The sequence below is a fragment of the Pygocentrus nattereri genome, chromosome 25 (genome assembly GCF_015220715.1).
Source record: "Pygocentrus nattereri isolate fPygNat1 chromosome 25, fPygNat1.pri, whole genome shotgun sequence".
Lineage (NCBI taxonomy): Eukaryota > Metazoa > Chordata > Actinopteri > Characiformes > Serrasalmidae > Pygocentrus > Pygocentrus nattereri.
In genome coordinates this window covers 14270961-14559318 of record NC_051235.1, presented here as the reverse complement: position 1 = coordinate 14559318, position 288358 = coordinate 14270961, and the positions used below count along the sequence as shown (strand labels likewise).

The following is a 288358-nucleotide window of genomic DNA, read 5'->3' as shown; positions in this document are numbered from 1 at the left end:
TCCAAACCTGATTTCCCCTATTTAATTTTATGCTATTTAAAAACAATGGCTACTTTTTACATGTTGCAAACACTTCACATGAATGGAGTGAGGAAAATGGTAAGATACACGTTGTACTAGCATAGATTAAAAGATTGAATTTTCCTTCTCCTCTAGTTAACATTTTGAGATATGGGGATTTGTAATGCCAGTTGCAATACACTTTTGTGCAAAAATAAGATTCAAGATGTTTGCAAACAAACACACCCCCACCACAGCAAAGGTAATAAAGTGAGCCACTTTATCTCTCACTGCCACTAAAGTGTGGTCTTCAGTTGTCCTGTTGTGTGTCTCTCTCTGATGATAGCTATTAAGCCTTTTCAGAGGCAGCTTGATGGAAAGCTAACAACATTTTATATTGTTGATACACTCAGCAGTGTGACCACATGCTCTCAATTACTGATGGGAGATAGTTGGTAACCTGGTTACAAATGGACCCTGCTACACTGATGATGTCAAGCACCTTTATCAGCTCGAGCTGAAACAGGTGCAGGCAGAGTGAACAACACTTCAGGCAACACAAGCTCTTTTTTGGCCCTTTCTGGATCTCCCTCTCTTGCTTGCTCGCTTACTCATTCACAGACACACAGAAGCTTGAAGCTCTTACACATAAACAGGTGTCCACACACACACACACACACACACACACACACACACACACACACACACACATCATTTTGGTTTTTCATTTTTGCATTTACACAGAAGCTTCAACAACTAAATATAATGTACAATTTCTCAGTATTCTGTGTGGCCACTTTTTGCCGTTATTATGGCTTCCATTTTTTAAGAGACTTGCTTTTAGTTTTTCACAGATTTCTAAGGCTGAATGGCTGTTCCAATGTACTTTCAAATGTTCTCTTATGAATAAATAGCCCAAAAAACACTAATGCCATTCTGAGCACTTACCATAACTCGGTGGCACTGGCTAAGGTCCTCCTCCTGAGTCACCAGCACACCCTCAAACAATACTTACAGCAGCTACAGCTTTCAGAGCTAAATTAAGGAGACTCTCATCATGAAAATACATTCGAGAACTACGAGTTTATTGAGATCTGCATTAGCAGCAATACTCCCCTTTTGGAGGGAGGACCATAATGTGAAAAAACATCAGAAGCATATGATTCTTTCAGAAATCTAATGTATACATTATCATGATCATGATCAGCCAAGACATGTTAGGAGTGCACTGAAAGTCACTGGACACCCAAATCTGTTTAAAATCTGGTAAAATTAAGGCTGCATAGATTTTTCAGTGTGATTTAGGGCATAATGTGAACTTACTGAATACTTTAAAAATTAACAAAGCTTCACCATGTAGCCAAACACTGGTTAGCCACTGTACACAAAAAGAAGAAACAGAAACTGCAAATATAATATGCAACATCCAAATGCCTGTGTAGCCTGCATGCATTCAGGTTTCAGCACAACACCAGCCCACATTGTTTAGTTACAAGGTGCAGGTTCACAGTAAGTCATATGACCATAAGCCTGCATTTCCTTCATGAAGACCTGAATGTGGGTTGAGAGGAGTTTTGTGCCTGAATTCACAGAAAAGATTTGGGTGACTATTGACTTCTAGGGTTTGTTACATACTTTAGTCCTGTACCTCCAGTTTTACATGTAAACTTGTAAACCTAAATCTAAATCTTAAACTGATGTCACCCAGACTACTCATTGTGGTTTAATATAAACTATGACTTAATATGAGCTATAAACATCAGAAAACTTCACCGTAAAGATGAAAATTGCAGACTGCAATTTTAAACAGCAGGGCTATCATGAAGTTTATTCATTTTTATAGTTCAAATAAAATACTGTGTATTAAATCATGCGGACTAGTCTCACCGTCATATATTAAGACCTAGAAGTTTTTTTAATAGGCTGAGAGAAGTTTTGCACATTAACAGAAATGAAATTGGTGACAACTTGCTTTATTTCATAGCTAATTAGCAGTGCTAGCTAGCCTAGCAAACAATATTACTACTTACCTTCTAACATGCTAATTTAGGATGTCAAAATGTCTGAATGCTTCGTTTAATACTGGTACTATTTAGGCTAGCTACTTCATTACTTCATACTTAATTCAGATTTCCTCATTCCACCTTAAATGGTGCAGCAGCTACATTCTGGTAAGATGCCAGAACATAACTGCTGCACCGTTTAAGGTAGAACGGGAAAATTCAAACAAGAAGCTGAGGAAAAAGACTTCAGCTTTGTAGTTTGAATGCTGGCTGTATTTTCTAATAAGGTTATTTAAGCTATTAAAATATCTTACCAAGAGTTTTATGTAACATATCAGAGCTAATGTTACCTATAGATTTGCACTACAATAGGACATTTCAACAAGCTAGCTAGCAGGCTAAATGAATCAGAACACCCAAGCAATGGCGTTAACGTTAGCTGGCTTGATAAAACAGAGCGGGAAGACAAGCTAGAGTTTAGTTTTAACAAATGGTTTGGCTTAACTACCTATGATAGCTAACCTCGCTAGCTATGTTTGTTCACTTCTTTCCTAGCTAACATTGTCTGATGTTATGAAAATTATGTAAGGCTAGCAGATGCGGCATATTCTAAACAATATACTACAATGAGAGGAATTTATGGTTTGTATACATTATTTACAAGACACCTGAATACTGAAGCTCTTTTCAAAATCGCTTGTTTCCTCCTGCTTTGTTGTTGTGACATTCAACATCTCTCTCAAAATATATTCATCTGACTCCTGGTGTAGTTCGCTTCATTTAGCTGTTTGTCTGCAGATGCCTGGAGTTTCACTTAGAATTCCCTATTTTAAATAAGTAGTACATCTAGAATATCTGTAAGATTAGTGTATTAAAGAAAGGACCATAATATTGCTTTATTAATTCATCCTAATATGCTTTAACAGTTACACACTGTTAGAGAGCATAACTCAAAGGGCTCATTTTTAAATTTCATCTCTTTTCAACTCTTTTAGAAGCTCAAGTTGGAACACTGAAGGCTCAAAACATCTAGGTGAAACAATAAAAATGATTTTAAAGTAAATGAAAGAAAGGTGTTATTTTGACTTATTGCTCAAATATTTTTAACAGTGAAATGCAAGTGAAAACAGAAAGCAGTGATTCATCAATCTAGTTTCACCTGTATTCAAACAAAAACACTACAAAGACACCAAAAAATTTTTTTTAAAAATTTAAATTTTAAACAGGTGAAAAGGTATCATCAAAAGATTCAGGAAATCTGTGCATACAAATCACACCAGGGGCACCATAGACTTTTACATTTTTAGTTTTATTGAGTTTTTTATCTGTTGGGAGCCTGGAGGGAGGAGTCACAGAGTAGTTATTCACTTTTACATTACTTTTAGTATTGCTACACATGTGAAATGTTGGGCAGCATTGCAAGTTTTCCGAAATGCCGAAGACACATCAGCCAGAAAAATATATTACATTATACGTTTGAAAAAAGTATCTTTTTGCTTTTGTCATTAACTTTCTTACCGTTTAGGCATCGTGACAACTTTAGTTACGATGAAATAACCATCCTACCTGGACATCCTACCTGGACAGAGGTAGGACTCAACTGTGTCCACATTTAGGCTAAAAAAGTGTACTGTCTGGTGTTTTAACCATTAAGGTATCTCCCCCACCCCTGGCATCTACACGAGTGATTTTGGGGGCACACTCCAGGGCCTTCCATGTGCAGCAGCAGATCAGTCACCGTCTCGCTCTTGTGCCCCTAGTGTGGTGACCATTTTGACATGCTGGACACGTGACATCCAGCAGCTGCTGACTTAATACTACTAATCCTAATAATCAGTGGCGATCACTGCCAACATGATCATGATTATTAAGTAAGCAATAAAATGTGAAAAACGTGATTATTAAAAAAAATAAAACATTTACATCAAGATGTTTAGTAAAAATTTTATGGTTTGCGATGCTAGTAGCTAGCTATTGTTCCTCATCAGTTGTAGTAGCTGATAATGGCAAGGAAATATAATGAGCCAGGTCGAAAATAAAAGTTAAATTAGATACACTGCCATTAGAGCAGAAATTGGAGGTGAAATGTTTGGGACATACCAGCCAGAGGATTTCAACACCATTCAGTCTGGAAAGGACAAAAACTGAAAATCCAGAGAGGTTAGAAATACATGAATAACACCGAGTGTAGCTAAAAACACTGTTCTGCTCTCCTTGCCTGCCCCTGCTATTCTATCAGTTGTCTTCATTCGTGAATTGGTGGACTTTGAGAGAAATGTTTTTGACAAGTTTGCCCAGATGAAAGATCATCGTGCCTCTTTTCTTTGTGAGCAGTGAACATCACTGGTGAGTTCCACGGTTCGATCCCCTTGGCTGACAGTCCATGACAGAAGTGTCCTTGAGCAAGGCACCTAACCCCCAATTGCTCCCCGGGCACCGTGGTCGGGCTGCCCACTGTTCCGGGCAAGTGTGCTCACTGCCCACTAGTGTGTGTGTTCACTAGTGTGCGTGTATGTGGGTGTTTCACTACACGGATGGGTTAAATGCAGAGGTCTAATTTCAGTATGCAAACACAATGACAAATGGTTGTAAATTCTAATTCTATGTCATACACTAGCATTAGTACTACACATACTACACATGAACAAGGTTTAAGGGTTAACAAAGAAAAGAAATGTAGTACATTGTACTTGTAGTACGTGAACTTTGCTCAATATGAGTTGTGCTTCTTAGTACAACAAATGTTCTCATTTTACCTCAGCTAAATATTTATTTTAGTGTTGACAAAAAACATCAGTCAGTATAACAAATAATTTACAAAAGTTGAGTGAACAAGAAAGAATTTGGAGAAATTCTATACCAAGTATTTTTTATTGTGCAAGCTAAATCTTTTTGACGGTGCACTAAAGAAGTCTTGGCTGATCAACTATATCCAGCGTAAGTTAAGATAAAATTGCATAAAACTGATTTTTTGACAGAATCATTTATTTAAGCACAACGTAACCAAGTAGCAAGCCAATGTCTCCTACTGAAGTTTATTTTCCTGCAGTGTCTTGAGTAACATTTATCAAATGCCTCAGTCATGGTACATTCATTTGATGTGGATGTGCATCATCTCACCCATGGAAGTGATATTTGAGAACTGCCCACCAGTGTGAATTTGTCATTTGTCATGCCCATGCAGTCCAGGTTTTTAGTTGTAATTTTAAAAAAAACTTTGGATTGAGAATGTACTGCTCTTGATTATGTAATTTTTGTTTACTTACTTTTGTTTACACCTAGAAATACATGAGCAACCACATGAAAGTGCACAGCAATTGCCCAACAGCACCCTAGAAACGATCTCCAATACAATAGCAACATAGCAACAACCTGAACCAAAATAACATATGAATGCCTTAGGAACACCCTAGCAATCATCTAAAATACCATAGCAACCACCTCCCATTTGAACCAACAGTGGTTTCAACATTAACCCTTAAGTACCTACAAGAAGCTGTTCTTAGAGGTGCTCTTAAAATATTCTTAGCAACATAACTATTCTATGAATTGTGTAATAAAACGTTGGGCCCACTGGCCATTTAAGGGGTTAAAGTCAAAACAACCAAGTGTTTTCAGCTCTTCAATGTTAGTAGTCCGTTTCACTGTGCTTTGTAAAGCCATCTTTAAGCTCATTCATTAGCTCTTTCTAGCTATGAGCTGTAATTCCAACACTGGGCTGATAATAATTACATTTTCTGATTTATCTGTGAATAATATATCAGCACCAATGCTTTGTGCACTGCTACATACAGCACTCGAAAATGAACTGGTGTAGACCTTCACATACAAAGATGGAGCTCTTATGGCTACTTTTTTTGAATCCATTGAACAATATTATGCAGTTGAGAGGATGACAGCTTGACCGATTTGACATATTTCAGAGCTGTGATGGCAATTAAGAGTGTAAAACTAGCCATGGCCAACCATCTCTCTCTCTCTCTCTCTCTCTCACTCTCTCTCTCTCTCTCTCTCTCTCTCTCTCTCTCTCTCTCTCAGAGAGCAGAGCTCCAGGAGGTCTGCTAAAGCACTTTGAACACAAATACACATTACGAAGCCTCATTCGACTGCCATTACAGCCCAGATTGGATTTCAAATTGAAATTCCTTTCAACAGAAGAGTAAGGTCACCAGCCCACATCCCTGCAAAAGGATCTGTTTCATTATCAAAGCAAATATGTGAAGGGACTGTGGAACAAAAGAAGACTTCAATATTTAATACAAGAATATGTCGATGATTTCCTCTGCTTGATTTCTTTGTGTAACAGACATGAAGGGGAAAACAGTCACCAAAGTTCAGGCTATTTGAAAGGAAGGGGGTATAAAATGTAAAGAGAGAGAGAGAGAGAGAGAGAGAGAGAGAGAGAGAGAGAGAGAGAGAGAGAGAGAGAGAGAGAGAGAGAGAGAGAGAGAGAGAGAGAGAGAGAGAGAGAGAGAGAGAGAGAGAAGGAGAGCGAAATAGAGAAAGGGAGGGCTTAAGAAGTAAGACTAAACGGCTGTATTGAGAAGTGGATCTTGCTCTGTGCATTTCTCTACTCAGGGTCCATGACCTGAATACAGATGGACCTTGTTACATAATGAATGAGAGCTTTACTCAGGGAAAAAGATTAGCAACTGACCCTTTTTACATCAGCTACTTATTTCTGGAACATGACGCTCTTGGGCAGAACTTTCTTTCTCTTTCTCGGCAGTCCACAAAAAGCCAGAGGGAACAGCTAATTGGAAAATGTGCATGTGTAGAAGAACTGGGTTAAAGGTAGCTAATTGGTCCCTTGTTTGAATAAAACTACAGTCCAGAGGAAAACAATGGAAAGGTCTGATTGGCAGAGGTCTGTCTATGGGTTGCATGGTATAGACAAAATGCTAGTATTGCAAATATATTGCTTTATGTTGCAATTGTGATATGCCTTGCAATGCATTAAAATGACTTGGTGAATCAATAATCTTAGCACATGTGCTGGTAGGAATTTAGGAAAATTTCGTGCTTGGACCCCTTGAATCACCATGTTAAAATGGTAAATTGTGCTAAAATTTTCATAACCCTATTTGTTATAACGTAGCTTCATAATTACAGATTTCAAGCTGTGAACATGAATACAATATAACTATATTTCAATATACTGCATGTAGCTGGACTCTTGCTTCTCAAAAGCCCTGCATCTTGGCTATCAAAGCAAAACTCTATAATGAGCTGTTTTTGACTAATCTATGACAGACACCTTATTCAAATTTCACAAACATATTCATTTATTTCTAAAGCTGAACTTTTGCTTTTGGTGATCAAAAGAAAATGACATCTTAACACAGAAACGGCATGTTGCACTCTTGTGACAAAGAAGCTAAAAAGTTGGAGTAGGACATGAGATTTAGTTTAAATAGCTCTGTTTCATCATTTCCATTTGACAACTGCAGTTGGCATAAGCTTCCTTGGTAACACTTTATAAAAATAGTTTACTAGACATCTATTAGCTATTACTTCATATTTGACTAAACATGAACCAAAAAGGTATTTAGAGTGATTCATCATTATTTAATATATTAATATATTAACCTTAAGATGCATTCATTAAGATGCACTGCACTTGGTCGTAAACCCCACCAACTATCTATCTCTCCACTTTTGGCACCTGTGAATTTGACTTAGTTGTTATGGCCTTCAGTCATAACATGTGGTAAAATGAATGTGAATGTGTGGTAAAGATGTGCCTGCATTATTTTGACCTCAATTTATTTTAGTTGGATTTAATGAATGCCTTCATTGCTCAAAACAGCCATAGAAAGAGTCATCTGGAGCTGTGATAGGTCAGCAACATTAATACCATCTGAATAAATCATAATGTGGGGCATCATCAAACAAGGCCTACCCTGTTTAACCAGTTCAGTGAATGTAGAGCACATTGTAGCGCTCAGTTTATTAGTCACCTGCTCTCCTGCTGTTTTTGTTGTTCAAAAAATGAAAATCTGTAAATTAAAGATATTTCAAATCACAAACATTATCAAAATCATTACTCTTTGACCCCACCCACCCCTTTCTCTCAGCACACTGTTATTAATATACAATGTGTCTGTCTCTTGTTCTTTACCCCTTTTCATTCTCCATTCTTTCTCTCTGCCCCTCTTTCTCTTGGCACTGGTCCAGCCGGCTCTTTTGTCCCTGTTGATGGTGAGGGTTTCGAGCTGCCCATTTTCCACTGCTGAATTAAACATTAAACATTAAACGCTGTCTGACAGCAATAAATAACATATCAGAATGGTGATCTGCTAATGACCGGGCTCTCAGTCGTACCCCATCACATAGCTCCCTCGGCTGACAACTGCTGAAATGTGATTAGCAGGCAGCTGCTTGAGTCCGCTGGACGTAGACAATCGCGGTCCCAAGCCACAGCTTTGATCTCCCTTAACGCATGAAATTACACCGGAGTTCTGTTTGGATTAGACACTGTTTCTCTCCACCAGCCAATTATCATCATAATCAATGGAATTATTGCCTGGTTAGCACTGCCATGGATTCTCAGACACACCCACAGATGCTTTCTCTCTCTCTGTCTGGGTCTCTCACATTCTCTGCCTCTTTTATAGAGCTCATACATTTTTTGTGTATTTTATCTTTTTATCTGTCCACTTATGATTTGTCAAATTGTAGCAAAAATAGTCATGATTCATTTTCATATGACCATTTTCCATCCTCTCTTTATCCCATAGAATTAAACTGCCTGCTTTTGTTACTGTGTTTTTAACAAAAGTAAAACACAGTAAGTAAACCTCTATTCTGATTGGCTGTCCTATATTTTGTCTTGTTTTAAAAGCAGCCAATGCTGAAATACTCCTTATAAAATCAATGTGACTAGGCTGAATAGGCAGGTATACTTTTTTTTTTTTTTTAACAGTTTCTACAGAAAATACAATTTATAGTGCACAATTTCTATAAAATATCTAATGTAGTCTGTGTAAAAGTTATGGAACATTTTATGATTTACACTTTATATTCTGATGTGTTAAATTCATATAAATAAAAACTGTGCCCTGAAACATGCAGGACTGTATTCTCTGTAGAAGATATGTACTTATTTTCACAAAATAAACCACTAGTGACCACAGTTTTACATATGACTGTAAGTAAATATATTGCTGTTTTTGCAGCCTAATGTCCATATATGAAATGTGTGGACTAGAGAATAGAGAGAATATTTCGAAGTCTTCCATAATATGATCATGATTTTTCCCTGATATGGACTGGCGACCTGTCCATGGTGTATCATGCCTTCCGCCCAATGACCGCTGGGATAGACTCCAGCACACCCCAAGGTGACCCAGAGGGAGAAGTAGCTTAGAAAATGTGTGTGTGTGATCATGATTTTATGATAGGAGCCCTTTCACTTATTACTTTACTATTTGAAAAGCAACAGGAGTACAGTATAAAGTCAAACCAGCTGCTGTAATACTGAATGTATGTTAGCAAACATCAATTTGGCATTAAGGATTGAGTAGTAAAGAAGGGCTTTAATGTGTAAATGTAATGTTAGTATAACATAAATATGTTCACAGGGCACTTCCTTACTATAATATATTTAACTAATATTACTAACATTGCATAATCCTATCATTTGCCACTGAAGCTTGAGTTGCTTGAGCCATTTCTGAAAATACATATTTAAAAAAAATACTGTCCTTACTAACCGATAAGCATTATGCTTACTGGAGACTTGCCTTTTTCACAGCTGTAAACTTCCCTTTGCAGCTAGGCTATATAAATCCAATATTAGCTAGAAACATTATGCAAGTTCTGTTGGCCAGCCTGGGGATTACAAATCTCTGGATGTGCCACTATCACTGCGATAAACAGACTTCACATCTGTGTACATCTGTTTGCATTCTGCAGAACTCTTTGCATAGCAGAATCCCCAGTGTTGAGTGAACTCTTAATGTGTTCATTTGTGTCCAGCTGGATTTAAATGAACTGTGTAGGTGTTAATTCAGAGCTCCAGGTGTTAATTCAGCACGGGGAATTTGCTGTGGTGAAGGAAATGGTCTAACCCGTAAAATCCACAAATGGGCATTTGCTGTTACAACTAAAGCGGCTAATTAGTTTCTGTCTTTGTTTTTATGGGAAATATGAATCAGTCTGTTGGACTAAACTCACTGCTACAGCTACAATCTGTGTCTGTATACATTTAGGTGACATACATGTCTACAAACTACAAAATAAAAAAAATGTAGACATATCATCTAATCAGTGAATTCACTTGCTTTAAGCTGTACCTACTGCTGAGAAAGGCTTTTAACTGTGAGCACAGCTTGTATAATCTCCATTAGAAAAGCACTACCAATAGAATGGGAGGCTCTAAAGCAACCTCCCATGAGTCTCCCATGGGTCACCATTCTTAGGGCCCAGTAATGGGTTCCAATGTATTCTCTGGTGTAGTAGAGCACCATACAATACCTATAGGATTAGTTGGATTGCAGTTTGTAATCCAGAACTGATCATTCATCATCAGTACCTGACCTCAGTAATGCTCTCATGGCTGAATGCAATCAAATCTGCCTAAAACATTGCACAAAATGTAATCTAGGGCAGGGTGTCGGCAACCCAAATGTTAAGAAGATCCATTGTGTCCCCTTTCAATAGAAATCACACCACCTTGGGAGCCACAACATTTTTATCCATTTTCTTGATGTTATCATTTAAAATATTGGCTATAAATACGCATGTCTCAATGTGTGGTGATGTCCTAATATAGGCTAAAAGATGTAATATAATATGAATGAAAATGCATAATTTACCCTGCTTTAAGCTGTAGCTCAGCCTTGCTTTATACGCATCTCTGACAGGATACTTTTCTACAAAAGTAGAATAGTTTCCTGCAAAATGTCGTTCAGCGTCCAACTTGGTTGTGTCTTGATTGGCTGCTCCTGACTCACAGTGTGTTAATATCTCTGCAACTTATTCCACTACCTCATGTCCAGAATGAGTGCTATGTCAATGCTGCAATGTCCTGTCTGTTTACTGTGTCTAGTTTAATTTTTTGTTGGCACACTATGTCTGCACATTCACTCTGTACTTTTTGTTCCTTGTTGTACAGTGTTGTTCCTGGAGGAACGTAATTACACTCCACTGTGTACTTGTACACAGATGGAATGACAAACGCCTCTTGACTTGACTTGACTTGACCAGTCCTGTCCGTGTGCTTTTGTTTACCTCCCAGTCGTGTCCATGTGCTTTGTTTTCAATGAGTTCTTCCCGGTCCTGCCCCCTTGTTTTCGAACTCTGCCCTTGATTATTATTACCTGTGTCTTGTTAACCTGTATTAAAGCCCTGTGAGTTTGCTGATCTTTGTATTCTCTTGTAGTGTATTCTTATGTGGTGTTTTGTTTCTTCCAGCCTCCGTGGTGTTTTCTGTCTGTTTATTTTATTTATGTCTGCCCCTAGATACCCCATGTTGGCTCCTTCAACCTGGACTGTTTTGATCCCAAGTATGGTTTTGCCCATAATAAATCTCGCTTATGTCAGTATATGCGTCCGCCTCATCATTGCTCCACAACATTACAGAAAGACCAGCTGACCAAGTACGCAGCAAGAAAGCGAGACCCCAGTATGTGGTTGTGCTCTTGGGATGAAACTCTGGCTGTTTCAAAGCAGTCCGAGTTAGACATATCTCAGCGCCACCAAACCGGAGCCAACAAATCCCCTGGTGTTGAGGGTATACGAGCTACTCGTAATTCCCATAATAAGGCGACGGACAATCCCATCTTGTATTATGATGACGAGAACCCAGGTAAGCACCTAGGGTGCACTCGTCTTGAACAACACTGCAGGGAGGAGTGACCTTTAGCACAAGACGAGGTGAAACGTTCAGGAACATTCAGGAAACCCATTATATGGCACTTGGCTTGCTTTCAAGCACCACTGCAAGCTTCCCATAGCTCGGGTAAACCCTGGGAGTGGCCAAGAGGGTTCTGTTTCTGTGTGTTCCTCCAGATTGTCGCAGCATTCCGAGCCTGGTGTCGTGAATGCTGCATAATTCATGACCCCATTGCCGCATCCCCACATCCCGCGGAACGCTTGTTCCTGTGGCTGTAACCCGTGGCATGCCCACGCCTCCGGACCCGCCGCCAGTTGCCGCGCCTCTGGACTCGGAGGGCCTCCTGTTCCGCTTGTGTCTGCTGCTCCCGTGGGTCTCCTGTTCCGCCTGTGTCTGCTACTGTGTCCCCTGTTTTTTCTGCTCCTTTGTTTTTGCCTTCCTTGGTCCCAGGTTTAGTTTTCTTCCTGGTTGTTGTGTCTGTGCCCATGCCTCTTCCAGTTGTGGTTTCTGTTCCTGTCTCTCCTTCTGTTTCTGTCCCGGTGTCTGTCTGTGTGTCGGTTCCTGTGCCTCTGTCTGTTCTGGTTCCTGTTCCGTTGTTTTTTGCTTGGTCTGTGTTGTGTTCTTGTTTTTCTTGTCCTGTTGTGCTTCCGGTCATCCCTCATTCGGTGTTCTGCTATTCCTCCTCATCCTCCCTCCCTGCCCTTGTTTCGTCCTCGGTCTGTTTGTGTTTCCTCTGTTCCTGTGTCTGCCACTGTCTCCTCTGTTTCCTCTCCTGTTTCTGTGCCTGTGCCTTTGACCCCTATTGTTCCATGCTTTGCGTCTGCTTTTGTTCCTAATTCTGGTCCTCGTGTTCTGTGTCTTGTCCTTGCTCTTTTCGCCTCGACTCCTGTCCCTGTCTAGTTCTGTCCCTGGTTGTTGGTCCCTTGCGTCTGTATTTGGTTTTGTTTTGTTGTTTGATGCACTTCTGTGCTTTAGGGAAGGGTACTGTCATGATTGGCCCCTCCCAGTCCATGTGCTTTTGTTTACCTTCCAGTCCTGTCCATGTGCTTTTGTTTTCATTGAGTTCTTCCCGGTCCTGCCCCCTTGTTTTCGAACTCCGGCCTTGATTATTTTCACCTGTGTCTTGTTAACCTGTATTTAAGCCCTGTGTTTTCCCCTGTGAGTTTGCTGATATTTGTATTCTCTTGTAGTGTATTCTCGTATGGTGTTTTGTTTCTTCCGGCCACCGTGGTGTTTCCCACCTGTGTTCATTTTAGTTATGTTTGTCCCTAGATACCCCATATTGGTTCCTTGACCATGGACTGTTTTGACCCTGAAAATGGATTTGCCCATAATAAATCTCACTTATCTCAGCATATGCTCCTACCTCATCATCGCTCCACAGCAGTTTCTGATTGCAGATTAAACATATCACGAAACCAGCTGGAGTGAATATAAATGCAAATACATTTGTCCATTTGTCTGTAAATTTTCAATGTTCATCTGAAATTTTTCTCTTCTTCATCATTTCGTGTGACCAGAGGGCTGTATGCCAGTCTTTAGGATTGACTAATTAAAATGGCCAGGGCCCTCTAGCAGGCCCAAAGTTTTATTATGCAATTCTATGATCTAAGAATAGCTTAACCAGTTTACACTGAAGTCCCTGTAGTAACTAAATAATAAGCCTTAATATGTAATAAGCTTAATTTTTAGCAGTTAGACATTAATTAAAGAATGTAACATCATTTCTTGTTAAAACTGTGCTAGAAATATGTGTTAGTCAGTTACATTCTATAATGCTTTATTTTGATGTGAAGCATTATTCCAGTGCATAGGAGGATTATTTTATTTTTAACTAAAAATCTTTTGCTGTGGAGCCATAACAAATGATAGTAAAAGAAGCACATATGACTCTGGAGCTGCATATTACTTACCCCTGGTCTAGTGCAAAGCCGTCCCAGAAATGTAGAGGCTGTTACTGCAGCAAAGGAGGAACAAACTCCCCATTAATAGTATGGATGTGTATGGGTACTTATGTTAACACTGTTTCTTCGTGCGAGACATAGAGAACATCAGAAAGTTTTTGCTTGTATTTGATAATGGTATGGTATTTTATACTATGCTACTCTGAAACACCAGCGCCTGAACATGAACATGTTGCCAAGAACATGTTGTTAAGAACATACTGGCACACTGGCCATTGAGGAGAAACTAACTAGTGTAGAAAACAATGAGTCCTCATCAGCATCCAACATGACACGTGACATTAGCTTATATGAAGAGGCAGCATCCATTACTCATCCAACATGAAAAGCTAAGAATGTACTCGTGTCCCATCTTTAAAAAACAAAACACATTGTGTGCTGTCAGATTTTTTTCATGCAACACCAGTACTGTTATCTAAAAAGTTGAATCTACAGCAGCCCTACATTACACTGTTTGTCTTTACCTGTGGTTAACTGGATGTTCATTCAACTTGAGATCTCAACGGATACTCATTTATCAAAATGAGTGGATGCACAGCCCTAATTAATAGATTTCAGTAGAATTGTTTGAAAAGGTGTCTACAAACTTTTGGACATATAGTGCATGAATATGCACACACACACACACACACACATACCCTTTACACCTATAACAGCTTAACAGTCCTTGTACTGATGTTGCCTCTAGGAGTAGTTTGGAATTGTGTAGTGAGCGATGTAGTAGAGGATAAGTGATTTTTATAAATTACGTGCTTCAGCATTCAGTGGCCCAACTCTAGGAGTTTCATGGCTGAGCTTTTGTTGTGCCTAGATACTTCTGTTTCAAAATAATAGCACTTACAGTTGACTGGGGCAGATCTAACAGGGCAGAACTTTCACTAACTGACTGTGGCAAAGCTCACATCCTATGGAGATTTCATGGCTTTGTGCTTGAAAGTATACACTTGTTAGCATGGGGTGTGGCAAAAAAAGACTTGAACTCAATAATTAGGAGGACTGCCTAGATACTTTTGGCTATTCAGTATATTTCAATCTGGGAAATGTGTCCATCCCTCTCCAAAGTATTCTGTTATTAAACAAATAAATAAGGATTATGGCTAAAATATGATTTAAAACTGGACTGTCTCAAGGTGAAACTGTTTTTAGTTTCTTCCTGAAACACCATAAGATTTGCCTAGGACAAGCTGAAGAATTCAAAATAGCTTTAGTTGTTTTTTCTTCCTTCAGAGTGTAGCCTCTCACTATAAACACTGTCACAGCATATATACAGCCATTTTACAGAGTTATGAGAATGGGTGTACACGACAACGCCTGTTTGAGCCAGCTTAGAGGAGACTGTTTGCATACTGCAAACATGACAAGCAGTTTGCATTGTGTCCTTCTCTCTGAAGAAAAAAAAAATCAAAACATTCTCCTGCTCTTCTCCCTCGCTCTCTTATTGCTCTGCTTTTTCTCTTTTCCTAGATTCTCATGATTCCAGATGGCTTTAGAGTGGAATGATCTTTTTCCAGCAAGTAAATAAAAAAGGGGAGTTACATAATCAATCTTTCATAAGGCTTTGGGAAACGTAATATTGAGTCGAGATGTCAGCTGTGCCATTAGAGTGATTCATTCCTGCCGTTTCACATTTACAATCTCCCTACAAGAGCAACATTGATTCTCTCCCTGTGCCTCTGCTGCGATTTCCTCCCCATTTTCTTCCATAATTTGAATGTGCAAAAAAGCGTATTCATTTTGCAGGAGCAGCAGAGAAAGCCTTGATGCAGACAGGGGAAATAAATCTCTTGCATTATTGCGCACAACACCATGTCACAGCTATTGTTCATCTCACAACATCATAATTAATTATGCTGCAAAACTATTCTGTTCAGAAAGAGAGAAAAGAAACAGTGAGAAAAAAAGAGAGTCCCAACCAAAACATCTTTACTCATATTAATTAGTAAGCTTTACAATGGAAAAAAGTCTACATCTGTGTTATTGTTTGGGGGGAAAAAAGCAAAAAAAAAAAGGACAAAAAGGGTAAAGAGAAATGTTAGATGACATCATGATGTAGGAAAAGAAGAAAAAACAAAGCTTAAACCAAAGCAGTCTCATCATAACCAACGTTTACCCCTTGTTGGAAGTCACTCTACATAAGGAATGGTCTACAAAAGAAGGTCATTTTATTAGGGAGCTCATGTCTCATGTAAAATTGGAATGACTGTAAACATACAAGTGAGCCTTGCTTCCGTGTGGATAACTAACATCCAGCCAGGGGCAATACTGGTGGGAAGTAATGGTAAGTATGAACACAACAGACTTTGGGGCTGTAATGCAGTTGTTTTTTGCACCTTCCTGCTTTGAAGTCAAAGCAGAGCTGCCCTAAGCATTATTAAACTCAGTGTGGGACAGTGAACCTATACACCCACTGCTAGTTTGCTGATAACATCATATTGCAAATCCAGTTGGAGGTACTAGAGGAAATTAGCATTATTGTACTAGCAGTGACGAGCCATGACTTTTAGAGCTAGGCCTTGAATCCTTTTTGAAAAGGGTTCTATATAGCACCTTCTACAACACATTCTGTGTCAATCTAAAGAACATTTTCATGACACAAAGAGACAGTTAATCACACAAAGCATTGCTTGGGCGTTCATGCTTCTAAATAGAACCATTTTCTTTACTAAAGAACCCTTGAAAAACCATCCTTTTTTTATGACAATGCCAGTTTCTGACAGGATTCTAGTAGATTGTTAGTGCTAAGCTAACAGTCATTCACACGAACATTTTTTGGATATTATAGATTAAACAGTGACATTTGATACTTATAAAAACATTTAATTCAAAGCTTGGAACACATATATTAGCATATGTTTTGTCTTGTAGCAGTTTCATTGTGGCTGCTTAAGCGAACAGCTATAGTATAAAGCTGTTGCCACTGTTTTCCATTTCTAACAACCCACTGACTACTAGTGGTGCTCATATTCACAGTTGGTGATGTATCTAGCACTTTCAGAAGGTCTAGAGTGATATTTTTTCTCACAAAAGTGTTCTTGGCTATTGGTATTTAAAGTATCATTGGATTCCTCTGTCACTTCATAATTTGAAGTCCTACTTGCAGTCCTAAGTAATAGGAGAGGTCACTAGCTGTGTCTACCTAGATACCACGGAGAAGAAAAAAACTATTGCCATATTTTCCACTTGGCATTTCATGAAATTAATTACTTTGTTTCCATCCAATGCTTAACAATGAAAGAAGAACACTGCTGTAATATGTGCAGATTTTATTTGCAAGCATGATTCTATTAATCATTGGGCCATCTCCAAAAGCCTAGAAGACCCTGAAGTTTCTCCTCTTTGTGACAGTTAGATAAATATATCATACTACTTATAAAGTGGACATTTCTTAATTAAGCACTGTTATTTCATTTGTAGTTGGTCCATGTTTACAATTACGTGAGAATAAATTTTATAAGGTAATGACATGATTGGTATACAGCCGTCTAAAACTGCTACTGTTGGTCTGCAATACAACAAAGTTCATCCCAGCCCTGGACAGCTACCCCACTGCAGAGTTTAGTTCCAACCTTTATCCAATAAGCTGTCCTGCCTGTAACTCCAATACATCTGATCCATTCAATCACGGACATGGGAAAAGGTTGATTAGCTGGAGCAGGTGAGGCAAACTGTGGTTAGAACTACGCTCTGCAGGAAGGTAGCATTATGGGGCTGTGGTTTGCACCAGGTTTGAATAAGTTTATATTTAAATTTGGTTGTAAAGCCTTTACTAACTCCTTAATTAACACTAAGTAGTTTCAAACAATCCTTTTACTACATTACACTGCCAATCCGCAAGTCATGTCTTACCTAGTAACAACTAACGAATGCGTATGTTACTTTAGCATGTCAATAACATGTTTAGAACCAATCAATAAACCCACTGCCATGGAAATGCGACAGCAGCGTAAAATCACAGCGCATTGTGTTTAGAAATTTTTAGCTTAGTTAAACAAAAAAGTCATGTTTTTGGTCTTTTTTGTGCTTTCAACATTATTTCTGATGTTTCCCCCAAATCTTAGAACTGCTCAGGAGGAGGTGTAAATATTTAGTAGCGACTAAGCTCAACATTAAAACTAGTTTGTGTGGTGCAAACCATTCTTATTTAGTAATGCATAAACCTGACCTTAGTAAACACTAACACTATGACTAGTCTATGTTTGAACTTACGCTTAGCTGGTGCAACTGGTCACAGGACCAGGGTTGGGGAGTACTCTAAGGTATATACATTATATTGCCAAAAGTATTCACTCATCTGCTTTCACACGCATATGAACTTGGGTGACATCTCATTCTTAATCCATAGGGTTTAACATGATGTTGGCCCACCCTTCGCAGCTATAACAGCTTCAACTCTTCTGGGAAGGCTTTCCACAAGGTTTAATAGTGTGTTTATGGGAATCTTTGACCATTCTTCCAGAAGCGCATTTGTCACACACTGATGTTGGACGAGAAGGCCTGGCTCACAATTCATCCCAAAGGTGTTCTATCAGGTTGAGGTCAGGACTCTGTGTAAGCCAGTCAAGTTCTTCCACACCATACTCACTCATCCATGTCTTTATGGACCTTGCTTTGTGCACTGGTGATCAGTCATGCTGGAACAGGACAGGGCTGTCCCCAAACTGTTTCCACAAAGTTGGGAGCATGAAATTGTCCAAAATCTCTTGGTCTGCTGAAGCATTAAGAGTTCCTTTTACTGGAACTAAGGGGCCGAGCCCAACTCCTGAAAAACAATCCCACACCATAATCCTTCCTCCAGCAAACTTTACACTTGGCACAATGCAATCAGACAAGTACCATATTCCTGGAAACCGCCAAACCCAGACATGTCAATAGGATGAAGAAGCGTGATGTGTCACTTCAGAGTATACGTTTCCACTGCTCTAGAGTCCAGTGGCAGCGCTTTACACCACTGCATTCAATGCTTTTTATTGCGCTTGGTGATGGAAGGCTTGGATGCAGCTGTTCAGCCATGGAAACCCATTCCATGAAGCTCTCTACACTGTTCTTGAGCTAATCTGATAATACTCTGTCATTTTACGTGGCCTACCACTTCATGATTGAGTTGTTGTCATTTCCAATCGCTTCAACTTTGTTATAACACCACTGACAGTTGACTGTGGAATATTTAGTAATGAGGAAATTTCAAGACTGCACAGGTAGCATCCTATCACGGTACCATGCTGAAATTCACTGAGCTCCTGAGAGTGACCCATTCTTTCACAAATGTTTGTAGAAGCAGTCTGCATGCCTAGGTGCCTATCTGCATGCTTATTGTATATATATTCAACAACTGAATGTTGAATCAAATAAAGTACAATTCAGTAATATTTCAACAACATGTATTGTCAGTTTTCTCTTTTTTGAGCACTCTGTGCAAAATAATCTGGCTCACTTTCATCTCCGACTGCTGTGCCTCATCTGGTACCAAACTCCTTGATAGGGGTTGGTCCCTCTCCTACTCAGGGGTTGCACACAGTGAGAGGCATTGGGCGGAAGCGGGGATACTCACGAGTCCCCGGCTGGTGGCTGTGCATTTTGTCCCAGTGAATGAGAGGGTTGAATCAATGTGAATTAAAATTGCAGAGAGGAAAGCTCTGACTGTTGTGTGTGCTTATGCACCAAACAACAGGTCAGAATATTCGGCCTTCTTGGAGTGAGTGGGCGGGGTTCTGGAAAGGGTTCCGCCTACAGACTCCATAGTCTTACTGAGGGACTTTAATTGCTCATGTTGGCAATGACTGGGAGACCTGGAGCGGCGTGATTGGGAAGAACGGCCTGCCTGATCTAAACCCGAATGGTGAATTGTTATTGGACGTCTGTGCCATGCATGGATTGTCCATAACGAACACCAAGTTCGAACACAAGGATGTTCATAAGTGTACATGGTACCACAGTTCCTTGGGTCAGAGGTCAGTGATCAACTTTGTTGTCATTTCATCTGACTTGGGACCATATGTTCTGGACACTAGGGTGAAGAGAGGTGCTGAGCTGTCAACTGATCACCATGTGGTGGTGAATTGGATCAGATGGCAAGGAAAACTGATGGTCAGATCCGGTAGGCCCAAGTGAATAGTGAGGGTGTGCTGGGAAGGATTGTCGGAGGGATGATTTCAACCCCCATCTCCGGGAGAGCTTTTCTCATGTCCAGGAGGAGGTAGGGGACATGGAGTCTGAATGGACTCTGTTCAAAACCTCCATTGTGGAAGCTGCTGGGCATAGCTGTAGCCAAAAGCTTGTGGGTGCCTGTCAGGGAGGTAACCCAAGAACCTCCTGGTGGACACCAGTGGTGAGGGAGGCTGTCAAGCTGAAGAAAGAGGCCTTTAGGGACTGGATGGCCCAAAGGACTCCCGACTCAGCAGAGAGGTACCGACAGGTGAAAAAGATGGCAGCCGCAAAGGTGCCAGAAGCAAAATCCAGGGCGTGGGAGGAGTTTGGCGAAGCCATGGAAAAAGACTTTCGGTCGGCTTCAAGGAGGTTCTGGACAACTGTCTGGCAATTCAGGAGTGGTTGGGGTGGCTGCGCCCAAGCTGTATTTGGCAAAGGTGGAGAAACTCTGACTTCAAATGAGGATATTGTTGGTCGGTGGAAGGAGCACTTTGAAGAACTCCTTAATTCAGAAGACATGCCTCCCTCACAGGAGTCAGGGCCAGATGCCTCTGGGGGGGTCAAGCACCATTTCCCTGGTGGAGGTGACTGAGGCAGTTGGCAAGCTCTTCAGTGGCAAGGCACCAGGGGTGGATGAGATTTACATTTACATTTATGGCATTTGGCTGACGCTCTTATCCAGAGCGACTTACAATTGGATCATTTTACACAGGGAGGCCAAGGTGGTGTTAGGAGTCTTGCCCAAGGACTCTTATTGGTATAGTGTAGGGTGTTTGCCCAGGTTGGGATTGAACCCCAGTCTACAGTGTAGAAGGCAGAGTTGTTAACCACTACACCAACCAACCACCTGATTTCTCCGTAGATGCTTAAGGCTCTGGATACTGTGGGGCTGTCGCGGCTGACACACCTCTGCAATATTGCATGGACCTCAGGAACAGTACCCTTGGACTGGCAGACTGGGGTGGTGGTCCCCATTTTTAAAAAAGGGGACCGGAGGGTGTGTGCCAACTATCGGGGTATCACACTGCTCAGCCTCCCTGGGAAAGTCTATGCCAAGGTGCTGGAAAGGTGACCGAAAGTTGAACCTCAGATTGAGGAGAAACAATGCGGATTCTGTCCAGGCTGTGGAACAATGGACCAGCTTTTCTCTTGTGGATTGTTGAGGGGGCACTGGACCCTTTCAGTGTTAGCGCGGGGCTCCGGCTGGGTTGTGCCCTGTCTCCACTCCTGTTCGTGATATTCATGGACAGGGTATCAAGGTGTAGCCGAGGTTAGGAGGGCATTATGTGTGGAGGCCAGAGGGTGGCATCTCTGCTATTTGTAGACAATGTTGTTCTTTTGGCTGGATCACATGGATGCCTCCAGCGCTCACTGGAGCAGTTTGCAGCTGAGTATGAAGCGGTTGGTATGCGGATCAGCACCTCCAAGCACCTCCGAGTCCATGGTCTTAGCCCGGAAAAGGATGGCATGCCTACTCCAGGTAAGGGGAAAGGACTTGCCCCAGGAGGAGGAGTTTAAGTATCTTGGGGTTTAGTTCACGAGTGATGGGAAGAGGGATCATGAGATCGGCCACAGGCTGGGACAGGCAGCAGCAGTAATGTGGTCACTGTACTGGACTGTAGTGGTGAAGAGGGAGCTGAGCCATAAGGCAAAGCTCTCTGTTTACCGGTCGGTCTACACCCCGACCCTCACCTACGGTCATGAGCTGTAGGTAATGACAGAAAGAATGAGATCGCGAATACAAGCGGTGGAAATTAGCTACACTCTATTTGATAGAGTGAGGAGCTCGGCCATACGGGAGGAGCTCGGAGTAGAGCCGCTACTCCTCCGCATTGAGAGGAGCCAGCTGAGGTGTTTCGGGGATCTGATTCGGATGCCCCCTGGACGCCTCCCGGTGGGGGTGTACCAGGCACGGCCTACCGGGATAAGACCCTGGGGTCATCCTAGCACCCGCTGGAGGGATTACATCTCCAAGTTGGCCTAAGAGCGACTTGGGGTCCCTGGGAATGAGCTGGAGGAAGTTGCAGTGGACAGGGTCATCTGGGATCTGCTCTCCCAACTGCTACTGCAACCCTATCTGGATTAAGCGTTTAACAACAATGATGATGATGATGATGATGATAATACAGTTTCTGAACTCTCCATTCACTAGGTAGCAGTTTAAAAAAGGAAGTATGATCTATAGTGAAAAGAAAGTACATTGAGACATTATGAGTATTATTTACTTTTAATTTCTTTTTTTACCTTCATCACTTCAGAGTTCCCACAGTGCACAGTGGAAAACTTTGCCTGAAATCTTTCAACCCGTTTCTCTCGTTAGGCTGCTATAATAGCAAGAATACTTGTTACATAATATGATTATATCTGTCTTCATGGCAGCTAGGCTAATCGACTGTTTTTGGCCATGTATGTGGTGTGAGGAAGCAGAAATAGGTCGGTGAGTAAACAGGGAAAGGCCCGTGTGTCTGTTAGCTCGCTGCCTCTGTTTGCTTTGGCTGCGCTTAGCAACAGCGAGACCAAGTGAACAGGACTTCATACACATGGCACTGAAGCCAAGCCAGCACTGAGCATGGTTGAAAAAGAAAAAAAAAAAAAGAATCTTTTATAGCTTCTCTCCACACAGAGCAGCAATTACACATTACGTTTAATGAAATGAGCGCCTTGGACTTCTCTCTCTTCGACATGTAAGCTCATGTCAAGCTTGAGCTTTGCTGTGGCAGCTGTGTGGATGAAGCTAAGAAGCTAGTTAGCCTGTGTTTACGTTTTGCTGATGAGGAAACTGGCTCTGTGTTAGCTTGTGCTTAAGGCCTGAGGGGCTAGGGGAAAGATGGGGGATGGTCATGAGGTCAGGATTAGTGAAATGTCTTTATTTAATTTTTAGCAGTAAATCAATCTGTTTTGTTACAGTTTCTGTTTTGTTTAAGGCAGAATCAAAGGAGTAAAACTGCAGTGTTGATGTAGCAGGGTTAGCCCTGTTGGTCTAGTCTAGATTATGTTTTGGACAGGGTTGAATCTGAGTAGGAATAATTTATTAGATTACAGCTAAAGTGACGTAAGGTGTGGTGATGTGCCAGAGAAGATTTCTACTGTTGATGTTCTCCTTTAATAGCGGTAATCATTTAATGTAAATTCTGTGTTTTCTCTTTTGAAAGATTTATCAGATCAGCCAGTCATCACTAAATCCATATTATGTCAATGTTAAATTTACTCAATTGGCACTCTATTTTAATACTGATTCTTAATCACTTTTGCAATAGTTTATATTGGAATGTTATTGAAAGTTTAATATAACACCAATGCTACCTCAATCGCTTTTCCATCTTGAGAAAACTCCCTTAATACAGTGCAACACTGTCAAAGCCACCCTTGATCTACAGCAAGGATCAAACTGCCAACTAAAAAAGAAATAAGAAAATGCTTAAAAAACAAAAACTTCCTCAATAGTCCACAATTGTCACTCAAACTGTCATTAATTCATACTGACATCATGCATCATTTCATTTTCCTTGTGTGTTTTAAAAAAGCATAATTAAGATCTATTATTGTAACCTCTTGTTGTGCAAGAATTGTAGAAGTATGAATCATTTTCATTCTCTCTATGGGCCTTATTTACCAAATTGGCTTAAGAAGAAACTTATGCAGCTTACCAACTTACGCAGTTGTTTTTTAGATTCTCACACATTCAACAGTGTTTTCTTCTTGGGGTCTGTTTTTAAGAACTCGTCATGAATCTGATGTAGACTTTTTCTTAGGACCTTTCTCAAGGACAGATTAAGAAAATTTTAGCAAGACGTTGGTGAATGAGGTTCTTTATTATTTCAAGGGCAGTCACAGGCCTCACCTCAGTAAGTGACTGTTAAAGAGTTCTTTGCACTATTTAGCATAGCTAATGTAAACAGCTATAAGTAGGCATTTCATCACCATAAAATAACATCAAATCAGGTAATGCCGCAAAAAAGATGAACATTCAGTTTTGAGACAAAACATCACATCACTCAAACAAAAAATCATGTTCAGAATCCATCACATGATCTTGCGGTCTCCTATAAATCAGTGTTTATTCAAAATCATTACTGCTGATGTTTATGAGCTGATGACTCATTTTGCAGCCAACTAAAATGCATGTATGTTCAACGTTGTGGACAATGTTAGGAACTCACACACACACACACACACACATTTTCTGAGCCACTTTTCCCTCAGGGTCACGTGGGGGCGAGGTGGGGTTGGGGTCGGGGTGCTGGAGCCTATCCCAGCAGTCATTGGGCAGAAGGCAGGAAACACCCTGGACAGGTCGCCAGTCCATCACAGAGCAGACAGACAGACATACACAATCACATACACACACACTCGCACCTGTGTTAGGAACTGCCAACTTTCATTCATAGTTTGATCCAACACAATTAATACATTGAATTTCTTTGATCAAAACAATAATTAACGGGTTACTGTGCTATCTGGGTTGATCTAAAGTGAACCATGTAAAGATGAAGCTTTCTTAAATGTTAGTCTTTACATTCTTCTAAATGTTGGCAATCAATTAACAAATAATAAAATCCCAATCAAAGTGCTTTGAGAACTAATTAGTTTGTAGGCCCTTTACAGTAAACTTGAGCTCATCATACCATATCCTTTCACATACAAAGTCCTTGATATTCCATACTTTTGGTCAGAGTGTAGTGCCTTTGGGGAAAAAAAACACCCCCCCCCCCCCCCACCACCACCACCACGCCCAGCTATAACTGACAGACAGACGCTAGCTCAGAACCGCCCCCCCACCCCCACCCCCACTACTACATTTTACTCGCAAATACACAATGTTTCAGATTTACACTGACTTTAACTTGCAGTAAATATGACACCTTTCACATTCCCTACTAAGCCCAAAGTCATCTTTGATTTGTTTATTCTGAACAGACCCAGCAAGGTTTGTTTTCTTCTCACAAGCTAGAATCTCTAGAAATCTTATGCTACATGACTTGATAGAGATTCTGGGACCAAACATCTACCACTCTGAGCCAGAAAAGTGCTTTGTAACTCCATTGCTCCAGAACCTCCTTTTTGCTAAATATTACCATCACTGTAAATTCATAGATTGTAATAGTTGACTGCTATTACACCTACCAGCCTGCGCTGAAAAAAAGTAAACATCAGAACAGATGGATTCCCCATGCCAAAGCTATTGCTATATATTGGACTACATTAGTTTGTTGAATTATTATGCAGAGGTCCTTATCATTTTCATTTGGTCATTTAAGATGTATTATGTTAAGCCTCCTGTAATTTTGGGGTCAATTTGACGCCATTCAGTGTTTAACGTCTCTAAATAAATGACATCTTTTTGTTTTGTTCACATTTCATGACTTTTCTTAATTCAATGGTAAATTTGTATGTGTATTTGTAAAATTACCAGGAATAAATGTTTTCAATGTCCTGTATACATTGGAATTCTTTGGGGTCAATTTGACCTCAGGCTGTTTTAGCTGTATAAAATAGAAATATCAACATTATACACACATTTGTTGACCTAACATACCCATACTTGTAGTAGTGTGAGGGAAGAACTTTGACATTTCCTGAAGATTTAATTTGCTGGGGTCAAATTGATTGCAAGGACAAAATATGTTAGTAAATTTGAAGATGAGCAGGGTTAATATAGTATAGATCTAGACTGACTTTACTGACCACATTACAACAAATTAGCATTACATTTGCAGCTTTGAAATAACCTGTCACTTTAAGAATTAAATCTAAAATGTGCAGTATTTGAAGTGAGAACATCTGAATGTTTTATGCACTGTTTATGTGCTGTTTGTGTGCTTTTATTTTGAACCATGCTGTTTGTGAAGGATAGGTTATGCGTTTTTTGTTTCCTCACTTTCCAATGCTTTGCTAATAATCTTAAAAGCAGATTTAGCAGAATTAATGCATATTGATTACTCCAGAGACTCAGGGCTGATGTTAGAAAGAAAACATTAATTCCTCTGTCTTCATCTTTCATAAATGGAACTTTTAAACAGCTGAGTATCCCTACCACACTCAGACATCCTTTGCAAGACTTTTTGTGTGATACTTCGATGTAACGTAATGTACAGCCAGGTCCATCAATATTTGGGTTAGGATTTGAATTGAATTTCACTCCAAAGTACAAATTTCAGCTTTTACTTAAGGGTATTTATATCTGGAAAATGGTGTAGGAACCACAGTCATTTTCACATATAGCGCCACAGTTTTTATGGGGTTCAAAGGTAATTGCTCAACTAGCTGGTTGAGAGTTGTTTTCAATTGTGGCATTTGTATTTGGAATGTGTTACTGTAAACTCTCAGTTTGAAGTCCAGAGAACTTCACTGCAAGTTCAAGCAAGTTATCATTAGGTTGAAAAATAATAAAAAAAACATTGTTTGAAGAGATAGTAAAAACATTAGGTGTAGCCAAATCAACTATTTGGTTCATTCTTTTTCTACACTCAAGAAAGAACGCACTGGAGAGCTCAGAAACACCAAAATGACCAGAGGGCCATGGGAAAAACTGTGGTGGATGACAGAAGAACTCTTCCCTTGAGAAGAAAAAAGGGTCTCCACAGTAAATACGGAGGGTTTACATCAAAATGTAAACCACTGGTAAGTCTCAACAACAGGAAGAATGGACTAGAGTTTCCCCAAAATCATATGACAAAGCCTGTACAGCTTTGGAACATCTAATGGACAGATGAGGCAAAGATCAACTTGCACCAGAATGATAGGAAGAGAAGAGATGATCCAAAGCATACCACCACATCTATCTAGCATGGTGGAGGTAGTGTTATGGCTTGGGCATGTATGGCTGCCAATAGAACAGGAATTGCCACCATGATAACCGTACATTTGATACCATGCCAACATTATACAACAAAAAAACATCATATCTCTCCTAATAGTGTAACTAATTGTTACATACAAACAACTAATCGTGTACATACATAGAAAAATAACTTTTGAATGTTTTAAAAGAATATTTTCATTTTAAATTTAGATGTTTCAGAACTGTGCTACAATTTCTCATTGGTTGAATGGGAATTTTTTGTAAGCACAGGCCAGATCACACCACCCCAGCCAGGAGCATTTTTTATGGATTTTTTGCAACTGTTCTGTTAAGATTATTTAGCATTTGTGGGTAGAACATGGATAAATCAGTCAGTAGTGAAAATCTGATTTTTAACATTAACCCTTCAGACCATTTTTTTCTCTATAAATATTTGACTGTCAAAGATTCAGAAAATTTCAAAACTTTTTTTTTGAGTTTTTTTTAACTAAAATGCTGAAAGAATACAATGCTAACATCACTCACAATAGCAAAACCATGTGCTAACAGTAAAGAATGGGTTAATTCTTATATTGCACTGCAAGATCATCTTACAAAAGAGACAACCTTATATATACTGGAGCCATAACTTTACATAGTCTCTATCTAATATTAGCAGTTAAGTCTGGTCAAGGCCAGCATTATGAAGAGAAAGAGGGGGAGGGAGAGACAAAACGCGAGATCTATTTCACTTTTTATGTGTTGGGTATTGTATGAATCATATTGCCTCTGTGGGTTGGCAAACATCATAACAACTTAAATGCTCCTCTATTGCCTGAAGCCATGGCAGCTGCATTTAAAGCAGGGTTAAAAGGATTTGTGTTGAAGACCATCAGTCTACCCCACACATATGCACCCACCACCACATTGTGCATTGCTGTATTGAACAATCGGGTTACTAATTACTGCATATTCAGTGGTATTCCTATTCAAACTATTATTGTATTCAATCTGCCCTTTCGGGTGATTCTTAATTAGGCATTTATAGCTCGGCCGTCCCATTTCCCTGCACCTCTTTTTGCTCTGTGAAATGGAAAGGGTGATGAAAACAAAAAACGAATGGCACTTCTTCTTCCATTTGTCAGTCCATAAAAATGCAGCTTGTGCTTAGAATGGAAATGGCTCATGAAAGGAGAAAGGGATGGAGTGGGGGGATGGGGGCTGAACAAGGGAGGAGAAGGAGGGGTGTAGAGGGAGGAGGACGAGAGGAGAGGTTGTTTTCTGAACTGTGAGAAATGAACCTGGCAACCTCATCATTCAGTGTTTGAAAAGAACAGGCACTTCATTGCTTCTCAAATCAACACACATACCACCTCAAGCTACCAGTTCATTATACTGACCAAACATAACAACATGTTTCTTCTCACACTCTTCTTACCCTCTTTCGGCTCACCCGCATAAATTAAAAACAAGCATTTGGATTAATCAAGCCCTCTCTTATTCCCTCCTTCTGCAGTTTATTCATAGATTCATAGCGGTAAGAGGCCAGAGCAAGAAAGATTTCATTACAGTGCACAATAACTATCATCTTAATGTAACCCAGTAATACTAGACATGATTAAATTCCACACTTGGAACATAACTGCACTAAAAGAAAGTGGGAATAAAAACAGTGAGAGTGGTAGCATTGATCTCCAGCAGGGGATCCATGTAAATATGCTGCTAACTGTTCTAGTGCAAGAGCATCAATCACAAGGAATATGACGGCCTCTTTTGTTCCTCACACTCTCTCTCACACACACACACACACAACAAACACAGCTGCTAGAAGACAGAGGAGCTTCTCTAGCCTATCTCAGTCTTACACCTGTCCTTAGTCTCAAGTCTGTTCCATACCATATCTTGCTGTTTCACCTGCCCAGTGCACTCCTTACACACAGTGTGGAACACTTATTATCCTAATTACACCCTGCTAGCCAGAGCTCTCAACACCACATGCACACACACTCACAACCAATTAAAAACAATGTTAAATGAGCTAGAGCCAAAGGATGGCAGTGGAGGGGTAATTACATATTCTTAATGCTAAAGTATTTGATGTGTACAGAATAAGTATGATTTTATTTTTGTACTGCTAATACCACGTTCCAAATTGTACTGCACATCTGTGCTGTTTCTACAGCAAATATTTATAGCATTTCCAGTTTGGAAATATTTAGTGCTCATATGAAATGTCCTCATACAGAAAAACAAACATCAAGAAACCACACTGTTTTGAAAAACACACTGCATTTCACAAAGTGAAATCAGTGAAAACTAGACATGCACTTCTCAAAATTAAATACACACATCATGCAAACCACCATATGAATTGGTCAGGACGTAGTTTCGCTGCTGTGAAAACTAAAATTGAGGTTCCTTAATGGTTATTGGCTTAGATGCAGGGTTCTTGAAAACTTTTATATTAGTATAGAACCTTTGAAGGTTCTTTAAACTTGAAAGAAGTTCTTCATACTTATAGATTCATTTTACAGAACTGAAAGTGGCATTGTTTCAAATAACTGTTTCTGCATCTTTACTTTTGACTGTATATGTGTTATTTTCTGCTTTGGCCAACAACAGTGTATGCATTATTCCCCTACTGTTAAACAGGCCTGACTGGAATGAATGAGATACAGATATTTGATTGTAACTGGCTTCCTTTCTAGTGTTCAGTAGTTTTCTTAATTCTCTAAATCTATTTTCAAATGTCTGATCATTGATATAACACAGCATTGTGTGTGGCAAAGGTGAGCTGCCTTGTGCCAGAGGAGCAGCATCTAACTTAGTACTAACTAAATATTCTAGCATCTAGTCACTGTGGGCTCTTACAATAGAATTTCTTAATCCTTGAAGAAACAGAAAGTTTTTCTGCAGACTGAAACATTAGTACAGAGTCCTGCTGGTGACATCCTGTATAAATAAAAATAATGCATGGCAATGGTGTATTAACATGTGGGAATAAGATCCTAATGTGAGACCACAACCTAGTAAGGCAATAAGGAGTGAGAATGAGATAACTAAATTGTGGCAACAAGTTAGTAAGGCATGGGAATGAGGTCCTAATGTATGGCCCCAGCTTAACTAATAAAGATAATTATTAGGATTACCATTTGGATGTTGTTTACTTGCCTTACTAAGTCATGGCCACACATTATTTCCTTTATATGGAATGACTCCAGCTTGGCTCAGTACATTAGTGTGGGGTGGTTTTTACAGAAATATGGTTTTGTACCACTGAGTAAGGGCTGAAAAACAGGAACCTTGCACATGTTGTTTAACTTTAATTGGGAACCAAGAAGAGCTCCCCCTTCTTGACGTTTACAGAAATAAGCAACCAACTTCCTATATATGGTTCTTGACTTGGATCTCATTCCCCCTCCACCCCCTCTGATCTGATCTGGTCCAACTCAACTGACAACACATAGGAACAAAAGCAAAATGTGGACTGTCTGGGGGGCCCTGTGGACTGGGTTTGGAACCACTCTCCTATGGCATCTTATACTTCATAAGCAAAAGTGGTTTTACAAATGATTCTTTTTGATTGACCCAACATGCATTAGATGACCTACATATGCAATGATGAACACTTGTAGCTTTGAAGGGTCTATCACTTGGTCTGTAAAAGAATCTAGTGGGCACACAAATATATGAAGACATGAAATTATTATAAAATATAAAAATAAAAAGTACTATAAAAAGCAAATACTCAAATAATGTTACAGTCTGTAAGCCAAACAAATCTGTTTGCACTGCCTTGTAGCCTGTGTCCAGCAACAATCCTTATATCTCTAACTACTTCCTACTTAAATTAAAGGAGCATCCAACACTGGTGGGGATTATGGTCATATACTTTCTGTCACGAAGGTGAAAATAAGAGGAAGTGATAATACAAAGTACAGTAGAGATTAGAGAACATGTTTTAAAGGAGGGCAGGGAAAAGAAGATTCTAAGCTAGTGCAAGCGTACATTGTTTCAATTTAAACAGACTGGGTTATCTCTTGCTGTGGGACTTGCAGATCTCTTGTGAATATTTCTGCATAGGATGTTATCCTTATCCTCCAAACAGTGACCTCCAGGATTAAATAGCTCTCTCAAAGCTATCCCATTTTCAACTCATTTGACAGTATGGCTGAGGCTTGATTAATCTTAAGAGAGGAAATGAGAATTTCTTCCCGACTCTTTTTAGGCCCTGATTGTTGCAAAAAACCACAAACCAAGAGCATCTCTAAATTTTTTTCTTGTAGACCTCTTCTAGTCAGATTTCTCTGCAGTCAACTGGCCTAAGGGCAGGGACCTCCCTGTAATATTACCTAGTATTACAGGATTATATTTAGCTTGGGAGAACTCCCTCTGTTAATAGCAACTGTGATATTGTGATGTCCTCCTTTTCAAGACACATATACTTTTATTGGAAAGATGAAATAGAGCATCACACTTTTCTTTGCCTGTAAATCATAAAAGCATCCTGTAAGACTAGCTTTAATTGGCAACTCACCACCTTTAGAGACCCTGAACAAGCACCATGGAACTTTGGTCTGCTGCTTTCTTCAAACACAAATCATGCCGTGTTCCAATCTTGCTTGTTTACATAGCATTGAGCCTCTTCTGTTGGTATAGAAAAATAATTGCTCTTGGCACCCACATGGTTTTCTTGACAGAATCAGATATGTTCTGTTTAGGACACAACATCTGTGCAAAAAAAGACAAATATCTATTGGCTTGCCATTGGTGAGGGCCAAGTTTGCAAAGTCTGTTTGGTATGCCACTTCTGTGGAAGTGCACTCATTGAGGATTGGATTAGCCAAGCAGGTGCTCTGTGCACTTTGGAAAGGAGATGAGTTTCTTAATTCACATCCTCAGACTTACCATCTGGTTTACGAAGAAAATTACACAACCCATTCAGCCTCATTTGGAGATGCTCATGTTCCGCTTGAAGTTCGCTGTGTTTCTGCTCATTCTGTTGGTTCAGTTCTCCAACAGTTTTCCACTGGGCTGTGAGTAGAGTTGATAGAGTTGATAGAAGTGTCCTGGCTTCCTCTTTATGTTCCATTTATTCAGCATACAACACCTCGTTCACTCTGCATTCCTTTTCAACTTTCAGGGCTATCTATTGTCGTCTTCTGACGTTGTGAGCCAAAGTCAATTTACATAACTTGAAAACAGTTTGGATTGCTGAGAATCTCCCACAGTGCTTTGAACAGACAAAGTTATAGATCCTAAGGGTTTATGTGTCTTCCTTTACTCTGCAGCAATGACTCTTATTTTTGAGCCACTGATTCCTCTTTTGCATCATGTAATGTTACCTCCTAGTCACCAGGTGGCTATACCACCTGTATTCTCCAGCATAGATCAGTTTTCTTCCATATCAGGGAAAAACAAACTTTCTTCCCTTATTTGAAATAAAATAGTTTGATCAGAATCAGAATCACTTTATTTTGCCAAGTATGCTAACCATGTAAGGAATTTGTCTTGGTGAGTGCACACAGGGAAAAGGAGTCATAGAAAGGAGTCATAGAAAGGAGCTAGAGATGTATAAATATCTGTATATATATGCAGATCTAAGCATACATATACTATAAAAATGTTTATATACGTTTTACAGAATGATATGAAAACTAACATCTGTACAGAAGCACTGCATACTGATAAAACACTGTAATATAGTAAAGAGGTTTGTTTGTTTAGTTTAAGTTTAAAGTGTGAGGTGTCCGCTGTGGTTAATTAGTTCTAGGGAAAAGCTGTTGGCATGTCTGGCTGTGCTGGTTTTGATGGCCCCAGATCTCCTACCAGAGGGGAGTGGCTGGAAGAGATGATGTCCAGGATGAAAGGGGTCAGCTGTAATTATTAATTTTAACACTTCATCACTCTGCTGCTGTAGATGTCCTAAAGCATTGAAAAACTACATCCAATGGTCCTCTGCACTGCCCTGCTTATGTGCTGGAGTTTGGCTTGTTGTTATAATGTGGAGGAACCAAACCAGATGGTTATGGATGATTTGAGGATGCACTCAAACGATTACTGTGTAGAACTGGATACAAATACTCTAAATGTAGTACATAAACACTGTTAAAGTTTCAAAACTTCATTTCACAGTCCATACAGTCCATATTTGCAAAATAAGCTGCAAAAAAATCCTGTTTTTAATTAATTGTTTTTGTAATGTCACAAACCAACACCTTTATTTAACACCTTTATTTATTTAGCTTCCAGCAGTTTAGCTCCACTCATTTAAATTGAAGTTATGTAGAGTGATTTGGTCTGGACTGCTTATTGAATGAGGCCCAAACAGGGCCAATCAGTGCAGAGATCACTTACCTATATCAGGTTAAAGGCACAGTAAGAAAAACAACCCATTTAAATCTAAAAGCCAAAGAAATGTAGGAAAATGGGTTATGCAAAAGTGGATTTTGGTACATAAAATGACACAAATGTCATAAGCGCACCTCAAAAGAAAAAGGTGGGAGGTGTGGAGGGGTTGTAATATGACTGTCTGTCAAAAGCAGTTTTAAAAAGTTTAAGAACTACAGAAACATGTGTTATTCATAGTAAACAGCATTTATATAAAAAAAAAACTTTAACTTAAAGCGATTTCTACTAATTACATTTAAAAACAATGAAGAGCCCTTAATACAGCTACGAAAATATATTTATCAAATATAGTTGTGATTTTTTTTAGGTGTGTCATGTTGCACTGCTTCTCCCATAGTTAAAAGTCTTGCAGTTTGAAGGAGCTTAAATGAGAAATTGGCACCTAAATACAATCACTTTCTCATGTTTTTGAAAAGAAGAAAAAAAAAAAAAACAAAGAAAGAAAATGTTGGGCGCTATACTCCGTTAGGATCAACAACCTAACACCCAATCAGTTACCAGCTAGAGGGGAGCTACTTCCATGCTGGGAGTTGACAGTTCATCAAATGCTACACCACTTTAGGCTTCCTTTGTCATCCAGTCATCATAATACCGACTACACTATCATCATACAATATAATAGGGTTTATCCTAATTTTCTAGAATTAAGAACTTAAAAAGAAAAAAAAAACAAGGTGTCTTGTGTATTAAATATTTCTTTCATCTCTTTTATTCTTTTCTACTGTTCTGGCTGGTTTTGTGGACTCCTACTCAAACATGATCTATTCACAAGGACACTGCATACCCTCTACCACTGAGAAATATATCTGTATCTGTCTTTTGTTATTTTAGGCACTGTTTGTGAGTCTCTGCACCTCTGGAATAACAGTTCTGAACAGGTCTGTTCTTACACCCTCCTTCTTCTTTCATTCTCACCCCCATGACCAGCTTTCTCTGTGACTCACATTGCGTCATCTGGCATCATCTAACTCAGAGCAGAAGTGCTTTAAATAGTAGCCACTCTTTTATACTATTTAACTTACTATAACTTTTACTGCAGGTATAATCACACCCTCCCCAACACACACATGCACTGGCTCAGCTTTCCTGAATCCATTTACATGAGCTATCAAAAGAGTGACAACAGCAGATTTTAGAAGAAAACTGCTGATGATATTAAAAGTCTCTAAAATACTATGGAAAACCCAAGTTTTCAATTAGCTTACTCCTTACAGTTGTATCTTCTGCTTTCTCTTCTCTGTGAGTTTAGTCACATCCCAGTCAATCAAGTAACCATATCCAGATGTGCTACTAGGGAACCTAGTCACTCCTTGTTTAACTATACCATTATACTCAAATGTTTGACCCTCCTCATCAAATTGCATTTCGTTGACTTTCTAACAGAAAATAAGTATAGTACAGATTCCCTATGGAGAACACTATAAAATGCTGTTTTTTGCTCATTTTAATGCAGCGTTTCTATTTATTTGCTGGGCTTAATATTGTGAAAAAACATAAAACATAAAACATGCCATAACTTCTGCTCAAGCAACATTTTGTGCTTGCCCTGTTAAATTCAACAAATAAACAGTAATTGTGCATTAAAATGTGCAGTAGTGTGTTCTCTGTAGAGAATGTCTTCATTTCCACTTAGAAAATCAATCAAGTATGTGATTTAAGTGGGGTGCCCAAACTTTTGCATACACGCATATGACAGCATTACAGGCTGAACTGGGCCCTGTCTTGCAAATAATGTTCAACTTAGAGTTGCTGACAAGTGAAGTTTTAGCTTCACAAAAGCAAATTTAATTGCGGTTAGCTAGTTTTACAGTGGTTAATAAGAATCTAATATCACCACTGCCACTGTGTTAGTGCTTACTGGAGTAATCATTGCTTTATGCTGTTAATATCTCTGTAGTATGATTTGTTTCCTCCACTGAAAAGCGATGATATCTCAGTAGTATGATTTGTTTACTCCACTGAAAAGCGATGATAGATATCACAAACACCACAAAGAAAAAGCGACCCCGGAGCATCATAGGGGTCTACCTCAATCAGAAGGCTGTCCCTGACTGGTCAGAAGCTCTGTTGATCCAAGAGTTGTTTATTATCTGAAATCCCAAACTTAGGCATGCAGCATAATGATTACAAAAGCAAAACAACCAATAACTTTCACAACACATTAAAGTGTTTTCTCACCCCATTACACTGACATCAAAAGAGGCAAGTAAGAGGCAAGTGAAGCCAGAGAACGGTCATTACGGAGAGAGCGAAAGTGTACCTTCTTGAGTCATAGTTTTATCAAGCATGCAACATAAACACAGTCCTTACCAGACTAGCTAGAGAATCGGGTGGACACCATCCTGGCACCCATTTCTGCATGTCCACACAACTAAATTGAGAGCAAACACACCGCAGGCACGGCCAACTGCCCAGCAGGTAATGGAGTATGATGCCGTTATATTGGTGCACAAACACATCCTACACACACATACATGCATAAATACACACCACAGAAGCACACAGATGCACCTGCAAAAATATGCAGTTAACTACTGATCCATGTGTTAATGGGTCATTGACATTTAGTAGCTTTCACTCCTTTATAATTCAGAATGTGGTTAATTGTAAAGAAACTTCCCAACTTTCTTGACACACATCACAAATTCTCACAGACACAGTCCAAAATCTTGTTATAGCAGCAAAGGGGGTCCACCTACATATTAATGGCGAAGGTTTTGGAATGGAATGTCCAACTCATAGGTGTTATGGTCCGATGTCACCCCACTTTATTTTTAATGTAAGTCGACTTTTTTCCAAGTCATTTTGGGTCATTTCTTTTAGTCCATTTAAAATAGAGATATGAGGTTTTCTTCCATTTATATTTATATATAATATTATATATATATATATATATATATATATATATATATATATGTGTGTGTGTGTGTGTGTGTGTGTGTGTGTGTGGGTGTGTGTGGGTGTGTGTGGGTGTGTGTGTGTAAAATGGGGTCCAAAAGTCTGAGACCCCTGGAGAAAATGCTTCTTTTGTTCTTCTGTTTCTTCTTTTGTTTACCACAAAGATTTTCATTACAAAATAATATTCAGATTTTCAGACATATCGGATTATTAATGTGGCTCCACAGTTTTGAACTCCACTGTGTATAGGGGATAACTGATGAATTGATATAATAAACATAATAGCCTCATGTCTTAGCATAACATAAAGTTTCTTAAAAGCCCCAATGCAAGACACATTTCAATGCTGTTGGCGTTTCTCTCTTATACTCCTGTCAGAAACATGAATGTCAGAGGAACAGACAGCCTTTAAGTGCCTATGATTTAGACACCAGTGTTCCATCACTGATCTCTGCTCTTGAAGCCACATTTACCACATCTCAGTGGTAAAAATACAGTATATCATAGCTGTCAGTATAATTTCTTTTGTTTTATATTTTCTTATCATAGTTTGAATATACAAGCTTACATTATGTGAATATTTTATGGTTAATGGACCGATAGAAATGGTCCAAAATAACTTTGAATAATGTCTTGTTGCATTAGGTTTATATTAAAATCAAGCATGTTGTTTCCTTCTTCTATTCAATTACCATTTTGGAGGCAAAGGTTTTTCCTACAACAGCGACAATATGGTAGCATCACTGGTCGGACTCTTTGAATATAAATTAGTACAACGGGGCTTTGAAAATGATGTTATCTTAACCTTCATACCAAAGTTTCCTTGAACTGAATTAAATTCACAGTAATAAGGAATCAGTTCTTTCAAAACTATAAGTCATCCATGGAAAAGCAGCTTCCACATCACAGACTCAGTGATATTCTATGCACTGCATCTACAAATAAATAAAGCTTTTATCAAAAATCTCTCTTTCTGCCCCTCTCTCTCTCTCTCTCTCCCTCTCCCTCTCTCTCTCTCTCTCTCTCTCTCTCTCTCCCTCTCCCTCTCCCTCTCTCCCTCTCTCTCTCTCCCTCTCTCTCTCTCCCTCTCTCTCTCTCTCTCTCCCTCTCTCTCTCTCCCTCTCTCTCTCTCCCTCTCTCTCTCTCCCTCTCTGTGCTGTCTGTAAATGCTGCTGGCATATGGTTGTTTAAATAGCCATTGCCATATGGACACATATGGCAAGCATTGGAGAAATAATAAAGACAGACCAAATTTAGGGTCACTTGTGACAGCCGGAGAGAGATTTGGCTTTTGGAGGACAAAGGGAATCTGGGGAATTTGGCGACAGATTTCCAACTGTAACAAATCTGTGATGGCACCCAAACAGACACAAGCAGATGCAGGCAGCTTGTGCACAAACAGTCGGGCAGGAAAACCCAGTTTTACAGCCCAGTACACTACACCAAACAAAGTGGGCTCTGGTCCTGATTTATTATAGGCATGGCATAGCAAAGCCTTTGTTCAAAATGTGTAGTCAAAGTAACACTCAGGGCCAGATGTACGTACGAGTGCAGGCATGGCGCAAACTGTGCCTTGATGTGACTGCAATATGTAGCCACAATGAATCTGAAAATAACGTTTGATTTACTATAGCACCTCCCACTAGCTGCACAATTGTTAGGTGCAGAGTTTTTAAAGCACAGTGGAATAAAAGAGACAATAACAAGGTCAATGCAAAAAGGAAATGAAAGTTAATTGACAAAGAGATTGTTTTTAAATTGGTTCCACCAATTTGTGAAAATGTCTGCACAGTTTAGTGGTTGAGATGTACACAAAGTCATTCAGAGTGGTGATGTGAAATTGTAGTTGAAACTAAAGATTTCTTTACAGTGATGATAATAGGAACTTTGTCATTTTGTTTACTATACAAAACCACTGGTGAAATTAAAAATTAAAATCTCTTCTGAGCTTTTATATGTAATATCAATAAAGGTAAAGTGGAAATCTGAAAAGTATGTTTTCTTTGGGGAATATTTTACCTCACCATGCCCTGCATGTACCTCTCAGCCCTGACTGGAAATTCAAAAATGCATATTAGGTCAGCTGATAGGAAGCTGAGGAAGCTGATAAATGCATGAAATGCTTTGGATGTCTGATCCCTATTGACACATTTGTAAATGGAGAAAATATGGAGCTTTTCACATCAAACCACATAAAACACTGTGTGCACAATTATTAGGCCAATGAGTATTTTGACCATATCATCGTTTTTAGGCATATTTTCTAACTCCAAGCTGGATGAACTTGAATGCTTAATGGATTTAAGCATAGCAGGTGATGTGTATCTTTGTAATGAGGGAGGGTGTGGCCTAAGAAGGTCATCAAGGTGTGCATAATTATTAGGCAGCTTTTTTCTTTAGGCAAAATGGGCCAAAAAAGAGATTGAACTGACTCTGAAAAGTTCAAAATTACCAAAAGTCTCTCAGGGGGATGCAGAACTCTTGTAATTGCTATGATATTGGGGCGTGATCACAGAACCATCAAACATTTTGTTGCAAAGTCAACAGGGTCGCAAGAAACGTGCTGAGAAAAAAAGACGCAAATTAACTGCCAAGGATTTGAGAAGAATCAAGTGTGAAGCTACCAGGAACCCATTATCTTCCAGTTCTGTCATATTCCAGAACTGCAACCTAGCTGGAGTATCAAGAAGTACAAGATGTTCAGAGCTCAGAGACATGGCCAAAGTAAGGAAGGCTGAAACCCGACCACCACTGAACAAGACACATAAGCTGAAGTGTCTAGAAGACAGATTTTTCAAAGGTGTTATGGACTGATTAAATGAGAGTGACGCTTGACGGACCAGATGGATGGGCCCGGGCTGGATCAGTAACGGGACAGAGCTCCACTTCGAGTCAGACGCCAGCAAGGTGGAGGTGGGGTACTGGTATGGGCTGGTATTATTAAAGATGAGCTGGTTGGACCTTTTCGGGTTGAAGATGGGCTCAAAATCAACTCCCAAGCCTACTGCCAGTTTTTAGAAGACACTTTCTTTAAGCAGTGGTACAGGAAGAATCTGCATCTTTCAAAAAGAGAATGATTTTTATGCAGGACAATGCTCCATCACATGCATCCAAGTACTCCTCTGCATGGCTAGCCAGTAAAGGCGTTAAGGATGAAAAACTTATGACGTGGCCCCCTTCCTCACCTGACCTGAACCCAACTGAGAACTTGTGGGCAATTCTTAAACGGGAGATTTAAAGTGAAGGAAAACAGTACACCTCTCTGAACAGGGTCTGGGAGGCTGTGGTTGCTGCTGCACAAAAAGTTGATCGTCAACAGATCAAGAAACTGAGCGACTCCATGAATGGAAGGCTTATCACTGTTATTGAAAAGAAGGGTGGCTGTATTGGTCACTAATTATTTTTTTTTATTTCTCAGAAATGTTCATTGGAAAGTTTTGAGTTGTTTGTTTATAATTCTCACTTGAACAGATGAAAATAAAGTGAGATGGGAAAATGTTTTTCATTTAGCTGTGTAATAATTTTGCACCATTATAGTTGCCCAATAAATGTGCACATATAGATATTCTCCTTAGAAAGCCAAAACTTTATTTTTCTTAAACATTCATGTTTGAGGTTTATTAACATTTTGGATTAACCGAGAGCACGGTAGTTGGTCATTAATAAAAATAATCCTCAAAAATAAGACTTGCCTAATAATTGTGCACACAGTGTATGGGATTATTGAAAAATCAGAATTCCCCTTGAATTTAAAACAAATAGAAGGCTGTGTTCGAGGCTATTTCTGCTGCCTTCATTAAAGAAAGTTTGTCAGTAACATGCCTTTGAGACAGCACCACAGATTTACTCCTGGTTTTAAATGCTGGCAAAAATTCCGCACAAAAACAAACGGCACCAACCGCTCAGCTGTTAGTAAATCAAATAGGATAAATAATCAGTTACACTAAAACATGCCTCTCCACTTAGCTTCTACTTAACACTACGCAGATAGCCATGACATCTGTTTATTTCCGTCTTATTCAAAATTCTTCTCATCCATTGTCATACATTCACAATCTGCCACAATATACATTTATTACTGCCATAAGTTGCACGTTTAGGCTTGTGCAGAGTGCCATACGTAATAAGCGGGCAGAATTCATACGATTTGCACCTGAAACGGGCACTAAAAATCTGGGTAGACACAAATTCATGCTTTTACCACAATACAAAAGCATGACAGTAGGATTTTGTTTTAGATTTTGTCCACTTTACAAAATAAAAAGTTTGACCAGACAAAGGAAGTTGCAAAAAATGACTACATGTGGCATTTCACTGACATTAAAGCTGAGGGGTACATACACATTTTGAAGCAACACACTGTGACATCTGTCACACACTCTACATTTCAGCCGGGGCTTAAGGGGTGTGGTATGCAAAGGTGCACCACATAAGCCACCCCACCCCATTAAGAAAGGACATTTTAGTTGTTGCTGTTTGTGTTGCTTATTAATTTGAGATGTGCCCATGTGTTGTTTGACTGTTATTAAGTCAGGGTGTGTGTTAATTTAGTTTGGATGAAGCGTCTAACACAGAGAAGGTGTCCTATAGGTAGTAACCTGTCCCAAGGGCAGTACCGCTCTTGTCATTAGGGTAGTAGCCCCAAGGGTTCATCTCAGTACCTTAAGTCAAGGAACATAATTGTACCATAATCCACTAAAATTATATTTTTTAAGTTGTACTGACTCCACACACCGAGTCCCGGTTTTTATTTCATTACTCTGTTTTTAAACATTGTTAGGAAACTGTACAAGTATATACATTTCACCTAGGAAACAAGGCACACATTTGGACCTTAAAACCACTGTTGTATCTTTAAAGGTGCATTTATATAGTTTGTTTTTTTTGTCACTATTATGAACTAAAGGTGTACCTGCACAGTACCATTATTTCTAATTGTTAATGGCTAGAGGTGAATGGCTAGAGGTGACAATGCTATTCTGGTTGTTCAAGGCTGGTGGTTTTCCCATGCTGCCTCTTTTTGCCTCTAAGCACAAAGTTTCTCACATTTGATTCTACACCGACACCACAATATGCTGCCTTCTAGATGACGTCTTTTTCAAGGATGTCTCTGCTTGATTCTGTGTGTTACAACAGTATGGCTTTGTAATAAGACAGTGAGTGCTGGATTCCTCTGTAATTGAAAACATCTGAAAATCTGAAAAGAGAGAGCCCGGACTGTTGAGCAGCTGAAATGTTAGATCAAGGAACTGGGAAATTGGGAATAGAGAAAGGATGAGGAAGGAAAGGTGATGTAACACAGTAGTAAGCATGCCCTTGTTCCAACTTTTTCCGAACATGTTGCCGCCTTCAAATTTACAGTAAGTGTATATATGCAAAAAACAATAGTTATCACTATAATCAGTTGAAACAATAAATATCATCTGTGTTCTGTTTTCACCCAAATACAGGTTAAAAAGGATGTGTAGACCAAAGCTGTGGCACAAATACGAGAACATATCATTAGTGTGTAGAGACGTTGAAGCACTAATCACTGCTACTAATTGATAGCAGACTACTGGGATGACTGAATGGGAAATTAAACAAGGTAATCAACCTTCTAAAAACCCAGTATTCTCCAATACACTCAGACCATTGGCCAAGGCAGTGTCAACCATGCCATTCTGTTTCTCATGTTGAGTAACTGCAGGTGCAGGACAGAGAGGCCAATGCACTGAGCTTAGTGAGTCTGGAAAATGTGAATGTTTTGCATAATACGTGTTCTCATGAGTGACTAGTGCAGAGAACTGGTATTCTTCAGCAGCTTTTGTAACTGAACCTGCTTTTGATAGACCTTTTTTTTAAAAAAAAAAAAGAAGAAGAAGAAGAAGAAAAAAGCCTGTTCTGTGTTCAGTCCTAAGGGCTTTGTCAGTTACTTCAGCTCGATGCTCCGAACACTGAGCAAAGACTCAACTTGCTTTATTCTTTGTGGTGAGCTGGATATAGATGACTGTATATAGAGACACCTTGACTCATTTTCTCTAGGCAAACTGTGTGTGCATGTGTGTATGTTTGAGTGTGCATTTCTTCTCACTCTCTCTGTCTCTCTCTCTCCATTACAAGGGACTGGTAGTGCTCGGGGCTTGAAACTCAATTTCTCAGCCCTTGAATGGGCAGCGATTGCACAGAGCTAACTCAATTGTGGAGAGAGGCCAGCACAGCCCCTTCAATAGATTGGGGCCTCGACTTTAATACAACATCAGTCATGTAACACGCAAACACATTGCTATTCCATTTCAAACCACAACACTTACAAATGGATGGCTTTAAAAGCAAGCTATACGCTCATTATATTGTTGGAGGGAGTCAAAAAAAAAATCCTATGAATATGTTTAGTGAACAATTTATTTATTTATGTTACAGCCTCACATTAAATCACAGAATGTTAGCTCAGACGGTTTTTCTATTACTTCTCTATTATTATAGTGTTTTTTGCCGCAGCAAAACAGAAGATGGAAAAATAGCAGCCAATTGTAATAACCAGCAACCAAAATGTGTACACAGAATTCATTGTTTGTTACTGGAGAGACAGTAAATATTTTATGTTGATTCAAATTATGCAGGAGGGGGGGTTAGGGGGATGCTTGCCATGGCTGTATGGTGAAACGGGTCATTTATTTGCAATTACTAGCTCATTGTGAGTGCTGAGGAGTGTGTTGTTTGGCGAATGTCTCGCAGAGAGAACGACCTCATTTCTCGTCATACAGGTGCATGTCAACAAACAGAGCACTTTTTCCTCCACCACGTACAGCAGTACCACACCGGAACAGACATTCAGATGTGGTTGAAACACAATGTAATACATGGGCTAGAAAGCCAAAATTGTACCAAATGTTGTGCCAAAACAGATATGTTGTAACAATACACTGAAGTGTTGTATGGTTAACGTCTCAGAGCAACAGTGTTATTCTAAGGAACACATATCAAATAACATCAAAGAGTTTTTATGCTTGTATTCCGGATCATTTTAAGCAGTTGCAGGTGCAAAAACAAAACAGAATGGAAATGGAAAGTGGACTAAATGGAAATTAAATGTTGGAAAACATTTTTTTGACGTGACATCATTGACGTGAGTTCTAATTCAGAGAAAATATTATCTGTGGAGAGGCACCTTATAAAGAAGAATTAACCAAAACATTCAAATAGTTAAATGTGTCTTCTCTGCTTTATAGATTTTGCCTAAATATACTGGCAGAGCTGACTAGCATGTGAGTCCACATAACTACATGATCAGGCAGCATCAAGGAAAGCAGACACAAAAAGAGGGTTCATAAGTTATGCAGTGTCTGAGTTCTGTAGAAGTCCAAGTCAAGTCTTTAGTGGAGAATTTTAGTTTAGTTTAGTTTTAGTTTGTTTCTAGCTAGTGTTGTACAAAAGTAAACAATGATAAAAACCTATCATGTTCAACAAAGCTTGAAATAATGAGCACTTCATTATAGACAATTTTTCAAAGACAGAACCAAGGTGCTACATGCAGAAAATACCGTGTTTAAAAGAAAGTGGAAAAACAACTCAAAACATTTGGCTTGTCTATATTTTGTATTTCAAGTCTGCTAGGTAGCATAATAGCTAATCCAGTTGAAATTTTACCAAGTTTGACAGTAATGTAATCACTAGAACTCAAACTAGATTAGCTGTTAACGTCAGTTAAATTAGCTATTACACTTTCTAGAATATATGCCAAACCACATGCTAGCCAACCTTTTCAAGTTCCCACATAGCAAGTATTGGTCTGCTGGCTCAATAAGGTTAACACCTCACTGACGGTATGTGCTGCTAGACCACACCTAGACCAATATCCTTAGACAGTTTTTAAATGCACACTGCCTTTATTTTCAAAAAATATATCATGGCACCTATTATTAACAATTATGAAAATATTGATTAGGTCTAATTTAAAACGATTTTGTCCAAGATGTTGTCGCTGTAACTGTACTAGATTTCTTATAGCTGTCTCACTTATATAATTAAATGTCTGCTCTGAGGCAGCGGCTTGCCGCTCTTATTAAGCTGATGAACAACTAAGAGAAGCCTGGCTACTTCTTGTTTCTCCAAATATATATAAAAGACTGTAAAATACTAGAGGGGGTCCATAAGCAAGACTTAAGAAAGGGAATACATGGAACTAAAGAGCTGAAAACACAATAAAAAATTAAAGTTTTTTCTAACCATTTGTGCAGGACCATTCCTTAATTCTGAAAACTAGAAGGATGTATTTCATTTTAAAACTACCTGTCTACCTGTATCTTTCCGTTTTTCAACAGGAAACACCTTTTGTGCACTTACACACTTGCATTACTGCTACTAAGTGTAGATTGGTTGGCAAGCAGAGCTCATGGGCTAGGTGAAGCCGTTCATGCTCACTGATATCAGGAATGTACATGAGGCATTGTTAAAAAGTTGTATAGACTATAGACTGGAGTCAAAAGTGCAATATAATAGCAGCATTGAAGTGTTCTGTGCTCTTCTGTGTTCTGAGAAATTACTATTTTTTCTATACAAAATATTCAGTATTTACAAACTATGATTTTGCACAAAAGATCTATAGCAACCTATTCATTCTGGACTCACACAGGAGTGCCCTCTAGCGTTTGACAAACCTGGAAGAAATTACTGAGAGGCAATTCTCCTCAATACATTTTCTCTGACTTCACTACCACTTCACATCCCCAAATTCTTTACTACAGGAAATTCCATGGAACACCACAAAAGAAATCTTTCCTGTTTTCTGTTATGACAGCCAGATTGAGGCTTGAAACTGTCCCAAAACACATTGCCAAAACACCCTTTCTTTTTTTAGGCTTTTGGAAGTAAAACTTTATGTCAGTGTCGCAACAAAAGTGAGTGGCAAAAGAGGATGTCGAGGTTGGGTTGAACAAAAAATAGAAGATGTTTTATATTGTGTTGGTCCATTGAATGTCATGTACCATGAAAATGTGGCATATGACAGTGGTAGTGGAGTTTCTTGAACCACCACCAACTCACTTCAGGAGGCTTTGTGAACAAGGCACTCTTCATCATAGGGAAGATTTGCAAGAATTTGGGGCAGTTGTGGGCTGGAAGTTAGGGGTCTGGTCCTGTGACCGGAAGGTTGCCGGTTTGATCCCCATGGCCGACAGTCCATGACTGAGGTGTCCTTGAGCAAGACACCTAACCCCTAACTGCTCCCTGGGCACTGTGGATAGGGCTGCCCACTGCTCCGGGCAAGTGTGTGCTCACTGCCCCCTAGTGTGTGTGTTCACTAATGTGTATGTGGTGTTTCACTTCACGGATGGGTTAAATGCAGAGGTGGAATGTCCCCGGTTGTGGGATCAAAAAAGTATAAAAAATAAAAAATAAATTACAAACGATCACAGTTGGGCATAGTAGCCAAAAAGCTCAAGTAAAAGTGTTGCTGCTTTAAAATGATAATTGCTCGAATACAAGTAAAAGTGGTTATTTAAATTATTACTTAAGTAAAAGTGAGTAAGTATCTAGTAAAAACATCACCCAAGTAGTGAGTTACCTTATCAGATCTCAATTAATAATCAGAATAAAACTGTAAAATCACAGCTTTATTTAGGCTTATGTTATAACTTATCTGCCTTTTCCTACGTTACTTTTGGGTGAGAGGAAAAATGTGTTTGTGAGCTTTGTGTTTTCCATAAATGACTCCATAGTTGATGACGGGTTTTGCTTTCTAGACCCTATTAATAAAGTACGTCTTCAGTTTGTTGGGATGAATCCTCTGTCAAAGAATAAAGCTTAAAACTCAGCTACAGTGCCAATAATAGAATCATAACAAAGAGAAGCCCACTCAAATTCATATACGAAGAAAAAAAATTCTTAGCCAGGTAGAGAAGGCATTGTCAAGCAAACATAACTGAAGTTGTCAACATTACAAACTGCCCAACTGTAAGATTAATTTGCGCTCAGTGGTCACTATTAACATTACTAATGTATCATAGCTAAAGTAAAACAACTTTTAACATTAGCATGATTACTTGCCACTGTTAGCCTGTTAACTCCATCACACCCCTCTAGCCAAATCTATAACTCACCATAACATGATTTCTCAAGTTGGATATTGAGTTCTGAATACTTCACATTTTTAGGTACAGAGAGAAGGCAGCACATGATATGACTATTGGTTTTGGTAGTCTGTAGAGAAAACACTGTCTCAGTGTGAGGCCTGGAGTGCTCTCCTTCCATAGCACCGTCACCCATTTGAGCATCTGCTGTCCGGCAAAGTGCTGTAATCAGTGGTTTTCATACAGAGCTCACCACTGTTAACAGTGCAGTTGGATATTGTAGTTTAAAGTATCCATAGGACTGCTTGTAATTGATCAAATAAAAGGTAAATTTTTGACCTCCCAAATGTACTCAAGTAAGAGTATAAAGCAACCTTTTAAAAAACAAATAAAAAAATAATTTGTTAAAAAAACTAAGCGTAGCATATAACTACCTACCTCTGCAAAATTAGCCTTATTGGTGAGTTGATATAGTACTGGGTGCCTGTTATTAAATAAATAACCAAATAAAAACTTGCAAACTCATATTTAATATTGTCTATATTTAATATCCAGTAAAATGCATAGTTTGAGCAGTAAAATGGAAAGAAAATATCAGATGTACATATTATTTAATATTACTTAGAAAGCTGACTAAAATGAAAAGAATCTTCTCTAGATATCTATGAGCTCTCATAACCCAACAAAGCAGTAATCATTTTTGAAGCATTTAGTTTTGGCAGATATTCAATCACATCGCGCTATTGCCCAGGCCCAGGGCAACCAATTACAGGATGGATGGATACAACCAGAGGAATCCTATGCCAATCAGAAACCTAAGGAGCCAAACAAGGGACCGGATATTCTGGAGTAGCACTATCCATATGGTTGCCAGGAATCGCAATTGACTTCATGTCTCTTAATAATAATAATAATCAAGAATAGCATGGTGTCGTTTATTATTAGTAGTATTCATTATCAGAGAACTTCATTTGAAACCTTCAGTCAACACCACATCAGCAGATTGGAGATATTTTATTATGATTTATTTTCATTCCTTTCATTTTGTGTTTTGTTTTGTATATTTTTGACATCAGAAAATAAACTTGAAAAAGTTGGGAATGCAGATGTGAAGTTGTAGCGTCCATATAAAATGTGTAATGCTTTATTTTGATAGCCCATTGTAGATGCTTTGTATGACTTTAACTAACATAAATCTCTACTAAATGCAACTGAACATGCTAAAGCCTAAACCTTCTTCTAAACCTAACATTCCCCCTAATGGTGTTGATAATTACCATAAAGTTAGTTAATAATTTAAGTAGATAATTTATAGGGCACTATCAGAATAAAGCACAACCACAAAGAATGATGCAACTTCTAAAGGTTAAAATAGCACATTATAAACAAAGACAGATGCAGATGCAAAGGCAGATATTCCATTTTTGCAATTTAAAAAGATTTTTATACCACAAAAACAACAACAGCGCTATAAATGTGGCAGTTATTAGAAGCGGTGATGTGCAATCTTTCAGTGTTTGCTTGTGCTGTAGTAATCCCAGTAGACGGAGAAAGTGGGATCAGATGGAATGTGGAAGTAGGCTGCTAAGGAGACAGGAGGAATCATGGGTGACGGTGAAGGGAAGATGACAGGCCATAAGTTAGAGCTGGCTTTCTGTTGTTCTACCTTGTTATTCTCTCCTAGCCCCCACTGCGAGGCAAGAGCAACATTTCAAACTTAATTACCTTTCAGGTTGCCTCATCAAGTCAGAGGTTCGGTGAAGATGGATAGCAATTGCAGGCACACACGCACACACATATACACACACATCACAAGAGTTTACTGTTTTCGCAAGGCCTTCAAGACAATCTTCAAGCTTTAAACAGAAAACTGCATTTTCACTGAAACAGCTTTCAATTCATTCATGCTACTCCTTTTAAACTCTGCTATTGGGTTTCGGCCTCTGATTCAACAGTATACATTTATCAGGTGCTGTTCCCGGAATAACACTGTGCTAATATAAATGCCAGTTTCTGCAGTAAATCACACATCTTAAATGTCTAGTTTTGCTTTTCTTTTTATTTTATTTTTCAGTAAGGGCTTTTTAAAAATTGCACATCACTTCAGGCTCATAGCATTAAGTTGTCTTCTCACAATACGGACGTGGACAAAAACATGCATGGATTTTTTTAGATCTGAAGCAAGAGTGGAGAGCATTAAGGTGCTCTAAGCTCTAAGATGAAGTCTTTAAGTACTGTTTATCTGGCGTTGACTGTTTTGGTGGTCTGCCAGTCTTGCATGGTTGTTAGGAGTCAGTTTTATCTTTTAATCATTTTTTGATTCAGTTTTTAAGAGTCAAAGTCATGTTTTTTTGCTGGGTTCTTTTTGTCTTATTTTCCTATTATGCACTTATGCACATAGACACAGCACAACATTTTACAATCTTTGCAATACCATCAAGTTACTCTTCAGGTTTTAAACAGAAAACTAAATTTTCACTGAAACATCTTTCAATCCAACCATGCCTCTCCTTTAAACTCTTTAATGTGCTACTAAAGATATCAGTTTCTACTATTATATATATATATACACATATATATATGTATATATATATATATAGCTACAGCACTGTCCATTTATTTAATATCCAGTATATTCCAATAAATTTAGGATATATCTAGGACATGTTTCTTGTAAACCACTCAAAATTTCAAACTTGAGACATCAGTCCATAAAAGCTTATTCCACAAATCACAGACATCCAGTCTTTGTGTTCTAGTGGATTTTTTTTCCATAATGTCACTTTTTAAGTTTCTCAGTAAGGGCTTCTTGATACCTACACATGCTTTCAGACCCATACTGCTGAGTTGTCATCTCAAAGTAGAATGACAGACAGCAACACTTGAGGATTTCTTTCTGATATGAAGCAAGAGTGGAGCTTGATTTTCTCTCAAAGGGGAAGCTTTAAGTACTGATTATCTAATAATGACATTTTTGTTGGTCTGCTGGGTCTTGCATGGCTGTTAGTGGCCTCATTTTCTGTACATCCTTTAATAATTTTTCAACTCAGTTTTAGAAACTGTCTCCCTATAAGCTTTAAAAAGAAAACTGCATATCTCTACGTCTTTTAAACACTGCTGTTGGTTTTAGGCCCTTGAAAAAACAGTATACATTTACCAGGCAGTGTCCAGGTACTACTTCAGTGAGCTACTAAATGCTAGTTTGTGCCACTCCTGTAATGGGCATTAGTTGTGTTTTATGGAGTCGATCTCTGTGTATGTGGTCTGGCCCTCAGATCTATGGCACATGATGAGTTTGAGATAAGCTCACAGCATGAGGTGCTGATTACCCCACACAAACCCAATGACAGTGTATGAGTGGAGAGTGCGAGGCACCCTCAGTCAGAATCAATATGATGATCGGTCACCTATGCTTAACAGGTCTCTGGTTAGACAATGATGAAACGTGACTAGAGGGTAGGACTGAGCCAGAGAGAGAGAGAGAGAGAGAGCGCCAGAGAGAGAGAGAGAGAGAGAGCGAGAGATTGATTAAGAATATTGCTATTTATTAAAACCATGTTCTGTCTAATATACTGAGGCAGTTCATTTGATGAATGCAAACAGTGAATGGAACATTACTAATTTAATTAGAAGATGATGGCCAACCTAAATATCCCATCAATTACTCTACAGGCCCATGGAGCAATTTCATTACTGTGTGTACAATTAAAAAAGAGAAAGATGGTGAGCTATCACTCCTTTCTCAGAATAAGGGTTATTTAAAGGGCCCAAATGGAATAATTCATGCTGAAGTTATAAGGAGTGTTTCAGTCTGGGCTTCTTTCTGAGGTACAATACAGCCAATTAGAACACAGATTTTAGACCTGTTTGAGCCCAATTATTTTGGAGGTCCAGTAATGTAATTTGTAAGGGATTTCAGTGGTTCTAAACTTCATAACCCAGATGTTCACATCAGTATTAAGAACAAACTTTAGGCAACTCCATTTTAATGTCCTTATACTTTTGGGCATAGTGTACGTTATAAATGGACCTAAAAGTAAAAAACAGAACACAAGGAAAAGTGTCTCTTTAAGGCTTACAGCATGGACAAGGGTCACTCAGCCTATTTTGTTAAGAGTATTCAGAAAAAAGGGCCACTAATGGCTCCAATTTATTCCTAGAATTTTCCTAGATGAATGAACTTTCGCCTATCATTGTCATTTCCATCATTAGCATAAGCAAGTGGAGAAATGTAAAATGAACACAGAGACCAAAACCGCAACTGAATTGGTTAGTATATAATTAGAAATACGGTACATGCCATGTGCATAATAAATGTAGGTCATGTTTACAGACTATGCTTCTCTACTCTCAATCTATTCCAGAAACTATCGTGAATGGGGCACTAAGGGGGTTAACCGTGTCCTTGCTTTAGCCCATGAATGAATCATAACACTGAACCCAGGAAATAGACAAACTAAAGACACACAAAATCTGTGTTTGTCCACATCAGTTCGGTTGCTGTTTCGCCGCCTCCTAGCAGACTGTTTGTATTGTTTTATTATTCATGTGCAGAGCTAACATTTGACTCTCGTTACTCAAGAGCTCAAAGGTTCAGAAAACAGATCTGTATGTTGGTTTCCATTTCATCATCTCAACTTTGTTTTGTCTGCACCCAGCTGAACCAGGTTAAAGATGAGTTTGACCTTGGGTTCTGACTTCTTTGAAAGCATTTTTTTTTGTCAATGTCATTTTCACAGTGAATACATTTCAACTGTTTTGTTTTTATTTTGAATAATTGTGTTTTTCATTTAGCCTTAACAGATAATACATATTCAGTTGTTATGAAATTTACTATGTCAGTTATTTAGTTAACTATTTTATACAGCATGTATGTGCAGTACTGTGCAGAGGTCAGAGACCATCCTTTCATTTATTTAATTTCCAGTCAAAACAGCCATTAAGTACTTAACTACATGAAGTTATTCATTTTTCAGCATCAGGAAAAAGGAAAAACATGTATTTAACAGAAAATAACACAAAAGCACCACATCTAGATACATTAATAATGTTTCTGAGTATTTAATATGCCCACTTTTTCCACACCTCCAAAGTTCAGTCGTAGAAATTGGTTGCATTTTCTGCTTCTCATAGTCCAAATAATCCCAAACACATTCACTGATGTCGAGAACATCAGTGGCTTCTTTGTTTGATTTGCAAATGTGCTTCTTTTCTGTCTATTTCCTTTTCTCAGTACAGGTGTCTTAACGGCTACATATCCTTTCAGACCCATAGTGTCGTGTTGTCTTCCCATAGTGGAGGGAAGGACAGAAACACCTGAGGGTTTTTTTCAGATCTGAAGGTTGATTTTCTGATCTATCCTGGATGAAAGCTTTAAACTGTGTTTATCTGTTGATGATAGTTTTGGTGGTCTATTAATTGCATGGTTGTTAGGAGTCAACTTTTCTCTAAAAAAATCCTTTTTTGAACTAATTTTGGAAACTCTTGTGTTTTCTTATTTTCCTTTACCTTCTCTTTCTTTATGTGAGTGCATTAACTTCTAATCTCATCAGGAAGAGCTCTTGAAAAATAACTAACTTAATGGCTGTCTGTAACTTTTGCACTATACTGTAAGTAAAAACATACTTAAACTTAACACACCCTCCATAGATCTCTTTATAAATATAATTTTCAAATCAAAACCAAAAAAATAAGCAACTTGTCCAAGGGAAGTAAAAAAAAAAAAAAACACTGTGCCACTTATTATTTAATAATTCCATCATGTTCTTGTAAGGGTGCTTTAAAGTCTTAATTAATTATTAAAGTACTGCATACACAAAATACACAAGACTGACCACATACACATACACACATACACATTTCTGTGCACACCTCAGCTTTTTTTAACCTATTTCAGTACTTCAAGAAACCTGGTACATGAACACACACGGCTGTGCTGACACAAACACAGTTTGAAGAAAAGTTTCATTATTCAAGAGTATTGATCTCCCTTATTAAATCAATCACACATAAAGGACTGAAATAGCTGCTCATATGAGAAGGCCTTGCCTGGCTTGTGGAGAGCACTCCGTTTGAAGTGCCATGGTTTCTGTCAGAACAGCACTGGATCAAAGAGAGGAGAAAGCTGCGAGTGTGGGGGAGGGAGGCTTAGGGTAAATGTAAGATTACCTACAAAATGAACAGTGCAGAATGTGCTGTGATAGTGCAGCCAAAAGAGGATGTTTAGGGATAAGACTGCAGAAAAAAACTAAATGGATGGATGGATGGATGGATGGATGGATATATAGCTACTTATGAAGTGCTATACATTATCCTGAAACAAACTGAAAACAACCTGCAATGATAAACAGGTTATGACAGAAAATGAGAGATAGCAAGGATGGTTGGATGGATGGATGGATGGATGGATGGATGGATGGATGGATGGATGGATGGATGGATGGATGGATGGATGGATGGGTGGGTGGGTGGATGGGTGGAGAAATGCTGGATAAATGAAAGTATGAATGCACAGGATAGATAGATAGATGGATGGATGACAAAGATGCATGGGTGGATGGATGGATGGAATGGATGCATGATGCATATATGGAGGGAAGCTGGATGAATGAAAGGATGGATACACAGGACAGAGTGATGGATGGATATTGGATGATGAATCTTTGGATAGGTAAATGGATAGATGGATGGACGACAAACAAATGGAACTGCAAGTATGACCTGAAACAAACTGAAATAAACCACAAATGATAATGAAGAGAGAGAGAGAGAGAGAGAGAGAGAGAGAGAGAGAGAGAGAGAGAAATGTAGACATAATATAACTTTCTCTTCAATCCAGTAGTGTGAACTATAGTGATGCTCATCTCACAAAGCAAATATCCTCCAGAGAAGCACTGACAGTAGAGGAATATCCTGAGATGAGTGCATTTTCAGTCATTTAAATATTGTATAAAATTATAATGCATTTAACGTTAAATAAACCATTCCTTGAAAGCATTTAGTGAAATTTACTCTTCTTCTCTTGAACTCAAAGCAGCACTGCTGCTGATTCTGCCACAAATCCTTCCCATTTGTGGAGCTAAAACTTTATAATAAGTGACAAATCTTAATTAACTTTTTTTGTTGCACTTGGAGGCACAAGATATATTACACACTTTTTACATCTCCAATATAATTAAGTAGTCATTTTTATAAGAAGCACAATCATTTATCCCCCCCCCCCTTTAATAGCCCATACATCATCATGTGGCAGTACATTTCGTTTTTCCACATGAGAAAGAGAAAGGAAATCTTAATGGTTTGCTCCCGCTAGCATAATTTTAATTATGGATTTTCCCTACATGATCGATTTGAAGAAAGGCATAGTAATACAACTTGTACATTCTACTGTATTAAATATTTGATATCCATTAAATTTTCATGATTAATGTCTTGGAAAGAATCAGTTTCCCTAAGCCCTTTGGTTTTTTTTTCTGTCCTTCTTTTATTGCAGACTAAATTAAAGGTTTTATTCTTTCCACAGAGATAAAGCCATGCAGTTCCTGATTAGCCTTATTTGAAAAATGAAACATTTTTATACTGACCTTCCAAAGAAATGTTCATCCAACAAAGGAATTTGTTTTCATGATATGGGCCCCTTAAAAATAAGAGAAAAGAATAATTAATGAGTCTTTATCAGCCTTATAGACCCTCATCATGCTTGTATCCAGTATGGGTAGTCTATTTAGTACAGTATGGATCAGTATATGTCCTATTATCCAAACCAAATTCCTGCATATTTTTATACTTCCCCTGTATACTGAAGTGGCTTCCTTTAGTAAGTCTCTTCTGAAGTTCTGTGAAGCTAAATGAGTGTGTATGAAAGAAAGAATGAAAGAAAGAAAAAGTGAGATGAGAGAGAGAGAGAGAGAGAGAGAGAGAGAGAGAGAGAGAGAGAGAGAGAGAGAGTCACAAATCTTAATGATATTGGCTTCGGCTCCTCAAAGAAAAAGCCAATTCAATGTGTCAGCTTCTGTATCACACCAACCAAATGGTGCAAAGACAGCAACACAGTTTGCATATATATATATGTGTGTGTGTGTGTTTGTATTAGAGGTGGGAATATCCAGGCACCTCACGATTCGATTACGATTCAGGTCGCTGCGATGCGACTATAAAACGATTATTGATGCATTTTGATGCATCTTTTATATAAATCTATACAGGATTTCTTTCATTCCGTTACAGCCGTCCTGCCTGTTTAATCTGGTCATCTTTCAGTTTTGGTCTAGATGTGTGAGAGAGAGAGAGAGAGAGAGAGAGAGAGAGAGAGAGAGAGAGAGAGAGAGAGAGAGAGAGAGAGAGAGAGAGAGAGAGAGAGAGAGAGAGAGAGAGAGAGAGAGAGAGAGAGAGAGAGAGAGAGAGAGAGAGAGAGAGAGAGAGAGAGAGAGAGAGAGAGAACGCTGTATCTCGGCTCCAAAAACCCTGGTTCTCAACGACACCGTACAGACCCTAACCGCTGGCGATAGAAGCTGCGACAGAGTTTGTAGTTAACTAGATTAACTAATTCACTTCCAACTTGGTGGAAGCTTTGACACCGCTTGATTGAACATTTGGATACGAACGGACAGCGCAGTTGGTTCCCTAATGTGTTAAATCTGCGATAAGAAACTGTCAAACACTAAACAGTTGTGAAAATGTCAGCTTCTCGTTGGAAATCTCCCGGTCCACCTTAAACGATGCCGCGTTTAGCTACATTCTGGCGCCTCAGACAGGATTTAAGGTGGAACGGGAAAATTCGAACAAGAAGCCGGAGAATGGGAAGCAATTTCCACCTTGTAAAAACAGTCGACCGTCGAGATATTTTACAATAAGCTGCTCTACTTTTGAAGAAAGGATTCCTGACGGAAAGGGGAGGAAAGCGGCTACAGCTGTGCTAAAGCTAAAGCGAAGCAAAGTCCGTGTTTTCCTTTACATTTTTAGCCTGTACTCGGACATTAGCGCACACCACACGGAGACATGCTCGACATTAAATGTTGTGGCTCCCAAGGTGGTTTGATTATTGTGGAAAGGACAGAATGGCTCCTCTGAGCGTTTGGGTCGTGACTCCTGACCTAACCTGGCTTTAGTGCAGAGCCGGTCCCGTTGCGTTTCTGTTATGTGCCGTCAGACTGTCCGGGCGCTGCACTTCCAGGTTCCGCCTTTTGTGTTCCGTCAACGTTACGTTATTAATTCAAATTTAGAAAATTGATTAATGACATGGGCGGCGCGGTGGGTGGCGCTGTCGCCTCAGAGCGAGGAGGGCCTGGGTTCGATTCCCCGGCCGGGTGATCAGGGTCCTCTCTGTGTGGAGTTTGCATGTTCTCCCCGTGGCTGTGTGGGTTTCCTCCAGGTTCTCCGGTTTCCCACAATCCCACAGTCCAAAGACATGCAGTCAGGCCAATTGGACATGCTAAACTGCCCCTGGGTGTGAGTGGCTGTCTGGCTGTCTGGCTGTCTGTCTGCCCTGCGATGGACTGGCGACCTGTCAAGGGTGTATCCTGCCTTCCGCCCGATGACTGCTGGGATAGGCTATTTTTAATGTATTTTGTTGTTATTATTTTATTGTTATTATTGCAGTCAGTACTGATTTCCAAGACTTGCACAGATTTTATTTACATTTGGTGAAAATGGTGGCTGCATATTCCAACCAAATAATTTGTGTATCATATATCATATCATATATATGTATCATATACAGCAAATGGTTCTCTCACTGTTGATACAATTCATGGATTCTTGTTACCGTGGAGGCTCTTAAGGGGAACTGTAGCTTTCCACTTTCCTATTGCTTTTTAAGTTGCTGCTCAGGCTCTACTGAGTATTAAGCACAGATTAAGTTCTGTTGTTTTTGTGTAAAATGGGCAATAGAAACCATAACAATATGTATTTTGCTTGTAATTGATACTTCAGACTTTGGTAAGAAAGAAATTCATTATGGCAGTACCTGAAAATAACCATAAGTTGTGGAGACATACAGAAGGAGATCTGCTGGGCTTCCGGCTGGAACTACTACAGATGGTTTGAACGGATGTATTTGTGTATTTATGCATTTTATCAAAGACAATGTTTCTAAGGCCTCACCCTAATATGAGCACTACCCCACTATTTTGTTCTATTCCTGCATTGTATTAGCACAGTTTTCATCACTCGCTTTCTTAGGTGATGCAATATGAGAGTGAAATGTGACATTAAGCTGTCAGATTGTGCACATGCACAGGTTCTAATTAGTAGGTTTATTAACGCAACAAACAATGTAGAACAAGCATGGACGACCAACCGGTGCACAGTTTTGTTTTTTTTCAGAATTTTCCCACCTGATTAAGTTCATGAAGGATTTGATAATTAGCTTAATGATGTGACTCAGGTGCTGGAAAAACAAGGCTGTGCAGTGCAGGTGGAGAAACACTGCTGTAGAGAACACAACACAAAAACATGTAACTGAGGCAGGCTGTGTGTCCTGGTTCTGTACCTACAGAATAACTATGTAGTGAGTGTACCGATTAGGTCACAGGTCAGTATTCTATGGATTGCATAATGTAAAGTGTCATGTAACTCATTTGTTGCAACAGTTGCAAGTAAGTTTCATGAAACAGTCTTCAAACAGCCATATCACATCACATGATCATGATGAACATCATTTCAAATGATTGATGATTAGTTTGTTGCATCGTTGAAAAGAAACTCCTCCTGACTGACTTGAGCAGTTTAATTGGCTGCTTGTACAAACATTTATTGTTTTTTGTTAGTCTGCGGTTAATGTGATCTACATGGCCAGGTTATTCCTACCCTCTCTTGATGTCCTAAAATTCAAAAGGAAGTAAATGATAACAGAAATGCGGATCTAGATGAACTTACAGGATGAGAGAGACACTGTACAACTAATGGCAGTTAGTTGAGTAAAAAGCATCTGAGTAAAAACTTTCTTATGTGTAAAGTATAGGTAGACAGGTAGGTAGGTAGATAGATTCAACCAGTAGCAGGAAAGGTTCACCATGTGAAGTAAGCATTTGTGTTGCTTCATTGAGGGTGAAGCAAACATTTTGAATTTGATTTGATCTGTTTGAAGCTTGATTTGATGTAAAACATCACTTTTGTTCATCTAAGTGACAATTTTGCTTTGCATTGTCTCATTTCAGGCATTTGTTTGAATCAAATGAAACTAGTTAAGTTGCTTTCTGCCACATAAATAAACTAAAAAACCTTGTTTTAGAATAAAGGGTAAATCAAAACAAGATGTATAAATGTAAATGGTAATAGTAACAGTGCAGAATGAATACGTCCTATGGCACTTCCATCACACAAAATGATACACTGGTTCTTATGGCCTTTGCTAGTGTACAGTATCTTTTTTCACTGATGTGGAGAATCCTCATGAATTCTAATGAGTGGTAGCGATTCCTTTTAAAGTCACAAGGAAAGTATGACCCTGTACACCGCGCTGATCTTTTCTGCTGCCCAACAGATCTTAGAACGTTCCCTCTCTATGGTTATATCAGTGGATATAGTGCTGTTCATTACATTCATGTTGAAATTGCTACAGCAGTTTAAACGCTTCACATGTTACATTGCGTGTCAAAGGTCTTTCTCTCGCCGTGGAAAAACAGAAAACCCATTTAGGCCAGAGGAGAAGACCAGAACAGGCCTGACAGGCAGGGGAAATAGACTTTCTTTTTTTAACCCATCTGTAGATATTGGATCATGCCAGAAAGAGGTCGTGCTGTTTAGCTCCATGACTCGAGGTCCTTTCAGCCAAAAAAAGAGAAAGAGAGAAAATGGTGATAATAGAGGGTGCTAGCAACCTTGTTTCATTTTTTTTCCATAAGAATAAAACGTGGAAGATCTCTGGCTGAGTTCATACATTTGGCATACAAATATTCATCAGCTAGAGAAGTAAATCCACCGCGCTTCAGTATTCTATGGGGATCAGAATGGCTGAAACGTGCCTCTTCATCGCTCTTTCTTTAACAAAACATACACCTCAGTGCAGTGCAAGTTGTTTTATTGAGCAGGCTGGAGAGACAGCAGACTGGCATTCTAGCAAAAAAATCTTACTTTGCTACATTTATTGCTTGCTTGGGATTTCTATTCCATTTCATTTTTTCTTCCCTCTTTCTCTCTCTTTCTGTCTCTCAAGCCATTTTTATTATAAGTCCCTTGTCAGCAAACCACGTTTTCCCATTCCTCAAGTTCATTATCATCAATAAGTCAAATACAGTCTATCCTTCAAAAGCCACATCATATGCTGCGGCTGCAGTAGCTTTTTTTCTGTGCAATGTAAACCAATTTACCTTCCTCTCTCCATTGCAGATAGTATTAAACAATGCCCTATGAGTACGCAGCTGTCTGAAAGGGGAATGATTTATTGCAGAGTGAGAAGTCTTTGCGTCGCTTTGCGAGGCTGTGCAGTGTAAAATAAGCTCATTTATATTCCATATTGCCATAGCTGCCTCACTTAATATTCCTGTCAGCCAATGCCGAGCAGTGGATTCACTCTGATTCAGACATGGTATGAAAGAAGCCTCTCCCTGGCTCTTGAGGAGTGTACTAACATTATTAAATACATTTCATCACATTATAGTAACGTGAGGAAAACAGCTCCCATATAAAGGCGCAGGTTAAGAGAGCCGCTGTTGTCTGAGGTTTGACAGTATACTAATGGTGCTTCTGTGAGAGGTGCTTTGCTCACCATTGTCCTCGGGTGCTGTCCTACTGCTGTGCTGAAAGACGGTAGCGTAAAAGCTTTAAGTCGCACTGTTTAATGCAAAGGCTTTTAAATCAGCTGAACAAACAAAAGGATTAAATTAGCACTTGCGCGACATATAATGCACTCAAAAGCCCCCTGATGCTTTCTTTCGAAACATTAATGAAATCTTTCTAAAGCTATTTTGAAGGTCTTTTACATATGCATGCTTTGAGGAATTCTATGAACATGACAAATAAGCTTGCAGAAGCTCATATGCAAGTGCTCAGTATACTTTCCATGCAGTGTGGAGTGACTAAAGAGAATTACAGTTGTTCTTAAATGTGTAATTTTGCAGCTGTGCATAATTAATATGGCATGCAGATTTGCAGGTGGAATATAGAAACAAGACATCAGAGATAAAAGACCGGTTGTTTGACTGCATATGTACTGCTTATTTAATAGTACAGTGCACTTGTCTTAGCAATCTTTTTCATCATGAGAATCTTGTAACATTATACATTTATTCCATCTATTTTTATGCATTCAGTGGTTTTAAATATTTTTGCCTCTATCTATTTACTGTAGTGTGGAAGAAGTCAGAAACCGTCTTTTTATTTATTTATGGCCAGTTAAAAGTACAAGATATTCAGCAAAAAAGGAAAATAACATGTTTAGCAAAAATTACACAAAACCATCCAACTAAGTACAATATCAAATGTTTCAGTATTTAATTTGTCCAGTCTACTTTTGTGTACTTTGCTGCCACTTTAATTCTTCCATCCTACTAGTCTAAAATCAAGTTACAGCGGTGTCCTTTTAACAAAAGGAATAAAGGTGAATCCCAAAAGAAAAAAAATCTGACAATTAATTGATATTTTTATGGTGTTTATCAGGATTTTGAAGGTCCTTTAGTCATGAAAGCAAACTCATATTATTACCTCCTACCTCTCTGCTGTATCTGATCCACTCAGACCAGCGCAACACACACTAACACACCACCACGTCAGTGTTACTGCAGTGCTCCACCACCCAAAGAGTACCTGCTCTGTGAAGGTCCATGGGGGTCATGAGCACTGAAGAACAGGATAAAAGGGGGATAGCAAAGTATGCAGAGAAACAGATGAACGACAGTCTGTAACTGTAGAACTACAAAGTGCACCTATATAGTAAGTGGAGCTGATAAAATGGACAATGAGCATAGAAACAAGGAGGAGGTCATAATGTTATGCCTGATCAGCGTACTTTACTTTTAATGTAAATCAATGGAACCAAACTTTTTTCCAAGTCATTTTGGGCTATTTCTTTTTTTGTCCATTCATCATGAAATTTACACACAACGTTAAGGGTAATAGGCATTTTCAAACCATGTCAAAAACTGAAAAACAACAAAAATGCAGCTACAAGCGATCATCATCATCATTAACCACTTAGCCAGATAGGGTAGCAGTAGCAGTTTGGAGAACAGAGAATCCCACACAACTCTGTCAACCGCAACTTCCTCCAGCCCATTCCTGAGACCCCAAGCCGTTCCCAGGCCAACTTGGAGATGTAATCCCTCCAGCGGGTCCTAGTACGATCCTGGGGTCTTGTCCCAGTAGGCCGTGCCTGGTACACCCCCACCAAGAGGCATCCAGGGGGCATCTTCATCAGATGCCCGAACCACCTCAACTGGCTCCTTTCAATGCGGAGGAGTAGCAGCTCTACTCCGAGCTCCTCCCGGAGGACTGAGCTCCTCGCTCTATCAAGCAGAGTGTAGACCACCACCCTGCGAAGAAAGCTCTTTTTCGCCGCTTGTATTTGCAATCTCATTCTTCCGTCATTACTCACAGCTCATGACCATAGGTGAAGGTCGGGATGACCAGTAAACACCACTTCACCACTACAGTTTGGTACAGTGACCGCATTACTGCTGCAGTCTGTCCCAGCCTGCGGCCGAACTCAGGATGCCTTTTTCCCATCGTTCGTGAACAAGAACCTGAGATACTTCCTCCACCTGGGGCAAATCCTTTCCCCTTACCTAGAGTGGGCATGATATCCTTTTCCGGGTTAGGACCATGGACTTGGAGGTGCTGATCCAAGTGATATGTTATATGTTAAATCCCCATGTATGCACTTTTATAACATACAGCCAGGTCTATAAATATTTGGACATTGATATAGTAATTATCATTTTAATATAAGAATGTTTGCATCCAAGCTCCATTAGGTGAACTATTCAGGAATTCCAACTATTTTCATCCATATTTTTCTTCCCCCTTTTTAGGGACTCAAAAGTAATTGGACTACACAACACTACACTCGTGATTCCAGTCAAACCTACGTTGTCATCCTCTGTTAGTCTGTTGTTTTTGTTGTAATCATTATGTTAGACAATAGAATTAAATGAGATTTAATACAGACATAATGCACCTTTAATTTCAGTTTAGTAATCCGTGTCCTGCTCACAAAAACAATAACATTTATGCAAGTTTCAAAACTCCAAGTCACGGTGTACAGTCTGGTAAACAAAACTTTAATGATAAAAAAACTTTATACTATGTAACCCTACAGCCACAGATGGTCATCACACTTCAACATGTGTTCTTTACTTAGCAATACTGTATATTCAACACTCAGCATTGTTTTGTATTTAATACTGTATACTAAAACACACAGCCAACTTTATCTACAAGCACAAATCCTTAATACCAAAAAATTAATTTTACCTGCAAATACGCAGTATTGCTTCCAACAGTACTGTATTACATTAGATTAAACTTTTAAAAATGAAAATACACTTTTAAGAAACATAAAGACCCTAGATTGAGACATAAAGGACTAAAAGTATTTGGATAAAATAAAATCAGCATATGGCATGTAACAAAATCTTGTTAGGCTTTGGTAATTGTTTGGCTATTAGTATTATAATTATTAGTTATTTATGTACTTATTTATTTAGTTGGTTGGTTAGTTAGTTTAGTTAGTTAGTTAGTTAGGTAGGTAGGTATCCATCAAAGAAGAATCATTAAACAACCCAAATCCTAATAATAATCTGAATAAACAAGTACAGAGTCATTCCCATTTTCCAGTAACCTATCTGTCCCCCAGCAACATGAGCCCAGTGGTCTGACATAAACAAAAATTATGTGCAAATAAACATGACAAAAATTCAAGTGGGCTTTGGTCTTTTTGTTGAAGGTTCTCCAAGCTCTGAAGCAGCAGATGTTTCTCCTCCCACTACAACAAAATGAAAGGAAAGAACACTTGAAAGTTACTCAAAGCAGTGACTCAGTTAATGAATAAATATACAGATGTTTTGGGCCTTTTTGCCTGCCATTTTTTAGTTGATATTAGATCAAAAGTCATACCACACAGTTCCCCTACACAATGAACTGAGATATAACTGAGCTGCAGCACTGATGATCAGAAGTTCTCCTTTTTAACTAATTAAACAACATTACAGAAAGAAGCCATATATATAAACCATACACTTATCTGTTTTATCATTTCTTATTGTAAACAATTATAAGCAACAGCGGAAGGTACTGTCTACAGAAAATAAAAAATAAAAAAAAAGAAAATTTACTTTCAGGTGGTTCAGTCTTGCTTGACTTCCTTTTTGCATAAATCATGCGTTTAATCTTCTCCAGCAATTCTATGACTTGCATTTCATTTGTCCTGACCTTATTGTTAAGAACATGATATCTGTCCTTGCACTGTTCCACCAACCATTTGAGTTCTTCTTTTACTCCCTCTACATGTTCTTCAATAGTCTTCTTCCCCAACCAATCTCCTCTGGAAAACAAGACCATGGTGTGGTCCCAAACATCTGAACCCAAAAGCTCTAAATGCTCCTGCACAGCTATCTTGTGTCTTTTCACAAATGGGGCGCCTAAAGGATAAACCAGTAGAAATGCATGGGGTCCGTCTCCAAGCATCTCAACACTTCTTTTGAGTTCCTGCTTAAGTTCATCAGATGTGTCCTCTGCAGGAACCCAGTTCCAGCTTGGTGTGTCCACCACAGTGACTTGAGTACCTGCAATTTTGTTAGTTTCCATGACACATGCTTCTGTTTGGGCCCCAATGCCGAACACCTCCTTGTTCAGAATGGTGTTTCCAGATGAACTCTTCCCTGCCCACCGTCCTCCCAGCAATACTATCTTCACATGATCAGCTTCTGTTAAAGAAAAGAAATGGCTGAATTGATGGGAAACACATGAGTTTTTAAACATAAGCATGTAGTAGTTATTAAAATGGAAGTTGTGTTTTTTGCTTCAGGTCTGTATTTCAGGACAATATATGAAAAACTTAATTAGAGTGTATCTGCAAGTGCACTGCATTCTTAAAAAATGGTTCATTATAGGTTCTTTAGTAAAAGGAATTGTTTTATTTAGAACCATGGGTTCTAAATTAAGGAACATATGCAAGAATTTTATTCTTGGAATTCAGCTCAGCCTTTAATACAATCACCCCAGGACAGCTACACAACAAACTACTGCAACTCAGCATGCCAAGCCCCACCTGCCAGTGGATCACCAACTTCCTCACTGGCAGAGAGCAGCAGGTGAGGTTGGGAAAGTTCACCTCAAACACCCAGCTCATCAGTACAGGTGCTCCATAGGGTTGTATCCTCTCACCATTGCTCTTCTCTCTGTACACGTATGACTGTACCTCCACGGATCTCTCAGTTAAAATCTTGAACTATGCAGATGACACTACAGTCATTGGTCTCATCCAAGATGGTGATGAGTCTGCTTAAAAATGGGTGGTTGGTCAGGTGGTCATTTGGAGCAGCCACAATAACCTGGTGCTGAACACAGCAAAAACAGTGGAGATGACCGTGGACTTCAGGAAGAGCCCTCCAGCCATGCCAGTGCTCACCATCCTGGACAGAACTGTGGTGGCAGTGGAGTCCTGCAAGTTCCTGGGCACAACAATTACCAGGGATCTGAAGTGGGACAGCAACATCGGCTCCATCATCAAGAGAGCCTAGCAGAAGATGTACTTCCTGCTTCAGCTGAGGTTCAACCTGCCCCAGGAGCTGATGGTGCGGTTCTACACAGCCATCATAGAGTCTGTCACCACCATGTCCATCACAGTGTGGGGCAGCTCAGCTACCAAGCATGACCTCCTCAGACTGCAGCGCATCGTCAGGTCTGCAGTGAGGACAATTGGGGTTGAGTTGCCTACACTGCTGGAACTGCATGCCTCTAGAACCAGGAAGCGTGCAGAGAGGATCTCCACAGAGCTCTCTCGCCCCGGACACCACCTGTTCCAGCTCCTTCCCTCAGGCCGGCACTTCAGCCAGATGAGGATCAGAACATCCAGGCTACAAAGGAGCTTCTTCCCACAAGCCATCACTCACTTGAACAGTTAAAATATCACACAAAACAATTCCAGCTTCAAACTGCACTTCTACCTATACTCGTATATAGTATCAAGTTCAACTCCATCCTCTGGAACTGCCGCTCAAACCAGTGTTTGTTCTAGCATCTTACTTACCTGCCATATTACCCCACCTGTCTGACTGTCACCTCTTTGATCCCTTCCTCTTTGAACCCTTTCTCTGCAACTGTACACCCTTTGACTGCTGCTGCATCCAGCATTTTAACTTTAGACTCATACTTTGCACAATGTAAGGTTTACAGGTATGACTGTGTGTGTCTGTCTGAGTGAGTGAGGTAGGAATGCAGGTTTTATTTTATTTTATTTTGTTATATTTTGTATTTATTTTATCTTATTCCCTATATGTGAATGTCTGTCTGATGCTGTGCACTGTGAGCTCCTGTAACCAAAACCAAATTCCTTCTATGTGTAAGCATATCCGGCCAATAAAGCTTGATTCTGATTCTGATTCTGATTATATAGAACCATTTTATGTTAAACAATTCCTTGCATGGTGAGGTGATTCTTGATTGATGGAGAATGTGTCATAGATTGTTCTGTACAGAACCATTTTGAAAATAGTTCTTTATAGCACCAAGTGTTCTTCTATTGTTATAAGCTTGACATTGTAACAATAACAGAGCCCTTTTCAGAGCTATATAGAAATCTTATTAAAAACATAGGACAATCTGCAGAACATTCTCCATCAATCTGAAGAACTATTTCACCTTGCAAAGACCCCTTTAAACACCTTTTTTTAAGAGTTTGTGTGAACCATATAACCCTGCTTTTTTAAACTGTACATATACACTCACTCAGCGCTTTATTATGAACACCTGTACACCTACTCATTCATGCAGGTATCTAATCAGCCAATCATGTAGCAACAGTGAAGTGCATACAATCATACAGATGCATACCAGTTTGCAATGACCGTACCTTTGGTCTAAAACAAGGACTGCTTAACATTATTATCCCTTACATCTAAAGCCATTATTGTAAATGAAATGATTACCGATCACAATTTCGATGCTCTATGCCTCACAGAAACATGGATTGGACCCGATGAATACCTTAGTCTAAATGAAGCCACTCCCACAGGCTACAGCTATGCGCTCAGCCCTCGTTTAAGCGGCCGGGGTGGAGGTATAGCAACCATTCATACTAAAACTTTAAGCGTAAGCCAGAAAGTAGAATATACATTCTCTTCTTTTGACGTTCTTTTACTTAATATACTTGATCAAGGAACAAATAAAAATACATTTTTATTAATTACAATTTACAGGCCGCCCGGGCCATATTCTCAGTTCTTACAGGAATTCTCAGAGTTTCTATCAAGCTTAATAACATCTTCAAGTGAAATAATAATTGTCGGCGATTTTAATATCCACACTGACAATCTTCACAACGCACTAAGTAAGACATTTATATCCATCATAGACTCCATAGGTTTCACCCAAATTATAAAAGGGCCCACACACCACCTCAACCACACTCTAGACTTAATACTGACCTTTGGTGTAGACATAGATAACTTAGCTGTTCTCCCCCAGAGCACAGCAGTCTCAGAGCATTACTTAATCTCATACGAAATTCAGTTTAGTGGTAATGTGCGTTCATCACGTTATTATGTCAAGCGGACTATAACTTCCTCCACAGCTGGCAGCTTTATCAGAAACCTTCCTCAACTATCAGCTTCTGTCAGCTGTCCATCTAACCCTACCGAGTTAGATATTATGACCAAGTCCTTAGAGGATACTTTTCGATCTACTCTACATAGTGTGGTTCCATTAAAAAATAAAATAGTACGGCAGAAACACCTCGCCCCTTGGTATAATGATCATACTCTTTAAAACAGACTGCAAGACAACTAGAGCAAAAATGGCATCTGACTAAATTAGAAGTGTTCCAGTCCGCCTGGAAGGAGAGCCTTATAGTCTATAGAAGAGCTCTTACTGCAGCACGATCAGCCTATCTCTCCTCTCTCATAGAAAACAATAAGAATAATCCTAGACAACTATTTAGCACAATTTTTTAAATAACAGAATAGAACAGTTACTGAACCCCAGATGCCATTAGCCTATAGCAGCAATGATTTTATGAATTTCTTTAGTGATAAAATTGAAAGAATTAGGCAGAAAGTTCAGAACGCACAGTTAAACTCTACAAACCTGCTGCCTTATAATGCTAGTCTAGATCCTCAGAATATTATAATCACTTCAGAGAGGCTGGAATTGTTTACATTACTTCAAGAAAATGAACTAGTTAAAATGGTCTCTTCCGCAAAATAATCTACCTGTATTTTAGATCCGATTTCTACAGGTTTACTCAAGGAAATTTTACCAGAAATAACCAAGCCTATTCTGTCAATAATAAACTCCTCTCTTAGTCTTGGATATATCCCAAAAACTTTTAAACTTGCAGTAATTAGAAAACTAACCTTGATCCCTGTGATTTATCAAATTATAGACCTGTCTTGAATCTCCCCTATATGTCTAAGATCTTGGAAAAAGCGGTAGCAAAACAATTAAGCTCTTATTTGCATAGGAATCATCTACATGAAAAATTTCAGTCTGGTTTTAGGCCACATCACAGTACAGAAACTTTGTAAAAAAAATTGTAAATGATCTTTTATTATTCTCTGACAAATGAAATGTGTCTCTGCTAGTTCTTCTTTATCTTAGTGCAGCATTTGACACAATAGACCACGCTATCTTACTAGATAGACTGGAAAACCTTGCAGGGATAAGAGGAATAGCTCTTTCCTGGTTCAGATCCTACCGCACCGATCGCTATCAGTTCATTAATGTAAAGGGTGAATCATCTGTCCTCGCAAAAGTAAAGTATGGTGTTCCACAAGGCTCTGTTTTAGGGCCTATATTATTCAAAATTTATATGTTACCATTGGGCACCATTATCTGTGAACACAGTATAAATTTCCACTGCTACGCTGATGACACTCAGTTATACATATCGAGTGAACCGGATGATAAAATCAAACTTGGCAAGATTGAGGACCGTGAAAAAGACATAAAAGACTGGATGTTGAGTAATCTTCTCTTACTTAACTTGGATAAAAAAGGTCCTGCTTCTTGGTCCAAAAGCAGCTAGAAACAAACTGTCTGACTTAACACTTAAACTTAACAATTTCTCAGTTGCATCAAACTCATCTGTTAAAAATCTTGGTGTTGTGATAGACCTTGTTCTGTCCTTCAACGCACATATAACTAATGTCACTAGAACAGCCTTCCTGCATCTCTGCAATATTTCTAAATTAAGAAATGCATTATCTCTACAGGATGCAGAAAAAATAGTTCATGCTTTTATTATTTTAAGGCTAGATTACTGTAATGCCCTGCTGTCTGGATGTCCTAGCAAAATTATTAACAAGCTTCACAAGCTTCAGCTAGTCCAGAACGCTGCAGCCAGAGTCCTCACAAGAACCAGAAAAGTTTGACCATATTAACCAGTTTTATCAACCCTGCACTGGTTACCAGTTAAATTTCGTCTGGAATAATCTTCCTGTTAATGTTCAGGACTCAGACACAGCCTCAGTTTTTAAGTCTAGGCTAAAAACTTACTTGTATAGTCAAACCTTTGGTAATCAGTCTTCCCTGTCAGATCTAGACCTGCCGGAGTTTCTGCTGCTCTGTTATACTGTAATCTGTGGTCAGCTTTACAGAACTGACTCTGTGTTTTCTTCTATTCTTTGCCGAGTTGATCAGCTGCCCATCCTGTGCATCTGATGCTGTTGGCCCTTCTGCCCTGATCGGTTGCCACTGCTCACCAGCCATTGGCTTGACCACTGCTGTTGCTGCTGCTGCATTATCATAAGCTAATCAAATTAACCACTGCTTTCTTTTTTTCCCACTTTGTTCTATAACACTTCATAGTAACAATGTTTACTATCCGGTGTCGACCAGAGGAGGAGGGGTTCCCCTTCTGAGTCTTGGTTCCTCTCAAGGTTTCTTCCTCTTTTAGGGAGTTTTTCCTTGCCACTGTTGCCAGTGGCTTGCTCATGGGGGCTTGGACCCGGATTTTTCTTTTCTTTCTTTCTGTAATACGTATTGATCTGTAAAGCTGCTTTGTGACAACACCTGTTGTAAAAAGTGCCATATAAATAATCTTCGCTTGCTTGCATATCAACCATCGGAATTGGGATAAAATGTGATCTCAGTGCTTCTGACCATTGATTTTGGCATGACTGAAAAAAACATGACTGAAATGCCTTGAGAGAAGTCATCAGAGAATGACCAGATTGGTTGGAGCTGACAGAAAGGCTGCTCAGTGGCCACTCTGTACAATCATAGTGAGCAGAAAAGCATCTCAGAACACACAACACCTCAAACCTTGAGGCAGACGAAGATCACAGCAGCATGAATCCATGGACCCAAACTGCCTGTGTCAACAGTCCAGGCTGGTGGAGGTGGTGTAATGTTTTTTTTTTTTTGCTTTTTTCATAGCATACCAATCAGTCATCACTTGAATGACACAGCTTATTTGAGTATTGCTGCTGACTATAGGCATCCCTTCATGGCCACGATTTACCCCTTTTTAAATAATAAGCCCTGCCTTTAAATGGGCCTGGACCAAACCAATGTTAAAAGACACTAATTGCAGTGAACTAAGTGAAGGTACGTGAATCAAAGGTTGTAGAATAAAATCACTCTCACAGGTCTTTACATGACCATTTACTATTCTTATTTTCACCAGAAGATGCTATTTTGCTACCTTTTTCCCTTTCTGTCTTTACAGGTTCACTGTTCTCTTTTGTCTCATGCTTGTTGGAGGCACCAATTTTTAGGGCCCCTTTTGAAACTTGCACCTCATGAGAGCACAGTTAGTGGGGCTGCATCCAGCTTGCTCATAAGATGCAGTCTTGGTAAATCCAATGTTAATTTCAGTCAATTTCATTAATCCAGTCCTGAGTGTCTTTGCATTTCATCTAAAATCATTGGCCATTTATCAGAAACACCTATCACATAGTTTCACTATGTGACAGCTAATTGTTTTGTTAAAATATCATTTATTTCAGGTTCACATTGCCATGGGAACATTATTTTGAACACTATAAAAATAAATTAAATAAATTGTACAACATCCTCTCAACTGATGCTTATGTACCCGCTTGTCACGGTCATAGCAGAGGACACTACAAGGCAAGGCAAATATATTTATATAGCACCTTTCATACACTGCAGTCACAGGAATGGATCTCACCATATAATCTTTTTGGCCCAACTTTCAGGCTCAACTTTTAAGTTAAACATATTCATGTTACTTTTAATTTTTCTTTTGTTTTACGTGTCACATGAAAGGACAAAAATGGACTCTTTTGATTGGGTACATCACAGTTATTGTTTATTAAGAAATAAGAGATAAAATGTTTAGCTTAACAGACGATATATGTACTTCGAATCTTTTTCTTCCTAGTTTAATTGGATCTTGGCTAATTTAAAGGGTTTTCATACATACGCCTGTTTAGTTATGTTTTGTTTCACAGCAGATGGCATTTCATTGGACACAATTTTATAGCGTCTAATTGACAGTAGTGTCTAATGACCCTTTTAGTTATCGTCACTGTTAGGATTAATCATTATATCTCCAAAACTCTACAAGAGGAGGAAAAATGGAAGTCAACAAAGATTTTATTCCAAGTAATTTTAGATTTCTATTTTAGATTTCATTTCTACTGGTCCATTCATCATGAAGTGTGGACTTTGGCCCAATTGCTGAAACATATTTTACAAATTAAAGTCTTGGGGGAAAACATATGTTCCATATAAACCAATTTAAAGTTTCAAAGAACATTTTGTTTTCATTTTACTTAGTTTGGACCATTGTGGACATCATATAAATCACATGTTTATTAGTAGGTCTTAGAAGATCAAATCGCATTTTGGAACTATTTTAAGCAATTTTACATATACAATAGGCACTGATGAGTTTTATTGCCACACAAGAAACTAGAGTGTTTCTGCTAAATGTTCCTTCATAAATTGTTGGCTTTTGCTGCCTGTTTGTAATGTTAGCCTTGAACCAGAAATACTTTTGTATTTGGCCAGTTATCACAATTAAGTCACAAAGACACAGTCAAACCTAAGGTGTTAAGCTTAACATTGTTAAATAAGATTATCTCCACTGATAAAAAAAAGCTGATGAAATGTACTAACTCACTTATAAATACTGGCTTAATCACATACAAGCTTTTAATACGCTCTGTCTCATGCCTGTGCATGTAGTCATGCCTGCACATTTGTGGGTGTGCGTGACAGTGGAAAACTTACAACACACCTTACATTTAGCCTTACCTTCACTATCTAGCCCATAGCAATAACTACATAATCTTTTCACTCGTGTTGTATATTCTGCATCTGTAGACCTATACTGGGAGTTGACTGAGTACCACCGTGTAAGTCTTCATACAGACTGCCCAGCGGATCTTTGCATAATGAGACCTGAGTCAAATGCCTCGTCACCTTGAAATGGATGAGTGGAATCAAAGGCTGAAACTAAATCCTGCTTTGCTATATTTCTTACACTAAGCTGAAGCCATAATTAAGTTGAAATTAATTTTCACTAAACCATTCCTTTGATTATTCAGAGGAGTTTTTTAAGTGTATAAAAACACACTCACCTGTAGCAGCTGCCATATGTTCTGACCAACCTCAGAGTCCTTCCACAAAAAAATAATGCTTTAATAAACACCACACACTTGATTTTGGGCAGAATATGATGTTCTGATGTTTTAATGTACTGTATGTTGCAAATACACTGTGGAGCAGCGAAAAGTAAGAAAGTGAAAGCAAGAAAGTTTCCAAATACGGAAGTTTAAGGCATGCCCAGACAGGTATTTCTAATGCTACTTGAGCTGAGTAGGTACTCAAGCCAGAGTCTGAGCACATATGCCAGAGTTTACAGTCCCCTGCAAAATTAATGGCACCCCTGGTAAAGATGATTAAAAAGGGTTATAGGAAATTCATCTTTTGGTGAATTAGTTTGATCTCAGACTGAAAAAAGTCAATTTTTTTATTTAAGTAAATTTCTTCATCAGTCTCAAGCAGAGTGTTGGGGGTTTAGGCCAAAAATTCAGGCCTGAACAAACTTCTACTCCACGCTGCTCTGCTAAAACACAGCAGATACTTTGTGGGTGGTTTCTAGAAAGGTGGGGAACCCAATGGACCAAACCAACACAGCATCATGAATGGTGAGGGTTCTGAAGGAATACTGAATTGGGCTGATCATTATTTTTATCGGTGAAAATATTTCGCTGAATTGCACATGAGCAAGCTACAGAAATTCAAAGGAGTATTGATAGTCAATACAGTCTTGTGAAGATTTTTGTTTTTGTTTGACATGTGGGTATATCAGTATTTGATCATCAGCTAAACAGTATGTACAGATAAATGTTCTGTAATAGAACAAAAAACAAAGGAGATTTGACTTTGAAATAATTTATTTAAGGATAAATTAACGACGATGTTTCTTTCTGTGCCCTGCGATGGACTAGAGACTTGTCCAAGGTGTATCCTGCCCAATGACCAGCACCCTCTGCCACCCAGAAGGAAAAGAAGATGTCTGTCTGTCTGTCTGTCTGTCTGTCTTTTTTCTGCTGGAAAAAGTAAGTGCACACCTGATCAGTATTGGCCCTTTTGACAGAAATGACTTTAAGTAAGACAAGTTCATTAATATAGCACCCTTTATATATTGCTGTCATTTAAAGTCTTCCAGTTTCTGCCATTTACTGGGAGAAATAATTTCAAGTGTGCAATGTTTGAGGAGCTTCTTGCATGTAGAGCCTGTTTCAAATGTCCCCAAAGCTTTGCAATGGGATTCAGATCTGGGCTTGACTAGGCCATTCCATATCCGTCAATTTCTTCCTAGACATTCCTAGAGTCTAGTTTTGCTGAAACCCCTATTAAGTCTAGGATGGCACTGGTTGCAAAGTGGGATTGTTTGTGGCAAGAATGGGACATTAAACAAAGGCTGCGGTAAAGAGAGATGAGCTCAAAAAAGGTAGCCCACAAAAGTCACAACATGCCTGTTATGCAAAGCAGTGTTTTACAGCAGCACAATGTAACAAAAAGGATCCTCCAATAAAAGCCTTGTTAAAAAAGCTGATAGGGCCAAATGAGTCTGTTATCAACATTATAGTTCAGTGCTAACTCCAGAAATGCTTTATAAGAGTAGCAGACTGCACAATTGTAGCCATTACAGAGCACATAAAAAATCCACATAATCATTAGCTGCAGCCTTAAACAAAGTCATAGTGAAGGTCATCTACAAAAACATATTTATTTTTCTACTGGGCAGAATTCCATCCCTGTGCTAACAGAAATAAAAGTTTTATTGTGACAACAGTATGTCTGACTGTGTGTGTGTGTCACTACTGAATGTAATAATCAGCAATTTGCTATATGTTTTAATCTTTGACAAACTTTATTTACAAACACAGAAACCTTAATCGTGAAATGTGAACTGAACTTGAACAAACAGTAGCACTTCCAGAACTACTCTTTTACCTTAGGCAGATTCATAAAAGTACAGTTATCAGGTCATTTAAAAAAAAATATATCAACGCACACCTAGAAAACCTCTATTAACACAAAGTCAAGTTGACTTTAGTCTTTTTGTTGAAGGTTCTCCATGTTCACAAGCAGCAGAGGGTTCTCCAGCAACTGCAAAAAAAAATAAAAGATCATCCAAAGTCTTTGAAAGCAGTTTTGCCTGTTGGTCTAACCCACACTAGTTTCAGTAGGGAATAAATTAGTTGAAGTTCAGCTCTACGCTCAAGGTCAAAATCAAGGCCACAGCTTTAAAGCCTGCAGTGTCTGTACAGTTTTTGCAATGTGGTCTATTTTGTTGTTTTGCTTGACAGTTCAACAGGCTGCAGCACTGACATCAAAAATCTATGATCTAAATTAAAACCTGAAGCCTTGGGAGAAATGTTAATCACAAAGCTCTATCATAAACCACCCTATACCTTAACTGGAATGTAGTTCTTTTTTATGTTTATGTTACATAACAATACTATGGGTTTAGGTAACTCTAATACCTCATATGAAACTTCTAGATTTCTTAATTAAAAATATTTGCAATAATGTTTTGAACTCTTGTTATTTTTGTAAGCTATTAAACTTAAATGCTATATTAAGCATCAGCAAAGCATCCATGAACAAAAAAGGACAGAAGCACTGCTCAAAAACAACTAAATTAGCTTATCTGTCCAAGACTTCTAACCTGTTGTACCAGGTAAGCAGAACTAATAGTGCGAGCAGGAAGAAAGAAGTGAAAAGGCCTCTACATGTGCACGTTGTGGTGTAGACCTGGGGTTCCCAGTGCGTAGCCCACAATGGTTTTCACAGTTTGGCTGTCTGGCAATGTGCTGATGATGCCATGACATACACATACAGACTCACCAACCAATCATGAAATACTAAATCACCTATTTTGTAGATGACTCTATGTTAATAGGCATAAAAAAACAAACATGCCTCATTTTGTATTGGCCTCATTTTATAAAAGAGTGTGGATAAAACAGCAGATATTTCCCAAATTGATAGATATTAGATAATTTGCTGTAAATGTTACTCTCCTAGTGATTCTCTCCTGGATGTGAGGCTCCTTTTGACAGATGTACTGCAGATCTTTCTTGTGTTCTTAGATGTTGTTTTTGTCATCGTATTTTGATTGTTATGCTTTTTTTGCTGTCAGTGTATTCATTTTTTACTTCTTTACTTGCATTAGCCTTCAGTTGAGAGCAGCCAGGAGCAATCTAAATGCACTCACAAGGCCGAGCAGAGACGTTATGTGTAGATATAAACTGAGCCTTAAATAAAAATGACTTTCATGATGACACTAACTAAATTAATGATAATAATAATTATATAGAACTTCAGCAATTAGACTACTTAGTACCCCGCTTACTGACACATTGTTACAGCTTGACACGGCCTGGTACTCGTCCCTGGGCCAGTGGTTGTCAGCCTCTGTTGTCGACCACCCCACTGTTTCTGCTCTCTAAAACATTATACAGCTTTTATGTGGCGATGCCTTAAATGGTTTTCTGAGTAATAAATTGGTCATTAATTCAACATTGGAAAGTTATTCATGGGCTCATTTGCACATAAAGCAAACATGGATTTAGGTTCGCAGGGGCTTTAAATGTACACTGTTTAATTTTGTCCAGTGTTCACGGTCTAATGCAGAGCTGGGAGATGTAAGTTTCAGTATGATTATTTTCAGTGTGATTATTAGAAGACTTACAATACATCCTTACAGAAACAAGTGCAACCTTTTAAAGAAAATTGAACCACTAACCAAACCATCCATCTTGTGACCCATTTTCCCCCAGCAGAAGTAATTTAGTAACTTTCTTCTATCCACTTCAGACCTGTGCTGTGCTATCTTGTTAAACATCAGCACAAACGACAGCAAAGAAAAAGGTATTGTCTCCAGAGGACATACGTGGGCCCATATACTTACTTTCAGGTGGTTCAGTCTTGCTCCACTTTCTTTTCTTTTGTATCATCCGTTTAATCTTCTCCAGTAGTTCAATGACTTGCATTTCATTACTTCTGACCTTATTGTTAAGAACATGATATCTGTCCTTGCACTGTTCCACCAACCATTTAAGATCTTCTTTTACTCCCTCTACATGTTCTTCAATAGTCTTCTTCCCCAACCAATCTCCTCTAGAAAACAAGACCATGGTGTGGTCCCAAACATCTGAACCCAAAAGCTCTAAATGCTCCTGCACAGCTATCTTGTGCCTTTTCACAAATGGGGCGCCTAAAGGATAAACCAGTAGAAATGCATGGGGTCCGTCTCCAAGCATCTCAACACTTCTTTTGAGTTCCTGCTTAAGTTCATCAGATGTGTCCTCTGCAGGAACCCAGTTCCAGCTTGGTGTGTCCACCACAGTGACTTGAGTACCTGCAATTTTGTTAGTTTCCATGACACATGCTTCTGTTTGGGCCCCAATGCCGAACACCTCCTTGTTCAGAATAGTGTTTCCAGATGAACTCTTCCCTGCCCACCGTCCTCCCAGCAATACTATCTTCACATGAAATGTTTCTGAAAAAGAAGAGAAATGGTTATAGTTAGGAAACATATGCATTGAAATATTAATTCTAGTCCACAACATAAATGATTGCACAGCGACACAAATTTTGTTTTGGTTGAAGTGCAGTTTGCAGGTTTGGACTACACTTTCAATATAATGGTTGTAATAAGTGAAAAGACTATATGTCTGAATGATGGGAGAGAACTCTGAGATCTTGGCATTGAAGTTCTGGGCAGTTTCTGCTTTAAACTAGAAAGCTAGACATCAAAATGCTGTATATTATCTCACATGCCTTGAAGATATATGAAATGTATTTTTTTTCAAAGTAACTAGCAGAACCATCCACATACCATAACTATATGGTATACTTTATTATTTCATTTTATAAACAAAACATGAAATTAAACTAAGCTGACCTACTAACAGCCTTGTAACTAAAAGCTAACAGGCAAATTGGCCTCCTTCAAACATTCAGTAACAGACTTTATTCATACAAAGTAAAAATGTTAACTGCATATCAATTCGGCCATCCATTGTGCTAATTAAATAAAGAATGTCTTAACTGCATTAAACATTGTTGTATGTGACAAACCCATGTCTGCATCTCAGTTTCAGTGAACTGACTGGATTGTCCCATCCTAAAAACAACAATATGCCTAAGCATAATATAGTGGGGGAGCTACCCAGTAATTTTTTGATACTATGATGTCTTTGCATCATTATTGAATGCAATTGTGTTGCCAGTGTCTCAATGTTCCTGCTACCTTGGATTTTTTTGCCCCTACTAGGTTTTTAATCCCTTGATCTCATCCAAGTACTTTAATGTTGAGAATACATCGATATCCATCCAGTCCAATCTTTATATCTTCATACATAGTGCAGTCACTCAATATAAGGGGGATATACAAGGCTGAGAATTAATTCAGTAAAATCACTTTTATGTTGTATTCTGGGCCCTGTTCATAAAGCATTCTGAGGAGTGCTGATCTGGGATCAGATTTATCTCTTATTAATATGACTTTATTGACAGGAACAGATCCTGGATCAGCACTTCTATTCTGAGGAGCTTTATTCGTAGAAGCCCTGGACTGATATGTTCATGCTGTTCGGCCTCCTTTTTCAAAGATGCATAAAATATCTCACTTTTTAAAAAATAGTAAGAGTTTATGTAATAAGTAATTATTAAAATTTCAAAGCATGTCCTTCATTCCCCAGTACATACAGTCTATATTTGGAAATTAAGCTGCAAAAACAGGCTGTTAACATGATGTAACAAAATCCAATACATTTACATGCACTATATCTTCCTATTTAGCCTGCAGCATGTTTGGCTGAGCTCATTCACACTGAAGTTGTAAGGAGTGTTTCAGCCCAGATTGCTTTTTGGACAAGGCATAATACAGGGCAGCCAATAAGAACAGAGCTCATTTAAATATATGTTAAAATGTTAAAAGTCTAGAAACAAAAACAGCCTGTTTAGAACTGTAAACACCTAGTAGGAATAAGCAATTACTAGACACTAGGCATCTTTCCTGCTAATACTGTGTCAGGCTTCTAACACAGTTATTTTCAGTTCCTGAGTGTTTCAGGGCCTTCTCAAGGAAATGGTCAGGTAAATGACTTTACCAATCAAAAACATTACACTGTTACTATATCAATAATTGATAGTAAAAAATGAATCATGTTTGTTTGTTTTCTTGATTGTTATGCATGTTCCAGGTAATTATCCTGCTGCAAGATAAAGAGATTCCACTTTTTAAAGAACTAGTTGAATTCAACACATTGAATCAGCAGTCACATCATCTGAATAGACAAATCTCACATTTTGCACTTCATCCCTACAGACGCGGTTTAATTTAAAACACAATATTCTGGAAAAGGACCTAAAAGGCTAAAATTTAATCACTGTTTAATTACAAAAAATCTCACTAGTGTCAATAATGTCAATTATTACATTAGTTATAGTGAATGTCTTGCCTTGGACAAAAGTTTTTTTGGACTGTATAGAATCTTTTGGATTTTATTAAAAAGTTCTTCAGACATGTACATCTCGCTCAGAACAAGCAATCAAATCGATAATTTAAAGAATTATCCATTGAAAGCTTCAGGGGGTTCTCAACTATTTTAACAACATGGACTGAGCCAAAACAGCAGTTTTGACACTAGAGATGAACAGCGTTGGAAATTGAATGATTTTATGTAGCCAAATAATTTTCATTCTCATCATGAATGTTTTTTTCTGGGTTTGCAGTACAAATAAATAATTATGAGATCAGTTTCTTCATTTGTGACTTCTTCATATATGCTGATGAAAGATGATACAACGACATGAAGTCCAATATGTTTAGCATTACATAAACACATATTTTAGGAGTGTTTTAATAGCAAGAATTAAGCCTTACATGAAAACAATGTTGACATAATATACATTATTTTATATTATCTAATCCTATAATCCTGCTGACTGTCCCACTGTTGCACCCTGGTATTAAATTATCCACAGCCAAAGGAGGAAAGTAACAAATAATATTCACTCTCTTTACAGTACTTCAGTAAATTTATCCCTATGGTGGTATTTTTTGAATAAAATGTAATCACTTTTACTTGGGTTTATTTCTAATAAAGCACTTTTATTTCACTACCTAAATGTTATAGAGTGAAAATAACAGAAGCTCAGCTAATAAACTCATTAGAAAGCCTGGTTAAATTAAAAAGATTCCATTGTGAAAACCAGTCAAAACAGAGCAGCAGCCAAAAACACTTGATGATTTCAGAGAAGTTTAGTGGAGAAAGAAAGAGGATAACCACATGAGGACAAAACTTTATTCTATTGGTCATGTTCATTCTGTTTCAAATGAGTGGAGGAAAGTGGGGGCAGTCATGAGGTTAGGGATCCAGCCTTGTGACCGGAAGGTCGCCGATTCAATCCCCAGAGCCGACAGCACATGACTGAGGTGTCCTTGAGCAAGACACCTAACCCCCAACTGCTCCCCGGGCACTGCGGATTGGGCTACCCACCACTCTGGGCAAGTACACTAGGGTGTATATGGTGTTTCACTTCACAGATGGGTTAAATGTGGAGGTGAAATTTCCCCATTGTGGGACTAATAAGGGTCTCTTAATCTTAAACATACATGCTAAGATCTCCACTTGTCACAGCTCAACCTCCACCACAGGGAGCACACTAACAAGTTCTGTGTCATTTTTATTGTTTTCTTCTTACTCTGTGACATTGTGACTTTTTAATTTAAAATCAGTTGCGAATGTTTGATTGCAAGTGTTTAGTAGCTTGACACTTTAGTTAACATGTGTTAAACCTAAACAGTTAAACAGTTTACCTGTTCAGACTTTGTCACAGTTATGAAGATATGCAGCGTATAAGGCTGTGATATGGGAAACATAGCCTAATACAGGTTCCTCATAAATTCCACTAAATAATTCCTTTGCATTTAGACTAGTTTTTCACTTTCTGTGTTTTTAAGACTTATTGGAATAAACAGTAATCTGTTTAGACTGTAGGTGGCTGGTGGGAGCTGATTTAGGGATAGATATACTGATTTCTGTGAAATCCTTTTGTTGTCCATGCTGTACTTGGACAAAACAGATATTGCCTCACATGAGATATGAGCCAAAACATCCATGCATCACTCACAAGAGTTTAAAAAGTGGTTAGCTGTAATATTCAGATCATCATTCGACTTGATTGTAGAGAAAAACTTAAAGTTTCTGTATCTGGAGTGGAACTTACTTAAAAATTCATTAGCAAAGATACATTTGCCCCTTAATCTCATCTTGCAGATGATACTATATTATCAGAGACTTTCTGTTCTGTGAGTTCATTACAGAACAGTCTCTGCTCTCAGTCTACACAGAAACGTGTAAATGAGCACTAGCTGAACATGCTGTGATTAGCCTCAAGTCTCAGAAACTTTTTCCCCATACCAGCCCTATAGTTGGGACTCTCTTAGGATTTAGGTTCTTCTATGGGGTCATTAATTTTACAGCTGTAAGAAAAAACAGGAGAAAGTCATCAGAAAATAAGTGAAAACTGGTGTTCAAAAAATTATTAAAAGATTTAGACAAAATGGGATGATAACCATGCAACACCAAGTAGACCACCAAAACAGTCACCCTCAGATAAACAGTACGTAAAGCTTTCATCTTTAAGAGAGAGGAGAAAATCTCCACAGGTGTTTCTTCCACTGTGGGAGGACAATAACACAATGGGTCAGAATGTGTAGCTGTCAAGGAGTTGTAACAGAGAAAAATGACAAAAAAGAAGATAATGTGCACTAGAACACCAAACTGAAGATCTGAGATTTAGAGTAAGGTTTTATGGCAGGGGTGCTTTGAAAAACAAAAACTAAGATAATCTTATATTGTATTTAGTCATTGAGGCCTCATTTAGAACAGTGGAGGTATGCTAGTCAGTTGCAAGTCTTTATTTGGGGCAGTCCAACACTCAAAGCCCATACAAGTATGGGTCAAACACAGGCAGGCAATATACAGTGGTGCTTGAAAGTTTGTGAACCCTTTATAATTGTCTATATTTCTGCATAAATATGACCTAAAATGTCCTCAGATTTTCACACGTCCTAAAAGTAGATAAAGAGAACCCAGTTAAACAAATGACACAAAAATATTATACTTGGTAATTTGTTTATTGAGGAAAATGATCCAATATTACATATGTGTGAGTGGCAAAAGTATGTGAACCTGTAGGATTAGCAGTTAATTTCAAGGTGAAATAAGGTGTCAGGTGTTTTCAATCAATAGGATGACAATCAGGTGTGAGTGGGCACCCTGTTTTATTTAAAGAACAGGGATCTTTCAAAGTCTGCTCTTCATAACACGTGTTTATGGAAGTGTATCATGGCCTGAACAAAGGAGATTTCTGAGGACCTCAGAAAGAGTTGTTGATGCTCATCAGGCTGGAAAAGGTTACAAAACCATCTCTAAAGAGTTTGGACTGCACCGATCCACGGTCAGACAGATTGTGTACAAATGGAGGAAATTCAAGACCATTGTTTCCCTCCCCAGGAGTGGTCGACCAACAAAGATCACTCCAAGAGCAAGGCGTGTAATAGTCGGCAAGGTCACAAAGGACCCCAGGTAACTTCTAAGCAACAGAAGGCCTCTCTCACATTTGCTAATGTTAATGTTCATGAGTCCACCATCAGGAGAACACTGAACAGCAATGGTGTCCAAGGCAGGGTTGCAAAGAGAAAGCCACTGCTCTCCAAAAAGAACATTGCTGCTCATCTGCAGTTTGCTAAAGATCACGTGGACAAGCTAGAAGGCTATTGGAAGAATGTTTCATGGACGGATGAGACCAAAATAGAACTTTTTGGTTTAAATGAAAAGCGTTATGTTTGGAGAAAGGAATACACTGCATTCCTGCATAAGAACCTTATCCCACCTGTGAAACATGGTGGTGGTAGTATCATGGTTTGGGCCTGTTTTGCTGTATCTGGGTCAGGACGGCTTGCCATCATTGATGGAACAATGAATTCTGAATCACATCAGAGAATTTTAAAGGAAAATGTCAGGACATCTGTCCATGGACTGAATCTCAAGAGAAGGTAGGCCATGCAACAAGACAACGACCCTAAGCCCACAAGTCGTTCTACCAAAGAATGGTTAAAGAAGAATGCAGTTAATGTTTTGAAATGGCCAAGTCCTGACCTTAATCCCATCGAAATGTTGTGGAAGGACCTGAAGCGAGCAGTCAATGTGAGGAAACCCACCAACATCCCAGAGTTGAAGTTGTTCTGTACAGAGGAATTGGCTAAAATTTCTCCAAGCAGGACTGATCAACAGTTTAGTTGCAGTTATTGCTGCACAGGGGGGTCACACCAGATACTGAAAGCAAAGGTTCACATACTTTTGTCACTCACAAATATGTAATATTGGATCATTTTCCTTAATAAACAAATGTCCAAGTATAATATTTTTGGGTCATTTGTTTAACTGTGTTCTCTTTATCTACTTTTAGGACTTGTTCCTAAAGGGTTCACAAACTTTCAAGCACCACTGTAAGAGGTAGATCCATAGTCAAAAACCAGAAAGACCCACCATGGGTCAAAACAAGGGGAAAACAAAGTAACATGGCTAGGAACTCAGGGACAAACACAAAGACTTTGCAAAAGCTAAACCAAACAAAAGATTGAAAGAGAGTAATGAGTCGTGGAACCATATGGTGGTGTGAGTGGGCAGAGCCAGGGACAGCCCAACTGTAGTCTCCAAAGAGGGGGAGACTAAGACAATATGACATCTGTATAAACAGTTAAATATGTTTTCTGTTTTTCTTCTGACATTCAATGAAAAATTAATTACACCACATACTTCCCTGCATGTGCCTGAAAAGCTCAACCTCCATCAACCTTGAGCTTTTTTTCTTTTCCACTAAAGAATGCAATTGAACCTGAAGCCTGTTTGTGTTGTGTTACAACACAAGCAAAGAATTTAATCTTTTATTTAACTACTCCTTTAACTGCTCATTCCATCTTAATAAAATACATCTGAAAAGCGAGAAGAGCAAGATACTATTAAAAATACTCACCTGTAGCAGCTGCCATGTCCTCTCCAATTTTTTTTAGACTAATTAGACTGCAGTACCTCCCAGAAGATCCCTAGACAAGGCTTGTACATCTAAAAAACGTGTTCTGTTTAATTTAAACAGATAATATTTTACCATGTGCATTATGTCCACACTTAATCTTGGAAAGAAACTTGAACCCTTAAAGTTGCATACACAGTATCTAGCACTGGGTGAGGAATCAGAAAAGGGAAGTGAAACAAAGAAGCTTATCAAATCAGGAACCAAGATCATGGCACGTTGTGCTGAGTCACTGCGACTTTACAGCAGTGTGCCATTTAGTGTCAGTGATGTGAAGCAAAAGGAATGGCTGTGCTTGAGAAATTATAGTTATATGAAGTAGGAAGCACTTCTGCCACAATATCCAAAAGCCAGTTTGAAGCAGTTCCCTGAATGAGGCCTTGCATCTCTTTTACTGGAGGATAGAAGCAGTTGACCCTGGCTTTGGACAGTGTTTATTCTCTAAATACATTTCTCATGTTGGTAAAGTGCATCAGTAAAGTGTTTCTAGTCATCTTTATCACTTTTCTAATTAAGGTTATTGGCTCTATAGTCATGTAGCAAATTTGCTTGGTGAATTGATACAATTTGTCATTGAATTACTAGAGGGTCTAGTTGGGGGTGAGCTATAACAAGCACACCATGAATCTCCCTAAAGGCAAACTTTCTCCAAATAATAATGGTCTTTAACCCGTTAAATGGCCAGGGCCCAGTGGTGGGCCCAAAGTTTTATTACACACTTCTATAATGTAAGAATAGCTCAACCATGTTGCAATGTAGTCTCTGTAGTTACAGAATAAGATGTAGCATATGGGTTTTTGGTGTAAAGTCTACATGTTTAAAACTTACAAAATCACCATGCATATCTGCTATTTTTGTAACATGCAAATGTTCATCAATCCTGAAGTGCGTTACAAAAGAGGTAGTGGGTGGTGGGCTAGTGAAAAAGGCAGTTAAATCCGTTTCACAATCTGCAACGTTACTCAAGGACAGAGGTGCCGAGAGCTTTATGTAAAACATGCAGTACAAACCATATGTTTGCAGAATAAACAGAGTAAGTTCCCTGAGGCCATCTAAACAAACTCATATAACTAAGAGCGTTCTTCCTTCCATAAGCAAGAATGCAGTGTTTACATATCAAGTTATAGGTTGCCTTGTAAATAGCTCATTTAAGCAGACAGCATAGTAACACTGCAGAATTTTGATGTGGCTAGAATACATTGATAAATGTGGCCTGGTGACATATGAAAATGTATATCAGATCCATAAGTATAAATATATTATTCAGCATGTTTTTTTTTTTGTTTCTGTAATTCCAGCTTGCATTAAGGTAAAACTAAAGGGCTACTCTAAGCTTTGTAATGCAAATATTCCTCAGTTTGACACTTTAGATACTGAGATAGTAATAGCTTTCCTCCACATATGCTCAGGTTAGGTAGCTCAGCCTCCAGTCTTACACAATGCATAGAAAATAATATTAAATTGGCAAAATAAGCATGATTAAAAACACATCATATATTGATCCAAATTAAAAAAATAAATTGTGCTTAACCACATATAATAATATACATATAAAAAGTATATACTTGCACTGCTCCCTCCCTTCCCCCCACCACATTATAGCTATGAAGTGTACAATATAATACAAAGATACAGTACAACTCAATACAAATACATTACTTGCTAGCTACATTAGCCCTATGGCTCCAGTGCAAAAATAATAAGCAAACTTTGAACACCAACACAACTACACCGATTGATAAACTGATTGAAGTGAAGTGAAAAGTGTGTTAAGATTTTTTTTGTACAGTTATCTCTTTAATATCACTTTTAAGTAAATGGTTACAGATTAAGTGGCTAATTTGTTAAGTACAAAGTATAAATGAGATGTTAAAATTTGAAGTGCAAATGTATCATTGTATTTCACTCAGGACAATCTGCAATCTTCGCTTCACACAAACAATAATTCCTGTAAAAGCTTTGAAGGTCAGTGCATTCTAATTAAATTCAAAAGACAGGAGCCTCTCCTTCCTAAAACAGTATCATAGCTTTAGAGGATGTTTGACTTTTTTAGCAGAAGGTCAAGCACTGCTCCTTTCTCCTCATATTATAAAGAGTCTTTCTAGTTAGAGAAATTGCTCTAGTTTCCCCTCACTAATATCAGCGGTCACTGTAAGAACATAACCTTCTACTCTCTATGAATACATATACTCCTCTGTGAGCTTAAATGTAGAATGAACCTATTGTTTGAGTAAAAAGTGACCTTTTCTGGGTCCTGCATTGTGCAGACACGGACAAAACCACACAAGATATACACACAAACTTAATTTACTTTAGTCCATTAACCATAGCTTGTCTAATGTAGGGATGGACAATACATTTAGAAATGTTTTGGCTTTGTCCCCAGAAAAGCGTGCATGTCCAGGTTAGGCACATTAAAATAGATCAGGATGTGGAATTAGAGCTTTGTGTGTGCTGCTGTATTTGCTATTACTATATGAAAGAACAATCTTATATTTTACATGACCATTTTTCAACTTCTACATCCCTTAGAATTAAACAGGATGTTCTTGTTTTTGCCTTTGAGACTGATGTATCTGAATGTTCTGATTGGCTGCCCTGTGCACTGTTCAAAGAGCAGGTCAGGCTGAAACACTCCTTATAACTTCAGCATGAATGGGCAGGGCTAATCTGGAAAGAAACAGCAAGGTTTTAGAATCTGTAGCAATATAAAACAAAGAAAAGTTAGGACATGCATAATAAAGAAGATATATTCTTGATTTTGCATTATTTCAAGATCTCTATTCAAGCCAATTTGTAACATTGATCATGTTAAGGCCTTTGGACAAAAATATCAGACATTTTTGTAGTCTTATCCCTATCCCTAATATCCCTATTATAGCTATAGAGAAATGGCTCAGGTGGATTTGATCTGCTCATCAGAGGCATCAAGCTCAAGAGTCATTACAGCACAAGGCCAAATGCCAAACACAAAGAAAATCTGAAATATGTACCTGTAAATCTTTCAAATAACTCGTTGTTATGCTGCTGATTTCATTTGTCATGGAAAATAGTGTAGAAGAGAATGCAAAACAAAAGCATTTTACTTGTTTTGGACCGCACTGTGTATTCGACTAGTCATCCTACAGCAGTTTAGCTCCACTTATATATGGTGAAGTTATAAGGAGCAATTTTTTGAAAAAGTGCCCAATACAGGGCAGCAAATAGAACAGAGTCATATGTCAGCCTGTATGTAAATACATGTTTTTTTTGTGACATGAGCAAAAACAGAGAGGTAGCATGTGTGAGCTCATGGATCAGGCTGCCTCTGGCTCACAGTTATTACATTGCAAACCCATGTGAGTGCATGAAATGTGTGGAATACACTCCAGTGTTGTACAGTAAATGTGATGCATAACAGAACTGTATAACTAAAATTTTAAAATGTGCTCAGCACACAGTGGCAGTTTTGACTGTGTTATATGATGAAACCACACTAATATTAGAATAAATACAAATAACTTTGATACAATGAGTAGTGATTTTATGCATGACAATATATTTAGCCATTTCCAATCTGGCTCTCACGGCCAGGCCAGGATTAGTTTGGCTAATCAGTGCATCATTTTGCTGAATCATGTGTGCTGGTGATTGAATTTAACAAATCGTTGTGAAGGCTGGAACATCCGGGAGAAATCTGGAACCAAACTTTATTCTGCTACTTTTCAGCTATATTTATTTGCAAATATTTTACTGTATGTATTTGCAAATATTCTAATGATATATCTCTGTGTCAGACATGCACATATATATAAAATACATACTTTGCACATATTTAAAAAATATATTTATAAAACACACACCACAGTCCCCTTTAGTAGGTTAAAATGCAAAAATATGTCTTTTTGCCTTAGCATTAAAGGGTTAAAAGTCACTTGTGAATAGATACACGCACTAGTGAGTGAGCCCATACAGCAGTTTTATGTTCAGTTCTGAAAAAAGAAAGGGTGGCATCCAGTGTTAGAGAATGAATGTCTTTTGTTCAGCACGCACAACACACACACACACACACACACACACACACACACACACACACACACACACACACACTAACAGCTGCTGTTCCAAAAACACCTGGCCAGCAGGTGCAAACTCACAAATGGAAGTGAGGAGTTGTTCTATAATCGCACATTCACACACATACATACTCATTAATGTGCATTTTGTGTATGCCAAAACTGCACACACTTGCCAAAAGACACACTGTCTCAACCTGTGCTCCAAAACAGCCGACTCTCAGGAGACACACATCCAAGTACCCTAGAAGTTTATTTCCTTGACTTCATTCTATTTTCCACACCAATAAATCAATTCCTTCTTACACATCCTGAAGGAGAGTGTGTGTGTGTGTGTGTGTGTGTGTGTGTGTGTGTGTGTGTGTGTGTGTGTGTGTGTGTGTAAGGGTTTCAATGACAACCTTGTAGTTCATAAAGAGCAATTAGCCTCATCTGACTTGGTTAATTAAGGAAGAAGATTGATGGAGACAAGAGACAAAAGTGCAATATGAACACGCAGAGGAGCTGATAAAGACCTTGACTGCATCAATGTTATCTTTCTCATATAAAACCTCATTTTTTAAAGCTTGGAGACCCTGAAAATAAAATAATAAATAATAATATACATCTTACAAAAAATGGTTCTTAATGGTTTTTGGCTTGACATACAGCTATGTAATTTTTTATATGTGAACTAAAACAAAAATTTGAGCTAAAAACCAGTTTTTCAAAATGTCTGCATAATTCAATCATTGCACTGTAAACTAAGTCATTCAGAGTGGTTTGATGTGAAGTGGTGCATTGCAGAAAAAACAGGGGAACCAGATATACCAGAAACCTACATTTCTTGGCCATTTCATTAAATACACCTACCTTGTATCTACACATTGTTCATTTTATCAGCTCCACATAGAGGTGCACTTTGTAGATCTACCAGTACAGACTGTAGTCCATCTGCTTCTCTGCCTACTTTATTAGACCCCTTTTACCCTGTTCTTCAGTGGTCAGGACCCCCACAGGACCACCACAAAGCAGGTATTATTTGGGTGATGGATCGTTCTCAGCATTGAAGTGACACTGATGTAGTGGTGGCGTGTTAGTGTGTGTTGCGTTGGTACAAGTGAATCAGGCAAAGCATGCCACAAACATGACAGCATCACTGCAGTTCTGACATATTTGGAAGTGAGTTTATTATTAGGACTAAGTTTTTATCAAACTTTTACTTTATGTGAGCAACTGGGACAATTTATAAGTGCCTCTTGGCCTATTTCTATTCTGAGATGCTTTTGTGAACACTACTAAGTCTTTTTAATCTTAACCTCTAATCTAAACCTCACACTAAGAGATCCATAGGCCACACAGCCATGCACCTTCAGGTGTAAAAGGTGTCTTACATTTAAAACATTTTTCTACAGCATATACACTCAGATCATAAATTTTTAAAATGTAAGCATAAGCACTTCATAACTTCAGAAGTGCTTCATCTGCTACAGAGAGGGGGGGGGGTGGTTGTTTCTGATTTGTGCTTCGCAAGTTATTGCAAAATAATAAGCATCGGTACATAAAGACGAGTGCAAGACAGGAAAAACAATAAACAATTTGACATCTCTAGGGTGCAAACAGTATCTCTTCTCTCAAGTCTTTGGCTTCCACGACTGCTTTCATTATGATCTGACTCAAAGCCTCGCTCTGCTTTGGGTGGGGAGGGGCGAGAGAGAGGAAGCTCTGAGATCCCAGGGCTAGATGTTGATTTGAAGAGAGCAAAGAAAGAGTAATAGCCTTTGATGTGGAGGAATAAAAGCTGCAGCTTCTCTGCTTTGAAGGCTGGATGTTAGGAAACTGCAGACTAATTGGTGGTGTAATCTCAGTGGATGGCAGGGCAATGGACTGAGCGACTTCCTACCACCCTCTATTCACTGGATTCCAAAGTGCATAGAGCTCAGAGCTCGATGAATCAGTTTAAATGTTTTTTACTGCCTCTACTTTTGGTTAGTAACGGTGCCAAATCTGTTGAGTAAAGTCAGATCATGATCTACGCTGGACAAAAGCAAAGGCACAGAATTGACTCTATTTAAATGTGTAGGCCTATATGAAATGAACTCTAACATGAAATATATAACTTTGTTTTTCAGTTTAATTTGGCAGAGCCCACAAATGCATTATTTCATAGCAACAGTTGCTATATTGGGCAAGCTTTACAGAGTGTTGGATGCAATCCCATTCAGCATAATAAGAAAGTTAACACCATATTCTAACAGCAAGCAAGCAGTCAAATATGGTATCTGATTGTGTCATCATTTCAAATGTAAACAAACCACAATCCCACTAGAAAACAGCTTGAGGCATCAACTAAAATGGATGAGTATCCTACTGTTGAGCAGCCCAGTTCTATTTGTTGACTTATATCTGCTAAGTGTACTTAGGTAAGTAGCTAAGTGCCCTGATCAATCAGTGGCACAAAACAAATGGTATTCATTTACCTCTAACTACCAGCCCTCAGAAAATTTCTCTCCAAATTGTTTTGAGCTGGATTGGTAGAGTGTCCATCAAAAGCACACCATACCACTCTCTGCCACTCGCAGCTAGTGTGGACAGCTTCACAGATTATAATGGGGCATTTTCTTCTTGTCATTGTCGCTCATTTGCTGATAGGACAAGATTTTATTGTGAAAAGTGAGGCATTACAATTTGACACGTTTTGATCATTATCAATGAAAAGTTGCATGACCGATCATGTTTGCTCTATTTATTTTGTGTGTGTTTGTATATCGTATGTTAGCATGGTGACTAATTCATCAATGTCATTTCTAACCTCCTAGTTTTGATTAGCTACATCATAGACCATCTTCATAACATAGCATTTAATAAAGCGGTGAGCAACATGAGTCCTGAAACATCCTTCCATGTGATAAAATCACTGTAACATATGGTGTCAATGGGATCAATGCTTTAAAATAGCAATGATATAAAATGAAAATATAAAATTTTCAGTAAATAAATTCAGTTACAATGAATTCATAATTAATAATCACAATAAACAATTCTTCCACCAATAAATGTGTATGCTACCTTTGCCAAAAAATCTTGAACCAGTGAAGGAGGACAAGAACTTTCAGTCACTCACTGTATACTGTATAATTCAGTAATTTCAGGACCTTTCTCAATTATCACATTGTCATGATATAACAGTGCATAGTGCATAAACCTTCATCTAATAAATACTTTTTTGCTCAGCAATTTACCATCACAATGATAATGCTAATTTCCACTCGCTCCTCTATGTGATTTCCTGTGTTGTGTTAGCATCAAGCTAACGGTGCCACGCTGGGTTTAAAACAGAAATCCTGACACCTGAAATGTGTAAGACATTCAAGAAACATATTGTTCACCCTTTATATAACAGCTGTAGAGTCTTTTAAAAATACTTACGTTTATAGCCTGACATTGAACATTAATGTAACAGCAATTAGTTTTTAGGCTGTATAGCATGCCTAGTCATTAAGAAAATAATTTGCCTGCCTCTCCGTTTAAACAAACTGTCTTCTTATTTCATCTACACAGTGGTCCATGCAAACAGCATAACAGTTCATTCACAGCACAATGGTTTTTAGTAACTTACCACATTAATGCAGCAGTAAAAAGTTCTGAGGCAGCTATAGATGTGCATATAAGGAGTGGAACTAAGGAATGGAACCACAGTCATAGGCAACACTTTGCCCCTTGTCAAAGCACTTTTTGTTGATTTTCTAAGTAAAATTAGTTTGCATGGCATCAACAGGGAACATACAGTATCTGTATATTTTCTGTTTATTTGCTGAATTTACCATGTTGGAAAAGATAAACCATAAAATGTGGCCTGTGTAAAGATTATGGTACATTTTATGTTAGGTCAACTCTGTTGATGTCATATATATCTGATATGATGTCCACATTTAAATGAAAAGAATTCAATGCACCACTTTTTTTCCTGTATTTTTAGTAGCTTTTAGAAGTTTTATTGTCAGAGACAATGCATGCATATGTGTTAAGCTGAATTTGCATTAGCTTTATAACTGCTGTCAGAAACAGACAAACAAACCACGAAGTTTCCATTGCTAGAGCAAAAGAGAATGTTTCAGTTGAGACGCCTCTCAAATATGGATATTTAACCTCAATACAGAAACTGATTTCCAGTTCAATGTCAGTGCTCATATGCGTTTCTCCCCCCACTGGTGCTAAAATTATGTTTCAACAAACAGAATTTGACTTTTTCTCGATCATACACGCCGAACTGCAACTCATATTTACTTTAGCAGATCATACCTTTATGACGGAATGAATTATTAAGCATGTGGATCACATGAAAAAAAAATGCAACCCAGCAACTCTCTCTTCTTTTTGCTGCTGAAATATTGATTCGAGGTTTAACCAACAAATCCGACCTCCCACTGCAGCAGCTCAGCTCAACACCGCGCTCCACAAACAGACATTTTGACTTTGGGTTTTTGCTATAATGCTGTTCATTTTCCTCTACTTTAATGAAGATCGCTGCTACAGTTCAGAAAATAAAATGTGCTACACTCATTAAAAAGGTGACACAGATGCTGTAGGTTCATCTTTGCTGGAAGAAAAACAGGAGAGACAAAGAGGTTTTAAATGAGATGCTGTTGTGTTATTCCAGACCCCATTAATGTTTCAGCACCCAGCACATTTCCATGAATGGCATTATTCAAATTATGCAAAGTCACATCACACTGCCTTCTTGGCAATGCATAGTCCTTAACACAACAATGACATTGGTGAAATTCATTCTAAGTGAGGGGAAGGACTATGCAATGCTAGGCATCTCCTTGTGTGCTTATGTGACATTCAGTGATGGTTATAGGGCTATACTATAGCTATAGTCTAAGAAAAGGTGCATTAGAAAAAAGAAAAGGCTACAGATGCTTATTTGTCACCACAGATTTACAGAGTACAACAGCTACATCACAACATCATCAACACAAAGGTCCACTCTCTCCATTGAATTATGTACATCATTTCCATGTGAATAAAGCACTTTTTTACTTTTGGCGATGATTAATAATGTGCCCTACGATGGGCTTGTGACCTGTCCTGGGTATATTCTGCCTTCCGCCCGATGTCAGTTGGGGTAAGCTCCAGCACCCCCATGACCCACAAGCAGCTTAGAAGAAGCATGTGTGTGTGTGTGTGTGTGTGTGTGTTATTGTATTAATACATTTTGTTCATGTAGGAAAAATGTACATGTTTGAAGCAAGTAAATTCACTTACTTTTTCATTACAGGTTCAGTGGCTATTATAAATAGACCTGTTTATTTCATGAATAACGTGTAAGAGTTCACATGGCCTTGCCCTGTTCTGTTCTTTAACCATAATAAATGTTTGTTTCTCAGTGCATTCTGGCACTGTGTATAAACCCTAGTGAATAACTTCTGATATTATGATATTTGTGGACCTGATTGGGGCCACAGGTTAGGTATATATGCTAGTGAATTTACCACGTTAATGATGCAGATTTTCAATACAACATCTGATGTGTACAAGCAACAGCAGAAATTGTTTTGCATAGAGCAGCAGGCTCCAAGCTACAGCTGTTTCAATATATTTTTAGCTCATGTATTTTTCTACAGCAATAGTATTTTGCATGTATTAGTTTGGTAGAAGACTGCATTCACTACACTAAATACATGTAAAACAGATTCAAGATGAACCTTTCTCAGTAGGTGTCTTTTGTCTCAAAGCATAAGGTCTTTCAGTATTAACCCTGACAGCTGGCGATCACAAAAGTATGGTATAATTTAATATCAATTAAATTAAAGCAGAGAAATTCTGTGAAAGTGTGGATTCTACAATTTCAAACAATTTTATGTTTGTTAAGAGTTGCTAAGGTGTTGCTAGGCCATTACTATGGTATTACACTTGATTGCTAAGATGTCTCTAGACCAATGCTACAGTGTCCCAAGTTTTTTCAAGGTTATGGCTATGTTATCCTAAGTGATAGCCAAGTTGTTGCTAGGTTGTTGCTATGGCGTCACTGATGGTTGCTAATAGGTGTGTATACTTATGTGTAGTCTGTGAGGGGCGGTGTGAGAGATATCCTTTGTGACATCATTTGTGGTAGTTATATGTGAACTTGTAATAATAATAATAGTATTCATAATGATAATCATTTGTCAAGCCAACTTGATAATAATAAGATATTTTCAGAAAAAAAGATAGTTTAACAGTACTACAGAATCCAAATGGTTAGTTCCATTTCATTAGTTGCTCTTTTAAACAAACCTTGCCATCCATTAAGAGAATTACCGCTATTCCCAGTAATCGATGCTTCATATTGCCTGTTTTTCAGATTGCAGTATTTCAGTCAAAATAATGCTACTTTCCTAGGGCCGAAATATGGAATGTGTCCATGGGGATGTGAGTCTACAATAATTTAACACTGAGCTGTATGACATGTGAGATAATATTTCAGCATTGGAAATTAATTATTATTTACATGCTGTCAAAATAACTGGGTTGCTTCTTATTAGATATGAAAATGGAACTGTCAAGTTTGCATAGCTCTTACTTACAGTGGACTAAGAGTCAGTTTGTCAAAACGCTGTAAGGTGTATGACAAAGCACCAACATCAGCAAACTTTCCAAAGTGTGTTTTTTTATATTGGTTTCAGTTAAAATTAATTATAATTAATAATAACTATAATAACAGATTATAACAACAACATAATTGTTATTCTAGACAATTTTAGTTTCAATAAATTACCTTTCTGTGCACTGGATTGACTATTTAAATTGAGTTTTCCCTGTATTCAATTGAAAATGGTACAAAACCTCTAATATTTTATTCAAATTTTATTCAAACCATTTCAAATTCAATGCCTGCAACACATTGTAAAAAGGTTGGGCAGGAGCATATTTATCATATTTACCTTTCCTTTTAGCAACATTTAATAATCATTTGGTGACTGAACTGATCCAGTTTCTAAAGTGTAATTGCAAGTCATCAGCTGTGCAAGCGTTCAGGGCCTTAGTTGTCATATTTTGAACTTTTGAGCTCAGAAAACGACATCCATTAATTCTATGAACAATCTATATGGTGGACTTATCAGACCACAATATGCACTTCCGCTATGCATCAGTTCATTTCAGATAAACTCAAACCCACAGATATTGGCAGTGTTTCCAGACACTATTGACATATGATTTCCACAGTCTTACTTGCATTTGTGGATTCAGTGACAAACAGTGTTTATTGACAATGATTTTTAAAAGTATTCACAAGCCCACGAAGAGATAACCATCACAGAAGCAGGGCCATTTTGGTCCCTTTGAAGGTCACAAGTATATATTTGTGGGTTTTGGCCTTTTTCCTTAAGAACAAAGATTTCTTTAGATTCCCTGAATCTTCTCATGATATTATGTGCTGTAGAGGTTGAAACACTTAAAATCTTTAAAATCTCTGGCTGAGGAATGTTATTTTTAAACTTTTTTGCTGATGCATTTTTGCCAAAGTGGTTAGTCTTGGCTCATCTACAGGAAAGGAGCAGGCCTTTCCTCTGTACTCCTTTAATATTCAAGTATTATTGTATTACCTACTTAAAGTCATTATTGAACACTTTTTTGCAATTCACTTTGTACTTTCAGACATTAAAAACAGCTAAATTCCCAGATAACCCATTATATAGAGAGCATGGGGCACAACCTTACCCTGGGCAAAATGTAACACCTTTTTTTTATAAAGTTATGTAGGTCCCAAAACAACATGCTTTTAGTCATCTTCTCATATTGCCATAGGATAATCCTCTGCAAATGTTCATAGCAATCAGACAGATATTTCATAAGATTCGCAATAAAGAAGGTCACTTTGTTCAGTAGAAATAACTTCAAGCTGGATTAGTTTTCCCTTAGGAGACACTGTAATTTCAGTAATTACAGATGGGATTTTAATGCAATACGAATCTGCAACATCCACGTCTGCTAAGTAGTAATGCCAGGGAAAATTATCTTCTATAATTCATTATATTCTGAGCTACTTCAGTAAAAGAAGTCTTTTTTGAATCAACCTCATGGCTATGTAATAACAAAACTTGGTCATAGATATCTGCAACTCTATTTTGTAGGTAAAAAAAAAAAAGCTGGTAAAAACAACTCTTTGCAGAAGTCCTCTATCCTACAATTTAAAATAAGACTACTGTAATTAAAATAGCATTGGTAATGGGCTAATTAAAAGGAGAATTAATACCTCTCACAAGACCCAGCGATTGTAATGATCAGGGCTATCTGCCAGTCACAGAATATACACCTATATTATTTATATGTGGCTGTAATAGAGCACCATTTTGATACTAGCCTCCACATGGCGGGATTAGTTTTAACACCATTAAGCCTCCCAGTGTAAACAGTCAGAGTGGTTCAAATGCAAAAATACAAAAGAAGTAGATTTTGGAAATATCGGTTTGATATTTGCCATGATTGAAATAATTTGACATATTTATGATGGAAAACTAAAAAATATTTTAGGAAAGAAAACTCATTTGGTTGAAACAACGCAGAACTGTTCATTTGTATTTGTGTGAGCCTATCAGACTTTTCTAGGGAATGTTAGAACCAGACCCTCAGTCTGGTACTGCTTGCCTATACTACCTCTGAGATAAGTTTGCACTCAGGCCACTTTCAGCTATATTGTTGAAAAAAGGCAAGAGCTCGAAACAAAGTTTACATTTCTATTTGTAGCACAGATATGTTGCTTTAAAAAAACATCTTGCTCATATATTTTAAAAATGATTTTGCAAAATTCAAAATGTTGTGCCCCTCTGCCCCCTATGGAACATCAGGACAGCGATGGTGCTTTGGTGGCATTATTAGGATCAATCAAATGTCTAGTACAATACAACGCTGTGAGTGAAATTACCAGAGAGATGGGCATGGTGTTATGTCTATAGGAACTGTTCTGTTGCCAGGTTACATTATTTGGTTCCCTGCCACTATGATTCTAATGAGAGAGTGTTAGCAGACTAGCCTTCATTTGAACTCACATGGCACCTCATCAGTGAAGCTGGGTTTACAGCACCTGTCTGAATCTACAAAGAGAATAATCTTTGAAAATCAGAATTCTAAAAACCTCTGCTTTTGGTTTATGCATTGTACAGCGGCACAGTCAGGTATATTGAAGTGATTAGCCATGGTGTAATGAATTTTATTAATTTTTCAATAAATAGCAAGAACAAGAAATTTGAGTGCATTTGTAAACTGAATACCACAACGCTGAATATTCTATTCATGCATGTATGAAGTATTTACAATAGAAATGCAATTGATGTTTCATTACATATTATAAGCAGTAGAGGACAGTGCTGAACTGGATATTTTTTCAAATTGGCTTATAATATGTACCAACCAATGTATTCATAAAGTTAAACCAGCTTTGTGAATACATGAATGTTGCACTTTGGACAGCCCCAAAACAATAAAACAAGAAAATGCTTTGGAAAAGTTTTGGTCACAGCTGTAACCACTGGGAACTATATAGTCAAAAGTTGCATCAGTTAATCAAACAGACCCAGTTCCACAATCATCAGCTCACTGTATTTATAATATAATGAGGTTTCATAGTACACAGAAGGGTGGGAACATCAGGCCAACTGTAGCAAAGTTCCACAAAACCATACACAAATACAACTGATCAATATATGTTATGATATGTTTATTAAACTGTTGTTATAACTAGCTATATTTTCACTGCAACTAAATACTAATGTTGCCTAAATTATAGCAAGAGTTTTTATTGTCTATCAGATTTTGCATTTACTTCCACGGTTTCCCTCAACTGCCATGTCTTAAAGACTTTTCACACCATGCAAGCTGGGATTACTTCAATGGCTTTTTATAACTATCCCTTGATTTGTAAGCTACCTTCATTTTGAGATCACCAGCCAGGTGCATAGAGGAACCCATGGCTGTTAAGTGTTAGCTCAAGGTTTGAAGAGTCCGATAATTTATTACCCTCTGCTTTAAGTCTTAGTGGAAATTCTTCTAATGAGTCAATTAAAACCTGGTAAGTTTGCTGAGACTGAGTTTATTTCTTTTCACTTCAAAAATCATGTATTACATGTATTACTGTACAAAAATATGTCATTTGGCCAGAAGAGCCCAAACCTATGCTCACAACTGTATATTACTTAATTATCTTAAATCCAGGTAATTCCACAGCACTGTACAAATATAGGAATTCATACCACATTTTGTTTTCCACAGAAATCTGTGACAACCACTGTCAAAATGATATATTAAAAATACAGTTCTGCTCAGAAGAAGCAGTCATTCACTTTCTTGGGTCTGGTAATTGCTGAGTGGAACCAGATAAGACTTATTACATATCAAACCTCACCACACAAAACACATGAAACCACTCTGTCATTTCTAAAATGAGATCAAGCTCAGTAAAACTGTTTAGTGAGCTTTAACAAAAACTGACAAAGTAGCTGCACAAGCACACAGTGTCTCAGAGAGAGAAGAGAGAGAGGGGGGCAGACAAGAACAAATGAGTCAGACAGAGGAAGAGACAATAACGAGTGAGTCAGAAAGAGAGAGAGAGAGAGAGAGAGAGAGAGAGAGAGAGAGAGAGAGAGAGTGAGACAGAAAGACAGAGAGAGCAAAGAAAAAGAAAAGAGATAGAAAGGTTAGTTCAGTGGAACAGTCAAAAGCACTAAGCTTTGTTGTGGTGGAAACTGTACCCACTTTGGAATATTTGTGCTATACGTCCATCTGCATTAGGACAAAACACACACACACACACACACACACACACACACACACACACACACACACACACACACACTCTAACATTCTGCTCCTTCAGCCTCTCACCAGGTCAGTCTCATAGTAGAGTGCACACACTTAAACACTGGGAAGCAGTTATCTTTATTCAGTTATCAAAACTCAAAATTTGCACAAATAGTACAAACAAGATTTAGTTTCATGTCATCCAAACAATGTTAACACTGCAGTGCTTTTCAGGGACAAGTTACAGGACAATACTATTAGAATGTCTTTTTAAAACATCTGTGAGGCATATATAATCCTGTTCAAAATTTTTGGCACCCTAATGAGATTAAATATTTTGTTGAACACACTTCTGCACATTTTCATGCACAGCAACTGTTTATTTTATGAATATAGCATAATAGGAAAATGCAATGTAAAATGTTACATAAAAAAAACTACAATTTTAAAGACACCACATATAATTTGATCAGGGTTGTTCAAACATTTGCATTTGACTGTGTCATCACTGTCTTTTCAAAAGCTTAACACTTTTTTTTCCTGTTCTTCCATTTTCTTAGCATTTGAATTCACTTTGTATGAACAAACATGACAAATGCTAGACCAATGGAAGGTCGGAAATAGCTTCCAAATTTTGCTACTTTAAAATACATTGAAAGTTAAAGGAGAATTCCACCCACATTACAAAATGTCTGCATAATGGAATCCTTACAATGTAAACAAAGTCATTCAGATTGGTTCGATGTGAAATAATCTGCTCTGGAGAATCTATCAGATATGTCAGAATTGTTTGTGGTGGTGGTGATACGACCTTCGAAAAGGTTAATGCCTCTTAAAGCTGCATCACCAAAACATTTGACATAAAATGGTTAAGAATAATCTGTCTTATTGTGTTAGATACTGTTATTGATCTGAGATAAGGTTGTGGCCTAATTGTAATTTTAAAAATCCATTCAAGGCAGAGAATTATATGCATTGTTGTAAGGCAAAACAGTTTCCTAAGATAGTTACTTTTTCAGGTTTATCACAATTTTACTGTCATTGTTATACATACAAAAACTCCAAAGACATGTATTGGTTCACTGGTCATTAGGATGGTAAATAAAATGTTATATTAGCACCATACACATTGTGACTCCTGGTTTGTATCACCACTATTAAAAAAAATAAATCTGAGAAAGAGAGAGAGAGAATAGCATTTGGTGAGTGTTAAGACTCACTGGCTCCTCTGTGCATGCAGACCAATTGAACAGAGCAGTAATATTCTAATTGCATCCATCCCATTAAAAAATCTTGTTTTCTTTGATTATTTTGATGTTCGAATGGGAGCGCAGGGGCCATTCCCATTTATTTATTTGTTCTACAGCACTGCCTGCTCTCTCTCTCTCTCTCTCTCTCTCTCTCTCTCTCTCTCGCTCTCTCTTGCTCTCTCGCTCTATTTATATATTGGCACAGCAGTTGAATTACTGCAGCCATGCACAAGCAGAACAGATCCATTCATTAGTATAACACTCCAGTGTCCCCTACAGGTCAGTGCTGGTACCGCACAGCTTAGCTATTCAAAGCATGTTTTCCAGTCTGGCTTCTGGATTTATGATTCCATTCCCTTTCTGTACAAAATTCCATTTAACTGTGTTGTTTGTCTTTGTGCTTCTTGCATCAGTCATGTCACCCTGAATGCAGTGCCGACATCTATCTAACTAAAGGGCATGTAGCCGTAATAATACTAGTGTCGATTTTCTGAGCAGTTTGACTGGTTGTTACAGTGGAAGGGAGGCATCAACATTAAAACCATTCTAAGTCTGCCACCTGGCAGTGATTACTCGTCAGCTTCTATTAGTATAAGCATAATGTCTATGGGCAGAAACAAAAGATTATCATAGCTGTACTACTAATATCATCTCTGAATTTTCAGAGGTTATTCATTTTCAGAAAATCTGCTTGCATAAGGAAAAGGAAAATCAAAGAAAAATAAGTGAAAATAAGGCCTGGTAGACCGCCAAAACTTTCACTGTCAGAGTGCTTAGACATTTCACCTTTAAGATATGGGAGAGAATCAAGCTCTATTCTTGTTTCTGAGCTAAAAAAAAAGAAAAAAATGTGAAGACCACTGACTAGACCACTGCAAGAAGAAAACTCAACACTATGGGTCTGAAAGGATTTGTATATGTCAAGAAACTGTTCAAATCAACAAAGAAGATTCTCACCCATACAGGAAAAAAATATCAGCATGTATTTCTTTATACATACAATTGATACATTGATACAATTCAAATGCATTGTTTAATTTAAAAATGTAACACTAAATTATGTTGGGCAAACATATATTTTGGACATTTTCATACATTTTAAATGTGTTTTATCAATACACTTTACATGTTTTTCTTTTCCGTGTGGGCAGAATAATGAACTGGTCAACCCAGAGCGCAGATTTCAACTGTATGTGTTTGGGTTGACTTGGATCATGAAAATCCGAAAATTCAAAAGACTGAACTCTGGAAAATATAGTCACATATAAAGAATGAAAGCCGTAATAAAGACTGACACAAGAAATAAAGTGGATACAAGAAATACTGAAAATGTTGAAGATATATATATATATATATATATATATATATATATATATATATATATATACACATGCATACACCAAACAGCCACTTCATTAAGTACATCTACATTGTTCCTATACTCACTGCCCATTTTATCAGCTGCACATACCATATAGGTATATAGGTGCACTTTGTAGTTTACATTTACAGACTGTAGTCCATCTGTTTCTCTGAATCACATGTTAGCCCTTTCACACTCTGTTCTTCAATGGTCAAGGCCCCAACAAGACCACCACTGAGCAGGTAATATTTGGGTGGTGCACCTCAGTGTCACTGATGACTGAGAATAGTCCACCATCCAAAAATATCCAGCTAACCGCATCCTGTGGGCAGCATCCTGTGGGCAGCATCCTGTGAACCCTGATGAAGGACTAGAAGATGACTAAAACGAATTGTAATAGCAATGCCCACAAACACATTTGTTACTGATACTACAGGAATCTGAGCTTCTTCACTGCTCCCATCTTAGGCACTGTCAACAACACACATAACACACACAACACACACACACTGAGCAATCCTCTTACTCCACCTCAGCATCTTCACAGCACGAGCCACTATCTCTAAACGCAGTTGTATCAGTTATGTTTGAGTTATACAAGTGAACACAGAACACATACACAAACACTCTGAGGCTTAATAAGGCTTTTAGGAGGCAAATACAGGTCAATTAAGGGTCTAATTTAGCAGCAAACAAACTCCAGCAGAGAACAGAGGGAGAGATAAAAGCTAAAGAAAAAAGATTCCTTTTACTGTGCAAATGGGCTACAGAGGACGACAGAAGGCTTAGTACGGCAGTCAGGGAAAATATGTTTATAAAACTGCAAGTGGGGGATGCATGGAAGACATACTTCTGATGCAACTCATATACATAAGTAGCATTTATAGATGTGGGAACTATCATGAAAATGGTTCTCACTAAAAAACACACTGGCACTGCCTCTGCCTTTTCTCTACTGTAGAACATCAGCTAATTTGCTGCACTACTATATTACAATGATAATTGTATGTTTAATTAGCCTCATTCCATCTCAGAGAGACAGAGAGAGAGAGACAGAGTGAGAGAAGAAAAGGAGGATGGTTGTTTTCTAACAATGCTTGTGACATATCATTGAACTGTTCTGTGAAATTCGTGCTCATACAAACTTGTTCAGAAAGTAATGTATGTCATTGTGAATAACATTTTCAAAATCTGATAAAACATAATATTGCAGTCAGACCAAAAGGCCATTCATCCTATAGTAGTTTAGCCCCACCCGCTTATGCTGAAGTTATAAGGGGTGTTTCAGTCAGCCTTTTTAAAATATAGGGAGGCCAATCAGGACAGACTTTATTTGTATATAACCATCTTAAAGGCATAGTAAAGTAAGCCTGTTTAGTTCTAAGGCATGAAGAGAGGTTGGTAAAGGGTCATGTAAAAATGAAATTATGAAATTATGGAGCTGAGGGGAAAATGAAATGCAAGGAAAATATCAGATAATGGCTGTAAAACATTTAGAACACTGTTAGTTCTCTTATAAAGTCACCATTCCAGAGGTTACAACAGCAACAATAATTGTATATGTTATTTAGACCATCTCCTAGAGAAAGAGAGAGGGAGAGAGAGTGAGAGAGAGAGAGTGAGAGAGAGAGAGAGAGAGTGAGAGAGAGAGAGAGAGAGAGAGAGAGAGAGAGAGTGAGAGAGAGAGAGAGAGAGAGAGTGAGAGAGAGAGAGAGAGAGAGTGTGTGAGAGAGAGAGTGAGAGAGAGTGAGAGAGAGAGAGAGAGAGAGAGAGAGTGAGAGAGAGAGAGAGTGAGAGAGAGAGAGAGAGTGTGAGAGAGAGAGAGTGAGAGAGAGAGAGAGAGAGAGAGAGAGAGAGAGAGAGAGAGAGAGAAAGAGAGATTCCTTAATGCCATGTGCTGTAGCTTTCTTGACCCTTAGCACACACATTTTTTTTAACATTCTTTAACTTTCATAAAGATATAAAGGTCATCATACAAATATTGGAATACATTGCTCATCAGATTAAATTAATGTAAAAAGTGCTTCTTACAACGCACACAAGAGCCTGAACATGCACACACACCAGGGGCGTAGCTACGGCTCCCCCTCTTGGAAGCTTCTGATTGAAAAAAAAAAAATCTCCAATGGCAATGAAAATATGAGATATCTAAGGTTGTTTGATAAGTTTTCTTACATTCTCTTGACTTGAAAATAAAAACTGACGAAACTCTCCTAACATCATCACAGTTTTTCAATAGAAGTTTCATTGTTTTTAGGGCTGCATTCCACCAGTGTTCATTCAAGAGGGACAAAAAGATGCTTTTTTTCAACTCCAACATATAAACACAGCACTAGCTTGCTCCACGGTTTCCTCTGAGGGCTTAGCAGAGCCATGCTATTTCCTATAGGCTACTTATCTAGTTACAGAGTGGTAGTACTTTCTTATGGCAAAGAAAACAATGTTTAGTACTGTAAACAAAAATTTACCATTGACATCTACTCCAAGTGCTCTAGGTAGCTCTGGTTAGGTAGCGTTTATGTGCCATGGTCAACATGCTATCAGTTGTCATAGTCATTAATGTTAGGCAGTTGAATGTAAAGTAAGCAATAATAATTTTTCCCTCATAAGATTATGGTAATAAGGAGGTTGCTTATTTGTTGGTTATCACCCTCATTAGCAATGAAAACTGAATTTAGTCCACTTTTTTCATAATAAAGCAATTTGATGTATTATGTAAACATGGCTAAATCCACACCATCCATAAATGGAAACTATGTTGCCAGTTTTGAATTCATTGATTTCTCTTATCATGCATCCACCTACTTAACCTAGACCAGTTTAGCCCCATGCATTCACACTGAAGTTATAAAGAAGGTCGCTGCCCTGTATGTTTTTTGAATGAGTTATGATACCCGGCAGCCAATCTGAACAGAGCTCATCTGTCTTATGTCATTCTTAAAGGCACACTATCAAGAGCAGCCCGTTTAATCCTAAACAAGAGATATTGTAAAATAGTCAAAAATAAATTATGACAGTTTATGGTACATAAACATCATAGTGGACCTCAAGGAAAGTAGTAAAATACAAGACAAAATGTATGATATGGCCCCTTTAATACCTACTAATGATTGCTGGCTCCCCTTAACTGAAATTCTGTCTACACCACTGACCCACATCCCAAGCCATATAAGATATAAGATATGAATTTCCTCTTATAATAAATTCAGACAGAAAACTAGATGCAGATTGGGGATTGGTGTAATTATTGTAATCAGTAATGGGGTATTTAATTTTGGTCTTCATCTTAATTGCATACACTAAATACAATATTTTGTCCTCTACCTAATCACCACTCAATTTGACCTCTAATTAACAATGTAACTTTCACAGTGTATTGTTTAATTGACTTTAATTTAATCATTTTAGTGTGTATTGAACAAGAAATTGAATGTGTTGTCAGCAGTTTAATAGGCCCTTCAACTTCTATCTCATTGTCAAATGGTGCTCGCTCTTTCTCTGCCTGCGTTCTTAAGCAGGCACTGGATGTTTAAACATGCATGTGACACTGATTAGAGCTCATTCTTAATTAACTTTGTGTGAGTGTGTGTGCGTGCATGCACACTGTGAAAGTCATGTCATTACAAGTAAAACATCTAGGCTGTAGGCAATTAATCCACATGAAATAAAAGTCTATAGCTAGCATTTTGCATCCTAGATCCATCCAGGATATTTCTAAGTGTTTACTTCTTTCTTGTAGTTTAATTAAAGGAAATTAACACAACATCCTTTGTGTTTATTGCTTGAATATTAATGTAAATCACTGTTGTTGGGAACAAAACTTCGTATCTCCAAAGTAGTAACTTTACAGGACAAAGAAAAACTTATTTTACTTTTAATGTAAGTCAGTGGAACCAGATGTTTTTCCAAGTCATTTTGGTCTGTTTCTTTTGGTCCATTCATCATGAAATTTATACACAATATATACAAACCAACAGATGTTTTCAAAAACTGACCAAAATGGAAATACAAGGTTTTCTTCTGACAGCAGTGATACATTAGTCTTAAATTCTGAGGGAAAAAGAGAGGCTGGAAAATGGTCATGTAGAAATACAATAAAATTTCACAAAAAATAAAAAACATCAAAAATGGAGATACAAGGTTTTGTTCCGGCAACAGCGATATGTGTTTGGGATGCATGACTCTGGCATCATTAGCAGAGATTAAACCAACCTAAAATAGCTACAGATTCTAGTGATATGGTGAAAATTCAGCTTATTTCACATAATGCGTGCAGGGGTATTTGGAGTGGTCTACTAAGAAAATCATTAATGTTACTGTGAATCAGAATTCCCAATTCTTTTTCAGTTCTTTGAAAATGAGCCAGTTGGCTGCAGCTGGATGTTGTCTTGCTCCTCTTCTCCTTTTTTGTGAAAAATATTGCTCTTGATTTTCTTTTTTGCTCCCTGTACCATTTCTAATCATTGTTGGTTGCCACCCTAATCATAAAGAACATGTAAACTGGGCTGCAGAGCCGTGCAGGACACAGCGAAAACGTTTGTGCTTGCAGCGACTGGTGAACAGTGGTGGCAATGTGTAAAGCCTGGTAATTAAAGTCACGCTACTCTTTCCTGCATTACACACTCCTCTGTGAACATGTCCCTCCAGCCAATCATGATTAAAAACACAAAGCCTGCAGAGTTGAAGAGCATTGAAGAGCATTGAAGAGCATTCTTAGCATTTTAACTCTTTTCATTGTCATTAGTTGACCCTGATAAAAAGTTGACCCTGACTCCCAGATGTGTTGGAGTCAAAGAATTGATTCTTCCCGTCACTAGTCTGTCATTTTAGTCAAACCACAGATAGAACAAACATTGAACCTCCTGTATAGTAGCAATAAAATGTAATTTGAGCCTCTTTAGGATGTCCCTCAGTTAAACTATGCGTTTTTCCTTCATTAATGTTGAGAGAAAATATAGTTGTTATGAAAACAAGCAACACATCCTCTAAAGAGAACAAACTTCTGCACATTTTAATGCACAATGACTGTTTGTTTGCTGAGTTTAAAACACACACACAAACACAAACATAGCCACTTATCCTTCTGAGTTGCGGGGTGTGCTGGAGCCTATCCCAGCATTCATTAGGCGGAAGGCAGGAAACACCCCAGACAGGCCGCCATTCCTGAGTTGAACATATTGGACAAAAATTAAACATAAAATGTAAAATGTGCCGTAGCTTTTGTACATGCCACGTTTTAGATTTATTTTTCAATATGTTGCATTTAGGAAATAAACAGTCATTGTGCATTAAAATGTGCAGAAATGTAATGTGTTCTCTGTAAAGTATGTCTTAACAAAACGAAGGCTATGTTAACAGGGAGTGCCCAAACTTTTGCATTCTACTGTGTTTTGCTAAAAATGTGTCTTTGTACTGTGTACAAACAAGTCAACATTTATAAAGCATTTAATTGTTTAAATTATTTAATTGAGGCACTTGAACACACACTGTTTTGATATCAAGCAGGTTGCAGTTGTGCTGTCAGTTTAATCTCCATGCAGTCGGTGTGAATTGTTTTGCACAGCAGGGTGTTCTCACCCCTCCCCTTTCACCCCTCATTGCTCACTAGAACCTCAACACAGAGGTCAAATTGTGTCCTAGTTAATCTGATAACAGAAAAGAATATTTGATCATATTAAGTAAAAATATCCTAGTCTATTTCCATTCTGCCAGCTAGATGGCCACTAGAGGGCCTGTGCAAAGAGGCTGCAGAGTTGAGTTAACTGTCATTAGGGACTCATAACATGGAAAAAAAAGCTATTTTTCAAAATCCAGCAAATTTACATGAAAGAGTTAAAGAATTCAGATTCCAGTTAATGGCTTCTATAGCTCTCTTTCTGTATTAATCAAAGCAGATGATGTGCATCAAAATCTTATTTCAGTGTTCCAAAGATAAATACTAAAGTTATTACCTGTCAGTTCAGTTGTTAGAAAAAACATCATTTAGCTATTTGCATCATTTCCTGACTAACACCTAGAAAAACCTTATGTAACTGTCCAATATCCAGCCAGATATTGTATATGCAATACTGTGCGTGTTTCAATTGCATACAGGGATATTTTTCAAAGTTTAGTCTTGGAAGGTGGTTGCTTTTTTGCTAACGACAGGGACTTGCAAACTATGACAATGCAAACTATTTGAACCATTCTTAGTTTATATAAGTACATAATAAAACTTTAGGCCTGCCAGTGGGCCCTGGCCATTTAAGGGTTTAATGGTTACATTTTTTATTTTATTATTTTTCAATTCATACAAAAAATTTTGTTTAATTCTGTGTTATGGCCACCACGGTCTTAAGATACATCTCAGTGGCTTTTATGAGTGAGCTTAAGAGCTGCTTTTGGAAAACTCAGGATGCTACAGGCAAAAACAAAGAACCCAGAATTAGGTCACATCTGTCTGTGGCTTTCACTGATCCTGCACAGTGGTGTGAAAATGGCTTTTAAATTATTCTTCTGAGGGCCTTCCAAAACTACCCCCACAAATATGGCCACATTCCTCGACTGACAGGCATTTTGAGCTCTCCTTTGAGCAATAGTTTGGTGCAAAATCCAATTTACACAAATTTCCTTTAATCCAGGGATGCACAACTCTGGTCCTAAAGGGCCGGTGTCCAGCACAGTTTGGTGACTTGCCTGTTCAACCACACCTGATTACACTTATCTGTTAATTGGCAGGTTTAGTGGGTGTGTTTCAGAAGGAAAACCTCTGAGCTGTGCTGGACACAAGCTCTCCAGGACCAGAGTTATTCATCCCTGCTTTAATCCAACTGTAGTCTAAAAACCAAGATATGCTCAGTGTCTGAAGTTTGCTTCGTTAGTTTTGCACTTGTTCATTTTTAAAGATGTTGTGCTCAAGGTGGATTTCTCTGAAAAAACATTTTAGGATGTAATGTAAAGAACTTAAATGTTACCAGTGGTTAAAGTGTCCAAATTCTCTTTGGGGCCACTGCATATCTTATAGCACCAGAAACCACATAAACAGTTCTATTTGAGTGAACTTCACAACTTAATGTGGTTTGAGGCAAGTGTGTGATATAAGCATACGTTTTGCACCATACTATTTTAGGAATGCTAAAATTGTTGGGGTATAAGTTTCTGTTACTTGTTAGCTACAATCACCTCGCAGCTCCAGCACACAAAACTAAAACAGCAATCGTCAGACACAAAACTGACTACTTTGGTGTCAGAATAAAATAAGATTTTTTTTTCATCAAACTGTCATTTAAAAATACACCATCAATATCTATTTTCAAGACAGCAAGTAACAGAACTAGCAGAGCCTTTTTAAAGTATCAATTTCTTATGTTCCATTTCACTTCTGTGTATTTCAGTCCAAAATGTTTCTTAGGCATTGCAAATACGGTTAGTGGTGCAATTTCTCCTTGACTGATTTCAGAGAAACAGCATTTCTCCTCTCTCAGTAAACGTGCTGATGAGCATCATTAAATGAGTGCTATGTCTCTACATTTAGAAGCAACAGAATAGCCAATTTCATCTAGCAATGTCATTTCACTCTCCACTGCCCATGAGTCAATTTCATTCTTTGGAACAATTACTTTGAATAGGTCTCTCTCTCTTTTTCTCTCTCTCTCTCTCTCTCTCTCTCTCTCTCTCTCTCTCTCTCTCTCTCTCAATTCCAATCATAACACTTAAATCAGATCAGGCCTCTCTTTGGTATGCTACTGTATTTTCTTTCTCCCTCAAAACAGACACACACCATAGCCTCTGTAACATTCCTTCAGCATGACGTGTCACGGACGGCTGCCCAGAGTTCTGTTTATATCTCTCCTCTTGTGTTTGTCCTCTAATTTAAAGCCACTGTGAAAATGTTAGCTGTGTTTTTCTTCTCCCTGGGCAAATAAATACCATGCATGACCCTGTATCTAAAAAGAATGGAAAGTTTATGTAGGAGTCAGTGAGAATTCTGTTAGTTGTGCTTACAAAGATGGTGCCACATGCATGATATACTCCTGATCTGTAAATGAATGACCAAACAGAGCGTGAATATGATTTATCACATAGAAGATATTCATACTGTTGCTGTCAAGTCATGTCAAGAGGGAAAGTCTTTCTTTAATACAATTTTGCTGCAATACAAAAGCTCCAAAGTTACTAGTGTCATTACATTAAAGGGCTCATTTCCTAGGAAAAGTCACTTATTCACTAGGCACAAGAGCCTCAGCTCTCCAAGGTGTAAGTCTCGAAACTCCAGGGTACGAATCAAAGTCAAGTCTCCAAGTCTCCAGGATGCCAGTCTGAGTCGAGTCTCGAGTCTCCAAGATGCAAATCGGAGTCAAATACCAAGTCTCGAGGGCGTAAGTCTAAGCCAAATCTCAAGTCTTTAGGGTGTGAGTCCATGTCAAGACCGCAGGGTGTAAACCTGAGTCAAGTCTCGAGTCTCCAGGGTGCGAGACCAAGTCGGGTCTTGAGTACCTAGCGTCTGAATCCGAGTCGAATCTCAAGTCTGCAGGGTGCGAGTCTGAGTTGAGTATTCAGGTTGTGAGTCCAAGTTGAATCTTGAGTATTTAGTAGAGAACGTCAGTCTCTTTATTAGCTGTCCAGTTCCATATTGCTTTGAGTAATGAAGGCAAAACAACTTGAAACAGTTAGTTAACCTGTAGTTTGTAAGTATGCACAACAGCTAATCAATGGAATGTGATCTGTAACTCATTAAAACTTCAGCTAGATTAGCTAACCACTTTGGCTAAATTAGCTATTGTTAATTTAACAGCTCATTGACTGAATATAACATCAGTGCTTAGTTTTGTCCTTCAAACTGAAGGTGTTTCTAGAATGAATGGTTTGTTGTTTGAAGCCATATCAAATCTGCCATCAATGTAAGGAGAATGGCATTATAGTAATTACTGCTGTTCACTTTTCCTGATTTCTGCCTCCAGGCTGTGGACACAATGATACAGGGGAGCTTTTCCTATAGTCTCCCAGGCCAGACCGAGTTTAACTTCACTACCGCTCTGGGATAATGCCTACATTTTTGACACATTCAATTTCCAAAAAGGATGAGTTGGATTGGAATGTTGATGAAGTACTTGGTATTTATTGTAAATATTTTAATTATTAGTTTATTATAAAACAATTAAAAAAAAACTGTCACATTTTGCTCCAGGATAATGAAGTTACACTACAGTTACCAAGGTAATAGTTAGTGCAATTGACCATGATACCCACAATTAAATGCCTTCAAACCCATCCAACACTGTGCATGAACACAGTAAAACTAAAAGGCAAACTCTCACATAGTCTTAATTCAGTCACTTGTATTCATGCTTTTCTATTATTCTGGCTGAAGTTTCACAAGTCTTAAGTCATAACTCAAGGAAAAATGCTTTGCTAACTGAAGTTGCCCATTCATGATGAAGTTAAGGGGAGTGTTTCAGCCTGTACTGCTTTTGGATAAAGCATAATGAAGAGAACCAATCAAACCTTGTATCTCCAAAATATCAAATTTACTGGAAACAGAAAAAAACAACTTTAGTTTTACTGTAAGTGAAGAGAAACAGTCTTTTTTTGGGCCTTTTTTTTCTTTTGGTCCTTTCTTTATGAAATTTACACACAATGTAAAATACAACAGGCATTTTCAAATTATGTCAAAAACTGACCAAAATGGAGATACAAGGTTTTCTTCCGACAGCAGTTGGAATTAGTCTTAAATTCTGAGGGGAAAAAGACAATAAACTTAGTCTTGGTACATAAAGTCATGAGTGGACCAGATAAAAAAAAGAAAAGAAAAATGTAGGATTGAGGCCCTTTAACATGCATTAAAGTTGAAATGTTTCTTTTCTCTCCTGTAAACTCACAATTTCAGAGATTTATGTTTGTTATGACAGAAATGATATAAAGCTCAGAATGACCAACCTGCTCAAAACCAATGTTCACTCGAAAGTCTAAAGAGATAAGGGTTATCTCGGTGGTAACGCTACAGCACACATAAATCATTTCCCTTTGGTGAGTGGGTGAGGGGGGGGTTGCATTGAGTTACCCTGCTCTTGAGAAGCTAAGGAGGTTAATAAGAGCAAGAGAGAAAGAGAGAGAGAGAGAGAGAAAGAGAGAGTGAGTGAGTGTCAGAGAAATTTCTCTATAATTAATCATTTTACAAACCACTAAATATAGTTATTTATATCTTAAAAACTGAATTAGGCAGTCTACGGAATTCCTTTCAAACATGGTCAATGTCAAACATTTTCTTGCACATAAATTGTGACCTAGAATGTTTCATGTTCATTTTCTCTCTCTTCTTTGTTTAAAGTGATTGAAAATTCTAAAATGTTCTATTATTTTCTGGTTTAAATGGGAAAAAAATCCCATATTTTCAGGCTGGTATCAGACTTTTTTACAACACATATATTAGTGCCATATTTCACTAGTATCAAACAATGACGAAAACTACACTAGCAAAAAGGGCTCTATACAGTACCCAAAAAGTGTTAGTTGAGGAGCAGAACCCTTTTTGGTGCTACATAGCGCCATTTTAATAAACAACAAAAACCATTTAACTACACTCTTGAAAGGGATGGTTCTTCAATGGTTCTTTAGTAAAGATAACAGTTCTGTATAGAACCATAAATACCCATAAAAAGTGGTTCTTTGCATGGTGAAATGGTTCTAAGATTGGTGGTGAGTGTGTTATACATGGTTCTATATCACACCAAAAAAGTATCCTTTTACTGTTACAACAGAAGAGGGGTTCACAAGGGTTCATCATAACAATAAAAGAACTCTTCTTGGTGCTTAGAACCTGTTTCAAAAAAGGTTCTGTATATTCTCCATCAATCTGATTAGGTTCACCATGAAAAGGGCTTTATGTAGCACCAAAAAGACTTCTTCTATTATTGTGATAAACCCTTGTGAACCCCTCTTTCTATTGTAACAGTAGAAGGACCATATTTGTATAACCCAAGTCAAATGACGTTTTGTTTATTTTCTAAGTGAAAGTCATTTACAACATCCTGTATGGGGAACAAACTTGAATATGGTATTTTTCAGCAGATTTTAGCAAATGACTTCTATTTATTTGTTGAGTTGAACATACTCAAAAAAATTATATATATTTTATGTTTGAATGTGTGTTTATTTTCACAAAATCAATAAAACATGTCATTTGACCATGGCTGCCCAAACTGAGATATGACTTAATATGACTGAGTATAATAAATAAACCACTGTCTTTCCTAAAGCACCATTGAAGAACCACTTTCAAAGAGTTTACATTTAAAAAAGGAAATCACCTAAAGCATTTGCAGAAATAGCAGAAATAAGACTATTCATCATACATTTACTTCCCATGAACTTCACTGTGTTCTGTATGCTTGATTTGGTCCATTTCATTACTGGCAAAAAAGGTTCCAATTTCCTGTGTATTGTGTCGCTACTGCAATATTTCTATTTGTACCGCCAGACAGCAATACAAATAGATGAAGCACACCAACATGACATGTTCTACTCTTCAATTACTTTGCTGGCCCAAACCACGTGGGTTAAAAGGCAACAAACCATAACTTTTCCTGACGTTTCCTTCCCCTCCGGTGACCGTTGATGGATTTTCCCTGACAAAGCATTCATTATCTCGCAGAACAGAGAGCACTAAAATCTCTCTCTTTCTCCCTCTCTCTTTCTCTCTCTCTCTCGCCTCTGTTGAAATCAAGATGAACTCTACATTCCCAGCTTCACAGTTACATATTTTTAGACTAATAGCAAAGGCTGCATAATCCTGAAAAATCCCACAGTATTGCTACCATGAGCCATGCTAATATTTTGTTGCCAGTATACAGAAATGGCAATTGGAATCAACTGTTAAGTACCAGTGTCACTTTATCTAGGTCAGTTCATGGGGAAATGTCCCTCTGTATGAAAATGTCTGGATCCTATTAGTTTCAGTTCCAGCTGGCATGAGTTCTGTCAGCAGCAATATCAGGAAACAACTCAATCTTACTTTCAAACTGACTGAAAGGTGATTGGTTCTGTTCACATCAGGAAAACTGTTAGAATGAGAGCTCAGCGTCATAATGCCCGTCAGTCAGTTTCAGGTCCAGCCTGTATGGTTACGTGATTTGCTGTAATGGAATAACAGACTTGAATTTCAAATATCGTCTTGCTTCACTTCCTCCAGTGAGGAGTGAGGAGTGAGAAGTGATGCCTGTTTGGGGTTAGGATTTCCTTTAATCACTCTTAATTGTCTTCATTCGGATTACAACAACAATACATTGTATGTCCAGCCAGTAATGAATTACATTCATATTAAAAGATGTGGTGTTCTACATTTTTGATTTGTACACTTGTGTCGGTAATAACAATAAAACGTTACTTTTACCTGACCATTTTCTGACCTCTCTTTTTACCCTCAGAATTTAACAGGCTGTTTTTTGTTAATGACATACGTTCTGACTGTCCTGTATTGTGCATCATTTGAACAACAGTCCAGACTGAAACATTCCTTATACCTTGTCTGGTAAGAATGGGTGAAGCTAAATTGATGTAGTCTGAATGTCTGTTCTAGACATTGTTAGTTAAAACATTTAGAGTTCTATCACTTTAATATGTGTTTGTGTATGGGGATTTGGAGACCTCTCTGGTGGAAATGTGTAATTGCATGCCATGTGCACAAGAACATTTTGTGCTTTGAGCCCCTTCCCTTACAGATGAAATGTGAGCTCGATTAAAGAATATTCAAAAAGAAATCAGTCCAAACTTGGGGAAGAGTGTTATTTTCGGGAATGTAAGTGCATCTTCTACTACTGTCAATAATGTTGATTTTCCTTTTAAGTTAAGTGATACTTTTTTAATACCACAACCAGGGAAATTCCGCATTTAACCCATCCGTGAAGTGAAACACCACATACACACTAGTGAACACACACACTAGGGGGCAGTGAGCACACTTGCCCGGAGTGGTGGGCAGCCCTATCCACGGCGCCCGGGGAGCAGCTGGGGGTTAGGTGTCTTGCTCAAGTACACCTCAGTCATGGACTGCTGGTGCTGGGGATCAAAATGGCAACCTTCTGGTCACAGGGCCAGTTCCCTAACCTCCAGCCCATGACTGCCCCCAAATTTAATTTGAGACATACACATCAAGCCAAACCTTCTTTTTAGCCTGTGCAAGTGATGTTATCACAAAATTAATGCAAAAAACAGTCCAAAAAACTCCCACAAAACCCAACTCATCACCAATGACTTTAAAACTATTATTTCAGGCTTTACAGAGTGTTTTACCCATTGGGACATTAGAACTTGCTTTAAGATTCAGGTATTTGAATACACACACTGTCTAAGCCACTTCCCCTCCTGGGAGGTACTGGGTCCTATCCCAGCACTCATTGGATGGAAGGCAGGAAACACCCAGGACAGGCCAACAGTCCATCACAAGGCAGGCACACAGACAAACACATTCACACCTAGGGACAATTTACCATCTCTATTTCACCTGACTTTATGTCTTTAAACTGTGGGACGATACCCATAGAGGCAGAACATGCAAACACAGAGAGGACCCTGGTCAGGGAGTTGAACCTAAGCCCTTCTTGTTATGAGGCGACAGTGCTACCCACTGCACTGCCTGATATTTGAACAGCAACAATGAAATAGATTAAATTACATAGGCACAGATTATGATGTAGAACCAAATGACTTTGCACTGACAAACAAAACACTGAGTCACACAGACACTGATTACACAATAAACAAGACAGTTGATTAAGAGGAGGTGGAGTGAATGTGACACTAACCACATGCAACTGATCTACTGACTTTCAATGTTATTACTGCTGTTTATATTCAGATTCATTTGTGAGGAATTACGTTGTGCATCTTTCTGGTATCTTAACTCCTTAAATGCAAGGGCCCACCAGCAAGCCCAAAGTTTTATTACACACATAACCTGTGAAATGTTCAGTTTGCACTGAAGTTTCCCTGTAGTTACTAGGTAATAAGCTGTAATATGCAATAAACAGGTGTTAAACTATACTGCTTGATAGTATGGCAATAACTCAAGTTCATGGGCACTGTTTTGGATATTGTAGTAATAATTCACCGGAATAAAAAAATAAAAAGTTTCACAAGATCCCTATCTATCTTCAATGCAATTTTGTTGTTGCTATTCTACTGCTTGTCCATTGGGCCGTAGTGTATCCAGTAGACGTGGTGTATTCACTGCACACAATCATTCTCCATCCCTGGATTGCTCCCATCCATCCAGACCAATTCAGCTCCATCTGACAGGTGGCATTAGTATTCTGGTCATGCCTCCGCAGCATGGAGCCCTGGCTGTAATCAGAAAGCTCCCTGAAAGCTTTTCGCTCCGGACGAAGAGCCTGATCCATCCACTCTGCACGGCAGATGAATAAAAGAGTTTAGCCTGCGGCCATTATGAGAGTGTAAACCCAGAGAGCATTCCTGCAGGTGACTGGGACAATGAGAGGAAAAGGAAAGAGAGAGAGAGTTAAGGAGTTAAAGGAGGCCTACAGAAGTTCGCATTGTGTTCAATACATGAATAACTCAGGTTCGACAGTTTCTGTTGTGGAAACACAACAGGGAGGAAACCACAGTCAAACACAATGGTCAGGTTTATTTGATCAAAGTACACATTGCCAGGATTCTCAGTTTTCCAACACCAGTCCTGGACACCCTGTGCTATGCTTTCCCTACAACTGAGCAGTAGCAATAGCTAATAATAAAATCTTTCTGGAAAAAAAACAATATACTGAGATATAGTGTGATAATGTTTTGAAATGAAAGATTAATGTAGTAAATAAATATTATAAATATGTAACAATATTGTTAATATTGTTGTAAATTATACTGCTCACTCCCCAGGCCACGAAGTCCATATATGGGATCTATGCTGCAAAAGCAGTCCATTTTGAGGTCATTATTTCTGTGATGTCATGAAAAACCAAAACATCTACATTTATACATATTTGCCAGTTCAGCTCATAGCAGTTTAGCTCTGCCCACCTACACTGGCCTTCCGTGGTTTTCATTCAGAAACATCTCTGGCTTCACATTTTGTTAATGGAGATGTTACTTCGAGGCAGATGTTTAAGGCTGTTTCTGCTGGCTAGTTTGGAGGTTTCAGATAACTAATCGATAATTTGCTGCACTTTGATACACTTGGGTTTTAGAGACTAACATAGGAGTAAAGTTATGAGTAGGCAAGCACTAAGTAAAGTAATTCTATGTACAGTTTAGGAGACATAATTAGTATTTTGTAAAGGATTATATATATTACACACACACACACACACACACACCCACACACACACATATAACAAAACGTGACAGTCAAGATGCACATGCATGTGAACACAACTTCTATTTATTTGCTGAGATTAACATAAAAACATAGAACATGAAATGTGCCACTGGCCACTATTTATGTTTTATTTTGTCTGCAAAATTTTAATTTCAGTAACTGTGCCTTAAAATGTCCAAAGTGTATTCTCTGTAAAGGATGTGTTAACATAGTTTCAACGAAACATGTAATTGGACAAAGTGTGCCCAAACTTTTGCACACACAATATCCCAAATACACACTCCATATCTACACAATCCATTTATAACAACCCCATTTCCAAAATAAAGTTGGGACACTGCGCAAAATGTAAATAAAAACAAAATGCACATAATTTAAAGTCTGTGTTTCATTGAAAATAGTCCAAAGACAACATATCAAATGTTTTTAGTGGTGACAGGTCTGGACTGCAGGCAGGCCAGTTTAGCACAGGGACTCTTTTAATACAGAGCCATGCTGTTGTAATACATGCAGAATGTAGTTTATCATTGTCTTCCTGAAATAAGCAAAGCCTTCCCTGAAAAACACGTCGTCTGGATGGCAGCGTACGTTGCCAAAACATGTATATATCATTCAGTATTAATGATGCTTTCACAGATGTGCCAGTCACCCATGCCTTGTTCATTAATGCACCCCTACACCATCATGAACACTGGCTTTTGAACTGTACACTGATAACAAGCTGAGTGGTCCTTAGCGTGGAGGACACAATATCAATGATTTCCAAATCAAATTTCAAATGTTGATTTATCAGACCACAGGACCCTTTTCCACTTCCCCTCAGTCCATTTTAAATGAACTCAGGCCCAGCATTGGTGGCAGCATTTCTGGAACCTGTTTATATGTGGTATGCTCTTTTGTTTTAGAGTTTTCATTTATTTAACTGTTGTCATAGAAAGTGTTTTTCAGAGGTTTTTCTGAGCCCATGCAGTGATTTCCACTACAGAATCATGTCTGTTTTTAATGCAGTGCTGTCCGAGGACCCAAAGATCACATCCAGCCAATACTGGTTTTTGGCCTTGTCCCTTTCATACAGAGATTTCTCCCGATTCCCTAAGTATTTTAATGATATTAAGTGCCATAGATGATTAAAAACAAGTGTTCTTTGCTATTTTACATTAAGAAACATTATTTTTGAATTATTATACTATTGGCCCATACAGTCTTTCACCCCTCCTCATCTTTCTTCTGAAAGACTCACCTCTCTGAGATGCTCTTTGTATACACAGTCATGTTACTGACCTGTTGCCAATTAACAACCAGGTGTTTTTTAGCATTACACAACTTTACCAGCCCTTTTTTGCCCCTCATCCCAAGTTTTTTGGAAGGTGTTGTATAGCATCAATTTCCAAATGAGTGTATATATTTCAGAAACCAATAAAATTGAGCCGTTTCTATATTTTATATTTGCCTTGGACTATTTTCAGTGAAACATAGGGTTTACATGATTTGCATATCACTGCATTTTGTTTTATTTACATTCCACTTTTTTGGAAATGGGGTTGTAATTACTTTATACTTTCAGTACTCACACTGTATTATGAAGTAACGCTACTTTACTGTATTTCTAAATATAGTCAATTGATGTACACTGTAAAAGTGGCTCATCAGACCCTACAAAATGCATCATGTAGAATAAAGCAACTTAACTAGTTTTATTCAACTTAAAAAGTTGCTTTGATTGAAAGAATGCAAAGTATTTATTCAGGTTCAATAAAACTAGTCAATTTACTTGTTACCACATGAAGTAACTTTAAGTAGATGTAATGAGCCTAATGTACTAATGTACAGCTTAGATGTGCTCTAACACAACGAATCTATTTAGCGAGATATTCAAATATTTAGCATAGTGTTGCATAACAGAGAGTATTCATGCTATTTTACTCCCATATATGTCACAGTACAGCAGTTACATGTCATTAAGACTACAAACACTGCTGTAAACAAGTATCTATTAAATATACAACATGTATTATTTATTTAAAAGTATATTTGGAACAGGAATGACATGAAGAAAGTAAAAAAAACTTGTAAGCCATGACCTATAGACAAGCAAACAAATGTAAATTTACATACAACGTTTTAGATTCTTTGGCAAGAGGCCTGACCTGTTTCTCTCAGAATGCTCCAATTTTACAACAATCTTCCCTATAAAAGGAATATATTAATTCTTTACAGTGTTTAAACCCTTACAACTTGCACTGAAACCCACACTTAATTTCCTCACCTAATAACCACATAACTTACATACTAGTGTCATTGTAGTTACAATTACTTCATTTACTCAATATAATACTTACTATACAACAAATATATAGTACATATATAGTATATATATATGCTATTTTACATTAATATATTTTATACTTAAAAGTTAGAGATACCCAAGGTAAAATATTACTCCAGTAGTAAAAATAGAAGTCCTCCCTTCAGACCTCCACTTGAGTAAAAGTACAAAAGTTTTTGCCTTCAAATGTACATAAGTATCAAAAGTAAAAGTACTAAAAGATGAATTATGACTGTCATTTTTGTAACAAGAGTCTTGCTTCATTAACTCATTTTAGGTGAAAATACTCGTGTCACTCTGGTAAACCAATCGTTTTAATAGAATGTCATTAATTAGTCTGTCACTGATGTCTATTAAAATGATCAGAAACACAAAACACTGAAGGCAAACAATCTCCATTAGGTAGAACTGACTGGCTATTAAATAGCTTTTTGCAAACAAGCAACGTTTCAGGTTAAGATTTATTTGCTAGGATTTATGGATGGATAGATGGATGGATGGCTATCCAATGTAATGCTTTCTGAACACAATTCTCAGTCTCCTGGATCCCCTAAGTGACATTGCGCCTAAGTGCCTTCCCCTCCTCTCCCTCTTTATTGTCAGCCCTATTCATGGTTGTAATGAATTCAAATGGCCTGCTTTTGCATATATGGACAAACAATTTAACAGTGTAACAGTTGAATAACATAACTGCCGGACTCTGCTGCCCTGCCCTGTCCTCAGTTTGTCACTGATGCCAAGTTCCATTCTTCCATGGCACCTCTGCAGTTCTTTGACTGTGGCTGATGAAATGAATGTTCAACATATCATAACTGTAATTATTTTCATAACTGCTATTTATACAAGTTTCTCTATTCTAATGATGCACACTAAAGATACTTACATGCTAATAGTTTCCACTTAAGCAGAACCTATCAATCAATATACAACACTAACATGTCAAGTTTATTTATATGAACATTCTTTTTTAGACTATATGCATTTAAAATGAAAGGCAAATGTTCATGTGGTTATTTTTTCATTCTTGCTTATTGTAACTGGTAGGGAAGTTCCCATAATAAACAGAACATTTAACCACGATATACACTGTCAGAAAAAAGGCATTGTCAAGGTACATTTTTGGCTCATCAAGGTACAAATAATGTACTTGTACCCTCAAAAGAACAACAGGGGTCTGACCCAATTATGTAGCACAAATGAGTTTTAAAAGGTAAACTACTTTCGTTTTCCCGGGGGAAAGTTTAATACATGTACCTTTTCATGACCTAATGTTTTAAAATAGAAAAATCAAATTAAAAGCCTGGAGTGAAGACAGGGTATATCAGGTCAATGTAACTTTAAAACATAACTGCAATGGAATATGGTACAAGTATGTCCCTTAACTAAAGATACCAAGGACGTATCCTTGAGGATACCAGTGACAATTTATTTACCTGAGAATATCTAGAACAGCCAAATGCTATTATTTTTATCGTCTTATGATGTGGGTTCTTTAAGGTTCTACAAAGTCATGAACAGTGAAGGTCATGCTGAATTATAATACTTGAATTATTTTCACTTTTCATTTTCACTTTCAGGTGAGTGAAAATGGAACAGGTTATCTGTTTCATTCCTGATGTAACCCTCCAAAGCAAAACTCCATTCCATCCTATCAGAACAAAAGGAGTTTGTTTATATCAGGTATAGAGTTCATAATGATCTAAATTACCAGGTATACAAAAAGCCATCAGGGGTTATTACAAACTGCCACACTGCCCGGCATATTTGGATGTGGATGGTTTTCCTCATAACAAAGGGGGTGCTAATGCAATAACACAGGGAGTAATGACTGTTAGTCATTAGAGATGCTATCCTTCTGTTGGACTCCACTGAGACTGCAATCAGCGCAACATTACACAAATATAAACACATTATCCCTCATTATAGAGCAAAGCCAGCTCTCTGACTCCATCACATACACACGCACACATACACACACACACACACACACACATACATAGTGGACTTAATCCAGCTGGTTGCCATGGATTCACTGGGGAAGGAGAGAGAAAACTGAGAGAATGCATGAATAAAACAGATATGGAGTGTGGATTTGGGATATTGTGTGTGTATAAATGTGTGTGGACCAGAGAAATGTGTGGTTCTGACTCTCAACTATATAGAGTCGTATGCAAAAGTTTGGGCGCACTTTGTCCAATTACATGTTTCGTTGAAACTATGTTAACACATCCTTTACAGAGAATACACTTTGGACATTTAAAGGCACAGTTACTGAAGTTACGAAAAATTTTGCGGACAAAATAAAACAAATAGTGGCCAGTGGCACGTTTCATGTTCTATGTTTTTTATGTTAAACTCAGCAAATAAATAGAAATGTGTTCGCATGCATGTGCATCTTGACTGTCACGTTTTGTTATAGGTGCGTGTCTGTGTGTGTGTGTGTGTGTGTGTGTGTTTGTTCTTGTCTTGCATCCACAGTGTCAATGCCAGCATATGCTTCCCTGATGTCCTTGTTTTTCCTGAGCTGCAGCACATGCTTCATGAAATTTGAGGTGATCTAAAGGGACGTGGGTAATGTAGTTTTAGAGCCTGAGGCCACAGCCTTACTCCTGAACCTAGTCGCATCCACTCAGACTAAAGTAACACTGATTCCGGAGGTCATCCAGGTCAAGGGTACTAAAACAGACCAGGTCAATGTGATCAGAGCGTTCCAGACAGTGCCACCATTTTGGACGATGGTGAACAGAGTCTGTGTGCCTGACCAGTGCATGTCCAACCCACATAAACATATCTGACACTGGGGACTTCAGTAGCCTCAAGACGTGTCTGTGCATGGAGAGTATCTAAATGCCAAATCATATGCTAATTCTAATAAAGTCATCTGCTGCCTTTCTTATTTGTTACTCTGCTGGAAGTGCTTAGATGAACTGCTTGTTGATCCAGTGTTCATTGCCTGCATTTTGCAGTTCTATTATGAAAATAATATAGAGGGGGGGGTTGGGGGGTGCAAAGCCCTTGTAGTTTTTGAAAGTTCCTCCCACTTTCAAGATACATCAGAAGTGGATTTAAACCGGCAAACTACTTGTTAAATATTAAATTGAATTAGAGGAACCGATTGTACAATATACACACTTTTCATGTTATCCCAAAAGTAGTCAAATAACCAAGTCATGACTGGTTCAGACAGCAGCAATATGCTTTTACAATACTTCCAAGGTACTATTTAGGCAAAACCTGCTCTTGATATCAAGAAAGACATTATGATGAAGAGGTAGTGTGTTACAAAACATGCCCAAAGAATTAGTTGGAAAATTACCAAGTTACATGGGAAATTGTCTCCAAACTTTTGACAGGGAGTGTATTTTCAGTTACTCTTTAAAATAAGGTCATGGAATTTCAACCACAATTCACAAAATCTAGAACACTGGATAGATTCCCAAAGCTCTAGAACCTTAGGGAAGTCCTGGGTTGTCTCCTCAGCAGCAGCACTGCCAGCCGCTACAGCGAGCAATTAGAAGAGACACATGATAATAATGTGCAAACATCTTTGTTTAAGAGCCTTGGCTGGGCTCGGCCATATTTTCCCCTGAACAAGCACTCCAAGAGCAGAGCCCAGAGCAGCGAGTATAACCAAACATCACTAATCCCTTAATTACTGTGCCATCAGAGCCCAGTAAAACCCTGATTAGGAACAGCTGCTGGCTTCTTTTGCCTTTTCCCCCCTCTTTCACCAAAGTACTGTAGCACTTGTTAATGCCGAGAGCAGAGGAGTGGAGGAGTGCAGAACGGAAGAGTGATTGATTGACACAGAGAGATGGAGAGACGAGTGACTGAGCACTACAGACAGCCAGATAGAAAACAGATTGCTGAAGAAATAAGAAAAGGACAAATAAATAAAGTCAGAGAGGCAGCCAGAAAGAGAGTGTCTCCTGCCTATTTGTAGTGTTGGGACAGTGCATGAGAGACTTCTTAACACTCTGAGGTGGAATACTGAGGTTGCACTATCTGAAATTTTTCTCATAACTGTCTCATACTACAGACTGCTTTGGGTTGCACTTATGGAAACTAACATGAATGCATATCATTTATGACCTTCTGAATAAAAAAAACTAGAAATGAACAGAATATTAAGAATAAAGCAGAAGAGAATAGAATAGAACAAAACAGAATAGCAAAGAAAACCAAGTAGAGTAAAATAAACTGAATAAAATAGAATACATAAAATATAGAATAGAAATGAAATAGAACATATAAAATATGGAATAGAACATATAAAATATGGAATAGAACAGAATTGATTAGGATAAAAAATCAAATAACAGATGATAACAGAATAGAATCAAATAGAAAACAGAATATATTACAATTACAACCCCACTTCCAATGAAGTTGGGACGTTGTGCAAAACATAAATAAAAACAGAATACAATGATTTGCAAATCCTTTTCAATCTATATTCAATTGAATACACAACAAAGAGAATATGTTTAATGTTCAAACGGATAAACTTTATTGTTTTTTGCAAATATTCACTCATTTTAAATTTGATGCCTGCAACACGTTCCAAAGAAGTTGGGACAGGGGCAACAGAGGACTGGGAAAGTTGAGGAATGCTCAAAAAACACCTGTTTGGAACATTCCACAGGTGAACAGCTTAATTGGAAACAGGTGAGTGTCATGATTGGGTATAAAGAGAGCATCCCTGAAAGGCTCAGTCATTCACAAGCAAGGATGGGGCGAGGTTCACCACTTTGTGAAGAACATTGTTGAGAACAATGTTTCTCAACGTGCAAATGCAAGGAATTTAGGGATTTCATCATCTACAGCCCATAATATCATCAAAAGATTCAGAGAATCTAGAGAAATCTCTGCAAGTAAGCGGCAAGGCAGAAAACCAACATTGAATGCCCGTGACCTTCGATCCCTCAGGCGGCACTGCATTAAAAACCGACATCATTCTGTAACGGATATTATCACATGGGCTCAGGAACACTTCAGAAAACCACTGTCAGTAAACACAGTTCGTCGCTCCATCTACAAGTGCAAGTTAAAACTCTACCATGCAAAGCTAAAGCCATATATCATCAACACCCAGAAACGCTGCCGGCTTCTCTGGGCCCGAGCTCATCTGAGATGGACTGACGCAAAGTGGAAAAGTGTCCTGTGGTCTGACGAGTCCACATTTCAAATTGGTTTTGGAAATCATGGACGTCGTGTCCTCCGGGCCAAAGAGGAAAAGGACTGTCCGGATTGTTATCAGCGCAAAGTTCAAAAGCCAGCATCTCTGATGGTATAGGGGTGTGTTAGTGCCCATGGCATGGGTAACTTGCACATCTGTGAAGGCACCGTTAATGCTGAAAGGTACATACAGGGTTTGGAGCAACATATGCCGCCATCCAAGCAACGTCTTTTTCAGGGACATCCCTGCTTATTTGAGCAAGACAATGCCAAGCCACATTCTGCACGTGTTACAACAGCGTGGCTTCGTAGTAAAAGAGTGCGGGTACTAGACTGGCCTGCCTGCAGTCCAGACCTGTCTCCCATTAAAAATGTGTGGAACATTATGAAGTGCAAAATACGACAACGGAAACCCCGGACTGTTGAACAACTGAAGTTGTACATCAAGCAAGAATGGGAAAGAATTCCACCTTCAAAGCTTCAACAATTAGTGTCCTCAGTTCCCAAACGCTTATTCAGTGTTGTTAAAAGGAAAGGTGATGTAACACAGTGGTAAACATGCCCCTGTCCCAACTTCTTTGGAACGTGTTGCAGGCATCAAATTAAAAATGAGTGAATATTTGCAAAAAACAATAAAGTTTGTCCATTTGAACATTAAATATCTTTTCTTTGTAGTGTATTCAATTGAATATAGGTTGAAAAGGATTTGCAAATCATCGTATTCTGTTTTTTATTTATGTTTTACATAACGTCCCAACTTCACTGGAATTGGGGTTGTACATAAAACACAGAATAGAATGGAATAGAACAGCTCAGAACAGAGCTGAGTAAAACTGAATAGAATAGAATAGAATAGAATCGTACACTCAGAGCGAGTTTTAGTTTAGTAGAGAAAGAGCAGAACACGCTTCACTTTTCTTCCGCATTAGTTTTTGCTTCACACTCTGATGCCTAGTTCTGCTATGACTCATAGCTTTCCATCTCATTTAAACAGACCATAGCTGACATGTTGCTCCAGACCACTTCTGCTGTGCTCCCCAAACACACACACATACATACACACACACACACACACACACATACACATACACTACACTCACAGCTCAGAGCAGGACATGCACAACAGACAGTGGTGCTGAGATCTGACTGTCAATGAATATAAGTAATCAAAAAGGCAATAAACATTCAGAAGTGGGGGAAATGCATGACTGTGAATTACGGGTGTGAATAGATTTCTCTCTGTTTTGATTGCCTGTGTATGTGTGACCCTCAAGCTACAGCTGCAATTACTTTATATCAAAAGAAGCTAGAAGAAAACATTTGTTGTTTACTCTTTAGAATATAAGGCGCAACCAATATCATAATTCTTCTGCTGTTTTCTTATTAAGTGTTAGAGCTACACATAACAGTTATTATGTAACTATACATACTGTTGCTGTCGGAACAAAACTTCATATCCCCATAAAGGCAACTTTACAGGAAAAGGAAAAAACCTCCTTCACTCTTAATGGAAGATAACAGAACAAGATCTGCTGCTGTGTGAAGCAACGCAACCTTGGCCTGGTGACTATGTTACAGGTGAAAATGGCTGATTTTCAGAGCAGAGCTTTAGCATTGTAGACTGTTTATTTATGGTGGAAAAGGACAGCAGAATGCGGAATGAGTTCATCTGAAATTCAACAACAAAAGTCAATGGCAATAGTTTGGAAAACTGAACTCTTCATGGTACATTCCACTGTATTCTGAGGAAAGCTTCCACTTGTGGTGCCAGAACTTTCTGTTGGGGTACTATTGAAAATAACGGTACATTTTGTTTGCCATCACTCATTGATCATAAACACGTAGATGCAGCATTAATCCAAGTCAATATGGGGAAATTGTATTGTTCTATTTGCCATGTAACCAAGACACAGTGTAAAAGCTCCTTTGCATATTTAAATTATCAAAAAAATGAAATACATACAAAATTAAGATAAAAGCAGTCTATTACACAAAAGCCTCCAACACTTAGCGTAATATCAAACCAATGGGTGACAATCTGTGTCCTTCCAACAAAAGATGCTCCCAAAGGAGTCACTGGCATTATGTTCCCCTTCAAAGAGACACTAACAGTCACACATTTCTTCCTCATGTGAATCAAAAAATGGCTGCAGGAGATATTTCTGAGGAAACATGCAAGATAACACACTTGTGTGATGAAGGGGAAAGTCAGAAAAGGAAAAAATGAGAAAAATATGTTTTCAAAACTAAATTAATTAAAGGATTTTAACTACATGATGCAGAAAAAATGGGACTCCTAACAACTGTGCAAGACCTGGTAGACCATCAAACCTGCCACTGTCAGTTTCCACTGTGAGTTACCACAAATCAACACTGCAGGTTTGAAGGGATGTGTAGCTGTCAAGATTCTGTTATTGAAAAAAAGGAAACAGCAAAACTCGACATGTAAGATGTGGAGTAAGGTATTATGGACTAATGAGTCCAATATTTTGATTGTGAGAAGCAGAAATGTAACTTCTAAGGCTGAACAGTGGAGATGTGGAAACAACTCCCTGCAGATTTATTTAACACAAAGCAAAAGAAAATGAATGACTAATTTGACTGAAAACTCAACAAATGATTGAGTGGTCTCTGTGGATAGACTTTACTCCACAACATATTTTGTATTGATATATTTAAAGGGATATTTATGTGTGATGTATACCCGGCAACACTAACCCGATCACTTCAAGCAGTATATTATCACATATTCCTGAGACATGACACTGTTTTCTCAAAGTGCATCTTATCCTGAATCGCCTCTGGCACTTCTCTTCAGCTCAGGCGACAGCGAACGATTTAATGGGTTTTTGAACTGTCAATCCACAAGGGTCAACACTCAGCAGAGACCAGCAGCTATTTGAATGTAGTGCTTCTAGCTCTCTTTCTCTCTCTCTCTCTCTCTCTCTCTCTCTCTCTCTCACACACTTTCTCTCTGCCTCTCTTGCTGTAGTGTTAGAAATTATGGTTTTTATGTGAATGTGTGAGCGAGTGGAGGCAGATGTTGAGCATTTCTCCTGCAGCTCTCATCCCCACAGGGAAATCAGAGAAACTACAGACTATAAAATTAAAGCACCACGACTTCTGTCAGGGAGAAAGAGAGAGAGAGAGAACAGAGTGTGTGTGAGAGAGAGATTTCCACTCAGAAGCATTATCTTATCTTGCATTTTTAGCGATGCACATCTGGACTAATTTTTATTACATCTGATGGCATAAACACGGAATATGTATGTATAATAGATCAACATTTTGTCTTTATTCCTTTCTGCACTGCTGTGCTGTTTGTTAAATTGCATAGAATTAAACAATGTGAGCCATTTTTGCAAACTGAGCTGACACACACTGCTATTGCTGGTGGCAGCAGATGTCCAAACGCTTATTGCTCGCAGCAGCATCAGTACAGGCCACATGGCACAGCATAGCGAAAAATGGAGATTATTATGTTTGGTGATAAAGCTGATATAAGAAAAGCTGTCCAAAATGTTCACGATGACAAGTGAACTCCCAGAGTACAACATCACCTTGCATATGTATTATTGCACCAAACAGTAAATTTGCTACCCACAAAGCGTTTCTCATGTATGTTGTCAGAGCCACTGAGATCATGCACTTAAAACAGCAAACAGCTTAGAAGCAAAACAAAGCTTCCCCTGCTTTCTAATCGGCCTTTTCTGAATTTTAGTAAAATAATAATAATAGGAGGTTAATTAAGTGTGAAGGCTATGAGCGCAATGCATAACCTTTCAGATTATTGCAGCTGAATCTGCTTTTGGGTGTTAAAATGCAAAAAACATGCAGTCTTGCTTGAAAAGTTGATTTAGCGTTATGTGATTTTCATTAAACTCATAACAATAGATAAAGAAAACCCACTAAAACAAATAATGCAAGCTAATTTACATTTTTTGTATTAAATGTCTCTGCTGGAGAAAGTGTGTAAACCTCTGCTTTCAGTAACTGGTGGTACCCCCCACCTTGAGTTGCAATGACTTCAAAAAACAGCTCTTGTAACTGTTGATCAACCTTGCACAGTGACTCAGCCCATTCGTTCTAATAGAAATGCGTGAACTCTTATGTTGGTGGGCTTTCTTAGATGAACACCACATCATAGGTTATGCCATAACATTTCTATTAGATTAAGGTCTGGACTTTGATTCAACCATTTCAACATTTCTTCTTCAACCATTTTTGGAGACTAACTGGTGTTTTTAGGTATGTTGTTTTTCTGCAGACCCCACATTCTGTTGAGATTCAGTTCACAGATGGATGCCCTAAGATTCTCCTGTAGTATTTCTTAATACAATCCAATGCAGAATTCATTGCCCCATCAAATGATGGTCCAATAGCAGCAAAGCAGCCTCAAACTATGATACTGCCACCACCATGTTTCACCTTGTTCGCCCACATAACAATGTTTCTTCTATATCACCCAGGTGTTCCTTAGGAAACTTTAAAAAAGCACGTTTTTCATGGAGAGTAGTTGCTTTCTCCATGCTAGCTTTCCAATTATACTATTATTCTTCAGTGTTTGACTGACAGTGGGCTCATGAATACTGGCATTAGCTAGTGTATGAGTGCCCTGCAGGTCCTTAGATGTTACCTTGGTGTTCTTTGTGAATTTACAGAATATCTTACTCTTGCAGTCATTTTTTGGGAGGAGCATTTCTGGCAAGGGTGATAATGGTATTGAATGTCCTCCATTTGTACATCATCTGCCTGAAAGAGGATAGATAAACCTTGAGAAATTGTTTTGCAACATCTTTCAGCCTAATGAACATTGGCAAGGCACACAATGTGTTCTGAGAAATTACCTTTGAGTTATGCACTAACAAATGTCTGAACTAAACTCTGAACATGAAGTTGATATTGATGTTGGTCGGCTCCAGGTTGATGTTTTTCAAATAGGGTAGGTTCAGCCATACTCACATCTGATTGTCATCCTATTGACTGAACCTCCCAAATTTTCATCTATATAAAAGTGATCATTCTTGGTTCACATACTTTGGCCAGCCAACATATATAAATGTTGAATGACTTTGTTCAATAATGTTATTTACCAGGATGTCTTTATCTATTGTTGTGACTTAACTGCTAATCTGTTCACCTTTTAGGTCAAGCTTATTCAGAAATGTACACAAAGCAGCTGTACTGATTATGGCCTGCTAATGCAAGTCCAACACTTCAAGCTGCACTTGTGTTAACATACATCTGTTATACACACTATAGCATGTGTTACATGTATATACTGCTGTACACCGTAATATATATCATGTATATTTAGCTGTACACTGTTATGTATGTTCTATGATTATTAATGGTGCCAAAGTTTACACAATAAATTATTGTCTTTTAATGCAGTTAATATATGTTCTTAGTTTGACTCTTCAAACCATCTGTAGTTCCACGCTGAAGCCCAGCTTCATATGCACTGTAATGACTCTGTGACTGTAGCCTCTCATCCTTAGCTTTGAAATGGTTCCATTGATTTTGTTTGAAAATTTCCTTTGATGGTTCTCTTGATAAAAGTTACCTCCAGCTACTGTCAAGGGGAATCTGTTTATCACTGAAGGACTACAATTGCAGAGAAAATGGAACAACTAGCCACTGCTGCGCTCACTGGTGATTAAAGCTGGACATGTCATTCATTCCATTTTCTATTATGCTTACCTTTTCAGGTTCATGTGAACCCTGCATTCAAATGATGTACATAATGTTTTGAAATTTATAAATACATACATTAAATACATTTTGATGAACCTTAGTTGACCCACTTATATAGCTATAATAAAAATTCAGTCCTTTTTAAGTGGAAAAATCTTTCTTTATTGTCAAATTTGAGCAAACAAGACAAGTACAATCAATTGTGATTAACTATGCAAAATAATGAAATTCATCATGAGCCTTAATTTATATGTAGCTGTTATATTTGCTTTATGTGTAAACAGTAGTATGCACTGCTATATACTTGCAATTGGAAAAACATTACTCACTATGTATGTTACATGTTATATACTCTACTATATGTTACATGCATATACAGCTGTTTTATGCACTGTTATATAACTGACACATACATCAACCATTAAACATGTTACTTATATCAAAAAAGTACATTATTTTGGTTTATGCATCAGAAGCACTGAGAGGAAAGGCTGATCAGTTTGTATATTTGGAATATTTCCGCTCAAATTGCACTATACAGTTTTGCCATAGTGTGTATGAACATTGTATCACTGTGAGTAAAACAGTCAGTAAAACAAGACTGTCCACCCTTGTCCACCATTTCACCATAAGCACTATGCACATAGGGGAGCACTAGTCTTGCAGTGCCAGATGTGATCTCATAATATGGACATCTGGGGAAAACTGTGGCAAATGTTTGGCTAAATGCAGGTGGGAATGTAGATTCATTAGGGTGGGAACAAACGGAATGAAATTTGTGAACCAATCCGATGCCTCATGAAGGTAGTAAGAAGCAATCCTGCACTTATCAACATTGCCAGACGTTAGCCCATGGATGTAACACACAGGTGAAAAGTCCCCAAAATATTTCAATTAAGCATGTAAATGTGTGTCATGTATTGAACACATTACACGCAGTAAAAATAAACATTACATATTGTAAGGAAAACATTCTACTACCTAACAATGTTTTGCTAACTAGCTTGCTTTACATGTGTTGATGTTAAAAGGAATAGGAATTTGCCCACAATCCAGCATCAAATTTGAAACAAGTTGTTCTCAGACGTGTATTCTCATATCTGGCCCCAAGAGACTAGATCTCATAAAGTTAAACAGCTTTGGAACACTCTACGTCAGTGGTAACCAACTGCGATCCTGGAGATCCTTGTGCAGAGTCTAGTTCCAACAACAATCTGCCAGATCTGCTCCAGCTAATTAATTAATTAATTAATTAATTAATTAATTAATCAGACATCCTTGGTTGGCTGGATCACATGAATTAATGTTTGGTAAAGGAGGGCCAGCATGTTAAATGCTGGTTGATGGCACAGGGCTGCTCTAAAAAAGGCTCTGCCACTGATCAAATGTAACGTTGGAGTGAAAAAGTTACAGAAGACCTGAATAAAACATTACAGACTAAGAGAGAACAGACAAATAAAAAGAGAGTGAAAGTGTGTAATGTGGTAGTACAGAAACATGTCAGGGTCAGCGTGTAAAGCGGCACTATTCCCAGGCTGTTTGTAGCTCTGATAGATCAGAATTCTTATAAGATAGTAAAAAGCAGGGGATGTATGAAAGAGAAGAGAGAAAATAGACGTTTTAAGATCAGTGTCAATATCAGAGCTTTCTCTCCCTGTTTATATACAGTCACCTAATGTATTTGAAGATGATTTCTACTGAAAGAATAACCACCATGTAGCAGTGATAAACAGATGAGAGATAGTGAGATAGAAGATAGAGAGAGACAGAGACAAGTGAGATACAGAGCCATAGAGATAAAGGAAGGACAAAGAAAGAAGACAGGTAGGATGAGAGACATAGAGAGGAGGGAGATTGAAAAGAGAGGCAGATTTAATAAGACAAAAAAGAGATGGATTTAAACAGAAAGTAAGAAAGAAACATAGACAGACTGACAGAGACAAGAAGAGAAACAAAGACAAGGAAAAAGAAGAAACAGAAAAAGAGAAAGAGGAAAAAAAGGGGGGGGTTATACTGTGTTTTTGTCTTATTCTACAAAAAAACCTAAATAAAATATAAAAAAAAGAAAGAAGAAAAGAAACAAAGGGAGGCAGAGAGAGAGAGAGAGAGAGGGAATGACAGTGTTTTGCTCCAGGGCTGATTTTCATGATCATGATGTCTCTGCTCTTCGGTGGCTGTAGTTGATAACAAGCTGTCATGCCATGCTAGCATCATTTCCCTGCAAAGTCAGAGCTCCTTTCATTACTGCCCTGAGAGCTCCATCACTGCGCACGCGCATCAGGACCAACAGGCACGATGATGTTAATGCCATCGCAGGGCCGCAGTAATACAGCCATGGTAATAACAGGTCGGGTTTCATTTGCTGGGGGAATATAAAAGTCCCTTTATACCTCCTGCTACTTAATGCTGCTTCTTTCATTGCTATTTGATATCTTACAAGAGGCCTGTTTGGTATAATGGAGGGAATCTGCCTCATGCCCACATTTTTTAAATCCAATTCAATCGCAAAGCAGTCCACACAGTACTCTTTCAGTTCTTTCATCTCTGTATAATACAATGACCAGAGATATTTATGATTGGCCTCTAATGGATTTTTTCTCCGCTAAAAACGCTCTCGTACTTCACGAGACGGGAAAAACATGTCCACTCCGGGTCCTCTCATGTCAGTGTCACCACTGCATGTCAAAACAGCCTCTTCATACGCCATGTGAAGCCAGTGATCTCTGGCCCAGGAGATATTTTAGTGTAATTGCAGCTAATGTACTGGCCAAGCACTTGATTCCTTTTAGAGGAGGCCATTAATGTTGTTCCCCTCCATCAAGGGAGTAAATATGGAAAAGCTTTAATGACTGTACAGCGTGTTCTTTCTCTGTCTCTGTCTCTCTCTCTCTCTCTCTCTCTCCCTCTCTCTAGTGTAGCAGAGAGCTCTATTTTACTGTGGTGAGCACAAACATGTACACACACTAATTAATTTAGAATTGGCCAGGTCCTGTCAAGGCCAATTGTAAATTAACCCATTATCTTGAATGAAAAGAAAAAAGAAAAAAAAAAAAACATGTACACAGAAAATTATGCCCCCGCCCAATCCCCCCTTTTCTCGATACTGAATACAAACACACACACACACACACACACACACACACACATATCAGTGTTGTCAGAGCAAAATCTCATATCTCTATTATTGTTGCTTTACCTTTTGTGCAAATTACGTGGTGAATGGACCAAATGAAATGGTCTGGTTCCATTAACTTACAATAAAACTAAAGTATGTTTTTTTCTTTTCCTGAAAAGTTTTCATTTTAGAGATATGAGGTTTTGTTCCGACAACAGTAATACACACACACACACACACACACACACACATACACACACACACATACACATCTTCAACATACACTATACATTATATGCCTAAAATGTTTGAAGACCAAGCTTGTCCTATGTTTCTTCTGAAATCAAGGGTACTGATCGAGTTTGTTCCCTCTGTAGCTGCAGTAATAGCCTCTACTCTTCTGACATGACTTTACACTAGATGTTGAGACACTGCTGTGGAGATCTGTTTGCATTAGTCCACAAGAGCATCAGTGAGGTCAGGTACTGACACTGGACAATGCTGGATCACAAACATCACTCCAAATCATCCCAAAGACATTCAGTGGTGCTTCATCACTCCAGGGAACAGGTCCACTTCTCCACAGCCGACTGCCAGGGGGTTTACAGACCCTCTAGCTGAAGCTTGGCATCGAGCATGGTGTTCTTAGGCCCATGTGTGGATCTTCCAGAGCATCCCGTTCTATTAGTAACACTTTTCTATTGAGATGGAAGCTTTGTGTACGTAGTTGAACACCTACATCAGCTTTCAATGAGTGAAGCTGAATTCACTAACAGGAATGAGTTTGTGGATTTTGTAGTGTAGTGCATTTTGCTGCTTTGTACTTACATCAATGAACAAGCATTAACGCCTGTGTACAACATGCAGACGAACAATAAGAGAAACACTAGTATTTGTGTTATATGAGCTTGGTTTTGTAAAACATCGTGCCACTATAGGTGCACTCAAACCTGACATGCCCACCACACACACACACACACACACACACACACACACACACACACACAACTGCCTTTCATGCAGTCTCCATCTCTTATCAAAATGTGGTATTTTGCAGGATCCACATTTACAAAAGGGAGAGATGATTTTTTAAGGTCAGAGTGACATGGCGGCTGAATGAATGACATTTAGAATACGTTTTCCCATTTTTCTCCATTTGCTTTGAACAGACTTCTGCCAGGCTGCTCTCAGGCAAAACAAATCTGTGAGATGAATAGGTGCACCTGCCAGGCTGGCGGCTCTCTTTTGCTCCACCAGCTTTCACATGATTACACAGCAGCTGCCAGAGAGACGCATTCACTCGCACTCACCTTGAGATATATACAAACATGCACTCGCACGACTAGCACACGCCACGCACGTACACTATATACACAGGTTCACACACAAGACAAGAGCAAAATGTGCACGTAACACACTTTTCATTCACTTACACACCTAGAAAAACAATAGATGTAGCCCACACCCGCCTACACAAAGGGCCTTATGCATTATGTTTTGTGGTCTAAATATTCAGGTTCCTTTTTCTATTAAAGGGGAATTCCACTGGATTTTGGATAATTAAATGGTTGAGATGTAAACATCACTCAGAGTTTTGATGTGAAATGCTCCATACCCTTCTAAAGAATCAGAAGTCAAAATTGCTCACAGTGGTGGTGATAGGAACCAGACATCTGAAGTGTTTCACTCACAGGTTATTACATGATATAGTTACAAATATGTTGCATTATGTTGTCTAACAGTTTTGGGTGTTTTAAGGCAAAGTAGTCTCCAAAGAAAACCACTATTTTTAGATTTACCATTAACAACATTACACATAAAAACTCAGTGTATTTGTGTAGTAATTAAAATATTGATATTTGTGCTGCAGACATTGTGACCCCTGGTTCCTATCATCACCACTGTAAAGTCTGAGTTGGTAGTTTCTTTTACAGTGTAAAGCTTCATGCCGTGATGCAACATTTTACATTAAACCACACTAAATGACTTTATTTGCATCTCAACAATTAAATTTACGAAGACAGTAAAAAAAATCAGTTTGTCAGCATTTTCACTGAGGGTGTTTACACACACAGATTTCTCACTGCATTGTAAACTCTTACTCTGATTTCTTTCAGATTTCTCACTCTGCACAGACCAGAAACAAGCAAGTAGCACTTTTGGAGCAATGATGAAACCAACTACTTACTGCACGAAATGATGGATTTAAACATCCCTTTTCTAGATGATGTATTTTCATATCTTCAGGTAAAGTGGCACAATGTTTTCTTTAAAAAAAAAAAAAATGGCATGAAGTTTGAGTTTACATTACATCTACGTCACGTCTTCTTCTGTGAGTTTATTGGCTGGTTGTAAAGCAGAAATCGGATTACCGTCCGTCAGACCTGGTGTTTCTCGTCAGCGGATTCCTCAAGCGTATGTCAAAGTGTTGACAAATTTGACTGCTTTTGGAAATGCACTCAGTCTTTCTATTCTCTGTTTTATTCTGTGTATTGTTGACTTACAAACTGGGCATCATTTGATTTATCCATGCTCCGCCCACGACCACATTCTTTCGTAACATCTGTCTCCAGCTTGGACAAAGCTTTGCAGAATGTTGACAAATGTAACTGCTGACATGTTGATTTGCTCACAATCTAAATGATATCAGCATGGTGGACAATTTTGGACAGTTTCTTGTATTTTCAAGCCTTTCAAGGACTCTGTTTTCTATCAGGCATTGTTGACTTACACACTGAACATTAGTTGTGTTATCCATGCCCCGCCCACAAATACATTCTCTCATAGAAACGACATCAAATACAAGCCCAGCTGAGCAGCAGAACAGATAATGCTGCAGATTAAACACTAACTCTCCTGTCAGAATCCCAGGATCCAGCATGTATTTATCTGGGGGCTTTGACAAAATATAAACCCCAGGAACATAAAGAGCGGCCTGTCACCCAGAATGCCGCCTTATGAATATAATGACAGTGAGAAGGAAAGCAGCAATGACACACCTGCTCCCTGGTCTGCTCTGAACTAGATTTATCTGCATATTTACAAGCCTGTCGTAGAGAAGGAGAGTCGATAGTCGACGGTGTGAGAGTGAAAGACAGAGACTATGAAAGTATTTCATAGCTAATTTAACAGCTTAACGGTTATTAAGGCTGAGACTAAAGGGCAGGACAAAGAAAATTACCACACCTCAACAAATCCCCTCCATCAAACACAACACAATTTCCCAATGAGCCCCCTCAAAGCATTCACCCAGCAGAATCAGATGATAAAATGGTCTCATCTACTTCAGCAAGCAGCTCTAATAGTTCCCGGCATAATCTCTGAGTCCCCCCAGCGTGAAGCCCAAGCAGCAGTGGATTCTTTACAGAGATAACACGGGACGGATATGGACTCACACGTCAAGTCCGTCATTTCAGCCCTGTTGGCTCGGTCTCGGCGAGAATAGCGTCATTCAGTCAAAGCCATTCCTCACTGTTGGTCTCGCTGACCACAATTAAAGACGGCAGTCAGAAGCCTGGGGCCCGCAGGAAGCCATCAATCCCGCCATTAACACATCACCGTCTCATTCTGGCGCCGAGATAATTGGCATTTTATGCTTGCATATTAATTAGCTGGTAATGAGCTAATAAAGCGCGCTCTCGCGGCAGGTGTGGCCGCTCTAATCAATAGCCGAACGCTGCAGACAAAAAAACAACAGAAAAACGGCGCTTTCTTTCATCTTGTATCTGAAATTAAAACGCTATTTACCGCGCCGCCCGCGCCGCCCGCGCCCCCTCCCTGACGTAGCGCTTTTCATTTATCTTCTCAAACACGTTATTCAATCACAGCTTCCAGTCGTGTAATGGTGATCTTTTTTCTGCGGTAATTTCCCGCTGTCTTCCTGATGGGGGGGTGTGATAGGGCCTGTGCGGGACCACCGCTCCACTCAAGCTCCATCCAATCTGCGCTAATAAACCTAAAACACGCATTTCGATCACGTTTAATGTTCTCAGCAAATGGAGCGAAGCAGCGGGGAACGGGTGGCGCTGTGGCGGTGCACTGCTGCGCCCCAGTGGCTCTGAGCGCAAACGCAGGGAGAGAGGAGACACCTGGTGGACGGCAGAGGTACTACAGGTTGCACAAGTACTGAAGGTTAACAATAATAATAATATTAACAACAACACACACATCTTCTAAACTGCTTCTCCTTATGTGTTGCGGGGGCTGTTGAAGCCTATCCCAGCGGTCTTAATAATAATAATAATAATAATAATAATAATAATAATAATAATTATTATTATTATTATCAGTAGTTGTAGTAATACTTAAAAAGTAGTAGTACATACTTATAAAGTTCTTTACTTTACTTTCTTTACTTTATTCACTAATATATTGTTGCAGAGAAAGAGACGTATCTTTTCAGAAGCAAAAAAAACGTTCTTAATTTTAAACGTAAATTAGTGCAAAAAGATTTTATTTGACATGTTTCTGGACCTTTCCTACTGATCCATTTATCATTAAATTTACAGCGTATTGCACAGCCATTTTCAAATGATCATAAAAAATGTAAAAAATTCTAAATTGTACAGCAACGTTCTGTTCCAACAGCAACAATATTCATTATTATTTTTATTTTAATATTTATAATTATTATATTACTGCCATCTCATTCATATATTAGATGTACCCACACTGTTTAAATTCTTAGTTTAAAAATTTACTAATACATTTGCCATTTGTACACATACATCATTGTCATATTTTTCTTATCATATTAATGATTAAGAACCAATTTAAACCAATTTAATTGATCCTACTTTCCAGTTTACAACAAACCTTGTCGTCTATGGTCTTGACAAAAAAACAGCATTGCTATAGTAACCAGAGTTTTTAGGTCAATGTTTAAAGTAAATTTAATTAGACATTTTCCTCTTTAGTGCATCTTTATTATTTGGCAAATCTATTGTTTATTTTGGCTAATTGGCTAAAATGTGCTGTTTAGCTTGATAAGTAAAGAGCAGTTTTTTTCTTCAGATGGAGATTAAAGTCCATTATGTGGACACACAAGAGCAGTGTGGATCCAGAATCTTCTACAGGTGTGGAGAACATGGTGGAGCCTGCAAACAACAGATACAGGTTCCTATCAGCGCTCATCAAATACAGGCATTTACATTTAAAACAGTACAAACAGTACTGTAACACAGTTACTGTACACAGTTAAATTATGTAAATTAAGCCATTGAGCAATTTTGATAGATTTAGCTTCACTCACTACAAGCCATGTGTCCATTCTAAGTACATGTCCACCAATATCTATTTGTGATATAGAATAATGAAAAATGATATTGTTAGTAATTACAGGACCTAATCGACTCCAGAATCTCACCTTTAGATTGAATAGTGTGTGCAGGCGAAGATAGACTTGTCAGTCATTCTCCCCTCCTTTATCTTGTTCTCCCTCTGAGGCTGATTTCACCTCTCCATCATCTGATGACTTTGAGCTCGCTGAATCGGGTCTGTCCTTTGGCTGCTTGGTAGCGTCCACAACCTGAACTCCTTTGCTTGAGTTACACCCCATACCTGAGTCTCAAAAGAGGTTTGCCCAATGTCTGAAAACTGCAAATGAGTCTGCACAACTTCTCGAAACAGACTTTTTGTGTCTGTGAGCAAAACAGACGCGTCTTCAAAACTCCTCAGATGATCTTCAGCTGATGATGTCCAAAGGTTGTGTCTACATAACCCAGACGTATAAGCGTTTTAAGCTCTGTCCAAGTAGTGTTGTATCAGCACTGTTGTGGCAGCAGGGATGATGATTTCTATGGCAATCGTCTGGACGTCCCATTCGCCACAGCATAAGTACTGTGGACGTACATCTGTGTGATCTCATTTTACAAGGCTTTGTTGACTTGGATTACTGTGGCCTTATTGTCATTTACTTGCCAGGCAACACAGGTTGAGATTTAACCATATGCCATGTCACAACATAGTCACTGAGCAACACTAAAGGGTTATATGTCAATCACTCTGTGTTCATGGCAACACGTGCAACAGGTAAAATGAGCACAAATACCTCACTGTCCCATAGTCTGATAACTGTGGCTGTATTAGCACAGAGCATCAAACTAGAGCATAATAAGAAGTAAATGTCTGCTGCTTCCAAATATCTTTATAAGTAAGTAACCAACATGAAGTGTGAGGTAAGGGCCACCAAATCTATAGAATTTTATTGGAGGGATAAAACAGCATTCTTACAAAAGATATCGCCTCATTTGATGCTTTCTTGGTGGTGGTGAAGAGGTTTGTGAAATATGTGTGTCCAAACTGTCTCACAGGTGTTTATTTGGTTGAGATCTGATTACTAGAAAGCCCACAACATACGACTTATATCATTATGCATCTTTAAACCATTCAGTGACGTATTACACCCTATGGATGGGGGACATTGTCATCTTAGAAAAGAACACTCCCAACAAGAAATACTACATCATAAGATAAAAGGATTATTCAGAATTCACTGCAGCAGGCCTTTACTGTCCTCTTGACGTACCCCACACAGTCACTCACCTATTCATGAAGAAAATGGTGATGGATAACTCATCTGACTGCTTACCTTTTTTCCCACCTGTATAGATTAGTGCCTGTGCATGAAACTGTTTTAAACTTTGTTTGCCAGTCAAAAAAGTAACATGCAATTCACTGTTGAAACAATGCTACATGTACTGTATAAGGCTCCACTGAAGAATCTTTGATGAGACTTCAACACAAATCTATAAATAATATAGTATTAGATATTGTTTAGCTGTGATGTTTATTTAGTTAAACAACAAATTTAACAACAAATTTACAACCACATTTCCAAAAAGTTGGGACGCTGAGCAAACTGTAAATAAAAAACAAAATGCAGTGGAAATCATTTAAACCCTATAATTAATTGAAAACAGTAGAAAGACAACATATTAAATGCTGAAATGCTGACCGCTTTTTGAATTTAATACCAGCAACAGGTTTCAAAAAAGTTGGGACGGGAGCATATTTACCACTGTGTTGCATCTTCTTCTAACAGACACTTTGTAAGTGTTTGGGAACTGAAGAGAAAATTTACTGAAAGTAAAATTTTTTAATTCTTGCATGGTATATTTCAGCTGCTCATCAGTTCAGATCTCCTTTGTTATATTTTGATTTCACAAAGCACCAAATGTAATGACCGAAAGAATAAGATCGCGAATACAAGCAGCCGAAATGAGTTTCCTCTGCAGGGTGTCTGGACTCTACCTTAGAGATAGGGTGAGAAGTTCGGTCATCCAGGAGGGACTCGGAGTAGAGCTGCTTCTTCTCCACGTCGAGAGGAGCCAGTCGAGGTGGTCGGGCATCTGGTAAGGATGCCTCCTGGACGCCTCCCTCGTGAGGTGTCACAGGCAAGTCCACCATTGAGGAGACCCCGGGGAAGACCCAGGACACGCTGGAGTCCCTATATTGCCCAGCTCGGAATCCCCCCCAGAGAGCTAGTGGAAGTGGCTGGGGAAAGGGAGGTCTGGGCCTCATTGCTTAAGATGCTGCCCCCGCGACCCGAACCCCGGAGAAGCGGAAGATGATGGATGGATGGACAAAGCGCCAAATGTTTTCAGTGGGCAGTCTGATCTGTTAGCTTCACCAACACCAAGTTTGCAGATTCCATCAAAAGTGTACAACTGTGTCAATGACCAATAACTTCTGACCAGTTTGTGTGCACCAAGATGAAAATATTAACAGTAATTTATTACTTTTTGGCCACACAGTGGCACAGCAGATAGCGTTGTCGCCTCAGACATGCAGTCAGGCCAACTGGACGTGCTAAACTGCCCCTAGGTGTGAGTGTATGTGATTGTGTATGTCTGTGTGTCTGCCATGTGATGGACTGACAACCTGTCCAGGGTGTTTCCTGCCTTTCGCCCAATGACGGCTTGGATAGGTTCCAGCTCCCCTCACAATCCAGAAGGATAAGTGGTTTAGAAAATGTGTGTGTGTGTAACACTTTTGACCAGCTTCTGGCCCAGCACAAGATTAAGAAGACACAGTTTTAGAAACATCTATACTTTTGAAGCTGTTCATAACAAGAAAGAAGAAAGCATCTTTAATTCTGCAGCTGTTCCACTCATTTCAGATAAGTTGGGAGAAGATTGAGAGTGCATCGTTGTTTTATTTACTTTTGACTTACATTTTTTCATCAGATTAACACAAATATTTGTGAGTAGATCTTTGCAAATTATTTCATAAATAAAAACAATAATAATATTAAATTCTTAAACAGCCATCGGTTGGCTACACATAAGCATTAAGTGCATCATTTTTGATCATTTTAGTTTCCCTTAGTTTTCTTAATACTGTACATGTCACCCATGTTCAGTGGTAGGCCAAAACGTGCCAGAAAGCTGTGAAGATGGCTTTTACAGAGTGATTTCATATGCTAAACATGCTCGCTCTGTACAACATCAATCCTGCTGAACGTGGCCCAGATTCAACTCATGACAGGTTTGCTAATTAGCAGCTGTGTTCAATCAGGTGTGTTGGAGCAAGAACAGCACTAAATTCCACAGTGCAGAGATCTTGCTCATATAAAGAGATGTTCACAAGTCACTTCATGTCCGAGTTGATTCTAGAGTCTCTTGAGTGTGTGTCCAAATCGAGTCTCTGGGGTGCAAGTGTGAGTGTGGGTGAAGTCTTTAGATTGAATTACATCATTTGAGCTGCACCTGTTGTTGTCAACACAGCTTCTAATATTTGGCATATCATTATAGAAAAACTTTTGTATGAAGCACAGAACTGAAGCGGTACATGCAAGAAATACAGTGCTTAAAATAAAGGGGTGTAACAACGTGAAGAACAAGAACATTCAAACTAGTTACATTTATAAGAGAAATTTAAATTCAGTTTTTCTGATTCAACAACAACATCTGAGACTGAATCATGTCGAGTTTATATAGAGACTATTTAGAGACCTATTTCATCCCATTATTATATCAAAAGTGTTTGGCCTACTGCAAAACACAAGAGGCTGTTAAGGCAAAGTGAAGTGAACTACTTACCTTTCAGTGAACAGCTGACCGTGAGGTTTGCAGGCAGGCAAATCCAAATATTATGTTCTTTTTTTCACTTTGGAAATGGGTAGAAAATGAAGTATCCTACTGTGTCAGGATATCTAGTGTCTTTTAAAGTCTCCTCTTATGACCAAATCTGGAAAGCACTGGTACACTGCAAACTAAAAGCTTGACCAAAGTAACGGCGGACAGCAACAACTGCTAAGCAGTGATCATATACTGTACTTGTATAGATATAATCATTCAGCATCACTTTATGAATTTATCCTGTTTAGTTATCTAACAAACTCTTCAAACAAACTCACTGTTTTTAAGCTACATATATGAAAAAGGTAGTTTAGTCTTTCATTATTTTTGTGGAGAGAGGCAGTGCAATCACATACTCGATGGCGGATGTCAGAATTGATGACCGCTATGCCAAGGCCTATATATACACTCTAATCACAAATCCTTTTTTTGGCTGAAAAGGTGAAATGATTGTAAGTCATCTGAAAAGATTTGGTCATTTTTTGTTTTTTTCTTGGTGGAGATGCAATGGAGTCACGTATCCTGATGGCTGCTGCCAGAAATGATTACCCCTATACCAAACCCCATCTGTCCACCCCAGTCAAGAATGCTGTTTGCCTGAAAAAGTGAAGGCATGGTAATTCATCTAAAAAACAGTTGGTCTAGGACCTGGCACAGACAAATTTGTCCATAAGACAAATTCTACCATGAGAATGTATGGCCCCACCTCCTGTGACTAGAAAACAAAGAAAAAATAACCAAACTGTCTTTACCATCCTGTAACACATGATTCCAAACCCATTTTGACTGTGGTCTGCAAAAAAACCTTTGATGGCATTTTTGATAACCACTATACGAATGGAGCCCCATTCAGAGTATAAATGGTACACTGCTAGCTGTTTAGCATGACAGAACAGACTTGAGATGCATCAGCTCTGCAATCCCTCTTAATGTAAAACACTGTGCCTCAAGGACAATTTTAAACTCATTATTACTATGAAGTGATGCTTATAAAATGGGTGTATTAACCTTTTACAAAACAGTTTAATGTGCTTGGTGTTTTGCTTTCTTGAGGCAAAATAGTGCTATTGTCTGGTGTAGACACTGTCAGACCTTCCTCATCTGATGTTTATGGAATATAAGTTTTGAATAGAGGCACATGTACAGAAAAAATGCACAAACATGCAATTCTCATTGTTAAAACTGATTTACACATATTGCCTCTGTGTGGCGTGTGTGATGTGGAACATCTTTTCTTTTCAGCGCTCATGTAAACAGGTCAGTGTGTTCACACAGGCCGTGTGAGCAGAGCAGCAGAGTGTTCTGCATTGAAGTTGCGCAGTATTTAGAAAATAAATGAGGAGCTGATTTTTTCCAAAGCAAACGACACTGAAACAAGCCATGAAAAACAAATATGAATGTTGTTAAAAGAAATTCTAGTTAAACACTGTATGTATAAAAGACCAGCGTATCAGTCATGCTGCAGCATCACTTATACCTGTCACCTGTGCAGAGGTAGGATGTGCGAATCAGGCCTTAGGCTTGCTGAACGCTGCACAGCAGAAACAGGTGCACGTTGGCAGAGCTTATGTAGTCTGTGTAAAGCACTAACGCATGTGAACAGAAATTGTGAACAGGGTCGTAACTAGGGTCAGTGTTTTAGTAGTGAGGTCCATTTTGCAGGAATGTGACCTATATCGCATACTGAGTAAAATAACCGTCGAATATGAATATTACACCAAACGTACCAAATCATTGGTACAAACTACTCTGCACCTTTTCCTTTCATTTGTTCCCTCCCCATTCCTCCAATCTTCCATAAACTGATTTGACTCCAGTTACCCTGTTTAGGTTTATTTAATTAGTCATTTTACAAATAATATTTTATTTAGATGTTTATTGTCAGTTGAAAATAACTTTTGAAACCTACGACTAAAACAAGTAACGTTAGTTTTAAGTACATTTTTTCAAATTGATTTTATCTCACTCATCTCTCTCTCTGCATCGCCCTTTTACATCTGTCCTCACTGATAACTGTAAAAGCGCATTTTACACATACGTTATAAAACTCTGTCTCTAAAACTCTAAAACCCCAGACAATGGGAAAGGCAGCTAACTACAGTTAATGAAACAAAATAAAGACTAATGTAGCTATTCCACCAATATCCTGGTTAACAGTGAACTTTCTCATGCTTGTTGTAGTATGTTACGTATAACTAGGTAATAAAATACAACTTCAATTTCTCATCTAATCACTAATTTAATGTTAGCCTAGTGTGGAGCCCGTAGCTGCTGAGTTAATGGAGCTAGACGAAATCATTCTGATTTAGGCAGCAACATTACGGGCAATGAAAATTAGGGGGCGGTCACGGGCTGGAGGTTCGGGAACTGGCCCTGTAACCGGAAGGTTGCCGGTTGGATTCCCAGTACCGACACTCCATGACTGAGGTGTCCTTGAGCAAGACACCTAACCCCCAATTGCTCCCGGGGCGCTGGTGGATAGGGCTGCCCACCACTCTGGACAGGTGTGCTCACTGCCCCCTAGTGTGTGTATGTGGTGTTTCACTTCATGGATGGGTTAAATGCGGAGGTGGAATTTCGCTGGTTGTGGGATTAAAAAGGTATCACAAAATTGAAATAGCTACATTTTTACCACAGCAATGATATATGTTAGCTTATAGCATGTGTGCTGCATACATGAACAGTCAAGTTACTCTGGTTATCTGGGCAGCGTAGCGCAGTACACACAGAGATAAACACAACGGGCAGTTACATCTATGGCCGAACCACAGCTGTTCTGAGGTCAGCCGAGAACCTCTCACTGCTCGCTGTGTAGTACAGTCGAGTTTTACAACCTGTGCCCGGTCTTCTCCTGTATAACGCGTCTGTTCTGGTAAAGTCTGTATAAGAGATCATCTGATTGGCCTCGGGGAAAACGTAACGTCCAGCTTGGCCAATCAAATCAGATCTCGCATGTTGTGAGCCAATCATTTCCAACCTTGATGTCGGTGAAGCTCTTGCACGCGTTACTACAGCTTTCTTCAGCAGCAGCGAAACAGGCCGTGAGTGCTGAGTCATTTAGTACTTTAGTACTTTACAATCGTTGGTTCTGATTACTCATTACTTTTCCCTGCTACTGAAATACTGATGGATACACACTGCAGCCGTTAGTTCTCCATGTACCTGTAAAGGGGGGCATGTGTTGCTGCTGTGGTTAACCTGCAGCTTTTAGAGCTGCTGTTCGGGATCCTTTTGTGGTTTACAAGCTGTTGTGTAACACGAACGTGCGTTAGGGCTCCATGAGTGCCGCTGTGATCACATGTTGAAATCATGGCTACTGGTGAATGCGGTGAGGTTTCTGTTGAAACACAAACGCAGTTTGGATGGTTGCTGGCTTGCCAGTAAATGTGTGCAGCTTTGGACTTTGTGCTACAGATTGTCCCACCTTTTTCTTTTAAACACTGAACTTCTAATGATGGAATATTTCATGCAAAACTGGCTACCACTCTCTTCGTTACCAGAGGTAAATGTTAATGTACTTTACAGTAGACATTCTTCTACTGTAAAATACATGAATTTCTGTCAATATTCCTAAAAACTGCTTGATAAAAATGAATGAATGAAAACCTTTTCTCTGTTCTATTTGTATGAGAGGCTGGACAATGTATAAAACTTTATCAACTTCTAGTTTCAGCTTCTGGGAAGGCCTAAATCCCTCTTACCACTGCAAAATGTGGAATGACTGCTGCAGACAATTAGGGAGAAATGCTTAAATGCTTGAAATATTAAAAAATAGCAAAGCTGACATCTACGCATGAATTTATTTCCAAGTGAAAAAATAAAAATGTTTAAACAAGCAGTGTTTGACACCCAGCTTAGCATACATAACATCTAGCATGAATGTAGTTTTAGTTAATTTAACTTTTTTTTTTTATTGTTATTTTGTAGTTTTAATGTCCAAAAATATTAAAAAGTGTGTACATATCCAAATTTCACTAGTACTGTTTATCTCTTTTCTGAGGCTTTGTATGCAACCTAAATCCATAAAAAGATTAGCAGCCATTTAATATTAAAACATTAATATTATTATGAATAATATTATTAATATTAATACATTTAAACATAAAAAATGTATCATGTGAAATGCCTTAACCTTAGCCTTTAAAAGTACACCTGCGCCTAATGCCAGCATTGAAGGCTTGTGGTTGAACAAACACTGTCCCATGTGGACGACTTCAGTAACTGCACAGCTAAGAAAACAGCATGCAGGGGTAGGGAACTGAGCAGTTCGGTGATTTCCCAACTCTAGCACACCAACTTAACCTGGTAATTACCTGATTAGTTGAATAAGCTGTGCCTAAGTAGGGAAAATACTACACTAGGCTGGAATCTGGCTCTCCAGGACTGGAGTTCCCCACCTCTGATGTATAATTTGACATACCAACTTCTCTTGCATCGACAGTTTTGACTTTTCAAGCCGTTAAAATTAAATCAATTAAAACTTCATTCCATCAATTATCATAAACATGACAAAGTAACCAGCAGACATCATGGATAGCCAGAATACGTTTAATAAAAATAATTAAACCTCAATTTCCTCTATAGAACTTCATAGAAAGTAATTCAATAAATTAGAAATGACTTCTTAAGACAGGTATTCTCCACTACATGAAGTATTTTTGACTACACAGACCACAACTTGCAAATATTGCAACTGTCCAAAAAAAAAAAAAAAATCTACAAAACGAGGACCCCAGAAATGATTTGTGGTATCGCCTATCAAGAGCATAAAATAAATCATAAAAATAAACAAAAGGCCATTTCTGTCTTCTGTCCGTCATTTCAATGTCTACTTCACACAGTTGAGAGAGAGAAAAAAAAAAAAAAAACAAGTTATTTCTTTCTTTTTTTTTTTTTTTTTTTTTACAGTAGTGTATATACGCATTATATGCTTGCTTGTCGGATGTCATGTCCCTGTGCCACAGGCAGGAAAGGTTGTGGTTATGGTCAGTAGTCCAGCGTTTGCAATGCAAATCAATGCAATACACATGAAATACTACCTGAACTTTTGAATGAATAAACATGACTTACAAAAAGAAAAGAAAATTAAATAAAGGAAAACAATGTCAAATCTTTAGTCACAAACATCAGTGGAAAAAAAAAAACCTCCTGCCTTCACAAACAAAGCTGGCTGCATCATATCTCATCTAATTCTTTATATTTTTCTTTTCAGAGCGGGGAATTTACAGGTTTCAGAAGTTAAACAGATGTAGCTCTGCCCAAGTCGTGATTCAGTAGCAGTCTTCCAGTAAGACCTGTTTGCGGCTTTAGTCAAAGAGAGGAAGGCATTGCGATTATTTTGAGGCCATATCATGATGGGCACCAAAAAATAAAACAGAAATGAGTGAATGATGTGCTTGGGAGGACTACAAATGACTGTTAGTGAGGTGAAATGTTGCAATGAGGAATAAATAAAGCACTCAACAGTCTAAGATTTGCCTGATACCCTAGAGGAAAAATTCTGTAAGGAACACCACTATCAAATTTGCTGTACAGAAAAAAGTGCCCTCATCACTCTTGGTTAAGTAGAATGAACAAATGAATGCAATTCAGAAATGAATATATTTTAAGTAGAACTAAACATTAGCTTAGTGGGACCAAGTTTTTCCCTTCACTTACATGAAGGGCAGATTCAGAGGTATGGTGTAAGAGCACTTCTAAAACAGCATTTATAAAACTATCAGCACTTGTGGAGACACTGGTGACACCCAAATTACAGTAATGGTAAACAGCAACGCCTGGGTGTACTGAATGTTACGGTCACGTTCCTAATATAGAATTCAAAAACATTTAGAACTTCTTGCATAAATTGAAAGCTGACAACGTCTCTGGATGCTTGATAACTCTTCATGAACAATAATAATAATTAATACACTAACCAGCAACAAATCACTTGTACGCATTCATGGAAACTTGGCAATTTTCAAGTTTACTACACTCTTCTTTATTCTTTCCTATAGAATACAAGTATTCATACTAGTCAGTATTATACACCCAAAGAGTTGCTGGCACTGTTACCACTGCAATTCCAGATTGGTCTTTATGCCAATAACCATCACCTCATGTCTCTGTCATCTAAAGGAGATCCCCTGATTGCCAATACCCAGAGTAAACAGAGTAACACACCCTTCTGCTGTTAGTGTGGAAAACAAACAAGTCAATGCATGAGTACTTTAGTGGGTTTTGTAAAGGAGGATGCGTCAGTTAGCTGGATAACTTCAGCTCAAAGTTAACCCTATCCAACATAAGAAGTAAGGAACGCTCCTATTGAACAGTCCTCCCTTTGCCTAGTTATCAAGGTTAGTGAGAATTCTCATTTTGAAAAGCCACTCCCCAGGACCAAGAAATGAGCCATCTAGGGCTGTCACAATGAACTCAATTACTTGATTACAACGCATGTTCGACAAATCAGGTTAGTGATAACTTTGCAATCTGAATGATAAACAGGTATCGCCAGGCCATTATAATGCCACGTTTAGCAGTCAAAAACAGCCTCCACAAATCACTCGTATCTACATCACTTAGAGAGGAAATCCACACCAACAGGATCTCTTGAATGCATTTATGTTTGTGGTTAAAAATTTCCCATATATGAAGTAAAATGTTTGCTGTTACAAACTGCATCGACTACTCATCGAAACAACTGCTAGATACCTGGATAACTAATATAAATGAAAGTGACAGCCCTAAACGTAAGTTGTTTTCATAGTAAATACCTGCCAAAGAGAAGACACAGCCTTTTTTCAATTTGTATGCCTCCACAAAATATCAGATTCTTCTCTTCTGAGAGCATTTAAGTATATTATCTTGTAAGTCATAATTCTCAAACTTGCACCCTGGAGGGCTGTGTCATTATACAGTTTGGTTTTCCCTGCACTAACACACCTGATTCAATGTAATTATTTTGTTTTTTAAAAAAATGTGGCCCTCTAAGACCTGAGCTTGAGAACCCTGATGCTGAGTTGTCTACACATACTAACAGTGTGATTTTTAGCTTCAAAGATGCTTTCAAATACATCTTTTCTTTGCTACAACCAATACTCTAATACTCCATGCAGATGTTGGACAAATACAGTTCCAAACTTGGACTTAAAAGACAACGATGAAGCAATATCCCAAGCAACCGAAAACTGATAAAGCAACACAGGCCACGCCAGAAATTACTTTCAGGATTAATGGATGCCTCATGCATACATGTGCACACAAACACTAGAGGAAGCTTTCAGATTTCAAGCAAGAGGTGAGACCTCTAAAAGACAAATACTAGGCCTTTTAAGCTTTGCCAGCTCTAGACCTACAAAACACAGCTAAGACGTGTGGCACCATATGCCTATATTTCATTTTTATGTAATGCCTCTTCTGAAACACTTCATTTCTCTACTGCTCTTAGTCCAATTTATTGGGGAACAGCATTTGGCATGTGAACACACATAGCTAGACTTCTCCATGTTTGTCTGGAATGCAGCATTTAGCATGCACCCCCACATAGTCCTTTCATAACACCATTATATATGTCTGTATCTGTTACATATTAAACACTATTACACTATACAACTGCTGTGACCCTTATGTATCAGTCTTCAGTACTTATGTGACTGACATAGCATGACCAAATACATGTTTTGTTGGAAGAGTTAGAAGAAGGCTTTCTGAGTTAAGCGATGAACTGATATGGATGCCAGCAAGGCCTGAAATGTGCACTGGGATACAAGGATGAACAGGATGTACTATAGAAAGATGAATAAAGAAAAAAAAAAAGAAAATTACAAAAAAAAAAAATGCACAGAAGAGATGGAAGAGAAGAGTAAGTAAAGAAATTGTGGAAAAAAAAGACTCAGTGAGGAAGAATGTAGAGGGAAGTGTGGTGACAGCGGTATCTACAGCTTCAGTGACATTCGTTAGCTGCCTGTGTTATTGCTGAAGTATCTAGGTTTACTGTATTGTCTGTGAAATCCAGATGTGTACGATCCTGCAAAATTATTTACAAAAGAAACCAAAATAGTCGAGTTCTGTTTCTCCCACGCAAAATATATTAATTATACAGCTCTCCATGAGCAATAATGTCCTCATTTTTAATAAAATTAAATCCCAACATAATTAATACAGTAATGCCAATTTTTGATTTCTTCTCTGTTGCAATTGTACATCATTGTGCAATACAAGGTTCACAAAGTCCATTAATCTACTAAAGTTTTTTTGGACATGCAAAATGTCTTTTCAAAACAACATTGTACCTAAACAAACACCGAAATCTTATTTCAGCATCTGTAGAAGCTTGTCTTTTTCCATTTTTTGTTTATCTTTATTACACAACACTTTAGTTCTTATATTTACATGAAAAAAAAGCAAACAAAATCATGATGTAAGTAAGTGCTCTTATATGTGTTTGTATGTATACATTTCTAAGAGATGTATATAAATATATAATATGTATTTATATATGTATAAAGGCTCAGTCTTCATCACTGGAATCAGAATCCTCAGATGATGATGAGGAGGAGCTTTCGGACTCTGAGGAAGATGACTCTGCCTTCCCGGAGCCCTCTTGACCACTGTTGTCCTTCTGTTCCTCAAGCTCCTCCCCTTCGTCCCCATCCTTTTCCTCTGAATGGCCATGGTGTTGCTGCACGGCCTCAGAGAGGGTTGGCTGAACTGGAGGGGTGGGCTGAGTGTTAGTAGCTTGCGGCTGATTGGCCACAGGCAAATTAAGGCCTGGGTTGAGAAGCATCCCTGGGTAAAGCATGCTGGAGAGCAGAAGGGGGTTGAGGGCCAAAGGGTGGCCTGAGGCAGAAGCACTTAGCTGGGTAGAGTTGGTGGCTGTTGAGCTGCTAGCTGTGGAGCTTTGGCTCTCTGTCCTCTCCACTTTGCTGTCCACACTTGAGGTTTGAGCTGTCAATTCTCCACTGTTCTTCCCTGTGTCCTCACTACTTGTCGCCATAGCGCTTGCATCCTGTTTTCCCAGTAGGCCACTCATCCCAAGCAGATTAGGAAGCCCAGCCATGCCAGACAGCATCATGGGCAACATGGCTGCCATGTTTGCAGCATCAGGTTGCAGGCCAATGAGTCCAGCTGTGAGCTGGAGGGACTGGATGCTCTGGAGGGCCTGTAGGCTGGTCAGGTCCAGACCAGTGAGGAGGCCGTTGGCCAGAAGGGGGTTGAGTCCTAGAGTTGCTGCGTTAGCTCCTGCATTAGCCGTGGCTGCAGCTTTGGCCAGGGCGTTCTTGGGTCGACGACCTCGCCTGCTTACCTCCTCCGGGACAATGGGGCCAGTCAGGATACGGTCAAACATGCTCTCTGGGAGGTAGCCCTAGAAAACGCAAATGGGACTGTTAAGATGTTGAAAAATGAATCTGATGAAAGAACAGCACATCTGTAAGTGGTAAACTGTAGTGTATGGGTGGTCATTACAATATGACAATATGATGCTAACATGATATATGATGCCATATGTCAAAGGTTTTCTAATGTGTATATAGACATATATGTGGGCAAAAAAAATCTGACTACTAAACTATTCTGTTTGCCCACCATTGCCTCTTGTGAAAATTTACACTCAACTAGTTCACACAGACTACAGCTGATAATCAACATGCTCAAAAACTTTAATGCGCCTGTGCGAAAAAGAGCAACTTTTTATAGCAGGGGTTAGCAATGGTTTAAACGGATTATAACGTTAAAAAGTCAAGTGTTTAACCTAAACGTAAGGTGTAAAAGCAAACCACCTTTCGCAGTGTTTGGTGGGTTAAAAAAAAGATACTTTCTCTTCTTGTATACTTTCCCTCATGACTGACTGCCAACACAGATTCAACTCTCTCATTCATCCAAAGAAGTGCTCCCAATGACAGACTAGAACCAGAGGTGTTGTACACATTGAACTGACTAAAGGCAACTGTTGATCTCTGATGTTCATCAACGGCCTGATGGTCTCTGATGGCCAGCAGCCAGCTTGGCATGTCTTAGGCCCTAACATTTTCCAGTCAAGACTAGAAAAAGCACCTTGTAATGCATCACGAATGTTTAAGGGTGAGTTTCTGGGGCAGGCCATTTTGATATGCCTTTTCTTTTTTCTCATTAGGCTGAGGGATATAATGCTGCAGTACAGAATAATGCATTACACAAGCGATGTATTAAACTCTACTTCTAGGCAGACTGCCCCTTAAAGAATAGTAATCAGCTGCACGAGATGCTATGTGTGTATGCTAAGCAACTGAACAGTACCTAAAGTGGCCGGTGAGTGTGTATATATATTCAAAAAGGTTTCAAACTAATATTTCACTCTATTGTTGAGAAGTTTGAATGCTGACAATACCAGAGTACAAGACAGCATAATTGGCTTGGATTAATTGGTTGTCATGCAGTATGTTATGCTTTCTTTCACTTATAGTTTTTGCTAACTTCTTGAACAACCCTAGATCTAAATTAAGACCTAAAAACAATGAAGCAAAATCAAGAGCAAATGAAAGAGGAAGCCCAGACCACACTTATTTCATGGATGTCTCATTAATCCTAAAAGATGGGGCTAAATAAGTACCCCTAAATAAGTAAGTAGACTGTTCAGACAGGTAATTATAGACAAAGTCAATATTTTGATGGTTTCCTTCAATGTGGTGTCATAGAGGGTGCAAAGTAAACTTCTGTAATTCTCACCGACTGTTTGACCACATCTGCCCACTCTGGTGGAACGCCATACTCTGGGTTTTCCTGAAGAAACCGGCACAGGTCCTTCAGAGGAGGGGCAAACGCACCACCAATCTGACGAGAGGAAACAAGGAGTCAAATAAGGTGATCCAAAAAACACAGAGCATACAAAGTATACAGTTCCTAAGACTTGCAGTAAGGGAAACGCAATTAGGAGGCAACTCTAACCTTGCGAGCATTTCTCCTGTTGATGATTTGGACTCTTTCCTCTCCTGTCAGGCTGTTAACATCAATCTTGTTAGGGTTTCTGCAGCGATGTCTTTTCTGCTTCGGCCGCCCATCCTGAAACTGCGTCTTATTCATGGTCTGCCAACACACACACACACACACACACAAATGAACAATATGAAATGTAATCATATTTATCTTTAAATCTTTCAGAAAGCAGCTTCCAAAATTTCAACCACTGAGATCAAAAACATGAATGTCTTTTAGTTTTTGTTTGTTAGTTAATTAAAAAAACAAAAACAAAAAAAACCCTCTTCAAACTAACAAACCAAAATACATGGCTTACATCAGTAAGCAAGCAGGGTTGACTTACAGGAATGAATGCTCCAACGTCTGCTACAAAGCCTGGGTGCTCCTTCAGCCATTGATCAAGATCCTTCCGCTTCGGTGCATCATCTCCAGCCAGACGAGTCCCATTTTTAAGGTTGATGACAGGGACTCTGCTCTCAGTGTCCAGTGGCCCAGTGCCCTGAGGGAAGCCTGACCCAGGGGACATACCTGCTGGTACTGCCCCACTCCAACCTGGAGGAACCTACAGACACAGGAGATGGCAGGCATATAAGAACAAGTGCTGAAACACAGTATGCAACCAAACAGACATACAGTGTATATAAAGTTTTTGCACCAAGATCAAAGTAGAGATGCACAAATCACAAATCATGTTATGTCTTTCTAAGTATAATTATATGCTTCCATACCGGATCAGGCATTACAGGAGGTCTGTTCTTGTTCATGAAGAGAAGATCCATCCCTTCCACATTCTTCCTTCTTCCTCTCCTCCTCTTCACCGCTGGCTGACCATCAACCACTCCATTCAGACGCATCTGACCAGCCATTCCAACCATGCCAGCCACACCAGGCATGCTTGTCACGCCTGTCATGCCCAGAAAGAAAGGACAGAGGAAAGGAGAGCGAGACTGAGTAATCCATCACACATGTTAATTGACGCGCAAACTTAGGCTTAGCAATACGTATTGCTTCAGTATTCAAATGAAGCCATCTTTCAGGCTACTGACCTGTCAAAAGTATACATAAATTAGGATGTTAACAATGTCATTTGGAGTGGTTTGATGTGAAACACACCATTCTAGGAAAACCTAGTCAGTTTACCATGGTGGTAAACACACATGTAGGTTCACTGTTCAGCAAATAAAACGTCTACGTTTGCGCTGTATACATTGCAATTCCTGGTTCTCATCACCACCGCTGTAAAGAAATCCGAAGCAGTAAAATATCTATTACAAATCAGGCGACTCTGAATGACTTTGCTTGCAACTGAATGACTGAATTATGCAGGTTGTTAAAAATAAAAATTTAATTATGCAATTGTTAGAAACAAGGGGAAATCTCCATTAAGAATAGGCTAATATGTAAAATATATTACAAAGAATCATGGTGTTATAAGCATAATCATGACATGTTATTTTTAACCATCTTGTGGAGCCCTAGTGCATAAACTATACAGTGAGTAGTGTAATACACACTAGTTGTAGAGTACTGCAACATATTATTGCATTACCATGGGGAGAGCTGTTAAACGACTTGGTGTAGTCAGTCAGACCACTATCAGAGGCACTCTGCAGCTCCTGTAGCCTGGCCAGATACTGTTGCTGGGCAAGAGGTCCCTCCTCCCCATCCAGGGGCCGCTTTAATGACAATCCTTGCTTCTGGAAGGTCAGCTTCAGACTGTCTTCCTGCTAAATAAATTAAAAGTCAAAAACTTGGGAGGGTAATTTCAATGTTCTAAATTCATGTTATTTTCACTGACAGCAGCGCAAGCTAAGAACTACTTACGAAAGCAAAATTAAATTCCAAAACTATAATAGTTCTAAATAAAACATCAGAATTGAAATAAAATTACTTGAATATCAAATAAAATTACAATAAACAACTGAGAAAGACCAACTGAAATCAACTGTTACAGACTGAATTGTACCGTGCAGAAGCAAACAAAAGCAGAAACAAATAAAAGCAAACAGAACATGCCTAATGCCGCAACAACCATTGCGGGTCAGCATGTCTGGTGGAGAACTTAAAATAACATACGTCATTGATTTTGACTGAGAACTCCTTTTCTCTGTCTGCATCATGCTTCTTCACCTTTGAACCCTGAGGGGAGGCTGCAGGGTCATCTGTGAGGTTGGCTGCGTTGTCCAGCAGTTTAGTGGTGTAAAAAGAGGCTACTGCATTTCCATCATATGCACGCCTAGACCCAGGCCACTTGCCCTTCAACACAGCCTGACAAATACTGTCCAATCGGTTTATCATGACACGATCCTGAGAAATGAGGACAACAGCAGCATGGTGACATTACTCTATAACACTTACCATATAAGGAAATGCAATTATCAACAACAACAACAACAACAACAACAACATGCATTCGAAAATACTGCTCTTCACAATGAAGGTTTACCTTTGGCCAATATGAAGCAGCAAGCATGTAGCCGCCCTGGACAGGCTGGGAAGGGTTAGCGATGCCATTGGTCACATGACTGTCCTGCATGTCGTCGTGAGTGGTGCTATGAGATGCTACGCTGTCCTCATCAAAGCCTTTTACACCAGGCACTGCTGATGCTACACAGACAAATTTAGACCTCATTATTTTATGAAAGCATGTAAACAACTGGCCATTAGACACATACAATCAAGCTGTACACTGGGCAACAAACAATGTAAAAATGTGCTGACCTTCAACTAGCAATCAACAGAAGAGCAGTTTTCTTTTAAATCATCTCTAGCTCAGTGACCTTAATCTGCATGTGAAATGTACCTTGATGGTGTTAAATATACTTATATTTATCACAACTCTGATAGAGTAAGGCTATAAAAAATAATAAATAAATAATAACAAAAAAACAAACAAAAAACAAAAAAACAAGTACACTTACTCAATTGAATAGAAATATTGAATTTTGAAATTAAATAGTTTTAGAACCAAACTACTTCAACACTAGAGTACCATTCAAATTTAGTGCCATTTGGTACATTCATTCCTGGTTTAAGCCACAAACAATTGCAGTTTGTAATTTTTATAAATCCACTGAAAAAAGTATCGTCCTGAAATTGATATTTAAGTCAAGGTGTCAGTCTTGTTATTATAAATAAATAAATTATATTAAATATGAACACAAATTTATATCATAGTATTTTCTACTTTTTAGACAATAATGATACCACAATATCAAGAAAATGTAAAAAAATGTATAATAGTAACAGTTATGATAACAACAAAACCTACAAAATAATACAGGGTGATTCAAATAGATTTGTCCAATTTCAAAATGATTTATTTCACTTCATCAATACAGAAAAATGCAGTAAATTGTTTAAGAAAGCATCAAGTAATTTTACAGGTGCTCAATATGACCACCTCCAGCAGTACAGACAACATCAACGCGACAGTCAAATTCATGTACTCATAACCCTGTTCCAGTGTAGTTGGGAGAGTTGGCACATAAACAGACAAACACCATACGCCGATCTAGAAATCCGATTAAGAAATCCGATAAATAGAGCTGTATTTTAGCTCAGTAATCAGATTGCTCAGTGCATATAAACTCGTACTCGGAATTCTCAGTCTGCGCATCCACAAGAACAGGTGGTGCATGTCACGAGATGGGAGCAAAACACTGTCAGAGCGGTGCTGAAACCCAACACGAAAAAAAGGATTTGAATATTCATCATTTTTTTTCGAAGATACATTATATATGTAAACATTGGAGGTGGGAACCTCTTGGCACATCACGATTTGATTACAATTCAGAGGGCTGCGATGTGATTATAAAACGATTATCGATGCATCTTGAATATTTTTCTATACAGGATCTCTTTTTCTCACTGTGTGATGATTTGGTACTTTTAAAGCAAAGTATTTTTAAGGGCAAAAGCCCTGTTTCTCAACGAACTGGTGTGCAGACTTCAGGTCACTTAGCAACACAGTCTCTCCTGGCTAGCAGCGAACGAAAGACAGAGAGAGATTTAGCTAAGACAAACATCTGGAGACGAATGGACTTATCTGCATTTATAAGCAGTGAAGTTAGTTTCCTGGAACATTAAATCTGCAACGAAAGACTATCAAACACTAAAAACTTGTGATGCTGAAATTGCTTCTTTTTCAAATGTTCCCATTCCACTTTAAATGGTGCCACATTTACTTTTCAGCGCCTCAGTCAGAATTTAAGGTGGAAAAATTTGAACAAGAAGCTGGAGAATAAGAAGCGACTTCAGCCTCGTAAAACAGCTGAACAATGAGAGAGATTTTACAATAAGCTGCTCTACTTCTGAGGAAGTTTTTTGGCAGAGATGAGCGGAAAGCCACTAAAACGACAGCTGAGCTGCACTTATCCACTTCCAAGTTCAGCTTTTTGCGTTCAACATTGTTATAAATTAAAATTTAGAAAATCGATTTTTCACATTTGTGAATCGATTCAGAATCGTTCACGTCTGCATTGCAATGTATCCAAGAATCAATTTTTTTCCTGCACCCCTAGTAAACTTGATAGGATTACTGACAAAATCAGGTTTTCTGCAGTTATCGGATTACTGAGTGCATGTAAATGCATTTATGTTTTGGCTTATCTTGGGGTTCACAGTATGACAAAATTCACATCATAAGAGAACGTCATGCCAGTATACCTCCCAGTCCCTACCATAGAGCAGTGCTTTACAATCCTACTCAGGCCTGCCTTAACAAACCCGGAACCAGGGTCAAGATGATCAACAGCAAGATGATCAATGAAGCTCAATTATTGGATTAACTGTTTGCAATCATATAGCAGAATCTAAAGGATTTATGCCACTACAGCAGTCTGGTCTAAACTGAATAAGGTGTAGCAGATTTGAAGTTAACAACTCAAACACTCACCGTTCTTTGGAGCTTCTTCACTGTCGCTATCCTCAGAAGATGATGACGATGACGATGAAGAGGACGAGCCAGAGGAACAGGAAGAAGACGAAGATGAGGAACTAGATCCTGAGCGTGAAGAGGAAGAAGATGAAGACGATGATCGTGATGAAGAGCTTGACGAGGAGCTTGATGAGGATCCATCAGAGTCAGAGTCTGAGCCAGACCGTCTTCTGGATTCTTTGTGGCTTCTCTTGCTCAACTTCTTCTGTTTCCGGGCAGCAGAGTTTGGAGTGAGCGGTTTTGTTCTGGCTGCCACCATCCGCCTCTCATTTTCTGCTCCTTTTGCTTCAACTTCTTCTTTCAGCCCCACCTCTCCAGTGGGCGTTGGAGGCCTAACAGAAGGACTCCATCTCTCCGTCCCTGCCTCCCTCTGTTTGCTCTCATCTTCTCCCTCTGTAAGTGGCTCCACCTTGGGTATGACTTCCTCCTCCCTGTTGGCAGAGTTTGCCACTAGTGGTGATGCTGGAGCTCCAGTAGCCTGGTTCTGCAGTAAGGGTGTCGGAGTGCGGGACTGCCCCAGCAACAGCGCCTGGTTTTGGGCTTGGGTTTGTGCTGGAACCCCCTTGTTCTGGCTGTAGTTCCTCTGAGCAGTCATGAAGCAGAGCTCTGGATCACGCAGTATGTGGTAATCTGTACGGCTCACCCCGTGCTTTGCTGCTCCAATCAGCAGGTCCCGGTCATGGGTTCCTGGCTCCCACCACACGGGCAGGTCTGGTCCCAGTTGGCACAGTGCCAGGCGCTCATAAAGCTGTGGGTGCCGCAGCACTTGCTCTCGCACTTGTCGGAGCAACTCTATGCGGTACAATGTACGAGATGCACGCTCTTCTGTAATTGGCTGGATGGACAGAGAGGGATCCACTACATCTGAAGAGAGAAAGACAAGATAAGGGGAAAAATAGGGATTGGTCTTTCATATGAACTTCAAGTCCAAAAAACACCACCAAACTTTGTAAAAATAAAGAAATACATAAATAATTTCATGCTTAGTTGTAAAGAGATATGATTTTTTTCATGAGATATTTCTACATCAATAACGTACAACTAGCTAATTTTTCATTTGTTTTGTTCCTGGTAATTTCCTTGCAGAGCATTACTGCAGCTCTAATTATATCCACTACTGTTCTGCTATTCATGAACTGAATCAAATGAAATCAGGAGCTTGTAAATAATTAAAACTACTTAATGTCAACTTAATTACTTATCAACAAAGAATGGTTACACAGACTGTTGGCAAATTGTAATTTATTTCTGAAACTTCTGAAAAAATTCTGAAAAAAATAAAAATAAAAATGCTGCCTCCTTACACAATTCTGGCCTATAGTGTTTGTGCATGTGTTTGGCAATACCATGCTGGCAGATGAAAGGGTCACACTGTTAAGGAGAAAATACTACTCACCGCCTTCCCTCACTGGCAGGCGGCAGACCCTCCTGCACATGGCAGTGAAAGCACAGAGGTATTTCTGGAGACTCTCATCTGTTTTCTTGTGCAGACGAGCCATTGCTCTGAACTTGGTCCAGTCGAAGCAACTCAAGTCTGGGTCAAACACCACACCAAATGTAGAGACCACACGATAGAAATCTGCCTCTTCTCTCCTGGTCCACCTACACAAAGGAAGAAAAGACAAAAGGTTGAGCACCACAGAGGACAGACTATCTATTAAACTTAAAAGCTATGTGTTTTTTTTTTTAAACCAAATGACAGCATGCTTCATCATAATAACAAATTTCAGTTGAACCAAGTCCATTGACTATTTTAACAATAACAACTCATAACTGTGCTCTTTGCCGGACGTCTCACCTTTGTTGTCTCTCAATCTTGGCAGCCATTTTGGGATTAAGCGTGTGGGTGAGAGTTGGTGGCAGAGGGCAGAGGGATGGGCCCATGGTCTGCTGGGTTTGATGAATCTGCAGGATCTGTCTGCTCTTGGTGAAACGCTGCGAGGCTGTAATAAGGCGCCGCAGTCGAGCCGTTAACACAGATGGAGATGGCCAGTACGCTCCCGTGCCGGCTCCGAGAGAACCACCTCCACCATCTAACACAGAGCCACCTTCTAAACACACACAGAAAGACGGGATCATAGCCATTGATGTAAAACATAGCAAGAGACACATGAAGCTGCCTTACAGAACAGAATTTCACATACCTCCTCCTGTGTCTGTTATAACCAAATCACCCGGAGACGAAGCATCATCCTACAGAACCAGGAATAAGGATCATATTAAAAACAGCAAGAATATTCAGCCTCCTTAAAATGGACTAGAATAACAATATTCAGCCTAGTCTATGAGTTCTGTAATTCTTACCTCCATGTCATCTTTTATCAAAGCCGGCGCAGGCTTATATTCAGGGTCATCACCATCCCTGCACACAGACATTTACACCAAATGTCAAGATGACACAGAGCAGCAAAAGAACTGTCCATTTCTCATGGTATGTGTGTATATGTTTAATGTGTGTTTCTGTACAAAAAGCTTTTGTGTATGTTCATATCGCACCCATCCATAAAGTCATTTCCTCTCTGTTCAGCAGCGATGGCCTTCTCATCTGGCCGGCCTACCCGCTCTAGGAAGCACAGAGCAGGATCTGCACGAATAGTGTTGTACTTCTCATAACCTGCAAAGCACACTCCATAGTCAGACTAACAGACAGCAGGAGATTACGGTGATCCCACATTAATGGGACATATGCTCATTGTCGTAATAAAATCTTGTATCTTTGTTATGATGACTCTAAAGAATAAGGACAAAAATAAATAAATAAAATGGCTTTCAATGTTTTCAAAAACAAAGACTTTGGAGCTGTATCAATTCTTTTTCATTAACTCACCTTTACACAGAGCTTTACACTTTTTAAAATTTTGATTTTACTCTTAATTTATTGCTACTTCTTTAAGGACTCCTTTGGAAATGAAATCCCTTCTAAAGTGAAAATCCTTCATCAACTGTTGTTAAGGCCTGCCTGCTGTACAATTTAGGGTTGTTTTTCTCTACTTTTACAGATGTAGTCTACTTAGCTACAATAGCAGCAAGTTATTAGTCTGCAGTCTACCATGATAAGTGCTAATGAACTTTGCTTATGTCTTTAAAGGGCTGCTTTACATACAATTTAGAAAGCAACAAGTCTAAGTTGCTGGTAAAGCTAAACAGATGATACTACTGTGAAATATGCAATCTGTGACATGTTTAGATTTTATGGGAATGTCAGTAACATTTTACAACAGTACTTGCATATTCATCATCACTATAAGCTATGAAATATCGACTTAAAATGTATTACTAACAGCAATAACAGGATCAGGGAGACAACTGTGTGTGTTTGTTCTCCTCACCATGCTTGTAGATTCCTAGCAGCAGACACTTGTCTGCAAGAGAATCCCACCATAAAGCAGGCAGCTCAGAATGATCCGGCTCAGGAACACAAATCTCTACCTCACTGAGAGACAAGAGTTAAAACGGGTAGAAAAATGCTTAAACCCAAGCAATTATCAATAAGCGACTCAAGCAGAACTGACATGAAAACAAACATTTTGGCATTGCAGTTTAGATGCGACAGTCCTTTGCAAGGCTTAGTCTGCGTGTTTGAACAGCAGATGGCACTGTTATGCAGCCCAAACATAATGAATTCGATAATCTGACAAGTTTCTTTACATGTTCAAACACTCAACTATATGATTTTATGTTCACAACTTGCTCAGTCTCTTGTACACAAGACTGATGTGGTGTACAATGGCTGAAAGGAGTAATTCATCATCCTTATACTGGACTAATACAGCAAAACAAAAGGCTCTAGAAGCTTTATGATGATATGCAGAGAAGGTGAAAGGTTTGTCTCACCTGGCTTCAGCTCCATCCAGCACGCTCTGACTCTGTCCACCAATGACCTCCTGTTTCAGATAGTACAGCATTCTCACTCTCAACAGCACCCTACACAGATGAGAGAAAGAGCGAGAGAGCAAGGGGGAGGCAAGGGGTGGTGAGAGAGAGAGAGAGAGAGAGAGAGAGAGAGAGAGAGAGAGAGAGAGAGAGAGAGAGAGAGAGAGAGAGAGAGAGAGAGAGAGAGAGAGAGAGAGAGAGAGAGAGAGAGAGAGAGAGAATGAGAATAATTACAGTGCAACAAAGTACGGTATGCTGATTACTGGGAACAAACACACACACACACACACACACACACACACACACACACACACACACACACACTCTCTAAGCCACTTCTCCCTCAGGGTCACGGTGGGTGCTGAAGCCTATCCCAGCGATCATTGGGCGGAAGGGAGGATTTACTGTGAATACTTTATTTTTAATAATAATTTTTAGATATAGTACTGTGCAAAAGTCAGAATCCATCATTCATTTAATTTCCTGCCAAATGGTCGTTAGTTTGTCATTTTTCAATTTTCAGGAACGAAAGCAGAACAATACACAATAGCATCAGCAATTTAGCACAACACAATGTTTTCAGTACTAAGTGTGTCCATCATTTATCCTTTTCCATTCTTTACAGAAGACTTGCTTTCACTTTTTCAAAGAAATTTTCAGGGACGTTTTTCCATATCTTAGAGGTTGGCTGCCCTGCTTCTCATGATCCCAATCACATTCAATGACGCTGAAGACTGGGATACCAGGGTGGTCAGGCTTCTTTCTTTTTGTCCATTTCCTTTTCTCAGTAACTGCTTCTTGACAGCTACACATGCTTTCAGACCCTCTTTCTCAAAGATGAAAGTACTGTTTATCTGTGGTGAAGGTTTTGGTGGTCTATCAGGTCTTGTATGGTTGTTAGGAGCCTCATTTTATCTATAGCTTTTAAATAGGTTGTGAACTTAATTCAGAAATGTTTTCCTTTTATTTTACTTTCACATTCCTTGTGCAAGTGAATTATCTTGTATCTCCTCAGAAATATTTCTTGAAATGCGAACAACATGCACTTAATGACCATTTTTACTGGAATTGAAAGGTGGTCTCACAGTACTGTAAAAGACACACACACACACACACACACACACACACACACACACACACACATATATATATATATATATATATATATATATATATATATATATAAATAAAACTTAATTTTTTTCTTTTTATGAAATACAAACATGTGCAAGTTCTTTATGATGATGCAGTGAATATTCGAAAACAATGACACAATGTGTGATCTGCTAAATACAGACTCTTGATAGGCCACAGCACACTTCTAGATACACAACACACACAAGTTGCCTGCCATGGTGGCATTCCAGTCCTGACAGAAAAACGCAGATGTAGGCAAAGCTGATGAGTGTATCCAGTGTGTGTGTGGGGTAGTACAGCTCCCAATGAACAATAGGGAACTTTCTGTGGTGGCAAAGTGCCCTGTGTCCTCTCTTTGACTCTCTCACACACCCCAACAACAGCCAAACGGCTTTATGAACCCAATCAAAATCATGCACCACTGCTTGCCAAATTTGTGATGAACAATATTAACTCAGGTTCTGTCATTCACTGCAAAAATCCATCAGCAAAATGAATCAAAAAACACATTTGTAAGCTGATAAGCATTATGTTTTCCAGTTTCACATTTTATTCTTGCATTAAACTGAGCTGCTAAAGCTAAACTACCTAGTCCCAATTACAACTGCCTCACTGCATTCACATCAGACTTCATCCATTACTACTAACTGTGGTGGAACAGCTTGATTAAGGAATTCCCATTTGATTGTTACTAAGCCCAAAACTCAGTACTTTACTAAATTACTTGAGCCTGTGTATGAATGTCAACATATTAGCGTAAGCAATAAACAGGGGGGATAACATTAAGAAAACACTTCAGCAGACTAATTCAGCAGACTACCAGTACACATACTTGTTGCAGTGGTGCTTGAGGTGTTTCTTGTATCCGTCGTCAGATAGCATGTGCTCTGGGTTGTGTTTCCTGATCCACTCAGCCTTCTGGATGTCAAATGTGCTGGACTGAGTCTTCATCTTCTTCCCCTTCCTCCCTCGAGGAACTGGTGTGGACAGCCCTGGAGAAAACAAACACACATAATTAACCTTCACTACACTAGAGGAACTATAATGCACAGCACGTTTGGAAGACTTTTTTCTACAGTAAATCAGAAGTGAGATCCTGTCTGACTGAAGAGACAATTAAATGGTAGCATTAAAAGCATTACTTTATATTCACAACATCAACTTTCTTTTGTACAATCAGTTCTACGACCATGTGTGATACAAAAATATGGATACATAGAAAGTGCAATCCATCAGAACTAAACTCTACAACATTAATTTTGCTGCTATCTGGAATGCATGAATTATCACTGAGGAAAAGTAAAAACTGTACAGGAGGTCCTCAGGTTACGTCAGTCCCGAGTTAAAATGTTTCGTGGTTACAACACATCTCCCATATACTATATAAATCCTTGTTTCGACTTAAGTGGTTTTGCGTCATAAACGTCGTAAACGCAAACTTCGTGTGCGGCGGAAGAATATGCCGTAACGCGGCTGTGGACCAAGGAAGATGGCGTCACCCCAGTCGCAGTTGTACGCTCCCAAGCGTAAGGCAGACTCTTCTGATGGCAGTGCATCGAAGAAGAGGAAAGCCATCACCATGGAAGTGAAATTAGATATCGTTAAGTGATCCGATATGGGGGAAACAGCGACAAACATTGGCCGGTCGCTTGGACTTGGTCATTCGACTGTCGCTATGATTATAAAAGATAAAGATCGCATCCTACTGTTTTTTATTACTGTTTCAATTCATTACTAAACGTATTTTAGATTTCCTTAATGTGTTTTTTGATAATTATGCAGGGTACTGTGTTAGGATAGGTGTTAGGATAGGATAAGTGCTTACAGTATTTACATACAGTATGTTCCGCATGTTCCGACTGAAAATCGGTTTACGACGCGACGAAGGAACGGATCAACGTCGTAACCCGAGGACCCCCTGTATTACAGCTGCCCCTCTGATACAACATTATTACCAAAATAAAAATGGAAAAAAAAGAGCAATGTTTGTGATAAATTTGCACCACTATCTACTGAATGGTCATGCATATCTACTGAATGGTCATGCTTCTCTGGTCCTACCTAGATGGTTCTGGAGCTCCTTGGTCCTGCCATCCTCTGTCGGGGCAATCAGGTCCCACATGAAGCTTTTGATCTTGTCATCTCCTCTGTAATGCACGAGGCAGTACGCGAGCAGCGCTCTGCAGATCCACTCCACATCTTTCTCGCTCAGCTGTCTCTTAAAACGGCCGTGCTGCAGGATGTCCCTCCAGCGGCCCCACCTGAAAATGCACATCACAGCTGTTACCATTTTAAGAAAACATTCCACCCACTAAGATATTTACTGTTATTGTAAAAATAGTAAGTAGGACAAAGGATATAGCGGTAGAGTTGTTTCAGAACCACACCTAATCTCTTTACAACACAATTTAAAAACAAAAAACGACTTGCATATCTTTTCTTCTCTGACTACATAAACTGTGACACTTACATATACATACATATACGGGGGAAAAAAACCTTGGCCTCAAAGTGATGTTTTTTAAGCTGTGTCTATTTTTGTGCATCTAAATCCATAAAATTGCCACACAGTGTTAGAAACAGCATACGTGTGTGTGTATGTATATATGACACACACACACACACACACAATCTATCTATCTATCTATCTATCTATCTATCTATCTATCTATCTATCTATCTATCTATCTATCTATCTATCTATCTATCTATCTATCTATCTATCTATCTATCTATCTATCTATCTATCTATCTATGAGATTACTTAACATTTAGTTTGAGGCCAGTGTGCTTAAAGTTTTCCATTTGCATAATGCTAATGGTTAATAAATAAGGCTCCATTACTTGTTAGCCTCATAGCTCAGTACAAAACTAAAACAAATCTAAGACAACAAATAGTGAGAAGATTTGGTATAAGGGTAAATTTAATTTTCTGCTAACAGCACTCACCCGTACACCAAAAGGTTCTTCTCCACACGGAAGCACTCAGTGCGTCCATAGCTGTTGAGGCGGTCATACGGACGTCGCAGTTTTGGCTTGTCGTCTCCACTGCTTTCACCCTCTGAAAGCTCGGCCAGCTCATCTTTAGTGGCACTGAACGGCCGTGTTTGCTTCCGCACCCTCGGCGTGTCTATCACCAGGCTGTTCTGTTGTTCACAAGCATGAGATATAGAGGAAAAAATAAAGATGAAAAAGCATGAGAGATGGGAATTCTTTAGCAGTTGCTGCTTTTCGGTTAGACTCTGGTTGTTTTGGTACTGACACTTTTTGCACATTTTAGTTATACTGAGTATTTCACAAAGCAGGAAGCAGTAGCTGTAACTATAATCTGATTCTCAACAGAAAAAAAAAACAAACACTGAATCTTCACTAAAATTAACTAGTTATTCTCCTATAAAAGAGCAACTATACCACGTTCCCCATGTTGCCCACATTCAACTCACTCTGCCATTGACTGTGTCCATGTCAATCTCAGCCTTCTTGGCCCATTTGTCCCAGAAGTTGGGGTCATCCAGAGAGATGTCTGTGCGGTTCCCTGAAGCTACGAAACTGGCCTGTGAGATTAGAGCAGAATGTTTTACTTGGACGCGAGACAGAAGCGCTAAAGTCACTCAAATAGAATCAAGACAGACATTTCCTCCAACTACAATATATAGCCTTAGTGACTTCTGCTCTCATTCTTACATTTTTATTAAGATATATATAGCCTGTACAAATCTGACTTCATTCATATAACATCTGTCGGCCCATGTTTAACTGAAGTTGTTTCCCAACTATTTTACACAGGTCCATGGCCCATTAAATAATAGTGCTACTCCTCCTTGCTGTTTTTTCAAGATCTGTAAGATGTGAAGGATGTGTACAGAGAATAAGGGGGAGCAGTATACAGCATATCACTGTACACAAATTATTTGTTCAGGTATGTGCAATGCTACGTTTAAAAGAACCCCATCAGCCTGTTTCACAGTAAAGGTGAAAAATAACCTGTCACCATGCAAATGTGAAGGCTTCATAATCGTGGGTAGATGTTCGTGTCATTCCTATTGCTTTGTCTAATGGGTAATAAAAAAAATATAGACAAATCATTGACCCCTAAAAAATGGCCACTAAATTCCAAGAGTGGCAGACAATCAGCAGGCCAACCTTGGCAAAGGTGGACCCCCGTCCCTCTGACTCAATGGTGATGGTTTTGGTTCTGCGTTGGAGGATCTGGTCAATATCTTCCTCGCAGAATTTTGCTCCCTCGTCTTCTTCGTCCATCAGAGCACCATATGCTCCACGCCTCAACAGGTCCTCAATCTCTTTCTTAGAAAGCTGCTGCTGGATCTGCTATACAGAAAGGGACAAAGTGTGAGTGAGTTTTTATTTACATGTTTGTTTTTGTTACATTTACAACCCTTTTGGGTGTAATAATTGGGTTTCTATACAGAACCATCTACAGCACATACTCCATCAATCTGAAGAACCCTTTCATGATGCAAAGAATCCTTTAATAAAAAAAAAATCTTTTCAAGGGTGTATAACTTTCACAACGTGAAGAATAAATTGTAATTACGCATCAAAAACTAGTTTCATTTGATAATGATCACTTTGATCAAAGCTGCCCTTTTTCATATAAAACAGGGTTGCACTGCTGTAACATTCAGTTTATACTCTCTATCATCTCAGAATGTCCCTAGAATTACAACAGCTGATGCTTTTCTTGCTTAACTTAGTAACTTACCCCTCCTCCACCTAGGCTGTTGTCTCGTCCACTCATGCTCTGTAGCACAGCCTTATCCAGTCCCAGTTTGAGGCTGGCTCTGTCAAACATCTCTCGCTCGTAAGAGTTACGCGTGATCAGCCGATACACCTTAACTGCCTTATTCTGACCAATCCTGTGGCAGCGAGCCTGGGCCTAGGAGGAAGAAACATGTGAAACGGTTGCCCATTTATGCACTTTGTGGAGACCAATGAAGAACATCACTGAGATAAAAAATTCAATACTAAAACAAACAAATTCAAAACTAGAGTTCAAAACTAAAAACAATTTCAACTTCAGGCATGAGAAGTGCACAATTCTAAAAAAAAAATCCAAGAAAATTTCCTAGTAACTAAGAAGCTTTGGCAGTTTTAAGGCAAACCTGCATTTATCACTTTTTCAGCTATCCTGGCTCAACCAAATAAACAACAACAATAATAACAAAAATAAAAATGGAAATACAGAAATTTCAGTGACCTGAAATTGTTCTGATGAAAAACGGTGCTTTAGGTTTTAGGCTGTAACAGAAGACTAAACAGGCCTACACTGAAAAGACAAATTATTTTTAATGACAACAAAACTGAGAAACACTAATTGAAGCGTTATTTATTCTCTCCTGCACTGATCAGTGCAGATGCGTTTAAACTGAAAAGTAGATCAACAGTGCAAGTGTCACGCATGTGGGAACTACTTCTCATTTTCTATGATGGACGTGAGGCAAGTGACATACACCGATCAGGCATAACATTATATTATTATCAATGTTTCTACGCTCAATGTCAATTATATCAGCTCCGCTTACTATATAGATGCACTTTGTAGCTCTACAATTACAGACTGTAGTCCATCTGTTTCTCTACATACTTTGTTAGCCCCCTTTTACTCACTGTCCACTCCATTAGACCCTCCTATCATGTCAGTCCACCTTGTACATGTAAAGTCAGAGACAATAGCTCATCAATAGCTACACAATGTGTGTTGAAATGCAACTATTTAGTAAGTAGAGCTAATAAAATGGACAATGAGCGTAGAAACAAGGAGGTGGTCATGTTATGCCTGATCAGTGTATAATCTCTGTTAAGCATCAAGGAGCTACCAACCAAGACAACCAAGAACTTCAAAACTGGTTTGATAGCACTTGAAAACACTACACCAGCTCAATACGCAGAGGACAGCAATACAGAAGCAGAAAGTCCCTGTTAGCATGCCATAGCCATAAAAATAGCAAAAAGAACTGTGTCAAAGTGGCAGGCATAAAATTGAATGAAATAAATTTGGATGCATATTATTTCACAAGGACATTAAAACTAATTAATGTAAGACTTCTAAGCAGAAGACAGCAGTGACATGTGCACATAATACAAACGCGCTTCTAATCTTTATTTTAATTTTGTGTCTACCTGCAGATCGTTCTGAGGGTTCCAGTCGGAGTCAAAGATGATGCAGGTGTCGGCAGCAGTTAGGTTGATACCCAATCCACCGGCTCTCGTGCACAACAGAAAGACGAACCGATCAGAGTCTGGCTTACTGAAGCGATCTATGGCTGCCTGCCGAAGGTTCCCACGCACTCGCCCGTCTATCCGCTCATAGAGGTATCTGAAGACCACAAACACAAATTAGGAAATTGGTAAGGAGCAGTTTAAAACCAAAAACAGATTTTAAAAGCAGATTGCCTCATCTGTGATCGAGAAATCACCCCAGCGGGCCTTTACTGCATCTGACCAAGTGGAAGTAAAACCTCGTGTTATATAGAGAGGCACTGGTCCTTCACCTGCCACTCTTGTTTTTCTCTTTCCTTCCTGCATTCTCTCACTCTGTCCTTCCAGCACACTATAACTCTTTGCCTTGTCATTTCTCTCCTTTCCCCATCTTCTCTTTCTCTGACCTACTTCAGGCTGTTTAGCGCTCTAGGCTCTTTCAGTGTCTGATGTGAGCTCTCTAGGGGGTCTGTGCCCTTCTACTGAACCATGGATAGACCTGCAAACAGCCCCCCTACACACAGACTACAGACTTGTTTTTACATCATGTCAGGACATAAGATCATACAATTGTTTCACATATATGTACAGTACTGAGCATAAGCTAGACACTTTTGTTTATTTAATTGCCAGTGAAAATGAAGTACAAAGTTATTCATTTTTCAGAAAAATCTGAAAAAAAGTCAGAAAAAAACAGGATACACATTTAACAGAAATTTAAACAAAAGTTTCCTACACTAATTATAATATCAAATCTAAGGAGCCTGCTATTCAATTTGTCCACTCTTTATTTTTGTGCACCTACTGCTATTCTAACTACTCCATCCTTACAACCTTAAACCCATCCAGTTACAACTGTGTCCTCTTGACAAAAACTTCTCAAAGGAGACTGTGACATTACAATCCCTTAGAGTCACCAACATTCACACACGCAACTACCCAAACTCACCTTTAGCTGCCTTGCACATTTTATTTCTTAAATAGGGGATCTGTAGAGATTACATTATGGACAACTGGAGATCAAAAATTTTAAAGACACATAGAAAATGGGACTCCTAACTACCTGACAGACCAACAAAAGTGTCACCATTCGAAAAATAGTACTTGAAGCGTTTAACTATGAGATGAAAAAACAACTTGCATTAGATGTAAAAACATCCACATGAATTTCTGTCCATCCTTCCACTGCGAGTACTCAACACTGTCAAAAAGCAGTTCCGGAGTGAATGAAACAACCAAAAAGGGAGAAAATTTCACTTGACCGGATATCTGAGATTGTAATACCATGAGCATGGTATTATAGACTGATCAAATTTTGATTGTGAGAACATGAAACTTCTAAGACATAACTGGTTAGGTACTGAAAATTATCCCAACAGATTTCTGTGGAAAAACAGAAAACAAATTTTCCATTAATAATGCAAGTTGTAAAGGCAGAGTGGACACACTATATACTGAAAAACTGATATTACATTAAGTTGTTGAGACTTCTGTTTAATATTCTGTAAAATGTATGCCGTCTGCTTTTTCCCTGTGGCTGAAGAACAAATAACTGAATGAAAAGGTCCTCTGACTTTTGTGCAGAACAGTATAGATAAATACCTCTACATAATATTTTAGTTTATCCCTATTAGCCCCACATCCCTACAATGTACAAAAATATATTAAAAGAAGTACAAAAATATATTAAAAAAACATACAAATACGCACATGTATACAAGCATGTGCACAGTTAAACACACACACACACACACACACACACACCCACCAACATAAGAATTTTACATTTCAGGATCGAGTGCTTTCCTCATGACACCTTTTCATTTCAATACAGCTCTCTGAGAATCAGTTGCTGTTCCTGAGACTGCATTTCTAAACAAATCCACCAGGAGGCACTTCACAGTTTTTATTATTGAGGTCATCATTAAATTAAAGCTGCTCCGGCAGCATGAGACGGCCGCTTACCGTTTCTGGATGAGGTAGTCTTCCAGGATGTCGAGGCACCGCACCATCTGGGAGAAAATAAGGACTTTGTGTCCACCGGCCTTCATTTTGGGCAGCAGCTTGTCAATGAGGACAAGTTTGCCAGCAGACTGCACCATGGCCTGCAGGTGGAAGTCTGGGGCTGAGGGGCTGCACACCTCCCGGAAGTCCTCTAGGATTTTCTCTTCTGCCCCTAAGAGAAACAGAGAGAGAGAAGTTTGTCAGGCAGCTTCATGTTTTTGTGTGAGCGAAAGTGTCTTAGTGTAACAGTATACCTATATTTACTCCAAATATACTTGATCTCAAATGTACTCCACCAGAGTCTACTTTTTTAGCTTTCCACAGGTGACAAATAACGGAAGCTCATACCCCAAAAACCCACATTGTGCAAAAAATGAACGCATGACAATCATCGTCTAGCTGCCTCAAACTTTGTTGAATTGTTAAGTAATCTTGTTTACACTTGCTTATGTGGCTTGACATTGTATATGATAAAAATTGCCACATTATGACCAAAATTCAGTGTTCAAAATGCTGGCAACTGCTGTTTTTAGCTATGAAACACATTTTGTCCGAAACATACTTCATAAACCCAATGCATGACCAGCTACACTTGGGCTAAGGGAAATATTTTGTATTTGTAATATTTTTTTTTGTTTGTTTAATATAAACCAATTTTAACCAGTATTTATTTATGAGTACATTTTGGGGGTTACCTTTTATGAGGTAGGGGTGATTGCAACATTTCCTCAACTCCATCATAGTGTTGACCAAGTTGGGGACATTAGCTTGACCGACTCCTTTGGCCAGGAAAGAGAAGTTCTTCTCCAAGATGGCACGATAGTATTTCTTCTGGATGTTGGTGAGCTCCACTTCGATGATGGTCTCTTCTTTAGGAGCCAGTTTCTTCTCAACGTCCTCTTTTAGCCGACGGAGCATCATCGGTTTCAGAATAGCCTGCAGTTTTTGAACCTATAAGCACACAAAACACTTCAAGAGTTAAACTCTGTAGTTTAGCTGGCTCCTTTAACACTAGTCTTAGTCTTCATTCAATCTTAAGTCTATTCATTTACTAATACGAATTATCTGCCAACAACTATAAATCTAATATAGTTATGAATAAATAAAGTATGGACCCATATACGTGTCCCCATAGGTTTATCCATATCTATTATACCTCCAAGCAGTCACTCAATCAAATCAACCAATTATCGTGCCCCACTCTCCCACCTATGCACCCAGACATGGTAATACACATACCTGCTCCTCAGTCTTCAGGTCCCCAAACTCCTGCATGAAGGTGTTTTCAGAGGGGAAGCGTGACGGCTCCAGGAAATGTAGCAGACTGAACAACTCCTCTACAGTGTTCTGCAGTGGAGTGCCAGTCAACAACACTTTATGCTCCTAAACATTAAAATGCAACGGGTCAACAGCGATGGATATGAAAAAGTTAGGAAAAAGTAAACAAATGGCACAGTCAATACTGCTCAGTATCATGCCACTGAATATGTATGTGTGTTCTTTTGTGTACCAGGCTCATTAGCTTGAAGCCCTCCAGCAGCTTGCAGTTTTTGTTTTTCAGACGATGAGCTTCGTCAATGATCACACAACGCCAGTCGATGGCATTGAGTTCCGGACAGCCTCCCAAAATCATCTCAAACGTGGTGATAACTGCCTGAAACCGGTACGCCCCTCTCACCACACGACCCTGGAAGAAGGGCAGAGAAAGAAACTGCATTAGAGCTAAAACAACCACTTCTTATAACTGATTAGTCTACTAGCTATTAATGAAGTGACTGACTAAGCCATCACTTCTTTTGTTCCTTTAACTTCCTAATTATTATTTACTCAAATTTCCATCAGTGTGGTTTCTTTTATGGTGCAGCAAAAATAGAAACAATATTACTTCTAAGGTTTCCTGTAGTGTACTACAATCAGACAGCATTATCACATACATTGTATAAATAGTGAAGAGCATTATTAAACATTATACATGGACAACAAAACTCATGTTGACATTTTCTCCTAATCAATGTCATCGCACATTCTGGCTAATCGCTGCAGCTCTAACTCAATATCACAGCATGCTAGTGTTTATTCATGAAAAACGCATAAAGGCATGAGAGAGGACCAAATGAAATGCATACTCCTGACTTTTTAAACTGATGGGCCTATGTAGTCTCCTTTTGAAAGTGTGTGATGTTTCATGTGCATGTGAGTAAGCATTTTGTTACCATCAAGGCTAAGCCTCAGGCAACAAGCTGGCACAGCACCATTCAAATCCCCCTGAGCATGCACTTCAACCCAAAGACCTCTTTTCTTCACCTGTCTGCAAATCTCACCTGTCACAACCAATGCTGAACTCTGCTTTCCCCAATGAGAATTCACTTTCTCTTTGTATTTATGGGGATAAAAGTAACAAGGATGACATACCCCAGCAAGCTATCTTCATCTTTGTTGCTTTGCTGAATGTACTACATTTAACAGCTACTAGCACACACAAAATTTTGCAATTGTGTGCGTATAGCTGAATGTAGGGCACATTCAATTAATCGAGAAATCTAACTTGCAGATTAACTGACTAATCAATAATAGGTGTTGAAAGCTTGGGTGCTTTGTATGCTTTAAATGTTCATACATCATTGATGTGCTGAATATCATCTCACTTTGCATAGACTGCATTGCACCACATTATTACTTTGTGGCTAAAGAACTCCCACACTTTGGACGCTCTGGGTATTCTGGCTATTGGCCTATAAACATCACACTTGTAACTTGAAAGTACTGCTGTTGTACCAAATACTGGCAACTAGACTCTCCACATGCTCCTTTACACAGATATGTAAATCAGTATTCAAAGTTTTATGGACAATGTGGATACTGTATGAACATGACAGAACAATTAAAGCAACAGTTTAGCAAAAATGTTCACAATTTCCCACTTACCCATGAGACAGCAAGAGTCAAATTTTGCTTCTTCAGTTTTGACCTGGAGCTATGAGGATAACCCTGCTAGCAAACGTGTATTTATGTGGATTCCATAGTTACAGCAGGAACGTAACGCAAATTGGACAAACCAAGTACAACTGGAATAAGCGGAGTAAATTGTGCAAATCACATTTTTTGGCAAACCATTCATTAAATAGGTTAAAAAAAAAGAAAGAAAAAAAAGTAAAACACACAAAAAAAATCTACATGAGCACTTTATCGATAACTCGTCTAATAACTGCTACAGCTCAAGTTGAGTCTGAACGCCTTCTAACCTGAGCATCCCTGAAGTACATTTCGTACTGTTGCAGCATCTGCCGGCTGAGCACGCTGCCATGGTAGACGATGATGTTGAGGTGTGTCCATGTACGGAACTCTCGCTCCCAGTTGGTGATGGTGGAGAGCGGGGCAATGATGAGAAAGGGTCCCCTTATCCCTGTGCGGTGGATCTCCTCCAGAAATGTAATGGACTGGATGGTTTTCCCCAAACCCATCTCGTCGGCCAAGATACAGTTACGCCTGCAGAAAAAAAGAGAAAGCCTATCATTATACCATTCAGCAGAAAACAGGAAGCACTGCAGTATTTTGACAACACTGAAAGTTATTAACTATAATCCAAAGCCTGCAGCCAGGACAGTAAGCTCTCTTGCATATACTGAGATTTGTTTTTACATTTCTGAATTGATGCACTGAATTTGTTTTGCTTTTAAAGAAAACTAATACACTCAGCAGCTTTAGAGAGATGAGCAGTAGTGTGAAATTAGATTGTGTCTGTGTGTTTAAGCATTTCAATGCTTCTGTGAGAAGTGCGTCTGCCCCTGTGAAAGGAGACAGGTGTGTGTGTGTATATATATGTGCTTGTGCAAGATGAGACGGGCTCCTTGTGTGTGTGTGTGTGTGTGTGTGTGTGTGTGTGTGTGTGTGCGGCTGGCATGTGGGCTCAGACATGCCGTCAGCTGCACGCCTCACTGGCTCCTCTTCCGCACTACTTAACAATCTGGCGCCCGGATCCACATCTATCCCCCTTGTGTGAAAAACCTCTCCCTCGCCCTGTCCTGACACACACCCCCACACCGTCTCGCTGTCACATGAGCATGAATGCTTTCTCTCTTTTTTTCCCACCACTTACTCATATATGCACCACCACTACTTACATATATGCACTAGAGATTAATCTGAATTTTTTAATTTTCAAATAGCAGGGCTCCACACTAAATGTTTTTCAAAACTATACCAGAACAGCTTTTTTAAGTAAGTTAAAACTGACTGTCCAAAATATTTACCTGCTTTGTTAACATTACACCTCTCTTTTGAATTTTTGTACTGCTATATTGTGGATTCCTACAGATCCAAAAAGCAATGTACTGGGCATCACAATTACCTAGTAAACAGAAATTACTAACAATTATTAACCCATTTCTCTTCGTTCCTGATTGCTTTTGGAATAAAATGTGGTTAAATGCTTGTATGTATCGTTGGTTAATCACTACACTAATATATCTGTTCATCTTACAAAAACATTTTGAAACTTTTAACATGCAAAGTTAAGAACGTTATGCATGTTGACATACCAAACATCATATTAGAGATTTTTTTTTATAAAATAGGTAGCAAGTCTTCCTACATTTTATTTTTTTTAATAAAATGTAAGAAGACTGTACTGTCTTACAATATACATAACCACCAGGCTTTTAGCAGCCCTGCACAGATTCTCTTTGCTCAGTACTTGGTATGCAGCGTGTTTTGAATCAGTTTTATTTGAAATTTTTCATAAACAAGAGCATTTCATTAAGCATGGGTCAAGGGTTTTTGCACAATGTGAACATAAAAAAAAAATGTAGGCTTTGTCCATACGTGACCATCTATTCAAAAGTATGATGAGACTTACCAAAGAGGAAGATTTCTAAAATCACCCAGTGTATTGTCTGGATTTAGAGGACATTCAACTACAGCTAAACCAGCTGAACAAAATACTTCAGACATAAAACTCTCTAAAGTGAGCTCCTCAGATGCTTTAGCCTCAGATGTGATTCCTGCTGTACAAGAGCTAGAGACCGTTGTTGAAAGAGACAGATCAAACATATGAAACGTACTTTACTTAGAGCTGAAGTGCTTTTCTGATGAAGAGCTAAGCCCGCTCTTCTCCACTGCAGTGCTACGCATCAAAGGTTACTAATGTAGCACAGCTAGCTAAAGCATGTCATTTAAAATAAACTAGATTTTAACAAATTAACTGTTAAGGTACATTGCACTATTAATTTTAAATAGGTTACCAAGTATAGTACCAGACTTGTTATTAATGAGTACCAAATACGTGTGTCTGAAAAAAGCGGTATCAATGCATCCCTGACAAGGATAGTAACATTAGCTAAGGTGCAAAACACAAGACAATTCGCAAGTCTTTTACCTTTTTTATGCATCAAATTTGACCAAAATATCCCTCCCTAATGCACAGTATTGTGACCTTCCATCTGACTACCAGCGAACCAAAAAGTTTCAGCAAAAGTACAGCAGTTTGTCATGAACTTCAGTGTCATCATGGGTTTCCCTGAGCTGTCAATTCAAAGGTAAGAAACAATCTGACTTATAACAAATTTGTTGCTTAGAATACAACCACTTTCTGGAAATACGAGCTCTGGGTTTGTGCATAACTAAATGCTACAAAAGAAAAACCTTTATCCATCAACACTCTACAGCACACTCCTTGTTTTTCTCCAGGGCCACACTTCTTTAGCTGCAAAATAACCCTCTCATTACATTCAGTGGGGGCCTGTGAAAAAACAAGAGGTTTGGCTAAATCAAACTAAAAATTATATGTACAATGATTAAAGCCCTGCAAAAGAACACTGTGAAAACGATACTTTTAAGACAGGTAACCACACATCTACATCCTGAATATAATTCTCACTCTTATGTAGGGAAATACATAATTATGAGCTAGAAATTCTAAAAAGAAACTCACAACCTACTATAAGCTTTGCTGTATGCACATCGAGAAGTTCAAGACTGTCATTGTCATAAAAGACGAGCAAGTTTAAATAAATTCCATGAAAATCAATTAAGCAGTTAGTATGTGGTATTTTATGAGTCAAATCAATGAATTCTATGAGTATAATCATAAAATATATTTAGAAATAAGCAATATTTTTAAGGTAAGTAAATTAGTAAGAAAATAAGTTTCATTTATATAGTGCTGATGCTGCCCAAAATGTTTCACCAAAGGAGTGGCTAAACTAAGGGTATAAACATACCAAAAAAACTGGGAGACAAAAAGAAAAAAGTGCTGCATTCTGACTTGCAAACTTGTTTATTCACAGGGAATGGTAAATATTCTATACTGGCCCAAGTCTCACAACCAAATCTTCTGTACTGCACAATGTACTGGGCTTAAAGTAGGGATGTGCATTCCGACTAATTTTGATATCTGAATATCCAGTTAAATGCAGGCAAGGCTAAATCAGCGGCAAAAAAATAGCAGCAAAAAGAAGAAGACATTTGACGTGTTTTACTATACAAAAAAAGCTGATGAAAATCCATAGCTTTTGTGCTGGATGAGTAACTGAAGAGGCTACTGCTTTAGATGTGTGCTAAAACTACAGCCAACTTGATCAACACTGGATGCAGATGAGGATTCACCTTTATACATACTGGCACTCCTCAGTGGAAGATGTGCCAACATGCTAGTTTGCCAAAGAAATATACATCCACTGTTTCTGGACATAGCTACCATCAGCTAGAATTTTTAGTCCAGTTAGCAATAAAACTATAGTACATCCGCCTCAATCACGTCATTAACAATGCATCCTTGGCAACAGATACACGCTCAGGTACTCATGGCTCAGAGTACCTCTGAAGCAGAGTGTAATACACATACTTACTCATGAATACAAGCAAAAATGTAACATTTTATTTTTAAAACATAAAAGCAGCATTTGACTGAATGGTTTGACTCCCGTGCACATCCCTAGAATGAACTTGCTGCTGCTCTAGAAGCAAAAACTGGACATACCAATTGCAGCAGAAATCAAATCTCTGTAGGTTTCCTTACACAATACAGCAGACTTCCTATCTGACAATCTTTCTGGAATAAAACATATAAACAATTCCCAAATTTGGAACAGCTCCTGACCAACTAGCTATGCTTTCAAAAAAGGAGCTTACACACCACAAACCTGGGGCTTTAAGCAGGGTTGAAACACTGTTGTCACACTAATAGATAGCATAGAGACTTGGGGAGACCCACTTCTATATCCAGTTGAACCAGCAACAAAAAACAAGTACACAGACAGGACACAACAAAAGGAACTGTAGGAGTATAGTCCAAAGATACCACACTGACCTGTTGTACCAGTTGAAGAGCAACCAGTTGACCCCCTCCAGCTGGTAATCCCTGAGACTGTTATCATTACGATACTCCCTCGAATGCTCAAGCTTCTTCCAGTGACTCGCTGGAGGGCGCTCCTGGAAAAAGAGAGAAGGTGAAGTGTTAAGACTGGTTCTGATGTAATTCTGCAAACAGTTACATATGCACATAATAATGCTGCTGGAGAGAGAAAAAGATGTCCTTACTACTCTCCTGGAGTCTGGTCTCGCTGCCTGCAGCTGCTCAAACTCCTCAATCTTACTCTGATCCACATCCTCCTTTAGCTCCCAGGTGCTGTCCTCATATGGCAATGAACACCACTTCACCAGGTAATACACCACCGGCTATAATACACACACACACACACACACACACACACACACACACACACACACACACACACACACACCCCTTGACTGACAAAGCCATTACAACATGCAACAATGCAAAACAATTCCTCACATTCCCTGAAAAAAAATTGCTCCAAGAAATACAGGCTAATAAATCCAACAGATCCGTGTTCTTGAGTGCTCAAAGCATGTGCTGGCTCAGCACAGATTAAACTAGCTCCCTATTGAATTATGCTTCCAAATGAAAAGCAACTAGCAAAAACACAAGTTCAGGTTATGCCATTGCCCTGAAGAAATAAATAATAGGCTATTTTGAGACATGGAAATAGAGAGTCTAAATTAGTTGGATGTTACAAAATATTCAAAGCAGAAAAAAGGTTTTAAGATGAAGTCTTCTGAGCTCACACACTGCTACTGTTCCAATGATGTAGAAGGTGTTTAGTTTTAACCTACAGTGACTCATTATCAGGTTATGGGAAATTCAATTTTTTTTTTATTCAATCGTTAAGATAAAAAGTAATAGTTGTATTAATGTAATGTTGTAACACGGCTGTAATGCTGCAATACAGTTGTTTGATGTGAAATGCGCCATACTAGAGAATCATTCATGAAAGGGCCACGAATTTGCTGGTTGATGACAGACATTGCTTTGTTAGTTTTGGCCAAAGTGTAAGGCTTGAAATACATTTTCTTTATTTATACAGCTGTTTTATAAAGCAAAAGAATTCCCAAAGAAACAATTTTCCTCCCTCCAGATGTACTACTATTTTCCCCATTATCAATATTACTGTAACAAAAACCAAGACACACAGAGGTTTTGCTAATTGTTTTGGATAATAAATAAAATGCCTTACACTGTGTTGTTACCAAGTTCCTATCACCACCACTGTAAAGAAATCTGATGAAGCTTCTCTACATTTAACTATTTTACATTAAAACACGCTGAATAGCTTTATTTACATTTCAATAACTCAAACTTTAAAATATCTGTATAATTTCCTTTTAAAATTAGAAACAAAAGAAAGTAAATTTGATACCTATGCTAACGTAATCCGTCACATCCAGCCAGCGAAGTAACTACGGAGTTGTGCGTTTCATTATTTAGATGACATTCATTTAGATTTATAAAACAAGTATTTGCGAATTCAAATAATAGAATACTTTTGTATTGTATATAAAAATGTGTCATGGAGCCAATAATTGATTGCATAGTCTGTAACTTTCCATTTTGTTTCATTATCACCCACTAGGAATGTTAACTGTTTAATCAATGATAATGGTTAAAACAACAAAAACCCATTTCAATACAGAACAGTTCATATTTCAATAGGATGCATGCTGAGGAATGTTTTTGAACTGTATGCACGAGAGTCCTATAGAAAACTTTTTAAAATTAAGTGCACAAATAAAACAAAAAAAACCAAACAAAGAAAAAAAAAAAAGAAAAAAAAAAGTGCTGTTCGGGATCACTTTTTAAGAGAATGTCAGCACAACTATGTACCATATTGGAAGCAAACATTTACAAGTAATTAGGCAGACCACAACGTTGTCCAGTTTCTCCGAAAGAAAATATAGTTCTTGGCAGTATGATGAAATCAAACATGAGCGTACAAAATTTTAGAGAAGGATGTGGTGGACTGTGCCTGCTTTAGAGAGCTACTGAGGTACACTGACCCAAATCTAGCTATGGTCAGGGAATTTATGTTTTTGTTTTAACTTGGCCTTGTATAAGTGATAAATAAAATTTTCAATGGCACATCGTTTTTTTCAGCAATTTCATCACAGTTTTTCCTCATATAATCACGAACCTATACAGTTATCAGCCACTTGGTTCAAACAAAACCAGGCTCTCATTTGTGGTATGTTTAGGATGGTTTCAGCCCATTTACTTCATACACAAGCCCGGCCTAACCCATCACCACTACATTCCACAACCAACACAAGGAACACTTTATAATATCTCAGGGCATTAGAGAATTCAACTGATGTGCATGCTTATAACTGTTTGTAAACTTTTTAAACAATGGGTTCTAAAGCATCTTGGCCAATCAGCATTTAGATCAAGACACTTGTTTTATAATTAATATTTTGAGGGGTCGCATCCTTAACAACCTTGATTTTAAGCTTGCTGGTTTATGACTGATTGCTAACTAAAGATGGTCAGTTAAAAATAAAAAACAAAACAAAAAAACAAATAACCTCTCCAGTGTCCTTGTCCTCACAGTAGGAAACCTCCAGGACTCTGTCCACTTCCACATAGTCAGGATTAAAGGGATCCTCCTCCATCTACAACACAAGTGCACTGAATAAATGTAAAGTACTTTAAGGGGTAGACATTTTCAGCAGCCAAAATGTAAAATGTTCTGGCCAGGGCACCTGTTGGCCTCAGCGCACCATTATAAGACGTGCTTAAACTAATACATAAAAATTGTACACAAAAAGGCCATTTACAAATTTTTAGTGTAAAGGTGGGAGCAACCCACATACACTATGTTCTTACATCAGCAAAGAAGTGTGCTCTCTGGGCCTGTTTGATCTTGAAGCGTTTGATTTTCTGCTGGATCCTCTTGTCCTTCACTAGCTGCTGCTCTGTAGCCCACTCACAATGCAGATAAGAGCTAAAAGACACACACAACAGTTATAGACAAACAATAAAAAAATGATTTGCATTCTCCTGCGTAAATACACCCACTTACAGTCAACAGCTTTCTGATCTTGACTTATTCATTAGCTGTATGAGAGGCTTTTCTTTTGTATAACTAACATATACAGCTCACACAACATTAACATTATACACTAACAGGCTGAATTTGCTTTAATCAGGAATAGTTTACTAGGCTCAAGAACATCCAAGTAAGTATCTAAGATTTTAAATACAGCAGGACATCTATATATCAACACAACTGGACACAAGCAACAGCCAATTTCTTTCTGGAAGAATTTCAACATGAATATTTAATTATCATAAAACACTGAAATCATGAAAAATATGGGGAAAAAAAGCTGCCTTACTAGTTCTTGTATTTTACAAAGAACTCTTCCACTTCAACAACCACCCCTGGTGAGACCTGTTGAACAATAAACATTAGATTACATTTACATTTATTATTACATTTATATTTAAGATATAATATTACTGTTATGATGACTTATATACTCCTTTTACACAAAGCATGGACAAGTTATTGTGTGCAGAGCAACACACGGGTCCATTTCACATACACTAAACAGCATAAGTAGGGTGTTACCTCATTCTTCACTATGCGAGAGGCCATGATCTTATCGACTACTGCGGCATCCTCTTCGCTGGGATTCTCCTACAAACACAAAAATATTAAATAGTACAAACCAAGTCAAAACATTAACTGTTATTGCATTTACTCAGCTGTATTGCTGTCTTAAGCGAATGCGGTCACTACCATGGTCATAGGACTCTACAGTCAATATCACCACATAAAATCAATTTTTTTTTCCTGTCGTTTTACATGCTTTTATGCTGTACATGTAAGGTAGGACAGTAATGTTACGTATCAACTTGATTTTAGCCGCAGCGAACACAAGTAAACGCTCCTTTGTGTGCCTTCATATTTCATAAACTTCTTTTCAACAGATAACTACTGCATTTTAACCAACATGTCAATTTAAACAGGATGAATACAACCCAAGTTTATTCCTTGTTTTAGAGTAGCTAAAAGGTGTCAGAAACATGACTGAAATGGGAAAACACAGATGGCAAAAATAACTGACATTGCACATTTGGACAATTTTGTTATTACCATTGCCGTCCTCTCTCAAAGATGACATTTCTTTTAGTTTTTAAATTGAGGTTATTTTAGTTTCCTCTTTTAAGTCTAGTTTCAATAGGTCAAACATCAATAACAAGGCCACAAATAGGAAAACTTCTTAGCAAAACAAAAGATGAAGATCTCTGATTTTAAACCTATTCAAACAAAAAAGGCTTTGACATAATTCTGAAACCATTACTTGTGCTTTGAAGGTGTCCATATAGTATTTCTTATATAGTATAACTATATAGTATTGTAGCACTATATTATATTATAGTATAACTATAATTGCTTAATAGAACACTTTTTAAAGTTCCTTAAAGAATAACAAACAGTTGATCCTGTGAAAAACACACACACACTGGAGGCAGATGATCCGCTGTGGGGACCCCTAAAGGGAGCAGCCGAAAGAAGGATAGAGAGATATATATATATATATATATATATATATATATATATATATATATATATATAGAGAGAGAGAGAGAGAGAGAGAGAGAGAGATAGATAGATAGATAGATAGATATTGCAGAACCATTGGTGAAAAACCTTTCTAGAACCTGTTAATATAGCTAGTGTGTTCTTACCACAAACAACTGGACCGCTTGCTCGCGGGAATTGATCTTCTTGGCTTTAACAATGACCTTCATCTCTTCGTCAGACACTCGAGAGTCTTGTTCCTCTGCATATCTCTTCCTTTTTACCTGTCTGTTAGATCGACGCTTCTACATAAAGACACAACATGGAGAAAACATGCTGTCAATGTGTGTGTGTGGTGAGGTGGGTGAGTCATGTAAATTTGTATTAGAACCAGCTGTAGAATAAGCGTGCATATATGAGCAAATGAGAGTGAACAAGCAAAGTATGTGCGTGTGCGAGTTTGTGTGTGTGGGCCCGTACACGTGTACCCAAATATATCATGACCTAAATGTCAGAGAGTTAGAGCTAATGAAGAGTGAGATGACGAGAATATCTCAGGATGAACAATTAAAGAACCCCAACACTGTCACCATCATGCCACAATGTTTCCCAAAATGCTTCACTGCCACATGGCCACCTCTTTATCTCTGACAGGCTAACTGAGTCATCAGCAGCATACTGCCTTAATTAACACACAGGGCTTTTAACGAGGATAATTATATCTGGGGAGAGAGCTTGGGGTGGAGGAGGGATGGGGGCGAAGTATCATCCCTGACCCCCCCCGCCAGATCTTTACTGCCGTGAGTGAGAGACAAACAGATATGCTCACAGAGTCGTCATCTCTGGATGATCGTCGAGGCGGAGGCTCGTCTTCAGACAGGTCATCAGAAGATTCAGTCTTATGTTTTTTCTTCTTGCCAAACTTGATTACAATTTTCCTGAGGAAATATATAAAAATGTAAAAAAATAAATAAATAAATAAACATTAAAAATGAGAATAGCAATTTCCCCATCTCCTTGTTTTATGCCCTTTAAGCAGTAGTTCAGCGGAAAAAAAAAAAAAAAAAAAATCTAATTTAAAAAATCCAATTTCCCCTTTATCCCAAAGTAGCTGATCAGCAAAGACATGTTTGGTGAATTTTGCTTCTTCAGTTATAAGCTGCAGCTATAAGGCTAATGTAGCTAACAAGTAATGGAAGTCTATACCTCTCCAATTAGCACTGTGCAAACTGAATGCCCAATCATCTGTCAAGCCTGCTCATAAGATTACTGACACTAATATCATCATTATAAGAACAGAGAAGGTACAGACAAAACTCAGGTGGCTACTACTTTGAGTGTGTTATCAGCTTCTACTAGCTACATTATTTATTAACTGGAGCTACAAGGCTAAAGAAGCAAATATTATATATATATATATATATATATATATATATATATATATATATATATATATATATATATATATATATATATATATATATATATATATATTAGTTACTATTCATTTACATTGTGAGGGCATTGTAAAGTGTCCCTGTTTGTGCCCAAACTTTAGTTACTCGATCGATAGCTACAAAACATGCAGAATAATTATCTGTTATTATTCTAGTTTCTACAAAATCTGTTTTGCAAAGAGGGAATAACACCCAAAAAGTATAGAAGACTACAGGTCTGAGACCACCCGAAAACACAACACCCTGCTTAATATGTAGAGGAAAGCAACAGAAGCAGAAAGTCCCCTTTAGTCTCAGTTTTGAAAAGAAAAGAACAGAACATTATCACATAAAAAAAAAACAAACAAAAAAGCTATATATACTCAGAATCTTGTATACAAAAAACAGTGCACGCACGCACGCGCGCGCGCACACACACACACACACACACACACACACACACACACACACACACACACACACACACACACACACACACACACAAAAAATCAGTCCATGCCAGTCCCTCAGTGTTGCAAATGTGACCCAAGCTTGGAAAGATCAAAAGGCCAGATGATATAAGACAGTGAGAAATGATAGACTGTGATATACTTTTACCATCAATGAGTCAACAGGCAGTGTGTGTTACTACTGGTTGCTAACACTACCTCAGGGCCAGACGTTTTTAGCTTCTTCCTACATCATTGAACAACTCTCCATTAAAGCCCATACACACTCGTGGTGAAGCTGAAGATCTGCTAGTTCTCTGCTACCACCAAGGAACGAGACAACAGCTTCAAAAGGATGATTTCTTTCTGCTGGTCAGCACAAATAGGTAACTATGACACAAATAATAACTATGCAACAAGAAGCCAGATCTAGTGTTGTTGATTTCCAGTGGCTGTATTTAGCCAGGATTGTAAGCAGCAAAGTACTACAACTACAAACTACAAAGTATATGATTGTCTCTTTCTTTGTTCTTGGTGGCTATGTCAACCATGTTCTCCATTAGAAATTAAATTATCACGCATCCAAACTGAGCCACACAAGCCAACAACGCAAAAGGTGCCGATTTCATGCTCAGTGCCCACGATCACGAACACTCGCAAAACACAGATAAACTCATATAATATTGTTTTATATAATGAGTATTTAAATGATTTCTTCAGCAACGTATTTGACAGTCACAAAACTTTTAATGCAGTGTGTAACATACTAAGCTATATATATATATATATATATATATCTTACAGTGCTACAATACTAAACTCAAAACATAATTTTCAGCAAATAATGCACAAATCTGCCAATTTTTGCAGCTGTACTTGCCACTGTAAGCTAATAATTTCCTAAGTGAAATGTAACTGTAAGGACGCATAACGGCACAAATTCAGCAGTTACAGCAAGCATGAATGCCCTGCATCTGTGAAGCACCTGTTCAACTTCATTTAAAGCCTTTTGAAGTGTGAATTTGTTACAAGCATAAACTATTTAACATCAATGCAGAAACTCAGGGCTGACAAGTGATGACCTTTTTCGTAGTGACACATTTGCATTCCTCCTGGTGTGCTTTGAAAATGTAAAAGTTGTGCTGATGAATAAAAGCACAGCATATAATCAAGCTACTCCATAAACTACATGAAAATCCATATTAAAAAGATTTGTTGACAGTCATGTGAGTTACACTCAGTGGAATGTAAAAAGGCAGGTTGCCTAGACTGAAACAACAGAGCTGAATGATACTGGGCAAAACGGGTTTGACATAATTTTAGGTTTTTGTGATGAAATAAATAAAATAAAAAAAATAAAAAACCATTTACCCAGGTAAAGTATTCTCAAATTGAGCCAATTATCACTTTAACAATGGAAAGAAAGGTGCAGCTGAAGGGGGTAATTCAATATTCTGTTTAGGGCTGTGTTGCAAGGATGAAACACCATTTCACAATGACACTTTACCTTCCACTGTGTTCAAAACACATTAGTGAACTCAAAGACTGGCGTACATTATTTTTGACCAATATTGTTCACATTTTCTGGATCATGTGAATGCCTTAATTCATTTAAACATTCAAAACACATGTAAACAGTTTGATGCTGACAGCATACAATAAAACACTCAGTGATTGGTTGGAGACTTATTTGCATATTTCACACTTATGAACATTGACGAGGCAGTTGAAACAAAAATGAACAAGAGATACATTGTGCGGCTCTATGATAGGAAGCGTACATGAAGGGATGTCAAACAAAAGCAGCTCAACCTCCAATGGAAAAACTATGCCTGAGGCTTAATCGTATTGTGTGCACCTTTCCAACTTCTGCACACAGTGATTTCTTCTGCTCTCGATCTATTCCAGAGGGAGAACAATATGTTCTTTATAGAGTAATAAACTACCATGAGTAGGAACAGAATACTCACACATTTACTTAAAAGCCCAATAGACCAATAAAAATACTCAATGCAAAGATACGTACAGTGAATGGGCCACTGGGTGTCTCATATAAGCCAGGCCAACAGCGAATGACAGTGGCGTTGAGTGGTGTCTGGTGATTCTATGTAGGAATTGGAAGCAAGTGGTGCAATTCTACTAGAACCACATCTTTGTGTGCGTTCTGATTCATTACTTGGATTGTATGCACATGCCTGCTTTAACCTGCTGCATGCTTTGTCTTCACTCTCTCTCAAAACGTCCTGCTCAAGGCCACACAACACTTTTTTCTGCGGTCATTCCAAGCAGACATTACCAAATGTTTGTGTATATCTTGCTTAAGACCAAGACAGTGACAAAACATACTTGGAGCATGTCTCCAACATCTAATATGACAAAACGCCTACCAGTGCACAGCATAAAACAGACACTGTTGATGACCAGTTTGGTAAAACTTCATTAGTATGTTTCCTGAACTATAAAGACTAAGTCCTATGAGTTGGCAAGCTAGCTTAATACCTAATATACTATTACTTAACCAACTTACAGCTTTGTATTAAAGGAATGGTTTGATGAAAAATCTAATTTACACAATTTTTCTACCCCAATATAACTGACCAGTCAAGACATATTTCGTGTCCAACTTAAGTTTCTTCAGTTTAGCTATGAGGCTAACGTGGTTAACAAAAGTCGCAAGGACTTGTCAATGTGGTTTAGGATGCAGTATGACTTAATGAGACTGTTGTACAAATGCAGCCATTCCTATGTTTATCAGTAAAGGTTTATGTGGGTGTTCGCAGAAGTGAGTGCATCATGAACACATTCAGTTTTGTCAGTCAGCACAGTGTTCGCACATATTTTTACTTTACAAGCTTCGCCATTTTTGGTTGGCTCTCTGGGACCAGTGCAGTGGTTCTGTGTTTATTTGACATAAAATCCTCAATACTTCATGTTGGCATCATGCTGGTCCTGGCCCAGAGACTCCACAGTCTTCTCCCTGATGGAGGCAGGCTGAAGAAGCCGTGTAGAAGGTGAGTGTGATCAGCTGCCATGCAGAGGGCTTTGCAGGTGAGACAGGAGCTGTATATCTCTTGGAGAGAGTTGAAGGTGCCAACGATCTTCTCAGCAGCTCTCACGATGCGCTGGAGTGTTTTGCGGTGCAGTGTCACGGTGCAGGCGCCATACCACACGATGAAGGAGCTGGTCAAGATGCTCTCGATGGTACCTCTGTAGAAGGTGCACGCTGATGAGCTCTTCTGGCCAGTGATGCTGTGTTTCTGGCCCAGGAGGGGTCCTCTGTGACCTAAGCTTCTACAACGTATTAAGTCCATTAGCCTCATAGCGCTAATGTAATAGTAAAGAAGCTTCAGACACCAGACATGTCTTGGCTATACCTGAGGTTAGATGAAATCCCTGTAGACTATCAGCCAGACTATATCTTTAAATGTTTCTGAACACCAATTAAAGGCTTGGATACAAAATGAAGTGCTGTCATAAGAGGCAAACACTAGACCTACCTTACATGCTCAGGCTAATGCAAAAAAGGCTGTGACATCTCCACTTTTCACACACCAGGCTCTTGCAGCAGCCTTCTTTTTCTGAGTGATATGGATCAGTGGCGGGCCCCAATAGATCAAACCACTTTCAAGTCAAACACTTTCTCTTTTTGTATTCAAAATCTCTTTTGCTAGTTCTCTCACAATCGTCTTCTCCTGATTATTCTAAGCTGACTTTCTTCCATTCGGTTTCTTATTCCAAGTCTGCGCTTTTTCCTATCTTCTTTCTCTCCAACCAGAAAAGACGCACATTCACACGTCTGCCCAGTCCAGTAGAATAGGTCTGTTTAGGTCGTGACTCACACAACAGGACATCTGCTGCGCGCACACACACACACACACACACACACACACACACACACACACACACACACACACACACACACACACACACACACACACACCTTCTCCCGAGATGATATTACACTTCACTAATCCTTGGGACAAAGTGACTTGCGGGTTGCCTAGCAACCAAAAGAGAGCATGAAGCAAGCAGAGTGGGCGGCAGCAATGATGTCACATCCTGTGAGCGACACATGAGGTCAACTTTTCACACTTACACACGCACAAACACACACACACACACACCACAGGAGCTGTGACATGAAGCAATGTGTGCACGCCATGCAGCCAAGCTGTCCAAGAAAAAAAATTAGAAAAAACTATCGACAACTAAAGATGGGCAATTGAGTAAAATTTGATATTTAAATTAAGGCATTATTCTAAAAATATTCTAATAATGCCATCATCACCCGCCCCCCCCCCCCCCAAAAAAAAGCAGAGAGCAATGCCTCTTAGCACCTTGCTATTACTGTACTATATTCAACAGACAATAAATTCAATATGTAGACCAATATTCCTAGTCTAGCCACAGTGTATTTCACCTCATACATTTTAGATGACAGCGAGTTTGTGAATAGTTTACCTGGATTACATTTAACATTACGAGGTGAATTTATTACACTGAGTCTGTATTACTAGGTTGTAAGATGAGCTTGAGATTGACGTTTAGCTGTGCATACTGAGTTCCATGATTACTAGAATATTCAATTATTCTGACTCATCCCTGGTGACAACACTCCACCACAAAGGGCCGCCTTTGTGTGTAAGCACTATGGGTTGGAGATATGGCAAGAGTTCAGATCAGAATACTTTTACAACATTGTCATATTATGCACAATATTTAGTTTTTTCTGAGGTGTGTTAACATTGAACAGAATAAGCTCCAGTACTGCAATATTCTGTCAAAATTATAAGTACAATGATCATCCAATGCTTAATTTAGCTTATTACACTTCAATTACACTCTTTGTAATGAAATGTAGTTGGTCAGTGTTCTTTATGTATTGACAATGATATTCATGATATGCTAGGAAGAGTATTGTGGCATAATACAACATTATCACAATAAAATACTGACATACTGCCCCCACCTCTTATAAGCACACACGCACACACACACACACAGACACACACACACACACAGATTGGGCAATATAATAACCTACATACACTATATTCCTAAAAGTATTCGGTCACATATGAATTTGAGTGACATCCCATTCTTAATCCATAGAGTTTAATATGATGTCGACCCACCCTTTGCAGCAAGACAGCTTCAACTCTTCTGGGAAGGGTTGCCACAAGGCTTAGGAGTGTGTTCATGGGAATTTGTGATCATTCTTCCATAAGTGCATTTGTGATGCCAGACACTGACATTGGACGAGAAGGCCTGGCTCACAATCTTTGCTCTAATTCATCCCAAAGGTGTTCTATTGGGTTGAGGTCAGGACTCTGTGCAGAGCAGTCAAGTTCCTCCACACCAGACCCGCTCATCCATGTCTTTATGGACCTTCCTCTGTGCACTGGTGTGCAGTCATGTTGGAACATGAAGGGGCCATCTCCAAACGGTTCCCAAAAAGTTGGGAGCATGAAATTGTCCAAAATCTATTGGACTGCTGAAGCATCAAGGGTTCCTTTAACTAGAACTAAGGGGCCGAGCCCAACTCCTGAAAAACAATCCCACAGCATAATCCCCCCTCCACCAAACTTTACACTTGGAACAATCTCTCTTTCACAAATGTTTATAGGAGCAGTCTGCATGCCTAGGTGCTTGGTTTTATACACCTGTGGCCATGGAAATGATTGGAACACCTGAATTCAATGATTTGGATGGGTGAGTGAATACATTTGGCAATATAGTGAATTATTACATATGATATTTTCAAAAACATACTAAATATTTTCAGGCTCATAAAGTGCCACATAAAACTGAGCATTTGCATAATACCACTAGAGGCTGACACAGTGCACAATTGTGTTCCACCAGCTTAATAAAGAAGAAATAGCCACCAACAGGGAAGATTGTACACAGTGAGAAATTTCTTGTGTTTATCATACCTGGCCACTTTATTCAATCTAAAAGTCTATTAAAGATTATTAGACCAACTTAGAGTGTCAGATTCTCCACAGCATCGTAAGGTTGTTAACTGGGATGCCATGTTAGAGACTAAACAAACAGCAACTCTGATCTTTATTTGACTGAACTTTCTCTGGGAAGATGTATTTATGTTGAATCTTAACCTTAACATTTAATTAACTTTACTAGAAAATCATAGTCAACTTCACACAGGGCAAAACACGCTTGTGAGGCAGGCAGGCAGGTACCATCATAAAATACAGGTTAGTATTAGTGCCATACAATCTGCTCATAACCAGGAATCTTTTCACTGATGACTCATGACTGATTAGCTTTACTAACAATGTATGTTATAAAGGAGATGGACAACACCGCCTTAACCATTTGAGCTGTTTAAGCTAACAAAAGGCTCAGGGTGCTTTTGACAGTAAACTGTCAATAACAGAACAGTACTTTTTTATTAAGAATAAATAGAAGACAAACTGGCAAGCAGCAGACAAACTCAGAAAATAATGCTTTATTTTTATTAGCCTTACTACATACAAGGTCAGGATCTAGATAAAGTGCTGAATACTCATGGCTGCACAATATATTGCATGCTAATATTTACTGCGATATTGATCTTTGTTGCAAAAGGCTTTGCTAGTATGCTTGGCACACAGAAAAAAAAGTTATAAAAAAAGTTCTTCAGTATTTTAGTAGTCAATGTGTGTTTGAATAAAATATTTTCATTAAAGCAGATGTTCAAAAAAAAAAAAAAAAACAAACAAAAAAATGGAACAAAATAGGTCAAAGCTGCAGTGGGGAGACGTCGGGGTGGGCAATACAATCAGCAACCACCATTTTTTAATTACAAAATATTGCGTTCATTATTTTTAGATATTGCCTGAGCCCACATGAAACATTTAAATACTACTATTAAAATACCCAACAATTTTTATTCTACATTTCACATACTGTGATGCCCTGAATCCAATGAAACAGCAGTAATTATGCTCTCTGCAACGAAAAAATTTTCACTGTTCTAGAAGCTAATATATACATGCACACATACACACTCAAAAATACACTCAGCATGCTCTCATGCACACCCACATCTCTGCTACCAACAATAAAGTGCAGTAACACCAACAGCAAAAGAGAGAGGCACCTAAAAATAACGAAAACAGCCAAACACCCACAGCCAATCGATGCAATCATCAAAAGGTGTGATACATTCCTCTCCATCTCATCACTCTGAGCCTATGTCTGTGTCGCTCCTTGGCCCTCTCTCCCTCTTTCTGTCTCTGAGATGGCTCAAGGACAGTGCTGCTGGCAGTGTTACAGTGTGGTGTAATGCAGAGAAAAGCAGGTCAGTGGGTCTCCGCTCTTTAGCCCATGCTCAATGAGCAAGACCGAGTTTATCTAGGAACAGACAGTGAGGCCTTTCTATGACGTCAATTAGGTTATTTAAAGTAAGCTATTTTTAATTTAGAACTTCAATCAAGATGGCCAAAATATGATAAAAAAATGCTCAAACAAGCAGTGCCCTACAGAAAGAAATACACAGCCAACAATTTTTACAAAAGGCCATTTCTACCTGCCTGGATCAAATACTCACATCTGCTATGACACAGGGCTCTTCCTCTCCTGAGTTTATCTGAGTCAATACACAGGTCAGGCTTTACTTACAATCCTTAGCATGAGCTAACTAGGAAACAGTGAGGCTCTTGGGCAAGTGAACCAAGACCTGCCATTGTTTACGCTGGATATGTTCACAGTTAGGCTAACCTTAGCCTTGGTCTCATTTATAACAACATGACTGTTACAGTGACCGTTAACACACCATAAACAAAAGCTGATTCCTATCTGCTCTCATTCTGGCAGCAGCAGGTGGGAGTATTTTGATGACAAAATAGTCATCGACTAAAAACGTACTGATAAGAACTCCATCTGTGGAGCATTTGGACACAGCAGCAGTGACATGCTGGAATTGCATCATCATGAGCAAAATGAAAATGATGTTCTATACAGCACTCTCTACAATTCTGGTGCCTTAAAATAAGCTCGCTACAGCTCATAACTGGAGTACAGCTGACAGGTCACTCTGGGACTACCACACTGCAGAACCTCAGTGTTTGACATTGGGTATCACTGAAAAAGAACATTTTCTTTGAAATCTGTGGAAAAGTAGGGACATCATTCTTTTTGTCTACTGATACTGAGCCGCAGATTTTGCCAATTCCAAGCACTGATCTGAAACCAGTGCCATATTTTTGCTTTCTTTACTTTTAAAATGTGTACACTGTACTCTGTGTGAAAAAGCAGGCTAAGGCTGCATTCACAAGGACCCGATTCAAATGAGAAAAAAACAAAAAAACAACAGCAATACATGTTACTGATTTGTTGTGGGTGAACATCCATGTGAGCAAGAAACTTTCAAATTAGAAAGCTTAGTTGTGAAAACGCATGTTTTAACTGACCGTCTCAAACCGTCTCCATTTATCTGATGAATGGATGCATAATATTGGCGCATTGTCATGTGTTTGTACCTGTTGTCTGTTGATGGTCATTTATACCAACAGCAAGCAAGACATGCATTGTTGTATGAATACCAAAGTGTCCATGTGAACATAACCAAAGGCATAAATGGCCAGTAAGATCAACATCCAGTAAGATCAGTATATCATCATCACCCCCCCCCCCCCCCATGCGTTAACAGCATGTTAGCTAGTGAAGGTAAATCACAAAGTCCACAGATAAAACTCAATCACAACATACATCCTGTTTGGCTTTCACTTAGACTACTGCTAAAGAATTTGGGTCAGTCAGAGAGCTAATCCATTCAGCCTAGATGGAGAGTCCGCGCAGAAAACTCACACACGCTGCCTTTCTTCCCCAGATCACCTGGAATGCTGAATATGCTTGTACTAAGAACCAGAGACAGCATCTTCTCCTATAACATAACTAACTTTAAAGACCACTCTCAGACAGAGGGAGCATCAAAAGGGACAAAAGATTAAAGCCCAAATTAATTCTTTACAGCCTAGACAACAATCTCCATTTGGCTTAATGCAAAGGTTTACCAAAAAATACAAGTATTCAATGGCAAGTCGGTACAATTTTTCTGCTCAGCCCAAAAGGAGGCGATCAGCCAAGACATGTTTGAAGTCAGAAGTTTGATTTATTTAGTTTAGCACTGAAGCTTCGAGAGTAATACAGCTAACAAGTAATGGACGTTAATGCCACTCAATATGCATACTGGTCTTGCATTTCCAGTGCAAAACTAAGGGAGCAAACTCCAAATATCAAACACTTTGCTAAACAACTACATTTGGAATAAGGGGGGAAATCTGGATAAATCCAATTTTCAGTGAACTACTCCTTTAGGGGCACTCATCATAAGAAAGAGAGAGGCTTTACCATTGTTTAATACACAAAGCATGCTGTGTCCAGCTTTGTGGCATGCTCCACACCTCCACTCAAAGTTTAAATAATGTCATAATTTCAACTCTGCCTCCAAGAGTTGGCCATTCTTTTTACTATGACTCCATTTCTGTATAAAAAAGTTCTTGGACAGTACAAAATTACACTCTTTAACATTAGTCTTAAGCCCAAATCAAAGACATATGTAGTAACTACCAGGATTGCAACAAACCTCTCCTTGTACTAAGTGAATATAGTCTCTGTAATGACATTAGCTGCAATGTCATTAGCAGTCTGTTTGGTATTGTGAGAAATGATACGACTTGAGCTGCTCATTTAGTTGATCAGATACAGCTGCTTGCAAAGGGTCTAGACCAGAATCTGTAGCACAATGTAAATAAATTAATAAAAATAAATGCTGGTAGTGTTGAAAATAACGCTCTTTACATGTTAAATCAGACCAGCTGAGTATTATAATACACTATATATCCAAAAGCAAAACAGAAAACCCATCTAATTCAGCTACTTTTAGGTGCACTCATAGCTGACACAGGTGTTCAATTGCACACACAAAGCTATACAAGCTCTGCATAGAAAAGCATTACCTAGAATGCCGTGCTTTGGAGCAGCCACACATAAGCCCAAGATTACCTTGCTAAGAGCCAGTTATAGGGGTATGAAAACCCCCAGCAATGGGCAGTGGAACAGTGTTCTCTGGAGGAGCTCCATCAAATACTTTCGGGATGTGCTGGAGTCTGGTTTGTGATCCTGAAGTAATCATCCAACTTCAGTACTTGAGCGCAACTATGCTTCTGTGGATAAATGTGATCAAAACCTCACAGCAATGTTCCAGCATTTAATACAGGGTTGCTACAGTTTTATACATAATACAGATGCCTTGAGAGTGCAGAATCATCTGAGTCTTTTCAGTGAGTTTGACTATCTGTTCTGCCGTCCTCTAGTCCTTCATCAGCGGTCAGTTTAGACCTGAGGACCTCTGTCAGCTGGATATTTTTGGTTTATTCTGGTTTAGTTTAACATACATGATTACTCTTATTTTTTTTAACCCACAGTCCAACCTGAAACCAACCTGATCTGGTATTCTGCACAACTGAGGAAAGATTACGGTACTCAAATAATAAGACAGTAAACTTGGTTCATTTCGGAGTGAGAACAATGATGTGACATTTTGAACTGACACATTTTGCTTTTTACTCTACTTTATCACAATTAAAATATTATAGTGTGTTAATACTGGCTTATGATCAACTTTGACAGGATCTGATAATTTGGCAATTACTTTAACATGCAGTCAAATGACTATTTTGATATGTGCATATCAGTGGCATTCGCAAAAATACATTATTGGGTAGATCTGTGAAAAAGTGGGTGGGCGGACACAATATCCAAACACACTAATCTCATGCAATGTCATTATATCAGGTTAGTCCTTATAGATGACGGTCATCATTCTACCTATTCCAATGCCTCTGCACTATGGTGATAGAAAACAATAGCAATCGATCATGATGCTAGACTCACATATACACTACTAACAGCATTCACTATAAATCATTCATCTGCTCGCCACAGGCATATTGACCCAGTAAAGATGACAGAACATGCGTGAAAATCAGACAGCTGATATGTACAGAGAAAACAGTAAACTTAAAACCTAATCCTGGCTATTCTAGTCCAGTTACTGCTGTTACGGATGGCATGAAAACATAAAATCCATTCATGTCCTGTTAGTTCACCGTCATCACATTAGACATTAACTTTGCCATTTTCACAAAGCTCATTTCTGTCTTTGGAGTAAAAAGAACACTGCAAGTACCAAATTCACAAGAAAATAAACGACAATATTTTAAAAATTATATTAAAATAGTTTTGGCACTGGATGAGTAGAAATTGACATGAGCTAAATGGCACTTTTAACTGCAATTAGATCTTCAAATTAAAACACTGTTGTGCTGATAAACTAAAGGCTTAACTGTAGAAGGCAACACTTTCTAAACAGTGATTAGAGGGCCAAAGAAAAGAAGGTAGAGCTTGGGGGAAAACGTAATGATTTGGCCATAATATAACGACAGCACTCAGAGATAAATTCCATTCCATAAAAACAAAAACAAAAAACAAAAAAAACCTTTAAAATTTAAAAAAATATTAATAAATATTCTTTTCACATTTGATTGGGTACGCCTGTGCCCACACCGACCTGTGGATACACAGTACAGTATACCATTCTGAACTGCTTTAGTTTGGACTCCTTATGTGAAATAATTTATAGGGTGGTGAATATGCTTCAATTTCATACTGCTCTAATACATCAAAGTATCTATTAGTTCTCTCACCTTTGAATGCACTAATGTTTCTGGTAATGACAACTTTAACCAGTGGTATTTATACAAGTTTTCAACCAGTTGTGTATTTAGTACATGGTTTTGGTGGCATGTCGCTTACTGCAAGTAGCAGAAAATGGTTTCAAGCCACTTCATCATTTTTGTTTTTTTTTAGTTAATAGTCTGGCCATCTAAGTTTTGGTACCTCAGTGAAAAAATCTCAACATTACCTTTATTTGAAGCATGTATTCTAATGTGCCATTAGGCACTCTAGGAAGTCCAACTCAGACTTTCAGATCTGTTATCATTCACAATTTTTCACCTTCATCCTTTACTCCTTCTTCACTGATCAGTTTTTGTTGAACAGATATTGATGTGGAAGACCCTCAATATTATTCGTGTGGCAGACCCTCAACACAGCAGTGACAGTGACATGGTAGAGGGCAAGATGCTGTCACAAGTGTACAAAGTCACACACCAATGTCACTGCTAGGTTGAAAGCGGTCCAACATCCAAAAAAATATATCTATATGAGAGCAGCCGACACTGAAATGCAAAAGAGCAAACGCAAACTGTGCATGGGAACAGATGGGCTACAGCACACAATCAAAGCAGGACCAGAAATAGAGTAGCTTGTGATTTCATATATTGCATAACATACAAACATCAAAAATAATTATTTCAAGTATCTAAACTTTTTCTATGTTTCTCTCACAGCCTATGACTGAGATCATGTACAAAAACAAACAAACTGCTGTCTCTCTTGTGCTTTGACTAACAGCAAGGCCCATTTTACTGCTGCTGTTGCTACTATAGCCATAATGTGAATGCCACTATAATGTCACTTCAGAGCCTCTGGACAACGCAAATGCTAAGTGATAGCCTGTTCAGTATATTCTTTCAGTACAGGTTTAAGTCATTGCTAACAAAGATCTGAGGCATTAGTGCAAGAAAGCATACTTGATTTTTCATCCAGCCCTAATGTTCTACTGCTGCATTGCTAACGCCCATATTAGAGTAATGGAAAAGGGGGGAAAAAAAACAAAACAAAAACAACATTATTATCTGAGGCTGCCATTTTTCCTTGTGCTGATCTCACAAAAATCATTAACTGTAAAGACAGCACTCAGTCTGAGATGCCAGCACTTCTGCGTTCTTTTTGCCACTCATGTCAACTATGAACCAAAGGTTTAATTTCTCCTAATTCCTCAGACACCGGAGTCTGCATTTATTAATGACGTAAAGGTGGAAGTCCTGATCTAGGATCTGGTTTCTCCAATGCTCGCAGACAGCGTGCTAAAAAGGCCAAACTGATCCAGTGTCAGTGGTCCTTCTTTTGCATATAGCCACCAGTACAATCTTGTTACTGTCTTACAACGAGACTGCAAAAAATGATCACGCAGAAAAGTGGACAGAAAACCTCCTGCATGCTCACCAATAAACTAAGCACACAGATATTCACTTGAAAGGCTTTTCTGCAGAAACTAATCATCACACTATTGTCACTTTCAAGTTAGACACAGACGGTTCTAGCCATTATCACGAACGGCTGAATAGTGCTACAAATCTGCCTCTGTTCCACAGGGAACTGAACAGAACAGCAAAAAGACTGGAGGGTTTTTTTTTTTGTTTTTTTTTTAAATACCTCACCTGTAATCAATTTTGCATGAATGTCTGGATTCATCAAGCACATCAGACTATTGCTCAAAGACTGTAGTGCTATCATTTTTTTAAACAATGCTGAGTGTAGTTTAGATTTCATTAAAAAATATCAGGTACAAACTGGACAAAAAATTAGTTTTGCCCAAGTCAAGCAAACCTGCCACAGAATTTCACAGCCCCACACCTGGATACACTTTCTCGTTAGATTAAGAGTCTCAAATCCCAGCCTGAAGGTCCAGAATCCAGCATGGTTTGCTGACTTCTGTTAAACCACTCCTACTAAACCTAGTAATTAAGTGATGAGGTGCATTTGAGAAAGAAAATCACTAAACTGTGCTGACTTCAATACTCCTAGATTACACTGTGTTCAGATGGTGGTGCATATTCTGCTCAAAACACCACTGTACATCATGGGTCGCTTTTCAGAAGTTAAGCGATCGAAAAGGAGGACGGGCAAAATTGAACTGGAGAGTGAGCCTTAAAGTGAACCTCAAATACTGAAGAGCCAGGTTACAAATGAAGAAAAAGTCAAACATCACATCATTCCAAATCTTGGATACACTACCTAGATCTTTTTCAAATATTCCTATCCATCATCTCAATCCATTTTTGGTTTTCCTCCTTCTTGTTCTACCTCCCTCTTGTAAAAGCAGCCAGGCACTAGTTACCAGGCAGTAAATAGAGTGAACTTTGCTCCTGCCATCTTGGCAGCAACAGAATGCCTTTTAAAGAGCCCTGCTACTTCTAGTCAGCAGCTGTGACTAAGAACTATGCACACAACAAAAAAACAAGGAAAAAAAAAAATTACAAAAAGCTTCAGTCTCTGATTAGAACACAGACGATCTTTGCTTCACAACAAATAGAAAAGCAAACCCAACTATGCACAGTAAAATTTCCCATATCCATAGAGTTCAGTTAAAACTGCAAGCAAACAAAGAGCACTAAAACTGGCCTGAAGTACAACCCCATATAATCCAGAAAGGCCCACTGACAAAGAAAAACAGCAGCAACAGTCTGGGGTAACACAGGAGGAAATTGAGAGAAGCGACTCTTACCCGATCTTGGTCTTCTGTTTGGATTTGGAGGAAGTTACGATACGGGCCTTCCTTTTGTCCTTGTTTTTGGATTTGGAGGCCGATGACCTGTGCCCATGATGCTGGGAGGAGCTGGGGAAACTTTCAGGGCTCATAACACGTGGGATGTTCTTCTCCCCTCGCTCGCGGGCTTTAGCGATGGCCTCAGAGATGATTCGGTTTGCCTTCTGCTGCTTGTCCTCTAAACTGGACGACTCCATCTGCTGCTGCTGCTGCCGCTTCTGCACTCGTTTCTCTGACAGAGACAAGTACGACGACGAAGAAGATGATGAGGATGAGCTACTCTTCATTGGCGGGCTGAGCAGCCGTACCTGACTGCTTGAACCATTAGTGTTCTTAGGAGGCTTGAGAAAAAGAGAAGGAAAAGAGAGAGATCTTATGAATACATGTAAACATTAAAACATATTCATGTTTATTTTTTAAACCAGGATCCGAAACGGTTCTTAGCACGAACAAACGATTCTAGGAAGAAGCTTGAGTCGGTTTAGAAGCTGTAAAATGTGTCTAATCCTTTAAATTTTAAGAGGTTCTTCCCATTCGTACACCTCATCTGCAGAAATCTTCAGAAAGACTGAAACTGAGTCATCTATAGCTTCTCTCCAAATAATTATGTTTGGTGTTGAATAACTACATCAATCTTTACAAAATACCTTTTGTGGCAGTACAGCGGGTCTATTCACATAATGGCCTATACCTTAGCTCTCACTCGTCTATGTTTATTGAGCTCATCGTGCAGATGTTTGTACTTTTTCCTCCTGCAGTGAACTGCCCTCAAAGGAACACAATGTTCTTTTCACTGTAATCATATTCACGTAGGCTGCATCACAACACCATGATAATACTACAAATTGAGCTCCTTCAAAATAATACTGGGATCGGCTTTCCAGCTAGACTGCAGACATTCTCCCTTTAGCTTAGCAGTTAAATCAACAGGCTCCAGTTCCAGCGCTCAAGTCTGCACACCCTGAAAACAAATCCACCTTCAATTTAAAGGTTAGTTTTAGAACACCCAGTTATTCTTGAATGAGCCTGATGCAGAGTGTAGAACTCCAGGCCTAAGGCACACAACCGTAACTGGTTCACTCTGACTTAGTCTTGAGATTAGCTCGTTTTAGCACAAGAGGGCAGGTGTGAAAGTACAGCTTGTGGATACTACCCACACACTCTGTGTTAAAAGAAAAACATGGGAAATCCTTCATGTTTGAGCTAATGCATCGGGATTTTTGCTACTGTTCTGTTTTTCCACAATGCAGTCGGCCCTCTCTATCACACGGACAGCTTTGTACATTAGAAGACAAGGGTAAGACAGCAGGCTCATGCAAGCAGCTTTGGCAGAATAACTTTGATGTGTATGTTACAAGTGAGCGACATTGATACTGATTAAGTTCAATATCATGACATTTTCCAAATACAGAAAATTAGCACAGTATGATATTTATCAGGGATGCATCAATAACAATACTGGTATCGGGCTGATTCCAGGCTCATTTACTCGTAATCATGCTCATAAGAAATTACCGATACCAACATTCTGATACCCGCTGTGATACAAGCCGAGTGTATGCTGCCGTGCTAATAAACAAAGGCAGGGAAGGAAGCTCTGCTCTCACAGAGAAGCATCACTGAATCCATTATGGTCAGACACAAAGTCACTGGTCACTTTAAACATCACTTGGGTAAACTCCCACCACACCTACACTGTGTGACTTTAGCCCCTTTTCATACACACAAACAAAACTGCTTCCTCAATACGAAAGCTGGAGAAACAGAGGCAAGAGTCAACATTTCCTACCAAAGTCCATACATGTCGACTTTACTCTGTTTGGCTGAACAAAAGTATGAGGTATAAATATTAATACAGTGATTGACTGTAAAGACAAACCGTACTGTTTTACAACCCCAATTCCAGTGAAGTTGGGCCATTGTGTAAAACATAAATAAAAACAAAATACAATGATTTGCAAATCCTTTTCAACCCATATTCAACTGAATACACTACAAAGACAAGATATTTAATGTTCAAACGGATAAACTGTTTTTTGCAAATATTCACTGATTTTGAATTTGATGCCTGCAACACGTTCCAAAGAAGTTGGGACAGGTGCAACAAAAGACTGGGAAAGTTGAGGAATGCTCAAAAAACACCTGTTGGGAACATTCCACAGGTGATCAGCTTAATTGAAAACAGGTGAGTGTCATGATTGGGTATAAAGGGAGCATCCCTGAAAGGCTCAGTCATTCACAATGCAAGGACGGGGTGAGGTTCACCACTTTGTGAACAACTGCGTGAGCAAATAGTCCAATAGTTTAAGAACAACGTTTCTCAACGTGCAGTTGCAAGGAATTTAGTTCAAAAGCCAACATCTCTGATGGTGTGGGGGTGTGTTAGTGCCCATGGCATGGGTAACTTGCACCATATATACAGTGCCCTGTATATATACACACTCCTGTATCACAACACTATTCAGGTTCAGTGCGCAGTGTTAGCAGCGCTGTTCAGTTTCTCTTTGCTCAGTACTCGGCACATAGTGTATTATTTTGAATGAAACAGCTTTATTTGAAATCGTTCATGGACAGTGTTTCATGTAGCATAAACCAGTGAGGGCATAAAAATTGTAGGCTTTGTCTAACACAATGTACTTTTCAAACATACAGTGGGAGTCACCAGCGAATAAAATTTCTAAAAATCACACAGTCTGTGTAAGGCTTTAGAGGACATTCAGCTACTACAGGCCTAAAAATTCCACAAGTGAGTTCCTCAGATGTGATTCCTGCTGACAGATTGGGGTTCAAAACTATGAAAAGTGATTTAGCTGTACAGAGGCACATTTTTGATGGGAAACAAAACTCACCTGTTCTCCACTGCAGCGCTACTCAATCCAAAGTAGCTAATGTATCAGAGCTAGACCTCAATGATTTAACTGTTAAGGTAGGTTGCACTCATTTACACCAACTACTTAATTCTAAGTAGGTTACTCAGTATGGTACGTCACCCAGTACCGATGAGTACTCATTTACTCGTACTCCTACTCATCAGTATGAAAAAATGGTATTGATGCATCCCTAATATTTATGTTACCAATAATAAGGTCACTAAGTACTAAAAGAATATATATATATATATATATATATATATATATATATATATATCTCTTTCAGACCTGGCATGGCTTGTTTTGATTGGGCTGTTCTGTTGTTTAAAGTTACACCGCTTTACTACACTTTTCTTTCAAAATAATGTGAAGCACCTAGTAAATGTAACCTAACAGCCAGGTCCTGGGGCCTGTCTCAGAAGGAAGGACTTCTTGCTTAGCCAGCTATATTTACGTTTTGTTTGATCAAACTCTGGATCTTCTGTCTCACAACAGTGGATAACTTTCTACAAGTATATATTACTACAGTAACTTATTCTGAACACCTAAACTTTCTGAGAGCAGATGAAGAATTAACAGTTTTTGGATCAAACAAGGCCAAGCCATTGGCCAATCAGGGACAGCCTTCTGATGGAAGCAGACCTCTCTGTAAGTCATGCGGTTTAATACGATAAATGCTTTACTATCTACATTCATACATAGTACGATTCCTTTCACCATAGAAAGACAAGCTACTTGAGCTACTAGGTTGTCAAACGGATCCCTTCTATAACATCAATCAAGCACACTGCTATCATTCAGCCATCAAGTATACTGCTAACTGACGTCTACAACCTAAAAGCATCACAGTAAGTCAATATGATACACCGGCACAGATGACAACGCACAGCGCTAGCACGCAAATATACTAGTGTTTTGGTTTTAGCAGCAATATGAAAACGGTTCTGAACAGAGCCGTCTGTCGTCACGCAGTTCACCGTTCATCTTAACCACAATGAAAAAAGAGCAGGACCACTGGCCTGACTTTTCACCTCTGATCCCATTTAAAGATTCTGCGATTCCCTGTCTCACTCGCTTTAGTCAGACTGACTGGCCTAGTTGGGCTGGCTTCTCTCCTTCAAAGGGAGGCTACAAAGTTAGAAACAATGTTTCAATAGAGGAAAAAAGAGAAGCAGGGAGAAAAAGAGAGAAGGAGAGGGAGAAAAAAAAAAAAGTGAGAAACAGACGGATAGACTGCATGTCGGCCAATCCAGCATGAATAATACAGTCAGCAGCAAGCCCCAGCCTGCTACACGATCATAATGTGAATTATACATGAATGCCTTTATTTCATTACAGAGAGAGAGAGAGAGAGAGAGAGAGAGAGAGAGAGAGAGAGAGAGAGAGAGAGAGAGAAAACCTATAAAAACACAGTCCAATCCAATCACACTGCCAGGCCTGCTATGTGCTTTCCTGCCTGCTAAATAAAGGGAATTATCTGGAAGCAGCGAAACAAAAGAAGGGGGAGGGGGAAATAAACAGTAATTCATCTGGAGGATAAACATGGGCTGCATAACGCAGTTCACGTGAGAGAGAGAGAGAGAGAGAGAGAGAGAAAAAAAGAGAAAGAAAGAAAGAAAGAAGGAAGAACCCTCGACTGGAATATTCTTACTAATCCATTTCAGGCATAAGGGAAAATCAGGAGGAATGAAAGAGGGGGAAGGGAGGAAAGGAAATGAAAAGCTATAGAACGAGGGTGGAGGGAGGGTGGTGGTAGAGGAGGAGGGTGGAAGAGAGAGAGAGAGAGAGAGAGAGAGAGAGAGAAGGAAAATGCACCAAAGTGAGAGCACTGCAGCTGTGTAATACATCTATAAATAACTAAAATTACAGGCTGCCAGCACTGCAGTGATTTCAATCTCTCCCCTCTGCTCTGCTCCGTCACTCAAAACCTCCACAGGCAACCACGTCTCACATCCCTAAAGGGGAGACCACCACGCTGGACCCTCCGATGAATGACAATGATACACAGGGCAGAGGGGAACGCAGTGTCGGGCACTCAACACTGCACCACACATGAGGGACAGACGGAGCGAGCGAGCGAGCGAAGCTGGAGTCGAGCAGAGGAGCTAAAGGCTAACTGGCGCTAGCCGCGTCGGCTCGGCGCGCTGACGGCGCCGCGAGCAGCTCGCAGAGCAGCAGTTAGCGCAAGATGGCGGCCGCGGTACAGTCTGCAGCGTGTGAGCCTGTAGCTCTTCAAGTTCCTGCCTGGCCCTCCTCCCCCCACACCAACCTCCTCCACCTCCCCCCAGTCAACCTCCACCTCCCCCCACACCACACTCACTCACTCACCCTTCCTCTCGGCCTCTTCACCGTAGACATTTTTTTCCTTTTCGTTTTCCCTTCTTCCCTTTCTCTCCAGCGGCCTAACAAAAGCCTTGCCCTTTCGCCGGGTTTTTTGCCTCTCCCTCCCTCCCCTCTCTCTCAGCGGATTCTGGTCTAGCGCAGGCGGCTCGCAGCTCCACTACACCGGGACGGAAAAATCGAAGGGACGAATAAAGCGGCCACACTCGTCCGCCTTCCTCTCATTCTTCCGCCACTCTCCTCCACCGCCTCCCTCGCCTTTTCTCCGCCGACTCCCACCGTCCGTCCGGCGAACTACGGCGATCTCTCCCTCCTCGTCTTTTTTCCTCCTTTTTCTACCTCTCGCTCTCCCTCTCACACGCGCGCGCGCTCAGCTCCTTCCTCCTTTCACATCTCGGGCGAAGGTAGGGACCTGCTGCCGCCGCTGCTCCTCCTTTGTACACACAAAAAAGAGGCTTTTTTGTGCTAGCTCGGCCGGTCGATTCGGAGCCTGTTTTCCTTTTTCCACTGGCTTTTTTCTTTCTTTCTTTTCCCTCGCTCCCCTCCCCTCCTCTCTCGAGCCGGGGTGTGTGCAGCGAGCGCGAGCGGCGGAGCGAAATGAAAGCACAAAGCATCAAAATGCATCAGCATGAATATTAGAGATGTCGTTAAAATCCGGACTCGTTTTTCTCTCTCTCTCTCTCTCTCCCTTGCTCGCTCACTCACGCACACGCTCTCTTTAGCTCTTTGTAAGAAGCGAAGGCCACCAGAGGGGGCTCGCAGTTATTACATTAACTTTCACAACTTTAACCCCACAAATACTGCATCTCCGCTCTCACGCGCCCTCGGCCATTTACTGCCTTTCCTACAGGCATCTACATTTAGAAACTGCTTCTCCACCCAACAGCAAATTATAGCTTTAGGCTCTTGTCCCACATTATTTTTGTATTTTTCCCATGAAGTCCACGGATAGTATGAGCTTTTATGCATCGAAACCATCTGATCTATTTTTTTTTCATGACCATTTTACAATTTCTGTTCATCCCTTAAAGTCGTAAATGACTCTCTTTTGACTGGTTGCCATGTGACGTAACTCAAAGCGAACCGCTCCTTAAAACTTCGATGTCAGTGAGCAGAGCTGAACACCTACAGGTTGAACAGGTGAATGGGCTCGTGACATCACAAAAGCAGTGAATTCGAAACGGGCTGTTTCAGCTAAACTGACGTGGATTGTGTGCACTAGGGAGTGAACAGTACCTTAACACTTCATAATAATTATAATTTACAGTATTTATATATGTCATTAAAATATGGTTTCACAGTATATTGGCCCTTTAATATAGAAAACAAAAGCAGAACTCGTTCCACGTTACAGATCCGATCGCTTGTCTATCCTAGGTGATCCCCCCCCCATCACAATAGTCCTTATTTGCACTACAGACCAGACTGGTTATAGTATTTGAAGGACCCACACCTCTGAAAACTTTTTATTTAAAGAATTTGACATAGTATGCAAACATTAGTTTAGCATTCACTCTCCAGCCCACACAGTCTATCCATATATGGATCCTTTGCTGCAGAAATGTTGAATTCAATGTTTTTGTTAGGTCATAAATACCAACATATTTCCATATGTCTGGCTATTTAACACGACGTGGTCCAGCTCCATCCGTTCATGTCTAAGGTATGAGGAGTTTTCAGCTCAGACTACATTTTGTATGAAGCAATACAGGGCAACCAATCAGAACAGAGGTTATGTACACCTATCAGTCTTAAAGGCACAGTAACGAAAACAACCTGTTTCAAGGGATAGGAAGAGCTTGGAAAGTTGTGATGTAAAAATAATTATGACTCGTTTTGCTACATAAACTCACACAAACATTGGAAGTAGACCTCAGAGAAAAATCTATACTAAAGAAAAAATGCAGGATATGGGCCCTTTAAGGAGAGTGTACCTCACTAGAGAGAAAAGCGATAGACAAAGAGGTGCTTCAAGGCCCAGGGCAAAGAGGAACTGTCTCACACGTGCAGCCCATCTGTATACACACAGACAAATATATTTCTCCTTCGCTGGAAGTGAATAAGAGATGTGAAACTTCATACTGCAAAATCATACCAAAGCAAGGAGAGAGATTTCTATTCTTCATTTCTCTCGCAGGTGAGAAAGAAGAGATGAGAAAGAAGGAGAATGTCATCCCTCAGTGCCCAAAGTGAGAAACACTCACACGTTACTTTCTATACTGACTCACCCTCAGTCTCAACATATGCGGACACAAGCACAGCAAGAAACAGCTGACACAGCATAAGCATCACAAGCAGCCTCAGCTTCCATATGACGGGATTTGGTGTCTGGAAAGGGGAAAAACTATAAAATGATACTTGAAGTCCTTTTCACAATATATAATATGGATCATGATATTTAATTTCATTTGAGGTTTACGAGTTCACATATTTTTAAAGGCTATGAGTGTCAATGTTTACAACAAAAAGCAATTTAAGAAGGAACAAGATGAAAAAATACAAAGAATTGGAAAAAAATGAATAAAATAAAACATAATGGGCTGATATCCCTGACATCCAATTAGCTATGTAAATACAATCTCTATTTTATATAGTTAATATACACTGCTTGTTGGTGCCATTTAGAGGATCCCTATATTATTAGTCTAAATCTTGTAATACATGCTGTCCACTTCAATACCGGTTTTGACATGTTCCTCCACTTGGCCTTCATTTCCCCTCAGTGGAATCACATATGCCATCTTAAAGGGGAATTCCACTTGTTTTTCAGAATTTCTGCATAATTAAATCATTAACATGGAAACATTCATTCAGAATGGTTTGATGTGGAATGCTATGTTCTAGAGAAGTGCACAGCATCAGAATTCTTTACAGTGGTGGAGAGAAAGCAGGCATTTGAAGCGTTTAATGGCTCTAAAAACTACCTTCCTTGTAGACACTTATTATAAGAAATGATTCCGATTAGATTGACTGACATCTGAAACACGTTTTTTGAGAGAAAGCTGGCTAATTTTTTTAATCCATTCATGTCAGAGAGGTACATGCAGGGCAATGTAAGGAAAATTGCCTCAGAAAAAAAGTTTCTTCCACTGTTTTAACATTAAAAAAATGACATATAAATTTATTAGATGCACCATTGGAGAGGCAGGGGGGCCGAGTGAAGAGAAATGTCCACTTTATCATCAGAACTTGTCCAGAAATTATTTCATTTCTGTTTTCAAACCCCAAAATGGCGTACAAACATCAGATTTGCTACATTCACACTGGGTTTAAGATAGCAAGCTACTCCATCTGTTATACATGACTGCCTTCATTTATTTACTCTGCGAGCATGCTAGTTAGCAAGCTAAAGACTACATAGCTAGCAACAATAAAAATAAAGCCAATACTCTATGGCTTTAAACCAAAGCCTACAGTTAGACAAAGCAATGATTCATACAATTTAAGTATGGTATATTCAAATCATAGAAACTTTTTTTAACTACAAAGTCTGAGGCCAAGTTAGTCAAGTGTGTTGGTGAAGCGAGTGCATTACATTTCTTCCGTGAATGACCACTTGTATAACATAGGTGTGATGGACATCAAATCAATCAAATCAAATTTATTTGTATAGCGCTTTTTACAACGGATGTTGTCACAAAGCAGCTTTACAGAATTTTGGAAAAGACAAAGTTTCAACAGGACTGTAAGAATGTACAGAAACCCCCCGGTGGGCAAGCCAGGGGCAACAGTGGCAAGGAAAAACTCCCTCAGAACTGAGGAAGAAACCTTGGGAGGAACCAGGCTCACCAGGGGGGTGACCCATCCTCCTCTGGTCAAACTACCTACAAGTGATTATACTACTAATATTAATAGCAGTAATATTGGTATTAGGAATAACTAGGAATCTATGAGAACATCAGCGTAGGGTGGGCAATCCAAGCAGTGCGTTGTTGGTGAGAGCATGTTTAAAAGTATTGAAACAGGGCCATGTACTTGTTTAGTGCACTACACGTACTTATAGTATCCACAGTACACTGTCATATAGATTATCACACCACCCAGGGCCATTTCTCACCAAATGCAGTATATGCAGTTGCTTAGGGCTTCTGAGCACCAAGGTCACCCTCCAAGTATGCAGTTTTCTGGGTTTTTTATTTATGCTATTCATAATATTGGAACAAAAATATCTTACAAAGACATCACTGAAAAAAAGGTACACACCAGTGAAATGTACCTTATATGTACCTTTTTATTGTATGTCTTTCTTTCTACCTATTATGTTGTATACATTTATATTGTGTAAATTGCATATGGTCGAATCTGATCACAAATTGAGTGCATACAAATTTTACCAAAAGTTTTGTTACTTATCAATTTTATCTTTGCGTAAATTTGAGAATAATAACTTTGAATTTCAAGCTTGACAACCTACAAAAAACGCTTGATTTGCATTTAACTAACAAACTATCGATATCATATACAATACCAAAAAAAGAATAAAAAAAGAAAATAACAATAATCCTACTAATTTGTGCACATGGCAATCAAGTGCAACAGTAAATGTACTTATTTTGTATGCACAATGGTATAAACCACAGCTGTAACTATTCCATGTCCCAGTTGCTTTTATTTTATACTACAGACGCTGCCCAAAAAACCAAACAATACAAAACACAGCTAGGACAAAAGCAGCTTATATACTGCAATAATAGTGTTTAAATCCGTTATTTGAGGAGAATGTTCACACTACGCAATCACATTATTCTACCATCTTAAAAAACAAAGAGCTTTTGTTTATTTTAAAATGAATTCTTTAAAAACATTTTGACAGTATAAAGTTTGGTCAGTAAGGGCAGCAGTGCACCTACGAGCTCAGCCATTGTCTTAGAGGACGCTGAATGTTGTTGTTTTATTGGCTCCCTACCAAAACATCTGCATGGTGTGCTTCATGATAATGAGATGTAAATGAGGTGCTGGTAGGCTCACACTTCATTTCATGTACCAAAGCAAATTCATCACTTGTGCTCAAATCTCGACTTGTTTCCAAGTTGTACAAAAGTTTCGTCAAATTGACCATCCCTAATGTGTGGACAGGTAGCTTTGTTGCTAAATAATCAGTCATCACATTCACGAAAGGAAGGTTATGCATACATGAATCATTTTCTTCTAGCGAATCACTGAGGACTTCACATGGTGGAATTTGCTGTCTTTTTCAGAAAATGACGAGGAGGCCATGAGGTTAGATCAATCTTGATTACTTAGAGAGTTACAATGAAGGCCGTTCTGTGGCAGAAACATTTTTTTCCATTATAAAACACATTAGGTGTCAGTTGAGAGACAAACAGGGAATCTAATATGTCCTGTGAAGAAAAGGAAGAAATCAAGGTAAAACAGGATCCAATACACTACGGTATGTGCAGCAGCTGTTTATGTGAGTGAGTGAGTGAGTGAGTGAGTGAGTGAGTGAGTGAGTGAGTGAGTGAGTGAGTGAGAGAGAGAGAGAGAGAGAGAGAGAGAGAGAGAGAGAGAGAGAGAGAGAGAGAGAGAGAGAGAGAGAGAGCGCCTTGGAGTTTGGACTACACAGGGAGAAAGTGACAGCGACGCCAACAGAAATGAGAGACAATCTGTGATACATAGAATATTACATTTATGCCAACACACACTCATTTAACTATAACTATAATATAATAATTGTTTAAAGGGCATATAAAGGAAAAACTAACTATCCCTCCTGCGACCCTGAGGGAGAAGCGGCTTAGAAAATGTGTGTAACTATCCCTCTATTTTTCTGAAATAAAGGTGTTTGACGAAGTTTCATCGTTTATTCCCGACTCTATACAGGCCATATATGGAAGCTAGCCAGCAAACAGCAGTCCATTTTAAATTCTCTGTTTTTGTGATGTGATGAAAATTTTAATATTTACATATATATATATATATATATATATATATATATATATATATATATATATATATATATATATATATATATATATATGTTTACTGAGCCTACAGTTTATACCTGCCTTTATTAGTAACTTACCAATTTTCTCAAAAGTATTGGAATAACCCAAAATTCATTTTTCTGTGTGTGTGTGTGTGTGTGTGTGTGTAAGTGTGATTAAAGGACAGGTTTCCTAGCTGGTTCTGTTGCGCAATAAATTTCACTGCATCACCATTCACTAACAGAAAAGAAAAATAAAAGGAAGAAAATGGAAGAAAAGAAAGAATGTCTCAGAAAGAATGGGAAAAACAGATCCAGTGTCACATAAACATGGACACACAGGGCGATAGAACAGCATGCGTGGCTGTAATGTGCAGCTAGGGAGAGAGGGGGAGATACAGGCACATGCTGACGCAGTCACATGGCACAAATTGTCCTGGCGCCATGGCAACCTAACAGTTAATATGCAAATGAGAGGGAATAGCTGCTTTCTGCTACGGAGAGGAGTGGAGTTCAGAGCTGGGTGGGGGCCACAGGTGCCAGTATCAAACTCAACATCATTATCTAACCACAGCAGCACCAAGGGGGGGAGGAGAGAGAGAGAGACAGAGAGAGAGAGAGAGAGGGAGAGGGAGAGAGAGAGAGAGAGAGGAGGAGGAGGGGGGGGATTGAAAACTTACTTTGTAAACAATTTCAAAGGAAAGTCTAACGAATCTCTTGCTTTCATTTTCTATTCCCCAAGTTAAACGTCCCAAAGCATTTAATACCACTAAAGCTACATTTTAATACATTAAATGGTCAAAAATGTTTCCTGACGCCTGAAATATATTAATTATAATTTTTCTATACACCTAAAATCTGTATCTGAAGTATATAGACTGTGGAGAGATAAAAGCTGGGTGTTGTAAGGCAGAGTAGGACCCAAAAAATATAACATTTCAAAATCACATTTTCTACTATTTTATTACGATCAACATTACATATAAAAACTCACATGTATGGGCACTGGTTGTTAAATAAAATGGCCATATTTGTGATGCAGAAATCTCTATCCCTGATTCCTATCACCACAGGAGTGCTATCAAACCAAAGATATCAAACCAAAGGCAAAAGTATTGATATTCATTACGGTCTGCAACATGGCTGGACCTGATGGATGTTTAAAGCAAATTAGAAACATCTAAACTTCTGTTTCCTAATTAACGTTTCAGTATGTTCACAGAAGCCACAGTTTACACAAATTTCTCTCTTTTCTCACAGAAAAAAAGCTTCTAAATTTGAAGAGGAAAAATCCAAACCATTAAGCTAAATGTGTTACCTTGTGTTAGCGTGCTAATAATAATAATAATAATAATAATAATAATAATAATAATAATTGGGTAGCCTGAGAAAACAGCCCTACACAACAAGGCTACACTACTGTTACCCAACCATTAGCACAGGATACACTGGTATGCTGGTTAACTGAATATAGATTACACTGTCAGGGCCTGTAGAAGAAAGATTTGGGTCCATAATTAGGACTGGAACTGCAGGCTAATGTAGTGTTATACGAGAGCGCGCGAGAGAGAGAGAGAGAGAGCGCGCGCGAGAGAGAGAGAGCGCGAGCGAGAGAGAGCGAGAGAGAGCGAGAGCGAGAGAGAGAGAGAGAGAGAGAGAGAGAGAGAGAGAGAGAGAGAGAGAGAGAGAGAGAGAGAGAGAGAGAGAAGGGGAAAAAGGGAGAGAGGGGAAAGAAACAGTAATAGGGAGAGGGTGAGCAGGGGAAAAACACGAGGGCAAGCTGATTAATGAAAGAGGACATGATGCGTAGCAGTGTTTCCTGAACCCATTAAACATGGCAGCAGCTATTAATGACCCTTACAGGCTACAGCAGCAGCAAGTGTGGCCCCCTAGCAAGGCCCTCTCCAACATGTGCATACACTCACACACGCATGGCTGTCTCTCTGACCAAGACACTTTCAGAGGACAGTGCTGACCCCACATGCAGCGCTTCCCTGCAAAGTTAGTAGCGCAACATGATAACTAATCCAGTTACCCAGGGTTTGCTAACATCATCCCTGAGAGATCAGCAGCATTTCAGCAAATATATATCCATTTTGTAAAACATAGACTATGCCTACAAAATAATATTTGAAAAATGTTTGAAAACACAAGAGGGCTGTCACTGATGTCAGGATTTAAAAATGGGTTGTAGACAATTACATGTGGCATTAATTAAATACACACACACAAAAAACAGTGCTGCTAACTAGGAGAGATGAGCCAGTTTAGTGTTAGTCACTCTGGCCACCATAGAATGTTCGATTCTATCTATCTAGAGCACTGACACAAATTGAGGTGATCAAAAATAACGATTAAAATCTGAGAGAGTGAAGTCATGCAACTGCTGAAGGGCCAGAAAGTTAATTAATTAAGAAAATTAATTCTGTGGTGTTTGAATCTGTACTCTGATGGGCTACCTTATTGTTATTTTAGCGAGCAGGCTACAGACCTGAACAGTGCCACCCATCACAGTACCGTTTGATTCTGAAATCAAACGCTATGTTGACATAAATTTAGATGATAAAAACATTTCAGAGAGCAAAAGCAGCGTCACAGCAAGCCGAAATCGAACCAGTTCTGTGGTTTTTGGGAGAGAGCTTAGCAGGCCAAGCGTGCCACACTGCACCACAGCATGTGCAACGTGAAGTGAGTGGTGTTGGAGTGAAAGCTGAAGTCAAGTGTGTTGTGTGGCGTCTACAGAGAATGTGATTTTTGGATGTGTATTGCTCTTTGCCATGGCTGAGCTGCTGACATGCTGATCAAGTGTTTGTTAATCATGGGGGCTGGGCTGGTGCTGATTTATAGAATAAAAAAGTAAGTATAATTTCTTTTGACTGCAAACATATTTAATGACTATTCTAGTGAACATGATTCAAATGTAATCCAATCATCTTTATCATGAAGACGTGTGTGTGAAGATTTGTAATTTTCTTTGGTGACACGTCTCACAACAGCAAATGACCCAGAGGTCACGAGTGGTTAACCCATAACTCTCTGGCCATTTTCTTCTGAATTGGTAGCATTTTCAGTGCTAGTTGAGTCTACAGATACAAATATGTTATGCAATCCAACTCTTCCAGCTGCACAGGAAAAAAATAGCCTTGACCAAGTTTAAAAAAAAAGTGTAAGCAACTCTTCAATGCAATCTCCCTTCCAGCACCAACTGAGCCACACAAATTTGAGACCGACTGGCTAGTCTGGTTCTGTCCTTTTCAGTAACTCTGATCTTGAGAGGCTGAACTTCTAAAACGGCTTCATATCTGTGCCTCAGCATGGAAGATATTTATAGTAATCAGCCTATAAAGAGCTCCTTCTATGGCTAGTGCATACAAGTTGCTATGCTAATGCCTCCTCAACCTACAATTAGAAATTCATGTCGGAACCTAATTAGCCACACTAGCTCTTGGACGCAAGGTTATATAAAGAAAGGAACATTTTTGAAATTGTGCTGTACGGACATGTTTTGGGTGGTAGTAATTCTATTTAAACATAGTTTCCAATTAAACATTTTTCTTTTCTTTTTTTTTCAACCAACAAGATATTCATGTCGCAAGCAAAGCCCCACAAGCCAGACTTTTTACTATTAGCATAAAGTCTGTACTAAATTGTTTTCATAGCCCTAATATATGAGTTGCAGTTGGCTTGAAAAGGCAGTCTTATCTATAAAGAGCAAATGTGGTCACAGGATTTCATCTTTACAAAGCAGCAACACTCATGATCAACTGATTAAAGACTGGTGTGCTCCTGCTTCTGAACTGCAAAATCATGTTTTGGTTTCTGAACTTATTGCCAATGGGCTCAGGAACACTTCAGAAATCAGAAATCACAGTTTGTCGCTCCATCTACAAGTGCAAGTTAAAACTCTGCCATGCAAAGCGAAAGCCATATATCAACAACACCCAGAAACGCTGCCGGCTTCTCTGGGCCCGAGCTCATCTGAGATGGACTGACGCAAAGTGGAAAAGTGTCCTGTGGTCTGACGAGTCCACATTTCAAATTGTTTTTGGAAATCATGGACGTCGTGTCCTCCAGGCCAAAGAAGAAAAGGACTGTCTGGATTGTTATCAGCGCAAAGTTCAAAAGCCAGCATCTCTGATGGTGTGGGGGTGTGTTAGTGCCCATGGCATGGGTAACTTGCAGATCTGTGAAGGCACCGTTAATGCTGAAAGGTACATACAGGTTTTGGAGCAACATATGCTGCCATCCAAGCAACGTCTTTTTTAGGGACATCCCTGCTTATTTCAGCAAGACAATGCCAAGCCACATTCTGCACGTGTTACAACAGCATGGCTTCATAGTAAAAGACTGCGGGTACTAGACTGGCCTGTCTCCAGTCCAGACCTGTCTCCCATTGAAAATGTGTGACGCATTATGAAGTGCAAAATACGACAACGGAGACCCCGGACTGCTGAACAACTGAAGTTGTACATCAAGCAAGAATGAGAAAGAATTCCACCTACAAAGCTTCAACAATTAGTGTCCTCAGTTCCCAAACGCTTATTGAGTGTTGTTAAAAGGAAAGGTGATGTAACACAGTGGTAAAGATGCCCCTGTCCCAACTTCTTTGGAATGTGTTGCAGGCATCAAATTCAAAATGAGTGAATATTTGCAAAAAACAATAAAGTTTATCCGTTTGAACATTAAATATCTTGTCTTTGTAGTGTATTCAACTAAATATAGGTTGAAAAGGATTTGCAAATCATCGTATTCTGTTTTTATTTATGTTTTATACAGTGTCCCAACTCCTCTTCATGGATCACCACTTTATCGTAGTGGAGGGGTTTGCGTGCTTGAATGATCCTAGGAGCTATGTTGTCTGGAGCAAAAGCTCCTGGTAGGGTCTGCCATGGCAAACTGGTCCTAGGTGACAGGTCATACAAAGTGTGATCCAAAAATTCCTGGGGGAGGGGCTCGCCAGTGAGCGTCTGGTGGCCGGGCATTTATTCATGATGCCCGGCCGGGCCCAGCCCGAAGGGGTTACATGAGTCCCCTCTCCCATCGACCCACCACCAATGGGAGGGGCAGTAGTAGGGGTTCGGTGCTTTGTGGATCGGGCAGTGTCCGAAGGTGTGGGCCTTGGCGTTCTGATCCTTGGTTGCTGAAACTGGCTATTGGAACTTGGAACGTTACCTCACTGGCGGGGAAGGAGCCTGAGTTGGTGCGCGAGGTTGAGAGATACCGGCTAGATATAGTCGGGCTCACCTCAACACACAGCTTGGGCTCTGGGTCCAATCTCCTTGAGAGGAGCTGGACTTTATTCTTTTCTGGGGTTGCCCATGGTGAGAGGCGGCGAGCAGGTGTGGGCTTTCTCATAGCCCCTCAACTCGGTGCCTGTATGTTGGGGTTTTCTCCGGTGGGTAGCTTCCCTATGCCTTCGGGTTGGGGAACGGGTCCTGACTGCTGTCTGTGCTTATGCACCGATCAGCAGTTCAGTGAGTATTTATTTATGTGGACTTAATTTTGCATGCCTATTACTACTTGTTTTTATGTTTCACCTTCATGCCGAAGCAAATTCCTAGTCTGTGAATCCTGTTCATTGACAATGGCAATAAAACTTCTGCTTCTTCTACTTCTTCAGAGTACCCAGCCTTGGGAAGGACGCTTGAAAGTGCTCCTCCTGGAGACTCTATTGTCCTACTGGGGGACTTCAATTATCACGTGGGCAATGACAGTGTGACCTGGAGGGGTATGATTGGGAGGAATGGCTTCTCTGATCTGAACCCGAGTGGTGTTCAGTTTTTGGACTTCTGTGCAAACCACAGTTTATCCATCATGAACACCATGTTTGAACAAAAGGATGTCCATAAGTGCACATGGCACCAGGACACCCTAGGCTGCAGTTCAATGATTGACTTTGTAGTCGTGTCATCGGACTTGCGGCCATGTGTTTTGGACACTCGGGTAAAGAGAGGAGCTGAGCTGTCAACTGATCACCACCTGGTGGTGAGTTGGATCAGGTGGTGGGGGAAGATGCCAGTCAGACAGGGCAAACCCAAATGTATAGTGAGGATTTGCTGGGAACGTCTGGCAGAAGAACCTGTCAGATTGATCTTCAACTCACACCTCCGTCAGAACTTTGACCAGATATCGGGGGAGGTGGGGGACATTGACTCAGAATGGGCCATGTTCCGCTCCTCCATTGTTGAAGCGGCTGACTGTAGCTGTGGCCGCAAGGTAGTTGGACCAACTCTTCACCCTCTCCAGGATCCTAGAGGGCTCATGGGAGTTTGCCCAACCAGTCCACATGTGCCTTGTGGATCTGGAGAAGGCATTCGACTGTGTTCCCCGGGGTATTCTGTGGGAGGTGCTTCGGGAGTACAGGGTACATGGCTCTTTGCTACAAGCCATTCAGGCCCTGTACAAACAAAGCAGGAGCTTGGTTCGCATGGCCGGCAGTAAGTCAGACTCGTTCCCAGTGAGAGTTGGACTCCGTCAGGGCTGCCCTTTGTCACCGATTCTATTCATAATTTTTATGGATAGAATTTCTAGGCGCAGTCAGGGGACGGAGGGTGTCTGGTTTGGTGACCTCAAGGTCACATCACTGCTGTTTGCAGATGATGTGGTCCTATTGGGGACATCAGGCTGTGAACTTCAGCTTTTGCTGGATCAGTTTGCAGCCGAGTGTGAAGCGGCCGGGATGAGAATCAGTACCTCTAAATCCGAGACCATGGTTCTCAGGCGGAAAAGGGTGGAGAGCCCTCTCTGGGTCAGGGATAAGCTCTTGCCTCAAGTGGAGGAGTTTAAGTATCTCAGGGTCTTGTTCACGGATGGATGGATGGATGGATGGATGGATGGATGGATGGATGGATGGATGGATGGACAGCGTCCCAACTTTATTGGAATTAGGGTTGTATATTAACAATTTTTTTTACCGTTTGTAAACTTTGGAAATGTAACAGCATTGAAATAAAAATGACTTTCCATGGTTTTCAAAACTTGATTGGACTATTTAGCTTTAGCCAATGGCAGCACATTTTTCTCATAAACCTCTGAAATTTGTGTCATTTTGTAACTGGTGCCATGCCCACAGAATTTTCTCTGTTAGAAAATCAAAGATATCAGGTCTATAGTAAACTAAAATGTACCAAAGCCAATGTTTTTTTTGTCTATGTACATTTTCCCCTCAAGGTCAGTAAGGACTCGACATTTGGATGTTAGGTTTGGGCCAATGGACAAGCCCATCATCGATGGCTGACAGAAATCACAAAGTTAAATGAGAATCATGATGCCCCGGGAGTTCACTCAGCGCCGTTTGGGATTTCTATGCTGGCGCTAGTTTCACATTTAGACATTTTTTTAGCTCATAACAAGCATGTACATAACATTATTTACTTTTTATTCTCCGTTTTTAAGTAGCACTTTATTTAAAAGCTTAAACTCATCCATCACAATGTTTCCCAGTAGACGCTGTTATATGTCAGTTAGATAGACATCAACCAACCCTGCTAGATTTTGCTACATAAATACTACAAGCTAGCTAACACTCCTGTGCATTGACATCACATGAAAATAAGTACAATTTCACACTTGGCACCTAGGACCAACTTTGGGCTCACTTGCAGGGGCCTCATTATCACAGGCCTTAAGCCCTATGGTCCTCTAAAGTCCACACTTTGGTGACGTAAACAACATACAGACCTATAGGGCAAGTGACCTTGAAGGTGCTTGGTTTAAACATGTGCATTTGGGACAGACTTGTGCAACATGCAGGCTCTGCATGTGCTGCACAGGCCACGTCAGTCATAATTTTTTTAAATAAGCTAATTTGCTTTTCTGCAGTATCGAGATTCAGATTACAAGCATAATGCAGCTCAATGACAGTGGCAGTTAAATTAATAAACAAATGCATTTTTTGTCACATCTTAAATTGTTTTCTCTGACATGTTGGCCTGATCGTCAACAAAAAACACTGATTCTCACTTATCTCACCAGTATCACTATAGGTAACAAGTTGCTGCTAAATCTGCATTGTTGCAGTCTTCGCTGAAAGCCGCAGTAAGGGCGCACCCCTCTGACCATCCCTCTGAATAGCAAAAAAAAAAGAAATGGGACACAATAAAGTCGCTTGGGACTGGGCTGAAGAATTCCTTTTGAACCCTTTATTGACTGCGCATTGCCATTTGTCACTTGTCTGCGGGGGTTCACACTAGGTTCATTAATTTATTACTGTTTCTATTTTCCTTTGGTACCATCCCTCAAGCAGTGAAGAACAGTGCATATGGGATATGTGGCATGTCATTGTGCAGGAGCACCTACAAAGATGAGCCATTTTCATGTGTAACTCGTAGAAGTTTTTTTTCTTTAGCTTGACACTGATCAAATGTTATAATGAATCTTTTATATATCAAAATAATTGAGAGTTTTTATGAATTGAGACCATTTGCATTTACATGGCTTTGAGGTACTGAATCTCTGCTGCTGTCCAGAACAATCCTGTCCTCGCCATCACGAAAGTTGAAAAAGGAAGTTAGGTGACAAGTTAAAGCAATCTGCTCCCAGACTCAAACAGTCCTCACACACAGTCCTCACCCAAACATACTGAAGTATTGGTCAGAGAATGAGGTGAAAGGATGGGAAAATGTATGTTTATGTTTGAAATAATGGCAATTTCTGAAAACAGCAATAAATTTTTCAGTACAGAAAAACTGCTGTAGATGAACATGGCACAGATTTATTTCCTTATGTTCCTGATGATGTTCCTAATATGGGAATTATGCTGACCACAAAATGACAATATGATTTTAGAGGTATATAACCTTTTTTAATCACAGGTACCAGATGTATCTATGTTGGTGCACTGGTTAACTTTCCCCACTGTGAGACAATGGAGACATAGCTATAACTGGCTAGCTTCAAGTAGGAACGCTGTAACCATGCAGCAAGTGATGCCAAGTCTTTCCTTTTTAACTTATGCACCCTTGGACTGTACCACACCTTCAGTCTACGTCTTCTCCACATTATTAAAAGAGCTGTTCTGAATGCAGACATACTTTAGGTGTTTCGGCAAGCATCGGGACCGGGCAATACCAAGCGGTTTGACTGATATGCAAAAAGACCAACCGCAGTCGGTTACTTTTGCATGCCGTTGAGAAGTCCCTCCTGAGTCATAAGAAAACAAATCTTTTAGAAAGGTTACCATGCCATCACTCGGTAGTAACTTGCATAACATACATAAGGCCTATCAATCCCATATCAGAAGAATACCACCATCACAGTGACCTTCATCTAATCTTAATGCTCTTAGTAGGATGTACATTTATATGCAGAGACGCACTAAAATGAGAAGCCTACACCACAGCCTTCAGCCACTGTATAAGGAAAATGTGAGCGAGCCAGCAAGAAAAAGTAGCAGCAGGTGGTCTCAAACAAACCTTTACAGTACGTTTATTAATTTAGTGCAAAGAAGTACCACACTACATGCACACACACAAACACAGGTGACACTCCTGCATAAGCAGAGATACAGTTCAGCCAGAGGTGCCTGTGTCTTTGCGTTCACATTTCCACTTCCTGTCAAGAACAAGCAGGTGCCTGTGGGAACAGTCTGTAGGCACACGCTTAGCACCCCACTCATCGCTCAGTACCATCAGCATCTTATTCGACTGAGAGGAGTTTTTGAATGTTTGGGGTCACCGGGGCCACAGTACTATGGAAATTAAATGTTGTACAGCATTAACATGAACTACTTTCCCCTTCTCAAAAAAAAAAAAAAGACGTGTCAAAGTTACACGTTAATAATGTGACTAGTTATAGGCCTGGGCAACACGACAACATTGTGGATATCATGAGCATTTCTAGAACAGTGACCAACTGCATGGTTCACTGCATAAATAATACTGTTTAAATGGATTTCGTGCAGCACGGTGTGAAATATGAAATAAAAATCACTTGTACTCTTGGTATTTTGAATGTGGTACCACAGTTGTAGCCCTCTCATTCAAATACAGCTTTTAAATGGCTTTTAAAGCGATACCTTCACCACACTGAGCAGACTACCCTGGACAGTGGTTAATAAATCAAAGAGTGGGAACTAACAAAAGCAAAAGCAAAGTAGCAAGCTGCAGGTTCCCTCAAGAATCTCCACCTTATGTTTTTATTGCTTAAAAAAAAAATCACAGCTCTCTAGATGCAAACAACTCTCAAAGGTGGCCGAATGTGATCCCATTCATCCCTTCAAAAAATGTAACGATCTAGGGCTGCATTACAGAAACTTCTTAACTCCCGCATCTTATCTGTTTAGTCATCATGACAGCTTCAGTTAGGACTGAATTTAGGACAGACGCTATTACAGAACAACAGTTCCCTAAATACTGTCCTAACTTTAACACAGCCCCAGAGGTGTCTTAACTTCTCTTTTAACGTCTGTTGTTTTATGCAGTAACAGGCAGCTTAGTTCACTGTAACCAGCATAATGACGTTAGATTTATCTACATTGAAAACAGCGCTTTGACTTATGAGTTGTTTTTCCTAACAGCGTTTTAAAAATCCCAGACACTGAAGACAAGATCTCCTTCATCCTCTCATATTACTTTCACGTGTTAATGTTGATGAAAACTCGTCAGATAAAATATTACAGTGATGTCAGTGAATAATGAGGAGACGTGCCTGTTTATTAGGAGGAACAATGTTAAAAGTGGTCGGCTAAAGCATTTGGGAGGCCTTCGACGCTCAAAACTGGAGAAAAGCACAAAGCACTGTCACGTATTCTTAACTTCAAGTTTATTGTGCTTTAGTTTGCTTGGACCTGTAAGATGCTGTAAAATAAAATTCCTAAATTACGATAAGTCTATTTGGTCAGTTCTGTAATAAGAATTTGTAAAAAATCTTATCCTGACCTGTAGACATTTTCTGTAATATGGCCGCTGATCTGAAATAGCAACACAGATCAGTCTGAATTTATATTTTGATTTAATGGTCTGTGCTTTAAAGTCGGAAATGACAGCACATTTTCATTCTGTACTGTCATGTATTTGCAAGTGATACACAGTATTAGGGAGGCTCCTTGAGGTAGCTGACGGTTTTCATTCTGTGAAATGTGGGGGTAGAGGGAAGGAGAGAGAAAACAATGATCTTTGTTATTTTTTATTTATGTTATTTCAATGTTATTTTTCTCTGCCCAATGGGACATTTTATTTTTAAGGTAAGCAAAAGTCAAAAGATCATGAGAAAACATGAATTTTGTCTTTTTAAAAGGTATGGTGTGATGAGCCATGCTTAGTATGACTGACAATGTGGAAAAGGTCAATGTCGATTTAAGGTTGACTTTAAGAAATGACAAATGATCTGGTTTTACACACTTTTACATGCTACAGGCATCATGCTGTATGAAGTCCTATTATTTCTAGTCAGGGCAAGACTTTTCTGAGTGAAAGTCTTGTTATGTAGGCGTATTAATCTATCTGAAGCTGCACTGTGTAAGATTTGGTGATCTGAAGACCTCTCTGGAGGAAATGCATAATTGCACACAAAACACCAAAAAAAACATCTTGTAACACTGGGTGTGCTTTGAAGCCCTTCCCCATGCGGATGAATCTGCCATTCACAAGTGCCCTGAAGAATTCAGAAAGAACTCCGTGAGAACTTGGTGTCTGTCAAGGATAGAAATTAATTATCTACTACTCTCATTAAACCTTCATCAGAATAATATTGATTTTGGACTTGAGACCTTCAACATCAAGCAGGATGTTCTTTTTGAGTCTGTGCATGTGATATTAAAACATAAAGACATGTTCTATATAAACAAATATCTGTTGATGTTGATATGACATTGTGTATTAGCACTGTAGATTCATGAAAATCTGTTCAATGGTCATGTCTGAAAATGCCTGGTAAATCACTACAAACATTCAAAATGTAATGTGAGATTTTCAGGCGTGGTCTTTCTCTCAAACTTCAGTTATTTCATAACTCCATTTGAACAGCATACACCCCCACCCTGCTATTAGTTCAAATAAGTGCATTTGAAAAAATGCCATGCCTACAAGTAGTAAGCTCCTGTTTCCCAGACACAGATTAATCCTAGTCCTGGACTACACAGGACTTTGAAAGGAGATTTTCCATTGAAAGGAAAATATAGTCCATGTCTAGGCTTAATCCCTGTCTGACTCTAAAAATACATTTTGCACTTTCAGGTAACTAAAAGCAATGAAAGTGAAGGAGAATATACAGCTGGAACAAGAGCTAAAATATAGGCCAACAGCTTTATGTAAACTTAAAAGCAAAAAATTCTAAGAACAATGGCAACTTTGTGATATACGCTGTGAAAACCACATGATTCTGATTCAAAATCACAGTCCAGAATGTGATCGAATTAGTTAGCCGGCTCCTCAAAACGCACACTGTAGACTACACAAACTTATATACCATATAACCTCCTGAAGGAGAAGTTATATGGTTACTGTTCAGGCCATTTATTACCTAATATGATTTATAACACTTTGAGAATGAAAAACAACCTCCATTTTGTGCTGCAAAAGAGTAAAGCATTAACACACCATGCTCTAATGGAAGATACTGGAAGAACAAGTAGGACGAGGAGTTTGATTCAGCAGAGCTGTATTATAACTAAACACACAACACAAGTAGGTGAGCTAATAAAACGTTGCGCTTTTTAAGCGGAGATTGTGAAATACGGGCTTTTTCTTTGCATAAACAAAATCCAGAACCACGACCATGCTGCCATGGGAACCGACAAAATCCTTGACATGTGGCGGCTACCTGAGAAACCTGTTGACTTGGTGACCAACCAGTGACCTACTCTCACACTTGGCAGTTGGAAACTCCTGCCCTGTTCATTTCCACAGGCAAAGACAAAGAGAAATAAATGTCATGCACACCATTTAGGCCTGACCTTCATGGTTTTGAACCCATACATACAAATAATTATGAATATGGTCAGTAATAAACAGTTTATGACTTCTTTAAAGCACAGACACAAGCACATTCCTAACAGTGTCAAAGTCCTTCTACCTGAGCCTTTTTTCCCAGAGGCTACTGAACTGCTGATATGTTACTTGTCTTATTGCCATGGCGTACAAGGGGTTAACTTGACTGCAACGGAAGGAGGTCAAGTTGTGTCATCGCTCAAAACGCCCGACATTCCACCCACACAACCATCCCCCCACCGAGTACAGTGAGACCGACTGGCTAACACACATACACACAAACACACATATATGATCTAAAACAAAAAGTCAAAAGATAATTAACCCTCAGTGGAAGTGAAGTGAACCTAAACCCACATTCATACAAAAAGAAAAGAACGAAACAAAGAGACGCTGTTTGATTTAGACCTACTGTGTGGTTTGGTCTGGACGACTTCCCACGTGCTCTTGCTGCAGTCCAATGCCAAGTCGACTAGCCCCTCCCTCTTCTCTTCTCGTTCCCTCTCTCTTCCCTTTTCTCTCTCTTTTCTCCCTCCCCTTCCGTTTCTCAGCACATGCATTCATATAACTTCCTGCTGATCTTTAACCTGTCAGGCCCCTCCCTCTGCTCCTGGGGCCCACACTCAGGCCGATAGTAGTGGTGGTAGCTGATCTCAGATCAGAGTCTTTTTCTCCAACCCAGTCTTGCTATCTCTCTCTCACACACCCCACACACACAGACAGAAGGAAGGGTGTGTGAGTGACAGGGTGTCAGGTTACAGCTCTGGTTGGAGGCTTTGCCTGGCAGGCTGAGTGAGTTATATAAACCTCACTGTGGCAGGGTCAGGAAGCAACAAAGCCAGCGATTCAACGGAGGCCGTCGGCCTCTCACACACACACACACACACACACACACACACACACACAGAACTACTCACAAACAACCGCATAAACACCCAGAACGATCTGCACACACACATACATGCACCCATGCAGAGTAGTCTCTCTCCACATCGTACAGATGTAAGGGGGGGGGACCAGTGAAGCATAAATGTGGCACCTGCATTACTTTTTCTCTGTTTCTCTGCTCTCTCTCTCACACACACTACCACCAGTGGTTCCAAAATGCACTTAGTCATATTCTTCATAACTTTCATATTTCATAAGCTACATCCAGAAGGTGGGTGTCGTATGAGGCTTTAACTGTCTTCTTTCCAGTCAAATAGATGGGTGATGTAATTTTAAACCCTTATAATAAAAGAAGCTGAACTAAAATATTTTGTCTACTGGAGGTCGATCCATTTCTCCCAAAAATCAGGGCTATAAACTATAAACAGATGGCGTTTCTTCAGTGATTTGCTCTGTAAAAATTATTTTTATAAAATAATACAAAGAGCATCTTTATATTGTATGCCTTGTTTTTATAAAATAATACAAAGAGCATCTTTGTACTGTTTGGCATGTTTGGCTTATGTCTAAGCATGTCTAAGCATATAGCAATATGTGTATGATCATAAAATGCATTTTCTGTGCATTTGAGGGGAGCTTTTACAAAAAAATAAATAAATAAAAATGTACATTTATTTCATGCAGTTACTGAATAATTTGCCGTATGAATTGGTCATGTAAATTCATATGGACAAACCAAAATATACCCTGGAGAATAAGAGGTTAAGGCCAACTGGTTGAAGAGAAAATGACCTGAGCCCTGATTCCTGTGTTTCATTATAAAATACATGAATTAAAGATGTAATTAAAGACACTTAAAGAAAGACAGTTAAAATGACCAATTTAAGAATTCATATATAACGATTCCTGGTTCTCATTCCGACTCCCATACTATCAAGGACTCCACTTCCCAGAATTCCCCTGTCAGTCACGAGACTCTCTCCACCAATCACAAACCGCCCAACAGATATGTCACCTGAGCATTAATCAATGACACCTGTTTTGTTGTGTATATAACCTGTCTGTGTGGACTAAATCCTTGCGAAGTATCGCCCTTGCTCTGTCAGCACATACCAAGCCGTTTCTTTCTCTGATTGCTATTCCGTGTTTGACCTTGCTCGTTTTTTCCCGGTTTCGATTCTCGCTTCTGTGTTTTCTCTGGTTTAGACCCTCGCCTGTTTTTTTGACTGCGTTTTCGCCTATGTCTATGTACTTTGTATGACTTGTTTGGTTACTGACCTGGACTGGTGTTAACCCTGTTTTTCACCATTTGAATAAATCTTTCAGGCTCTTTTACATCTGCATGTGTCTGATCTGCAAAGCCAGCATTACACTACTACAACATTGTAGTGTCTTGATTTCATACATTATACGTAGAAATAAGAAGTGCCTGTATTCAACATAAGAGTACCATATTTTATACTAATACACTAACCACAAGCTGATCACAAACTAATTAAGCTAACTGCTTTCAGTTCTGAGGTAAAGAAGAAGCAATGTTTCCAAAAAGGGAGGGTGTGTGCGCTTTGTTAGCTTGCTTGTTTAATATATAGCTTATAGACTTTATTTGCTTCATTCTGTTGAATGTATTGTTTGATACCTGTACATACTGAACAGAGAGGACTGCACTGAACGGGACAATATGTGTTACACTGAAGTTATGTTGGTCATTTAATTTAGTTCTCAGGACAAGATCAAATGATGCTAAACTATGAGAAAGGATTCAAATCTATGGATAAACATCGGTATAACACAACTGCTAAAGTTAGCGTTTGCTAAAGCTAACAGTAAAAGAGCTTGCTGGAAACATGGCAGCTAAAGAAGAGCTTTTTTTTTTTTTTTTTTTTTTAAACGGAGAAAAATTTACATAGTTTATAACCAGAAGCACAATCTGTTAATAGGATTGTGTGTGTGTGTGTGTGTGTGTGTGTGTGTGTATCTGTGTGTGTGTGTGTGTGTGTATGTTGAGGTTAGTGTTTGCATTCATATTGCCGAACATTCAGGCTACACTCACAAAGGCTCTCTGTTAGACCAGTTATCCCCCTCTCTATCGCTCTCTCTGCAAGTGACAGCCTCAGTTCATGACACTACCATGCCCCTTCTCGTGATGTACTGGCCTTGACCCCGGTCAGCCAACACTGGATAGTCCACTCTAATTTCATGCATTGTGTCTAGGTAATCTAATGTGACCAATTCCACACACAATGTCACGTACAACCATGCCACATACAACAGTCTACAGACTACTGTGCAGTGACTTCAGTGTAACACACAGATCCCTATACAAGCAATAAAGGCAAAAATATCTCAATATGATGTTTCATCAGACAAACATGTAATTCTATGGTTCAGCTAATGTCCTCCTCATTGTACATTATGCTGTATGTTGTGTTTCATAAGGCTGTCGGACATCAGTTTGCCTCTGAATGGATGTGATGCAAGTACACACTTGTGTTTGGTTGAGTAAACAGAAATCTAACTATCCTCTCATTTAAGCAAAATACAAAATTACAAATGCACAATTCACTATTGTGCAAACTCAAAAGAAATTCTAACAGCTGTTTGCTTCAGAACTGCAAGCAAGCATTTTGTTAAAAATATATATTTTTTATAAGCACATAAGAACAAATAAATAATTGTATTTATTTATTTCTGTTAAGGTATTAATTAGGTTTGTTGTGGCAGTATTGCCTCTCGGACTTAAAACACAATACTGAATGTGACAACAATCCTAATGTTTCATGCATGTTTACAAGCTTGTAGTTTAGGATGGAGTGGTTTTTAACCTGTGCAAGTGTTTACATCTTAACAATGTGTCTATCATGGAAACTCCTACTGTGATAACCATAATATGATTTATCAAGCAGCCCTACTGAAAACAGCTAACGCTAAACTGATGCTAAACCTTCTAGCTAACTTGTCTATTTAAGAATGCATCCTCACAGGTGTATATTCAGGACCTCTTTAGTCAACACACTTGCACTGAAAATCAAGCATGGACACCACGTCAGCAGTTGTTCCAGTCTGGAAAGTCACAGATCGTGCAGACAGTTTGGCCAAATTCTCAGATGGAATCTATACGTAGAGCACTATCAAGTAGGGCCTTACTGCTACAAAATGGCTTTGAGCAATACTGATTTTAAGGAGCTAAAAATTCCTACCAGAAATGTCAGCCAATAATTTTATTTGGTCAAAAACTAAACATTTACTCTAATAGTTTTTCATTAAACAGTGCTTTGCATGCTGCCAAAAATAACTGTCAGTTTCGTCACATTTTTAGGTTTTCTCAAAAAATATAATTAATATGTGTGTGTGAAGTGGTGTGGTTTTGTTGATTTCCGTTATTTAAGATTAAGATTAAGTTTAAGATTAAGTGACCCTTATTAGTCCCACAATGGGGAAATTTCACCTCTGCATTTAACCCATCCGTGAAGTGAAACACCACATACACACTAGTGAGCACACACACACTAGGGGCAGTGAGCACACTTGCCCGGAGCAGTTGGCAGCCCAATACGCAGCGCCCGGGGAGCAGTTGGGGGTTAGGTGTCTTGCTCAAGGACACCTCAGTCATGTGCTGTCGGCTCTGGGGATCGAACCGGCGACCTTCCGGTCACGAGGATGGATCCCTAACCTCCAGCCCATGATTGCCCAAAAAAATTTAGCCCAAGTTATCCTCTTCCTAAAGGTTAGGCCTGGATGCATGATGGATGATTGCATTCAAATTTACTAGCTCAGCCTGTTTTATGATTGGCATATGAGTATGAAATCCTCAGATGCGTACAGTGGTCCTTTATTTATCATAGTTCTTAGAGTAATAATACTGATCTAGGATCAGCTTACACTTTATATATATAACACTGCATAAAACTCCATGACCTGATGAGGCCTGACCTTAGATCAGTGCTCTTGCTCAAAGATGCTTGATAAATGTGGGCCAGTGTCTTTTTGTTACAAATTAGGATTAAGTCCAAAATAAATTAAAAAATAAAATCAAATAAAAAAATATATAAATAAAAAAATAAATAAACTTGCAGATTGTCAATATTGGTCAATGTTATTGGTCAACCAATATATCAGCCAAGCCCAACATCAAGAATATATTTTGAAAGAAACCCTATATACTGCAAGATGCGTTATAAAAAACAAAAATAAAAAAATAAAAAAACTGTTCCATATCATTCTTTAAGGTCGAGTAATGCAGATAAGCTTAAAGTACCAAAAGTTATACTTATTAATTAAGATTAGGGCAGGCTTATTAATCATTACTTAAACAATGATGCTCAGTAATAACGCTGCAAATTTTCAATAACTACTATGAAAAAAGTTATGCAATAGTAAGACTGAAGAACTGAAATGAGGGCTCAAATACGAGCCCTTGCAGTTTCTGTGACTCGAATGCTATGTTTATACCAGATATGTCATGACTGCATGAATGAAGCGTCATAGTAAGAGCAACAATTCAACCAAGTCTCTATAGAGCAGACCTTCAACACCTGGATCAGATGAGTTAGATTAGGGTTGGGGCCAAACTCTGCAGGGTGGGAGATCTCTAGAAGAGAGTGCCTTAGACACTCTTGGCTTAAACACGTCAGTAAGAATGGACTAAGCTGCTGTAGACTGAATACCTATATACATAATGTGTATTTGTGATATCATAAAACATCTGTTCAACATGGGCTGTATTTGTTCATTCATTTTCATATAGACTTTTTTATTGATTTTCTAAATGAAAGTAAGTGCACACCTCTACAGGAAACACACTCCTGCTCAATGTAATATAAATTACTGTTTATTGGCTGAATTTAACATATTGGGGGGGGGGGAACACAATGTTTTTGCCTGGAAAAAAATTCAGTACATTTTCTTTTTATTTTATACTTTTTTCCCCCAAATAAATAGAAAATGTGCACTAAAATTGTCAGGAAAATGGCATATTATGTGTGTTCTCTGTAGAGGATGTTTTTAATGTTAGTGGATGGTACGTTTTAAAACTTTTACACACTGTTTACATACTACATCAGACTCTTATTTGTAAAAAAATATCTGAGGAAATGTATTTTTGATGATATAGGCTCGTGAACAAACGCATCAATGGAGAATATTTTCATAATTAGTCAGTTTCCACAGGAATATTACATCTCAACATAAAAATAAACAGTACTGAGAATAAAATACTGAGTTTTTTTTTACTTAAGGTCAAAACACACTGAATGTAAACTTTATGGTAGTATTGGCAAAATATGTCCTGCCACATAAAAATGAGTGCACATAAATCTGGCCTTAGTCTGTTGAAGAATCATTAGTTTTGGTCTGATGGCTTGAGTTAAAGCTACCACACTAAAGCAAAGCCTGAAGGTACAGCCCCTAGAGCATTCATTAGCAACTAATGCACCAGAGAGAGGGGTTGGGCAGGCCCATATCTCTCCTTCCTCTCTCTCTCTCTCTCTCTTCCCCAGTCTGAGTGCGACTGCCTCACATTGTGCATCTGTTGGCTTTCTACAGCCCACTGCACATGAATGGTCCTGTCTAACCTTCATGCACTCACTCACACACTCTCTGTCTCTCTCGCTGTGTCTACAGGAAGTCACACAATCCGCACATCGACGACATTCTGCTTGAGCTTTAATTAAGAATCTGTGAGGACACAAATCAGCTCAGTAAGCTTGCTGTGTGACTTTCTGACGGTCTGTCTACTGATAGAGATTTGTCGGCATTCACTGTTGTTTCTTTGGCCCTCTTGATTCCCTTATGAAAAAGACCTACAGTGTTACTACAGGATTCCTATTAGAAACATGTAGTAAATTCAGAAAAAGTTCTAATATTATACAAAAATGATAGATTACTATTACTACAATACACTACAACACACTACAACAGGAATATTATACAGCAGTAAAAATACAGAGTGTTACAGAAGCACTACAGAAATTTTATAGTTTCTTTTAGGGCTGTCAAACGATTCAAATAATGAATTGGGATTCATCGCATTTGTCGTATTTGCAAGCATAGGGTTCCAGCTTTTTTTACATGTGAAGCCTCTCACTTCTGTTCATACAATTTGTGGATTCTTATTACAGTGGAGGCTCTCGAGGGGAACCGTAGTTTCCACTTTGTTAATTGTAGGCTACTTTGCCACTGTAGTGCTTTGCCATTTGGTGATTTGCTGCTCGTTGATTTTTCCACAGTTCTCCTGTGAGCACTGTCCAATATAGTCTGCATATTCTATCTTAGCAACACACTCATGTGCAGCTGGGCTTCAGTCTGCACTACTAGCAGCTTAGGCTATACTTGAGTGCATCCTCACTGTATACAGATACTATATTTTCACGTTTCATGTCGTTTTAGTAAATTCCATGGAGAAAATATTTGATTTTTTATGAACAAACAATAGCACATAGTGTCAGTAATGCAAAGCGTGACCCTTTTTCCCTGTGGTAATTTCCATGACCCGAACCTTCACTTTAACGAGGTCAGAGAGGTGCTTTGCATTTAAAAAGGAAAAACCTGGGAGGTTTAATATTCACTTATGCTCTTCCCTACCCTTGGTGCTCACCCCAGGTTTGCTTTAGACCAGTGTTTGTCAGAAGACCTGGCTATGTATGCTCAAAGAGTCAAACTAGGAAAATGTGTTAACTAGTGTCGCAGCATTAAACATCATTTAAACAGAATAAGACAGTCTCTATATGTTTTCTCTATGTTTAAATAAAATCTGTTTGAGCCATTTGAAGTTCTAATCCTTAAATGCTTTATTGATTCCGACTGAGGGTTTAACTGGGTATTGTTTGTTTGTTAATGTTCACTAGCTCCAAAATTCACACATCCCCTGAGGGCAGACTTGAATGTTATTATTACTACATTTTAACTTAATAATAACAATGGATGTATGTTATTTGGTTTTTTGGTGGCGATTCAGAATAAGTTTTAGAAAAGAACGTACAAAGAATAACCTTACAATGATTCACTTCCAAAAGTTACAGTGGGCTAAATTGTAGGCTATATTACTCTGTGTTATCCTTTATAACTATAAAATATAATATTGATTATTAAAAAATATCATGTATAATGAATGTACAATTAACTACAAGCAACAACAAGAAGTCTTGGCCTTGATTTGTCATGGTCTTGACTCAGACTCACCTCTAATGATCTTGACACCCACAACCAGCGTTAATATTTTTGCTTTTGATAACTAACACTGTCTTTTTCCTTTTGATGTTCATTTCGCCTATATTTATGTAAAAATCACATTGAATTGCCTTTGTGTATTAAATGTGCTATATAATGAAACTTTTCTTGCCTATTACCTACTAACAGCACTATTTCTCTTATTCTCTTAATCTAATTATCTCTCAACCAAGAACTACTAAAATAAAACATGATCTGTTAAGTTTTCAATAAACCATCAAGGGCATAATGTGGTAAAGGAATGGTAGCCTCACACAAAGCAAACACTAGGTAGGCGTGTGTCTGTCTACCAAATCGTGGGTGTGTGTGTGTGCATCTGGCAGAGGGTTAGCATTAGGTGTGTGTGTGTGTGTGTGTGTGTGTGTGTGTGTGTGTGTGTGTGTGTGAGAGAACTGGCAGGCACTGTGTATGAGGCACTCTGAGCCTAGGCCTCCTGTGTCAGCAGCACTGGGCTGTGGGGAAAGGCTGAGCTGTTGCGTCAGAGAGAGACAGAGAGAGAGAGAGAGAGAGAGAAAGAGAGAGACAGAGTGAGAGAGAAAGAGAAACCGACAGGCTACTCTTCTGACACTAGAAGCAATCAATGCCTCCAGCAGGGGTGGTTAACAGTGTTTTCCCCTTTCTATTTTCACTTCATCCCGCCCTCCCTTCTCGTCCTTGTCGACTTCTCATTTTCTCCACCCCCTCCTACAAGCCCTCACCCACAAACAAGAACAAACATTCAGCCTAAAACGCAAAAACACACCACGCATCCACCCCCACACTCTAACCAGTCAGAGTGCATGTTGTGGTATCCCTTGGCTGGCCTGACCCACATCTTGTTATAGCCTTAAGTATGCTTAGCTCCGGTAAGTCCTGAGCACACTGCTGCCACTCCTAATCAGCTGCTACCTGCCTGCAGCCATCCAACTCAAGAGGAAACACTGAATCATTATGATTGAATGGTCTCTTTGCTCCTTTCTTTTTGTCTCTCTTCATAACCGTCTGTCTGTATACCTGCATGGCTGGCTGTCTCCAGCCTCCTCTTTAAGATGGACATTTCAGTTAATCCTGGGCTCCCTCAAAGGAAGTTAAATATTACACAGGAGGATGGCGCCTACCAGCCAGTATTCTTAACTGCACGCCTAAGCCGTCTCTCCATTTCTCTCCATTCTTTTCCAATCCTTATTCAGTTTTTATCAAGTTCATTTAATTCGCATTGGAAAATAAAGCAATTAAATCATGATTCCTACATTCTGTTGTTACTGTGACATTGCCGCAAAACAATTTGACGACGTATAGCTTGTCCTTGACCCTCCTTCAAACCATGCTAGTTGTCTCCCAGAAGCACAGATAATACACAACATAGACACCATAAACATAACTCAGGTAGTTGGTTGACCATGTGAAGTATAGGTGTTTAAATACTGAAATCACTATGTGGTTATGAGTTTCATGTCATCACGGCACTATAGAAAATATACAAGCTAACAACTCAGTAAAATGCCACTTGTATGTTTTAACAGTAAATGTGTAAAATGTGGCAAATGTTTGCTCATATTTGCACGTAAGTATATTATACTTTGGTGTTAAAAATGAGATGCCTTGCTATGGACATGTTGTCAATGGCATGATTGAGGAGGCAGAGATGGCTAAATAAAGTCACTCTAGCTAGTTCAAGATATAGTGAAAATACGTAAAACTGACAAGCTAACTGTTGGAACATTGTCCACTAAGGAAAAGAGATGACCATGCAGTATTGTACTGGTTAGCAATCACCTAAAAGTCAACCAAAAAAGGTAAACCTACAGTCTGACTGCTGTTTTCTTCCCAAAGTTAACTGATCAACAATTAATTAACCCCTTTGGATACTTGCATATCAAAATCAGTCAGAATTCTCATCCATGCAACATGGATCCATACAACTGAACTGTACAGATCTTACCTGTGACTCATAACATGAAAGCAGAGAACGCTCAAAAGCCATGTCCTTATCTTCTACTGTTTCCTCTTGTGGTTTCTCATCTTGTCCTGTGTTGGTCCAGGATCTGCTGGAGGTCTCCTCTTGAACAAAAGCTTCCAGCTGGGGCAACAACTCATCTTCCAGAAGATCATGTCCCTCACCAATCCCCTCAATCCCTTCATGCTGGTGCTCCAGCAAGGTCTCATCAAGGTCTTGAAAACCACTACTGTGTGCATCCTCTTCCTGTTGTGAGAAGCGACCGTTTGTGGTAGAAAAAGAGTCTAGGCCTTCTGAGAACATTTGAGCAGAACCGTAGGCATCCTGTGATGGCTTGGAAGTCTGAAGGGAACTGAAAGGGCACTCTTGTGGCTGGCTTCCAGGTACCTTGATCGGAGTTCTTTGACTTGTCAAGAATGGACAGGTAGACTCCTGACCACCAAGATCAGAACCAGATGAGATGGCTGTGGTGGTTGTTGTTAAGGTGACTGGAGCAGCAGAGAGTGTTTGGGATGCATTGACCAAAGGAAGAGTTTGTCCAGGGAAGGAGTACTGAGACGAGGGATAGGATGAAGGCAGACTGGCTGAGGAGGAAGACAAGACAAATGCTTCAGGGGAAGACTGCATATGGAACCCCAGGTTATTGTCCTCCACTTCAGAGACGCCAGAGAACCCTTGTAACCCTTGACCTAGTTGGTACCTATTTTGTTGCTGAGATGTTGCAGAAATGACTGGTACATTGTGGTAAGGCTTGGACCGAGAATGGGAACCAGGATCAGGCCCTGGATGAAAGGGACTCCCCACTGAGTTCACTGAGCTATGGTGACCTTGATGGGATGAGACACTGCCATGATAGTAGAAGTTTGGGTGTTCTTGATAGCTCTTAGTATGCTGGTGCAAAGTCTGGGTGTTAATCTGGTGCTGGGTTGACAGTTGATGCTGATTTAGCATTTGCTGGCTCTGTTGGAGACGTGACTGTTGTTGGTTGTACTGATGTTGATGCTGTTGTTGACCTTGATGAGGCTGAAGTTGCCGTTGAAATTGCTGCTGCTGATGCAGTTGCTGTTTAAGGTGAATCTGTTGATGCTGTTGATGCTGCAATTGCTGATGGTGGTAGGCATTTACTCTCTGCTCCTCCCATATAGGGCTGTTATGGGAATATAGTCCGTTGGTCTGAGGTGCTTGATTCATGGATGACTCTTGAAAGTGGGACTGTTGGTTCATGAATGGTACTCCAACACCATTATCCCCCCCAGTGTTGTTAGTAAAGGACTGTGTCATTGAGGACCGGACCTTCATTCCATCAAACTGGCCCATCTGTTGACTGTAGTGTAATCCAGGTGGATTGGCAGAGGGCACTGAATTTGTAACCATTCCAGGGTGTTTGTCAGCCACCACTGGATTTATCAGAGAAGGCTCAAACTCTGAGGCAAGATCCAACTCATCTGCCAAAGACACAGACCCAGAGCTGAAACAATCCTGGGCCAAGCCCTCAAAAAGATTTGGGTCACCAAAAAAGTCCATTGTGGGATCAGTCACAAGTTCACTGCATAGAGACTTGGCTTCTATAGCAGGCTATATAAAAGGACAGCCAAGTGGAAATTGTTGGTAGAGTCTCATGGATCATACAACCACCATGTGTCCATTAGATAGGTTCTGCAAAAGATAAAAAAAAGAGATTAAAAATAAGTGAATTTAATAGGTAATAGAAGTTATAAGTTAGTGTCACGCCTGTCATTTCTGGCGCCTCCGTCCTGCCTGCATCTGTCTCTGACGGTGAACTCCTACCCACGAACTCCAACTCCCATAATGCCCCAGACTCTTGCATCACACATTCCACTGATCACATGACTCTCACCAGATCTCAGTCACCTGAATTTTAGATTACCTTCACCTGTTTCCTCTAGTATATATACTTCCTTGTTTCCAATGTTATTTGCCGAGTATCGCTTGTGGTTCATTCCCTTCGTTACAAAATGTTCCTTTTCGCTATTCGCGTTTTCCCGTGTATGACCCCTATGTCCGTTTCTCTGTTTGTGATTTATGCCTTGCCTCCCATATTGATCTGCCATGCTTCGATCCTGGATTGTCTATTCTCTCTGGTATGTTTTGTATTTTGTATATTTGTTTAACGTTAAGATTCTGGACCATTTTTGAGTGACTCTTTTGGATTTGCCCCTTTTAATAAAGCCTCAGTAATCTACCCGTGCTTGTCTCCTCCCTGCCCGGTTGTGATAGTTAGACCAGCAATGCCCAAATTGTCTTGATGGGTCAAAGTAAAATGTTTGTGGTGGGTTGAAAATACAAAACAATGCACAAAAAAGAACAGTTTTTAAATTCTAACATCATGTTGTATTTAGTTAATGAAATACATCAAAAGAAGGTGATAAATTATATACAGAATAAAATATGGTCATTCTCTCATTTAATGAGAGGTTGGGGGTACTATAACTTTCTGATTCGCCAACTCAGACCCATGGGCCACACTTTGGGCAGACCTGAGCTAGACTACTTTGATTTAGTTCAATTAAATGTGAAATGCCCATTTTCAATTGAGTTGAAAGTAGATTTACACAAAACCAATAAAATACATGTCATGAAAAACTATCATGATGCAAATTATCTCAATGTAACTTGCCAACAACATCGATCAAGTAAGTTTTGTTTCTGTGAAAGTTATGAGAGCGCTCACTCTTGAATTACTGCTGACCTTCTCAGGAACCACTGGGAAACCATCAGTGAGTCACTTAAAATTTCATTAAATTTCTCGTTATGACTCAGCATTAGGTTCACCAGACCTAATGGATCAACACAATTCTTGAGTAACTATTTGAGCAGCTCAGAAGTCTTTAAATCTAGACAAAAATTATTCATAGAATCTCCTCTAGCGTCAATCAGTGATTTATCCGGCTATTTCTATTGCCATGCTGTGCATAGCATAAGGATTTTCTAAGGTACCCGCATTTTTTTAGGTTAGTCACAATAACTATGAAAAATAACTTTAGGACCCTATGCAAAGAACCACATTTCATTTCCTCTCTCGAAAACATCTCACAAATCAGTTCCATGCTATTTACATACTAATTCAAATCGTTATTTAATAATAAGACTTAAAATTGATAACTGGGTTGAGCGACTGGCTTTTTAAAAAAAACATCAGGTTACTTCTCATGTTTCATTATTATTAATACGTTTTGTGAACAAACTCAACTAGTATAAAACTGATGAATGTGCATACTTCCACATGCTAGGCCTTGTGGTGCTCTTCTGGGAGGTGACACCAGCTGATGGATTTTCTTTCTTTCTCTTTCTCACCCTCTCTGACACACACACAAAGCTCCAGCAGCCAGAGAGACAGACAGGCTGTCCTGACCAACGCTGGCTGAGGCGGAGGTCAGTCACGACCTGCTGACTCACCACACACAAACACACACAAACACACACAAATGCACTGTCCAGCCCCGAGTCCACCAAAAGCACTCACAGTTACTCGCCCTGACTGTTGCACTAAAAGCTAAAGGTCATGGAACAATTCTGTGGGTGGTGTCCCTTACTCAGTGTCACAAAGGCCTCTGACAAACAGTTAACTGCCCATTCTGCTGAGGAATTTTTATTCCAAATGCAGGTATGGAGTTAAACCCACTACGGACACTGGAAAACGCACAAGAGGCCTGCCAACCGAACAGGAAACTAGCCAGTACTTTTGTTTTCTAAGACCTGTGCACCAGGAAGCAAGTCAACAACACAGATTATCTGACAGCAGGTTAAACATTAGAATATGTGGACCTAGTTGGGAAGACACAGGCCTACGTAGGCCTTTAAACGTAGAGACAAATGGGTGCTTTCCTTGAAAACATTCAAGGCCTGAACATAAAACCAGGGATGCTGACTAAAGCTGACTAAATTAGTTGCAGCGTTCTCGGTCAGTGAATTTTCTGTTAGTGAAATGAATTCATTTATTTTTAAGAATATCAAGTGTATTTCTTAGTACTGTCAAAGTTAACACATCAGCAATACATTAATGTAATAAACGATTGATTCTACTAATATTTAACACATCATTCAAACATTTTTCTAGGTTGACCCTTCAGGCCTTCTGCAATTCCATGGGTTGTGCGCTGAATGCTGCTGTAGTCCTCTCATTCAAATGTACATTTTTAAAAGGAAGTTAAAATCCTAGCCGTCTTATTCAAACCAATGTTATTTACAGCTACTGCAATGAAATGAATTGATCAACAAAGTACGCTGAGTCTGAAGTTTTTCTATAAGGACTGATGCAGTCAGACCCCTTCAGCAGACTGTGTTACACAGAACTAAGGATAAATCAACACGCTGCAAACTAACAACAGCAACAGCAGATTTGAAAGCAAGTTGCCGTTAAAAAAGACCCAGTGTCACAGTACGAGTACAGTCCTGGAGGAGATGGAGCATGAAGCCATTGTTACTCTTACTGGATGTCAGTGATGAAAACTGAAAAGTGAATTTATTCTTTTCATGATCACCTGGTGCTCAAAAGATTATGTTAGGTTCGTGTGAACCCTGCATTTACATACACTCTCCTTCTTAAATGCACACAAGTGTAAAGTAAAAGCCAAAAGCCACATTCTTCCATTCTGTTTTTCTGTACATAGCATTCATGTAAATCAGCTGTGAAACATTGCAGGGATCTGAGAGCACAGCCAATGAAACATGAGCACTCGAAATTTGTGAAGACGATTCCAAGAAAGTGGACTTACTATTACAGTACAAATTCAAATATTGCACATCATGTTCACTTGATGTCGGCCACACTTGAAAAGGAATTCTACACACAGGAAACCACTATTTTACAATTATTAATATTACATATCAAATGTGTGGCCAACATATAAATATGTATAGGTTAGCTGGTTTGGATAGTTAATAAAGTGGCTACATTTTTGATGTAGACCTCACAACCTTTGTTTCTTATCACCACCAGTGAAATCTGTAGCTTTCTCTAACATCAAACAACTCTCAATGACTGAAAATGATTTGATCTAAGTTCACCTTTAAATTAAAGGGTGTAACAAAGATATTCAATACTATATTGATGCTGTCGGAACACATTTTTCAGTTTCTGACATAATTTGAAAACGTCTGTCGTCCTTTACATTGTGTGTAAATTTTATGATGCGTGGACCTACAGAAATAGCCCAAAATGACTTGGAATAAAGTCTGGTTCCATTGACTTACATTAAAAGTAAAGCATGTTTTTTCCTTCTTCTGTAAAGTTACCATTTTGGACTTTTTGATATTATATATCACAGACACACACAAAAATGATTAAACATACAGCTAAATGAAAGCCCCCATTTAAGATGCATGTGGCAATTCCAGCATTGATTTCATGCCATCAACATACCAATACAACGAATCACCTAGTGAAGTCAAGAGGAAAGCCTCTGTCTCCAGCATGCAGGGGAATTCCTCCGCAACACTGCAGACTCATATCAGAGAAGCAAAATGATGAGGAGGCTGCAGCCATGAACACTCACACTACCCTTGTTAAATTAATGGCATGAACTTGCATAAGGCTACGTTTAACTCTGTACATGCTCTCTCAAACACAGGCCCATCGTTTTACTGTGGGGCATTTGCTGCTAGACGAACTGGTCAGAGCACAGAACAGTTCTGTGGTATTCTGTGAGAATTTAAAGAAGAAAGGCACATTCACTGACTCTATGGCATCTGCTCTTTCTGTAATACATAATACTTGCCCTCATATGACCCCTAAATGTCATAGCCAGCTCCAGTGGACTCAAACTACATTCAAACAGCAATTCTGTATTATGTTCAACTCATGCCAAAACATGACAAGTAACTGAGAAGTATATGATTCATCTTCATTCATTAATGACCTGCTATGACTACAGTCAAACATTGATCTTCCCAGGACTTTTTTCTTTTAAACCATTTCTCACATCGGAATGACCTGTGGAATGAATCCAATAGCTTAAGCAAAGCCGATAGAGCCATGGTTATTTTGTTAATTTTGCAAATTAGACCACTTTACTAACTGATTGACAAGGAACCTGCCAGCACTTGCTTCCCTGAACAGTCCCCATTCAAAATATTCTTTCATATTTTAAAACAACTGCTTGTACTTTTAGTTGGTTAAAACAAAGCAAAGCTACATTTATGTATGTTATGTGTGCGTGTCCTATGCATTGTCTACACCTTTATTTGGCAGCTGAGCTAAAAATGATGTCGAGTCTAGATGTATAATGGCACAAGGATTTTCTTAAAAGGTTATCATAAACACTATTAGCAAAAATAAACTACACTGTTCCCTCGTTTTCAATGCTGCACTTCATCAAGTTTCACAATTAATAAGACAGAAAAGGTGGAGTAGACGTTTTTCGTAACCGTAATGCCTTTTATTGCAAGCAGCGTTTGCTTTAACATCTCTTGCTTGTCTTTATTTTTCATAAAAAATTTGTGCCTTTATGATACTCCATTTACTTTATTTTTTAGCAGACAGACATTTTAAAACTACACATGGTCATCTGCTTTAACGTGAGGTTAACAAACTGGTGTGTGTCACTTGAACGTGTGCTGATGCCTAGTAATCTAGTGAATGTATATGTCAAACTTCAGGAAAAATGAGCAACCCACACCCAAACCTCCTCATGCTTTTTGCTGTCAGACTCTCTCTTATTTTATACAGATGTAATACTGAGATTACACTGAAACAGTACAAGAACAGGCCCATCGGAAAATGTACTTTCCAGCGGTTCACTAATTAACAAACAGCTTATGCAAATAGACAGTAATGCTGCCACAATGCGATGATAGAAATATGTGATCTTACACCCCTACAAGACTCTACAATCAGTACATTCGTGACATACTTAATTTGTAAACATGAACAACACTATCTACCCAGTACAGCCCACATCAATAAGCTATGGTACATTTTTTTCGTTCTGCTAAGTGATCTGTGCACAAACTGGGTTCAACTGGGAGTTTTGATACTTTTTGAATAAATAATACAGTATTTTTAGGCAGCATCGCACATCCCAAGCTCATACCTTTCGTCTTATAGCCTTTTTTAATAGCGAGGCCTGCTCTTTTGCCGATGGGTCTGCGTATATATATCCAGTAACTTGCAAAACCTCAATTACTTTTTTAGAGGAGTACAGGCTCTAAGGTCAGTCTAAAAGTGCTCATATAAGAACATTTTTTTGCATCTTATATAAGCTACATCAGCAACCTTACTCTGAGATACTCCACATTTGCGCCACACCAGTTCACAAATTTCTGTTGTTAGAGATGCAAACTCATTCATCTACAATTCTGACTCATTCTGAAACCTGGTAGAGATGGCCTTTTGCCACTGACCTGATCTGAGAGCAGGTTTTATTTCTGTCGATCACAGTCAGGGATGTGTCAGGGGGTTTAGGAGAAGCTGATCTGAAACCAAAGCTCATTCATTCTCCCACAGTTTGCGCACACTTAAACCAGAGGAACAGGTGGCAGGCTGGCAACTGCACTTTCAAAGACACTCAGATGTAAAGTGGAACAAAAAGAAGAGTCACTGCAGAAAAGGGGTTTCTTTTCACCCTTTAGTGCCACTTGAAGATGAGTTTGCTACAGAAGGAGTTCATGCTCCAGGCTTGAGCCTCTCAGTGATGTTTAGCGCAATGCTGCTCTGTAATTCTAGATAAGTGGCTGAGGACACAGGGAACTGAATAATGGCTCAGGTCCATCTACTCACAAAAGAAGACCTAAAAACCTCAAAAACAGATGCGGAAAACTTTTACAGTCGGGCCGGTTAACATATTATATTGGTACTGTGATAAATCACACCGCAATAAACTCGGATATCGTCAGTACTTACAGAACACTGACCAACACAGGCATCATTACAGACAGCGTAATTAGTAGGGATGCACTGCAATGGCAACTGTGGGCTGATGCTGACATTCGATATTTTTCATGTGCTGATATCCATGTTTTATATGTAGAAATGTTCCCTGGATTAGCATCACTGAGAAACATATCATGACATGTATCATGCGTCATGAAAACATCTTCATGTATTGTGATCTAAATAACATTTGCCATATTGTCCACCTCACGGCGGAGTAAGCTGCTGGTACCTCTATCAAATAACTACAAGAACCAAACACCTGCTGTCTTCAACGGGTTAATTACTGGTACATTCTCAAGATGATTAAGTCGACTATCTTGGAGATCCCTGTGGTTCCATCAGCTACACACACAGCCATATGACATTTTGTAGATGAGCAACATACAACCATTATCTGTGTATGTGTGTGTAGGGGGGGCAAACCAGGGAGATTTTACTACCTGACTCACAGAGCTAACGGAAATAATATAGCCTACAGTCACCTCTCTACTACGGGTGGGTGATATGGCAAAAATATATTTTGCATATTACATGACACGGTTAGGTTCCTGACACATGGATTTATGATTGTTTTTTGATGAAGTTGCAGCTTATAATGCATTTCACTCCATATATTTTAATCCATTCATGGCGAAAGAGCATGTGCAGGGCGGTGTAAGGTAACAGTCCCAGTATAAAACTTTTTTTTTCAGATTTATGACTGTGTTACAATCATCAACACCACACATAAAAACTCAGAAGACACGTGTGGGTTCACCGGGGGTTTTGGGATAGTAAATAAAATGGCTATATTTTGTAGACATGGCACCCCCTGGTTCCTATCACCACCACTGTGTATGTTTCTCTAAAATGAACCACTTCACATCAAACACTCTGAATGACTGATTACCTTTCAAGGACTGAATTATTCAGAATTTTTAAAAAATGGTGGAATTCCCCTTTCAATTCTCAGTATAATGAAGCGCGCAACGTTTACAGCGTTTATGAAGTCCAGATGATATCCTGATATATTGGCCTAGAGAAGCGGACTGTCGATCACGATGCCAACATTTATCGCGAAAACGGTAAAAGTGTGTCCTACTGCCCACCACCACTCTCTACCCCAGCTTTCTGAAATGTAACACCCGTTAAGCCTTTCATTTAAAGTCGCTATCTGTCGTTTGCGGTTTTGAAGCAGGAACAGGAGCGAAAAGCTCACGGTGCTGAAAAACGCAGCTCTTCCAGCAACAGGTTGGCTGCCGTGAACTCGCTCAGGTTTCGCCGCTCTTCAGCGCTTCCTGCTCGGCCAGGCGCCTTTAGGGTCTCTCCTTTGTTTATCGCTCGTCCTCCGGCAGCGCATCGGTACCTGCTGCTCCGAGACCAGCGCGCACCGCAGGAGGCTGTTCAAAGCGCCGTATGCTGGCTGTGTTGACCGGGGGGCTAAAACGAAGGAGCCGGAGTGCCAGGCTTTTTCACCCCGGGGTTAAAGGGGTTGGTGGGTGGAGTGGGAGTTTAAGAGAGGGGGGGCTGTGCACGACCACGCCAACACAGCTGTCACGATTAGCACATTTTACAACATCACGACTCCAATGCTGAGGCAAATCTGCTAAACGGTATTTTTTAACACGGCGCCTGTGGGCTAGAGGTGGGCGATATGCTAAAAAATATTACATCGCGATATTTCAAGGTATTTTCACGATATATGGCGTCACGATTTTTTCCAGACATCTGATCAGTCGGAACTGACAAAAAAGAAGCAGCGGTGCCACTTTCAAAACATCAAAATTACGATGATTTAATGAAATATTTTGCGTACAGCGTGGCACTAAATCCAGATCCACAGGACATAGTCTGCTCTCTTTAAAGTAAAGCAGGCAGTTGTTCAGTGTTTTACTAGTAAAGAGGATATCCACAATAAGGACATAACTGTATTATGGAATAATTAATCACGAAAACGATGTACTGTCACACTGCCCAGCCCAACTAAAGGCTGTGTTAACCTGTTGAGTGGCTTGTAGTGTGTTAGCCAAGCTAATAATAATAATAATAATAATAATAATAATAATAATAATAAAACAGTTAAACCCTTTGGATCACGTTTAAAATCGCATACCTCAACCCTCGTCTAGCTCAGAGACCTTTATAGCAAAGTTAGCCTTAGTTACCAGGCCTGCTAGCAGCATCCCGAGCATTAGACACGTGAATCCTGACGACACTGTCCATCACCGAGGTGCGTGTTCACCCCTCATCTTCACGGTTTATGTGGGCGAAGGGACACGGGCAGCCGTCAGACAGACACGTTTAAGTTTCTAGTTTCAGAATTGGGCATTTTGGTGAATCTGGGTGGGAAAAAAATGACACGTTACGTCAAACGGGCCTCAACACACTTTCCTTCGTTCTTGGCTAACTTACGCACAACTCGACGGAGAAAACGCGCTCGCAGGAGTCAGAAAAAGACCCCCGCGCAGTCGACGCACCGCAGCGTTTTCTCCCCGTTCACCGTTAGACAGACAGACAGGCAGACGGGGCGAGTTTCCCCCGACTGACCAAGTCGCTGTTAGTTCAGAACCACACGGGCAGAATTATCGACTTTTACACCGCCGGCTTTAACTCACAGAGCGCTCGGCTTACAAGAAAACACTACTCAACAACTGATATCGTGATTATGCTGCAGTTTCCTCCATTCCACTTTTCTACCAGGGATTCCCTACAACCAGCTGCACGTCACGGTGTCTCTCTCTCACCCTCTCCGTATCTCTCTCTCACCGGACTGACTGACAGCCAGCCGGCCACCTGAGTTTCAGCACTGTTGTTCACGTTTTCCACTTTCTACGCCGTCGTTTCGTCAGCGAAAAGAAACACGAATACTTACCAAAGTGAAGGAAATCCCCAGGTGACAGGACGGTAATTTTACAGAGGACTAAAATATCGATTTTTTAGTAGTTTATATCGCTGTTGGCGACCTCAGCGGTTCCACCAGTGCTGACGTGATGATGATAACACGCTCATTTGCATGCGTGTGACGAGCTCTCTGATTGGTCCGCTCGGACTTCTTTCACTTTGAATCTCCCAGAGACGTTTTGAATTTCACAAGCCCCGTATGGCGTCCTTCTCTACCCGTCTGACCCTGTACTCATCCATGACCGTCGCTGAGTTTGATTAGAGGGAAATACAGACTTTTGGAAAGGTCTAACAAGATGGCCGCGCCGAGAAACAGCCAATCAAAAACGGTTTTACTTACCGAGCTCCGCCGCCAGCAGCGCCCAGACCGTGCAGACGGGAGAGCGGCCGTTAGAGCCGCTGGTGTGTGAGGACCTCTGCCGGACACCCTCAGCAGCGCCTGTTTACAGAACGGCTGAGCAGTGAGTTCAGAGTCGTTTCCTTCTTCTTGAACGGAATTTTCACCGATTTCTACTGAAGCCCATTCCCGCCACTCAAAAAACCCAGCACCTAATAATACTCAAAGTAATGAGAAAGCATCTCAGAATAATGAAATATCTCAGAATGGCTTAGCATCTAAAAAATGACACAGTCTCTTAGTATCTCAAAATTATGACATGTCAAACATATCCCAAAATAATGACTCATCATCTGAAGATAATGAGATCTCAATATGATTTACCATCTCAAAATAATGAGATATCTTTAAATAATGACTCACCACCTGAAAACTGACAGTATCTTATCTCAAAATTATGACGTCAAAAAGAAATATCCCAAAATAATGACTCATCATCTGAAGATAGTGAGAGCACAATATAATGATTTACCATCTCAAAATAATGAGATATCTTAAAATAATGACTTAGTATCACAAAACATTGGCATGGGGACTCACCTATGCCAAATAACCTAACAATTAGGTTATAATTTTAGGTGGCAGGAATGGGCTTCCATAGATTTCTCCACATTTCTGCACTGTTATATCAGTGAGATGTAAACAGACATCTCAGAGTGGTTTGCTGTGAAATGCACTGGTGACTTAGTTTTCTTTACAGTGGCACCAATAGGAAGCAGGGGTCTGGATGTCTAACACAAATATAGACAGGCGTTTTGTTTACTATACAGAAGGATCAATGAACCTACACGTCTTCTGAGGTTTTGTCATACTAATGATGGTAACATAGCGGCAATATTATCTAAAGGAAAAAAAAAATATCGAGCTCCCTTTTTTAAATTTACAAGGCATTGCATGTACCTCTCAACCAGGTATACATGTTAAAACGTTTTGTCTCAAAACTACTAAAGATGCTAGACATCAGGGAGCATAACCACTCCTTATAACCTTGTGTTATAGCTTTTAGAGTCTTTAAACAGCCGAGATGTCTGGTTCCCGTCACAACCTCTGTGAACTAGTCCTCATTTTTCTTGCTGTTTCTAGAACGGAGCATTTCACATCTAACCTTTGCATCTCAATCATTTTACTATGCAGAGATTTCCATCTGTTTTTCTGAAATAAGCCGTTATCACTTCATTTTTTATTCACCTAATTTTAACAATATTAAATTATTAATAGTTACAAACCATTTTTGGTCACCGTATTTTACCAAAATAATAGAAAAATCAAATTTCATTCTGCACAAATGTATGAAAATGACAAGTAATAAAAAAATAAAAGAAACTGTTAGATGTTCATCTGCAAATTCTGTGGCATTAAAAAAAAAAAAAAAAAAAAAAGTTTTATCCTACTACTATCCTACATATAGTTGTTGGACACGTTAAGAATCTAAGCAGTAATTACATCATCATAGCAGCATTATGAAACTGCAGCCTAATGTGAACTACAAATATTGTTGCAGCCATTTCAAACAAAAAACACATCATAAAGAAAAGAAATTTGATTTGAGTATTTAATCGGTTTCCACACTAACAAATTCATACCCACAAACTTCATAAAGTTGAGGCCTCACCACTTCACACTCATCTAAAAAGGCATCATTCTTAAAGACTATTCTGATGACTGCAGAAAAAATAGAAAAAACCCCAAAATGATCTACATTCAGTTATCAGGGGCTCAAAGACGAGCTATCAGGAAATTCTAGCCAAGAACTGATAAACATGGAGCAAAATGAAAGCGGTTTATATTATAAAATTCTATATATTTGAAGGGACCACTAGAGTTTAGTCCATTTTGTGTACATGGCGCAATTTTACACTCCCAAACCTACAAAACTGTAATTTCAAATTTATTGGCTTTAAGATAACAGCATATTTAAACTCACTGTTCACACAGTCCTATCTTCATGTCAGTGAGAAGGGGATGATGGGAGAGGAGAAGGTGAGAGAGGAGGTGAACAAACCGTATCACACACACACCATCTTCTGAAATTCTCAGGGGAAAAAAAAAAATCTTAAAGATTTCACCATTTTATATTCATATATAAATAAATCAGTGGTTTTTAGTTAACCTCTGATGGGGAGGCTTTCCATTTCCACAAAAAACTTCACTATTTACATATGAAATACCTTCAGCCATTCACTGAAATTCCAAACAAATTCTGAAGAGAGAAATTCTGTATAACTTATTGTCTTCATTAAAAATGGTATTCCCCTTAATCTGTAATATATATTAAAACTATTTAATACACAGTATGCTTTATTACACAAAGGAGGACAAATAAAAGGAACCCACAAAAAAATAATAAAACAAGACAAACCCCAAAGCACTCAAAAATAAAGTAGTGTTAACCAGTTCCTCAGTTCAAAAAAAAAGTCTGGATCAGAATAAAATTAACGATTTGACAGTATGCAAGTGCATGTTTACAAAAACCATTGCGAAAATGAAACGCCCAGTTTTAACCCATAAAATCTTCAGGAAACCCAAGTTTGGATCCAAGCTTTGTGTTCCACCAACTTATGGCAAGCACCAGACCTAGTATGGTCTTACCATTAGATCAGATATCGTGATTACAAGTTCTATTGATAGTTTTCAGAGATTAAAGAGACTAAAGAATTAATATGATGTCTTAACCTTTCACTGGTAAAAGAAAAGGCTTGGATCTTCACGAACCTAGCAATTAAAACTGTTATAAGCCACAATGCCGCTCAATTTAAAGCCACCTGAACATTCTTTATGAATTTTACTGCAAAGAACCATTGTTTCTACAAAAAAAAAAAAACAAAAACAAAACCCTTCCACAATATTGTGAGGTGGTCTGTTGCGCCTTACGAAAATATAAAAGAAAAGCAAATAGTACATGTGCAAGTCATAATGTTGTCTAAAGAAAACAAGCTCTATGCAATTTGATTGCATTTCTGCCTTGGCATGAGGACTACAACATCCACTCAGGTCTATACCAGAGAAGCACAAGCTTGTTTTCAAGATCTAAAGCTGTTTCAGCAGAGGTCTAGAATAAATTCATTTAAAGCTGAGCAAGTGGGTTTTGCAAAATGAGAAGTCCATGGAACTGCTTCGAGTCTCAGATATGAGGGGGCAAGCCACGAAGTGCGAGTGGCGTGAATGTAGCTCAGCAACCCCTACGGTGACCAGCAACTGGAACTACAGGCTCAAGTCTGCAGGGGGTACTCCTCTTTGCTGAATGGCTGTGTGGATCCAGGTTTCACCCAAGACAGTCCCGACACCTGCAGCCCTTTTGGGAGATCCTCAGGCCGTCTCTGTGACAAAATAAGGAATTAGGGTCAAGGATTATGGGAAGCTTGATTTCCTGAAAGTAGCAAGAACCGTTATGTAGTAGAGATCATGCTGCCCATCAAACACTTAGTTTACTTAGAAAAGAACTTTTGTATGAACTTAATTCTAGACAGGAACAGATTTTTACACAAGCACAGCAAACAAAAATGCTTAAAAACTGAGCATGCATCAGGAGTCAGGAAGAAGCCAGTTTTTACTTGGTCTTGGGAGGTGCACAGGAGCGTCAAGCACTCACTTTGTGTGTGAACATCTTCTCTTTTGCCTCTTCATGTACAGCTGGGTTCCATGGAGAGAAGCTATGAAGGACAAGTGACAAGAAAAATGTTTAACATTACTTACAGGTGTAGACTGGGGTAAATGCAGGTCAGGCTGAAGCAGACAAACCCCAGAAACCAATGCTACACCACTAAATACAGCAAAATGTAAATTAAACCATGCAAGCGAGCTCCTGCGTAGGGTGCCAGTTTGCCACTCTTTTTCCTGGATGAAAGTAGAAGTTTATAATTCAGGTCATTAAGTACCACTGCTTTACTGAATTTAGCATCTTCCTTACTCTAACAAAACATGTAATGCTAACTAGTTGAATCAAGCATGTTGAAGCAAGGAAAACAAGCTGAGGTAAACTAGCACTGGGATTGAGAAACACTAGGATAAAACATGCACATTTCAGTTCAAAAATAGCTTTTATAACCTTCCAAGATGTGACAGATCAAATGAAGAGCTATTTACAGCAACCTTATTATGGAAAAGGCACAGGGCGATCACTGCATGGAAAGGGTGCCAATTTAGTCCACGAAATTCACTGCCTCATATAAAGACCAAAATCTGCTATATCCAAGTTCATCTTAAATGTATTATTGCATTAAACTACATGATGAAGGGAAAACAAAAATAACATTTGGGTCCTCAGAGGAGCAACATTCAAAAGCTAGTAAATTTTTCTTAGGGGTGCTTAGGTCCTGCCTTCCGCCCGATGACTGCTGGGCTCCAGCATCCCCCTTGAGGGAGAAGCGGCTAAAAAAATGTGTGTGTTGTGGAAAAAGTACTGAAAATCCCTTCTTACGTAAAATCCCTTCTTGCTGTCACTGTAGTGATATTTTACTTGAGTAAAAGTATTAGTAAAGAATCAAGAAAGAGTAAACAGTTTGGAAAACTACTTGAGTAATACTTTATGTCCACAATCATACCCTGCCAATATTCCTGAGTTTAACTTTGCTGATATGTGAAAAATGTTCTGAGAGCCGAGATGGATCACAGTATGTTCCACTAGTACACGTTTACACATCTCTCTGTGAACTGTGCAATGAACAAGGTTTTACATTAAACTACATGCATTTCATGGTTAGATGATTCTATAAGGCTTCCCAGTTTATCAGTTTCCAATAAAATAGCTTCAAATCTCTGAAAGGCTGTGCAGAGGTTTTCACTTTAATATTATTGATTTTATTAAAAAATTAAAAATCTAAGTTTCGGTGACAGTCCTACTGCTCATCAGTTCTTTGGACGTTTGCTTAATGTGTCAATCTCTACAAAGACTACACATTACATTCACAGCCTTCAAACTGTACAAATTCAATTATACCTGTAAAGTATATTTCTTCCAATAACAAAAGAGTTATGGAAATTAATAGAGTTCTGTGATGAACTGGCAGAATAAAGTTTCTGATGTAGTATTATCTGTAAGGCGAAATTGTGGATTGAATGTATTTTTGCAAATGCATTTAAGTGAAAGCCCAAACACACAGCCAAAACTTATTTCTACAAACAGACCAATCAATGATCTCAATATTATACTAACACTCCTTTTAAACTGAGCAATGCCCTGGTGTCTTTTTTAAATATTGTGAGGTGAGCTGTTTAGCCTGTGTACATGCATGCAGCAAAAGAACTTCATAGCCCACCCGCAATTAGTCTACTACTAATGACCACATTATTTATTTAATTAATTTTAAAGCTTATTAGACTAAACAGCATTAATGTACAGAATTATTGTCCAGAGTTTATGGGAAACCTGTATTAGACCCATATCATAGTTGTATATGGCTGTCTAAAACAACTAGGTTACATTTTAAATGGCCAAACCCTGGAAATGGGTAGATAACTTAACTGAAGTAGCTCACTAACAGTTAGTTGTAATAAAACATATGCAGCAGATTTTAAGCATACAAAACAGATAAAAGTAAGAAGACAACAGAAAAAAACAGTACCAGTTCAGTTAGGATTATCTACCTGAGCAGATGCTCCCTCAGGCTACAGAATGTGTTTAACCCCTGATAAGAACACTTTTTTAGCTCATTTGTATACAAATATAGATAACCATTTGGATAAAGACTGTTACTCATTCAGGCTGGTCTCTCTGCCTCAGACTGGATGTCTCTACAGTGTTTATGCAGCTGGGAGCTGCTCCATTTTGAATCTTTTACATTTAACCAGGCTTTCTACCAGTTTGTGTACAACATTTCTTGTAATTGGTTTTTTTATATTTATATATTAATTATTAGTATTAAGTAGGAAAATGATTTCTTTATAAATAAATGTACTTTGACTTAATTGTACTCCCAAAAGCAGTTACAGGGGAAAAAAGTGACATGAGAAAATGTAATTCGTTACTTCCCAGCTCTATTTTTGCTTTTCTTTAATACTGATAATTTTTTTATCTCCTTATTTGGCATGGTTCGTAAACCATTACACATCCATCCTGTCACACAAAACAGGCAGAGAAAACATTAATTTTTGCATATTATTTGCATAATACATTCAAAGGAAAGTCAGGTAATTTACTGTGGAAAGACGGATAAAAGATCAAAGCTTAGTAACAGGCAGCCTGAAACAGTCCATCCAGTCATATTCACTTCCGTTCAGTGTAATGGGGCTACATGGATTGAATCAGGACACTAATGATTGGACTAAAGGCCTACACGTTAGTTACAACCTTTTAAGCACGTTGAGTATACTTGCCTTATTGCATATGGATCATCTATCTTGGGTTGGTCAAAAAGGTGGCTGTTGCATAGTTTCACACTGTCAACCACTTTACTTTTGAAGAGCTGAATGTCCTTGTCATATCTGTAAACAAAGAACCCAACAATAAGTGATCAGGCAGAATAAACATAAGTAGTAGTTTTAACATTTGTGTCAGGCATCTGGAGCTTCATACAACCAAAATGATGAGATCACTATAATAATGACAACGCTCAGCTACAAACATCATCCAACTATTTCTAACCTATAGCCTCGCACAGCCAGACATGTTCTTATATGAAGAATACAGATCTGGGAATACCTATGACAATGTGTACCAAATATGAAGGTGGGAACAAACAGTGACATTTTTAAACAAATCCAAAGCAGAGGGCGATGGTGCGCTCATTATCATTGTCTGATGGACAAAAAGCCTGGCGTTAGCTGTATGACTAACAGAAGTTATCATCGCTGAAGCTTGGCCCCCAAAAACTTCAATTAACCATGCAGATCTCTGTTGCATAACTTGAGAACACATTATATGGAGTGTGCCTGAGCCAATCACAGTTGTGACTATATAGATGGCGTAAAAGTGACATCGAAAGAATTGGCAGTTACAGTGAGGAAAATAAGTATTTGAACACCCTGCGACTTTGCAAGTTCTCCCACTTAGAAATCAACTTTCACTTAAATTTTCATCTTAGTATAGCATTTTAGTAGTTGGAGTCTTACTGATCGTGTGGGGTAGACAGGTGTCTTTATGCAGCTAACGACCTCAAACAGGTGCTTCTAATTTAGAATAATAAGTGGAGTGGACTTTTTAGAGGCTAGTTAGAGACTAACAGGTCTTAGTTAGTTAGAGACTAACAGGTCTTTGAGGGCCAGAATTTTTGCTGATTGACAGGTGTTCAAATACTTATTTGCAGCAGTAACACACAAATTTTTTAAAATCCTACATTCTAAGTGGTGTTCAAATACTTATTTTCCTCACTGTGCGTTCCAGAAAAGACAAGCCCTTACATTTGTATTAGTTAAATGACATATATATGCTACATACTACATGTACTCACACCTGCCCCGCCCAATGGCATGAACTTTATCCATAGCTCTTACAACAACCTGCTGAGAGAATAAGCCTGTCCAAATGGACAAGCTACTTTCTTCCCCATTTCTGCACCATGACCCACATATGCAGCTGCAGTCCTCTTTAAAAGTAATACAAAAAAAAGAAAAAAAGAAAAAAAAAACCTTGCTCCTCTTTTGGTCAGTATTGGGCATATGACCAACATAAGCAGTGCTCATGTTTAAAACATATAGCTCTAAACAGCTGGGCAGGTCTGGTAAACTAAACTTTTACCATATCCTACAAAACATTTATGAAACCACAAATGGGGGGTGGAGGGGCATCCCCTTGTACACAGAAGATTTCGCAGCAATCCAGCATTAAAAGTTTAACAAGCTGTCCCCAGACAGATACAAGATAACATTTAGCTCTGTAAGACTATCTAATCTATAACAGCACAGGGCATTTAAAAAAGGTTTCCCCAAGTTTTACCACACCTGCTTTTATATCACTTATAAGCAATGTGTTAATGTACAATCATATCAACAAGCACACATGCGCGCACGTGCACACGTGCACACACACTTACAGAACAGCAGCCTCTGGGTTGAGTGGTTCCATGGTGTTAATCTTGTAGAAGACTGTGCGTGCATACATTAGCACTTGCCAGATGTGGTTATGGTTCCGTCTGTAGAAGTGAGAGACATCTTGACTAGCAGTTACAGTTAAAAAATTCATTAACGAAAGCTTGTAAATGATGCACGGTCAAAGGATGGATGTCCATAAATAAGAACAGCTATTAGGAGACGTAATGCCTTTTGCAACCCTACAAGGAGCACATGTGCTCATACAAAATTTAAACAGTAATATTGGCGTTTAAAAAAAAAAAAAAAAGACTCAAAATACTGAAAAACAGAAAAGCAATTCAAGTAACTGGGACTTGGAAAGCATGAGCGTCAAATGAGTTTTTTTTTTCCAGTCAAATGAGAAGTTTGTTTATGAAGCTAACCACTAGCACACAGAAGTAGCACATCTAAAGAGAGCACAATAGTCTGCCAGCACATCACACAAAAACATTTATTTTTTTTTTTTTTAAACCAGTCCAAAGGTCCTTCCTCTGAGGCAATAATGTCTTTTGTAATTGCCCAGTGTAGTTTAAATGTTTTTCATACTGCTCTGGATTGCTTGCTAGCCTGCTTTTCACCACATTTATTCCTGAAAATAAATGACAGCATGCGGGAAGCAAGCCATTCTTCTGCCACACAGAGAAACTTGCACCAGGCACTAAAACGGCAGAGTTTAACAAATGCTCAGGCGTAAAATGGCTATTGATATAGTTATAAAGGCTTTTTATTATTATAAAGTCATTAAAGTGAGATTTCATAATTCTTCTTGAAAATGCATATATTATGGATAATATCTGATAGAAAAATAATGCTTCCATCAGTAGTAAACAGTAACAGTTTATTCACCAATGATCAAAATGCATTAGCCTTCTTCACTGACCTCCACTTGGTGAAAACTCTCCTCACATCTAGCTCTCCAGAAACAGGGTCCACCAGTGGATGAAAGACTGGGATATCAAACACCACTCTCTGCCAGAGAAACGTACAGTCACATGTTTTACCTCCTCATAAAGTCCCTAGTTAAAAAGACTAGAAAAAAGTTTAAGATAATATTGATTTTTCTGTACCCACGTAAAATAAGAGATAGCATTGCTGTTCATGCAAAAGGGGAAACGGTCAAATTTCAGTATAAAATCAACGTAAGCTACATTGCTGCAGTAAAACTATTGTACTTACAGGACATTCTCCATCTGGGTAGTTATCAGGAATATACACTGTGAATTTAAAAACGCCGTCCTGATACAAGCCATGGCGAATGAAAATCACACCAAACCACACTGATGAGAGAGAGAGAGAGAGAGAGAGAGAGAGAGAGAGAGAGAGAGAGAGAGAGAGAGAGAGAGAGAGAGAGAGAGAGAGAGAGAGAGAGAGAATAAATGTATCCATACTTGTTTGGGGTGGGGGTGCTGCCCTGTTTTTAACCCCCCTAACCTGATTTTTTTTTTTTTTTTTTTTTTTGTGTGTTTTCCTGCTGTACTACACCCAGTTCCACTCATTAATTGATTAGCTGGACATGAATATGCACAAAGACATACTACAACTACTACTACAACCCTCTCCCCCACCTCAGCATCATTAATACCTTCCAAAGTAAGTAATGAATTATGGGTAAATCATGATGCATTTAAAAACTGCAACTGCTATTTTCTGTGTTTTTTTTTTACATATCATTTACTTTACTGACACTGCATCTACCTTGAGATGCTGGTATAAACAAAATTTCAGCAATGAGCCCTTGGGTGAAAAGTGCAGACATTGTGTTCTCTTACTCAAGGCTGATCTGTAGGAGGGCTGAACGTAGATACCCGGGAGTTTCTGCTTGATCACCAGCGTACTACAAAACAGACCAATGCAATCATGTCAGTGTCAACTAAGAGAATATGCTCATCTTGCACTCATTATAATAACAGAATGGAGCTAAATACACTTTTGGTATTTGCAGATTTTAATGATCAAACTCCACCACACCCCTGAAAACTCAAACATCACATACAACTCAGCGAGCAGGGAATACTCCAGGTAAAAGGGTCCATAGGAGGCATGTGTGCCATTGGTGGCTTGAGCAGCAGAAGCTGGTGACGATGGTTTAGTGATGGGCACTGCATTTTTAGGGATGGAAGGCAACTGCTTCTTCCCAAAGGAAGGACGAACGGGGCTGGCTTTCTGCTCGCCTGGACCACCCTGCTCCTCACTGTCAGATCTCTAAACAAACAAAGCAGGGAAGAAAAAGTTAAGTTTAGAATCTCCAGTGGAAATCTTTAACCTGCAGCTACATAACTCATTTCTATATCCACTGCCACATGACCCATACCGTACCTGTGCTGAATTTGGATGCCCTTATTGCAGTTGCACGAAGTGCATTGAAACAGGACTAATGTCACAAAGGACACAACCTAAACATCTTATTGCCATTTTTACTTTGACAAAAACGATAGAAACACAAGGACTCAAACTGGCTACTACACACGGAGAGCTAAAAGAGGACGCCCAATATAACGCAGTCGTAGAGGTTACAATTCTTTCTCTATTTCAGGAGTCTTAACAAACGAGCCGAAAGGCACAATATTTCTCTTCAAGAAAACTGAAGTAGAGCAGCTCTAATGTTAATTACATGGCCACGACCAGAGAAACACCACAGCCAAACACTGGCACAAATGCCTCAGCTTTTTCAGGAAGTAAGATGAGGTACGTTTACTAGGCAGCTTTTCAAATTTTGCAAAAGAAATTTCACTACAGCGGCGTTTGTCAGTGTTTAGATTGAACTAGCATCAAAATTAGCACGCATTGCTAACCAGCCAGCTACCTTCCGAAATCACTCTCCAAGTGTTATACATATATAAGGCCTATTAACTATGACATTTTGTTTTCATGTTGAAGGTGAGAGCTTTGACCATGCTAGGGCCAGATGTTGTGGTCATCCACAGAGAAGCCACATTTTTCATCATCACAAAAAAAAGTCAAGCATGTTGGGAGATGAATGTCGCAGAGCACTAAATTAACTTCACTGTTAACAATGATTACAGCATTTTCCTCTGTTTACGCTACCTTGTTTAGGTATACTAAATAAGGAGATCAGAGATGTAAAAACAGGGATGCCAACTTCATTTCCACTGAAGCTCCCATCACTGGAAGCATAGCCACTGACAGATCACAGCCTTTCTGCCCAGAGGCACAACAAAACTGGGTTAGTTGTTGATTGGACTGCTCAGTAAGCAAGTTATCGACCATCAGGCAGGACACAAGGATCTGATCTTAAATGACCTTCATGCTCAAGGTTCTCCCATTTCTGCTGGTTTGGGAGTTGTGTGAAAGTCTGGGTACACTGTTCATTTTGCCTAGACTGGGAGTTGACAAACTTATTTGGCTCTCCTATCTGAATTGACCTGAAAAACAAGCATCATCATATTGGACAAGGAAGGGGTTGTACAGTCATATGCAAATGCTTTCATGCCCCAGCCAAATAACATTTAGTTGAATTTCACGTCTTCTACAAAAGAACACATTTTTGCACATTTGAATGCAAACCTGTTGTTTATTTGCTGAATTTAACATTGTTCTCTGTTGAAGATGGTATAATTTTGCCTTAGAAAATCAGCTAAATTTGTAATTTCACAGGCATTAAAACGTTTGCAAATGACTATTTTAAAGGTTTAAACTAATCAGCTCAATATCCCTTGTCAGTGGATGAAGGCCGGCTGACATCATTCTGGGTCTTATTACTCTAAAATAATTATAAGTTAAAGACTTTGAGTAATACGCTACGTCAAAAACTTCACAAATGATTAATTTCTTTCTTAGGTCAATGACAATCTGTTATCTGGCATCAACAAGATGCTTTTGTGCCAACAGCTGTACAGTAGTCAGTCTGGCTTTGGAGAATTAGGACATGAAGAGTCCTGAGGCATAACTGAAAACCAAGGGAACACAGCCAGCTCCCGGAACCACCACACATTCAGCTACTGTAACAGCTCGGAAAGGTGTAACCACATAGTTGGAAGCACCAGACACAAAAAGCTGTAGACATTACGCTGGAACTTCTTCACTTCTCAGGCTGCTTGCTAATACTCAGTTTCTGTAACCTCCTCAAAGCAGCAACAGAGAAGAAGCCAGGTGTGAGGCAGCAATCATGTGTCAGCAAGTCTACAAGCACGACAGAGTGACTAAGAATTGCTGCTAGACAAACTGCTGCTGTAAACGACACCACACCACGCCATGTTAAACACTGGGCACAATGTGAAAGAACCAACACTTTACAATAAACAAAATTCTCTAACAAGGCACAAAAAAAAATAATTTTACACACACACACACACACAAACTTAACAGATCCTTAACCCACATTTTTGTACACATACAACATTTCTGTGATATTACATATAGAAATTGTGACATTTCATTTTTACATGGCCATTTTCCAACATCTTAGACTCCTTGGAACTAAAACAGGCTATTTTTGTTGCTCTATTTTTAATTGATAAGTTCCCTCTGTTCTGAAAGGCTGCCTTATATTACTCCTGATTCACAGAACAGTCCGGAATGAAACATTCAATGGGATTTCATCTCGAATGGATGGCATTAAACTGCTGTAGGCTAAATAAATGGATATGTTAATACGTTGTTTTGCATGACAATATAAAACAATTACCTCAACATGAGCTCTTATTGCAGCTTTGCTTCCCAAATCTGGACAATATTCAAGAGTTTTATTGTTATATGCACAGCAGAACAGGCAGTTTCACTGTACAATGAAATTCTTACTTTGCCGTTCCTGCATTCACCAAATATAATCTTAATATAATCTTAGAAGAAAATAGAAAAAAAAATAGGCAATATAAGAATAACACAAAAAACAACAGTAAAAAGTACAATTTTATGTGCAAAGGACTATAGAATACGGACTAGAGAATTAAATATTTTCAAACAAAGTTTACATAGCACATCAGTCTTACTTCAAACTGAAATCACTATAAGTACTACGAGCAGTGACCTCTACAAAAACATCTTGCTTCATCAACAACTTCACTGAAGTCACTTGTTAACCAAGTTGTGTATGCACAGCCCTCCTTAGTCAGCAAAGAACTTTAGAGCCACACAGCCTTCACACATTAACGGCCACATGGCTTGAAATTCAGCAATGACTGACAGTCGCAATAAATACTCAAAAAGGCCTCTCCTGAGGGGCACTTCAACAAGTGTCAAAGCCTTGTGCCATTAGAAACATTAAGTTTACCAGAACCATTTTATACATTAACACCATCTGGCATTTTGTAACTTCTCATATGTAGACTAGTTACTTACTTTAACACCAACTGAACGGTCAAAATATACTGCTTGTGGTACAAGTAAACGTGTGGACCACAGAAACGATGCCCAGTATTACCTTACGACCGGTGTTTGTAGACATGCTCCAAAAAGGGTTCATTACTCATTGAGCCTCTGCAGGGTGTGTGCTTCTATGCCTCTCAATGGCATCCGCAGAATTCACTGAGAGAGAGAGAGAGAGAGAGAGAGAGAGAGAGATGGTGAGAGGTCTGACGCCTGGGTAACACAATGTGCAACCTGATGCAATTTGACAGCTGCTGACAATCCAGTCTGCTGAGGGTGTCTGTTCTACTCCATTTTAACGCATACTTTAAACAGCCTGCTTTATTATGTGGCGATTCAGTAGCGTTAACTTTCTCGTGTTCTGGTTAGTGCCAACTTTGTTCTACCATGCAGGGGTCCAGTGCTCATCTCGGAGGAGATTGCATTAGCTGAGCTAGCTGGCGTCACATCAGTGTGAGGAAACTTCAAGTAAAACGTCTAACCAGGTGGCAATAAAAAAATTAATAAATACAGACGACTGTGACGCTCATCATCGAAACAGGACCCTCCCAGCCAGCCAGCCAAAGTAATCAAAGAACGGGCGAGTCAAAGTTCACCTAGTTCTGCACCGCTATCAGCTAGATGTAAAACACGCCAACGTCTTAAGATCGCTAGTCGCTAACAAGTTGTCGTAGATTGTATTGGGGGTGTGATTTGTGTCAAGAAAAGGACCCTAGGTTAAGCATAAAATGCTCTGTGTAAAGTACAAATTATTGCATTAGTAAGGCATCAATTAACTAATGTCTCAGCCGGGCTGGCGTTTTAATTAGTTAGCCAGGTTACCTCTCGAGTTTTCCTCAGTAGGAATCGCTTAGCTAGGTTAGCTAGCTAGGTTAGCTAACTGAGGTGTAACCACTTACTTGGAAAAGCCAGACACACAAAGCTTGAAGCACACTACGCTGTAACTCGTTCGCTTTTCAGACTGTTAGTCAATAGTCAGATACCCGTTATTCATTCAGACCGCAAGCGACCGAAACGCTAGTCAGCAGCAAATAGTCAGTTAGCGAAATAATCCATAAATCTGAGCAGCAGAACCCAAATACTCCAACGCCTCACTAGCGTGCTAACAGGCGGGCCAAAGCGCTCGGATAATTTAATTGGTTGATGAAAGGAGGCGGGCAGCATGGAGGAGAGTTCTTATTGGTTGCATCACACCGACGTGAGCGAAGAGCCGCGTATGATTGGCCAACATACGGTCAATCAAACATTACGGTACAAACACACTAGATAAAGCCACCGAACTTTTCAGACCAAATATTATACAGTAATGAATGCCGCGAATATATAAATATAAACTGCGATTTGAGCGGTGGGATATTTCAGCTCACGGAGAGGCAAATAAGGGCAATAAGAAACATAATGACATGGGTTCTGTCTGGATAAAATGACAGGGCTAGCAGGCTAGCTATTGTTTTCGTTTCTGTGGATAATATTACTCTGCCTGAACGTCGTTTAACACTTACACCCCTCTCGCTCAACGGTCGCCCTTGATGCGCAGCGTTAAGCGCTCATATACGCATTTTTATTTAACCTTTAACGGGAAGATAAGGGCCTTTAATTTCTTACCTCGCTAAATTCCTGAGATATCAGACATTTTTAAAGCACGTAGACTGCATTCCTCCCGGTCTGAGCCGTTTCCTCGCTGATCCGTGGCAGCTGTGCTACTTTCCTCTCATTGGTTTACAGAGGTGGGGCTGAGTCTCTATCGTCCCCGCTCACTGTCAATCATTCGGAACAGGGGGATGACTTTGATTGGCTTTTTTAACGGGTTAAACTGGAATTCCACAACAATTCTGCAGAATTGATTTGTTAAGATGTAACAAGGGCGTCATTAGAGGTTTATGCGTAGGGGGGCTAAGTCTGTACTAGGGGCATCTGGGGATATGGCCCCACAGTATCATTTATAAAGGCCCCAAAATGTCTGTGAATCGTGAACCTTTAGAGTAGCAACAGCCACGGCAGTTTGGCCAGATTGTCCCACAGTAAATCTGCCTCTTTGTAGTCTGTATAAAGTACCGAGCTAATATGTCGTAAATACTATAGCCATCCGCTTACAACAGGCACAGATCAAGCAAAGGTACCGAAGTCAGGCAGCGCTCTCTCCTCTCTCTTAGATAAGCTGCAGGTCCTATATGTGTTCCTACATATGTTATTTAAACACACGGATTATGGATCAGTTCAGTGTCAGATAGTTCAATCAGAAATTGTGTGATTCTGCTCTGTAGGCATGTTTCTTAAGCTAAGTGACAGAATTTCATGGATATAGCAACAAATATTTCCAAGTTCAATTAAAATCAGTATTAAATTTAACTGACAGCTTAAACAGCCCTTTGTCGCTTTCTTCTTGATCACTAACCTCCATCAGATCTGCTGCTTCAGTCCTGTCAGCCTCTTTCAGCTTCATCTCCCTCTCTTCCTGTGTTTAGTAATATATCAGTTTTATTAAAGTCAGATTTCCATAAATATTTTTTTTAAAATAGTAAACTCTTTTCATCTGACTGGATTTCGATGGAACCGCTGCCTCTTGATTTCCATTAACGGGTTGACGATTTGAGGGATGTAAAATTGCATTATAATCAATACTATATGTGCTTTTTATTGAAATGAATTACTGTAAACAATAATGTGACAATATTAATGGCAATGTCTCCAAATACTAAAGAGACATATAAAAACGAACATACAGAGGTGAATACATTTTTTCCTAGACCTGTTTCTTTTGCTCTTTCACACACTCACACTCTCACTGTGTAGTGAAGTCAGAGAACTTGTAGAGAGGAGAATAACCACTCTGTCGGTTTTCTCAAACGCTAGAGGGTCCAGTGAGTTGATATGGAGCATTTGAGCAAAATCATAGTTTATAAATGCTTAAACATTTTTAATGTAAAAGAATGCAATAATTTCCTGAACACAGAGCAGCATAAAGCATTTTAACACCGCTGTTATATTTTAAGAGCTTTTAAACTCGAACCGTAGGAGTTTACAACTGCCCCGCATGTATATCCATGACGTCATTGAGTGCGAACAGCCAATGAGCTGCTCCGCTCGCCAATCAATCATCACTCTCTAGCAGTAATGCCCGCCTCCTGCTGCCCAAAACCCGTTCGCTACAGAAAAAAGGAAATATATAGGTAAGATTTCTTTGTTGTTTTTTTTCACTGAATTACATCCTTCTATTTTCTAAAATTAAAGAAACGAGGGTGAGTGATTAGAAACTGTTTTAACTGTGCGTTTTTAGCCGTTGAGCACCATTCACTCCCATTCACTGAGGACTCACTCGCGGCCGCCCTCTGCTGATTAACAGTCCTGCTTTTGATGTGACGGGGGAACAAGACGTGGCCAGGCTCCTAATAAGGTTTAGTGGAAAAATCTAAGATATATATGTATGTATATATATATATGTTTTATGTAAGTTTTATATAAAATATTTACGTAATGTTTATGATGGCCATAAATCTTTTTATTCTTTTCAGTGAAGATACACTGAAAAAAGTGAATTTGTCTAACCCTAACCCTAAATGTGCACATCATTTCATCAGAGATATCTGACTACAAAATAAAACTTAATGTATATAATATAATGTATAACACTCATTATCATCTCCAAACCACGGAGCATACAGTGTTATTTTGACACAATATGTGAACTTAAATGAGCTCATTTAGTTTTGTCAGTCATTATTTTGAGGTTTGAAAAGGGAAATGAGTCGGGGTTCAACGATTTCTGGGCAAGTTCTGCTGCTGAAGTCGATACTGATGTTTGCTTGAACCCTCATCCCCCTCCGAAGGCTCATGTATCACGCTTCACTTGAGCACATTAAGTAATGGAACAGTCCTTAAGATGGCAATGGGGATTCCCCTGAGGGGAAATGATGAGGCCAATGGGACGAGTATTTGGTGAAACCCATATTGAAACAGAGGGCATGTTTTCTTTTCAAGCAGGCTATTCTTGCTCTTTTGGTCACACAGTATACATGTACAAAATCTGCACTATGAACCAATAAATGGTGCCACTCTGTTTTGCCAACATTCTGCTCTTGTGAAATGGACAAGGCAGCAGATCTTGGGTAGTGCTTACATGAGCAGGGTCCTCACAATCCCATGTGCTGATGAATGGACATCAGAGCAATAGGGCCATGCCCAGACAGTTCTCAGGAAAAAAAAAAAAAGCCATGTTTTTTTTTTTAATTCAGATTTTACTGGATGTTTAACACTCAATTTTAGGGTCATACAAAACTTTTCATAATTTACACTGTGTTCTATTGGAACATAAGCAATGCTGGGCTGCTGTGCTAAACGTCTGCATTTATTTTACTACATTTCTAAATCTATACAAATAAATATTACATTTCTATAATGCAAATTCAGTCCTACTTTTTGTATTTTTTAAAATGTTTTTATGTATCACCAACAGCAGATATGTATATGATAACTGTGGCCCAAGATTTCCTCATCGGTGTATTACTACAAGTTACAGACGACTAGCACACTTGCTTTTTGAAAACTTCTCCATTTGTCATAGAAAATGAACACTTTTCTAAATTGTCAGTCTGGGGTTCATTTCAAAGTTCATTTAAAAAAGCTAAAGGAAAAGACAACAAATAAAAGCAGTTAGAATTTCTATTTTAACAAGAATTCCCACTTAGCATTGTCTTCTGGGGCGATCAGATGATAGCAAGAATGAATGGGGACCTAAAGAGCTTTTGTGCAAAAGAGTAATTTGTAAAATGTTCCTTTTTATGCCTTCCTTTTAATAAACAGAATAAATAAGAATAGATCATTGCTGGTGTCCTACTACCCAAAATCTGCCGTAAGATATGAAGTTCTCCTTTTTTTTAACAAACTCATCATTCCCTAAAATTAAAGGACGCTCCTACATGACAAATCTGAAAAACATTTAACATTTCTAGACGGAAATTTTTATCTAATATTCCAATTTGCTAAATTCTGTCCCGTTCATTGAGAACATGTTTGGAAGTGGGCAGGTTCCTCATTAATCGGCTCTGGCAGAGAGTTCAGTTTTGCTGGCCAATGTTAGTGCAATCAAACATGCCAGGCTGACTAGCCAACACCTAAGTAAGCCTTAAAAACCCTCATGCCAGCTAGCACAAATTTGCAGTATGCAAATATTTTGATTGGGTGAGCATCCACGAAGCATTTAGGTGTCAAAGAAATGGTTAGTAGAATGTTAATGCCCTCTTTTGACAAACACAGATCAAAGTTGTCAGTTTACCTAAAATCACCTTCAAGTCCATTTGAAAATTTTTAAAAAATGTCCTTCCATAACATGGCATGAAGTCTCGTCTGCTCTGGATTGGTTGGTAACATGAAGGCCATCTTCTTTCTAAATTACAATATATTAACTTTAAAATTATTGAAATTCAGGCTTTCAGGAGGATTGGGACAAAAAAATAAATAAATCATAGGGCTAGTTTGCAATGTTTAAAATATTATGCAAATTTCCCCAAACGCAGAAGTGCATTTTTCATCCTTGAGGCATTTTTTGGAGAAATATGACTTAAGGCCTTTGCACAATTTACAGCTGAAAAACCTGCACAAATTCTAAACAAAACTTGTACAATGCTATTCTGACACTGCTTATTTTTGTTACATCAAACCAAACTGCAAACCAAACTGTTTGCCTTTTTGTAGGCCAATTAAAACACCAGTTTAAAAAAAACAAAACAAAACAACAAACAACACCTGCTGTGCCAACACATGATCTACAGATAAAAATGTCAACTGATGGGCTCATAGTGTTTGTCTCTCAGCATAAAGAACTGTACAATAAAGGTTAACTAATGGTGAACATTAGACAGAGACCTTACGAACACCTTGGCAACCTGAATGGCATTGCCATTGGATTTATAAAAACCTATTGCTGCCAATTTCTAGTGTAGACCATATTTCTGTCTACCAGATGGGACTCCTCCCTATTTCTACATTTGCAACTGAAGACAACTGCTAACTTGCCTTCACTGGAACTACCATCAGTCTCTACAATATCTAAGGATACCACTTTTTTTTGTTTATTTTTTTATTTGCCCTAGTCACATGGGGCAAAATGTGAGCTCGTAATGAAAAGTTCTGGGGACAACCATGATAAATTTTAAGCGAAATGTGGTTGGGAACGTGTACTTAATTAGGCTGGAGCAGACCGAGTGGGGCATTTTTAAATCAATCCAACCCCTTGAGGACCTCAAAGCCTGTTGATAATGCATTCAACATCGTCTGATGGACAGCAAAGCCTGGTTTTGGCTCATGGATGTAATGCAAGTTATCCTAAATTTAAGGCTCTTGTGAGAAAAACAGTTCTATTAGCTATGGATTTAGCTTGCTTGTTTGGTTTACATGATTACTGTATACAAGATGTTTAAAGAGGACAGACTAGAGGAATTTGTGGTGGGTTGTACTCTTATTAGCAGTGGATTTTGTCACAGTCCAGGACCAAAGTTTAACAGGTTATCCCCGGCGGACGTGTACTCTTGTTATGAGATCATGTTAGCAATGTGAGACTACTGGGATGTCTGCACATCACATATTAATTACATGAAAAAACTAATATCCAATTTTGTATGCAATGGCCTTTACAGTTCAAGCGATGTAGAGATAATATGTGGCACTACAATGTCATTACCAGGCCAATCGTTTTCAGGTCACTTCATTTCATATGGGGTGGATACTGCACCTTTACAGCTTTGCAGTGTATACAGTCTCTGCCTTTCAGTGGAAAATCAGATAAATAAGGAAATGTCCTAAAACAAAAGGGTTTATGTACTATCAGCTTAGGCCACTAAAAAAAAAAACCCAGCATGATGGCCTTGGCAAGCCAAATAACTACAGATAATAGGTCATTCTGAACAGGTCTGTAAAAAGAACTATAGACAATAACACCTGGTCACTTAATATGGGATCATAAAAACAACTATATACAATTAACAATTTACAATTATACAAAGTGGCACTGAAGCCTAGGCATGATCAAAGGATGAGGAGCAGCTGGTGGGCATTAAGAGCATCCGCACCTCTCCATGGGCAGAGGAGTTGGGGCTACAACAGGCATACAGAAAACTAGCATTGGTTTTATATTGTGCCACATACTATGCAAAGCAGTATGCAAAGCCCTGAGCATCACTGTCTGTCTTCTGGCTGACCGTTTTCATGATCAGGCCCCGATGTCTTGCCTGCTCTTCCTGCAGCAAGCCGATGCCTCCCAAGTTTGGCCTTCTGTCGGGCCACTGATGAGGTCTGTGTACGCCTCCGTAAGGGTTTAGCCCTTTTCGTCATTAATGTCATACAGCTGTAGCAGCCAAATGCATGCATGGCTGATGCTAGCTTCGCTGGGCTGTGTTGGACCTTTTCGATTCCCTTTATCAAGTCATGTGCAGCAGGCCATAAACTGGAGTCTTTCTCTACAAGCTCACACAAACCAGCTAAGCTGGATTTTAACTTGTCCACAGGGTTTGCAGCCTCTGCACCTGAAAATAAAAACACCTTATCAGAGACATTCCTTGTTTTAAAAAAATTGTTTAAACATATTTCATTTATATTCACATAAAGCATACTTTGATGTAAGGAAACATGATTTTTCATTCAATATGACATTTGCTCCTTATCTTATTAGTATTATTATCTTAGAATGCTGACCTTCTGCTGCCTTGGTCACCTCCTGCTCCATCACACACGTCTGTGTAGAATCATCTTCCTCAGGTTGGGAGGTGTCTATTGGGTCTGGATTGGGAGGAATGGTGGAGGGTGGACTCACAGACACAGTGGTCAATTTGGTGCACTGGTCACTGCACTGGTTGTTGTACATGTCAATCTGCCTCTCCAAAGCCTCTGCCATTCCCGCCCCCTCACAAGTTGCAAAATCCTGTTTAGAAACTTGGTGGTACAATCTGAAAAAAAAAGCAGTAATATTAATTTGGTATGCTCCATTTATCCAGTGGGGGATATTTAACCCATCAAGGAAAGAGGTAGAGATATCAACATGTTCACAACAAACGTGTCAAATCGGGTTCCTTCTGGGCCGCAGCTCTGCAGAGATTAGCCTGAATCGGGTGTGTTCAATAAGGCAAACTGCTTAACTCTGCAGATTTGTGGTGCAGATGGAACCCAGTCTGGCATCTCTGCTTTACATTAACCACCTGCTAATGAAATCAGTAGTACATAGTATATCATAAGTAGAGATGCATCAGTACTGATACTGCTATTAGGTATCAGTGCAATACCACACTCATTTACTTGTATTTGCGCTTGTAGAATATGGACCTATACCAACATCTGATACCAGCTGATGCCATGTGAGGTAAGCCCAGTGTACACAGCTGCACTAATGAACAAAGGACTCAAGCTGGCCGTGAATGAAAGAAAAACAAAAAACGACCACTTCCTCAATAGGGTGGCAACATGCAGGCCAGCAAAATGCAGGCAAAAAAGCTGACATTTGCTATCAAAGTATGTATTTGCAACTTTACTTTATTTGACTGAATAGAGCTGCAAGGTATAAAATGTTAAAACTGATTTCTTATAAAACTGTGCAACACTTGCTTTTAGGTTCAGTATATAGTGTTAGCAAAGCCACTAAATTTATTTGCCTGTTTTCTCTGTACTCGGTGCACAGTATGTTGTTTTCAATCAAACAGCTTTATTGATAATTGTCTGTAGACAGAGCTGTCCGTGCGGCATCATTCCAGTATCGGTGCTGATGAATCTCTAACCCAAATAAATCTGTGTACTGAAAATAAAGTAAAATCAGACTGGTTTGAATCAAATCAGCGCTCAGTTCTAGATAAACTTAGAGTCAGGATTGTTCTCAGCAGTGGTAACAGGAACCACACATCTAAACCCTTTAACAATGGTTTTATGATACCCTATTTACATTTAAGTTTTGATCTAAAACAAAATAGTACTCAAAGAAATTTATTTGATTTTTTCAAATTTACCACCATTTTACTGTCATCAACATTACATACAAAAACTCAGTACCAAAACGACCAGTGAACCTACACATTTTCTAAGTTGAATGCTATATTAACTTACTCACATTAGGACCCCTAACTTCTATTACCAGCAATGTAAAGCTATCCAAGTTGGTAAGTTTCTCTACAATGCAGTATTTTACATCAAACCACTCTGAACGACTCTGTTTACATCTCAACAATTAATTTAAGAATATTGAAATATCAGAATCTTCCTTCAAAAGACAACAAGACACATTCAGGACTGAAATGAAAAAACGCCAAACCTCAGGTTTGCACTCTCAAGTTGGGCAGCTTTTTTGTGATATATATCAATGCACAATTAAATATTTGCTCTAGGCAACAAATTATTTAGATAAATATTACTAACATTTACAATTAATAGAAAGCAACAACGGTTTCTAACGGTTCAATATTCACCTGTAGCAGAACTGAAGATCAGGACAGATGGATCGATCAGCCGATGCATTTGCATACTTATCTCCATGTTCAAGCTGGAGGTCATATTTTAAAACATCCAGAGCTGTTGATGGTGAATGACCTGCTTCAAAAAGCTTCTTCAGCTTTTGTTTGGCTTCTTCTCCAACATCCTTGTATCGTAAGGCATCCCCTACATGTATGTTATGATTGTGCTCATTGGTAATGTGCACTATTGTTGGCAAGGTTGGCATGTGAGGATCGGTGCTTCTGTGTAGAGAAAGGAAAAAAAAATAATAATGAGCTTTTTTACACCGAACAAGATAGGCTCAGAAAAGAGTATGCCTTCACCCAGTAGCATTATTTTAGGTTTATTAAGGGACTACACACCGACACTGCCTGCCACTGCTTGCCTGAGGGCGCTGGAGAGTTACGGCCATCTTTGCAGGGCAGTTTGTGTTTTTTGTCCGTCGTCCAGAACCTTCAGCACTTTTCCTTGGTTTTGTGTTGTGATGGCATCTATAATCCACCTAAGTATATTTTATATTTTTATTATTAAGATAATTTCTACAAATCTCTAATGAAAATGCTGTTCTCAGATAAGACATATAAAAACAATCTACAATATCATGAGCAAATATCTTATAGCTTGTCCTAACAGCAAGTGAGCACTGCAATGCAGCACTGAGTCTTCAGGACGTTTACACTGGAAACATCTAGTCTGTACATCAAGTCAAAATGTAAACTAGGGACTCATCAGTTAACAGCTTGAGACTTCAAGCCCCAAAGTTTGGACAACTACAAAAAAAAAAAAAAAAAGTTTACCCATATCTTTAGAATAGGATATTTTAGTTACATACACTGCTCAAAAAAATAAAGGGAACACTTAAACAACACAATATAACTCCAAGTAAATCAAACTTCTGTGAAATCAAACTGTCCACTTAGGAAGCAACACTGATTAACAATCAATTTCACAGCTGTTGTGCAAATGGAACAGATGGAACAGGTGGAAATTATTGGTAATTAGCAAGACACACTCAATAAAGTTGTGGTTCTGCAGGTGGGGACCACAGACCACTTCTCAGTACCTTTCTGCTTTCTGGCTGATGTTTTGGTCACTTTTGAATGTTGGTGGTGCTTTCACACTCATGGTAGCATGAGACGGACTCTACAACCCACACAAGCGCCTCAGGTAGTGCAGCTCATCCAGGATGGCACATGTGAGCTGTGGCAAGAAGGTTTGCTGTGTCTGTCGGCGTAGTGTCGTAGGCTGGAGGCGCTACCAGGAGACAGGCCAGTACACCAGGAGACGTGGAGGAAGCCGTAGGAGGGCAATAACCCAGCAGAAGGACCGGTACCTCCGCCTTTGTGCAAGGAGGAACAGGAGGAGCCCTGCAAAATGACCTCCAGCAGGCCACAAATGTGCATGTGTCTGCACAAACGGTTAGAATCCGACTCCATGAGGATGGTATGAGGCCCGACGTCCACAGATGGGGGTTGTGCTCACAGCCCAACACCGTGCAGGACGCTTGGCATCTGCCAGAAAACACCAGGACTGGCAAATTCACCACTGGCGCCCTGTGCTCTTCACAGACAAAAGCAGGCTCAACCTGAGCACATGTGACAGACGTGACAGAGTCTGGAGGCGCTGTGGAGAGCGATCTGCTGCCTGCAACATCTTTCAGCATGACCGGTTTGGCAGTGGGTCAGTAATGGTGTGGGGTGGCATTTCTTTGGAGGGCCGCACAGCCCTCCATATGCTCGCCAGAGGTAGCCCGACTGCCATTAGGTACCGAGATGAGATCCTCAGACCCTTGTGAGACCATATGCTGGTGCGGTTGGCCCTTGGTTCCTCCTAATGCAGGACAATGCTAGACCTCATGTGGCTGGAGTGTGTCAGCAGTTCCTGCAAGATGAAGGCACTGAAGCTATGGACTGGCCCGCCCGTTCCCCAGACCTGAATCCGATTAAGCACATCTGGGACATCATGTCTCACTCCATCCACCAACGCCACGTTGCACCACAGACTGTCCAGGAGTTGGTAGATGCTTTAGTCCAGGTCTGGGAGGACATCCCTCAGGAAACCATCCGCCACCTCATCAGGAGCATGCCCAGGAGTTGTAGGGAGGTCATACAGGCACGTGGAGGCCACACACAATACTGAGCCTCATTTTGACTTGTTTTAAGGACATTACATCAAAGTTGGATCAGCCTGTAGTGTGTTTTTCCACTTTAATTTTGTGTGTGACTCCAAATCCAGGCCTCCATTGGTTAATAAATTTCATTTCCATTGATGATTTTTGTGTGATTTTGTTGTCAGCACATTCAACTTTGTACAGAACAAAGTATTCAATGAGAATATTTCATTCATTCAGATCTAGGATGTGTTTTGAGTGTTCCCTTTATTTTTTTTGAGCAGTGTCTATTACAGTTATGTAATTCAGTATTGTAGAGAATGGATGTCAAGGTACTCGAGTTTAATGTGCCAGTATTTGAACACTAATCACTATTCAGCTTTTCACTGCATGTCATCATGGGAAGACAAAAATTCAGTGAAACACAAAAGTGAAGGTTTTGCTCATATGTGTAAGCATGTTACACGCCTACGAAAACAGTGATAGCGCTGCTTATCTCTAACCAAGCTATAGGTCATGACACCTAGGTCCAAAAACTTAGTTAAAATATATCTCTCTGCCAAACTAATTTACCTTAGTAAACTATAGTTAATGACAACTAACTTGGCTAGACAATGCAGCTAACATATTCTTATTCCTAAGATGCTGCTGAGGTAGAACAGAAACTGGGTATCAGCCAAAAACAGTATGTTGCATTGCTCTCTGATGTTTATGCTCTTTGTCGCTCGCTTGCTGTTAGAACAAGGTCTACATATAATTACACTTCCACTATTTATCATTACAATGCACGGTAATGAACAGTGCCTACCTTAAAAAGAACTCTTTGCCCCTTAGGTGGTCTGGTTCTGTCAATCCTCCAAGTGATTGGCAAGTCTTTAACAAATTGCTGTATTTCTTCAACAGTAGACAGAGACATTCTAATTGTGGTGGCAAAATCTAAGTGATCCTGTGTCTGCCGTATGGCTTTGTAATCACAGATGTGATATTCATGATGACTCGGAAGCCAGTCCTAATGGAAATAGTTGTTTGGGACACAGTTAAATCAAACAGTCCTTCAGTCTTTAGGTTATTTAGCATGATATAAAATAATCATATATACCAGGGATGCATTGATACCACTTTTCTGTAAATGATTATAAATGACATTTTATATATATTGGTTATTAGTAACCTCAATCAAGCTGCGTCGCAGTGGAGAAGTGAGTTTTGCGCGAAATGTCATATTTCTGTACAACTGTAAGTAAAGTACATTTCATAGTTTTGCTCTGAGCTCCTCATCTGTTTCTTTCAGCAACAGTCTATGTGACACATTGATAACAGGAATCTGAGGCTAATGCATGCCGTGTTTTATGTCTTGTTGGATTATTTTATTAGGCAGACTGAACTGTAGTTGAATATCCTCTAAAGCCAGACATGCACTGTACAATTATAGAAACCCTGTTCTTTGGTGACTCACACTGTACATTTAAACAGATATACAGACAAAGCCAAAACCCATTTACATACTCACACAACACGTGTGTGTCGGTTGTATTGGGTAACTTTTAAATATGAGAATATGCCAAGGTGAAATTTTTAAAGTGACCAATGACTTTCTGACTGCCACAGTTCAGCAACATTTCCATGTGCGTGCAGACCCTGCCAGCTCCAGTCGTTTGCCCACTAACACGGCCGTGTACACTTAGCTTGTCACATGGTGTTAAGTGTTATTGGATGTTGGTATCGGTGCATTTTTATGACTGTGAGTACAAGTGAATGAGCATATTATCGGGCCAATACCCAAAACCAGTATTGGTATCAATGCATCCCTAATATGTACTCTTAAATTTGGTCTTACTTTTAATGCTGGGTACTGTGAGATGTTAATGTCTGCAGTGACACAGTGAAAACGCTCCTTATTTGACAAGCGGGGTTTGAGTTTTCTTGTACAGGCTTTTGCAGGTTCCGCCATCCTGTGGAGATTTTAAATAGGGGATTTAATCCAAACATGGCACAGACAAAAAAAAAAAAAAAAAAAAAAAAAAAAAAAAAAGTCACTAGGATCTAAAAAGTAATACATTTAGTCAATATGGACTATTACATAATCCCTAGAAGCAAACTTCAGAGAACAAGCATGTCCAATCCACTACACTTGGGATAAAGGAAAATTGCAAACATCTGATTTTTCACTGAACCATGGCTCCAACACATTCACAAAAAGAAAGGCCACTCTAAATACATTTTCACTCTGGCGCCCCAGAATCCAAACTCTACTCACATTTTTAAAACATTTAAGACTAAATGCGAGCATTTTGCTGACATTTCAGGAGCTTGAACTTTTCTTACAAGAGAATGACATCAATAAACATTTCTATAGACAATGTACATGGCAGTGAGACTCAACTCCATCACCAGTGTATATCGTGTTGAATACATACGCAGTCGATATAATATTTTTGACTCATTTTCTGTTACGAGGAAGAGGATTGTTTTATCCCGCTTATTTTAATGCAGCTCGGGCTGCAAAATCACAGCGCTGCAAGCAGCCTGTTAACTACCGTCACTAAGCAAAACGGAGGCGGTGCGTGCTTATTTCACCACATAAAACACGGCAGTCTTTCCAAATAATACACCAACAAAAAATTTGACTCACTATTCCTGTAGCTAGCTAGTTAGCTTCAATTGTTTTCACGAGTTGCCTTCGCGAGCTAGCTATGGCTAAACTACCTTCGACACCGACTCGAATGGCTCCCTAAACCTGTGCGCACTATGTCGGTCATTAAATAACGGCTTTTACACCCAAGCAGTGCATTTTATGTCTAGCAGAAGGCCATATTTACTTAGCCATAAGCTACAAGACGCACTTGGGATTTGGCGTCCTATTTCACGACTGACGCTGCGCACTATGTAGGGGGTACGGAGCGATTTGAGATTCAGCCACAGTCTTGCTAGCAAGCTAACGTGATTAAATGTAGCCTCTTGCTACTCAGGTTAGTTTAGCTCACGTTTTCTCTAGTTATTACCTCACCGTACATCTAGGTCCTAACACGTCCAGTTATGTTAGTGAATCCTTTTTGTAAGATAGGTCAACTTTGCTATTAGTTTGCAATTTTCCACAATGCAACGTTAGCATTAGCAGCTTAGCAGGCTCCCGATAATGACACTACTACTAGTTAGTTAGCGTTAGCTTGGAAAGGATACGGTGTTGGCGGGGGGTCATGACACCAGGATTAGTAACCAGCTGCTGTGTCAATCCATACCAGCTGGCTACCTCCCCGAAGCTTCTCTGACACATTGCTGTTAACGTTACCTCGACGCCAAAACTAACTTCGTACAAAAGACGAAGCTAAAGTTTTTTTTAGTTTTCCACCTCACATGGTGCAGCGGTTGGAGCCTCGGTGCAGCCTCATTGTACCCGCTGCATCATCTGAGGTGGAAGGGGAATTCGACCAGCGAGTAAAAAGTTGAGTTCAGTCTCCGGTACGAAAGTCGGACTGGTTCAGTCAACGTTAGTCTACAGTATTTCTCCACTCGAGCACTTAAGGCCCATATTGTGGCTCGGATCCCAGCTTTCTGGGTACCTGATGATACCATTAGCCGCTGGTTTGCTCTTTATACGTCGAATCGAGCGTGTTTAGAACGAAAGAAAACAAACCTGAGCAGCAGAACTGAACCGCTACTCTAGAAACTGCTGAACTGAAACGCAGCCTCGACCAGGACGGTCGCTTAACTAAACTCAGCCAACTCAGGGGTGGGTTCACGAATATTATTATGCTAGCTAGTTAGCCTAGCCGCACAACTGTCGTGTTATAATGGTGTGCCGTGGACTTGGCGTTGTTTCCACTGAAAGATCGCCTTGTTTAGATGAAGGAAAACTACCTTATTTATTGTGTTGTTTTCGTCTTCCGATCAGCGTCCAGTGTTACTCTCGTCTCAATAACAGACAATACGGGCTACTGTCACTTTGAATTGTGGGCAAAACCTTGTCTAAATAAAAGTCTCTGGCACTCTTCATATCGTAATATCAGTCATTCAGTCATTCATAATCAGAATTTGAAACTACGTCCTGGGGCATTTATACTTAATGCTTAATACAAATATAACGCCATCTACCCTTCAGACAAGTTAAGCACGCTATTCAGAATGCAGCAACAGGTCGTTTCTTGTTATAAGCCATATCGACCCTGTATGGGTAGGTTAATATTATTTATTTGGCCAGTGATGTCAAAGATAGCACGGAGTACGTTGTTTTTAAAAAAAGAAAGCAGAAATAATGCGCATATCACTGAAACACACTTTTATTTTATTTATTTATAAAGACAGATGTTGTTTAACGATTTTGTCATCTCTGTAAATCGTTCATTATTATTGCATCATTATTCCTGGAGTATTCATTCAGTTTCATTCTTGCATACAAAATAAAATGATTGGACTAAGTGGTGGCTCTCAAGTAGGATTTCTATTTTTATGTCTCCCAAAATATTCAGAAACAAACCTGATGTAGCACTAACAAAGTAGTATCACAAAAGAAAACTTTCGTGTACACAAGCTAAATATAGCTAAATGTCATACGTTATGCCCTAAGTTAAATTTGAAGTGTTTTTAATAGTAACTAAAAATGGCATATACTATATACTAATAGTATTTATTTTTATCAAGCTTGCTTTCATTAGATGTATATCGTTTATGCTCACTTACCTTTAATGTGAGTACTTGAGCTTGTTGGCGAATATAGATATAGGGAAGGGGTTTATGTTTTATAATGTTACGTACTTAATGTGAATTATAAATGTTTTCTCAAAATAGCTGTTAAAGCTGTGTTCCACCACGACTTTTATTTTGAAATAAGAACATTTGCAGAATGGCGTGTCACTTTTTGGCGGGAAAACCACTCTATAGTCTATGGACAAACAGTTGAACATCTTATTTCTAGCTTTGTGCAGTTTTAAGTTCGGCTCAGAAAATGACTAAATATACACGTATAGCGTTTATTTAGGGTGTTATTATCAAATACTCTCTGTGTTACTCAAAACGACCAGAGCCGGTTTAAGGGAAGCCTGGCGTCGGAGAACTTGTAGAACATAAACCGGCTCTGCCTCGCATTTCCGCCAAAACGCCAGAGGGCGACGCGAACGAGTCATCAGTGTATAGCGATGAATGGAGCTAAACGGCTAAAAACGAAAAGTTTAAATAGTTTGTCACCATTTGTCCAAAATATTTCTTTCTTTTTCGAAAGTAGAAGGATTTCACTGAAAAAAGCGATGGAAAACCTACCTGTATGTTTCCTTTTATTTTATTTTATTTTTATTTATTTACAGGATATCGTTTTGGGGCACATCATTCGTCCTATGGAGTTCAGGAACGCGCAAAAATATAAAAGCGATCGTAAAATGTTTTATATTGATCTGTGTTTAGGAAGGGAATGCATGGAATTAAATGAACTCAGTATTTACGAGCTTTTATTTTGCTCAAATTCTCCATATGAACTCCTTTTGGACTTGCTCGGGGGGCGCCCTCTAGCGTCTGACACATTGTATTATACATACAATTAAGCACCATACCATTACGTGTTACAACACCTTAGACTTTTTAAAATCAAAATAAAAAAGTGAAAGAAAACAAGAGGATACGAGGATATTTTCATTCAACTGATCGCATACAGCTCAAGAAGTATAAGATGACCTTGTGTCCTGGCTTTTTAAAATGTACAATTTCAGATTCATTAATTAAGAGTAACAGCACCCTCTGCTGGACACAAACTGTGATGAGCATTCCCTTGGGCTAAAGGCCACACTGCCTCATACTGACACAGAAAATAAAAATAAGTGTAGGCTTCTCGTTGTTTTAATAAACGCATTCATGAATGAATGAATAAGATGCACTTGGTGGTATTACATAGAAGGCAACTGAAACATCATCCGGCAACATTCTGCAATGGTACAGTCTTAAAAAGATGGTTCTTTAGTAAAGACAGTGGTCCTATATAGAACCATGAACACTCCTTCAGATTGATGGAGAATGTGCTGTATATGGTTCTATATAAAACCATTGTCTTTACTAAAGAACCCTTGTAGTAATTTTGTACAAACCAAATCTTATCAATATTATTTCTAATATATATATATATACTTATAAAACATTTATTTTATATATATATATATATATATATATATATATATATATATATATATATATATATATATATATATATATATACATATATATATAATAAAATTTTTCAGCCAAAGAATTTGAGATGTACAGAGACAATGACACAATGACAAAGAGAAAAAAATCACAAATATCCATAAAGTAAACCATCATTTCATCTAATGCAGCAAAGCCAGCAAAATAATACCATTTTAACTCATTTAAGTCATTCAAATGACTGATGTTAAATTGTGGGGATAAAACAAAACACATTACACACACTAAATCAATGCCCTAAACCACAACCACAACCACATCAACAAAAAACAGTAGTAAACCTACACGTGTCTTCTGAGTTTTATATGTAATGTTGATAAAATAGTAGTGAAAAAGGAGTTTTCTCTGGGGACTATTTTGCCTTGGAACAACCTTCAGGTATCTCTCCACCATTAACAGATTAAAGCAATTAAAGCGATTATAAGCATTAAAGCAGGGGTGTCAAACTGGGGTCCTTCTGGGCCACATACCTAATTCAAATCATCAGCTAATTAGCAAAGCCTTCATAAACTGAACTCTTAAAAAAGGGGAAATGCTCATCCTGCAGAGCTGCAGCCCAGAATCAACCCAATTTGACACACCTGCATTAAACTGAAGCATTAGGACCAACCGACAAAAGTCTAATACGTCTGTCACAGATTATCAAAGAGATTGGGAATTAAATTAGGTGGATTAGCAACTGGGGTAAATATACTGAATGTCTATAAGAGAGCTAAGTGTGATATAGAACTATAGGACATGTAGTTAAACAGTTAAACCTATCTAGAAACAGCCCTGACCATGTGTTAGTGCTCAAGTTCCAGACATTAATGTTGGAATGCTTTATTTCTGTAAGTAGTGTATTGATTTATTTCTGTGCTTCTGACACATCTCTGACTTGATAACATGAAAAGTAGTGCTAACACCAAGCTAAACAACATTAACATTAGATTAGTAACACTGAGTTTAGCTACTATTAGCTACTTTTGCTACATTAAATGTTTAGCTTGAATAATTCAGCTATTTTATCTGTAAGTTACAGTTAATTTGTTCATGATATATAGTGTTCATTTGAAACTTGTGTACCTTTGTTAACAGTTTGCCCTCCTGCATCCACTCTGGTCATCTGCAGCCAATCACCATACGTAAGAACAGTAAAAGTTCCGGTGGTGGCCAAGGAAACTCTATTACCTGAGATCAGCAATGCTAGCCATGAAAGGATGCGTTTTAGCCAGATGAAAGAATTGATATTGCAGTGTGTGCATACAGCCGGTTAGTAGGCGGGGTCGGCAAACAACTAAAGCTCAACGTTCTTTTCTCCATTTCATACAGTGGATGAAATGTTCTTAGCTTCTATTTCAGTGATTTCACAAAGCCTTGAATGCAAGGCTGTTTCTTACGGTTAAGTGGTGTGTGGAGTTACTTAGGGCCCCTGAGCCACCAGGGGGCCTCATGAGTATGTAGTGTGCAGAGTAAGTTGATATACAGGCTCTATTAGGCCAAGTTCAAATGAAAATGTTAATGGTTAACTAGTTAGAAATTAGGATAAGAGGTGTTAGGGCCAGGACAATAAAGAAGATCGAGCACCCACTAAGACCAATCGATGGTCGCCTTCCATCAACTGACTGTCACCTCTTGTGAGAATTTGCTCTCAAATACACCACAAAGGGTACAGCTGGTGACAGGGCCGGCGCTTCCATTAGGCGATATAGGCAAATGCTAGGGGCGCTGTCTGCCCAGGGGGGCTCTCGCATGCATGTTTTTTTTTTTAAACAAATGAACAATTAATAAATATGAAAACATGCAAAGTCCACATAATCATAACTTCATTGTTTAATAATATTAGTCAAATTAATAATTATTATAATAACAACACAATCACCCGCGACCCCCGCCTCCCGCCCCCGGGCGCTCTGCTCACCTCGTTACTGTTTCTCTGTGAGGAAAAAGACAACGCCACAGAGTGAGTGACATCTCCCCGTAAAGATGTCTAAAAGGCAGAAGTCCTCTGGTGCCCAGGGCAGAATAAGGAGAAAGGAGGAGGAAGAAAGGCGGCAGAAAAACAGAGGTAATATAATATGGTGAATTAAACATGTGTATGTTGTACAGTAAAAGTTCCCTTCAGAAAATAGTTACTAGCTAGCAAGTGATGGCGCCAGTTACCCCCTTCCCTAAACTCATTAAAGAAATTTGAAAAGACCCCCCTCCCCATTTTCACTAAATAAGCAGGACTTAATCCTCGTTGATTAGAGACTCTACAATAAGCAGAAAGTTGTTCTCTGCACTACTTTATGTAAAATAGTTTTAAAATATTTTTTGTGCAACACCTTTATATTTATTTATTGTTGTACGGTTATATTTATAATTCATTTACTTTTTATTTGTTTCTTTAATACTGATTTTACAGTTTTACTGTTGTTATAGTTTTACTGTTATTATATTTTAACTTATGTTATATCATAAGTTAAAATATTGTCACACTAAAAAAAACATAATAATACTTCTACAAAGTTTTAATATCAATGTAACAATTTGTCATTTCAACAAAAAAACTGGATCAACATGTAAAAGCTTTCTTAGTGTTTGTTTTGTGATTTGTGTTCATGTTTAGATAATTAGATAATTAAATTAGATAGTTAAATTCCTTTCACATTCCCAACAAGGGGGCACTATTAGGACTCATGTAGCCTTTTTGAGTGTCATTGGGAGAGGAAACCCATGCCAGCAGGAGCTCATGAGTGCATGCCACTGGATTGAATCTCAAATCGTTGCTGACTTTACATGTAACTTTACAGCCCAAACTAAACAACTTGTGGGCATTTTGTACTTTGTGAGGCTCTTTGTTTATAGATTTTTAGAGTTGTTTGAATGATCTAATGAACTAACACTATGTACCATATCACCGCTGCCTGCATTGCAGTTTGCATGGCTTTGCTTCAGGTAGATGGGTTAGGCATGTACAACTTGCATGTACAACTTATGGGAACATGTGTAGCAAGATACAGAAATGAAATAAATTTTTGGTTATTAATAGTTAATTAATTAATTCATTCATTCATTATTACTGGATCCATATGCAATCTTTAATGGCCAAATATCATTTATTATTATTAATTAATCGATTAACTTATAATAATAAATTATCTGTGGCCACTAATGAGTGCTTATGGATCCAGTAATACCATGTATTTGAAAAACTGGAACTTTTCAAGTGATTATATTTTCAAATCAGCTTGCTGTATCCCATCTGAAACAGCAGAGGGAGACACACACTTAGAATTATAGTCTTAAACCATTGCTTCTCCCTTTCAAGGATGTGAAATTCATGCCATAAACATTTCATGTCTCCTTAGCATAGCTTCCCAGACAGCTTATAAAGGGATAGATAATGATTTGATAACTTGAATCAGGGTTGGTGGAGCAGAGTACATTTACAGCATTTGGCTGATGCTCTTATCCAGAGTGACTTACAATTAGGTCATTTTACACAGGTAGGCCAAGGTGGTGTTAGGAGTCTTGCCCAAGGACTCTTATTGGTATAGTGTAGGGTGTTTGCCCAGGTGGGGATTGAACCCCAGACTACAGCGTAGAAGGCAGAAGTGTTAACTACTACACTATCCCAACTACCTATGAATGAATATGAATATCCTTCTGGGTTTTCAGTTTTCAAAGGGTCATCGTTGGTGAATATAACAAACGATCCTCGTCTAACTGAAGGAAGACAGTTGTGCCGATGGGCTTAGACTGTTCTTGCTCGTTGCATTTTACAGACGAAACGCAGGAAACTTGAAAGCTTCAGCAGCAATCAAAAATGAACCATCTTTGCCTAATCCAGTGATTTCAAAATCATCTAGATTAAACTACTATCATGTTTAATCGTCAGCGAGTTATTTCCAGAAAACATCATGATCTTGTTTTTTAAATCAGGTAAAGGCGGAACACTGGATGTAAAAGGGAGATTTGTTCTAATGCTAGTTTGCTTGGATTGAGGAATGGATTAATTTTTAAACACCTGTTTGTGTCACGATTGGCCCCTCCCAGTCCTGTACATGTTTGTGTTTTGGTATAGTCCATGTGCTTCTTTGTTTTGGTATCCGTAGTCCTGCCCCTTGTTTTGTGACTCCACCCCTGATTGTCTCCACCTGTTTTAAGCCCTGTGTTTGCCCCTTGTGTTTGCTGGTCTTTGTTTGAATCTTTGTTTGCTTTGTTGGTTGTTATATGCCGTGTTGGATCTTCTGTTTAGTCTGTTTTATGTCATGTCTGCCCCCGATCTATCCGTATTGGCTCAATGACCCTGGTTCGACCCTGATTTTGGATTTGCCTTTAATAAATCTCGCTTATCTCCGCATATGCATCCACCTCCTCGCGCCCCCGTTACACTTTGAACACACGTTTTGTTGAAAATAAGATCCTCTACAGGGAACAAACAAATATAGTGATTTTCTGCACATTTTACAATTGTGCACAATTTAACATTTTTGCTGAGTTTAACATATTGAGTAAAAACAGAAAATATAAAATATATAAATGTGCCATAACTTTTGCACAAGCCACAGTAAAATGTGCAGTTGTCTTCTCTGTAGAGGATATGATAGCTTATTTTCATGCAGAAAATCAACAAAACTTGTCATAAACTTTAGCATACCACTATAACAAGCTTTCCAAAGGATTGCTTCTATTTTATATAGTACATAATCAGCACATGATTCAGATGGCATTCAGTGCACCCTGTCTGTTTACTAAAGTCTCTTCCTAATTTGTGGGTTTTTTTTCTCAGCATGATGTTTGATTGATTGATTTCTTGACCTTTTTTATTGATAATCATTAAGGAGGGGGAAAAAAAGAACTAATTTACTGCTTCACCGATTTACTTAATTGAGGAAAATGACATTGTCCAAATTTGAAAGGAGGAACTAATTATTGACTTCATTATTGCTTAATTGTCTGATTCCATTTTGTTTCCACTACACTCCGTTAATAAAGGTAATTGGCCTGTGGTTTCTCTGTGTGGTCAGTAAACAAGGCAAGGTCACAGGCCTCTCTGATGCTTTCGAAATCAAAAACTCCATTAACACAAACAGCCGCGTATTTGTTTTGGCTTCCGCTGGCATTTTCATAATGTCCGACATAAAAAAGGTGACGACTCTTGATATTCTGACGCCCTCCAATCTCCCTGTGCCCAGACATACGAGATCTATTGTGAGCGCGGGAGCGGCTGGTTCTCATTGTCTGGCAAGCACATTAACTCGGGGCCGCAAAAACAATCCGGCGGCTGGATTGAAGCTAATCTTTTTAATGATGACCTGATACTGAGGAGAAGACAAGGAGACATTGAACTTTTAATATCCCCTCGCTCTGACGAAAGTGTTTAATATTCATACACAATTTGCTTGTGTAGGCGCCACAACAATAGGCTGATCTCTAGGGGAGTTGTAATGTGCGAGAGTAGAGGAGAGAGCTCATCTGTTGGGCTTGGTGCTTGGCATGTTAGGTCAAACCTGGCTGATTGGGATTCTGTGCTGGAACAAGATAGCAGTTGCTTTTGCTCAGAAATGCTACAAGGTTGTGACGCAGTGTTATTTGCCACAGGTCAGGAGAAGATGCTAGTGCAGTCTGTGGCTTTGTTGGGAGCCTGCCAATTGGCAGCATTTGTGGAGGATACCTACTATAGCTGCATCAGTCTTCTGCACCTTCCTACAGGGACAACATAAGAGTATTGTTATGTTCTGAAAAAGTGAAAAGGATGCGGCATTCCCAGATTAAGTAAATAACAATGTGCAATCCTTTGCCCAGCCCTTCCCATAAGCGTTAATCTCTGGCCTACGATAGTTAATCTATGGATGAAGAATGTCCCGTTCTCATTCTCTCTGTCACTCTCATTCTGTCTGAAGCCCCACTCGTCCTGATCTGCAATTTGGTATAGCTGACAGTTAAAAATTGCGATTGGCAGCCCCTGGTGAAATTTGCCGTGACAGCAGAAGCCATAAAGGAGGCAGAACGAATGACTCCACGTCCAGATAATAAGTAATAACAATGTTAGTTTGAATAAGAAAAGGCAAAGCTGGATTCAAATGCAATATTCATTGTTGGAATATGCGTGACTAGGGAGTGAGAGGAAAGGAGAGAGAGAGAGAGAGAGAGAGAGAGAGTGTGCACTACCAAGTCCCTCATAGAGCAATAGGCTTGTCTTATCCCTTAGGCTACGGCCCGGCTAACACCTCAATGCAGCAATTATTTGCTGTAATGACTGCAGTTCAAATAAGCCTGGAGATTTTATTAAACCAAATGAGGGAATCTTCAGTGTATTACCACCTAGTGATTGACAGTGACAAGTGTTGGGCCGGCTCCGATGTGAGTGTGATGAAGAAGCTTCCGGCAAAGCTCTCAATAATGTTCCCCCTGATAAAGTTGCCCGTTGAACCCCAGCCAAGAGTGAGAGAGAGAGAGAGAGAGAGAGAGAGAGACTGTAGGACTGTATGCATATTAATTCTTACTGCTGATCCCTGGTTAGGGGAACTGTTGGTCAGGGTGATCTTGCTGGGCTTGAAGCCCCTTCTACCCAGCGAGTGGCATTTTACAGCACTAATGAAAAAAGGGAATTCCATTGATCATGTGCATAGATTTCACTATATGATAATAATAATAATAATAATAATAAAAATAATCATGAAAGAGAAATATTCATATTAAAAGTAAAATGTCATTTTCAGAACAGGCTAAGCTTACCTAAGCTGCAACCTTTCCTGGCGAATGCACACCAGAAATGGGGAGAGAGACCGAGAGAGACAGAATAAGCTGAGACAGTGCACCATCCTCTCCATGAGGATACGATTTTAAAAACAAGACTATTTCTGACTATTTATAGAGACCACAGTAAACATATTTTTTAGTAAGCAGAGTGTGGTTTTGTATGTTTCTGTTGTTGCACTACCAAACAAGGACACACAATGGCTGTGAGTGTAATTAATACCAAGCACTGCCTTATGAAGAATCAAAAGCGATTTCACAGCTAATGGCGCCCTCTTGGGGACGTTATTTTGCCTGCTTAATGTGAATGATTGAGTGAGTTACAATCCAGTTCCATGAAGTGCTGACTGGCGCTATGTTATTGGACAGAGTGCTGTTTTTAATATCTATTTCTCCATATGTCCACCATATATATACATCTATACCAGAAATGGTCATAATTAATGTTTTACCTGGTAATTTTTCAACCTATGTTTGTTCCTTTGAATTAAACAAGCTATTTTTGCTTGTTTGCTTGTAAAACTCTGCCTTTAGAACTGATATATGTAAATGACCTGTGTTCTAATTGGCTGCCCTGTATTGTTCCTTATAGGTGGAATTGGTGGATATATGTAAATGTGCTCATTTTGTATGACATCTCAAAAACAATGAATTCAAACCGAGCTGTTTTTGTAGCTTAGTCTCTGTGTATAGACTGTATGGACTGGGTGCATTTTGTGTTTACATACTACACAAAACACTTCATTTAAATGTATTTTTTTCCTTAATAAGGGCCATTCAGTGTTAAGTTCCTTGATTCTGAATGAATTGATCCAGGAAACTGAACAACTGTATAATTTACACTATTTAAGCATTGTCAGCGTTGTCCTTCGGGCTAAGACATGGTCTGTGGCTGTCGGCTTTGAGATGTTCAGAAAACAAACTGAATGAAGGCTCCAGTATAGAACATTAATGCCTATATTGAATCTATTCAGTATATCAATAGAATACCTACTGAGAAAAAAACAACTGGAATCTCCTGAATCAGTAATAACCATTCTGAAATGCTTTTGTAAAATTAAAAACAATGGTGAGCAATTCTCTTACATGTTTATCTGAGTTAATAAGAGCTGTAAAAATGGAATGTCTACAAGTGGTTGAGTGTCTTAAAGCTGAAGAGCATTTTGATAGAACAAATCAACAAATAAGGCACCTTCACCAAACTTTGAGAGCATTTTGATGTATGAGCTCCTCCCTATGCATGAGTTTCTGTCTTGCTTCTGACTGACCTGAAGCCAAAAAATCACAAGAGACAATGTCCATTCTTGACCTCAAATCAGTGTCCTAGGCCTTTATCCTGTCCAACAAGTGCAACCCTGATCTGAGGTGGCCTAGAAACACAACATTTTTAGTTTTGCTGTCAGGCAGAGAGGGAGGCAGCCCTGGGCCTCTGAAGGCCAGTGGGTGCATTATTGCCTTCTTTGAGTGCTGTGTGTCTGCATATGCATGGCACACGACACCCTTTATTAGTGCTGTGCTCTAAGTACAGGCCATGTTATTGGATTTGAATACCAGCTCACAGGTGCCTTCCTGGCTCTGGATATATATTAAGATGAAGCAATCTCATTTAATAACACCCAAACTAATAAAAGGAAGAGCGGATTGGAAATTAAATTTATGAATATTGCGCAGCAGCAAGGGTTATCCCCAAAAAAGCCAGGCTTCAGCTGTCAGTCCTGGAAGTAGATGCTTTCTAATGTGGGAGGGAGAGAGAGAGAGAGAAAGAGAGAGAGAGAGAGAGAGAGAGAGGTTCTTCTAAGGAAGATCACTAAAAACTAAGACATTCTAATAAACATTCCAATAAACAGAAATGGACCAGAAGTGCACAAATACACCATATGTAATCTAGGTGAACCATGTCACCATTTCATTGCCAAGCTGTATTGCATAGCCCGTGTCACAAAAAACATTTGCATATACATAGCCTACCTCCAAAACTATAGGCCATAACAACATAGTCAAGAACCTTGAGAGGTATGCTTTTACATTTTATTCCAGTATCGCTCTAAGTTGGAGATGCTACCTCAGCTTAACTTTGCTGAATACATCAGTGAGGGCATTCATCCAGCTCCAGGTAAACAGAGCAACTATGGGGTACCCAATTAATTGGCCAGTGCTAATTCAAATGAGATAAAGTAATAAATGTGTAATGAAAAATCTAAATTCCCTTTTTGATAAAAAAAAAAAGAGTTTGATTTGGCATGTGAACAGTTTAAAAACATACCACTCACTCCCCAGTTCATGCTGTCCTTGTAATATGTAAACTAAGTTTTAAATTCAGCGGTTTTTGTGATGTCACAACAAACAACACATTTACATAAACCTGCCTATTTAGCCTACAGAAGTTTAGCCACACTCATTCACATCATTCACTCACCAGTCCATACATCCCATATATGGAAACAAATCTGCAAAATCGGCCCATTTTGAATTGTTTTTGTGATGTCACAACACATGAATGTACTGTATGTACATATATCTTCCCCTTCAACCTACTTTTGCTCCACCTACTCAGGTTGAAGTTATAAGGAGTGTTTCAGCACAAAACACTACAGGATAGACGATTCTAATGCTGCGTTCACATTGTTTAAAGGAGACGCAATGGAAAATTGTGTCATTCTGCGGACCACAGCAATGATTTTTTAACACAAACATGTGAACGCAGCTTAAGGTATAGAAAGGTTGGAAATGGTCATGTAACAATAAATTATGACTACACATAAAATGACACAAAGCTTATAAGGCCTCTAATAAAAAGACCAAAATTATAAGGAAGTGTAGCATATAGGCACTTTAACATTATGTGGTCATTAGTATAAACCCGAGATTATTTGGAGAGTTGGAGTGCAAATATTGAGCCCAATTTTGTAGCTACCTAAAGTGCCAATGGTGCAGAAGCCATGTGTCGCTCAGTGCTCGAGCAGCCCAGCCATCAGGCATCGATCTACACGTATATCTTACGCTGCATTTCCCAAGCCTCAATCAACAGATGCAGCCACACAATTGATTAGCACGGCAGTCAATGAGCAAGTCTCTTCGGAAACATATTTATTTATGTGTGTATGTAGATAAGTTAGAAGTCCATTACTGTGATTACCTTTGAGGGTTGGCAGAACAACAGATGTTCAAGGACAACTCATTCAATATTACTTAGTACAGAGTGGCTGCCGTCATCATGGCTGCTGCCAGAGAGAGAGAGAGCAGAATAAGGGACGATAGAGTAGCAAATCAGCTCAACCCATTTTCACAACAACAGCATTATTTAATTTTGAATAGTCATTTCAACAAGCAGGTATGAAGGGTTCACTATTCAGCAACTGATTTTTTTGGTAGGCACTGTGTTGTGAATGCCTTATTAAGCATGCCGTGGTACCCTACATCACTAGTCAGGCTGTAAAACACTATAGGGGGGGATTTAGAATAACAGGCATTATGTTAACACACATCACCATCCAGTTAGTAAAACTGCAGGCAGTAATATGTCACTAAATTAGCTTAGCAGGTTTCATTCTGGAGATGTTGCTGGCAGTATCCCTTTTTTATTGAAGAACTGCACTGTAATTTGTATTTTATTGTACCGTTTAATTATCTAAATATTAAGATAGATCCTACATTTTTAGTTTTATTCATTTCAAACATCTCTCACTGCCTAAAGCTGGTAAACATAATGGTTTTACCTTTTTTTTAAAGATAGTCCACATGTCTTGCTATATTTTTATTGTTCATTACAGTGGTCAGGGTGCATACGCTACACCCAACACTCCTCAGCCCTGTTCAGAACTTGTTTGTTTGACATAAAGAACTTCAAAAAGGATGGGTGGGGGTGATCATTTTACAAGGGGGATTTTTTGATGCCTTTTTTGGACAGGATAAACGACTGGATCATTAAATGACTGGAATGAGTGGGTGGCCCTGAGTTTATGTACTACAACTTAAAAGTTACAAAGATTTTCCAATTTTTTTTGGAGCTGGATGACAATTCAACAGCTGTTTCTTTGATGAACATGACTGGATGCTTTTAGAAACACCAACATTATAGGTGGCTTTATTAACCATTGCATTGTACTTTGCATTCCACACTCCTTTAAACATTGCCTTGATTGTTTAGTGAATATTGCTTCAATATGTTTTTTTGCACCAGTGGCTGTTCTAATGTAACAATCATACTTGTGTGGTGAATTATGCAGATTTTATGAAAATGAGGATGTCAATTAGCACTTCAGCATCACAAAATCTGTTAAGTTAGCTTCATCTCACTCCACTTAAAGGCATTTCTTACTTACTATTACTTATATAATATCTGTCTTAAAGATGTACATATATGTATTATGTAAGTTATTTTTTAGAGATGGTTGGTTGGTCTGATCCTACTCTTAAAAAAGATGGTTCCTTAGTTTGTAATTAGAACCATGATTCTTCAAAATGATGTTGAATGTGCTGTATATGGTTCTATTTGAAAATGGTTCTATATAGCGCCAAAAAGGGTCCTTCTGCTGTTACAATGGCAAGTTTCTAACAATAGCAATTCTAAAACATTCTGAAGGACCATTTCACCATACAAAGAGCCAAGTATGAAATGGCCCTATATAGAACTCACAGTTCTTAATAGAACCAATGCCTTCACTAATAAAACTTATAACTATAGCGAAGAGACAGGATTTCTGATCCAGTTTAATTTACTAAAACATCATTTAAAATATCCACATGGATTATTAGATGTCATCATGAGTTTGTTTTGTAATATTGAGGTTGGAGGAGTCTCAGTGAGGAAAGGAATTCAGGATTAGTAATAGAAACATGCAGAAATGTGAGGTGGAGCTTATGACATCAGTGAACCTCAAGGATCCAGAATGATCTGTAAATATGAGGTGAATACACATCTAATATGAACAGTTCTGAACTTTGTCCTGTAATATGTGACTTCACAGTGTGCCACATTCTCTGAAAAATAATATTCAGCTAAATTGATCCTCTCTAATACAAGCCATGGCACTGAAACACAACAGTGAAACGCACAAATCAGGACACGAAGCGAAAATGAAAAGTCGAAGTAGAACAATTTGCATTGGGATTGGATGAAATGCTAATTTGTTCCCACACTAAGCCTTCACCAATCACTCCCATCCGTTTGGACTGATTGTGCTGCGCATGGATGCACCCATTCATTAAACCAAAATTATAAACATAAAGCATATCTCCGTATTAATATTTCTCCTTTTTGTGAAAGCTCAATCAACCATAATGTCCTAATTTTTCCCTCTCAGAACCTCATTTCGCATTATCGCACTAGCCAAGAGATGGGTGTCCCAAAAGGGATTTATTTCATTTATCAGGATTATTGAATTAAATTAAAGAAGACACTTAGCGCAGGCGGGGCGTGGGCAACTCATCTACTTAGAGCTACTCTTAAGAATCATTTGGGCAAACGCATTAGAGACTGCAAAACTCTGATCTGTTACAACCCAACTGCTCTGTTCATTCATGAGTTCAAGGGGAATTCCACCGATTTATCAAAAATTCTGCGTAATTCAGTGCTTGAGATGTAAACAGTCATTCAGAGTGGTTTGATATGAGACACTTTAAAGTGGTGGTGATGGGAACCAGGGGTTGCCACCTCTACAACACAAATATAGCCATTTTATTTATTATCCAAAAACCACCAGTGAACCTACATGTGCCTTCTGATTTTTTATGTGTAAGGCTGATGATGGTAAAATCGTGATAAATCTGACTCTTTTGTCTTACCATGCAATGCATGTGCCCCTCTGCCATGAACGGATGAAAATAAATAGATTTAAATACATTTGAAGTCACACATTTATGACAAAACTATTAGAAAACGATGTCGCCAACATCAGGCTGAGTATTCATAACCATTTCATGTAATAACTTTACATAAGGGAGCTTTTAGAGGTGGATGTCTGGTTCGTATCACACCACTGTGAGCAATTCTGATTCTGCAGGCTTCTCTAGAATAGAGCATTTCACTCCAAACCGCTGTGAATGACTTTCTTTACATCTCAAGCATTTAATTATATAGAATTTTTTAAATATCAGTGGAGTTCATCTTTAATGCCTGTGGACATCATCGCTTTACTCCTGGGTTAAGTAGACAAACAGCTCTGGCAGCCTGTGTCTGTATGGCACTGAAGTACAGGAACACCTCTCTTAATAAACCTAATGCTTCTTGCTGAGTAACTGAGGGAGACTCCCACACAATGAAAGATAAATTCCACCAATCTTTCCAAATTTCTGCATAATTCAGTGGTTGAGATGTAGTAGTTTATCAGATGATGTGAATCTCTTTAAAGAGGTGATGGCAGGAACCAGGGGTTGCAATGTTGACAATGCAAATGTAGCTATTTTATTTACTATCCAGAAGGGCCAGTGAACTTACACATCTCCTCTGTAGTCTTCGCAGGTGCTGACAGTGATAAAATGGGGGTAAATCTTAAATGAGTGTTCTTGGAGCACTATTTTGCTTTATAACGCCCCGTTTATAGCTCCCTACCCAGGAATGGATTTTAAATGCCCATTTTAGGCAAAAGCTTATACCAAAACAATCATGAAACAACATCTTAGGCATCAGGCACCATATCTGTAACCATTGTGTACACTATGTTTCTGTGAGAGCGCTTAAACACTCCTGATGCTTGGTTCCTATCACCACTATTGTGAATAATTCTGGCTCCAGAATTGTGGATTTCACATCAAAGCACTCTGGATGGCCTTTTTTTTTACATCTTAACAATTTAATTATGTGGAAATGTGAAAAATGTGTGGAAGTCACCATCAAAAGAGGCCCTCACTCTCACTAGTATTAAATAGATTAGTAATGAGATATTTGTAATAATATTTTTAACAGCTATTAATATGTCTTTTCTTAGACAGGCATGCAAATTGATGGCTTTGATAAAACAACACATCACATATATCATGTTTTACTAAGTAGCATATTTGTATAAAGTAGCATAAAAAATCCATCAAATTGCCAAATGGACTGAATGTACAGTTTTTCTGCTTAAAAATAACAGAAAGTCTGCATTGATTGTTTTGCTTTTGGACAGCAGGTGGCAGGCTTTCTCCACTGTTGGCTCACTGCTGTCCTCTTGGGCTGAACTTGTGAAGCCCTGTTCTGTGATGTGAGTTTCCCAAGCCTCTGCTCCTGCCTGTGAAACGCATTCCCCCATTAAAGTGATTTTAAAAGGCAGCACCAGGGCTATAACCATCATCTCCCCAAAGCCTGTGCCACACAGAACGGCATGTGGTGGCTGCCACAAACAAAGGCATGGCACTCTCCTCCCTGATCGCCACGGTTCCAGCTCCGCGTCTGCCAGAGGCAATTACAGCCCAGGCCCAGTGTGAGGTCTTAGTGAGCCAATCACTGCTAACAAGATCAAGGGCTAACACTACTACCCTCCAACACCTCTCTCTCTCATTCTCTCACTCTTTGGCTTCCTTTCTTCCCTCACGTGTCCCTCTTTCTTTGGGAACACTCTGGAGTTCTAACGCTTACGAAGGGGCTCTGTCAAAAATTTACCACCTGCCACCAAACATGGCCCAAATAGATGAGTTATTTACTCTAACAGTGTCCTAACAGTAAAGCTGGGGCCACATTGTCTATGTTTCTTGAATTTCCACTTGTGAATTTTTGTCTTTTTTTTGTAATGAAACCAGTGAAACCAATTCAACAGGTTTTTGTTACTGTGCCTTTAAAACTATAAGTATAAATATAATATAATAAATATAAGACTGTAAAACGCCTCTGTTTTGATTGGCTGCACTCAGAGCAGTCTGGGCTGAAACACTCCTTATAGCTTCATTATGAGTGGGTGGAGCTAAAGTACTATAAGCTGAAAAGGCGGATAAATATAAATGAGTTTTGACAGCACGAAAACAATGAACTCAAAACA

The 288358-nt window shown here is 39.0% G+C and overlaps 4 protein-coding genes across 15 annotated transcripts; all 4 read right to left on the bottom strand.

The window, feature by feature from the left end:
* Positions 1 to 61184: 61184 nt before the first annotated feature.
* Positions 61185 to 81972, bottom strand: LOC108424901 (GTPase IMAP family member 4-like). Of its 2 annotated transcripts, XM_017693218.2 has the most exons (5): positions 81783 to 81972; positions 74641 to 75231; positions 70793 to 71767; positions 62357 to 62947; positions 61185 to 62007 (listed from the first exon to the last, which is right to left on the bottom strand). In XM_017693218.2, the coding sequence occupies exons 3-5, from the start codon at positions 70806 to 70808 to the stop codon at positions 61940 to 61942; spliced, it is 675 nt and encodes a 224-aa protein (XP_017548707.1). In that variant the 5' UTR covers positions 70809 to 71767; positions 74641 to 75231; positions 81783 to 81972; the 3' UTR covers positions 61185 to 61939. The 2 variants fall into 2 exon arrangements, with proteins under 2 accessions (XP_017548707.1, XP_017548706.1); XM_017693217.1 differs by lacking the exons at positions 61185 to 62007; positions 62357 to 62947; positions 70793 to 71767 and adding an exon at positions 72576 to 72833.
* Positions 81973 to 144500: 62528 nt separating this feature from the next.
* chd9 (chromodomain helicase DNA binding protein 9) lies at positions 144501 to 242448 on the bottom strand. Of its 7 annotated transcripts, none has more exons than XM_017693199.2 (39): positions 242165 to 242448; positions 231405 to 233075; positions 197265 to 197647; positions 181790 to 181898; positions 181128 to 181265; positions 180004 to 180072; positions 179768 to 179823; positions 179256 to 179373; positions 178955 to 179041; positions 176612 to 176749; positions 176382 to 176503; positions 172318 to 172561; positions 170586 to 170762; positions 170315 to 170458; positions 169771 to 170026; positions 169037 to 169247; positions 166994 to 167189; positions 165576 to 165749; positions 164996 to 165181; positions 164296 to 164406; positions 163802 to 163998; positions 162914 to 163113; positions 161685 to 161844; positions 159677 to 159766; positions 159172 to 159275; positions 158339 to 158456; positions 158147 to 158204; positions 157987 to 158035; positions 157641 to 157893; positions 157239 to 157444; positions 155801 to 156706; positions 153350 to 153510; positions 152980 to 153210; positions 152453 to 152630; positions 151632 to 151807; positions 151247 to 151465; positions 150874 to 151011; positions 150655 to 150759; positions 144501 to 149314 (listed from the first exon to the last, which is right to left on the bottom strand). In XM_017693199.2, the coding sequence occupies exons 2-39, from the start codon at positions 232941 to 232943 to the stop codon at positions 148460 to 148462; spliced, it is 8862 nt and encodes a 2953-aa protein (XP_017548688.1). In that variant the 5' UTR covers positions 232944 to 233075; positions 242165 to 242448; the 3' UTR covers positions 144501 to 148459. The 7 variants fall into 7 exon arrangements, with proteins under 7 accessions (XP_017548688.1, XP_017548689.1, XP_017548691.1 ...); XM_017693200.2 differs by having other exon boundaries at positions 152453 to 152627; XM_017693202.2 differs by having other exon boundaries at positions 153034 to 153210.
* Positions 242449 to 244128: 1680 nt separating this feature from the next.
* Positions 244129 to 257663, bottom strand: LOC108424900 (akt interacting protein). Of its 3 annotated transcripts, none has more exons than XM_017693213.2 (10): positions 257525 to 257663; positions 255975 to 256078; positions 252588 to 252796; positions 252364 to 252428; positions 251771 to 251871; positions 251475 to 251563; positions 250558 to 250656; positions 248903 to 249010; positions 246142 to 246240; positions 244129 to 245907 (listed from the first exon to the last, which is right to left on the bottom strand). In XM_017693213.2, exons 2-9 carry the CDS (start codon positions 256014 to 256016, stop codon positions 246168 to 246170), a joined length of 786 nt encoding a protein of 261 aa, XP_017548702.1. In that variant the 5' UTR covers positions 256017 to 256078; positions 257525 to 257663; the 3' UTR covers positions 244129 to 245907; positions 246142 to 246167. The 3 variants fall into 3 exon arrangements, with proteins under 3 accessions (XP_017548702.1, XP_017548700.1, XP_017548701.1); XM_017693211.2 differs by having other exon boundaries at positions 246180 to 246240; XM_017693212.2 differs by lacking the exon at positions 257525 to 257663 and adding an exon at positions 256819 to 257016 and having other exon boundaries at positions 246180 to 246240.
* A 2585-nt stretch (positions 257664 to 260248) lies between these two features.
* On the bottom strand, positions 260249 to 271436 carry si:dkey-75a21.2 (uncharacterized protein LOC794385 homolog). 3 transcript variants are annotated; one of them, XM_017693205.2, is made up of 7 exons: positions 271353 to 271436; positions 269332 to 269446; positions 268303 to 268503; positions 265747 to 265886; positions 265360 to 265626; positions 263606 to 263856; positions 260249 to 263436 (listed from the first exon to the last, which is right to left on the bottom strand). In XM_017693205.2, the coding sequence occupies exons 2-7, from the start codon at positions 269443 to 269445 to the stop codon at positions 263090 to 263092; spliced, it is 1320 nt and encodes a 439-aa protein (XP_017548694.1). In that variant the 5' UTR covers position 269446; positions 271353 to 271436; the 3' UTR covers positions 260249 to 263089. The 3 variants fall into 3 exon arrangements, with proteins under 3 accessions (XP_017548694.1, XP_017548696.1, XP_017548698.1); XM_017693207.2 differs by lacking the exon at positions 271353 to 271436 and adding an exon at positions 271129 to 271211; XM_017693209.2 differs by lacking the exon at positions 271353 to 271436 and adding an exon at positions 270497 to 271064.
* Positions 271437 to 288358: the final 16922 nt, after the last annotated feature.

Excerpts from the sequence above, each read along its gene's own strand:
- LOC108424900 (XM_017693211.2), bottom strand. The coding sequence starts at position 256,016 with ATGAACCCTTTTTGGAGCATGTCTACAAACACCGGTCGTAAG. Across the intron at positions 252,429-252,587 it reads TATTCCCTGCTCGCTGAGTT|TACGCTGGTGATCAAGCAGA; the intron begins GTATGTGATGTT and ends TCTGTTTTGTAG. Across the intron at positions 251,872-252,363 it reads CTCCTACAGATCAGCCTTGA|TGTGGTTTGGTGTGATTTTC; the intron begins GTAAGAGAACAC and ends CTCTCTCATCAG.
- LOC108424901 (XM_017693218.2), bottom strand. Across the intron at positions 62,008-62,356 it reads CAAGACTGAACCACCTGAAA|TGGGAGGAGAAACATCTGCT; the intron begins GTAAATTTTCTT and ends ATTTTGTTGTAG.
- si:dkey-75a21.2 (XM_017693205.2), bottom strand. The coding sequence starts at position 269,445 with ATGGCGGAACCTGCAAAAGCCTGTACAAGAAAACTCAAACCCCGCTTG. Across the intron at positions 265,887-268,302 it reads GGCAAAGAGTTCTTTTTAAG|GTGGATTATAGATGCCATCA; the intron begins GTAGGCACTGTT and ends AAATATACTTAG. Across the intron at positions 265,627-265,746 it reads AGCAGTGGCAGGCAGTGTCG|AAGCACCGATCCTCACATGC; the intron begins GTGTGTAGTCCC and ends TTCTCTACACAG.
- chd9 (XM_017693199.2), bottom strand. The coding sequence starts at position 232,943 with ATGGACTTTTTTGGTGACCCAAATCTTTTTGAGGGCTTGGCCCAGGAT. Across the intron at positions 156,707-157,238 it reads CCTGCCAGTGAGGGAAGGCG|ATGTAGTGGATCCCTCTCTG; the intron begins GTGAGTAGTATT and ends TTCTCTCTTCAG. Across the intron at positions 153,511-155,800 it reads TGAAGAAGCTCCAAAGAACG|CATCAGCAGTGCCTGGTGTA; the intron begins GTGAGTGTTTGA and ends TTGTCTGTGTAG.